The sequence below is a fragment of the Ranitomeya variabilis genome, chromosome 1, assembly GCF_051348905.1.
Source record: "Ranitomeya variabilis isolate aRanVar5 chromosome 1, aRanVar5.hap1, whole genome shotgun sequence".
In the NCBI taxonomy this organism is placed as follows: domain Eukaryota; kingdom Metazoa; phylum Chordata; class Amphibia; order Anura; family Dendrobatidae; genus Ranitomeya; species Ranitomeya variabilis.
In genome coordinates, this window is record NC_135232.1 from 977,299,931 (window position 1) to 977,588,288 (window position 288,358).

Sequence of the window (288,358 nt, forward strand, 5' to 3'; positions counted from 1 at the left end):
ATTTTAATGGTTCATAATAAATGCTATGTTTTAGGTCCCTTTTTGCTATTCCTTGAATGTGATACAGCCTGCCATATCCTATGTTGTCATTTTGTGGCGGTGATATGAAGCTGTCTGCAGACCTCAAGCTCATTAAAATATTTATTTTTTTCTGTTGATAATGTGATACAGCCTGCTATCTCCAACCTTTTCATTTAGTGGCTATGAAATTGTTCTGTGTGCAGAGCTATTGCACATTAAAACTAATTTATTTTATTTTTTTACAAATGTGATGCAGGAGCCAAGATTTGAGTTTGAAATTGTTTTGAGCTTATCTTCTAGATGATGTGGATCTCTGGCATCCAATTTCTCAAGGCTTTTTTTTACACCTAGATTGAGAAGCACATCTGTTACATCTATCTTCTGATGAACATCAAATGCTCTCTGGTAATTGGTGCTCTGTAAATGAGTAATAGTTGCAGGCTGGATCCTGGATCTCATACTTCCCATATCCACCCTGCTACTGATCCTGTTGTACGTTCCCATTCCCACCATCGCCCTGCTCCTAATCAGTTAATCTAACGACACATTGGCCACATCTCTCCAGCAAACCTGCACCTTACCAGCAGCAAGAGGCATTCCAACGCCACGGACAATCTTCTAGATTATACAGGCCTCATCCACACTAAAAATATAATTTTATGTTACTAACTGAATACAGAAGGGGAGATCACAGTTTGAAATTGTTTTAAGCATCTAGTCAATGTTATACAAGCTTCATAGACAGGCACCCCAAAAATGTTACTGCTACTACCGTAATACAGTTGGGGAAATCTAATTTAAAAATTGTTTGGAGCATATCTTCTTTGTCATCCAGCCCTCATCCACACTTAAACAATTATTTATTCTGTTACTACAGTAAAAAAGCAGGGGACATCTCATTTAGAAATTGTTTGTAGCATCAAGTCAATTTTATACAGGCCTCCTCGACAGGCCCCCCCGAAATTATTTTGTTACTATTGTCATACAGTAGAAGACATCTCACTCTGATATTGTTTGGAGCATGTAGTCAATGCTTTACAGTTAATGCTAAACATCCACACCAAAAAAGAAACAAAAAAAATCTGTTACTAAAGTCATACAGTAGGGGACATCTCACTTTGACACTTTTTGGAGCAGTTTTTCTTTGTCATACAGGCCTCATTGACACAAACAATTCTTTCTGCTGTGAGTAATGTGATTCATCATGCCATATTTCACCTTTTAATTTTGTGCTGCTGAAATTCAGCTATGTGCAGAGGCTGTGCAGAGTAAATACTCTAATTCTTAGTTGCTAATAGTGTGCTCCTAGCACACTATCTGAGCAACATGACTGGGAAAAAAGCGAGGTTGTAGAGGAAGGGGGATTAGGCTTGGTGTTTGAGGTGTCATGATCTCCATGGCCAGAGAACTAGCATAAGCCTCTATAGGAACAAGCTCTTGGAAGATGTAACTGTACTGACCATGAACTAAACCTACCGCATCATCTAGAAGTAGCCAGGTAGCATGTCCTACTTTTTATCCCTATATGCCCAGCGCCGGCCGGAGAACTAAATAATGCTAGCAGAGGGAAATATAAGACCTGACTCACCTCTAGAGAAATGCCCAAAAGGAGACAGAAGCCCCCCACATATATTGGCGGTGATATGAGATGAAACAACAAACGCAGCAGGAAAATAGTTTTAGCAAATTTGAGGTCCGCTTTCTAGATAGCAGAAGACAGAAAGCATACTTTCATGGTCAGTAGAAAACCCTAACAAAACACATCCAGAAATTACTTTAGGACTCTGGCATTAACTCATAATACCAGAGTGGCAATTCCTGATCAACAAGAGCTTTCCAGACACAGTAACGAAACTGCAGCTGTGAACTGGAACCAAAATACAAAAACAAAACATGGACGAATGTCCAACTTATCTAGTAGATGTCTGGGAGCAGGAACAAGCACAGAGAGGCTTCTGATAACATTGTTGACCGGCAAGCATCTAACAGAGAAGCCAGGTTATATAGCGACACCCAGATCTAATCAGAACAGGTGAACAGGGAAGATGATGTCACAAGTTCAATTCCACCAGTAGCCACCGGGGGAGCCCAGAATCCAAATTCACAACAGTACCCCCCCCTCAAGGAGGGGGCACCGAACCCTCACCAGAACCACCAGGGCGATCAGGATGGGCCCTATGAAAGGCACGAACCAGATCAGAGGCATGAACATCAGATGCAGTGACCCAAGAATTATCCTCCTGGCCGTATCCCTTCCACTTGACCAGATACTGGAGTCTCCGTCTGGAAACACGGGAGTCTAGGATTTTTTCCACAACGTACTCCAACTCACCCTCAACCAACACCGGAGCAGGAGGCTCAACGGAAGGCACAACCGGTGCCTCATACCTGCGCAATAACGACCGATGAAAAACGTTATGAATAGAAAAGGATGCAGGGAGGTCCAAACGGAAGGAAACAGGGTTAAGAATCTCCAATATTTTATACGGACCGATGAACCGAGGCTTAAACTTAGGAGATGAGACCCTCATAGGGACAAAACGAGAAGACAACCACACCAAATCTCCAACACAAAGCCGAGGACCAACACGACGGTGACGGTTGGCAAAAAGCTGAGTCTTCTCCTGGGACAACTTTAAATTGTCCATCACCTGCCCCCAGATATGATGCAATCTCTCCACCACCGCATCCACTCCAGGACAATCCGAGGATTCCATCTGACCGGAGGAAAATCGAGGATGGAACCCCGAATTACAGAAAAACGGGGAAACCAAGGTGGCAGAGCTGGCCCGATTATTGAGGGCGAACTCCGCCAATGGCAAAAAAGCAACCCAATCATCCTGGTCAGCAGACACAAAACACCTCAGATATGTCTCCAGGGTCTGATTAGTCCGCTCGGTCTGGCCATTAGTCTGAGGGTGAAAAGCAGACGAAAAAGACAAATCTATGCCCATCCTAGCACAAAATGCCCGCCAAAATCTAGACACAAATTGGGTTCCTCTGTCAGAAACGATATTCTCAGGAATACCATGCAAACGAACAACATTTTGAAAAAACAGGGGCACCAACTCGGAAGAAGAAGGCAATTTGGGCAGGGGAACCAAATGAACCATCTTAGAAAAACGGTCACACACCACCCAGATGACAGACATCTTCTGAGAAACAGGCAGATCTGAAATAAAATCCATCGAGATGTGTGTCCAAGGCCTCTTAGGAATAGGCAAGGGCAACAATAATCCACTAGCCCGAGAACAACAAGGCTTGGCCCGAGCACAAACGTCACAAGACTGCACAAAGCCTCGCACATCTCGTGACAGGGAAGGCCACCAGAAGGATCTTGCCACCAAATCCCTGGTACCAAAAATTCCAGGATGACCTGCCAACGCAGAAGAATGCACCTCAGAGATGACTTTACTGGTCCAATCATCAGGAACAAACAGCCTATCAGGCGGACAACGATCCGGTCTATCCGCCTGAAACTCCTGCAAGGCCCGCCGCAGGTCTGGAGAAACAGCTGACAAGATAACTCCCTCCTTAAGAATACCTGTGGGGTCAGAGTTGCCAGGTGAATCAGGCTCAAAACTCCTAGAAAGGGCATCCGCCTTAACATTCTTAGAACCTGGTAGGTACGATACCACAAAATTAAACCGAGAAAAAAATAATGACCAGCGCGCCTGTCTAGGATTCAGGCGCCTGGCGGTCTCAAGATAAATCAAATTTTTGTGGTCAGTCAATACCACCACCTGATGTCTGGCCCCCTCGAGCCAATGGCGCCACTCCTCAAACGCCCACTTCATGGCCAAAAGCTCCCGATTCCCAACATCATAATTCCGCTCAGCGGGCGAAAATTTACGGGAAAAGAAGGCACAAGGCCTCATCACGGCGCAGTCAGAACTTTTCTGCGACAACACTGCCCCAGCTCCGATCTCAGAAGCGTCGACCTCAACCTGAAAAGGAAGAGTCACATCAGGCTGACGCAACACAGGGGCAGAAGAAAAACGGCGCTTAAGCTCCTGAAAGGCCTCCACAGCATCAGGGGACCAATTAGCAACATCAGCACCCTGTCTAGTCAAATCGGTCAATGGCTTAACGACATCCGAAAAACCAGAAATAAATCGACGATAAAAGTTGGCAAAGCCCAAAAATTTCTGAAGACTTTTAAGAGAAGAGGGCTGCGTCCAATCACAAATAGCTTGAACCTTGACAGGATCCATCTCAATGGAAGAGGGAGAAAAAATATATCCCAAAAAGGAAATTCTCTGAACCCCAAAAACGCACTTAGAACCCTTGACACACAGAGAATTAGACCGCAAAACCTGAAAAACCCTCTTAACTTGCCGGACATGAGAGTCCCAGTCATCCGAAAAAATCAGAATATCATCCAGATACACTATCATAAATTTATCCAAAAAATCGTGGAAAATATCATGCATAAAGGACTGGAAGACTGAAGGGGCATTAGAAAGACCAAAAGGCATCACCAAATACTCAAAGTGGCCCTCGGGCGTATTAAATGCGGTTTTCCACTCATCCCCCTGCCTGATCCGCACCAAATTATACGCCCCACGGAGATCAATCTTAGAGAACCACTTGGCCCCCTTTATGCGAGCAAACAAATCAGTCAGCAACGGCAATGGGTATTGATATTTAACCGTGATTTTATTCAAAAGCCGATAATCAATACATGGTCTCAAAGAGCCGTCTTTTTTTGACACAAAGAAAAAACCGGCTCCTAAGGGAGATGACGATGGACGAATATGTCCCTTTTCCAAGGACTCCTTTATATATTCTCGCATAGCAGTATGTTCAGGCACAGACAGATTAAATAAACGACCCTTTGGGTATTTACTACCCGGAATTAAATCTATAGCACAATCGCACTCACGGTGCGGAGGTAGTGAACCCAGCTTGGGTTCTTCAAAGACGTCACGATAATCAGACAGGAACTCAGGGATTTCAGAGGGAATAGATGATGAAATGGACACCAAAGGTACGTCCCCATGAGTCCCCTTACATCCCCAGCTCAACACAGACATAGCTCTCCAGTCAAGGACTGGGTTGTGAGACTGCAGCCATGGCAATCCCAGCACCAAATCCTCATGTAGATTATACAGCACTAGAAAACGAATAGTCTCCTGGTGATCCGGATTAATACACATAGTCACTTGTGTCCAGTATTGTGGTTTATTATTAGCCAATGGGGTGGAGTCAATCCCCTTCAGAGGAATAAGAGTTTCCAAAGGCTCTAAATCATACCCACAACGATTGGCAAAGGACCAATCCATAAGACTCAAAGCGGCGCCAGAGTCGATATAGGCGTCAGTAGTAATAGATGACAAAGAGCAAATCAGGGTCACAGACAAAATAAATCTAGACTGCAAAGTGCCAATGGAAACGGATTTATCAAGCTTTTTAGTACGCTTAGAGCACGCTGATATAACATGAGTAGAATCCCCACAATAGAAACACAACCCATTTTTCCGTCTAAAATTCTGCCGCTCGCTTCTGGACAGAATTCTATCACACTGCATGCTTTCTGGCGTCTTCTCAGTGGACACCGCCAGATGGTGCACAGGTTTGCGCTCCCGCAGACGCCTATCGATCTGAATGGCCATTGTCATGGACTCATTCAGACCCGCAGGCACAGGGAACCCCACCATAACATCCTTAATGGCATCAGAGAGACCCTCTCTGAAAGTAGCCGCCAAGGCACACTCATTCCACTGAGTAAGCACAGACCATTTACGGAATCTTTGGCAGTAAATTTCAGCTTCATCTTGCCCCTGCGATAGGGACATCAAAGTTTTTTCTGCCTGAAGTTCCAAATGAGGTTCCTCATACAGCAAGCCCAAGGCCAAAAAAAACGCATCCACATTGCGCAACGCAGGATCCCCTGGTGCCAATGCAAAAGCCCAGTCTTGAGGGTCGCCGCGGAGCAAGGAAATCACAATCCCAACCTGCTGTGCAGAGTCTCCAGCAGAACGAGATTTCAGGGACAAAAATAGCTTACAATTATTTCTAAAATTCTGAAAGCTAGATCTATTCCCTGAGAAGAATTCCGGCAAAGGAATTCTCGGCTCAGATACCGGAGCATGAATAATAAAATCTTGCAAATTTTGTACTTTCGTGGTGAGATTATTCAAACCTGCAGTTACACTCTGAAGATCCATTATTAACAGGTGAACACAAAGCCATTCAAAGATTATAAGGAGAGAGAAAAAAAAGAAAGACTGCAGCATAGACAGACTGGCAAGTGATCCAATTAAGAGCACAGAGGAAAAAAAAAAAAAAAAACTCTCAGCAGACTTCTTATTTCTCTCCTTTCTCAGCCAAGGATTTTAACCCTTTAGTGGGGCCGGTCAAACTGTCATGATCTCCATGGCCAGAGAACTAGCATAAGCCTCTATAGGAACAAGCTCTTGGAAGATGTAACTGTACTGACCATGAACTAAACCTACCGCATCATCTAGAAGTAGCCAGGTAGCATGTCCTACTTTTTATCCCTATATGCCCAGCGCCGGCCGGAGAACTAAATAATGCTAGCAGAGGGAAATATAAGACCTGACTCACCTCTAGAGAAATGCCCAAAAGGAGAAAGAAGCCCCCCACATATATTGGCGGTGATATGAGATGAAACAACAAACGCAGCAGGAAAATAGTTTTAGCAAATTTGAGGTCCGCTTTCTAGATAGCAGAAGACAGAAAGCATACTTTCATGGTCAGTAGAAAACCCTAACAAAACACATCCAGAAATTACTTTAGGACTCTGGCATTAACTCATAATACCAGAGTGGCAATTCCTGATCAACAAGAGCTTTCCAGACACAGTAACGAAACTGCAGCTGTGAACTGGAACCAAAATACAAAAACAAAACATGGACGAATGTCCAACTTATCTAGTAGATGTCTGGGAGCAGGAACAAGCACAGAGAGGCTTCTGATAACATTGTTGACCGGCAAGCATCTAACAGAGAAGCCAGGTTATATAGCGACACCCAGATCTAATCAGAACAGGTGAACAGGGAAGATGATGTCACAAGTTCAATTCCACCAGTAGCCACCGGGGGAGCCCAGAATCCAAATTCACAACATTGAGGTGTATCTGGGATAGCTGTTAATGCTTCTGAAAGCACTAGTGAACCACTAAAGTGATATCCTATCCAAAGACAACTGACAACTTCTGTTACTGGATATTGTAGTTTTTAGTGTGCTGCACTGTTCTCGTGTTATTGCAGTCTCTGATATCTTTAGTGGAGCTTATATGCCTGCTGTTGCTGTTGGAGATGTTAACAATAATTTGTGGAAATGTGAACAGTCCTGCTTGGGTGTCCATTTGCTGGGCTGGGTGTATTGGAATACCTGTTGGTTCCTATTATACTATTTCTTCTGTGGTAAAATTGTTGCTACTTTGTTAGTGTCTGCCACTAATTTTTGGAAATGTGAACACTCCTGGTTGGATGTCCATCTGCTGGATTGGGTGTAGTGGAAGACCTGTCGGTTCCTATTATACTATTTCTACAGTGGTGAAATTGATGCCAATTCTGTGGTGTAAGGCCCTCATTTGTTTAAATGTGAACACTCCTTATTGGGTGTCCATCTGCTGAATTGGTCATAGAGGAAGATCTGTCGGTCCCTATTAGACTATTTCTACTGTGGTGAAATTGATGTTACTTTGTTGGTGTGCGCGAATACATTTTCTGTAAATGTGTAGATTCCGTATTGGCTCTCCTTCATGTATGTTGCCTGTAGCAGTAGGTCTCCAATATCGGCAGCTCTCCACTGTCTTTGAGTCAACTACCTGTGTTACTATCCTTACATTTTTCTGACAATAGTAATCTATGAAACTGATAAGTGTGCCACCTGAGTGTGGATGAACATCAATTTCAATTTTTAGGGGGTTTTATCACTTAAATAGCACCAATAATTAAACATTCGCATTACAGACATTACTGGCACTGTCATCATTGGGACTCACAAATCTAAATTTACTATCGGTATGTCTTTGTAGTCTCGGTAGAAAAATAATTACTAGGAGCAAACCCTCGCAAACATGGGTAGAACATACAAACTCTTTGCAGATGCTGTCCATGGTGAAGTTGTAATATTTTTGCGTTGACAACTGATCGTTTCTGTGATTGGAAGGCTATCACTGTGATGAAAACTGTGTGCCTCACTGCTGTTTTGGGAAAAACCACTGTCAAGATTGTCTTCCAGCATGTTTTGATACTGCAGCATGGGCGCGCCCTTTTCCAAGGGGGGGGGGGGGGGGAAGCAACTGGAAAAAATTACTTTTGTATTGTGGATAAAACACACTGGGCAGATAGTGCTGCAAGAAGGCGCTCATGAGTCGGTCTCTTTCATGAGGTCCAACTCCACAGTGTGTGGGTAGTGGTATAACACTCAAGCCTTCGTACTGGATCACCTCCTAACAACCACAGACAACATAGAAGGAATCATTATTGTCTTCATCTCCTAACTGTTGAGCGTCCATCACCTCTTACTTCTCATCCTTCTCATGGTCCTTTTCCATTTGTTCTTCCCATGGCAAACGTCTGTGAGATGACAGACCTGAACTTATAGATATTGTTAATGCTACAGGTATCCTCCTCGGCTTCCTCCTCTTCCCCCAGGACCACCACGACCACCTGCTCACCAACACTATTTAAAGTGTGCCCCAGCATGTAGATGACAGTAATAGGGATGCTGACGATGGCATCATCACCGCTAACCAACTAAGTAGCCATTAAGAAAACGTACAGAAGGGTGCAGAGGTCCTTCATCTGTATCCAGTATGAAAGTGTGAATTGCACCACGTCGTACTGCGTTGTGCCAGGCTATGAGAAGTGTCATCCTGCACCAGGTCTCGGCGCTGCTGCCACAGTCGCTGCAACATGTGCAGAGTTTAATTCCATGGTGTGGTCATATCACATATCAACCAGTTAACCAGTTGTCCAAAAGATCTCTATACCAACTGAAGTGGAATGGTGGAAGTCAGCACAACAGTGGTTTCTGCAGCAGTGCATCCAGGCTGGGACAGTGGCGGAGGAATTGCTGTATCATCAGGTTGAGGATGCAAGCCATGCAAGGCACGTGTGTAAGGTTGGCCCGGCATAGGGCCGTCACCAGGTTTGCACCGTTAGCGCACACGGCTTTCCCTGGATTCAGGTTGAGTGTAGACAGATATTGCTCAAACTCGGCATGGATAGTTGTACACAACTGTTGATCTCTATGACTGCAATCTCCAAGGCATATTATTGTAAACACTGCCTGATTATGGTGAACCTTTGCTGCGCAGTATGGAGGTGGTGGAGGGATTATCTCTGCAGTGTTTGAACATATGTTTCATTAATGAAGAGGATGAGGGGGCAGGTGGTGGTCCTAGAGGAGGTGGAGGAGGCAGAAGCACTAGAGGAACTGTTACATATAGAGGTTTGTTCCGCAAGCCCTGGGGATTTCAAGACTTGGGGTGACACCTTGGTGTCTACTGCTTTAGTTCTCCATCCCCTCGTGAGTACTAGTTTAGTTCTCCAACCCAAGCTGCTTAGTAGTTCACAACCCATGTTGTCTATTAGTTTAGCTCTCCATATTCTGGTATTAATTTGTTTAGTTCTGCAATCATAGCTGTTTAGTAGTTTAGTTCTCCAACCCCTGTTGTCTAGTAGTTTAGTTTTCCATCTTATGGTGTGTAGTGGTTTATTTCTCCATCCCCAAGCGCCCTGCAAGCCTTGGAGCTTGCAAGACTTGTGGAGCAGCCCCATCCCTGACTGCCACTACAGCCACCAGAGGCACCCAGTGCCCAGTCATCTACATGTAACTCACCTGTCCATGCTGGTTTGTCCAGGTGTCATTGTTGAAATGCACCCTGGCATAGAATTTTTCAGGGAACGGGTGATGTTGTCTGTAACTTGTTGCTTTAGCACAGACACATCTTTCTTAGAGAAGTAATAGTGACTGAGCAACTGGTACTGGGGGGACTGTTATGGCCATCAGCTTTCGGAGACCATCTGTATCCATAAGGTGGAAAGGCTGCTTTTCCATGACGAACAGATTGGAGTGGCTATGCAATAATCACAGTGATCACAAGCCATGAGTCATACAGAAACAAGTGCTGTGATCTTTGTAGTGAATAGCTCTCACCTGGCCCCTATCGTCCAGACAATGACACGATCGGGCGACAAATCATCCAAGGAGGCCATATGCTGTTCACAATAATTAGTTTTCAGGAAAGTAATATTGAGCGTATGGCTTATCCACGTCCAGCTTAGAACACATGGAATATATGCATATCCATCCGTACGATCACTGCTAACGCCACGACAACACTACTCTCCTCGCTGCCAACAACAATCCTGTTTTTAACCCAATAAATAAATACAGGCCGATTGGATGCCATTCCTCCTTTGAGGTTCACACCATCAGAGTGTTCCATCCCCGATCCCTCAGAGTTCAAGTCATATACCATCCCCTAGGTTCACCCACCCACTTCCTTGGCCACTTTTATGCGTTGCTGCCATACTTCATATCCCCGGAATTGACAACCCTTATCCTGGGAGCCTTCAACAGCGCCACCTCCCCAACTGCATCCCAGCTTCTATCTCTAGCCAATTCTTGTAGTCTCTCACAACTTTCAAATTCTGAGACACACAAAGACGGTAACACCCCTGATCTGGATTTTGTTCGGCTCAGTACAATCTCCTACCTAGATGATTCACCTCTTACCCTTTGTCACCCATGAAATTAGGAGTATAACGACACCTTAGACTTTTTTAGGTGCTCCCTAAAAGACATCTGTTTAGAGTTGCCTATCACATTTCCTAATCAAAGTTCTTTTTATATACAGTGCCTTGCAAAAGTATTCGGCCCCCTGAAACTTTTCAACCTTTTCCCACATATCATGCTTCAAAAATAAAGATACCCAAAAAATTTTTGGGTGAAGAATCAACAACAAGTGGAACGCAATGGTGAAGTTGAACAAAATTTATTGGTTATTGTAAATTTTTGTGAAAATTCAAAAACTGAAAAGTGGGGCGTGCAATATTATTCGGCCCCTTATCTTAATACTTTGTTGCGCCACCTTTTGCTGCGATTACAGCTGCAAGTCACTTGGGGTATGTCTCTATCAGTTTTGTACATCGAGAGACTGAAGTTCTTGCCCATTCTTCCTTGGCAAACAGCTCGAGCTCAGTGAGGTTTGATGGAGATCTTTTGTGAACATCAGTTTTCAGTTCTTTCCACAGATTTTCGATTGGATTGAGGTCTGGACTGTCACTTGGCCATTCTAACACCTGGATACCATTCCATTGTAGATTGTGCTTTATGTTTGGGTTTATTGTCTTGTTGGAAGACAAATCTCCATCCCAGTCTCAAGTCTTTTGCAAACTCCAACAGGTTTTCTGCTAGAATGGTCCTGTATTTGGCTCCATCCATCTTCCCATCAATTTTAACCATCTTCACTGTCCATGCTGAAGAAAAGCAGGCCCAAACCATGATGCTGCCACCACCATGTTTGACAGTGAGGATGGTGTGTTCAGGGTGATGAGCTGTGTTGCCTTTACGCCAAACATATCGTTTGGCATTGTTGCCAAAATGTTTGATTTTGGATTCATCTGGCCTGATCTTTGAGAAATGGCTTTCTTCTTGACACTGTTCCTTAAAGGCCAGATTTGTGCAGAGTACGACTGATTGCTGTCCTATGGACAGACTGTCCCACTTCAGCTGTAGACCTCTGCAGTTCATCCAGAGTGATCATGGGCCTCTTGGCTGCATCTCTGATCAGTCTTCTCCTTGTTTGAGATGAAAGTATAGAGGGATGGCCGGGTCTTGGTAGATTTGCAGTGGTATGATACTCCTTCCATTTCAATATGATCGCTTGCACAGTACTCCTTGGGATGTTTATAGTTTTGGAAATCATTTTTTATCCAAATCTGGCTTTAAACTTCTCCACAACAGTATCACGGCCCTGCCTGTTGTGTTCCTTGGTCTTCATGATGCTCTCTGTGCTTCAAACAGAACCCTGAGACTATCACAGAGCAGGTGCATTTATACGGAGACTTGATTACACACAGGTGGATTATATTTATCATCATTAGGCATTTAGGACAACATTGGATCATTCAGAGATCCACAATGAACTTCTGGAGTGAATTTGCTGCACTGAAAGTAAAGGGGCAGAATAATATTGCACGCCCCACTATTCAGTTTTTGAATTTCCACAAAAACTTTAAATAAGCAATAAATTTGGTTCAACTTCACAATTGTGTTCCACTTGTTGTTGATTCTTCACCAAGAATTTACATTTGGTATCTTTATGTTTGAAGCATGATATGTGGGAAAAGGTTGAAAATTTCCAGGGGGTCAAATACTTTTGCAAGGCACTGTATATATCTTATTCTCTACTTCTCTGAACATAATTCACCATCAAACTCAGTCGTGCCCATAAGGCTCATGCAGCCTTTATCTACCCCCCAATTCCTACGATGGTTGTACCATCATTGTAAATAAGCACCTGTAATTGGTGTCACCCCTATCTCATTGTAGATTGTAAGCTATGAAGAGCAGGGTCGTCATTATTTTTGCTTGAATTGTTTGATTAGCTTAAACTTGGTAACTTTTGACTTTTATATGAACTGCTGACTTGTAAAGCTATGCGTAATGTGTTTGTGATATATAAATAAAGGATATTAATAGTAGATTGAAGATGGTGAAATTCAAGCTGTTAACTTTGCCATGTGTAGGAGTAAAGAATCTTTTACGTGAGCACAACTGCACAAACGAGGGTTTGTTGTTGTGCCAACATAGGATGGAGTAGGGTGAACATGCCACCTCCTGGACTGTGAGAGAGGTGCAGACGGGGATGTTACGGTGGATTGAGAAAGATGGGGTGTGCTTGGTATGTAAGATCAGTCAAAAGCAGCAGGTATGTCCAATTCTGTATCGGATGACAGGCTCTCAATCACCCCAACTGTAGGGGGTAAACAAGCGGTGGTTAGTGATTAGCGAGTGTGCTCATTACTCGAGTTTTCCAAGCATGCTCGGGTGTTCTCCGAGTATCTTGGGCGTGCTTGTAGATTATGTTTGAGTCCCCGCAGCTGCATGATTTACAGCTGTTAGACAACCTGAACCCTTGCAGGGATTGCCTGTTTGTTAAAGAATCCCCACATGTATTCAAGCTGTCTAGCAGCCGCAAATTATGCAGCTGCGGAGACTAAAATATAATCTGCGACCATGCCCAAGATACTCAGAGAACACCCGAGCATGCTCAGAAATCTCAAATAACAAGTATACTCGCTCATCACTAGTGGAGGTTCTTCGGCCTATGTGACAACACTTGCCATGGTGAGGAAGGAGGAAGAATCAGAAGATGCGGTGGACGGTGGTTGGCGAGACCCGCTAGTCTGTATTTTAGCACAATGACATTCCTAGATTAATGCATGCTGATTAGTGTTGAGCATTCCGATACCGCAAGTATCGGGTATCGGGTATCGGCTGATATTTGCGGTATCGGAATTCCGATACCGAGTTCCGATATTTTTGCGATATTGGGAATCGGTATCGGGATGCATATTCATGTGTAAAATAAAGAATAAAAATAAAAAATATTGATATACTCATCCCTGCGGCGACCCCTGCTCTTAGCGGTGCCTTCGTTCCTAAGAATGAGCGCGTGAAGGACCTTCGATGACGTCGCGGCTTGTGATTGGTCACGTGAGCGGTCACATGAGCAGTCACGTGACCAATCACAAGCCGCGACGTCATCGAAGGTCCTTCACGCGCTCATTCTTAGGAATGGAGGCTGCCGGTTGCAGCGGTTACAACCAGGGCGCGTCCGAGGGTGAGTATATCCCTATTTTTTATTTGTATTCTTTAGTTTACACATGAATATGGATCCCAGGGCCTGAAGGAGAGTTTCCTCTCCTTCAGACCCTCGGAACCATCCAGGATCACTTCCGATATTTGTGTCCCATTGACTTGTATTGGCATCGGGTATCGGTATCGGCGATATCCGATATTTTTCGGATATCGGCCGTTACTATCCGATACCGATACTTTCAAATATCGGAAGGTATCGCTCAACACTAATGCTGATCGCACATGTGCTAGTTCATGCATGTAGTACTGAAATTATTTCATTTTTTTACTCTACTAGGTCTTTTTTTTTAAATTTGACAGCTAACAAGATTTTTTAGATTTTTGTCAGTCTGAAAAAAAGACCCAAGATAGCCAACTGAAGAACCTCAAATGCTGCTGTCCACATGTTCTCCAGTTGGCCGGAAGCATTCCCCGTTACCAACATGACTGCAAAAACTACAGCAAAGAAACTGGTGATGGAAGTTATATGCAGATATGGTGTTCCAGAAGTCGTTGAAAGTGACCAAGGCCCGGCCTCTTCTTCTCATGTGTATCAGGAGGTTCTGACAATGCTTGGATCCACTGTAGCCCTCCATATTCCATACCATCCACAATCCAGTGGGAAAGTTGAGAGGCTGAACGACACACTGAAGGGACAATTGACCAAAATGATGCAGGAGACTTCGGCTCTATGGCAAGAGCTCCTACCCATTGTACTGTAACACATTCGTACTACCCCTATTGCAAAACATGGCCTGTCCCCATATGAGACAGCTTAGTAAAAATCTGAATAACATATTGAACAGCACGGTCAGTTTCTTCTGACAACTGTTGAGGCTGAAAATTTGCAACTGGAGGCCTAGCACCAAACAATATCTCATATTGGGAGTCACATCTATGCAGAAATGTATTGATAGGCTCTTTTGGTGGCCGACTATGAATAAAGATATTACAGATTTTGTATCTACTTGTGAAGTTTGTGCATGTGCTAAGGTCTGTCATAACCGCTGGGGGAATTGGGCCCACTGCCAATTCCAAAGGGCTGTGAAGCCATTTGTCCATGGATTTCATCACAGAGAGAGGAGTGCAATTTGTCTCCAAATTCTGAAGAGCTTTTTGTAGTAAACTGGGGATTGACTTGTCCTTTTCCTCTGCATACTACTCTTAAACCAACAGTCAGACAGAATCTATCTTTGGAACAAATGTTAAGGTGTTTTTTTCGGCTGAGCAGGAGGACTGGTCTTCAATTCTACCTCTTGCTAAGTTTGACTTTAAAGCACCACTCTAATGTTTCTTTTATTTCACTGCTGCAGTGGTGCATTAAATGTAAGTCCCCTGCCCCCTGTCTGATACTCACCTTCTGGCGTTTTCACCTGTTTTCGCCACCACTTCCATTGGTCTCCGACGAAAAGTGACCTGCCTTCAACTCCAGTGTTTCATGCAGTTACTTTTCAATACAAGTCTATGAGAGCCTTGTTCTGGCTCTAATAAACTTGCATTGCCAGTCAGAAGCTACTGTCACCAAATGGCACCACGGAACCGGAGAGGTGTTGGAAAACGGGGAAAACAAGGATAAGTATGTGACCGGGAACAGGGGGCTTACATTTAAAGTGCCACTCTAGCTATGAAAAAAAAACAAAAAAAAAACAGAGTGGTGCTTTAACAGTTGGGTCAATCAGTCCACTGGAATATCCCTGTTTTTGTCATTATAGTTTTCATCCCCATTTTAGTGAATTTTTTTTAGAATAATTTCTGAATGTCCTGGGGTGGAGGTCGCCATACAGAAACTTGGGTATGTGTGAAGGGAGGTTGAAAAGAATATTGGGGCAGCTCAGATTCACCAAAAACAGAAGGATGATTGAAAGTAAAGTAGGTGATAGGGTTTGGTGGTCATTCAAAAATATTACATTTAAGATACTGCCAGCAAAGTTTGGTCTGATGTTCATTGGCCCCTATGAGATTCTGGAAGTAGTCAGTCTGGTGACTTTTAGGTTAAAGCTTCCTCCACCTCTTCAATGTCCCTATCGTCTTCCATAGATCTCTGGTAAAGGAGTTTGTCATTTTGATTTTATCAAACTCATCCCCACCTCTTCTGTCGATGGTAATTTAGAGTATGAGATACTAAGAATTGTGGATTCTCAAAAGATCTGAAATGCCCTCCGGTACTTCATCCATTTGAAGGGCTACAGACCGGATGAGAAACCCTGAGATCCAGCCTGATCTATGGTTTCCAATTGTCTGGTCAGGGCCTTTCATTCCAGGCTTCCTGGGAAACATGGGGTTCCAGTGGCCCAACCTAGAAGGAGGGGTACTGTCACGATTCCATCACTCATGGTATTCAAAGGATGCTGTGACAGCTCAGATGCCCTGTAGGATCAATGGTGTGCTGAGCTGTCACTCCCAACACAGTATTACAAGTGAGTTAGGCAGGGGCATGCTGGGCTGTCAGTATTGTGAATGACAGCCCAGCAGTCCAATCTGGTCTGTGAGATTTCCTCCAAGTGTCACCCATTTCGGGTTATAACATGGCTATTTAGCTTGCTGGTAATGATAAGAACATTGCCAATTATAGCCTTGCTCTCTGCTGTGTTTGCTATGTGTTCTGATTTTCTGATCTGTGTTGTTGGACCTTGGATTTGCCTTTAGACTACTTGTTTGGATTACCCCTTCTTCCTTTATGCACTCTGACCTTAGCTATTTAACCTAGGACTTTGCCTCTTACAATCCATTTGTCTTATCGCTTTGTCTCTGCCGTACCCTCCTGGCTTTTGGCCTCAGATTCCTTGACTTCCTTGCCTCAAGGCTTGTACATGAGAAGTGACCCTGCATCACACATTTCCTTTGAACAGTACTGTATATATATATATATATATATATATATATATATATATATATATATATATATATCTCCAGAGAAAATTACTGCATATTACCTACCTCCTTGTAAAGGTTTTGCAAAAAAGGATGGTAGAAATCCAATGGAGAAGGAATTGTCTAGTTGCCGTAAGGCAAGTGATCTTTTTGACCTCGCTATTCTCTGATTCTGCATGCATTATTATGTTATTGAATCTATATTACATAGCTGGTGTTTATGCAATGTTTTCATCTTTCCTTATTACAAACTTTCCTCTTCTTAAGGTTGCAAGCATAAATCAGCACGGTATAGAATCCAAGTTTCATATACAGTGATATAATGCAATTTGCAACTTTTTTTTATATTTGACTGTCTTCTTATAAATCTTACATTCTGCTCATAATTTTTATATATAACAATATCAAATGTATGTTTCGCATAAGCAACTTTAAAAAAAATAAAATCATTTAAATTAGTCTTACTACTGACATAGATATTTACCGTATATACTCGAGTATAAGCCGACCCGAGTATAAACCGAGACCCCTAATTTTGCCACAAAAAACTGGGAAACCGTATTGACTTGAGTATAAGCCTAGGGTGGGAAATGCAGCAGCTACTGGTAAATTAAAAAAAAAAATACCAATAAAACTAAAATTAATTGAGACATCAGTAGGTTAAATGTTTTTGAATATCCATATTGTATCAGGAGACCCATATAATGCTCCATACAGTTCATGATGAGCCCCATAAGATGCTCCATACAAAATACGCCCCATATAATGCTCCATAAAGTTCATGATGGGCCCCATAAGATGCCCCATACAAAAAATATGCCCCATATAATGCTCCATAAAGTTCATGATGGGCCCCATAAGATGCCCCATACAAAATACGCCCCATATAATGCTCCATAAAGTTCATGATGGGCCCCATAAGATGCCCCATACAAAAAATATGCCCCATATAATGCTGCATAAAAGGTTAATGATGGCCCCATAAGATGCTCCATACAAAAAATATGTCCCATATAATGCTCCATAAAGGTTGATGGCCCTATAAGATGCTCCATAGAATAATATGCCCCATATAATGCTCCATAAAGTTTGATTGCCCCATAAGATGCTGCTGCGAAAAAAAAATGAAATACCTCTCGTCGCTGGGGGAGAGGTGTCGGTGGCCTGAGCAGGCGGGGACATCAGCGCACTATGGGGGCCAGGTGCCGGTGTCGCCGCTGACTCAGACCTCCGGCCCTTGCGATATTCACCTGTCCCCGTTCCACCACCACGTGCTGCTGTGTCTTCCAGGTCTTTGCAGTAACTGTTCTGGCATATGGCCCACACTAAACACGTCATCACGCCCTCTGACCTGAACATCACAGCCAGAGGAAGCGGAAGACAGAGCCCGGCGGTGGAACAGGGAGAGGTGAATATCGCATGGTTCTCCCTCCCCGTCATACTCACCCCATCCTGACGTGGTCTCTGCTTCTCAGATGGTCTCTCATGCCTACAGCTTTTCCTGTGTTCAGCGGTCACATGGTACCGCTCATTAAAGTAATGAATATGCACTCCATTTCTATGGGAGTGAAGTCCATATTCATTACTTTAATGAGCAGTACCATGTGACCGCTGAACACAGGAAGAGCTGCCGGCACCAGAGACCATTTGAGAAGCAGGGACGTGCGGAGACCGCATCAGGTGGGGGTGAGTATGATGTGACATCCGCCACTCCTGCCACTCCCCCTCCCCCCGCTGACCCCCTGGGACAATGACTTGAGTGTACTCGAGGGGCACTTTCAGCCTAAAAAAATGGGCTGAAAATCTCAGCTTATACTCGAGTATATATGGTATTTCTCTGAGAAAACATAAAATTGATATCTATAATTTGCTTAAATAGATTCACATTGTATTTTTACATAAATAGCTTTGCCCCTATCACAAATTGCATCATACAATATTCATTAATACATTGTAAAACACAAAATGTTTCAGAGTTACTGAGCAGTCAGTTCCATAATTTGATGTTTTGTTAAACAAAAGCCTCATTGGTATGCTTTAACTAGAGCTACATTACTATTATGAATCATCGTAATTCATCCTAAATAAGCAGGTGGCTGATTTGGACCTCTGTAGAGGAACAGCAAGAAAGAGAATGGCTTTCTTGAGCTAACAGCCTGCAATAATGACAGTGACATCAACTTGGCATAGCATTCAATATCCATTTCAGTGATTAATGCCGAAATTTAGCTTTTTGGTATTCTGTTGAAAATCTGATAGATGAATAAATGTATACTGAAAATTCTCAGAACTGTATTGATTATGACAATTACTTAAAGGGAATCTGTCACCTCATTTTGGCCCTATAAACTGCACCCACTGCCATCAGGGGCTTATCTACAGCATTCTTTAATGCTGTAGATAAGCCCCCCGATGTAACCTGAAAGATAAGAAAAACAAGTTAGATTATACTCACCCAGGGGCGGTCCGGTCCGATGGGCGTCGCAGGTCCAGTGTCTGTTTACCTTTTCAAGGAGTCGCAAACGCCACTCTTAAGCTGCTTGGATCACTGGAACCAGCCAGCTTCAATCCCCGATACTGCTGAGGCAAATGTGTCTCTGCTATCAGGCTGGTTGAAAGAACATTTCAGCTGAGCCGTGTGAAAATACTGCTGCCCCAAATTTGCAATCTTCAAGAGTGCACTCCCCCTGGTAGGTGCCAACCATAAACTGGAGCAGAGCTGCATGATCGGACACAACCATTACACAATACATACAATTATCTCAGCACAGGAATATGTTTACTTTTTTTTAGTTAGTAAGTGAGAAGGGTTAAAATTTTATCAACAAATTCTCATTTTTCAAACAAAATTTACAAAACCATTTTTTTTAAAGGGAATCTGTCACCTCAAATTGGCAAGCTATGTAAATGCCCTGTGTCCAGTCCGATAAGCGGTGTTTCGTCTTCTTTTCTCTACCCCGTCCTTCCCCGCTGTCCGCAATATTTTCGTGAATTTGAGTAGGTGTCCTCCATAGTTCGCGCATGCGCAATGCAATCTTGCCTCGTGCACTCACAGTATGATTTGCCCAACTGCGGGCAAAGCCGAAAAGCATTACTGCGCATGCGCCGGCGAGCTATGTCCCGGACGTATTTTGCTGTGTTCCGGGACATAGTGCACCGGCGCATCCCATTTGAAGTGACTTTAAGGAGGCTATGTGACAGAAAATACTCTAAAAGTGACACCTTTTTAAAAACTACACCCATCACAGTTCTCAAAACCATATTCAAGAAGCTTACTAACCCTATAGGGGTTTCACCAGAATTAAAGCAATGTGGAAGGACAAAACTAAAATTTCATTTTTTTTCCCACAAGAACATTGCTTTAGTCCAAAATTATACAGTATTAAAAAGGTAACAGGTGAAAATGGACCATACAATTTGTTGTGCAGATTCTCATGTATACACCAATATACCATATGTGGTGGAAAACTTCTGTTTGGGAGCATGACAGGACTCCGAAGAGAAGGCGCACCATTCACTTTTGAAGCCATGTAGCATTTACAGAACCCCTGATGTGCCTAAACAATGAAAATCCCCCACAAATGACTATTTTGGAACCTACACCCCTTAAAGAGGTTTGGTAAGAACCTTCAACCTACTGGTGCTTCACAGAATTTTATAACGTTGAGCCATGAAAATGAAAAAATGTTGCTTCAGCACCAAATTTTTCATTTTCACAAGGGTAACAAGAGAGAATGGACCCAAAAATCTATTGTGCATTTTTTTTGTTTGTTTTTTACACAATAAAAACTATTTTATAGAAAAAAAGAATTGTTTTTGCACCACTGTATTCTGAGAGCTATAGCCTTTTCTTTTCTCTGCTGATGGAGCTGTATGGCGGCTTGTTTTTTGCAGGACAAGATGACGTTTTCATCTATTCCATTTTTATCTCCATTTGACTTTTTTATTGCATTTTACACCACTTTTTGATCGGCAGCATGACGATAGAGCATAGATTTTTTTCCATATTTTTTATTTATTTTTCTACGATGTTCACTGAATGGGTTGACCACTTCACCCCGACTCTGTTTTTTACCATTCTAACAAGTGTCACTTTATGTGGCAATAACTCTGGAACACTTCCACAGATCCCTGTCATTTTGAGAATGTTTTTTCGTGACATTGTACTTCATGACAGCGGTTAACTTTTAGTTTGAAATGACTTGCGTTTATTTGAGAAAATATTGGAAATTTGGTGAAAATTTCACAATTTTCAAATTTCTAATTCTTATGCCTTAAAACCATAGAGTTATATCACACAAAATAATTAATAAATAAACTTTCCCACATGTCTAGTTAACAACTGCATAATTCTTGTCTGCTAGAAAGTTAGAAGGGTTAAAATGTGATCATCAGCAGTTTCTCACGTTTCCAACCAAATTTACAAAGCCATTTTTTTAAAGAGCACATCATAATTGAAACAACTTCAGGGGGCCTTTATGACAGAAAATACTCAAAAGTGACATGATTTTGAAAACTGCCATCTAAAACTTCTCCAAACCACATCCAAGAACTTTATTAACCCTTCAGGAGCTTCACAGGAATTAATTCAGTGTGGAAGGAAAAAATTAACATTTTACTTTTTTTCACAAAAATTTTACTTTAGCCAAAAACATTTTATTTTAACAAGGGTAACAGGAAAAATGGACCTCAAAATTTGTTGTGCAATTTATCTTGAGTACATTGATACCTCATATGTGGGAGAAAACTACTGTTTGGGCGCATGGCAGGGCTCGGAAGGGAACAAGCACTATTTGGCTTTTTTAAACCAAAAATTGCTGAAATCAAGAGTGGACACCATGTCACATTTGGAGAGACCCTGATGTGCCTAAACAGTGAAAATTCCCCAGAAGTGACCCCATTTTGGAAACTAGACCCCTCAAGGAATTTATCTAGATATGTGCTTAGCACCTTGAACTCCCCGGTGTTTCACTGAAGCTTACATACAGTGCCTTGCGAAAGTATTTGGCCCCTTTGAACTTTTCAACCTTTTCCCACATATCATGCTTCAAACCTAAAGATACCAAATGTAAATTTTTGGTGAAGAATAAACAACAAGTGGAACACAATTGTGAAGTTGAACGAAATGTATTGGTTATTTTAGATTTTTGTGGAAATTCAAAAACTGCAAAGTGGGGTGTGCAATATTATTTGGCACCTTTAACTTAATACTTTGTTGCTCCACGTTTTGTTGCGATTACAGCTGTAAGTCGCTTGGGGTATGTCTCTACCAGTTTTATACATCGTGAGACTGAAATTCTTGCCCATTCTTCCTTGGCAAACAGCTTGAGCTCAATGAGGTTTGATGGAGATCATTTGTGAATGGCAGTTTTCAGCTCTTTCCAGAGATTCTCGATTGGATTGAGGTCTGGACTTTGACTTGGCCATTCTAACACCTGGATACGTTTATTTGTGAACCATTCCATTGTAGATTTTGCTTTATGTTTGGGATTATTGTCTTGTTGGAAGACAAATCTCTGTCCCAGTCTCAGGTCTTTTGCAGACTTCAACAGGTTTTCTTCAAGAATGGTCCTGTATTTGGCTCTATCCATCTTCCCATCAATTTTAACCATCTTCCCTATCCCTGCTGAAGAAAAACAGGCCCAACCATGATGCTGCCACCACCATGTTTGACAGTGGGGATGATGTGTTCAGGGTGATGAGCTGTGTTGCCTTTCGCCAAACATATCATTTGGCATTGTTGCCAAAAAGTTCAATTTTGGTTCATCTGACCAGAGCACCTTCTTCCACGTTTGGTTTGTCTACCTGGTGGCTTGCTGCAAACTTTAAATGACACGTTTTATGGTTATCTTTGAGAAATGGCTTTCTTCTTGCCACTCTTCCATAAAGGCCAGATTTGTGCAGTGTACGACTGATTGTTGTCCGATGGACAGACTGTCCCACCTCAGCTGTAGATCTCTGCAGTTCATCCATAGTGAGATGAAAGTTTAGAGGGACGGCCGGGTCTTGGTAGATTTGCAGAGGTATGATACTCCTTCCATTTCAATATGATTGCTTGCACAGTGCTCCTTGGGATGTTTAAAGTTTTGGAAATCATTTTGTATTCAAATCCGGCTTGAAACTTCTCCACAACAGTATCATGGACCTGCCTGTTGTGTTCCTTTGTCTTCACGATGCTCTCTGTGCTTCAAACAGAACCCTGAGACTATCACAGAGCAGGTGCACATATCCGGAGACTTGTTTACACACAGGTGGATTATATTTATCATCATTAGGCATTTAAGACAACACTGGATCATTAAGGCCATGTTCACACTTTGCGGTTTTTACCGCGAAACCGCGGCGATTTTGATGCTGCGGGTCCGCAGCAGTTTCCATAGCGTTTCCATTTACATGTAAACCCTATGGAAACCGCAAACCGCTGTGCACATGCTGCGGGAAAAACCGCGCAGAAACGCAGCGGTTTAAAACCCGCAGCATGTTACTTCTTTGTGCAGAATCGCTGCGATTCTGCACCCATAGGAATGCATTGAAACGCTTACTTCCCGCATGGGGCTGTGCCCACGTTGCGTGAAGTAAGCGGTTAATGTGCGGGTGGTACCCGGGGTGGAGGAGAGGAGACTCTCCTCCAGGCCCTGGGAACCATATTTGGGGTAAAAAAAAGTATAAAAATAAAAAATCATGTTATACTCACCTCTCAGTGCTGCACGCGGCCGGCCGGTCAGAGTTGCTGTGCGAACAGGACCTGCGGTGACGTCGCGGTCACATGACCGTGATGACGCCCGGGTCACATGACCGTGACGTCACGAAGGTCCTCCTCGGCACAGCATCTTTGGAACCGGAGCGCCGCGTGCAGCGCCGAGGAGATCCGGACATCGGATTGTGAGTATAACCAATTTTTATTATTTTTAACATTACTATTGATGCTGCATATTGCTGCATATGCAGCATCAATAGTATAGGAGTAATCCCGCAGCGGAAACCGCGGAACAAACCGCGATAAGTCTGCAGGGATAACCGCAGCGGTTTTGCCCTGCAGATTTATCAATTCCACTGCGGGAGAACCCGCAGAGGGACGCCGCAAAGTGTGAACGTGGCCTTAGAGATCCACAATGAACTTCTGGAGTGAGTTTGCTGCACTGAAAGTAAAGGGGCAGAATAATATTGTACGCCCCATTTTCAGTGTTTGAATTTCCACAAAAATTTAAAATAACCAATAAATTGAATTCATCTTCACAATTGTGTTCCACTTGTTGTTAATTCTTCACCAAAAATTTACATTTGGTATCTTTATGTTTGAAGCATGATATGTGGGAAAAGGTTGAAAGTTTCAGGAGGGCGAATATGCAGCACCCCAGAGTCCTGGTTGTTGCAGTACTGTGGCTCCGCCACTATGGGGAGCTATGGTACGTCTGATTGCACTAAGGAGTTTCTCTGACCAGGTACATTCTCACCACACTTCACACTCCGGCCACCAGGGGGGGTGGTCCTATCTAGTAGGCCACTCCTCACAACTCTGGTAAAACTGGGGGTTGGACAGAAAGACAGGAAGAAGTAGCTGGGAAGAGCTAGTGAGAGGACCTGTCAGGGATGGGGATCCTGGCAGACTCCTCAGAGCAGAACTAACCAGCAAACAACGGGAATACAGAAAAGGAGAATACCAGCAGGGGTTGTGTTGAAAGAGGCAGCACCTTGCTGAGGCGCAAACAATCGGTGGCCGGAACGCCGAGCAAGTAAGAGACTTTAAGTACATTGCAAACCACGGCAGGACAGCTAATTACAGGTTGGCTGTCTCACTTAACACCTAAGCAGACAACGGAGGCAGCTGTGGGAGAGGGGCGACTCTAGAGTCCCGGAAGAACTCCAGGCCTACCCCGTCATACGGGTGCGTCCTACCATATCACCTGGAGGACGGAGAACGAACAGTAGAGACAGAAAGAAACAGTTGTGAGGACTATCCCGGGAGCTCAGCAGGGAAGAACTACAACACACAGCGCTAGAAGGTAGATACTGATTCCCACCTGTGAGGAGAACTCCTGATGTGTCGTTGGACCGGCCGGTCTCTGAAAACCCAGTTAACAGCGCTCTGGACTGAGGTCTCCAACATCTTCAGTAAAGAGGTAAAGAGACTGCAAACTGGTGTCCTCGTTATTTACCGCGACCTGCACCGTTACCACATCACTTATTGCACCGGACGTCCCCCATTGACAGACAGGGCCACGGACCGGGTCTAGCCACCGTGACAACCCCAGGACTGAGACCTAGAGGCCCGGCTCCGGGTACCCCTCGGCCCTGCGGCGGTGTGGGGGCGCTCCAAATACTTTCACAAGGCACTGTAAGTATCTGAAGAGATGTTACAGTGTAGAGGGATCATCCTTATTCTCATTTGCACATGGAAACGCGAGAAGCAATGGAATGAAACTGAAAAGGAGAAGATACAAATTATATATCAAAAAAACTTTTTGCCAGTAAGGTTGGTCAATGAGTGAAACAGGCTGCTACAAGAGGTGGTGAGTTCTTCTTCAAAGGAAGTTTTCAAACAGAGTCTAGGCAGACATCTCTCTGACATGGTTTAGTGAATCCTAAACAATGACCCTGGACATGATGACCCTTCGAACCATAACATTCTTTGATTCTATAATGTAGAGCCATGGAAATAAAAAAAAGTCATTTTCCCCACAAAAATGTTCTTTTAGCCCCAATTTTTTTACTTTTATATGGGTAACAGAAGAAAATGGACCTGAATGTTTGCTTTGCAATTTCTCCTGAGTATGCCAATATGCCACATGTGAGGGAAAATTACTGTTTTGGAGCACAGCAGAACTTGGAAAGGAAGGAGTGATGTTTTGGAAAGCAGACTTTGATGGAATTGTGAGCACCTTGAACCCCCAGGTGCACAGAAGTTTCTAACATAGAGCCCACAAAAATGTTTTTAGCCTCAAATAATTTATTTTTACAAGGGTAAAAATGGACCCCAAAATTTGTTGCGAAATTTCTCCTGAGTGCGCCGATACCCCATATGTGGGGCAAACTAATTTTTGGGTGCATGGCAGGGCTCAGAAGGGAAGGAGAACCCTTTGACTTTTTGAACTCCAAAATGTCTGTAATAATTAGCGGATAACATGCTGCCTTTAGAGAGCCTCTGATGCTCCTAAGCAGTGAAAAAAACACAAGTGACCCAATGTTGGAAGCTAGACTCCTCCAGGAATTTATCTATATGTCTGGTGAGCACCTTATACCCCAAGGTGGGGAAGTTTATAATGTAGAATCGTAAAAGTAAAAAAAAATCTAATTTTTCACACAATAATGTTTTTTAGCCCCAATTTTTTTATTTTTACAGGAGAAAATTGACCTTAAAATTTGTTGTGCAATTTCTCCTGAGTACGCTGATTCCCCAGAAATAGAGGATATTGGGAAAAACTACTGTTTGAGCGCATGGCAGGGCTCAGAATGGAAAGAGTGTTGTTTTAGAATGCAGACTTTGATGGAATGGTCTGCGGGTGTCATAGTAACATAGTTATTAAGGTTGAAGGAGGACTTTAAGTCCATCTAGTTCAACCCATAGCCTAACCTAACATGCCCTAACATGTTGATCCAGAGGAAGGCAAAAAAAAACCATGTGGCAAAGAGTAAGCTCCACATTGGGGAAAAAAAAATCAAACTTTGAGAGCCCCTGATGTGTCTAAACAGTAAAAAAAACACAAGTGACCCCATTTTGGAAACTAGATGCCTCAACAAATTTATCTAGACATGTGTTGAGCACTAGGGTTGAGCGAAACGGGTCGACCATTTTCAGAAGTCGCCGACTTTTGGCAAAGTCGGGTTTCATGAAACCCGACCCCTGTGTGGGGTCGGCCATGAGGTCGGCGATCTTCTGAATCTGGTATCGGGATTCCGATACCGAGTTCCGATATGTTTGCGATATCGGAAATCGGTATCAGAATCCACATTTAAGTGTAAAATAAAGAATTAAAATAAAAAATATTGATATGCTCACCTCTCCGACGCAGCCTGGACATCGCCGCTGGTAACCGGCATCTTCCGTTCCTAAAAATGGCGCTTGAAAGACCTTTCGAATGCTTCACGGCTTGTGATTGGTCGCGGCGGCCCACGTGACCGCTGAGCGACCAATCACAAGCCGGTGACGTAATTCTCAGGTCCTGTTCTGGTTCTCAGGTACATGAGAATTACATCACGGCTTGTGATTGGTCGCTGAGCGGTCACGTGGGCCGCCGCGACCAATCACAAAGCCGTGACGTCATCGGAAGGTCCTTCACGCGTTCATTCTTAAGAAGGAAGGCTGCCGGAAAGAAGCCGAGGGTGAGTATATTCCTATTAGGTATATACTCACCCTCGTACGCGCCCTGCTTCTTTCCGGCAGCCTTCCTTCTTAAGAATGAACGCGTGAAGGACCTTCCGATGACGTCACGGCTTTGTGATTGGTCGCGGCGGCCCACGTGACCGCTCAGCGACCAATCACAAGCCGTGACGTAATTCTCATGTACCTGAGAACCAGAACAGGACCTGAGAATTACGTCACCAGCTTGTGATTGGTCGCTCAGTGGTCACGTGGGCCGCCGCGACCAATCACAAGCCGTGAAGCATTCGAAAGGTCTTTCAAGCGCCATTTTTAGGAACGGAAGATGCCGGTTACTACCAGGGTGCGTCAGAGGGTGAGTATATACATTTTTTTTATTTTAATTCTTTATTTTACACGTAAATATGGATCCCAGGGCCTGAAGGAGAGTTTCCTCTCCTTCAGACCCTGGGAACCATAGTATCCCATTGCACTGCATTGGGTTTCGCGTTTCGGCCGACCCCGACCCCGACTTTTTTATAGGATCGGCCGATTTCACTCGACCCGACTTTTGAGAAAGTCGGGTTTCGTGAAACCCGACCCGATCCTATAAAAATAAAAGTTGCTCAACCCTATTGAGCACTTTAAACCTACGGGTGTTTCACAGAATTTTACAATACTGAGCAGTGAAAATGAAAAAAATATTTTTCCTCAAAAAATGCTGTTTTAGCCATAATATTTTTCATTTTCACAAGGATAGCAGGAGAAAGTGGCTGACAAAATTTGTTATACAATTTCTTCTGAGTACACCGATACCCCATATGTGGTCAAAAACTACTACTGAGGCACAATGCAAAGCTCAGAAATGGAGAAGCACCATATAGGAGTCCAGATTTTGCTGGAATGGTTTGAAGGTGCCATGTCACATTGGCAGAGCCTCTGAGGTGCCAGAACAGCAGGAACCCCCCCATAAATTACCCCATTTTGAAAATTACATCTCCAAATGAATACATCTAGGGGTGTAGTGAGCATGTTGACATATGTGCCTTAGAATTTTATACCATTGGGCGGTGAAGAAATAACTAATTTTCCATTTTTGCCACTAAAATGTTATTATATCCCCAAGTTTTTCTAAGGGCTAATAGGAAAAAGTGGGCCCCTGGGTTTGTTGTGTTACTTTTGAGTGTGCCAGTACCCTACAAGTATATGGGAAATACTTTTCAGGCACAGTGCAAAGCTCAAAATGGAAGGTGTGCCACATTATAGTGCAAATTTTATTGTTATGGTTTGAGGGTGCCATGAGCCACTGAGAGAGCCCCTGAGGTGCTCGAACAGCAGAACCCCCCCATAAACTACAACTCTCAATGGAGTAATCTAGGGGTGCAGTGATCATACTGACACTGCAGGTGTGTCACATAATCTTATACCATTGGACAGTGAAGAAAAAATAATTACCGTATTTTCCGGCGTATAAGACGACTGGGTGTATAAGACGACCCCCCAACTTTTCCAGTTAAAATATAAAATCTTCTTAAAAGTCGGGGGTCTTCTTATACGCCGTATGTCGTCTTATAGGGCCGGTGACTAATGTGTTGTGAATTAGACTTTTCTGGCTACCTCTTGTGGTCACTAGTGATATGACTCTGGGATTGTCTTTCCTCAGTTTGGCACCCACCTGGGTCGTTAGTCCAGGGGTGTTGCTATATGAACTTCCTGAATTCTCAGTCTGGTGCCTGGCATCGTTGTAATCAGTTCTTTCTGTTTGCTCCTGTCTGCTGGTCCGGGTTCTTGCAAAATTAAGCTAAGTCTTGCTTCCTTGTTTTTTTGGTTATTTGTATTGCTCTTATTTTTTGTCCAGCTTGTACTAAATGTGATTCCTGATTTTGCTGGAAGCTCTAGGGGGCTGGGGTGGAGAAGATCTTGGATTCTCGTCTCTCCAGGCGGAGGCTTCAGTATCTGGTCAAGTGGAAGGGCTATGGTCAGGAGGATAATTCCTGGGTGGTTGCCTCTGATGTGCATGCGGCTGATTTAGTTCGTGCCTTTCACGCTGCTCATCCTGATCGCCCTGGTGGTCTTGGTGAGGGTTCGGTGACCCCTCCTTAAAGGGGGGGTACTGTTGTGAATTAGACTTTTTTGGCTCCCTCTTGTGGTCACTAGTGATATGACTCTGGGATTGTCTTTCCTCAGTTTGGCACCCACCTGGGTCGTTAGTCCAGGGGTGTTGCTATATGAACTTCCTGAATTCTCAGTCTGGTGCCTGGCATCGTTGTAATCAGTTCTTTCTGTTTGCTCCTGTCTGCTGGTCCGGGTTCTTGCAAAATTAAGCTAAGTCTTGCTTCCTTGTTTTTTTGGTTATTTGTATTGCTCTTATTTTTTGTCCAGCTTGTACTAAATGTGATTCCTGATTTTGCTGGAAGCTCTAGGGGGCTGGTATTCTCCCCCCGGGCCGTTAGACGGTTCGGAGGTTCTTGAATATCCAGCGTGGAAATTTTGATAGGGTTTTTGCTGACCGTATAAGTCATCTTACTATATTCTGCTATTAGTCAGTGGGCCTCTCTTTGCTAAATACCTAGTTCATTCTTACGTTTGTCTTTTCTTCTTACCTCACCGTTATTATTTGTTGGGGGCTTGTATCCAACTTTTGGGGTCTTTTCTCTGGAGGCAAGAAAGATCTATCTTTTCCCTTCTAGGGTTAGTTAGTTCTCCGGCTGGCGCGAGACGTCTAGAACCAACGTAGGCACGTTCCCCGGCTGCTGCTATTTGTGGTGCTAGGATTAGATATACGGTCAGCCCAGTTACCACTGCCCTATGAGCTGGTTTTTTGTGTTTGCAGACTTGGTATTTATTCCTGAGACCCTCTGCCATTGGGGTCATAACACTAATGTGCCTTTTGGGTGGGAGTGGTCCCGATGACAACGAGGGGGCGTCTCACAGGAAAGTGTGAGTGGACTATCCCCCATTACCTCATCGTAGCGCTGAAGCATGGGGTCTCTGCTGGGAGCGGCGGCTCCTCTTTGTGCCGCGTGGGTGCTGTGGGGCGGCGGCTCCTCTTCTGCAGTGTGGGGCCTTTGTGCTGTGGGGCGGCGGTGAATTTTCATGCGGTCAGTCGGGGCTCCTCCGGCATCTTTTTAAAGCCCGGAGGCAGCTCCATTGCTACGATGCGGTGGCCTCCGGGAAAATGGCCGCTAGGGGCGGCGCATGCTCAGATTCAGATCTCGTCCCGAGATCTCGGGAGACGAGATCTGAATCTGAGCAGTGGCCATTTTCCCGGAGGCCACCGCATCATAGCAATGGAGCTGCCAGCGGGGCCTCCGGGCTTTAAGGAGATGCCAGAGGAGCCCCGACTGACTGCATGAAAGTACGCCGCCGCCGCCCCACAGCACAGAGGCCCCACACTGCAGAAGAGGAGCCGCCGCCCCACAGCACAGCACCCACGCGGCACAAAGAGGAGCAGCAGCCGCCGCTCCCAGCACAGAGACCCCACGCTGCAGCGCTACGATGAGGTAATGGGGGATACTCCACGCACTTTCCTGTGAGACACCCCCTCGTCGTCATCAGGACCACTCCCCCCCCCTCCACCCACCATATACACCCGGCGTACAAGACGATACCCGGCGTATAAGACGACCCCCGACTTTTAAGAAGATTTTCAGGGGTTAAAAAGTCGTCTTATATGCCGGAAAATACGGTACATTTTTGGAACAAAAATGTTGTTCAAGATACAGATGATACATTTTCAAATAGAGAAATGAGTAAAAATGGCACAAAAATTTGTCATACAATTTCTGTTGAACATGAAAATACCCCGTATTTTTTTGTACTGTAATGTTTAGCTACACGGTGAGACTTAGGAGGTAAGGAGCACCGTTTGACTCTCAGAGTACAGATTTTCCTACAATAGCTTGCAAACTCCATATGCAGAGCCCTCAAGTGCTAGAAGAGTGGAACTTCCCATGTAAGCGCTTACCGTATAGCGCAAGATATGCCATACTGCAATCTTTGGAAGGCAGAATGAACAAATCAACAGCAGGTCAAAAGTTGGATTTATTTATTTTTTACACCATTCCTCATGCGGTATAATCGATTTCACAACTTTATTCTTCAGGTTGGTGCAATTAGACTGATACCAGATTTACATTTTTTTCTGTTTGGCTGCTGTCACAAACCCAATGACGCTTTTTTTTGTGCAAATACTAGATTTTGCATCTCCATATTTGAGAGATATAATTTTTTCATATTTCTACAGTCAGAGTCATGTGGGGGTTTGTTTTTTGCGGGACAAGTGGATGTTTTTAATGTTACCATTTTCAGTTCCATAAAATTTTTTGATCACTTTCTCTTCCATTATTTGGGAGGAAGAATGACAAAAAACAGCAATTCAGGAATTGCTTTTTTTATGATTTTTTTATATCATTATTTTGCATCATTGCATTCTAAAAGGTATAGCTTTTTAATTTTTACACTGATGGAGCTGTATTGTGGTTTGTTATTTGTGGAACCAGACAATGTTTTTAGAGATACCATTTTTATTTACATTTGCCCTTTATGATCACATTTTAATGTACTTTTTGCTCGGCAATATGATGAAAAAGAATAATTTTTTGGCTCTTTTTTTAAAAAAAAAAAAAAATTTTTTTTACTGTGTTCACTGAAGGGGCTAACTAGTGTGACAGCTGGTTGGGTTGTTCTTAACATGGCCAAATATGTGTACTTTTTTTGTTTATGTTTTTTGCATACAAATACTTATTTAAGGGTACAATTTTTTATATCTTTTACTATTATTCTGTTTTTTATTTTGTTTTTTTTTATATATTTTTTTTACTTTTTTTTTACTTAGTCCCTCTATGGCACTTTCATTTCCATTACTCTGATCGCTCTTATAAAGCATCCCTACCTGTTATATAAATCCCCACCTGACCATGACATATTGCTACTTAACTGTCATGAAGAAGTTAAAAAGGAGTAGGTTGAACGCTATAATATTTGCCATACTGCTTGATAACTCGTATATCATGCCATTTTCAGGCACCAACTTTGCATATATCATACTTGTTAGGAAAGGACGAGAAAACAAAAAACAGGTTTAAATAATACATATGGCATTGATACCTGTACACCTACCCCATATCTTGTAAAAAAAAAAAAAAACACCAAACCATGGAAAAAGACTGCATGTTGTAGCTCTTTATTACTAAAAGCATTTTTTTTTTCCTATTGCATTAACTTTCCACACAGCTTAGAATACGCTCACTTGGCAGTCTTCTTTTTGTCGTCTGTGGTTGTATAAATACCGAAGCCCTTGGGATGTGAATGTCTTGGGATTGTAGATAAAGTGACAGCTGACAGCCACACGGTGTAGATGTGACATGGAGACTGCTCTGTTTGGTGGCATTTTATTTCCATTTCATGTTTATATGTGAAGATTAGAACATAATAAGAAATGTATCAGTGATGTGACTGTAACAGTGCAGGATTACAGACAGAAATGCCAGGACTCACGCAACAAGTGACGCACGACTGTTCACATACTTGGTTTTTGATGTCACTTTGCAGTCCTGCAGCGTCGTAATTAGCATTTTTATGGGGTGACAACAGCTTGTGCGTGTATGTGGCACAGAAACAAAGCTTCTCACTCCATGGCAGATCCGATATATGTAGGGGGTATCATTGGTGTCTCACGCCAGAATGCAGGTGGTTTACAATTCATGTATTAAAAATAGGACAAGCTCAGCTATACTTCTTTCTAGAAATCTACAGACTGGTCCTTCTTATATTAGTGTTTTTCTGTTGTTTTTGCTTTTATTCGCTGTTCCGTATAGTGCCATACAGTTGTCGCCTATCTGCAGAGGTTGTAATCCTAGAAAGAAGGGATGGAGTCATCCAGGTCTGGCAGATTGGCAGCTTCAATTAAGCAATGTTAATAAGATCAATGGTAAATGGCAACTACTTAGGAGATGACATGGTGCTTTATGTCACAAATCGACATTATACCATATGCATAAGCAAGCCTACCCATAAAATTTACATAATAAAGAAAAAAGAAATTAACATCAGTAAATCAAGTCATTTAAAATCGTATTTAACAATCCATTTGATTCTTTTAGTACTGAGGAAATTATTTAAAAAAAACAATGTGGTTGCCACAGGCGCAGTGATGGGCAATATATTTTTTATATTCAGAAAGGATTCAACAGGATTACCAGACATATTCTAAAATCCACCTACCCACGCTCCCATTCCAAGAAACAGAGGGGGAGAGAGAGGGGAAAATAATTATCACCAATTATAACAAACATCTTCCCCAGATTTTCATATGTGGTATATAGGAATAAGGAGAACATTTATATTTTATAGAAAATCTTTTTTTTTCTGTACTTATCATTATTTTTTACCATTCAGCTGTTACAGGTCCTTCATTAGAAGTACAATTCTTACTTTTTAGAAACCACAAAAGGGAACAAATATATATTATATCACTATTAGTGTTGAGCATTCCGATACTGCAAATATCAGGTATCGGCCAATATTCGCTGTATCGGATTTCCGATACTGAGTTCCGATATTTTTAAGATATCGGATACCGGAATCGGAAGTTCCTATAGTTCAATGATCCACTATAATGGAGTGTGGGCGGTGCGTGGGTGGAGACTGTCTGTGTGTGCGGGCGGGGTCTGTGCGTGACAGTGGGGGGGTCTGTGCGGCCTGCCGAGGGTCTGTACGGGCCTGCTGGGGGTCTGTGCGGCCTGCCGGGGGTCTGTGCGGGCCTGCCGAGGGTCTGTGCGGCCTGCCGGGGGTCTGTATGGGCCTCTTGGGGGTCTGTAAGGGCCTGCCGGGGGTCTGTGCAGCCTGATGGGAGTCTGAGAGACCTGTTGGGGGTCTGTACGGGCCTGCCGGGGGTCTGTGCGGGCCTGCCGGGGGTCTGTGAGGCCTGTCGGGGGTCTGAATGGGCCTCTCGGGGGTCTGTGCGGCCTGCCGGGGGTCTGTGCGGCCTGCCGGGGGTCTTTGTGTTTGTGTGCAGGCATCGTCCGATGGGACTACAAGTCCCATCGGGCTATGCCTGCTACAATGGCAGTGATTGACCCATTAGCCAATGATGGGACAGTAGTAGTCCCATCATCTGGCTAATGTGTTGAATGTAAAAAAAAATACTACATACATACAGCATACATACTACATACATACATACATACAACATACACACAACATACTACATACATACTACATACATACAACATACATACTATATACATACTACATACATAATACTACATACATACTATATACTGCATACATACTACATACAGACATACTACATACATACAACATACATACAACATACATACTGCATGCATACATACAACATACTACATACATACAACATACATACAACATACTACATACATACAACATGCTACATACTACATACATACTACATACATACTACATACATACATACATACGACATACTACATACATTCTACATACATACAACATACATACGTACATACTACATACATACTACATACATAGAACATACTACACACATACAACATGCTACATACATACTACATACATACATGCATACTACATGCATACTACATACATACAGCATACATACTACATTCATACTACATACAATACATTCATACATTACATACAATACATACATACATACAGACATACAGTACATATAACATAGAGTACATACTCACCATTACTTGTCATTTTGATCCCTGAAGCCAGTGTCATCTGTAAAAAAGATTAAAGCGACAAACAACCAATATACTCCCTGATCCGCAGAAATCCACGAGTGTCCCACGACGATCTCCCGTGGAGAACGGCAGTATCAGCTGATGCGACCGCTCTCTAGGGGCTCCAGGAATACAATGATGGGAGGAAGCAAGGTGACATTAACCCCTTATTACCCCATATCCCACCACTACACGGCAGTGGAAAGACAGGGGCTAAGTGCAGGAATTGGCCCATCTTACATCTTTTTTCGCCGGACAGAAAAACAGTTCCTCTGTGTGTAAGAGAATAGACACCACGCTTAAAGGGGGGGGGGGGAAACTCTAGGGCAGATGTCCGAACTATGTGGGAACAAATGCCGGAGTACCCAGCATTTGTTCCCACATAGTTCGGACATCTGCCCTAGAGTTTTTATCCCCTTCTTTAAGTGCGGTGTCTATTCTCTTGCAGCAGCCACTATCTATTCACCCACGACAGTTTTCCAGCACTCTCTGTCTTGATCCCAGCTGCTGAGGGGGGCTCTTCCACAGTGTAGCGCTGGTGTGTTTCTTTTCTAGTTCCTCTGTTTGTGTTTTCCGTCCGGCGGAAACTGCTTTTTTGACGGATCCGTCAAAAAACGGATGAAACATGTGGCCATCAGGCGCAATCTGGCGCTAATATCTCCCCTATAGAACAGTGACATCGGGTGATGTCACTGCTCTGTATGACCTTCAGTGACACACTGACAGGAGACAATGGCTCCTGCAGTGCAACACTGAGGTTACTATAGTTCAAAGTCTCACTTTATGGCAATTGCTGCGTGGGAAAATTTCTCACATAGCAATGCCATAAGTGAGACTAGGGACTATTTTTTTACAGTGGCGGAGGAATACAGTGCGGAAGGATAGCTTCCTCCTGTCATTGTGTTCCTGGAGCCCCTAAAGAGCGGTCACATCAGCTGATGCTGCTGTTCTCCACGGGAGATTGTCGTGGGACACTCGTGGATTTCTGCGGATCAGGGGGTATATTGGTTGTTTGTTATTTTAATCTTTTTTACAGATGACACTGGCTTCGGGGATCAAAATGACAATTAATGGTGAGTATGTTATATGTACTGTATGTCTATATGTATGTATTGTATGTAATGTATGAATGTATTGTATGTAGTATGTATGTAGTATGTTGTATGTATGTAGTATGTTGTATGTATGTAGTATGTATGTATGTAGTATGTAGTATGTATGTAGTATGTTGTATGTATGTAGTATGTATGTATGTATGCATGTAGTATGTATGTTGTATGTATGCTCTATGTATGTAGTATGTATGTAATATGTATGTATGTTGTATGTATGTGGTATGTACTGTAGTATGTATGTATGTATGTAGTATGTATGTAGTATGTTGTATGTATGTTGTACGTATGTATGTAGTATGTATGTAGTATGTTGTATGTACAGTACAGACCAAAAGTTTGGACACACATTCTCATTTAAAGATTTTTCTCCATTTTCATGACTATGAAAATTGTACATTCACACTGAAGGCATCAAAACTATGAATTAACACGTATGGAATTATATACTTAACAAAAAAGTGTGAAACAACTGAAAATATGTCTTATATTCTAGGTTCTTCAAAGTAGCCACCTTTTGCTTTGATGACAGCTTTGCACACTCTTGTCATTCTCTTGATGAGCTTCAAGAGGTAGTCACCGGGAATGGTCTTCCAACAATCTTGAAAGAGTTCCCAGAGATGCTTAGCACTTATTGGCCCTTTTGCCTTCACTTTGCGGTCCAGCTCACCTGAAACCATCTCGATTGGGTTCAGGTCTGGTGACTGTGGAGGCCAGGTCATCTGGCGTAGCACCCCATCACTCTCCTTCTTGGTCAAGTAGGCCTTACACAGCCTGGAGGTGTGTTTGGGGTCATTGTCCTGTTGAAAAATAAACGATGGTCCAACTAAACGCAAACCGGATGGAATAGCATGCTGCTGCAATATGCTGTGATAGCCATGCTGGTTCAGTATGCCTTCAATTTTTAATAAATCTCAAACAGTGTCACCAGCAAAGCACCCCACACCATCACACCTCCTCCTCCATGCTTCACCGTAAGAACCAGGCATGTAGAGTCCATCCGTTCACCTTTTCTGCGTCGCACAAAGACACGGTGGTTGGAACTAAAGATCTCAAATTTGGACTCATCAGACCAAAGCACAAATTTCCACTGGTCTAATGTCCATTCCTTGTGTTCTTTAGCCCAAACAAGTCTCTTCTGCTTATTGCCTGTCCTTAGCATTTTTTTCCTAGCAGCTATTTTGCCATGAAGGCCTGCTGCACAAAGTCTCCTCTTAACAGTTGTTGTGGAGATGTGTCTACTGCTAGACCATTGGCCTGGTCTCTAATCTGAGCTGCTGTTAACCTGCGATTTCTGAGGTTGGTGACTCAAATTAACTTATCCTCAGAAGCAGAGGTGACTCTTGGTCTTCTTTTCCTGGGGCGGTCCTCATGTGAGCCAGTTTCTTTGTAGCGCATGATGGTTTTTGCCACTGCACTTGGGGACACTTTCAAAGTTTTCCCAATTTTTCGGACTGACTGACCTTCATTTCTTAAAGTAATGATGGCCGCTCGCTTTTCTTTACTTAGCTGTCTTTTTCTTGCCATAATACAAATTCTAACAGTCTATTCAGTAGGACTATCAGCTGTGTATCCACCAGACTTCTGAACAACAAAACTGATGGTCCCAACCCCATTTATAAGGCAAGAAATCCCACTTATTAAACCTGACAGGGCACACCTGTGAAGTGAAAACCATTCCCGGTGACTACCTCTTGAAGCTCATCAAGAGAATGCCAAGAGTGTGTAAAGCAGTCATCAAAGCAAAAGGTGGTTACTTTGAAGAACCTAGAATATAAGACATAGTTTCAATTGTTTCACACTTTTTTGTTAAGTATATAATTCCACATGTGTTAATTCATAGTTTTGATGCCTTCAGTGTGAATGTACAATTTTCACAGTAATGACAAAACAGAAAAATCTTTAAATGAGAAGGTGTGTCCAAACTTTTGGTCTGTACTGTATGTATGCTGTATGTATAATAATAATAATAATAATAATAATAATAATAATAATTTTATTTATATAGCGCCAACATATTCCGCAGCGCTTTACAACTTATAGAGGGGGACTTATACAGACAACAGACATTACAGCATAACAGAAATCACAGTTCAAAACAGATACCAGGAGGAATGAGGGCCCTGCTGCTCGCAAGCTTACAATCTATGAGGAAAAGGGGAGACACAAGAGGTGGATGGTAACAATTGCTTTAGTTATTTGGACCAGCCATAGTGTAAGGCTCGGGTGTTCATGTAAAGCTGCATGAACCAGTTAACTGCCTAAGTATGTAACAGTACAGACACAGAGGCTATTAACTGCATAAAGTGTATGAGAACATGATGGAGGAACGTGATTATGTTGTTGTTTTTTATTAATAGGCCACACAGGGATAATTAGGTTAATGCGTTGAGGCGGTAGGCCAATCTGAACAAATGAGTTTTTAGTGCACGCTTAAAACTGTGGGGATTGGGGATTAATTGTATTAACCTAGGTAGTGCATTCCAAAGAATCGGCGCCGCACGTGTATGTAGTATGTATGTAGTATGTTGTATGTATGTATGTAGTACGTATGTAGTATGTAGTGTGTATGTATGTAGTATGTTGTATGTATGTAGTATGTATGTTTTGTTTTTTTTACATTCAACACATTAACCGGATGATGGGACTACTACTGTCCCATTATTGGCTAATGTGTCAGTCACTGCCATTGTAGCAGGCATAGCCCGATGGGACTTGTAGTCCCATCGGACAATGCCTGCACACCTGCACAGACCCCCGGCAGGCCGCACAGACCCCCGAGAGGCCCGTACAGACCCCCGGCAGGCCGCATAGACCCCCGGCAGGCCACACAGACCCCAGAGAGGCCGTACAGACCCCCAGCAGGCTGCACAGACCACTGGCAGACCGCACAGACCCCCGAGAGGCCTGTACAGACCCCTGGCAGGCCTCACAGACCCCCGGCAGGCCACACAGACCCCCCGAGAGGCCCGTACAGACCTCCAGCAGGCCGCACAGACCTCCGAGAGGCCCGTACAGACCCCTGGCAGGATCGCACAGACCCCCGGCCGGCCGCACAGACCCCCGGCAGGCCCACACAGACCCCCGGCAGCCCGCACAGACCCCAGAGAGGCCTGTACAGACCCCCGGCAGCCCACACAGACCCCCCAAGTCACGCAGTCTCCGCCCACGCACCACCCACACTCTTCCCCTCTCCGGAACAGGATGTACAAGGACAGAAAGGGCTTATTTTCATTCCAATATTTGTTTCCCATTGACTTGCATTGGTTTCCGGTATCGGTATCGGCGATATCCGATATTTTTTGGATATCGGCCGATCCAATCCGATACGATATTTCCGAATATCAGAAGGTATCGCTCAACACTAATCACTATATGTATCCAGCGACGCATCCAATAAATGATGCAAATATGTCTCATAAAGCATAGCTTTTATTTAAATAAAAGCTGTTTATACAATAAAATCAGTAATTAGAGCTACAGAATACCCCAAAGGAGCACCACATGCACAGTTTGTACTGGTTCAGTCATCTCTTCTTGTATATCGTCTCTGTGGAGAACTACAGGTTGTGAAATAGTCTCTCTGGGGGAAATATTACAACAGACATGTAACACCCTAGTGTCCAGCTTGTTACAGTGGCGTTGCTTTCCTCATGGGGTGAGTGATGTCACTCTTGAAAGTGAGGGAAGATCTTCTTTATCAGGTAAACACAAACATACAACATGTTCACACTTCAGGACAGAAGGGGGAGCTCTGATCCAGCTTATGGGTGGCTCCCCTATATATATATTCTGGTCTGGAAGGAAAGTAGTCAGTTCCTGTCAGAGAGTGCCAGACAGCAGACTGGAGCAGTCTGAGGCAGAGAGGAAAGTAAGGGGCCGTGCAACCATGAGGGTGCTGCAGCTCCTGGATAGAGATAATACAGAAGGAAGAACACATTGCAGTGAGCGTGGAGGAGAGCGAAGCAAAGGAGAGTAAAGAACTGGGGAGAATAGCTGTGACTGAGCTACTTCCTTGCAGAGCGCAGATTCCGGTAGCCGGAAGACCGGGGTTGTATCAGACTCCAAGAGGCACAGCAGAAACTGGAAGGACAGCTGGGCTACACATCATCTGTCTGCCGTAATACCTTAAGACACAGTGGCGCATAGAGCCCGGGTCATGACAGAGACCTTGTAAAATGGCTCGAGCCACCTGTCATACCGGTTTGTGTCCTACCCTTTATGGAGGACAGAGAGAACAGTGAGGACCTTGACAGAAGCCACAGGCAGCAAGGGACTACACCTCAGCGCTAGTAGGAAGGCTTTTAACTCCACCTGGTAAAGGGGACTCTGAACTCGCTTTCAAGCCGGCCGTATTCTGCCTGTACCTGTGATCTGGTGCCCCGGACTGTGGCTGCCTAAAGTCTTCAGTAAACCAGGTAAAGAGACTGCAAACCTGTGTCATTCATTTCTTTCTGCACTACCTACTATCTCCATCTACATCTATCTTCCTCAATCTGATCCTCCTTCTGAACTGCAATTTGAGGCTGACCTGATGATAACTGTGCCTCCTAATTATACTCCACCTCTTCAGACATCAATTGAACTTCCCCAACGTGCCTTTCTCCTCGCTGTGAGTGCTCAAATGTTTGAGTATCACTGCACGCCACCTCCTCATGACCTTCTTTGATGGTGCATGTTGAGAAGCCTGACAAATTACAAGGGTACTTAAACAGTTCCTCAGAGTGGCCAGCGTTGGGGTCATATGACTCCTGGGACTCTTGATGGTGGGAGAAAGAAGGACCAGGTTGAGGATTCAGAGGCCCAGCCTCTTGGCTACCGAGACTGGACCGTATGGAAAACTTCATGGTGCTACTTGTCAACACACTGGAGCCTTTGTCTGCCATCCAACCCACAACATCCTCGCACTTGTCTGGGTTTGTTAGTGGTGTAGCACCCTGACCAAATTTTGACAGGAACCTTGAATGAGATACAGTCACCTTTGGATCTGTCACACAGCCTTGGCGGGCACCACCACATCCATGTCCTGTAATGTCACCCTTTCTCATCTTTAATGCGTTATGCTTATGAAACCAAAAAAATACTGGCTTTATTTTTCACAAGTACCTTTACAAAGGTCTTATTAACAAATTCACTGTATCTAGCAATGTGTGGCTATTTTTTGGGAGATCGTCTTGCTAACACACTCCAAATATGGAGTAATAAAAATTATTGCCCCTGGTAAATTGTCAAGTAAGATTATCTGTACCCGGATTGCGCCAGTCGCACAACTCCTAGATAAAGAAATGAAAAACAATAGAAAATTATGATTTTTTTTTTCAATCGCCTTGCTTACACACTCCAAATGCTTAGTAATGAAGATTATTGCCCCTGATAAATGGTCATGTACCCAGATTGTGCCAGTTGCACAACTCTTAGATAAAGATACGCTACCTTTTAAAACAATAGAAAATTATGAATTCTTTTCAATCGCCTTACTGACACACTCCAATTTCCTTATAACCACATATGGGGTATGACTGTGTTTGGGAAAAATTGCATAACAAATTATAGGGTCAGTATTATTCGATTATCCTTTGTGAAAATTACAAACTTGGGGGTAAAGCAATATTTTACTGGAAAATGTATTTTTTTTATTTTCACACTCAAATGTTAGAAAGTTCTGTGAAGCAGCGTTTAAATGCTTAGCACAGCACTAAATTCCTTCAGGTGTCCAGTTTCCAAAATGGGGTAAATTTTGGTTGTTTCTGCTGTTTTGATACATCAGGGACAACACATTTAACAATTCTGAGACATGAATGCCAATGTGAGGTCTTAGGAGCCAGGTCAAATACTACCAAACCGAAAGGCCATGTTCACACAACCGCATTTAGGTCTGAGTGGTGTCTGTGAAAAAAACTGATGCACTCAGACCAATGTAATTCAATAGCGCTGATCAGATGACCGTTTGTTTTTTAAGACAAAATGTTTGCGTGCAAAACAAAATCGCAGCATTCACTAGTCTTCTCGTATTTTGGATGCCTCGACAATTTAGATCTATGGATGTGCAAGATGCCCAAGTGAGGTAGTCGTTGGCGAGCTTCTGTTCCCACTCGCTTTGGCATCCTACAGACATCTCGTGTCCTAGTTCCAGTGTGCTGCTGTGTGTGAGGTGCATTACACTTACTTTAGGGTGGCAGGCCTCTTTTTCTGAGTCCAGGAATCCCTCTTCTGGAACCAGGGTAGCAATTAACCCAGGAGACATGAGGTTCATAAAAACTACCAAACTTTTACTTGGTGAACAGCAGTATTTACATGCAGATCTAAAGGATAAGGCCCAACGGGCTGCCATCTTTCCCACAGGTACCGGCTACAACTTTAGCCCTGATTCTCAGTATAGGTAGAATGTCCCTCTCACTGGCTTCTCTAACCATAAGGAGTCTTCTCCACCACTAGAAGTATATTAGGATTGCAATACCTTCCACCCCATTTAGTCTGAGTCCATCTTTCCCTGTAGTCTCACTGGCTGAGTTCGCCCCAGGGCTCCCGATGTCCATCCCGAGGTTGCCCCAGGCCATTAGACGGAATCACGTGGAAGGGTATTTTCGGCAATCTATTTCCCAGAGTATTAGGGCCACACTGTCCATAGCAGCCTCTTGACTTAGGCCTGCTACTTCACATACTGCTCTCCACACGCTCAGTAACTCTCTCACTTCTTGTCCTTGACAATAACTCTCAGTTCCCCCCAAACTGGGTCGGCCATTACAGTTAACCCTGTCTGAGCTAACTGCAGTCTCATTGGGTATCATCCTTTGATAATATACATAAACATCGAATACATTTAACCCTTTAGATTGTCAGAGAGCAAACCATCAGCACTCACCACTGCTATATTCCCCCACACTTAAAGGGAACCTGTCACCCCCAAAATGGAAGGTGAGCTAAGCCCACCGACATCAGGGGCTTATCTACAGCATTCTGTAATGCTGTAGATAAGCCCCTGATGTATCCTGAAAGATGAGAAAAAGAGGTTAGATTATACTCACCCGCTGCGGTCCGGTCCGATGGGTGTCGCGGTCCGGTCCTGGGCCTCCCATCTTCTTACAATGACGTCTTCTTCTTGTCTTCACGCTGCGGCTCCGGCGCAGACGTACTTTGTCTGTGTAATAATTATAGGGGATAACTCAGGAGACTCTTTGCGTGGAACAAGACAACTACAGGACACAGTTTTATAAGTGGTAAAGTCTATATTATCGCACAGTGATTCAAACAGGTGCAGAGAGAAACTCAAGTCCACAACACTTGGTGTAAATATTAAACACAGCTTAGCAGTCTATAGAAAACTTCAGAGGAAAATGCAATCAAGCAGAAAGTCTATGAAGCACAGTATTTCTTGAGGATACTTGACACGAATAAATCCTTGTCTTAGTCCAAACACAGATAAATAGGCTTATAAGGCAGTTCAAAACATGTCTTAGCTCAACCAGGGAGGCCTGGTTAATAGTCTCAGGTTTTTGCAGAGCAGCAACAGCTTACATGTCCAGCAAATGCAGATGGAAGTAAACACGAGCAGCAGATGAAGGAGGATTACTGAAAACTGGTGTATGCAGCAGGAACTCAGAGCAGAGTAGCAGGATCACCACACAGGTTCACAGGAGCAGGTATATAGCCAGGGAGTAATCAGAGGTCAGGAGCTGATGCAAGGCAGAATAATCTAGCAGAGACTGAAGGCTGGGGTGGAGTTTTATAGCAGGAAGACACAGTGCACATGAGACCAAAGACGCCATCTTGGAAAAGGGCAGTAATGCACAAAAGGTAATAAAAAAATGTTCAGAGTCCTGACAGTCTGCCCTGTTGAGGGCAAAGTACTGCAGTGCGCAGGTGCCGGGAAAGGTCAGAGAGGCATGGCGCCTGCGCACTACAGTACTTTGCTCTGCCCTCAACAGGGCAGACAAAGTACGCCTGCGCCGGAGCGTTAAGACAAGAAGAGGACGTCATCCTACGAAGATGGGAGGCCCTGGACCGTACCGCTAAGCCCATCGGATCGGACCGTCCGCCCAGGTGAGTATAATATAACCTCTTTTTCTCATCTTTCAGGATACATTGGGGGCTTATCTACAGCATTACAGAATGCTGTAGAAAAGCCCCTGATGCCGGTGGGCTTAGCTCATCTTTCATTTTGGGGGTGACAGGTTCCTTTTAATTATGGTTGTCCCTGATCATATCAGACCTAAAAAGAAGAGTTAGTTCAGAGATAAGGCACTAGAAAACTCTATCAAACATTATAAAACATCAGAATGCAAGCTAGTCCCGACGTCTTCTTCCTTTTGTAAATCCAGCCCTTCAGCCATGTGCGCACGTTGCGGAAAGTGGTGCGGTAATTCTGCAGCTAAACTGCACTGCGGATTTCCTGCGGAATTACCACAATTTTTTTGTGGATTTTGTGCGGATTCCACCTGCGGTTTTATACCTGCGGATTCCTATTATGGAGCAGGTGTAAACCGCTGCGGAATCTGCACAAAAAATTGACATGCTACGGAATAAACAACGCTACGTTTCCACGCGTTTTTTTCCGCAGCATGTGCACTGCGGATTTTGTTTTCCATAGGTTTGCATGGTACTGTAAACTCAGGGAAAACTGCTGCGAATCCGCAGCGGACTGGCAAAAGCAAAATCCGCAACGTGTGCACATACCCTTCTTAGTTAAAGGCCCCGGAACAGCAAGTGTGACAGTCCATAATCATAAAACTTTTCAGTAGTACCTGTCCTTCTCGGTAAGGACCTTGGAAACAAAGTGTCTATTTCCATTTTATCAATTGTGCCCACAGGCCAACACAGCAGTAGTCTTCCATTGAAATACAATCCAAAAACGTAGTCCTTGTTGTAGAGGATCAGAAAAAAGCAGAAAAAAGCGCAACAAAAAAGAAAAACAAACAAACACTGGTAACACTGAACTTAGCTACTTCAGGCCATGTCAGTCCCTAAGGGAAAACAGGAATTAGTCCTTAAAAATCTCCTCTGGGAAATGTCAGCAATGAAAGTCAAACTCTTGGTAATTTAGAAACAATGGACGTTAAGTCCTGAACTTCTCCTTTCGAAACCTTGCCTGTGCCTTCCTTCTCTCCTCCATGAAGAAGGCCCAAGCAGTGGGAGATGGTGGCCTCCTTCATCTCCAAAGCTAGTCAAGAAATTTAACCTGGGTCTGCTCCGCTGCCGTCATGCTCTCATAACTTACCTGGGTAGGGCAATAGCTGGTGTCCCTAAATTTTTGGCCCACCTGACCTGCTGCAGCCCGGCTGTTTTCACTGAATGCTGGCCTCATGGGGTTCACCTCCCCAGCCCATGGTTTTGGAAAGCTGGATGGTGGCGCCCCCTTGGGAGATTCAGTCGGTCCCCGGTCCTCTGAGGGATTTCGATCAGCACCCTCCTACTCTTTAGGAGACCCTTCGGTGGTTATCTTCCCCTCACTAGGATGCCCAGTCCTAGGCACCTGCACCATTTTAGTGGGGACTGTTCCAGCTCCCCCTTGGTGGGCCTTTCTTTCAGCTGTTTGAAGACTTCCTGGTCCCGCTATATGATGTCTTCCCAGGTATGTGGGCACACCAAAGCTGCTGCATACCAGCCTTGCTGACACCCGCATTTTACAAATTCTGCTATCTCCCCTGGACATAGTGTAACCATGAGGGTAAATATTTTCTCTTCACCATGTCGTGGCTGACATAGACCTTGTCCCCAGTCCATTCCTCCCTGAGAAATCCATACCCCCTCTTGATGTCGAAATCGATAACTCATCCAGAGGTCTGGGACACATTAACTAATTCTTGCCGAGCTGCTTTACACCTTCCGAGCCACCCCCGCAGGAACAGGTCAGTCCACTTCCATTGCTCCAATAAACTAATGGGGGAGTACGCTTAGCCTTAGTTCACATTAGCGTCGGGCGCCGCTGCGTCGCCGCATGCGTCATGCGCCCCTATATTTAACATGGGGGCGCATGGACATGCGTTGTGATGCGTTTTTTGACACATGCGTTTTTTGCGGCGCACGCGTCGGGGCGCACAGGACGCAGCAAGTTGCATTTTTTTTGCGTCCAACTTTCGACAAAAAAGGACGCATGCGTCGCAAAACGCAGCGTTTTAGCGTGCGTTTTGTTGCGTTTTTGTTTGCGTTGTGCGTTGCGTCGCCGACGCAGCGGCGCACAACGCAAATGTGAACGTAGCCTAAGCCAGCCACGATGGCTTGTAGTTGGGGTGACTCTTGACCAGTGGAGTACTTATAAAATCCTGCTCTATCCCCCTTCAGTCAATAAACAGAGCCTTCTTCTGACGGGACCTCACCTAAGACTTAACCACTGCCGCTCCTCCTCCCGGCATCTTCTCAACAAGGGCCGAATCCAGAACATTCAATGACGGGGCTCGTCCTCCTTCTTTAGATGCACCACTCTAGCACCCACTGTGGCATTATCTCCCTCGGCCATGGAAGTCTCACCCTCCGGCAACCGGCTCCAGCACATCAACCGCAGATCATGAACCAAGAGGCCCATGTCCGGCTGTGGCACCGTCGCCTATTAGACAAGCATTGGCAGCGGAAGCAGAGGCTCCTGAACGCGATAACTTACTGCTGCGGCCCCTGAGGTGATGATTTATCATCGCCCACCACCACTGGATAACTCTGCGCCTTTTGCTCCATTTTCTCCTCAGGGTTTCACGCTCCTCACTCCTTGTGGGTAACCAAGAAAATGGCATCTGACACTTTTTGGTGATGTGCATTATGTGTGTCCAATCCGCCTCTTTCTGGGCGAAACCACTAGCGTGACCACCGCATCACTCCTCACTCTCGGCGGCTCCCCCTTCAGCCACGCCGAATCGCAATTTTCCACTCAGTAGGCCGCACCTCACAATGCGCCATACCCTCCTCCGGAACATACCTCCCATTCTGAGCCGAACTCTGGCCACTGAGCCCATCCTTCTCTGGGCCGTCACTGGGGGATGAACACTTTTTGAGAACTCAGACACGTCCATGCCCACGATCGGTGACATTTATTCTTCTCTTCACTGCCACTGTCACCATCTTAGAATCCATGCTTTGGGTCACCATCTTGGGCTGCATGTATCGGAGCACCCTTTCATCTGTGCCATGAGCCATATATTCCCCGCTTTCTTCATGAGAGGCACTCGCAACCTGCCGGCTGCATCAAATGTAAGATGCCCAAGTGAGGTAGTCATGGGCGAGCTTCTGTTCCCACTAGCTTTGGCATCCTACAGACATCCTGTTGTCCCAGTCCCGATGTGTTGCTGTGTGTGAGGTGCATCACACTTACTTTAGGGCTGCAGGCCTCTTCTGAATCCAGGAATCCCTCTTCTGGAACCAAGGCAGCAAATATTCCAGGAAACATGAGGTTCATAAAAATAACCAAACTTTTACTTGTTGAATAGCAAGATTTATTGTATTTACAGGCAAATGTAGAGGATAAGGCCCAACGGGTTTTTATCTTTCCCACAGGTACCGGATAAAACTTCAGCCTTGGTTCTCAGTATAGGTAGAATATCCCTCTCACTGGCTTCTCTATCCCTAGGGAGTCTTCTGCACCACTAGCAGTATATTTGGATGGCAATACCTTCTGCTCCACATAGTCTAAGTTCATCTTTCCTTGCAGCCTAACAGGCTGAGTTCACCCTAGGCCCCCGACGTTCATCTTGAGGTTGCCCCAGGCCATTAGATGGAATCACACAGGATATTTTCAGCAATCTACTTCCCCAAGTATTAGGCTTCTTTTACACTTGCCGTGATTTTGCGGCCTGTTTTTGTGGCCCCTATAGATTTCTATGGGGCCGCAAAAACGGGCCGCATAAATTTGTCGGAGCGCCGTACGTTGTATGGCCCTGAGGGCCATATTTATGGCCATGAAAAAATATCGAGCCTGCTCGATATTTTTAACAGATTACGGACACAGCCCCCATTGAAAATCAATGAGGCTGCAAAAACAACAGAAGCTTGTTTTTGCGGTGCACCGTCATGAACGTATTTGCGAATCGCCATTTTTTTCCCTTAGTATTCTAAAACCAGAAAAACGGCGATCTGCAAGATTTTTGCAGCCCGTTTTTGCGGCAGACCGTGAAAGTTACGGCAATTTGGCCCGCAAAAATCACAGCAAGTGTAAAAGAAGCCTTAGGACCACGCTGTCCCTAGCAGCCTCATGACTTAGGCCTGCTACTTCACACGCTGCTCTCCACCCTCTAGAGTAACTCTCAGTCCCCCCCCCCCCCCCCCGTCAAACTGGGCCGGCCAATACAGTTAACCCTGTGTGAGATAACTGCAGCCCCAGTGGGTATCATCCTTTTATAACATACATATGAAATAAATTTAACCCTTTAGAGTGTCAGGGAGCAAACCACCAGCCCACACCATTGCTACAGATACGTTACAATTCTTTAACACAGGAAACTATTAGGTCTCATAATTTTTAATAACTACTGATGTATAAGAACGGATGCCATACGGATGACAATACAGAGGAAAAATTGTGGGGTTTTTATAATGAAATTTTTTTTTTAACATGCTGGTGTGAACTTTTCCTTGCTATCATATAGTTCCAGCCCTTAGACTCCAAAGAATTGAGCTGGATTAAGCAAATATCCAAAGAGAGGATGGCACCCACATGGAGACTTGTTCTGTTTTCCCAAAATTAGTCTGCAGAGGGAGGAAGAGAGGGAGGAGATAAGGAAAGAGGGTCTCTGCTTCCCTGCTCTGGGTCTGCTGAGACTCAGCAAGAAGACAGTACATGTGGCAGAAGAAGCAGCTCTGCTTATACACAGCTCTGTCCTGCAGGAGGTAGCAGAGACAGTGCTGGGGGCAGAGACAGTGCTGGGGGCAGAGACAGTGCTGGGAGCAGAGACAGTGCTGGGGGCAGAGACAGTGCTGGGAGCAGAGAGAGTGCTGGGAGAAGAGAGAGTGCTGGGAGCAGAGACAGTGCTGGGAGAAGAGATAGTGCTGGGAGAAGAGAGAGTGCTGGGGGCAGAGAAAGTGCTGGGACTAGAGAGAGTGCTGGGAGCAGAGACAGTGCTGGGAGCAGAGAGAGTGCTGGGCGCAGAGACAGTGCTGGGAGCAGAGACAGTGCTGGGAGCAGAGACAGTGCTGGGGGCAGAAAGAGTGCTGGGGGCAGAGACAGTGCTGGGAGCAGAGACAGTGCTGGGAGCAGAGACAGTGCTGGGAGCAGAGAGAGTGCTGGGGGCAGAGACAGTGCTGGGAGCAGAGACAGTGCTGGGGGCAGAGACAGTGCTGGGAGCAGAGACAGTGATAGGAGCAGAGACAGTGCTGGGAGAACAGATAGTGCTGGGAGCAGAGACAGTGCTGGGAGAAGAGATAGTGCTGGGAGAAGAGAGAGTGCTGGGAGCAGAGACAGTGCTGGGAGCAGAGAGAGTGCTGGGGCAGAGACAGTGCTGGGAGCAGAGACATTGCTGGGGGCAGAGACAGTGCTGGGAGCAAAGACAGTGCTGGGGCAGAGACAGTGATGGGAGCAGAGGCAGTGCTGGGAGTAGAGACGGTTCTGAGAGAAGAGATAGTGCTGGGGGCAGAGACAGTGATAGGAGCAGAGACAGCGCTGGGAGTAGAGAGAGTGCTGGGAGCAGAGAGTGCTGGGAGCAGAGACAGTGCTGGGGGCAGAGATAGTGCTGGGAGAAGAGAGAGTGCTGGGAGCAGAGACAGTGCTGGGAGTAGAGAGAGTGCTGGGAGCAGAGAGAGTGCTGGGAGCAGAGGCAGTGCTGGGAGCAGAGAGAGTGCTGGGAGAAGAGAGAGTGCTGGGAGCAGAGACAGCGCTGGGAGTAGAGAGAGTGCTGGGAGCAGAGAGAGTGCTGGGAGCAGAGACAGTGCTGGGAGAAGAGAGAGTGCTGGGAGCAGAGACAGCGCTGGGAGTAGAGAGAGTGCTGGGAGCAGAGAGAGTGCTGGGAGCAGAGACAGTGCTGGGAGAAGAGAGAGTGCTGGGAGCAGAGACAGCGCTGGGAGTAGAGAGAGTGCTGGAAGCAGAGAGAGTGCTGGGAGCAGAGACAGTGCTGGGAGTAGAGAGAGTGCTGGGGGCAGAGACAGCGCTGGGAGTAGAGAGAGTGCTGGGAGCAGAGAGAGTGCTGGGAGCAGAGACAGTGCTGGGGCAGAGACAGTGCTGGGAGAAGAGAGAGTGCTGGGAGCAGAGACAGCGCTGGGAGTAGAGAGAGTGCTGGGAGCAGAGAGAGTGCTGGGAGCAGAGACAGTGCTGGGGGCAGAGACAGTGCTGGGAGAAGAGAGAGTGCTGGGAGCAGAGACAGCGCTGGGAGTAGAGAGAGTGCTGGGAGCAGAGAGAGTGCTGGGAGCAGAGACAGTGCTGGGGGCAGAGACAGTGCTGGGAGCAGAGAGAGTGCTGGGAGCAGAGACAGTGCTGGGAGCAGAGACAGTGCTGGGGGCAGAGACAGCGCTGGGAGTAGAGAGAGTGCTGGGAGTAGAGACAGTGCTGAGAGTAGAGAGAGTGCTGGGGGCAGAGACAGCGCTGGGAGTAGAGAGAGTGCTGGGAGTAGAGACAGTGCTGGGAGTAGAGACAGTGCTGGGGCAGAGACAGTGCTGGGAGTAGAGAGAGTGCTGGGGGCAGAGACAGCGCTGGGGGCAGAGACAGTGCTGAGAGCAGAGACAGTGATAGGAGCAGAGACAGTGCTGGGGGCAGAGACAGTGTTAGGAGTAGACAGCGCTGGGGGCAGAGACAGTGCTGGGGGCAGAGGCAGTGCTGGGGCAGAGGCAGTGATAGGAGCAGAGACAGTGCTGGGGGCAGAGGCAGTGCTGGGGGCAGAGACAGTGCTGGGAGCAGAGACAGTGCTGGGGCAGAGACAGTGCTGGGAGCAGAGAGAGTGCTGGGAGCAGAGACAGTGCTGGGGCAGAGACAGTGCTGGGAGAAGAGAGAGTGCTGGGAGTAGAGACAGTTCTGAGAGAAGAGCAGAGACAGTGCTGGGGCAGAGACAGTGCTGGGAGTAGAGAAGTGCTGGGGGCAGAGACAGTGTTAGGAGTAGACAGCGCTGGGGGCAGAGACAGTGCTGGGGGCAGAGACAGCGCTGGGAGTAGAGAGAGTGCTGGGAGCAGAGAGAGTGCTGGGAGCAGAGACAGTGCTGGGAGAAGAGAGAGTGCTGGGAGCAGAGACAGCGCTGGGAGTAGAGAGAGTGCTGGGAGCAGAGAGAGTGCTGGGAGCAGAGACAGTGCTGGGGGCAGAGACAGTGCTGGGAGAAGAGAGAGTGCTGGGAGCAGAGACAGCGCTGGGAGTAGAGAGAGTGCTGGGAGCAGAGAGAGTGCTGGGAGCAGAGACAGTGCTGGGGGCAGAGACAGTGCTGGGAGAAGAGAGAGTGCTGGGAGCAGAGACAGCGCTGGGAGTAGAGAGAGTGCTGGGAGCAGAGAGAGTGCTGGGAGCAGAGACAGTGCTGGGGGCAGAGACAGTGCTGGGAGAAGAGAGAGTGCTGGGAGCAGAGACAGCGCTGGGAGTAGAGAGAGTGCTGGGAGCAGAGAGAGTGCTGGGGGCAGAGACAGTGCTGGGAGCAGAGACAGTGCTGGGGCAGAGACAGTGCTGGGAGCAGAGAGAGTGCTGGGAGCAGAGACAGTGCTGGGGGCAGAGACAGTGCTGGGGGCAGAGACAGTGCTGGGGGCAGAGACAGTGCTGGGGGCAGAGACAGTGCTGGGGGCAGAGAGTGTTAGGAGTAGACAGCGCTGGGGGCAGAGACAGTGCTGGGGGCAGAGACAGTGCTGGCAGCACAGCAGGGACCTCTCTGGTCACACACAGATCAGGGCGGCAGCAGCAGCAGCCGAGGACTCTGAGCCGGGATACAGCCCATGGCGAGCGGCAGGAGGGAGGAGGGCAGCAGTGGCAGCCGGGCGACCCTGTGTCAGCTGCGCACTTGCTCCACCTCCACCGATGAATAGATAGCACCTGAACCCGGGGAGCAGCGCACAGGAGCCGGCAGCATGTTCTGCACCAAGCTGAAAGACTTGACGCTGTCCGGAGAATGCCCGTTCTCCATGCTAACCCAGAGCCGGGGATCCGAGGAGGCTGACGAGGAGGTGCCGGCCAGTGCCGCAGCTGCTGCACCGCCGCCTGTCTGCACTGACGCCGCTGTCCGGCAGAGGAGACTACCAGAGGAGCCGCCGCAGAGGAAGAGCAGCCGCACCAGGGTCTACCTGCACACGTTGGCGGAGAGCATCCGCAAGTTACTCTTCCCTGAGGTAATGGCGCCCAGTGTGGGGCTCGGATAACAGTCCGGGCAGTGCCAGATATGTCGCACGATTCCTGTCAGCTGTCTGCTCACTTCTGTGTACTTGTAATGTCGCAGATTGCCACTTACTGTCAGGTGTCAGAACAGCCGCCGAGGTGCCAGATGGCACAGATACAGAGGATTGCAGAATGTGGGGGGCATAGAGCTGCCCCCATCACTGGCACCACAGTGTGCAGTCCTGTGTGAACAGTCTCTATGCATTAGACATTTATCAGAACTAGTGCACACAGTGGAGCAGTTGCCCACAGCAACCGGGCGGCCTCCATGTAGGACATGACATGTGAATATTGGTTGGTTGCTAATGGCAACTGCTCCACTTTGCATTTGTGCCAGTTCTGATATATATTGTGTTTCCTGTATATCACATGATGACTTAACCCCGTACGCAACTTCATAATTAGGACTGTGACGACAAATGTTTTAATGACCGCCATGTGACCCAAATCACGACATTCTCTCTCCTGGACTTGGCATTTATCGTTCTCGTTAGGACGGGGCAAAGTTATTAAGTTGCAGCCTGGAACAATAATAAGATACTAATAATTAGAATCGTATAAGTGTACCGCGCGCAAGAAGTGAGCAAGATATCCAAGAATCAGAGACGAGAAACAAGTTTATATTCTATTTCTCTGCCCGAAGCCGGAGAGAAGCCTCCTCCCTTTGGAAGACTGCATGTTATCCTCCTTGTGGAAGACTGCATGTTATCCTCCTTGTGGAAGGCTGCGTGTTGTCCTCCCTATGGAAGGCTGCATGTTATCCTCCTTGTGGAAGGCTGCATGTTGTCCTCCCTATGGAAGGCTGCGTGTTATCCTCCGTGTGGAAGGCTGCATGTTATCCTCCTTGTGGAAGGCTACGTGTTATCCTCCTTGTGGAAGGCTGCGTGTTATCCTCCTTGTGGAAGGCTGCGTGTTATCCTCCTTGTGGAAGGCTGCGTGTTATCCTCCGTGTGGAAGGCTGCGTGTTATCCTCCTTATGGAAGGCTGCGTGTTATCCTCCTTGTGGAAGGCTGCGTGTTATCCTCCTTGTGGAAGGCTGCGTGTTATCCTCCTTGTGGAAGGCTGCGTGTTATCATCTTTGTGGAAGGCTGCGTGTTATCCTCCTTGTGGAAGGCTGCGTGTTATCATCTTTGTGGAAGGCTGCGTGTTGTTCTCCCTCTGGAAGGCTGCGTGTTATCATCCTTGTGGAAAGCTGCGTGTTGTTCTCCCTCTGGAAGGCTGCGCGTTATCCTCCTTGTGGAAGGCTGCATGTTATCCTCCTTGTGGAAGGCTGCGTGTTATCATCTTTGTGGAAGGCTGCGTGTTGTTCTCCCTCTGGAAGGCTGCGTGTTGTTCCTCCTTATGGAAGGCTGCGTGTTGTTCTCCCTCTGGAAGGCTGCGCGTTATCCTCCTTGTGGAAGGTTGCGTGTTGTTCTCCCTCTGGAAGGCTGCGTGTTGTTCCTCCTTATGGAAGGCTGCGTGTTGTCCTCCTTATGTAAGGCTGCGTGTTATCCTCCTTGTGGAAGGCTGCGTGTTGCCCTCCCTATGGAAGGCTGTGTGTTGTCCTCCCTCTGGAAGGCTGCGTGTTATCCTCCTTGTGGAAGGCTGCGTGTTATCCTCCTTGTGGAAGGCTGTGTGTTGTCCTCTTTGTGGAAGGCTGCGTGTTATCCTCCCTATGGAAGGCTGCGTGTTATCATCCTTGTGGAAGGCTGCGTGTTATCCTCCCTATGGAAGGCTGCGTGTTATCCTCCCTATGGAAGGCTGTGTGTTGTGACTCCATACTTGGACCCTTTCCCCCATTGCTGACAGCCTGCGATGTGGACACTCGGCGTTACGTCTCCTGATTGTAGTAAAGTGACAGCTGACAGCCACACGGTGTAGATGTGACATGGAGACTGCTCTGTTTGGTGGCATTTTATTTCCATTTCATGTTTATATGTGAAGAACATAATAAGAAATGTATCAGTGATGTGACCGTAACAGTTCAGGATTACAGACAGAAATGCCAGGACTCACGCAACAAATGACGCACGACTGTTCACATACTTGGTTTTTGATGTCACTTTGCAGTCCTGCAGCGTCGTAATTAGCATTTATATGGGGTGACAACAGCTTGTGCGTGTCTGTGGCACAGAAACAAAGCTTCTCACTCCATGGCAGATCCGATATATGTAGGGGGTATCATTGGTGTCTCACGCCAGAATGCAGGTGGTTTACCGTCCATGTACACTTCTTACTTGGCATTCTTGTTTAAGTCCCTCATTGTTATATCTTGATTGTTTGTGTGTGTATATATATATATATATATATATATATATATATATATATATATATATATATAAATAATGTATATGTCGTGTTTTCTGTTACTTTTTCTTTTATTTGCTGTTCTATACATTGTTGTGCAGTCCTCACCTATCTTCCGAGGTTGTAATCCTAGAGAGAAGGGAAGGAGTCATCCAGGTCAGGCAGATTGGCAGCTTCAAATTAGAAATCTTGACGGGGTCAATGATAAATGGTGACTAGTTAGGAGATGACATGGTGCTTTATGCCACAAATTGACATTATATCATATCCGTAAGGAAGCCTACCCCTTCATTTTGCATAATAAAATAACAAATAATCCTCAGCAATTCAACTAATTTAAAATCATATTCACCAATATGTTGTTTTATTGTAGTGGATATGGATAAAACGATGTGGCTGCCGTGGGCGATGTACTTTTTCCTGAAAGTCCTGTGTGCCTGTTTAGGAAGCGATATCACCCGATTCTAGATTGCTACATTCTTGGCTTGTTCTTCAGGACTCTGAATAACCAGCACTGTAATGCTCCCTAACATTTCCAGTAGTAGTTATCACAAAGAAACTGATGAATTATTTTTTTTAACTACTTACACCCTGTGAACTTGTCCAGTTGTCATCCATTTGTAATGGACCCTGTATAAAAAAACTGGATCCGATGCAAATGTAGCAAATACGGATTCAAAATAGAAACTATTGGGTCAAATTCATTTTCAATGTTAACAAAAATAAAAAAGGACATCCAGTTGCTATTAATTTTTTTTTGGCAAGACAGAAAAGTTGTGCAGACATTGTTTTTGGATGCAGCCTAGAGCAGATAGCGGGAAGGTGCTGGAGAGACATTTTATAACACGTTCATTCTCATTCAAATTAATTGATCATAAACTTGACCGTTTTATTACTGGACATGTGAGAAACAATCGGAGCAAAATGTTCTTGTCTTCTCATCAGTGTTAGTGTAAAGTGGATGTGTTTAAATACTTAACAACGTCTTCTCCAGCTTCCAGCGACTTTCCAATAATTTTCTGACCTCAATTCAGACTAGCCGGCTCACAGAACGTTTTTTGTGTGGCCCGGAAGCCTCTGTCTCAGAGTAAGTGCAGGAGAGCCTTCATGAAGTCGTGTAGGCTTATATTGAGAAACTAATGCTGCACACGGGAAACGCTGTGTGAGACGACGGCTAAGGCCTCTTTCACACTAGCATCGTGCACTGCACGTCGCTATGCGTAGTTTTGTAGAAAAAACGCATCCTGCAAAATTGCTTGCAGGATGCGTTTTTTCTCCATAGAGTTACATTAGCGACGCAGTGCGACGGTTGCGTCGTGTTGCGTCAGACCGTCGCCACAAAAAAGTTACATGTAACTTTTTTTGTGCGTCGTGACCGTCTTTTCTGACCGCGCAAGCGCGGCCGGAACTCCGCCTCCTCCTCACCGCACATCACAATGGGGCAGCGGATGCGTTGTAAAACTGCATCCGCTGCCACCGTTGTGCGGCGCTTTCACAGTTTGCGTCGGTGCGCCGCAACGATGCAGGAAAGGGTTGGAAAGTTTGTAGGAACTTGAAGAAGACAGCGATCAACAATTACTTAAACAGATACACACTCTGGCACACATGTAATTATAGGGGATGAGAGAATCAAATATTTATTTAACAAAACAATACTCAAAGACAGAGAAAATGCTCTTTATTGTATCATAGTCTCTAGTAAAAGTCCGCTTTCAGGACCCACCTGATGTCACAGTATCAGTGAATTCCAGACGTCCCCGTACCATTATTAGAGCATGGGGATATTAGACATGGGGATACACAATATAAAATGTGGTGAGTAGCCCTAAGGCTCCTGTCACTTTCCTACAAATACCCTGCTACAGACCTTGTTTCCTTCCTTGGTGGGTTTCTCATCTGTTTGACAGCTGAAGGAAGACCTCTAGATAACCTGCAATCTCTGGTGAGCCTTCCCATTCCTTAACTCCGTTGTCTTGCTTTCTGTTAACTCAGAATACTGTGGCCCTGATTCATTAAAAGGAATCTGTCATTAGGTTTTTGCTACCTCATCCGAGGGCAGAATAATGTATTGAAAGAAACCCTTATTTAAAGATGTATCACTCAGTTTACTGGGTGCAGTAGTTGTGACACAGACTTTTTAGATTATAGTGTGTAGCAGAGCTCAGAAAGCTAACCACACCCACATCAGACTCTGTATATGCATTGTGTATGGACAGTGAGCTGCTTATCAGAGGAGGGGGCGTGGTCAGACCTGTGCTCGCGTGAGCTGTAGTACAACACAGTGATTATCTTCTGATGATAAGACATTCATTGTATTGAAATAACAACACAAAGTCTAATAAGTGACATATCCTGAAATCTGTGCCTCAGCCCTTACCACATGATGCCCTCGGATTACATAGCAAAAATCTGCTGACAGATTCCCTTTGAGACTGGCAACTCATACTCCATCCTTAATAAGGGGCGTGCAGGAATAAGATGTGCCAAATTCATTAAAGGGTTCCTGTCAGCAGGATTGTGCACAGTAACCTACACACACAGTCAGGTCGGTGCCGTTATACTGATTAAAATGATTCCTTGGGTGATGAAATCCGTCTTGTGGTTGTTGTGTAATCTTTATTTTTAGTTTGTAGTTAATGCCCGCACAGTAGCAGCTCTCTGCTATCTCCGAGCTGCACAGGTGTGGGCGGCACCATCTTAGAAGAGGAATTTTTGGCACACAAAGCATGCGATTTTGCTGCACAACAGGTGACATGGCCGACACCTGCCTGCAGAAGGTTTTTTTATTTTTAAGTATATACAGATATTCATTATGCAAACTAGGGGGCAGGTCAGTGAGGGATCAGTGACCTTTCAGCAGTCTGCATTATGAATATCTAATCAGAACCACATACCCCAACCCCGCCTTAGGGCACGAGCATCTCATTACCACAAAATTGAAAATAAAGATTAAAGAACAATCACAAGATGGATTTCATCAACCAAAGTATCATTTTATTCAGTATAACGGCGCCAGCCTGACACTGTCTGTAGGTTATTGTGCACAATCCTGCTGACAGGTTCCCTTTAAGAGGTGTATGTCATTAAATTATAGATAGGAGGGGGTAGGCTTTGGAGATGACTGCACTTCTGCAGGAGGTAAAAAGATTCCACACTCCAAGGTAGATGCAGGAAATTACGCTTTTCTGATGTGAACCAAGCCCTTTTTCAAATACAAATTGCTACTTATCAGTGGTGCACGTCTCTGTGAACCTTGCCAGAAATGCTACTTTAGTTAGGGACTGGTTACAGCCCCCCAAGGAAGCCCACGCGAAACGCGCGTTGGGGCTGACAGCATTCGGTCCCAGGGGGATATAGTATGTGAGAAATGAATGTGGCACGATTTTTTGCAGTTCTTGCTCCCTTAAAGTGATACACACCTCATTATTTGAGTGGCTCTTTATAAACTTTTTTTCAAATAGTTTGTATTTATGTGGTTTATGAGCTAGTATTTTTTCTGTGGGGGAGTATGTTCCACATAAGCACTGGCACTTTATAAAATTTGCTGCTATTTTTCGTTTTCCCCTGTACTTACGGTACTTTTGAGACCTTATGCTTCACACCTGTGTTTATCAACTATCCAATTTGTCTTTTTATATGATTTGTGAAACGTTATCTTTTTGAATTATATATTTTGTATAAACTTTTTGATTATATTTTATATGGGATGATTCTTTGCTCTTTTGTTGCTTCTGTGTGTTGTATAGTTAAGGACTGGAATAATGTTTTTGGCGTAAGAAATACTACCACTTTCCATGAATTTGTCAGACAGATATTGCCTTGTCCTTCGCTGATGAAGACGCCAAAAGTTTCAACATATTGCAACTAATCAATGTGTTTTACAGAAATTTTTGGGCATAAACACTTTGATGTATCAGCTCCTAAATTATTATTATTATTCTTGCTTATAACAGCACTGCCATAATCTGCAGTGTTTTACAGACATTATCATCACTGTCCCCATTAGGGTTCTCAATCTAAATTCCCTAGTATTATGTCTTTGGAGTGGGGCTTTCTTTTTTGTCTTGTAGTACTTGTAACCATATTTTGCATTAACCCATTTCCAACATCGGACATAATAGTACGCCGATGTCGGACTCCCTCCCTCTGATGTGGTCTCCTGCGGTGAGCCCACATATTTCCTGGGACATTTCAGCTGTTTTGAACAGCTGACATGTGCCCGGAATAGCTGTGGGTGGAATCGCGATACACCCGCGGCTGTTAACCAGTTAAATGCCGCTGTCAAACGCTGACAGCAGCATTTAACAAGCGCTTTCAGCAATTGCGCCAGAAATCCGCCCACCGGTGACCTCCGTCACATGATCACGGGACATCGGTGGGTTGGCTTGACAACCAGAGGTCTCCTGGAGACCTCTATGGTTGTCGCTGCCGGCTTGGCTTGTTGTGAGCGCCGCGCAGTGGTTGGCGCTCTGTTGTGAATTCCGTTCTCGGGCTCCCTCCTGTGGTCATGAATGGTGCTTTGTTGAGTTCTGTTCGTGGGCTCCCTCTGGTGGCTTTGAGTGATACTGCTGGTCTTTAGCTGGGCTCCAGCTGCCTCGTTTTCTGCTGTGCTGCTGCCTATTTAACTCCACCTAGATCTTTACTTGTTGCCAGCTGTCGTTGTATTCAGTATTGGTTCAGATCTCTCTGGGACTTCTCGTGTGACCTGTCTCCTCTTGGAGAAGCTAAGTTCATGCTAGTTCATTTTTGCTCACTGCTTTTGGAAAATGTTTCTCAGTATATGTTAAGTTCAGTCCAGCTTGCTTATATGCTATTTTCTTGCTAGCTGGAAGCTCTGGGGAGCAGAGTTGCTCCCTCACATCGTGAGTCGGTGTGAGGGTCTTTTGTATTCTCTGCGTGGATATTTTTGTAGTATTTAATACTGACCGCACAGTTCCCTTGCTATCTTCTTACTATTTAGTACTAGTGGGCCTCCTATGCTAAAACCTGTTTTCATTCCTATGTTTGTATTTTCCTCTGAACTCACCGTCATTATTTGTGGGGGCTGACTTTACTTTTGGGGGAAATTTCTCTGAGGCAAGTGAGGCTTTTGTTTCTCTCTAGGGGTAGCTAGTTCTCAGGCTGTGAAGAGGCGTCTAGGGAGAGTTAGGTACGCTCCACGGCTGCCTATAGTGTGTGTGATAGGATCAGGGTTGCGGTCAGTAAAGTTTCCACGTCCCCAGAGCTTGTCCTATATTTCTGGTTTACCTATCAGGTCATCTCAAGTGTTCCTAACCACCAGGTCCATAACAGCACTCATAGCAAGTGAGTAATTTAGCTACATATAGGCGAACTGATCTCATCTCATCTATGTAGCTGAGCTGATTGGGTTATGGCAGCTTCTAATCTCCCATGGAGACTATTAAAGAATGCCAAAAGTAAAAAAAAGTTTAAAAAAAAAAAAAAAATATATATATATATATATATATATATATATATATATATATATACACTCACCGGCCACTTTATTAGGTACACCATGCTAGTAATGGGTTGGACCCCCTTTTGCCTTCAGAACTGCCTCAATTCTTCATGGCATAGATTCAACAAGGTGCTGGAAGCATTCCTCAGAGATTTTGGTCCATATTGACATGATGGCATCACACAGTTGCCGCAGATTTGTCGGCTGCACATCCCAAAGATGCTCCATACAAGGCAGGATGGATCCATGCTTTCATGTTGTTTACGCCAAATTCTGACCCTACCATCCGAATGTCGCAGCAGAAATCGAGACTCATCAGACCAAGCAACGTTTTTCCAATCTTCTACTGTCCAATTTCGATGAGCTTGTACAAATTGTAGCCTCAGTTTCCTGTTCTTAGCTGAAAGGAGTGGTACCCGGTGTGGTCTTCTGCTGCTGTAGCCCATCTGCCTCAAAGTTCGACGCACTGTGCGTTCAGAGATGCTCTTAGGCCTACCTTGGTTGTAACGGGTGGCGATTTGAGTCACTGTTGCCTTTCTATCAGCTCGAACCAGTCTGCCCATTCTCCTCTGACCTCTGGCATCAACAAGGCATTTCCGCCCACAGAACTGCCGCTCACTGGATTTTTTTTCTTTTTCGGACCATTCTCTGTAAACCCTAGAGATGGTTGTGCGTGAAAATCCCAGTAGATCAGCAGTTTCTGAAATACTCAGACCAGCCCTTCTGGCACCAACAACCATGCCACGTTCAAAGGCACTCAAATCACCTTTCTTCCCCATACTGATGCTCGGTTTGATCTGCAGGAGATTGTCTTGACCATGTCTACATGCCTAAATGCACTGAGTTGCCGCCATGTGATTGGCTGATTAGAAATTAAGTGTTAACAAGAAGTTGGACAGGTGTACCTAATAAAGTGGCCGGTGAGTGTATATATATATATATATATATATATATATATATATATAAACGTTCAAATTACCCCCCTTTCACCACCTCAAAATAAAAGAATAATAAAACAAACAAAATAAAAACAAAGTACTGCAGTGCGCAGGTGCCGGGAAAGGTCAGAGAGGCCCACGCCTGCGCACTGCAGTACTTTGTTCTACCGTCAACAGGGCAGACAAAGTACGCCTGCGCAGGAGCCGCAGAGAGAAGACCAGAAGAGGACGTCATCTGATGAAGATGGGAGGCGACGGACCTGTAGCAGCAGCGGGAAGGCCCCTGGGTGAGTATAATCTAACGTCTTTTTCTCATCTTTTATGATACATCGGCGGCTTATCTACAGCATTACAGAGTGCTGTAGATAAGCTCCTGATGCCGGTGGGCTTACCTCACCCGCGATTTTATTGGTGACAGGTTCCCTTTAAATAAAAAAGAACCTAGACATGTTTGGTGTCTATGAACTCGTAATGACATGGAGAATCAAAATGGCAGGTCAGTTTTAGGCTGTGTGCACACATTGCTGATTTTTTGCGTTTTTTTGCGTTTTTTCCTGATAAAAACGCTATAAAACCGCAAAAAACCAGCATACAATATGCATCCCATCATTTAGAATGAATTCTGCAATTTTTGTGCACATGATGCTTTTTTTTCCGCGAAAAAAACGCATTGCGGTAAAAAACGCAGCATGTTCATTAATTTTGCGTTTTTTGCGGATTTCCCACTATAAAATGCATTGGGAAATGTCCGTGAAAAAACGCACCAAAAATGCGGCAAAAACAAACCGCGGCAAAAACACGGCAAAACCGCCGCAAAAGCGCATGCAGATTTCTTGCAGAAAATTTCAGGTTTTTCTCAGGAATTTTCTGCAAGAAATCCTGACGTGTGCACATAGCCTTAGCATTTAATGAACCTAGTGAAAAAGCCAAACAAAAACAAGTATCGGATTTCACTTTTTTTGCAATTTCAGCGACATGGTAAAGCCAATGATGCCGTTCAAAAGTACAACTCGTCCCACAAAAAATAAGCCCTCACATGGCCATATTGATGGAAAAATAAAAAAGTTATGGCTCTGGGAAGGAGGGGAGCGAAAAATGAAAATGCAAAATCAAAAGTACCTCTGGTCGTTAAGGAGTTAAATTGTTCCAAATGTGACACATGGGTTGATGAATTGTGCATAAAAATAAAGATTTTCTTTTTTTTATACTTTTTATACTTTACCTTTTCAGAGAAAAAAGTCACATACCGTATTTCGCGGACTATAAAATGCACCGGACCATAAGGCGCACCCCAAATTTGGGGTGAAAATTGCAGAAAAAAAGATTTTTTATAAGATGGGGGTCCGTCTTATTGTCCGAATTTACAGTATCTTACCTGAGGGCTGGTGGTGGCAGAGCAGGGTCACAGGAGGCATGGTGGCGGCAGAGGTGGTGTGATGCTGTACGGCGTGCACCTGAGCAGGGTCCCTTCCTGCTTAGGTGGGCGACGCCACGGCCTGGTGTCCATGGGAGGGTGGCAGCAGTGGTTACCGACAGGAGCTGGGATGAGGAGGCACAGTGAGAGGTATGGCGTGGGCAGGGTCCCTTTCCCCGGTGAGGTGATGGAAGGATCTCGTGGGCACATGGACTGGAGATGATGGAGGTAGTGGTGTACATTGTGAAGCGAGTATTCCACAGGAGCTCATATGTCTGAGTCCTTGCCGCTTCCCGGCGCTCCTCAGCGCAATAATTATTTCAGAAGCCGGTAATAAGTGAGGAGCTCCGCTACCGAGACACAGCCGCCATGACCGGACACTGCGGGAAAAGCGCCTCTGTACTGCTGCGAACCCTGCTGGAGGCGGAGAGCCGGCCATGCCATGCGGTGCTGAGGAGCGCCGGGAAGCGGCAAGGACTCAGACATCTGAGCGCCTGTGGAATACTCGCTTTACAATGTACACCACTACCTCCATCATCTCCAGTCCATGTGCCCACGAGATCCTTCCTGAACCTTGCTGCACCCATCCTGGGAAGCAAAAGGATGGAGTATACAGAGTCCAAAGTCCCGGTGAGGTGATGCAGCTGCAGCAGCCCGGTAATGCAGCAGAGCCGGGTGAATCCTGTTGATATCGGTGGGCGCGGCCATCTTCCTGAGGCCGCGCGTTCGCAGATGGAGCTCTGCTGCCCGGGGCTTCAGGAAAATGGCCGCCGCGATCCCCATCTGCGCACGCGCGGCATCCCGCGGCCATTTTCCTGAAGCCCCGGGCAGCAGAGCTCCATCTGCGAACACGCGGCCTCAGGAAGATGGCCGTGCCCACCGATAACATCAGGATTCACCCGGCTCTGCTGCCTTACCGGGCTGCTGCATCACCTCACCGGGAAAAGGGACCCCGCTCACTGCGCCTCCTCATCTCTGTACCTCTGCTGCCACACCTCTGCCGCCGCACCTCTGCCACTGCACCTCTGCCGCCACGGTAAGCCTGCATTGCGACTATTAGACGCACCCCCCATTTTCCCCCCTTTTTTGGGGGGGAAAAAGTGCATCTTGTAGTCCGAAAAATACGGTAATTCTTTAAAATGTCACACGTTCGTCTTCAACTGTGCAAAAATAAAATTAAATAGATTTTGCACTCCCATTAGGGAACTGAGTACAGTTGCTGACATTATGCGTGCCAAATAAACATGTCATCAGGCTGACGAACATTTCAGCATAAGCCTGAAGAAGGCTTATGCTGGAACGCACTTCCAGGCTTGGCGCCATTTCACCAGGAGCACATTGACATGGGTAACGTTTACTTCTTCTATCATCTTGATTCACTATGAAATGTTTATTTGACACACTTAATATACTGATGGAATGATTTATTGCAGACGTGTCAAACTGCATTCCTCGAGGGCCGCCAACAGGTCATGTTTTCAGGATTTCCTTAGCATTCCACAAGGTGCTGGAATCATTCTGTGCAGGTGATTAAATTATCACCTGTGCAATACAAGGAAATCCTGAAAACATGACCTGTTGGCGGCCCTCGAGGAATGCAGTTTGACACCTCTGATTTATTGTACCTTGCATCCTTGATGTGCTGCTATTTACTCCATGGTCAGCATATAATTGGATGCAAATTCATCTCGTCTCCTATATGTGTCTCTGCCACCCTCTAATTTCGGCGATGAGCCCACATCTTTTCCGGCACATGACAGCTGACATGTGCCCCTAACAGCCGCAGGTGGAATCGCCGCTGTCAAACTCTGACAGCGACATTTAACATGCACGCACTGGAAGCGCGTAATTACCTCCACATGACCGCCGGTCGCCGATGGGTTGGCATGACAACCCGTGGTCAGCAGGAGACCCCTGTGGTTGTCATAGCCGGATAGCTATGAGCACTGCCCATCGGTTGGCGCTCATAGCAAGTGAGCATATCTGCTATATAGATAAGGGCTGCAGCACAAGCGATCAGATGATTACAGCTTCTAGTCTCCCATGGGGACTATTGAAGCAAGTAAAAAAAAAAATGTTTTTACTAATATAATTAGTAAAAAAAATAATAGTTCAAATCACCCCCCTTTCGCCCCATTCAAAATAAAACAATTAAAAAAAATCAAATATTTGGTATTGCCGCATTCAGAATCGCCCAATCTATCAATAACAAAAAAGAATTAATCCAATCGGTAAACGGCGATTGGATTGCTATTCAAAAGTACAACTCGTCCCGCAAAGAACAAGCCCTCGTATGGCCATATTGACGGAAAGTAAAAAAGTTATGGCCGTGGGAAGAAGGGGAGCAAAAAAGGGAAACGCAAAAACAGAAATACCCCTGGTCCTTAAGGGGTTGATATTAAATCTTGTAACTTTCACACTGACCACGGGGGCTTTTTTTGGCAATAACCTCCTTTTGTTTAAGGAAACTACACATGTACATAGCAACGATCGTTAGACTCCAGCCATATCTTTTGTATGGAAGTGTTTTATGTGCCTGTGCAAACGTTATTTTAAAGGAAGGGGTAGCAGTGTCAGCTGTGATATCACCTATTTTGAATGATGGTTCCTGTGTTATGAACTGTGTAATTTAGAAATTAGAAGTATACTGTTGTAATCTTCATTGTTTATGAATTAACTTGTATGTGTGTGACGCCCAAAGTTCCTGGTTGTCACAGTGGAATTGCTTTCCTCACGGGGAGAGTGATGTCACGCTTGGAATCGATGGAAGATTCCTTTTAACAGGTAATTAGCACATACAACACCGTTCTGACTCCAGGCCAGAAGGGGGAGCTCTTCACCTGACTTCAGGGGAGCTGCTCTCTCTGGTCAGGAGGAGGAGGAGTTTGTTGCTAGGCAGTTGCTAGGCAGTTGGTGAGAGTTAGACAGTTGGTAGCAGACAGTGAAAGAGCACAGAAGGACTTAGGGTATGTGCACACGATGCGGAAAACGCTGCGGATCCATCGTTTCCACAGCTGCGGGTCCGCAGCAGTTTCCCATGAGATTATATTACAATGTAAACCTATGGGAAACAAAAAACGCTGTGCACATGCTGCGGAAAAAAACGAGCGGAAGCGCAGCGGTTTACATTCCGCAACATTTCACTTCTTTCTGCGGATTCCGCAGCGGTTTTACAGCTGCTCCTATAGAAAACCGCAGTTGTAAAACCGCAGTGAAATCTGCAGAAAAAACGTGGTAAATCCGCTATAAATCTGCAGCAAAAATGCGTTGTTTTTGCCCGGCAGATTTATCAAATCCGCTGCGGAAAAATCTGTAGTGGACCATTATACGTGTGCACATAGCCTTTGGAGCTAGAGGAGGGCTGCGACTGGACCTCTCTAAGCTGACCACAGAAACTGGGCACCGGGAGCCCGCGGTCGTGAGGAACTACAGGTCCCACGGCAGAACTGGAGGGCGGGAAACTAAAAGGGACTTGCCCACATAATACCTGAGGTACAGCAGCAATCAGAGGCTGGAGTCACCGTGGACAGATACCCCAAAGAGACGGCTCAAGTTGCCTACCGTGCAGGTACTGTCCCTGGACAGGGGAAAAAGAGGACCTTGTTAGACAACTACAGGCAGCAAGGGACCACAGACCAGCGCATAGTGGAAGGCTCACTAACTGACCTGTCAAGGGGATTTCCACTTGTCTTCAGGCTGCCTGGACTCCATATATACCTGTTGCCAGTACCCTGGACTGAGGCTGCTAAACACCAGTAAACCAGGTAAAGACTGCAACCCTGTGTCCTCCAATTATTTGCGGCATTCATCATCCCTGCCAAACACATCAAGAGCCCTGGGGACACCGCTTCACCTGTGGGAAGCGACACCATCTTTGCTGCAGCACCATCGCCCCCAGAGGACCCCTTTAAGTAGCGTCGGTCACCTCTGACCGAGAACCACAGGTGGCGTCACAAACTTTCATTATTTCCACAACCCCTTTAAAGATCGTCCCTTTTACTTGGGCGCCCAGGGCCACGGGCCGGATCGCTGCCACCGTGACCACCCCTTTAATTGCGACCGGACCCGGTACCGAATCCCCCACTGCCCTGATGGGCGACTCAGGTGTCTTTATGTAAAAGCCAAATATGGAGAAAATTAGAAAGATCAGAGAAAAGAACAAAGGTGCAGAATTTGACCAATAGTATGGGGCTTTACGAGAAATAAACTTAATCCCATTTTTAAGAAATGATGACCATGTCTTGACACAAGATAAGGATATATTTTGTAACAATCACAGAAATTGTTTTGAATTCTGTCCAGTATCTGATAGAAAAAAATGGAATTGAATTATTAAACTGTGATACTTATTTATTGTATGGTAGCTATTGCTATCCAGTGATACAATTGGCTTGTCGTGGAGACTGGGTTTTGTAAACTCTATTTGCCAATCTTGGTAGTGGAGTGTCACCAATAGCGGTGAACTACCTACAGTGGGGCAAAAAAGTATTTAGTCAGTCAGCAATAGTGCAAGTTCCACCACTTAAAAAGATGAGAGGCGTCTGTAATTTACATCATAAGTAGACCTCAACTATGGGAGACAAACTGAGAAAAAAAAATCCAGAAAATCACATTGTCTGTTTTTTTATCATTTTATTTGCATAATATGGTGGAAAATAAGTATTTGGTCAGAAACAAACAATCAAGATTTCTGGCTCTCACAGACCTGTAACTTCTTCTTTAAGAGTCTCCTCTTTCCTCCAATCATTACCTGTAGTAATGGCACCTGTTTAAACTTGTTATCAGTATAAAAAAACACCTGTGCACACGCTCAAACAGTCTGACTCCAAACTCCACTATGGTGAAGACCAAAGAGCTGTCAAAGGACACCAGAAACAAAATTGTAGCCCTGCACCAGGCTGGGAAGACTGAATCTGCAATAGCCAACCAGCTTGGAGTGAAGAAATCAACAGTGGGAGCAATAATTAGAAAATGGAAGACATTCAAGACCACTGATAATCTCCCTCGATCTGGGGCTCCACGCAAAATCCCACCTCGTGGGGTCAGAATGATCACAAGAACGGTGAGCAAAAATCCCAGAACCACGCGGGGGGACCTAGTGAATGAACTGCAGAGAGCTGGGACCAATGTAACAAGGCCTACCATAAGTAACACACTACGCCACCATGGACTCAGATCCTGCAGTGCCAGACGTGTCCCACTGCTTAAGCCAGTACATGTCTGGGCCCGTCTGAAGTTTGCTAGAGAGCATTTGGATGATCCAGAGGAGTTTTGGGAGAATATCCTATGGTCTGATGAAACCAAACTGGAACTGTTTGGTAGAAACACAACTTGTCGTGTTTGGAGGAAAAAGAATACTGAGTTGCATCCATCAAACACCATACCTACTGTAAAGCATGGTGGTGGAAACATCATGCTTTGGGGTTGTTTCTCTGCAAAGGGGCCAGGACGACTGATCCGGGTACATGAAAGAATTAATGGGGCCATGTATCGTGAGATTTTGAGTGCAAACCTCCTTCCATCAGCAAGGGCAACCAAGATGAAACGTGGCTGGGTCTTTCAACATGACAATGATCCAAAGCACACCGCCAAGGCAACGAAGGAGTGGCTGCGTAAGAAGCATTTCAAGGTCCTGGAGTGGCCTAGCCAGTCTCCAGATCTCAACCCTATAGAAAACCTTTGGAGGGAGTTGAAAGTCCGTGTTGCCAAGCGAAAAGCCAAAAACATCACTGCTCTAGAGGAGATCTGCATGGAGGAATGGGCCAACATACCAACAACAGTGTGTGGCAACCTTGTGAAGACTTACAGAAAATGTTTGACCTCTGTCATTGCCAACAAAGGATATATTACAAAGTATTGAGATGAAATTTTGTTTCTGACCAAATACTTATTTTCCACCATAATATGCAAATAAAATGATAAAAAAACAGACAATGTGATTTTCTGGATTTTTTTTTCTCAGTTTGTCTCCCATAGTTGAGGTCTACCTATGATGTAAATTACAGACGCCTCTCATCTTTTTAAGTGGTGGAACTTGCACTATTGCTGAATGACTAAATACTTTTTTGCCCCACTGTATCTGTAGTTGAGCCTGTGAGTTGAGGAACAAGTTTGTGAGGACCTCAATACAGTGCATGGGGTTGTCATTCTGTGTGGGGTGGCTGTGAAGGCAGTCATGCCGTGTGGGGGAGAAGTGTAGGGACCGTCATGCTTTGAGGCAGTCAGATTTTCCGAGCAATACGGCGTGTGGGAATTGTACTATGTTTGGGGGGCTATGGGTTCAATCTGTTACGTCTGTCAGAAGGCACAGGCTCAAAAAGACAACCTTGGACAGACTAAAAACTGAAACCATTGCACGCGTCACCTGCAAAGACAGCGCAGAGCCGCCCTGCGGCAGAAGCATTGGCAAGAAGGGCAAGCACCGATGGAGATGTCACACCATCATGCTGTAAGGAGCTGTGGGAGCATCATACTATGTAGTGAGTCTGGGCAGGATATTTTACCGTGTGGAGTATTATGTGGGGCATCATTCTGTATGTGTATGGGGGTGGCTGTGGAGCCCATCATCCTGTGTGAGAGGGTTATTGTAGAGGCCATTATACTGTGTGTTTGGCCATAATATTGTGTGGAGGGCTTCATATTGTGTGATGGGCATCACTCAGGGGCCTTCCTGGGGCGTAGGCTTGGTCTGCTGGACTTATTATGGGTAAGCTGGTTGATGAATGGACACACTACACCTCTGAAGCGGCCACCATGTATGGACTTTGGTCCTTTGATTATTAACTCTCTTCGCACTTATGGAGTGGCTGCAGTTTTAATTAGAATGGCTTACTTACCCTAGTCTTTTTACTCTGACCAGTTACTTACCCCAGGTACACCGCTTTTGTCCTCCTTGTTGCAGACTACTGTATTTATATGGATTTAGTCTAAATTGTTTTTATATATGTATTTGTCTTAATAAAGAAATTTTTGGTACTTTTGGATCCATATTGTGGCTTGCAGTTACTCCGGTTCTGTGTAGTTTCAAATGTTGTATTTTGGAGTACTCCACATAAATAATTCTTATATATTTGCTTGGAAGAGCTGGATTGTACCATGCTCTTAGCCCCATTACTTGAAAGGTGTTTTCGGATTATTGTGTCAATCACTCTGTGTGTGGGAGAGGCTGTGGGGGCTATCGCACTGTGTCAGGAGCTGTGGGGGCCATTGCTCTGTGGAGGGGCATCATTCTGTGGCGGTTTCCCTTATTCAAAAAGTGCATCCTGGTGTCATCCCTTCACCAATTAAGTTACTCATCCATCTCCGACAAACATATAAAAAAAAATGGTTGCATTTTCATGTTGCATTTTCAGACTTGGCTGCCTTCTACTCTATGGCCCAGTTAGGATGCTCATGTGCCAAGTGTAGGCATTTTTGGCAGTGGACAGGGGTCAGTGCAAGCACTCAGCGACTGCACAGCCGCACACTCAGCAAGTTGTGTTGCGCTGTATTGTGCCACCTTTCTATCATTGCCATCCATTAGCCATAAAGACATTTTCCAGGAGTTTGAAACATTTGGATAACAGCAGGCAATGTGAAAACATAAAATAACCATCAACTCCTCTAACTTTGTATTTAGTATTTGTGCTATGGTATCATTACGTTCTGGTTCTTGAGCAGAAGGGTCATTCGTTTTAATGTTATGGATGATCAGTGTATATCACATTGTCTGCTTCGGTAAATCTTTCTTGATTTCAAAATACTAATTAACAATCTCTTGTTTGCTTCAATTTTCTTCTGATGTTAAACAATGAAGTCAGCTTGCAGCAAATTGTGCAGTTTGGTAATTACTTTGCCTCTCGTTAACAAAGTAATTACCGTATGTTAAAATTTTCATATACAGTATTATCCTTCTGAGCTATATGCTTGACTGTAAAGGTTTACCAAAAAAATATTCATTAGTGTAATTTAATATTGTGTTCTATATTAACAACTAATTCCAAACTATAGTTTAAAAATTAGTCATATTAGATCTTGTCCATTTTTAATCTCCGTGTTCTATCCGTGTTTTTCATGGCTAGAACACGAACACATTATAGTCCATGGGGCTGTTTATATGTCCACATTTCTTTTGTGGAGCTTATATGCATAGCATGAGTGCAGATTAAAGTTTGATTTACAATTCTAGAGCAATCACTAAGGCATAAGAAGGAGCTTTATAACACGTTTTTGTCCTCTTAATATCAAACTTACCTTAATTAGATGGGTTATACTGCAAATAATACTCTAATAACCACAACCAAATTACCCATTGGTAAACTAATTCCCAGGTAAAGATGAAGTATGCTTTTCTTCATATAACATACTATTTTATTAATATAAGTATATAAAAAAACATTTTAAAAGGTAAAGAAAGGTACTGGAAAAGAAAAGAGGGACACTATCCCATAGTATGCATCGCAATCAGGGTCACAAATGCATGGAACTCCACAGTAATTATCACTATAAGGTCCAAAAGACACAGGATTAAAGAACCAATACTATTAAAGCTGCTGTGCCTGCATACTCTATTGGTATTTTAAAAGTTTGTGTTTCATCGACGTACATGTGGTGGCATTGCTATAGTGCATTCCTGTCTGGAAAATTAAGTGTGCACAATCAAATGGCATGATAGTGGAGCATGTTTTACCTGTTAGTATTGATCGCTGTGGATGCAATGGCATCCCTCTGCCCCGACACACGTTTCACTCTGCTTTTTCGGGAAGCGACTTTGGGGACTTTGAATACATCTCCCCTATAATTTAATAGGACATGGACACTACATAAATGCATGTACAACCTCTGGCAAACATTATGGAATCACCGGCCTTGGAGGATGTTCATTCAGTTGTTTAATTTTGTAGAAAAAAAGCAGATCTCGGACATGGGACAAAACTAAAGTCATTTCAAATGGCAACTTTCTGGCTTTAAGAAACACTAAAAGAAATCAAGAACAAAAAATGTGGTAGTCAGTAATGGTTACTTTTTTAACCAAGCATAGGGGAAAAATTACGGAATCACTCAATTCTGATGATAAAATTATAGAATCATGAAAAACAAACAAACAAAAAAACACTCCAACACATCACTAGTATTTTGTTGCACCACCTCTGGCTTTTATAACAGCTTGCAGTCTCTGAGGCATGGACTTAATGAGTGCCAAACAGTACTCTTCATCAATCTGGCTCCAACTTTCTCTGATTGCTGTTGCCAGATTAGCTTTGCAGGTTGGAGACCTGTCATGGACCATTTTCGTCAACTTCCACCAAAGATTTTCAATTGGATTGAGATCCAGACTATTTGCAGGCCATGACATTGACCTTATGTGTCTTTTTCAAGGAATGTTTTCACAGGTTTTGCTCTGTGGCAGGATGCATTGTCATCTTGAAAAATGATTTCATCATCCCCAAACATCCTTTCAATTGATGGGATAAGAAAAATGTCCAAAATATCAACATAAACTTGTGCATTTATTGAAGATGTAATGACAGCCATCTCCCCAGTACCTTTAACTGACATGCAGCCCCATATCATCAATGACTGTGGAAATTTGCATGTTCTCTTCAGTCAGTCATCTTTATACATCTCATTGGAACGGCACCAAACAAAAGTTCCAGCATCATCACCTTGCCCAATGCAGATTCGTGATTCATCACTGAACATGACTTTCATCCAGTCATCCACAGTCCACGATTGCTTTTCCTTAGCCCATTGTAGCCTTGTTTTTTTCTGTTTAGGTGTTAATGATGGCTTTCGTTTAGCTTTTCTGTATGTAAATCCCATTTCCTTTAGGCGGTTTTGGAGACATATTGCTTTAAGAATCCGGTCTTGACGCTGTGATTTCTTCCTTGGTCTACCAGTATGCTTGCCTTTAACAACATTCCCATGTTGTTTGTATTTGGTCCAGATTTTAGACACAGCTGACTGTGAACAACCAACATCTTTTGCAACATTGCGTGATGATTCACCCTCTTTTAAGAGTTTGATAATCCTCTCCGTTGTTTCAATTGATATTTCTCTTGTTGGAGCCATGATACAAAAACTAACCATTACTGACTACCACATTTTTTGTTCTTGATTTCTTTTACTCTTTCTTAGGGCTCATGCTCACTTGCGAGAAACTGGGATGAGTCTCGCACGGCAATACCCGGCGCTGTTGCCAGCACTCAGATCGGAGCGTGTGGCCGCATAGGAAAACATGCAGCCACACGCTCCACTCCTGAGTGCCGGGTGCAGTGTTGGGTATTGCCGTGCGAGACTCATCAGAGTTTCTCGCAAGTGAGTATGAGCCCTTAAAACCAGAAAGTTGCCATTTGAAATGACTTTAGTTTTGTGCCATGTCTGTGATCTGTTTTTTTTCTACAAAATTAAACAACTGAATGAACATCCTCCAAGGCCGGTGATTACATACTTTTTGTCAGGGGTTGTATGTTGGCTAAGGATTTTTTTTTGCAATAAGATCTCCTTGAAAATGTTGGACTGTTTGGCGTCTACATCTTCTATATACCATAGCAGACTGCACAATGAATTAAATTAAGTTACCATGATGAGTTTTTGGTGAGTTTTTGTCACTGGGTATCCTCGCTGCACAAAAAATGCAGTGTCTTACAGTTCCAGCAGAGGGGATGGGATCTATAGAAATATGCCGGTACTCTAAGTTTTATGTGTGGATTTTCCCCATAGAATTCTAATAGATGCAGAAAATCAGCAGGTAAAAAATGTATATATGTTTTTATATGTTATAAATTATAGTGCATAATTGTCAGTCCACAGTGCATATTATATAGCACTGTGTATGTACAATTGCCCATTTTGCCTTTCTACCCAGATAGTTCTTCTGTTTTCTCTACTGTATGTAGAAACAGAAAGTGTCTTGTCCCTGCATTTATAATTCCCCTCTTCAACTCCTGACCGGGCCTTCATATTCAGTTTTGCATCCCAACTGGGGTGTTTTTAGAGAGCGGCAGCCAGTCTGTGTCTGCTGATCAGCCTCCATGTTCATATTTCATACTTAACTTTTTTTTCCAGATGTACAGAATGTGATTGCTGCAGTCATTCAAAACCCTGAGCTTGCTGGATGCCAAAGGAATGGACCTGAACAGGTCTGAGTTCGTGGGGACTAGTGGGTAGTCCAGAGTGATAGATTCAGGGCATCCGTAGTGGTAGGACGCTGAACTTCTGAGCAGGTAGAGAGACTTGCTGATCAGGACTGTAGCCACAAGCTAGGCTGTGACAAAGTAAGGCAAAACAGTGTGCTTCACTTCATTGAGTAGACTACAGTTGAAGGAAACTGTGTGTGTGAAGATGTATTACACTGTGAAAGAAACGTCCAGAAGACTTTATACCCGTTACCATGTTTGAACAGAAGTCTCCTTTATTAATCTGTGGAATACGTGGCCCTGGCCAGCCAATACCATTGTCTACTGGTGGCCTGCATGGGTACAAGGCCCTCACAACACTAACACCCAGCTAGGACCCACAATTTTTCGTAATATGCCGGGGTATCGGACACATGATACTCGCCTATGGCTACCACCCTGGGCACTGTTACACGTGCACAACATGACTTGTTCCCTTTAAGAAGGTGATGTTCTGTAGTGATCAAACACTTTATGGCTATAAGGCCAATTCAAGCTATGATTTTCATTTTTAACCCCTTTACCCCCAAGGGTGGTTTGCACGTTAATGACCGGGCCAATTTTTACAATTCTGACCACTGTCCCTTTATGAGGTTATAAATCTGGAACGCTTCAACGGATCACGGTGATTCTGACATTGTTTTCTCGTGACATATTGTACTTTATGATAGTGGTAAAAAAAATTTGATATTACCTGCGTTTATTTGTGAAAAAAATGAAATTTGGCGAAAATGTTGAAAATTTCGCAATTTTCCAACTTTGAATTTTTATACAATTAAATCACAGAGATATGTCACACAAAATACTTAATAAGTAACATTTCCCACATGTCTACTTTACATCAGCACAATTTTGGAGCCAAAATTTTTTTTTGTTAGGGAGTTATAAAGGTTAAAATTTGACCAGCAATTTCTCATTTTTACAACACCATTTTTTTTTAGGGACCACATCTCATTTGAAGTCATTTTGAGGGGTCTATATGGTGGAAAATACCCAAGTGTGACACCATTCTAAAAACTGCACCTCTTAAGGTGCTCAAAACCACATTCAAGAAGTTTATTAACACTTCACGTGTTTTACAGGAATTTTTGGAATGTTTAAATAAAAATGAACATTTAACTTTTTACACAAAAAATGTACTTCAGCTCCAATTTGTTTTATTTTACCAAGGGTAACAGGAGAAATTGGACCACAAAAGTTGTTGAACAATTTGTACTGAGTACGCCGATACCCCATATGTGGGGGTAAACCACTGTTTGGGCACATGGCAGAGCTCGGAAGGCAAGGAGCGCCATTTGACTTTTCAATGCAAAATTGACTGGAATTGACATGGGATGCCATGTTGCGTTTGGAGAGCCCCTGATGTGCCTAAACATTGAAACCCCCCACAAGTGACACCATTTTGGAAAGTAGACCCCGTAAGGAACTTATCTAGATGTGTGGTGAGCACTTTGACCCATTAAGTGATTCACAGAAGTTTATAATGCAGAGCCTTAAAAATAAAAAATCGTATTTTTTCACAAAAATGAGTTTTTTGCCCCAATTTTTTATTTTCCCAAGCGTAAGAGAAGAAATTGGACTCCAAAAGTTGTTGCACAATTTGTCCTGAGTACGCTGATACCCCATATGTGGGGGTAAACCACTGTTTGGGCGCAAGGGAGAGCTCGGAAAGGAAGGAGAGCCATTTGACTTTTCAATGCAAAATTGACTGGAATTAAGATGGGACGCCAATTTGTGTTTGGAGAGCCCCTGATGTGCCTAAACATTGAAACCCCCCACAAGTGACACCATTTTGGAAAGTAGACCCCCTAAGGAACTTATCTAGATGTGTGGTGAGCACTTTGACCCACCAAGTGATTCACAGAAGTTTATAATGCAGAGCCGTAAAAATAAAAAATCATATTTTTTCACAAAAATGATTTTTTCGCCCCCAATTTTTTATTTTCCCAAGGGTAAGAGAAGAAATTGGACCAAAAAGTTGTCCAATTTGTCCTGAGTACGATGATACCTCATATGTGGGGTAAACCACTGTTTGGGCGCATGGCAGAGCTCGGAAGGGAAGGAGCGCCATTTGACTTTTCAATGCAAAATTGACTGGAATTGAGATGGGACTCCATGTGGCGTTTGGAGAGCCACTGATGTGCCTAAACATTGAAACCCCCTCACAAGTGACACCATTTTGGAAAGTAGACCCCCTAAGGAACTCATCTAGATGTGTTATGAGAGCTTTGAACCAAGTGTTTCACTACAGTTTATAACGCAGAGCCGTGAAAATAAAAAATCCTTTTTTTTCCACAAAAATTATTTTTTAGCCCCCAGTTTTGTATTTTTCCAAGGGAAACAGTGTAAATTGAACCCCAAAAGTTGTTGTCCACTTTGTCCTGAGTATGATGATACCCAATATGTAGGGGGAACCACTGTTTGGGGGCATGGCAGAGCTCGGAAGGGAAGGAGCGCCATTTGGAATGCGGACTTAGATGGATTGGTCTGCAGGTGTCACATTGCATTTTCAGAGCCCCTGATGTAACTAAACAGTAGAAACCCCCCACAAGTGACGCCATATTGGAAACTAGACCCCCCAAGGAACTTATCTCGATGTGTTGTGAGAACTTTGAACCGCCAAGTGTTTCACTACAGTTTATAACGCAGAGCCGTGAAAATAAAAAATATCTTTTTTTACACAAAAATTATTTTTTAGCCCCCAGTTTTGTATTTTCCCAAGGGTAACAGGAGAAATTGGACCCCAAAGGTTGTTGTACAATGTGTCCTGAGTACGCTGATACCCCATATGTTGGGGTAAACCCCTGTTTGTGCGCACGGGAGAGCTCGGAAGGGAAGGAGCACTGTTTTACTTTTTCAACGCAGAATTGGCTGGAATTGAGATCTGACGCAATGTCGCATTTGGATAGCCCCTGATGTGCCTAAACAGTGGAAACCCCCAATTCTAAGTGAAACCCTAATCCAAACACACCCCTAACCCTAATCTCAACTGTAACCCTAACCACACCCCTAACCCTGACACACCCCTAACCCTAATCCCAACCCTATTCCCAACCGTAAATGTAATCCAAACCCTAACCCTAACTTTAGCCCCAACCCTAACTTTAGCCCCAACCCTAATTTTAGCCCCAACCCTAACCCTAACTGTAGCCCTAACCCTAGCCCCAACCCTAACCCTAGCCCTAACCCTAACCCTAACCCTAATGGGAAAATGGAAATAAATACATTTTTTTAAATTTTTAAATTTTTCGTAACTAAGAGGGTGATGAAGGGGGGGTTTGATTTACTATTTATAGTGCATTTTCTAGCGGATTTTTGATTGGCAGCCGTCACACACTAAAAGACGCTTTTTATTGCAAAAAATGTTTTTTGCGTTACCACATTTTGAGTGCTATAATTTTTCCATATTTTGGTCCACAGAGTCATGTGAGGTCTTGTTTTTTGCGGAACGAGTTGACATTTTTATTGGTAACATTTTCGGGCACGTGACATTTTTTGATTGCTTTTTATTCCGATTTTTGTGAGGCAGAATGACCAAAAACCAGCTATTCATTAATTTCTTTTTGGGGGGGCGTTTATACCATTCCGCGTTTGGTAAAATGGATAAAGCAGTTTTATTCTTCGGGTCAGTACGATTACAGCGATATCTCATTTATATCATTTTTTATGTTTTGGCGCTTTTATACGATAAAAACTATTTTATAGAAAAAATAATTATTTTTGCATCGCTGTATTCTAAGGACTATAACTTTTTTATTTTTTCGCTGATGATGCTGTGTGGCAGCTCGCTTTGTGCGGGTCAAGATGACGTTTTCAGCGATACCATGGTTATTTATTTCCGTCTTTTTGATCGCATGTTATTCCACTTTTTGTTTGGCGGTATCATAATAAAGCGTTCTTTTTTGCCTAGTTTTTTTTTTTTTTTTTTTTACGGTGTTCACTGAAGGGGTTAACTAGTGGGACAGTTTTATAGGTCGGGTCGTTACGGACGTGGGGATACTAAATATGTGTACTTTTATTGTTTTTTTTTATTATTTAGCTAAAGGAATGTATTTATTGGAACAATATGTTTTTTTTTACTATTTATTTAGGAATCTTTTTTTATTTTTTTTTTACACTTGTAATTTTTTTTTTTGTACATTTTTACTTTGCCCCAGGGGGGGGCATCACAGTAAAGTGACAGATCGCCGATCTGACACTTTGCTGTGCACTGTGTCAGATCAGCGATCTGACGTGCACAGCAGGGAGGCTTCCCGGTGCCTGCTCTGAGCAGGTGCTGTGAAGCCACCTCCCTGCAGGACTCGGATGCAGCCCCGCGGTCATTTTGGATCCAGGTCTTGCAGGGAGGAGACGCTCGGAGACGCAAGGTGAGCACATCGCATTGTACCGATCGTCTCAGGGAAGCACGCCGGAACACTGCGATCATGTTTGATCGCAGTGTGCCAGGGGTTAGTGTGCCGGGGGCAGTCCGTGACCACTCCTGGCACATAGTGCCGGATGTCAGCTGCGATAGTCAGCTGACACCCGGCTGCGATCGGCCGCGCTCCCCCCGAGAGCGCGGCTGATCGCGCTGGACGTACTATTCCGTCCTTGGGAAGTAGGACCCACCCCACATGGACGGAATAGTACGACCAATGACAGAAAGGGGTTAAACTTTAATATACAACCAAATATTTATGTACCATCGTATTAGTCCATATAACAAAACTTGTGCATGCCGTAGTTTAAAGGGAACCTGTCAGCAGGATTGTGCACAGTAACCTACAGACAGTGTCAGGTTGGTGCCGTTATACTGATTAAAATTAAACCTGGTGATGACATCCATTATGTGGTGTTGTTTAATCTTTATTTTCAGTTTTCATTTAATGATATGCTCGTGCTTCGGGGCAGCCTGTGGGGGTCCTTATGTGGTGCCCTGCTTAGTTTTTCATGTGTATGGCTTATGAAAGATCACTGATCCCTCAGTGACCTGCTCCGTTTTACATAATGAATATTATATATATATATATATATATATATATATATATATATATATATATATATATATATATATATATACACTCACCGGCCACTTTATTAGGTACACCTGTCCAACTTCTTGTTAACACAATTTCTAATCAGCCAATCACATGGCGGCAACTCAGTGCATTTAGGCATGTAGACATGGTCAAGACAATCTCCTGCAGTTCAAACCGAGCATCAGTATGGGGAAGAAAGGTGATTTGAGTGCCTTTGAACGTGGCATGGTTGTTGGTGCCAGAAGGGCTGGTCTGAGTATTTCAGAAACTGCTGATCTACTGGGGTTTTCACGCACAACCATCTCTAGGGTTTACAGAGAATGGTCCGAAAAAGAAAAAAAATCCAGTGAGCGGCAGTTCTGTGGGCGGAAATGCCTTGTTGATGCCAGAGGTCAGAGGAGAATGGGCAGACTGGTTCGAGCTGATAGAAAGGCAACAGTGACTCAAATCGCCACCCGTTACAACCAAGGTAGGCCTAAGAGCATCTCTGAACGCACAGTGCGTCGAACTTTGAGGCAGATGGGCTACAGCAGCAGAAGACCACACCGGGTACCACTCCTTTCAGCTAAGAACAGGAAACTGAGGCTACAATTTGTACAAGCTCATCGAAATTGGACAGTAGAAGATTGGAAAAACGTTGCTTGGTCTGATGAGTCTCGATTTCTGCTGCGACATTCGGATGGTAGGGTCAGAATTTGGCGTAAACAACATGAAAGCATGGATCCATCCTGCCTTGTATGGAGCATCTTTGGGATGTGCAGCCGACAAATCTGCGGCAACTGTGTGATGCCATCATGTCAATATGGACCAAAATCTCTGAGGAATGCTTCCAGCACCTTGTTGAATCTATGCCACGAAGAATTGAGGCAGTTCTGAAGGCAAAAGGGGGTCCAACCCGTTACTAGTATGGTGTACCTAATAAAGTGGCCGGTGAGTGTATATATATATATATATATATATATATATATATATATATATATATATATATATATATATATACAGTATATATATACGAGAATATATATATATAGTACAGACCAAAAGTTTGGACACACCTTCTCATTTAAAGATTTTTCTGTATTTTCATGACTATGAAAATTGTACATTCACACTGAAGGCATCAAAGCTATGAATTAACACATTTGGAATTATATACTTAACAAAAAAGTGTGAAACAACTGAAATTATGTCTTATATTCTAGGTTCTTCAAAGTAGCCACCTTTTGCTTTGATGACTGCTTTGCACACTCTTGGCATTCTCTTGATGAGCTTCAAGAGGTAGTCACCGGGAATGGTCTTCCAACAATCTTGAAGGAGTTCCCAGAGATGCTTAGCACTTGTTGGCCCTTTTGCCTTCACTCTGCGGTCCAGCTCACCCCAAACCATCTCGATTGGGTTCAGGTCTGGTGACTGTGGAGGCCAGGTCATCTGGCGTAGCACCCCATCACTCTCCTTCTTGGTCAAATAGCCCTTACACAGCCTGGAGGTGTGTTTGGGGTCATTGTCCTGTTGAAAAATAAATGATGGTCCAACTAAGCGCAAACCTGATGAAATAGCATGCCACTGCAAGATGCTGTGGTAGCCATGCTGGTTCAGTATGCCTTCAATTTTGAATAAATCCCCAACAGTGTCACCAGCAAAGCACCCCCACCCCATCACACCTCCTCCTCCATGCTTCACGGTGGGAACCAGGCATGTAGAGTCCATCCGTTCACCTTTTCTGTGTCGCACAAACACACAGTGGTTGGAACCAAAGATCTCAAATTTGGACTCATCAGCCCAAAGCACAGATTTCCACTGGTCTAATGTCCATTCTTTGTGTTCTTTAGCCCAAACAAGTCTCTTCTGCTTGTTGCCTGTCCTTAGCTGTGGTTTCCTAGCAACTATTTTACCATGAAGGCCTGCTGCACAAAGTCTCCTCTTAACAGTTGTTGTAGAGATGTTTCTGCTGCTAGACTCTGTGGGGCATTGACCTGGTCTCTAATCTGAGCTGCTGTTAATATGCGATTTCAGAGACTAGTGACTCGGATAAACTTATCCACAGAAGCAGAGGTGACTCTTGGTCTTCCTTTCCTGGGGCGGTCCTCATGTGAGCCAGTTTCTTTGTAGCGCTTTTTGCCACTGCACTTGGTGAAACTTTCAAAGTTTTCCCAATTTTTCGGACTGACTGACCTTCAATTCTTAAAGTAATGATGGCCACTCGTTTTTCTTTACTTAGCTGCTTTTTTCTTGCCATAATACAAATCCTAACAGTCTGTTCGGTAGGACTATCAGCTGTGTATCCACCAGACTTCTGCACAACACAACTGATGGTCCCAACCCCATTTATAAGGCAAGAAATCCCACTTATTAAACCTGACAAGGCACACCTGTGAATTGAAAACCATTCCCGCTGACTACCTCTTGAAGCTCATCAAGAGAATGCCAAGAGTGTGCAAAGCAGTCATCAAAGCAAAAGGTGGCTACTTTGAAGAACCTAGAATATAAGACATATTTTCAGTTGTTTCACACTTTTTTGTTAAGTATATAATTCCACATGTGTTAATTCATAGTTTTGATGCCTTCAGTGTGAATGTACAATTTTCATGGTCATGAAAATACAGAAAAATCTTTAAATGAGAAGGTGTGTCCAAACTTTTGGTCTGTACTGTATATATCTATATCTCTTGAAAAAACCCTTCTGCAGGCAGGTGTCGGCGGTGGTGCCTGTGCGGCAGCATGATCTCATATATAATATGTATGTATTCCTCTTCTTTCATGTTATCCATAAATTCCTAAAAAAAATCAGTTTGAAAATAGCAGTGCAGTAGCAGCTGTCGGCGATCCACTGATGATAATTGCCATCACTATTATGTAGCTTATTTGCACTATTTGGCTTGTTTTGCAGTTTGAGAGGCTGAATCTTGCTCTTCAAAGATCAATTGCAAGACATAAGACGAAATATACAACCAACAGGTAAGCTACAATTTCTTATGGTTGTTTTCTGTATCGATTTCATATAGCACTAAAGGAATTTTAAGCTTTAGTGTCAGTGTTCAGGCCTTCGCCGTGCATCTGCTGTTCTCTAGTGTTTTTGTCGCAGGCAGCTGGGATAAAAATAGTCCTGTGTAAGTCCTCTTAATTCTCCGAATGATGACCTGTCTTTAAAACCCATCTGAGCTAAAACTAATCATATTAAAAAGAGGCCAGCATGCTGAGTGCTTGCAATATTTTACAGCTGCTTCAACATTCGCCATTCTCTATGAGCATTATTGCAGATCTAATGAAATGAATAATAATGAACATGTTGGAATTTTTTGTATTTCTGTAAAGAAGAGTTCAATGTGTTATGTGAAGAGTGAAAACTATTGTTTTACTTCCTTTTTTCGGTATGTGTATATTATATACATATGTGTATATACAGTAGATCACAAAAGTGAGTACACCCCTCACATTTTTGTAAATATTTTATTTTATCTTTTTATGGGTCAACATTGAAGATATGACACTTCGATACAATGTAAGGTAGTCAGTGTACAACTTGTGTAACAGTGTAAATTTAGTGTGCTGTGAAAATAACGCAGCACACAGCCATTAATATCTAATATTAATATCTAAACCGCTGGTAATAAAAGTGAGTACACCCCTAAGTATAAATGGCTAAATTGTGCCCATAGTGTAAATATTTTGTGTGACCACCATTATTTTCAAGCACTGCCTTAACTGCCATTGATGACATCACGGATCTGGTGGATCTTAGAGACCTTGTTATCCTCCACCTTCCATTTGAGGATTTCCCACAGATGATCAATAGGGTTTAAATCTTGGCCAGTCCTGCACCTTTACCCTCAGTTTCTTTAGCAAAACAGTGGTCATCTTGGAGGTGTGTTTGGTGTGTAATCATTTTGGAATACTGCCCTTAGGCCCAGTTTCTGAAGGAAGGGGATCATGTCCTGCTTCAGTATGTCACAGTGTATGGTGTCATTCAATGGACTGTACAGTAGCTCCCCACAGCCGGCATCACTCATGCAGCCCAAAACCATTACACTCCCACCACCATGCTTGACTATAGGCAAGACACACTTGTCTTTGTACTCCTCATCTGTCTGCCACCACAAACGCTTGACACCATCTGAATCAAATATGTTTATCTTGGTCTCATCAGACAACAGGACTTGGTTCCAGAAACCCATGTCCTTCATGTGCTTGTCTTCACCAAACTGTTTGTAGGCTTTCTTGTGCATCTTCTTTAGAAGAGGCTTCCTTCTGAGACAGCAGCCATGCAGTCTAATTTGATGCAGTGTAGGCAGCGTATGGTCTGAGGACTGACAGGCTGAGCCCCCACCCCTGTAATCTCTGCAGCAATGCTGGCAGCACTTATACATCTATTTAGAAAAGAGAACCTCTGGATATGGCGCTGAGCATGTGCACTCAATGTCTTTGGTCGACCATGGCGAGGCCAGTTCTGAGTGGAACCTGTCATGTTAAATTGCTGGATGGTCTTGGCCACAGTGCTGTAGCTCAGTTTAAGGGTGTTGGCAATCTTCATATAGTCTAGGCCATATTTATATAGAGCAAAAATTCTTTTTTTCAGATCCGCACCGAGGATGCCGTGAGGTGCCATGTTGAACTTCCAGTGACCAGTGTGAGAGAATGTGAGAGCGATAACACCAAATTTAACTCCACATTCACAACTGAGATCTTGTAACACTAACGAGTCACATGACACCAGGAAGGGAAAATGGCTAATTTGGCACAATTTCCCGATTTTGACTTATGGGTGTACTCGCTTTTATTACTAGCGGTTTAGATATTAATGGCTGTGTGTTGAGTAATTTCGAGGGCACCCCACATTTACACTGTTAAACAAGCTGTACACTGACTACCTTACATTGTATCAAAGTGTCATATCTTGTCTCATGAAAAAATATAATAAAATATTTCACAAAAATGTGTGGGGTGTACTCACTTTTGTTATATACTGTGTATGCATTTGCAGTGTACTCACTTTTTTTAATATGATCTTGAATGAATTTATTAGGAAACTACTTTTTTGGATGTACAAAATATGCATATATCCCATAGAAAATGTTGTTTCTGAAAGAAAACTAAAGCTTTTTAGACAAATCCATTGGGGAGTACTCATTAATGCTGAGCACGGTAATTATCTATCTATCATCTATCTATCTATATCTATCATCTATCTATCTATCTGTTATCTATCTATATCTATCATCTATCTATATCTATCATCTATCTATCACCTATCTATATATCAATCTATCTGTTATATATCATCTATCTATCATCTATCTATATCTATCTATCTATCTGTTATCTATCTATAATCTATCTATATCTATCTATCATCTATCTATATCTATCACCTATCTATCTATCTATCTATCTATCTATCTATCTATCTATCTATCTATCTATCTATCCTATCTGTGTATCTATCTATCCAATGTGTGTGTATATACACATACATATACTATATACTGGTGAAGTCTCCCTTTTCCATTTTATGTGGCACATGGGAAAATTAAAAAGCCTAGCAGTCCTGTTTTCTATTAGGTGACTAACAAAGCAGTCTGCCTACAGTTTAACACCGATGGCCACATCTTTGACGTTATCACACAAGCAAAATGAAGGTGCAAGGAAAAACTGATGCAAGATGTTGAGTTAGATAGCTGACCGAATTAGAGCACTGTTCAGAGATCGAGATACATAAGTGTCAGTTTCTTGAAGAACACGCTGATCATTTTGTAGATAAATGTTGTTATAAAAGCAATCGAATTTTGCAACAAAGGCAAAAAAAATAGCATGCGGGCGTCTGTGCTGTACTTGGGACAAGCATTAGTAAGAAATGTCCAGTTTCTTTACAATTATTTAATTACCATAGCCACCTGCATACATGTTTTATGTTTTTTACTTCTATTTATTGAGATGCTGGTATTTATACCTAGAATTTCTGCAGTAAATATTCTCAAACATTTATGTATATGTTAGATTTACCCAACAGAAATATGAAGTACAAGTGCTTCTCAATATCATCAAAAAGCTATTTTTGTGAGAAGCACCTGTATAAACCTACCTTTATAAAAAGTGGCATTGTTTTAGTTTAAATTTCAGCTAATTTATTGAGATCATTCCTAGTTTCCTCATTTACCGATATGATACATTTGTCAGTATACATCACTGTCTTTAAAGGGGTATTCCATCTCCGAGATCCTATCCCAATATGTAGTAGGTGTAATAATAATATTATCAACTACCTCCAATTAGAAATGCAGTATAGTTTTTCTGATTCACTATGTCTCTTTTCGCATGTGCAGGCATTGCAGGACCTTAGGTATCCCTGGTTACGACCACCGATATAATGACAGTTAGATAGCTAGTTACTTGTGGTCGTAACCAGGGATACCTAAGGTCCTGCAGTGCCTGCACATGAGAAGAGAAACATAGCGAATCACAAAAAAACTATACTACATTTCTAATTATTATTATTACACCTTACATATTGGGATAGGATCTTGGAGATAGAAATACCGCTTTAACTTCACTGGCTGATGTCACTGTTTCACGATGGGCACAAATTCAACAGTTTTTTTCTTGTCCCATAACATAATAGTGTAGAGGGACATCATGGCTTAATCACACATGTGCTGTCCAGTTTTTAAAGGATAGCACATGGACATATTATAGTCTATTGATATTTTCACTCACACTATTTTGCCGGCCGATGACATTCACTGCATTAGAATTGATTAAAATATTTCCCATGTGAGGCAATTATTGATAGACTGACACTTCAAAGAGAAAGTAGATGGATATTTACTAACTCTGCAGTGCCACGGGGATCAATCAAGTGAATACTGTATATCTGATTTTCTACATTATCTGTGACTTTTCTACAGTAGGTGTCCTTTATAGGGAATCTGTAATTTTCCCTGACTGTCTCCAACTGATACTATAGTAACTTCACTTTTTATTTTTTCTGGACAGCTTGTCAAAAAAAATCACAGACAGACAGATGATATTATTTACGGACAAATTGTAAAACCATAATAAATCATAACGATTATAAGGTGTAATTATCTGCAGCCCATACAGTCATGGCCAAAAGTATTGACACCCCTGCAATTCTGTCAGATAATACTCAGTTTCTTCCTGAAAGTGATTGCAAACACAATTCTTTGTTATTATTATCTTCATTTAATTTGTCTTAAATGAAAAAACACAAAAAGAATTGTCCTAAAGCCAAATTTGATATAATTCCACACCAAACATAAAAAAGGGGGTGGGCAAAAGTATTGGCACTGTTCGAAAAATCATGTGATGCTTCTCTAATTTGTGTAATTAACAGCACCTGTAACTTACCTGTGGCACCTTATAGGTGTTGGCAATAACTAAATCACACTTGCAGCCAGTTGACATGGATTAAAGTTGACTCAACCTCTGTCCTGTGTCCTTGTGTGTACCACATTGAGCATGGAGAAAAGAAAGAAGACCAAAGAACTGTCTGAGGACTTGAGAAACCAAATTGGGAGGAAGCATGAGCAATCTCAAGGCTACAAGTCCATCTCCAAAGACCTGAATGTTCCTGTGTCTACCGTGCGCAGTGTCATCAAGAAGTTTAAAGCACATGGCACTGTGGCTAACCTCCCTAGATGTGGACGGAAAAGAAAAATTGACAAGAGATTTCAACGCAAGATTGTGCAGATGTTGGATAAAGAACCTCAACTAACATCCAAACAAGTTCAAGCTGCCCTGCAGTCCAAGGGTACAACAGTGCCAACCCATACTATCCGTCAGCGTCTGAATGAAAAGGGACTGTATGGTAGGAGACCCAGGAAGACCCCACTTCTAACCCCAAGACAAAAAAAAGCAAGGCTGGAGTTTGCCAAAACTTACCTGAAAAAGCCTAAAACGTTTTGGAAGAATGTTCTCTGGTCAGATGAGACAAAAGAAGAGCTTTTTGGGCAAAGGCATCAACATAGAGTTTACAGGAGAAAAAAAGAGGCATTCAAAGAAAAGAACACAGTCCCTACAGTCAAACATGGCGGAGGTTCCCTGATGTTTTGGGGTTGCTTTGCTGCCTCTGGCACTGGACTGCTTGACTGTGTGCATGGCATTATGAAGTCTGAAGACTACCAATAAATTTTGCAGCATAATGTAGGGCCCAGTGTGAGAAAGCTGGGTCTCCCTCAGAGGTCATGGGTCTTCCAGCAGGACAATGACCCAAAACACACTTCAAAAAGCACTAGAAAATGGTTTGAGAGAAAGCACTGGAGACTTCTAAGGTGGCCAGCAATGAGTCCAGACATGAATCCCATAGAACACCTGTGGAGAGATCTAAAAATGGCAGTTTGGAGAAGGCACCCTTCAAATATCAGGGACCTGGAGCAATTTGCCAAAGAAGAATGGTCTACAATTCCAGCAGAGCATTGTAAGAATCTCATTGATGGTTACTGGAAGCGGTTGGTCGCAGTTATTTTGGCTAAAGGTTGTGCAATCAAGTATTAGGCTGAGGGTGCCAATACTTTTGTCTGGTCCATTTTTGGAGTTTTGTGGGAAATGATCAATGTTTTGCTTTTTGCTTCATTCTCTTTTGTGTTTTTTCATTTAAGACAAATTAAATGAAGATAATAATACCAAAGAATTTGTGATTGCAATCATTTTCAGGAAGAAACTGAGTATTATCTGACAGAATTGCTGGGGTGTCAATAGTTTTGGCCACAACTGTATATTTGATATTAGATATCATCTGCATTTACTGTGAAATGTAAAATGATTTTAACTACTGTCAAAAAATCTGTATAAATTTCCTCAGCGTCAAAACAAATCACAGACTCCTTCATTTTTTTTATTGGACAGAGCAAAAAAGTGCCCTAATTTTACGGACTATCCTGGTATTTCTGGACGGTTGGCGCTCTGATGTTTATTTGTTTTCTATCCATGTGTTTTTTATACAATAGTAACCTCCTCATCTCACCCTCTCTCTATTGGTATCGCTCAAGGCTCTGTCTTGGAACCCCCTGGTACTTTTGGCATTGTGGACAGGTGCCAAGTCTTGATGGAGAATGAAATTTCCATCTCCAAAAAGCTTGTCGGCAGAGGGAAGCATGAAGTGCTCTAAAATTTCCTGGTAGATGGCTGCGCTGACTTTGGTCTTGATAAAACACAGGGAACCTACACCAGCAGATGACATGGCTCCCCAAACCATCACTGATTGTGGAAACTTCACACTAGACCTTAAGCAGCTTGGATTGTGTGCCTCTCCACTCTTCCTTCAGACTCTGTGACCTTGATTTCCAAGGTATAGTGTGAAGTATCCACAATCAGTGATGGTTTCGGGAGCTACCTAAATGTCACTGCCAGTCTCTCATAGCAACATTTAAGTAGTGCGATCTGTGATCAGTGTGCATTCCAATGCCAATGCAATCATGGGGTATCAAAGGGTTATCATTGCAGTGCGAGCCTATATCTATATAAAGGGGTTGTCCACTACTAGGACAACCCTTTTTTGAGTTAAATGTTTGGCCCCGACAAAGTAAAAAACCTATACTCCCCTCCCGTGCTGGCGATGTTCTAGTGGTGTCAGCACTCGCGGTCCCTGAGTGCTCGTGCGATGTGACACGTTGTGTCCGGTGCCCAATCAGCACTGGCGTCATTGTCTCCGCCTTCGTAAGGAATGAACATGAAGAGGAATTCCGGCCTGCAGCTGTTCCCTGACTTCCTCTTCATGTTCAATCCATATGAAGGCAGAGACAATGACGCCAGTGCCGACTGGGCACCGGACACCACGTGTCACATCGCACGAGCGCTCAGGGACAGCGAGTGCTGACATTTTTTAATTTCATAGGAAATCAATGTATTACAGTATATAGTACAAGCAATCGCACAGTTGAATTCCCATAGGGGGACTAAAATAAGTAAGAAGCATTAAACAGAGTTTCTGGAAATTCTTAAATAAATAAAACATAAGTTTTTGAATCACTCCACTTTTCTCAATGAAGAAATTTATAAACAAATAACATTTGGTATCACTACATCTGCAAAAGTATGTTTGCCACCCTTCAACACATCTTTCACAATATAAAGAACACCATAAAAAAAGCTATGCAAGTTTGATATTGCTGAAATTGCACTGCTAGGAGAAAAATATTACCAGATCATTTTTATTGCAACATCATAAAAACAAAAAACAGCAAAATTGTATGATTTTCCCCATTTCCATCCCACATTGATTTTTTTTCTTTTGTTCAGTATAACTGCAACTTTTCCCACACAAAAAACAAAACAGACCTCAAATGGCTATGTTGATGGAAAAAAGGAAAATGTTATGGCTCTTGAAAGAAGGGAAAGAAAAGACAAACAAAAGTGCAAAAATTCACTGAGTTGGGAATGCGTAAATTAGCCTATAAATGGTGTCTTTGATGTTGAAAAGGACAGTTTTATGTATTCCACTTATTATTTTCATATTACTTTTTGCCTTAAATAACATAAAAAAATGCCACAAAAACATAGTATTTTTTTTCTAAAGATGAGTGAGACATGGCAGTTTGTGAAAAGAAAATACAAGGATGCAGCACAAAGAGTTACAGAATCAGCCCAGAGTTGAATACACAATATAAATGAACAATTCCAAACTATATATCAATTACTGTTACTTGTGAAACAATACAATAGAATAGCTTGGCACAGTCATGTTTAGATTTGTCATGTGTTCATTGTACTGAATGTAATTACATCTTATTGTTCTGTCTGCAGATCTACTTGTGTTACTTTCAAGCTGCCTGCTTTACCAGTGTGTGCAAAAGCTGCTGAGAGAGATGATTTTGAGAAAATTGTTATAGACCAATCAAGTGCTGCAGGTATTATTTTTTTATTCACGTTCTGAAGACAAAATGTAACTATAGTCATTAGACATTACAAGGTGGCTTATGAATGGTGAAGGGTGAGGGATGTAGCAAGTAGTACAGTTGCTGCTTGACTATACTAACTGTAATCTAACTAGTTGCGGCTACACATTTGCCTCTAATTTGTATTGATTTTCATATACTGTATACTGTATTTTTCGGATTATAAGACGCACTTTTCCCCCCAAATTTGGGGGGAAAATGGGGGTGCGTCTGATAATGTGTATACACTTTACCGGTACCATTGCTGCAGGCTGGGATGAGGGGGTGCTGCGGGTGCCCGATGGTGCTATGCGGGGGTCTCCGGTGCTGCTCGGTGGTCTCCGGTGCTGCGTGGGGGTCTCCGGTGCTGCGGTGGGCTCTGCCAACATTTTGTGAAAGACCAGAGCCTCCCGCCGCAGTTCCATGGTTTCCTGTGCGGTGAACTCTGGGAAAATGGCTGCCGGGGGGCAGTGCATGCGCAGATGGAGATCTCAGCACCAAGATCTCAGGAGATGAGATTTCAGCACATAGGAAACCATGAAACTGCGGGGGGCTCTGGCCTTTCACAAAATGTCGGAGACACCCGCAACAGCAGCGGAGACCGCCGCAGTGGCACCAGAGACCCCCGATGCGGAGCGCCGCACATCGGAACACCCTCCTCATGCCAGCCTTTGACCTGCAGCATCACCCCACTCCGGCCTCCTCCAGCAGCGACCCCGCTTCACCGCAGCCACCACCCCCGGTAAGCAATAAGACGCATGGATTATAAGAAGCACCACCATTTTATTTAAAAAAAATAAACTTCTTATTTTTCTCCTCAAAATTTGGGGTGCGTCTTATAATCCGGAGCGTCTTATAATCTGAAAAATATGGTAATCTCCAGTGTGCGTTGTTTGATTTCATTGGAGAACAGTATCAGATACAGGGGCATGTTAAGAATTATTAAGAGGAACCTGTCACCAGCAAACATGCAAATAACCTGCAGATATGGGGTTAATCTGCAGGGTAATTAACCTGCCTGGTGCTGGCACGTAGAGAAAATTAACTTTTATCCCCCCGGCAGCATTCAGTTTCCCAGGTCTCTTCTACACGTTCTCAAAGTTGGTGCATACTGGTCCACTCACTTGGGTATGTATACAGCTTTTTCTTCAACTCTACCCACAAGTTGTCGATTGAGTTGAGGTCTGGGGACTGTGGGGGTCAATCAAGCACCTCTACTTCATTGTCATTGAACCATTTATTCACCAATCTTGACTTATTCTTCGGGTCGTTGTCCTGCTGGAACGCTATTTTGTCCTTTTCATACTCATAGTACTCAAGTGTACGAAGTAACTCGTCTAGTGGGATACTCGCATATAGCTTAGCATTGAGACCACCATTGATCCTGGTCAAGTACCCAATGCCTTTTGCTGTAAAACAACCCTATACTTCCTCCACCAAACTTGACAGTTCCTTCAATTTCTTGATCTGTTAGAATCTTTTTACCTTGTATCTTCCATACCCATTTGCACCAATCAGAGCCTAGTGTATTGACTTTTGTCTCATCGCTCCAAATCACCCATCTCCAATCTTCTACTGTCCACTTTTTGTACTTTTTTGCAAACTTGAGCTTTCGCTCTTATGCCGATATTGAAGTCAAGGCTTCTTCACCTATTTTCGGGCCATCATTCCAGCCTCGCACGGAGCTTGCATGGACATCTGTGATCTCACTATTACGAAGCTTATGAGCCACCTCCACTGTCGTGGTTGTCGCGTCAGAACTGATAGACATTGTGATGAGCCGACTTGTTGACTCCGATATTTTGCCTAGACGTCCACCTCTTGGCTTTTGAAGGGATGGCCAGACTTCATTTCATATTCTTCCAACTGTCACGGCACTCACATGATGCAGCTTGGCAATTTTCTTGGCTGAGTTACCACTATCGATGAGCTGGATGATGCTGTTTCTCTTTTCTTGGGAAAGTTTGTTCATTGCTGCCTCTTGATTTGAACCAGTGATCTTTCACTTGGGAATCAAGCTAATAACACACTGAGCTATTAAGGAATGTGAGAACATGTTGTAATTTTCTAGTACACAGGAAGAAAAAGATTTTTCCACTACCAGGCGTAAAACAGTAAAAAAGGAGTGCAATGACAAGACTCTGCATCACTAATCATATGCCAATTATAAGTTTAAAACATTATTACCGTATATACTCGAGTATAAGCCGAGATTTTCAGCCCATGTTTTTTGGGCTGAAAGTCCCCCTCTCGGCTTATACTCGAGTCATACTCTGGTTTTCGGCAGGGGAGGGGGAGCGGCAGCTGTCTAATTATACTCACCTGCTCCTGGTGCAGTCCCTGCACGTCCCTGGTTCCCCGGCACCACAGCTTCTTCCTGTACTGAGCGTTCACATGGTACCACTCATTACAGTAATGAGTATGCGGCTCCACCTCCCATAGGGGTGGAGCCGCATATTCATTACTGTAATGAGCGGTAACGGTGACCGCTCAATACAGGAAGAAGCTGCGGCACCGGGGAACCAGGGACCGCACCAGGAGCAGGTGAGTATAATGGGGAGGGGGAGCTCTGCGCGATAGTCACCTCTCCTCGTTCTCGCGGCGCTCCGTCTTCAGCGTCTTCTGCAGTGACGCTCAGGTCAGAGGGCGCGGTGACGTGGTTAGTGCGCGCCCTCTGCCTGAACGTCAGTGCAGAAGACGGAGCGGCACCGGATCGAGGAAAGGTGAATATTGCAAGTGCCGGGGGCCTGAGCGACGAGAGGTGAGTATGTGATTTTTTTTTTTTTTTTATCGCAGCAACAGCAAATGGGGCGAGTGTCTGTATGAAGCATCTTATGGGGCCATAATTAACGTTTGTGCAGCACTGTATGGGGCAAATGTGTGTATGGAGCATCTTATGGGGCCATAATCAACATTTGTGCAGCACTATATGGGGCAAATGTGTCTATGGAGCATCTTATGGGGCCATTATTAACCTTTATGCAGGATTATATGGGGCATATTTTAATGTGGAGCATCTTATGGGGCCCATCATAAACTGTATGGAGCATTATATGGGGCGTATTTTGTATGAAGCGTCTTATGGGGCGCATCATAAACTTTATGGAGCATTATATGGGGCTCTTGATTCGATATCAATATTCAAAAACACTTAACCTACTGATGACTCAATTCATTTTACTTTTATTGGTATCTATTTTTACTTTTGACATTTACCGGTAGCTGCTGCATTTTCCACCCTAGGCTTATACTCGAGTCATTAAGTTTTCCCAGTTTTTTTGTGGTAAAATTAGGGGGGTCGGCTTATACTCGGGTCGGCTTATACTCAAATATATACGGTACCTTTTGCTCATCAGTGTACCAAGAAAATGCCAGGCTAGCTGTGGTTTTCTCAGGCAAAATCAATCTTCTGACCACTGTAGGGGTTACATTCTGAAAGGATTTGTCTCTCATTTCTACTATTGTTGATACTGAATGTTGTCCAAAAATTTTAACCACTTTGACTTTTCTTGATTCAATCTAAATGTCCAGTATGTTGAAGTTTGCAAGTTTGCCTAGGCTATATGCCGGCACACTGGAGCTAAGGAACTAAAAGCAAAAGAAAAGAAACTAAAAGGCTGAAGATGCTTTTAAGCAGAAATATTATAATTATTTTTAAGAATGCTCATTTCACGATTATCTTTCAATATAACGAGGCTATGGACGAGCAAAATGCACATTCATTGTTTGAAATGATCTTTTGTTCTGCTCAAATGATCATCTCTCTTGGCTGCACATCATTCTTTATAAACAGGACCCGTGCTGCCGAGAACAATGGCAGCCTATGCGCCCTCAACGAGCAATTATAGATTGTTCGGTACGCATCATTCAGAGCGCTCTGCCTGTGTAAACAGGCTCTTGAGCGACCGCAGATCTGTGAATATTTTCTGATTGGTGGACATTTAATGAGGCTAGTTGGTCCATGAAAACAATATGGATTTTGACATTTGCATCAGGTCTATATAGAGCTCTGCTTGTCAGTATGTAGGAATGAAGTCAGTTTTATGAGAGGAAAATGAAACGCCCAGAACTTGCGAAGTTTTGTGTTACTAATTGAAGGCAGTTAAGAGATAATCTAATGTATGTAGGTAGTTGTATTTTGATAGCTACTAGAATTAGTATTAAAAGGGGTCTTCAGGAATGTTACAAACTTATGTTTAGCTTCACATATGCATTGCTATAATTACTGTTTAAATGATTGAAATTCAATTGAAATCAATATTCTATATACAATAAAATGTACGGTACATTCTTGAAAAATTAATCTTAAAATATCTCGAAGACTTAGGGTATGTGCACACGTTGCGGATTCTCTGCGGATCCGCAGCGTTTTTTGAGGTGCAGAAACGCTGCAGATCCGCAATTGATTTACAGTACAATGTACACTCACCGGCCACTTTATTAGGTACACCATGCTAGTAACGGGTTGGACCCCCTTTTGCCTTCAGAACTGCCTCAATTCTTCGTGGCATAGATTCAACAAGGTGCTGGAAGCATTCCTCAGAGATTTTGGTCCATATTGACATGATGGCATCACACAGTTGCCGCAGATTTGTCGGCTGCACATCCCAAAGATGCTCCATACAAGGCAGGATGGATCCATGCTTTCATGTTGTTTACGCCAAATTCTGACCCTACCATCCGAATGTCGCAGCAGAAATCGAGACTCATCAGACCAAGCAACGTTTTTCCAATCTTCTACTGTCCAATTTCGATGAGCTTGTACAAATTGTAGCCTCAGTTTCCTGTTCTTAGCTGAAAGGAGTGGTACCCGGTGTGGTCTTCTGCTGCTGTAGCCCATCTGCCTCAAAGTTCGACGCACTGTGCGTTCAGAGATGCTCTTAGGCCTACCTTGGTTGTAACGGGTGGCGATTTGAGTCACTGTTGCCTTTCTATCAGCTCGAACCAGTCTGCCCATTCTCCTCTGACCTCTGGCATCAACAAGGCATTTCCGCCCACAGAACTGCCACTCACTGGATTTTTTTTCTTTTTCGGACCATTCTCTGTAAACCCTAGAGATGGTTGTGCGTGAAAATCCCAGTAGATCAGCAGTTTCTGAAATACTCAGACCAGCCCTTCTGGCACCAACAACCATGCCACGTTCAAAGGCACTCAAATCACCTTTCTTCCCCATACTGATGCTCGGTTTGAACTGCAGGAGATTGTCTTGACCATGTCTACATGCCTAAATGCACTGAGTTGCCGCCATGTGATTGGCTGATTAGAAATTAAGTGTTAACAAGAAGTTGGACAGGTGTACCTAATAAAGTGGCCGGTGAGTGTAAATCAATGAGAAAAAAAAAATGCTGTGCACACTTTGCGGAAAATCCGCTGCGGAAATGCTGCGGTTTAAAAGAAATAGCATGTCACTTCTTTTTTGTGAATCTGCAGCGTTTTTGTACCCATTCCATTATAGAAAACCGCAGGGGTAAAAAACGCAGCAAATCTGCAAGAAAACCACAGCAAAAACGCACAAAAAAAACGCTGCGGAACCGCACAAAAAACCGCAGGTGCGTTTTCTGCCAGGAGAGACAGATTCCTCACCAGAAATTCCTAAGCCTAATCCGCAACGTGTGCACATAGCTTTAAGCGGGTTTGCTCCCTTTGAGGACAATTTATTTATTATTTTTTCAATTGGATTTATTTACATGCTTTTTATTTTTGCACTTTTTTTTTTACAGGCTGTCTACCAGCACATTCACCTTTTAATGTGTTTTGTGGATATAAATCAACAGAGACGAGCTCAGAAGCAGACAGATAAGAGTTACAAACTTTCCTGTTGAACTGTCAGAGCCAGCTCGCTGACTTATTGTGTGAAGACATCACCACTTTACAGTATAGTGACCAGCACTTCTGTCCATACAATGGCTGGCGGTGGATGAGCATGTGACCAGACCTGCCCATCAGCCTCCTCCAATAGAAAAACACCTCACATGGGAAAGCTGCTTTTCTATTGGAAGAGGCTGATGGGCCGGTCTGGTCACACGCTCCTCCACCAGCAGCCATTGTGTGGACAGAAGTGCTGATCAGTGTGTGAGGAAAGCTGCACTAACAAAAGAAAGTGGCGACCTCTTCACCTGGGAATCTGTCACTGAGATCATTCTCACGGTTCAACAGGAAAGTTTGTATTTCTACTTACATCTGTCTTTTTCTGAGCTCCTCTCAGATGATTTATAACCATAGAGTACATTAAAATTAAAAGAGCCGGGAAAGAAAGAGCCTGTAAAAGCGAAACAATGCGTAATTTGTAATGAAACCTGATTGCAAATTTAATTTTAAGCTGAAAATACATGTTTTTAAGTGAAATGTAAAAAGTTATCCCCAAAAGGTGGCCAACCCCTTTAAATTTGCAAGTCTTATTTTTGAACTAGATAATGGACAACCTTTTATTGTATGTCTAATTATGAATTTGAAATTTCGCACTTGCAATAGAATATCACATTTGGAAATGTGAGGATGGCCAATTTATCTTACCCCTGGAGTTTGACAAGCCAAAAAATGTGGCTTTAGCTGATCTCCTGGATAACGTCATTACACTAAGGAGTGCACTATTATGATCATGTCCATGTTTCCTCATTGTTTCCACATATTAAAGGGGTTGTCCAGTCTAGAACTCTGTGACTGCAGACTTGTTCATCCTCACATTGCACATACTGCACGCTGTGAGGATTCTCTGGCTCTAGCAGCGACCGGTCATGTAACCGCAATGATGCGATCTGCTTACTTCAGCCACATTCCGACTAGACTGTGTCCGGAGTCACTCAATACACTTGCATTGCCCATCTACTTGTCACATGACTGCATGTATGCAAAGCGCATATTGGTGGTCACACTCCTTCCTCTTCCGGTGCCGTCATCGGAGAATCCTCACAGCGTGCACTGCGTGCAATATGAGGATTCATAAGTCTGCAGTCACATAGAGCGTCTGCAGACTTGTAGGTTTAGACCGGACAACCCCTTTAAGGTTATAGTCTAATTAATGATACATTGTTCTCATTCTAGGTATCCCTATAGATGACGTTAAAGCATCTCTAGGTGAAGAGCTCTTTAAAATATGTTACGAAGAGGACGAGCACGTTTTGGAAGTTGTTGGCGGGACGTTAAAAGACTTTTTGAACAGTTTTAGCACCCACCTGAAGCAGTGCGGACAGTCCCGACCACATGAAAATGATGGTGGTCTGCAAGAAGGATCAATTCTGTGCCTTGAAAAAGATCCAGATTTCCTAAACGTGTATTATTTCTTTCCTAACAACATCACCACACTAATTCTCCCTGGAATCATTAAGGCAGCAGCGTATACTTTATATGAAACTGAGGTGGAAGTGACGTTGATCCCACAACGCATCAATGATGGAAATGACTTTATTAAGGAGCCTTATATATTGTATTCTGTTCAGGTCAACAACACAAAACCTTCTTTATCCCCGTGCAAACCGCAATCATATGTCGTTATTTCGGCCTCTATCTTTTGCAAGACCTTTCCTTTTCATTTCATGTTTGATACAGACATGAATATGCTACAGGTTGGTGATGGAGTCAAGAAACTACTCAACAGAAAGGAAATTCCCGGAAGATCGAATTTTGAGGAATACTTTGAAATCCTTTCCCCAAAGATCAGCAGTACCTTCAGCGGGATAATGACTATGTTGAATATGCAGTTCACTATAAGAGTTAAACGATGGGACAGCGCTATTGAGAGTTCACCAAAGGTGAGAAGCATGGCTATAACTTACAATATTCTGTTACTGCTTTGTATTTGGTCTGGCAATTTGCCATTAATGTTTTTAGCTATTAGATAAGAGTTTACTATTTATAGTACAACCTAATCTATATAATAAGGTCTAGCCTGATTAGTAGCTTTTATCATTAGTTTCATGATATGTCTATTCAAATGGGATTTATGGAATTTATCCTGTCACATGGATATGGAATCTGTCACCAGGTTTTACTACCCCATCTGATAGCAGTATAACATGGGGCAGAGATCCTGATTCCAGCAATGTATGTTTTACTCGTTGCTGTTTTAGCTGCTGCAGTTACACCACGGATCAGAATGCTGAGCTCTATATAACCACACCACTGATAGACAGCTTCCTGTGTACACTGTGCATAGGCAGAAAGCTGCCAATCAGTGGTGGATGTGGGGTTGGACTACCTGGCAGCAAGCCAAGTAGTTCTGTATGGATATTCTCCTTTTGATGAAACAGTGATTTTGTCAAAACTACGCTTAGTAGGACCAGTAAGTGACACATCGCTGGAATCAGGGTTTCTGACCTTATTTTATACTGCTCCCAGATTAGGTAGCAAAAACCTGGTAACAGATTCACTTTATGTAGCTTTCAGTTAGCCTTTTTTTATATCAAACACAATAAAAAACATTTTGTGTTGTGCTCGATAGGCTCTCTTGAGATGTCACTTATAAGTGTCAATCCATGATCTTCTTGTTTCTAACCACATACGCTCCTCTCTCTATTCATATGGACACCACTGCCTCTGTAAAAGGAATATAAAAAAAAACAACAGTACGATAACATCTCAGGCAGTCTGGAGTAAATACACACAGTTTTATCTAGATTTGAGCGAATTTGATTGGGTCAGGGCTTATTCGGCAAGCTATAGCGCTTATCTAATAAGCTGCAGAGGGAACCCGGCTTCCTGGATCACTCCCGATAATCAGCTGTTCATCTCCGCAGCTATGTGACAGACACAACACATGCATGGAAAACAACACACAGGCTCTCCGTGCATGTGTTGTGACTGTCACATACACTGACACATGCAGCGCCGAATAGCTCATTATCGGGAGCGATCCAGGTATCTGGGTTCCTGATGTAGCTCTATAGCTATAGCCAAATAAGCAGGGACCCAATCAAATTCGTTGATCTCTAGTTGTGACGTCACACAGGAACCTACAGCTCCATTTTTGAAAGGACAATATTAGTTGTGCCATTGGCCAGGGCACTAACGGCAAACACCCCTCGGACGAGCACAAAAACCCGTGCTACATTTGGACACATATTGGCTGCGAACAAGTTGGCTAATCCATTGTTTTCAGTATAATTCAATTGAATTTGCCTAAAATTATATTGACTTCTATTATATTCGCAAATAGTTTATTACTATTATTATTATTATGCAAATCTGGTGGAATGAGAATAGTATTTTACTGCAGATGATGTAATTGTCTATTGTTACAAATTATGTAGTTTAAGCATTCTCACAAGCAGTAGATAAAAACCTGTATATTACAACCATAAAAAAGTTCCTCCACCCAACTGAAATTTGCCAAAATCGGCTTCATCTGGGGCTGTGTGACACCTTCTATACTACAGTATACATGGATTGATTGGATTCTTTTAATATTGTCGTGCTAAGCATTCATTCTCTGAGCTGCAATCTTAGGGGTCACAGTTGTTTCTGGGAGTCCCATAGACCGTGGATGGAGCAGTAGCACGCATACTCATTCTCTGATCCATTGAACCCCTTCATCCCGAAGCCTGTTTTCATCTTCCTGACCAGGCCAATTTTTACAATTCTGACCTCTATCACTTTATAAGGTCATAACTCCGGAACACTTCAATGGATCCCACTGATTCGGAGACTGTTTTCTTGTGACATATTGTACTTCGTGATAGTGCTAACCTTTATTTGATATGACTTGCGTTTATTTGTGAAAAAAAAGGAAATTTGGTGAAAATTTTGAAAATGTAGCAATTTTCAAACTTTCGTATCTCACAAAATAGTTAATAAATAACATTTCCCACATGTCTAATTTACATCAGCACAATTTTTGAAGCATTATTTATTTTTTGTTAGGACATTATAAGGGTTAAAAATTGACCAGCGATTTCTCATTTTTACAACTAAATTTGCAAAACCATTTTTTTAGGGACCACCTCACATTTGAAGTGACTTTGAGGGGTCTATATGACAGAAAATACCTAAAAATGACACCATTCTAAAAACTGCACCCCTCAAGGTACTTCAAACCACATTCAAGAGGTTTATTAACCCTTCAGGTGCTTCACAGGAATTTTTGGAATGTGGATGGAAAAAATAAACATTTACTTTTCTCTCACTAAAAATTTCCTTTAGACCTATTTTTTTTTACTTTCGCAAGGGTAACAGTAGAAAATGGACCATACAATTTGTTGTGCAATTTCTACTGAGTACGCTGATACCCAGTATGTGGAGGAAAACAACTGTTTGGGTGCACGGCAGGGCTTGGAAGGGAAGGAGCACCATTTGCCTTTTTGAATGTAAAATTGGCTGGAATAATTAGCGGATGCCATGTCGCGTTTGCAGAGCCCCTGATGTGCCTAAACAGTGGAAACCCCCCACAAGTGGCACCATTTTGGAAACTACACCGTATGCAGAATTATTAGGCAAGTTGTATTTTAGAGGATTATTTTTATTATTGATCAACAACTATGTTCTCAATTAACCCAAAAGACTCATAAATATCAAAGCTTAATATTTTTGGAAGTTGGAGTGGTTTTTTTTTAGATTTTGCTATCTTAGGAGGATGTTTGTGCAGGTAACTATTACTGTGCAGAATTATTAGGCAACTTAATAAAAACCAACTATATTCCCATCTCACTTGTTTATTTTCACCAGGTAAACCAATGTAACTGCACAAAATTTAGAAATAAACATTTCTGACATGCAAAAACAAAACACCAGAAACTGTTCCGAGAGGTGTACTGTTTTTCCTCCCTGTAGATCTCACATTTTATGAGGGACCACAGGTTCTCTATGGGGTTCAGATCAGGTAAACAAGGAGGCCATGTAAATATTTTTTCTTCTTTGAGACCTTTACTGGCCAGCCACGCTGTGGAGTAGTTGGAGGCATGTGATGGAGCATTGTCCTGCATGAAAATAATGTTTTTCTTGAACGATACCGACTTCTTTCTGTACCACTGCTTGAAGAAGTTGTCTTCCAGAAACTGGCAGTAGGTCTGGGAGTTGAGCTTCACTCCATCCTCAACCCGAAAAGGTCCCACAAGTTCATCTTTGATGATACCAGCCCATACCAGTGTCCCACCTCCACCTTGCTGGCGTCTGAGTCGGAGTGGAGCTCTCTGCCCTTTACTGATCCAGCCTCTGGCCCATCCATCTGGCCCATCAAGAGTCTTTCTCATTTCATCAGTTCATAAAACCTTTGAAAAGTCAGTCTTAAGCTATTTCTTGGCCCGGTCTTGACGTTTTATCTTATGTTTCTTGTTCAAAGGTGGTCATTTTTCAGCCCTCCTTACCTTGGCCATGTCCCTGAGTATTGCATACCTTGTGTTTTTTGCTACTCCAGTGACGTTGCAGCTCTGAAATATGGCAAAACTGGTGGCAAATGGCATCTTGGCAGCTTCACGCTTGATTTTCCTCAATTCATGGTCAGTTATTTTGCGCCTTTTTTGCCCAACGCGCTTTCTGCGACCCTGTTGGCTATTTGCCATGAAACGCTCGATTGTTCGGTGATCACGCTTCAAAAGTTTTGCAATTTCAAGACTGCGGCATCCCTCTGCAATTCCCTCCCTCACAATTTTGGACTTTTCATAGCCCGTCAAATCTCTCTTCTGACCCATTTTGCCAAAGAAAAGGAAGTTTCCTAATAATTAAGCACACCTTATATAGGGTGTTGATGTCATTAGACAACACCCCTCCTCATTACAGAGATGCACATCATCTGATTTACTTAATTGGTAGTTGGTTCTCAAGCCTGAACAGCTTGGAGTAGGACCACATGTATAAAAAGTATCATGTGATCAAAATACAACTTGCCTAATAATTCTGCACACAGTGTAGACCCCTTAGGAAACTTATCTAGATGTGTATTGAGCGCCTTGAATCCTGAGATGCTTCACAGAAGTTTATAACGTAAAGCCGTGAAAATAAAAATAAATTTAAAAAATAAAAAAAACAACAATTTTTTCACAGATAAATCTTTTTTAGCTCCAAATTTAGTATTTTCATCAGTGTAACAGGAAAAAAATGGACCCAAAATTTGTTTTGCAACTTCTCCTGAGTTTACTGATGCCTCTTATGTAGTCAAAAACTACTTTTGCGGCACAGTGCAAAGCTCAGAATGGAAGAAATGCCATATTATAGTGCAGATTTTGCTCCACTTGTTTCATGATGCCATGTTACATTGGCAGAGCCCCTGAGGTGCAAACACAGCAGAATTCCCCATAAGTGACCACATTTTACAGACTAAACCTCTCAATGAATTCATCTAGGGGTGCAGTTATTATATTGACATCACAGGTGTGTCACAGACTTTAATACCATTGGGTAGTGAAGATAAAATAATCTACATTTTTACCACCAAGATTGTGTGTTATCCCCAAGTTTTACATTTTTATACTGGGACATGGGTATGGGCAGTACCCCATATGTGTCTGTACAGTACTAAGCCATACGGAGAGACTCGTGAGGGATGGAATGCTATTTGCCTCCTGGAGCGCAGATAGTCTACGCAGTGTCTGCTGCGTAAATTACCTATAGACTGTCATTAGATGCGGTAAAACCGTATTATCTTCCTAATCACATGCGTATTAAGTGCGGGAATGCAGCTTACTACGCATGTGTAATAATTTAAGTAATGTTGAATCCTGTGACACAGCCAGAAGTACATGACACAGGAAGTGGAGGAAAGCACAGAGAGAGGTCCCCTCCTTTTTAAATCAATAAATAATATATATTTTTTAAAATTGTGTGGGGTCTCCCTATATTTGTTAACTAGCTAGAGTAAAGCAGACTACTGGGACTGATATTTCAGGTTGGTAAGGATCCAATATCCATGAACCTTACCAGCCTGATATTACTAGGCCACTGCAGTCTGCTTACCTTGGATGGTTAGCAAAAATAGTGGGATCCCCTCCAAAAAAATAGCATGGGGTTCCCCTATTTTTGTTAACAGCCCAAGAAAAAGCAGACAGCTGCGGCCCGGTATTCTCAGGCTGGCGAAGCCCATGGATTTTGGCCCTCAACAGCCTAAAAATAGCAGCCTGCAGCCACCCCACAATTGGCACATCCAAAGATGCACTAACTGTGGCACTCCACCCAGCTCTTCCCACTTGCCTTGTATCAGTGGCAAGTGGGGTTCATATTTGTGGGGTTGATGTCACCTTTGTTTTCCCAGGTGACATCAAGCCCATGGCTTAAAAATGGAATAATGGAGAGACGTCTAAAATACACCTATCCATTTCTAATCCTATAGTTATATGGTAAATAAACACAGACACCCAGAATAAAGTATTTTAATTGAAATAATGACACAGACTTTTTTAATAGATCTAAATTAAACCATGCATACTGCATGACCTATTCCACCGATGCCCTTGTCTCCTGGAAAATAATTAAAATTAAAAAGCAACAATATTCTTACCTGTCCGCTGAGAAGGTATACATACAGTCCCACGATGAGTGCAGCTCTGCTACATCTGTATGCCTTTAGCTGAATGGTGGCATTATGCCACCATTCAGCCTGACATCCAGAACACAACTAAGCTTGAAGCTGAGGACTGGAGATAACTCAGTCCCAGGCAATCACGTTCACTGCATTTCTACATGTACTTCCAGCTGAAACAAGGTACACCATTATTTAAATTAGTACACATGCGTAGTAAGCTGCATTCCCGCACTTAATACACATCTGACTAGGAAGATAATGTGGTTTTACTATATCTGATGAAAGTGAATGGGTAATTTTCGCAGCAGAGACTGAGCGTCTCCGCTACATAAACTTAGGGCCCCTTCACACTGTGCAATCAAAGTCTGAACGAGCGTTCGATTTGTGACGTTTATCCGTCCTCGTTCCGAGGTTGCAAAGTGTGACATGGCGTTACGATCTGCGACGCAGCCCAGCATCGTACGATGTGAAAGAAAGAGCAGAACTTTCTTTCGTCGTAAATGTCTCGCTGTGGCGGTCGAAATCGTAGTATGTGACGGCGGTCATACGAGCTCGTAATGCGACTACGTGGGTTGGGCTTCCGCATACCTGTCTCCTGATTGGGCGTGACGTTTTAGCACGCCCATGCTGGTAATACGTCACGCTCGGAGTCGTAGGACTATGGCGGTGTGAAGGGTAGCGTACGATTGCGACGCGTGACGTTCACATCGCAACTACGTCAGAAAAAGCGTTAACATCGTAGAGTGTGACCGCTGGCTACGAGCTCGTACTGCGATGTCGAATATGACGCAAATGCGTCGTAATCGTAGCAGAATCGACCAGTGTGAAGGGGCCCTTACATGCTGCAGTCTGGAAAGACACTCCGCATGTCCGTCTCCGCAGGTAAGCCGAAGGCGCCTCAGCATGCATAGTGGGCATGGAATTTCTTGAAATCCCATCCACTATGCTGTAACATCTGACCGCTGCAGGTTGTTTGCTGTGGATGTATGCAACGTCCACTGACCGTGGTAACATACCCTTATAGAGCGGGTTGTTGAGGGAGGTGGCGATACCAAATATGTGTAGTTTTATTGTTTCTTATATAAATAAATGTATTTATTGGATAAATAATTGTGTTAGGTGCTGGGATTCTCCAACTGCACAGGGTAGATCCAAAGGCTTGTGCCTCTGTGGTCTCCCATTTTGCTTTGGCCACAGTGGGAGCTGCTCAGTAAAGATGTCAGTCTCAGCATCTTGCTCATACTCATGCTGTTTGCTTGGTCACTGCTGGCTCTCCAGCAAAATCTATAGTAACTAGTAGTGTTGAGCATTCCGATACCGCAAGTATCGGGTATCGGCCGATATTTGCTGTATCGGAATTCCGATACCGAGATCCGATACTTTTGTGGTATCGGGTATCGGTATCGAAACAACATTAATGTGTAAAATACAACATTAATGTGTAAAATAAAGAATTAAAATAAAAAATATTGCTATACTCACCTCTCCGACGCAGCCTGGACCTCACCGAGGGAACCGGCAGCGTTCTTTGCTTAAAATGCGCGCTTTTCCTTCCTTCCGTGACGTCACGGCTTCTGATTGGTCGCGTGCCACCCATGTGGCCGCGACGCGACCAATCACAGCAAGCCGTGACGTAATTTTCAGGTCCTTCTAGGCATTCAGGATTTTAAAATTACGTTCCGGCTTTGTGATTGGTCGCGTCGCGGTCACATGGGCGACGCGACCAATCACAAGCCGTGACGTCACGGGAGGCAGGAAACGCGCGCATTTTTAAAATTACGTCGCGGCTTGTGATTGGTTGCGTGCCGCCCATGTGACCGCGACGCGACCAATCACAGCAAGCCGTGACGTAATTTCAGGTCCTGAATGCAGAAATAGGCATCAGAAGCCGTGACGTCACGGAAGGAAGGAAAAGCGCGCATTTTAAGCAAAGAACGCTGCCGGTTCCCTCGGTGAGGTCCAGGCTGCGTCGGAGAGGTGAGTATAGCAATATTTTTTATTTTAATTCTTTATTTTACACATTAATATGGTTCCCAGGGCCTGAAGGAGAGTTTCCTCTCCTTCAGACCCTGGGAACCATCAGGAATACCGTCCGATACATGAGTCCCATTGACTTGTATTGGTATCGGGTATCGGTATCGGATTAGATCCAATACTTTGCCGGTATCGGCCGATACTTTCCGATACCGATACTTTCAAGTATCGGACGGTATCGCTCAACACTAGTAACTAGCAATAGGCAGCAGCGAACAGGCTTTCCAGAGGCTAAGTCCAGAAATCACCCTACTGAGCATGCTCTTGAGGTGGCGATCTCTCATTGGTGGTCGGTTGTCAGCTGCTTGGGTGAGGTGGCAGTTCCGGATTGGTCCACAAGCTAGGTCGTGCCTGACTGGACTTGAACAGGAACATATAAAAGGTTTCCTGGAGCGCACACTGGCGCGCTAAGATCATTTTTTATCTTATGAGTGTGTGGAACATAATGGTAGTGTGGACTTGTCTGCTCAGGGCAGGCGTATAGCCTTTGGAATTCCGTCAGCTCCAGAGAGGAATTTGAGTGAATTCAAGGCAGGCGCATAGCCTTTAGGATTCCGGAACCTCCGGAGAGGAGTTTGTGTGTGTGCACACGCTGTGATTGTGTCCACTACCTGTTCCCTTGCCCTTGTGAGGGTTACGTTCTCCTGTGGGGTTAACAGGGATCGTGTTTAGCGCCATATCTGCTCTGTTACTGTGTGCGACTGGCACAGCTCTACTGCAGAGCATCTATTCCGTTACTGTGTGCGAGTGACACAGCTCTACTGCAGAGCATCTATTCTGTTGCTGTTTGCGAGTGACACAGCCTCATGTGCTATACGCTGAGTGACATTTAATTCAGTGTGAGCTAGCCAACGATCCCTGCGTGTTCCTCCACTATTCATACTAGCTGCAGTTTTCCATCTCTGCACGGTGGACACCGAGTTGCGAACACACTTCATCATAGATTATATTTAGTGCTATCCGCCCACCCTAACAATTTGTTTCTTTTTTTTCCCTTTATTTGGGGATTTAAAAAAAAATATTTACACTTTGTAATATTTTTTTTAAACTTTTTTACATTGTCCCATCCTGGGACATCACTGTATATCATCAGATCGCTGCACTGATACTCTGCAATGCAACTGCACAGCAGAATAACGGCGCAGCATCTGACAAGCATCAGTATCGGAGTGGCATCTGACAGGCACGAAGGAGACATGTCAGCACCTGCTCTCAGCAGGCGCTCACAAGCCACCTTCCCTGCAGGACCCTGCGGCCGACATGCGGCAGGGGGTCTCCATGGAGACCATCAGGACAACGCAATGGACAACGTCCTGATGGAAGCGCGTAGGGAATCAGTTCAGTGTCACGACTGACAGCGGCATCAGAGGGGTTAAATACCTGCGATTGGTGCTAGCTCCGATCGTGGGCATTGCTGCAGGGTGTCAATTCTAACACAGAGCTGACACATGCACCCGATCCCTGCGGCGCTCAGTGTGAGGCCGTGCGATTGCCGCACCATACATATACTGCTGTTTGCAGCTCCCGGAGAGCAGTATATGTACGGCGCATATTGTGAAGGGGTTAAACTCCACTGTATTACAGTTATGCTACCAGGGCACATGAGCACCTCTGTCTTTCACCAACCTAATATGATATTTCCAGTTAAAATACTTCTTTATAAAATTTCCTGGATTTTCCTGTGCACTGTTGATATTAATATATTCTATATAATTCTGCCGCATATCAACAACATATTAAGTTTAACATATGACCTTCCAAGAATAGTTGGGGAAGGAAGTTTAAAAATAATTGTGTTGTGGAATGGTGGTTTGTATTTGTCTGCAATTTTGAGTATATTTTACCAAATTGTAGAACATTAAGTGTGCCCAAAGTGAAGAAATTGCAAAGTAAATAAACTGAACAGATTATAATAACATAATAATAAAACCCTTTTAAAAAATTATAATTCTGCTCCCAAATAATACTTATTTTTATTCAGTCGCCATGACAGCGCTACGAGAGAGGTGGTCCGCCCTTCGGGGACAGGAAACCTACAGACATAAAAGGGCGGCACCTCTCTCCTGCATCAGTTGGTTTCCTGTCCCTGACTGGGGACCCCTTCAGACATACCTTATGAAAAAAGGTGAAGACAGAAGACGTGCCCAGGCCCGGCAGGCCGGTCCAGGTAACGGGGGTTCCCTTCCTCGGCCTGTCCGGCATGCTGGAAGCACCACACAGCAGGGGAGCTGCTTGTGTAGGCGGCAGCAAAAGGAAGCAGCTTTCAGGGGGAGTGCTGGCTTCAAGGTGGCCTGTCACCACAGGTACTGGTAAGTATGAGCCACAGGGTGGGCCGTCTCCTGGGACTGTACTGGCTGGTGGGGGTGTTCCGGGTCGGGGTAGTGGTTCCGGCGGCGGTCTTGGCGTGCATTGTGCACGGTGGCAGTGTGGTTCTGGTGTGCCTCTGGCGTGGTCGGGGTGACGCGACCGGAAGGGGCGGTCTCTGATGACGCGGCCGGCAGTGAGGCCCGATGTCACAGCTGGGCAGGAGGTGGTGACATCTGCCGGCGCGACCCTGTAGAGTGCCGGGGGTCGCCAGGATGATGGTGGCTCGTGGGCGCAAATGGGGCACACGGTCCGAGGACGGTGCACAGTGCGGGCACCGGGGCTCTGTGATGAGCTGGGGCACATGTCCGGACCAATGAAGGACACGCGTTTTGGTTAGGGGTGCTGTCTCGGGGGGAGGGCTGCCCAGTAACGCGCATTATAGTACCGGGCAGACCACCCGGATTTGCTTGCTGACCCCATCCGGGGGCAGTACCTTGGGGGTTGCCGGCTACTTCAGAGAACGTCAATGGCTGCCAGGTGCTTCTAGACTCATTCGTCAGGATGGAGTCACCGGAGCAAGAAGCACAGAAGCACTCTCCAGAGCAGCAGTGTCAGCTCCCAGAGAAGCGCCAGGCAACAGTTACCCAGAGGCGGTCTAGTGGCAGTAGTCGCCCTGGAGGAGCTAAAGCCAGTCACTAATCTAAGCCCGGAAAGTCTTCAGGCCGTAGAGATGTATCAGTGGCTGAGAAGGACCCCCCACAGATTACAATACCACTCATTTACACATCACGGGTAAGTGATATTCGAGAAAGTTCAATTGGTGATGTATTGTTTCCCCTTATGTTCCCTCTCTCCTTATCTGTCAGGGGAAAAAGTGTCCACTAAAGCTAAGCATAGGGAATGTGCTGAGTGTGGAGTGCCACTTCCGGATGGCCATGGAAAGAAACTGTGCAGACCGTGCATTCAGTATTTGATAGCGGAGGAGGCCCCAGACTTTACCACCAGCCTGAGGGAGATGGTCAGACAGGAGGTCAGGGGTTCGGTCAAGTCCCTATCTCTGGAAAGAGGGGTTAAGGGAAAAGGGCCCAGTTCCCGATTTCAATTTCAGAGAGTGACTCGGGAGAACTAAGGTCAGATTCATCCTCTTCATCCTCATCATCTTCAGAGGCCAGATCCGGTCGCTCATGCTTTCCATTTGATCAGATAAATTGACTTGTCAAAGCGATAAACAATACCATGGGGATTAAAGAAACCTGATCAGAAAAGTCTGTGCAGGACGTAATGTTTAAAGGACTAGACGGGAAAACATCGTAGATGCTTCCCACATTGATTGATAAAGTAAACTCCCTTATTACACGAGAGTGGAAAAAACCCAAAAGGAAAGGTTCTCTTCTGCTAGCATTTAAAAGAAGTACCCATTTGAGGAGGCAGCATCTTCCGTATGGGATAAAGCCCCAAAACTTGATGTGGCTGTGGCTTGCAAAAGAACCTCCCTACCATTTGAGGACTTAAGGAGTTTAAAGAACACACTAGACAGAAGGGCCGACATGTTTCTTAAAGGGAAACGTCGGCGGGATCCCTCAGGCCAGCTATTGCAGCCACTTGTACAGCCCGGTCACTAATGGTATGGCTAGACCGCATAGAGGAGCGGCTTAAGGACAAGGACCCTAGAGACGAGATCCTATCCTCCCTTCCTATGATCCAGGGAGCGGCGGCTTTTCTTTCAGATGCGTCAGCAGATTCCGTAAAGCTAGCAGCCAGGTCAGCGGCCCTTTCTAGTGCTGCCCGTAGAGCTATATGGCTGAAGTGTTGGCCGGGGGACATGCAGACCAGATCAAAGCTGTGCAGCATCCCATGTGAAGGGGTACATTTGTTTGGCTCAGTACTGGACAAACTGCTGGAAAAAATGTTGAAAAGTAAATTCGTAATTACTGCTGGAAAGTAATGTTGGCCTTACAGAGATTGGGGTGGATTATTAATTTTAAAAAGTCACGATAACAGCCCTTGGACGTGCAGGAGTTCCTAGTCTCGTCCTAGACTCCAGAACGCAGGAATGTCACCTACCAGAGTCGAAGGTGGACAGTATTCGACGTCAGACTCTCAGGGTGATAAATAATCAGTCAGTCACACTAAGAGGGGCAATTTCTCTGTTAGGCTCATGTATTTCGGCGGTTCTTTGGGCCCAATGCCACACCAGAACCCTACAGTGTGATCTATTGCACAATGCTCGTCGTCTAGAGGGCTACCTTGAAAGTAGGTTTTCCTTGTCTGCCACCTCTATACAATCCTTACGTCTCCGGCGCAGGCGTACTTTGTCTGCCCTGTTGAGGGCAGAGCAAAGTACTGTAGTGCGCAGGCACCGGGCCTCTCTGACCTTTGCGCACTGCAGTACTTTGCTCTGCCCTCAACAGGGCAGACAAAGTACGCCTGCGCCAGAGCCGCGGCGTGAAAACCAGAAGAGGACGTCATGGAATGAAGATGGGAAGCGCCGGAGCGGACCTGAGACACCCATCGGAGCGGGACCGCCCCTGGGTGAGTATAGTCTAATGTCTTTTTCTCCTCTTTCAGGTAACATCGGCGGCTTATCTACAGCATTACAGAATGCTGTAGATAAGCCCATGATGACGGCGAGCTTACCTCACCATCGATTTTGGGAGTGACAGGTTCCCTTTAAGTATTTTTAGTACGGTAGTTGTGTACTTTTAAAGTTTATAGTTGTACAGAACCTCAGAATCAGAGACATCCAATTTTTGGCCTTTGGATGGCAAAGCGTCCTCACGTGCCCTCTTATAACATCAGTGCCCCTAGTATTTTGCCAAAATCATGAGTAGATCTTGAAAGATCTTGTTTTGGAATTTGTTTTTATCTGTTTTTAGCCAAGTAAAATAGATTGAGAACATGTTAGTCACAATTACAGCTATGTAGAAAAGTAATTAATTATCTGTGCCTACCTGATGTGCTGCTCCTTGATGGAGCGAGGTATTTGTGAGCCGCTCCAATATGGAAGACTGACAGCTACAGTTCTAAGCGCTATGTAGTTTATCGGAATTATATGTAATATTTATTAAAAAAAGGAACTCTACGAATAGATATTTCTTTCTTAGGAAACTGCATTTCCTTTCATTATTTATCACTTTTCAATTAACAGTAACTATACCCATTATATATCCACTTGTGTAGGGTGGGCATACTATACTATACTATACAAACACTTGTGTAGGGTGGGCATACTATACTATACAAACACTAGTGTATGGTGGGCATACTATACAAACACTTGTGTACGGTGGGCATACTATACTGTACTATACAAACACTAGTGTACGGTGGGCAAACTATACTATACAAACACTAGTGCAGGTTGGGGATCCTATACTATAATACAAGCACTCAAGTGTAGGGTGGGCATACGATACTATACTATACAAACACTAGTGTAGGGTGGGCATACGATACTATACTATACAAACACTAGTGTAGGGTGGGCATACTATACTATACAAACACTTGTGTACGGTGGGCATACTATACAAACACTAGTGTAGGGTGGGCATACGATACTGTACAAACCCTTGTGTACGGTGGGCATCATATACTATACTATACAAGCACTTGTATAGGGTCGGCATACTATACTATACAAACACTTTTGTACGGTGGTCATACTATACAAACACTTGTGTAAGCTGGGCATACTATACTATATAAACACTAGTGTATGGTGAGCATACTATACTATACAAACACTTGTGTAGGGTCGGCATACTATACTATACAAACACTTGCGTAGGGTGGGCATACTATACTATACAAACACTTGTGTAGGGTGGGCATAGTATACTATGCTATACTATACAAACACTTGTGTAAGGTGGGCATACTATACTATACAAAAACTTGGGTAGGGTGGGCATACTATACTGTACTATACAAACACTTGTGTAGGGTGGGCATACTATACTATTCAAACACTTGTGTAGGTTGGGCATATTATACTATACTATGCAAAAACTTGGGTAGGGTGGGCATACTATACTATAAAAACACTTGTATAGGTTGGGCATACTTTACTATACAAACACTTGTGTAGGGTGGGCATATTTTACTATACAAACACTTGTATAGGGTGGGCATACAATACTGTACTATACAAACACTTGTGTAGGGTGGGCATACTATACTATACATACACTTGTCTAGGGTGGGCATATTATACTATACAAACACTAGTGTAGGGTGGGCATACTATACTATACTGTACTATACTATACAAATACTTGTGTAAGGTGGGCATACGATACTATACAAACACTTGTGTAGGGTGGACATACTATACTATACAAATACTTGTGTAAGGTGGGCATACGATACTATACAAACACTTGTGTACGGTGGGCATACAATACTATACAAACACTAGTGCAGGTTGGGGATCCTATACTATAATACAAGCACTCAAGTGTAGGGTGGGCATACGATACTATACTATACAAACACTAGTGTAGGGTGGGCATACTATACTATACAAACACTTGTGTACGGTGGGCATACTATACAAACACAAGTGTAGGGTGGGCATACGATACTGTACAAACCCTTGTGTACGGTGGGCATCATATACTATACTATACAAGCACTTGTATAGGGTCGGCATACTATACTATACAAACACTTTTGTACGGTGGTCATACTATACAAACACTTGTGTAAGGTGGGCATACTATACTATACAAACACTAGTGTATAGTGAGCATACTATACTATACAAACACTTGTGTAGGGTCGGCATATTATATTATACAAACACTTGCGTAGGGTGGGCATACTATACTATACAAACACTTGTGTAGGGTCGGCATACTATACTATACAAACACTTGCGTAGGGTGGGCATACTATACTATACAAACACTTGTGTAGGGTGGGCATAGTATACTATGCTATACTGTACAAACACTTGTGTAAGGTGGGCATACTATACTATACAAAAACTTGGGTAGGGTGGGCATACTATACTGTACTATACAAACACTTGTGTAGGGTGGGCATACTATACTATTCAAACACTTGTGTAGGGTGGGCATATTTTACTATACAAACACTTGTATAGGGTGGGCATACAATACTGTACTATACAAACACTTGTGTAGGGTGGGCATACTATACTATACATACACTTGTCTAGGGTGGGCATATTATACTATACAAACACTAGTGTAGGGTGGGCATACTATACTATACTGTACTGTACTATACAAATACTTGTGTAAGGTGGGCATATGATACTATACAAACACTTGTGTAGGGTGGACATACGATACTATACAAACACTTGTGTACGGTGGGCATACAATACTATACAAACACTAGTGCAGGTTGGGGATCCTATACTATAATACAAGCACTCAAGTGTAGGGTGGGCATACGATACTATACTATACAAACACTAGTGTAGGGTGGGCATACTATACTATACAAACACTTGTGTACGGTGGGCATACTATACAAACACAAGTGTAGGGTGGGCATACGATACTGTACAAACCCTTGTGTACGGTAGGCATCATATACTATACTATACAAGCACTTGTATAGGGTCGGCATACTATACTATACAAACACTTTTGTAGGGTGGTCATACTATACAAACACTTGTGTAAGGTGGGCATACTATACTATACAAACACTAGTGTATGGTGAGCATACTATACTATACAAACACTTATGTAGGGTGGGCATACTATACTATACAAACACTAGTGTATGGTGGGCATACTATACTATACAAACACTTGTGTAGGGTCGACATATTATATTATACAAACTCTTGTGTAGGGTGGGCATACTATACTATACAAACACTTGCGTAGGGTGGGCATACTATATTATACAAACACTTGTGTAGGGTGGGCATAGTATACTATGCTATACTATACAAACACTTGTGTAAGGTGGGCATACTATACTATACAAAAACTTGGGTAGGGTGGGCATACTATACTGTACTATACAAACACTTGTGTAGGGTGGGCATACTATACTATTCAAACACTTGTGTAGTGTGGGCATATTATACTATACTATGCAAAAACTTGGGTAGGGTGGGCATACTTTACTATACAAACACTTGTGTAGGGTGGGCATATTTTACTATACAAACACTTGTATAGGGTGGGCATACAATACTGTACTGTACAAACACTTGTGTAGGGTGGGCATACTATACTATACATACACTTGACTAGGGTGGGCATATTTTACTATACAAACACTAGTGTAGGGTGGGCATACTATACTATACTGTACTATACTATACAAATACTTGTGTAAGGTGGGCATACGATACTATACAAACACTTGTGTAGGGTGGACATACTATACTATACAAATACTTGTGTAAGGTGGGCATACGATACTATACAAACACTTGTGTAGGGTGGACATACTATACTATACAAACACTTGTGTAGGGTGGGCATACTATACTATACAAACACTAGTGTATGGGGGGAATACTATACTATACAAACACTTGTGTAGGGTGGGCATACTATACTATACAAACACTAGTGTATGGTGGGCATACTATACTATACAAACACTAGTGTATGGTGGGCATACTATACTATACACACACTTCTGTAGGGTGGGCATACTATACTATACAAACACTAGTGTATGGTGGGCGTACTATACTATACAAACACTTGTGTAGGGAGGGCATACTATACTATACAAACTAGTGTAGGGTGGGCATACTATACTGTACTATACAAACCCTTGTGTAGGGTGGGCATACTATACTATAGAAACACTTGTGTAGGGTGGGCATTCTATACTATGCTATACTATACAAACACTTGTGTAAGGTGGGCATACTATACTATACTATACAAACACTTGTGTAGGGTGGGCATACTATACTATACAAACACTAGTGTAGGGTGGGCATACTATACTATACTATACAAACACTAGTGTAGGGTGGGCATACTATACTATACTATACAAACACTAGTGTAGGGTGGGCATACTATACTATACAAACACTTGTGTAGGGTGGGCATACGATACTGTACTATACAAACACTTGTATAGGATGGGCATACTATACTATGCTATACTATACAAGTGCAGCTCCCCAGAGTCCTGGTCGTTGCAGTAATGTCGTTCTTCCACCAGGGGGAGTGATATTACGTCTGAAGGTAATAAAGGAGATCTACCTTCCAGGTATCATAAACCATACATCACATTTCACACTCCAGACCACCAGGGGTAGCATTGCTCTTATCTACTAGGGCACTCCTCACAGAAGGGTAAAACTGGTGGGCTGGATAGAAAGTTAGAGATAAGCTGGCTGGGCTTTGCCCAGGCAACTCCTGTCAGGCAGACAGGGGGAAAAGGAGGAACATCTGAGCTGCAGACAGAGGGTCCCTGTCAGGGGTGGGATCCTGACAGAGGTCTAGCGGGATAGAAAGCTACGGAGCTGCGCCTGCCCCACGTGCGGCAGCATCCTAAGAAAGGACACAAAGAGAACTGTGTTGTAGAGGGTGAGAAACGAAGTCACAGCACAAGGAGAAAACACCGGGAGGAGTTCTGCCCTGAAATAGGCTGCCTCCTTCTGAGGCGCGTAGCCGGTGGCCGGAACACCGAGGGAGTAATTGACTCTACGCTTTACTTCAGAGACCGACAGGACAGTCAATTCCAAGTTGGCTGCCCGACCTAAATACCTAAGAAGACACAGTGGCAAAGTGGCAAATTGTTGGGGTCAGGGTGTCTCTAGGGTCCCTATAAACAAGCCTCAGGCCATCAGTCTTACGGGTTTGTCCTATCCATACCATCTGGGGGACAGAGAGGAAGAAATAACATCTAGAACATCTACAAGAGTTGTGAGGACCTTACCGGGAAGCTCAGCAGGGAGGTACTACAACACACAGGCGCTAGTAGTAAGGCTACCGATTTCCACCTGGATAAGAGGACTCTGGATTTGCCTTCGGACCGGCCAGACTCTGCCTACCCTGTGGTTTGTACCCTGGACTGTGGATGCTGAAGTCTTCAGTAAAAGGTAAAGAGACTGCAACCTTGTGTCCTCGTTATTCTCTGCGCCTCACATCATCCACCATCATCATTTACACGTCTGGGAAGCCCTGGGGATACACTTCACCTGTGGGAAGATATACCATCCAGCTGCCATTACATCACCCCAGTGGACCCCTAAGCAGCGTCGGTCACTCTGACCGAATACCACAGGTGGCGTCATGAACTATCCCTTTAAAGACCTTTCCCAAAAACATAAAAACTTTTCCCTTTTATTGGACGCCCTTCCAAGGGCCACGGACCGGGTCGGGCCACCGTGACATCCCCCGAACCGAGTACCCCATTGCCCTTAACGTGGGGGCGATCCACAAACACTTGTGTAAGGTGGGCATACTATACTATACAAAAACTTTGGTAGGGTGGGCATACTATACTGTACTATACAAACACTTGTGTAGGGTGGGCGTACTATACTATACATACCCTTGTCTAGGGTGGGCATATTATACTATACAAACACTAGTGTAGGGTGGGCATACGATACTATACTATACTATACAAACACTTGTGTAGGGTGGGCATATTATACTATGCCATCACTTGTGTAGGGTGGGCATACAATACTGTACTATACAAACACTTGTGTAGGGTCAGCATACTATACTATACAAAAACATGCGTAGGGTGGGCGTACTATACTATACAAACACTTGTGAGGGTGGGCATACTATACTATACAAAGACTTGTGTAGGGTAGGCATACTATTCCATACAAACAACTGCATGGGGTGGGCATCCTATACTATACTATACAAACACTTGTGTAGGGTGGGCATATTATACTATACAAACACTTGTGTAGGGTGGGCATATTATACTATACAAACACTTGTGTAGGGTGGGCATATTATACTATACAAACACTTGTGTAGGGTGGGCATATTATACTATACAAACACTTGTGTAGGGTGGGCATACTATACTATACATACACTTGTGTAGGGTGGGCATATTATACTATACAAACACTAGTGGAGGGTGGGCATATACATTGCAAACACTTTTGTAGGGTGGGGATACTATACTATACAAAAACATGTGTAGGGTGGGCATACCATACTATACAAACACTTGTGTAGGGTGGGCATATTATACTATACAAACACTAGTGGAGGGTGGGCATATACATTGCAAACACTTTTGTAGGGTGGAGATACTATACTATACAAAAACATGTGTAGGGTGGGCATACCATACTATACAAACACTTGTGTAGGGTGGGCATATTATACTATACAAACACGTGTAGGGTGGCCATACTATACTATACAAAATCATGTGTAGGGTGGGCATACCATACTATACAAACACTTGTGTAGGGTGGGCATACCATACTATACAAACACTTGTGTAGAGTGGGCATATTATACTATACAAACACTTGTGCAGGGTGGGCATACTATACTATACTATACAAACACGTGTAGGGTGGGTATATTATACTATACAAAAACATGTGTAGGGAGGACATACTATACTATACTATGCAAACACTTGTGTAGGGAGGGCATATTATACTATACAAACATTAGTGGAGGGTTGGTATATTATACGATACAAACACTTGTGTAGGGTGGGCATATTATACTATACAAACACTAGTGTAGGGTGGGCATATTATACTATACAAACACTTGTGTAGGGTGGGCATACTATCCTATACAAACACTTGCGTGGGGTGGGCATCCTATACTATACTATGCAAACACTAGTGGAGGGTGGGCATATTATACTATACAAACACTTGTGTAGGGTGGGCATATTATACTATACAAATAATAGTGGAGGGTGGGCATGTGATACTATACAAACACTAGTGGAGGGTGGGCTGTTGTGAACCCTATTTTTGGGCTCCCTCTAGTGGTCACAAGCGGTACTGTGTAGTGTTGTCTTTCTGCAGGTTGGCAGCATCGGCTGGTTCGTTATCCTTGGTTGGTTTCCTATTTAGCTCACCTGGATACTCAGTTCCTTGCCTGCTCTCAATGTATTCAGTGCTCTTCAGATTCATTGTGACTACCTTGCTCCCAGTCTCTCCAAGACAAGCTAAGTTTTTGTTTGTTTATTTTTTGATTATCAGCATTCATCATGTTTCTTGTCCAGCTTGCTAAAATGTATTTCCTCGCTTGCTGGTTGCTCTAGGGGACTGAGTTTCTCCCCCCACACCGTTAGTTGGTGCGGGGGTTCTTGAAATCTCAGTGTGGATATTTTGTAAGGGTTTTTTACTGACCGCACAGACCCCTTTTCTATTTTCTGCTATCTAGTATTAGTGGGCCTCATTTGCTGAATCTGCTTTCACCCCTGTGTATGTGCCTTCCTCTTACCTCACCGTTATTATTTGTTGGGGGCTTCTATATCTTTGGGGATTATTTCTCTGGAGGCAAGTGAGGTCTTTCTTTCTCTCTAGGGGTAGTTAGTTCCTCAGGCTGGCTCGAGACGTCTAGGATTTTAGTCACGTTCACCGGCTACCTCTAGTGTGTTGGATAGGTTCAGATTTGCGGTCAGTCCAGTTTACCACCTCCCTAAAGCTTGTCCTATGTTTTGTTACTTAGCTGGAGTATTTTGTGATCCTCAACCACTAAGGATCATAACAGTGGGCATATTATACTATGCAAACATTAGTGGAGGGTGGGCATATACATTGCAAACACTTGTGTAGGGTGGGCATACTATACTATACAAAGACTTGTGTAGGGTGGGCATACTATACTATACAAAGGCTTGTGTAGGGTGGGCATACCATACTATACAAAGACTTGTGTAGGGTGGGCATATTATACTATACAAAGACTCGTGTTGGGTGGGCATACTATACTATACAAAGACTTGTGTAGAGTGAAACAAAAACAGTTTAGACCGCACCAACGCCTCTATAGATTAGCTGACACTGTTCACCTGCAGTGGAGGTCTAGTCTTTAGACGGCAGACCCGAAGAAGCGCCCGTCAGGCGCGAAACGGCCGTCGTGAGGCTTGCCGCACTCAGAATCTCAGCACCCCCGGCCGTGAAGATTTTATTGTGAGTAATAAATTTACCTGTCTCGGAAGATCGGTGAGTGCTGCCTCTTTTGTCTTCTGCTTCGGATTATTCAAAGACTTGTGTAGGGTGGGCATATTATACTATGCAAAGACTTGTGTAGGGTGGGCATACTATATTATACAAAGACTTGTGTAGGGTGGGCATACTATACTATACAAACACTTGTGTAGGGTGGGCATACTATACTATACAAACACTTGTGTAGGGTGGGCATATTATACTATACAAATACTTGTGTAGGGTGGGCATATTATACTATACAAACACTTGTGTAGGGTGGGCATATTATACTATACTAATACTTGTGTAGGGTGGGCATATTATACTATACAAACACTTGTGTAGGGTGGGCATATTATACTATACAAACACTTGTGTAGGGTGGGCATATTATACTATACAAACACTTGTGTAGGGTGGGCATACTATACTATACAAACACTTGTGTAGGGTGGGCATATTATACTATACAAATACTTGTGTACGGTGGGCATATGCTGCCCCTGGATAATATAAGTACCGTAATACATTGTATATGTGGCAATTAAGTGGAAAATAAATTCCCCAATTTCACGGAAAATACGGCTGTGCTGACTTTCACGGTTCATTGCAGTGCTTACCATTATAATCATAATTCAACACCTCATTAGATTTGATATACGAAGACTGTAATGAAATGTGACAGTTTTTTATATTTGAGCCAGAAAATGTATTTTTTTCCCTCTAGATTTTTTTAAAGTGTATGCAGATTTTAGAGAAGGATATAATTTATTAAGTATATTTATAATTTTCTATGACTGAATATGCTAATATTTTTCTCACTTGAAAAACTTTTTAGATTCGCATTCCTGTTTCTGACGGAACAGTATATTCCTCAGACAAGTGATTATTTGTCTCTGTCTTGGCAGAAATCACTTCTGAAAAGCTGATGGCATTTCACTTGACATGTTAAGATAGGATATAATACAGCACCTGATGAAACTGTATGTCACATCATTACTGTGCTGGCTTTACTAGCTTTTACTTTTTATGGTTAAGGAAAAGCTCTGGTCAAAAACTCCCCTCCAAAAAAATTCACTTAGCATTTGTACAGTATGTGTTCCTCCTATTTTTCCTGTTCTTAAAATGTTCCTAATTGATTGCAGCTAATTTTGAATATGTATATTGAATAATCCTTTCTAATGCCAAAAATTAAAGAGCATCTCTTTAAGGGCAGTATAATGTAGTGACCAACATGTGACAAACTATTATTGAAAGGTTCACACATGTTCTGTGTTTTATAGTCACTCCTCATTTTGGATTGCACATACGGATGAAATACTGGTTTGTGAATAAGGGTACATTCTGTTTTTGCAGCATTTTTTTGCATTGAAAGGCTGGAGTCACACAAGCGTATGGTATCCGATCCAAGAGCATCAGATGCGATATGCCAATGACACTCGGCTCCAGCTCTGCTCCGAACTTTTAGCCGAGTGTCAGTGCTCTGTGCTCCGAGCCTCTCGCATCAGAGAAACACAGCAAGCTGCGGAGTAGACAGAGAAAGTAATTTCTTCGTCTCCTCTGTTGCTGCGTCCATGGTAATTGCACCATACTCAGGTGAGATCCAAGTGCAGTGCAATGTTTCACATGCACCCTTAGACTTGTATGGGTGCGTGCAATCCGAATTTTGCATGCAATCAGTGACTAGCGGTGACTAGGGTTGAGCGAAACGGGTCGTTCATTTTCAAAAGTCGCCGACTTTTGGCAAAGTCGGGTTTCATGAAACCCGATCCGACCCCTGTGCGGGGTCGGCCATGCGGTACGCGACTTTCGCGCCAAAGTCGCGTTTCAATGATGCGAAAAGCGCCATTTCTCAGCCAATGAAGGTGAACGCAGAGTGTGGGCAGCGTGAGGACATAGGTCCTGGTCCCCACCATCTTAGAGAAGGGCATTGCAGTGATTGGCTTGCTTTCTGCAGCGTCACAGGGGCTATAAAGGGGCGTTCCCGCCGACCGCCATCTTACTGCTGCTGATCTGAGCGTAGGGAGAGGTTGCTGCCGCTTCTTCAGAAGCAGGGATAGTGATAGGCAGGGTACATAAAGCTGCAAACCGCTTGTGCTGTAGCGATTTCCACTGTCCAACACCACCTTTTGTTTACAGGGACAGTGGAAGCTAAAATTTTTTTTCCTCAGCGCTGTCGCTCATTGGGCTGCCCTAGAAGGCTCCCTGACCCTGATAGCTGCGTTGCTGTGCCTGTGTGTGTACGACGCTGTGAAAACCAACTGCTTTTTTCAAAGCACAAATCCTCTTGTTCCTTCCTTTCTGCACAGCTATCTTTTTTGTTTGTCCACACTTTTTATTTAATTTGTGCATCAATCCACTCCTTATTGCTGCCTGCCATACCTGGCTGAGATTACTGCAGGGAGATAGTAATTGTAGGACAGTCCCTGTTTTTTTTTTTTTTTTGTGGGAGATTAAGATTGGCATTTCTGCTAGAGTGCCATCCCTGTGTGTGCCATCTCTCACTCAGTGGGCCATAGAAAGCCTATTAATTTTTTTGCTTGATTTGGGTTCTAAAATCTACCTGAAAAAAAATCACTACATCAATCAGTGGGAGAAAAATATTGGCCTCAGGGCTTGTGTGCCACTCCTGACTCCTGTGTGTGCCATCTCTCACTCAGTGGGCCATAGAAAGCCTATTAATTTTTTTGCTTGATTTAGGTTCTAAAATCTACCTGAAAAAAAATCACTACATCAATCAGTGGGAGAAAAATATTGGCCTCAGGGCTTGTGTGCCACTCCTGACTCCTGTGTGTGCCATCTCTCACTCAGTGGGCCATAGAAAGCCTATTAATTTTTTTGCTTGATTTGGGTTCTAAAATCTACCTGAAAAAAAATCACTACATCAATCAGTGGGAGAAAAATATTGGCCTCAGGGCTTGTGTGCCACTCCTGACTCCTGTGTGTGCCATCTCTCACTCAGTGGGCCATAGAAAGCCTTTTTTTTGTTTTATTATTTGGTTTCTAAAGTCTCCCTGAAAAAAAAAAAAAATTCAAACAGTGGGAGATTAATATTGCCCTTTCTGCTTGTGTGCCAGTCTTGACTCCTGGGTGTGCCATCTCTCTCTCTCAAATTGTGGGCCATAGAAAGCCTATTAATTTTTTTGCTTGATTTGAGTTCTAAAATCTACCTGAAAAAAAATCACTACATCAATCAGTGGGAGAAAAATATTGGCCTCAGGGCTTGTGTGCCACTCCTGACTCCTGTGTGTGCCATCTCTCACTCAGTGGGCCATAGAAAGCCTATTAATTTTTTTGCTTGATTTGGGTTCTAAAATCTACCTGAAAAAAAATCACTACATCAATCAGTGGGAGAAAAATATTGGCCTCAGGGCTTGTGTGCCACTCCTGACTCCTGTGTGTGCCATCTCTCACTCAGTGGGCCATAGAAAGCCTTTTTTTTTTATTATTTGGTTTCTAAAGTCTCCCTGAAAAAAAAAAATAAATAAAATAGGTGGGAGATTAATATTGACATTTGTGCTTGAGTGACAGTCCTGCGTGTGTGGCATCTCTGTGATTTGGTGCCACAGAAAACAGAGTGTGTAACATTGGGCCTGATTTTCCTTGTGGTCTCACCAACCTGTAAAGGGATATTGAAATCATACTGAAGTTATAGCTCACCGTGTAAGTTGTTTGACAGCAACAAATAAAGTTACTTTGGTTAAGTTTTTAAAACAATGAGGAAGTCTTGTGCAAGAGGTCGTGGCCGGGGGCGTTCATTGTCAGCTGGTAATGATGGTAGTAGTGGAGCATCAGGTGGTCGTGGGGATAAAAATATTCCACCTAAGTCTGGAGCTGTGGAGCCAGGTTCGTTGTCTGGCTACACAAGGCCTCGAACGCTCTCTTTTCTGGGAGTAGGAAAACCGCTTTTAAAGCAGGAGCAGCAACAGCAAGTTTTGGCTTACCTTGCAGACTCAGCCTCTAGCTCTTTTGCCTCCTCTTCTGAAACTGGTAAATGTAAAAACAGCGCGTCGCTTGTGGATGTTCACGGTCAGGGACAAGTCGCTTCCTTGTCCTCTTCAGCAAAAACAACAACAAGAGAGAAGGATGCAGCAGGCGACACAACGGGTTACTCCATGGAGCTATTTACACATACCGTCCCTGGCTTAGAAAGTGAAACACTTAACAGGCCATGCCCATTACAAGTAGATTCTGACATGGAGTGCACTGATGCACAGCCACAGCCAGAGTACTATGCTGCTCCTTTGACTCAGACCACAACATTGCCCTCTCAGGGTACTGATCCACAATCAGACCCTGATGAGACTATGTTGCCCCGCCACGAACGCTATACCACCGACCGACACGGTGACACAGACGAAGTTGCACACGAGCTCGAAGAGGAGGTAATAGATGACCCAGTTGTTGACCCCGATTGGCAGCCATTGGGGGAACAGGGTGCAGGCGGCAGTAGTTCAGAAGCGGAGGTGGAGGAGAGGCCGCAGCAGGCATCAACATCGCAACAGGTTCCATCTGCCGGTCCCGTATCTGGGCCAAAACGCGTGTCAAAGCCAAAACCTGTTGGAGGACAGCGTGGCCATCCGGTTAAAGCTCAGTCTGCAATCCCTGAAAAGGGATCCGATGCTAGGAAGAGTGCAGTCTGGCATTTTTTTAAACAACATCCAATTGATCAGCGCAAAGTCATCTGTCAAAAATGTTCAACTAGCTTAAGCAGAGGTCAGAATCTGAAAAGTCTCAATACTAGTTGCATGCATAGACACTTAACCACCATGCATTTTCAAGCCTGGAGTAACTACCAAACGTCCCTTAAGGTTGTAGCACCCTCGGCCAATGAAGCTAGTCAGCAACGCAACATCCCTTCCGTCACTGTAAGGCCACCATTTTCCGCACCACCGGCAGTATCTGTGCAGGTTTCTTTGCCAGCCAAAAGCAGTCAGGGTCAGGGAATCACCTGTTTTGTAGGAGGAAATATTGCATCTAGGGCACCGGCGGAAACAATACCGTCTCCAACCGTCTCTCAGTCTGCCATGTCCACCGGCACACCCGAAAGTTCCACGATCTCCATCTCTCCAGTCCAGCTCACCCTACATGAGACTCTGGTTAGAAAAAGGAAGTACTTATCCTCGCATCCGCGTACACAGGGTTTTAACGCCCACATAGCTAGACTAATCTCGTTAGAGATGATGCCCTACCGGTTAGTTGAAAGTGAAGCTTTCAAAGCCCTGATGGAGTACGCTGAACCACGATACGAGCTACCCAGTCGACACTTTTTTTCCAGAAAAGCCATCCCAGCCCTGCACCAGCATGTTAAACAGCGCATCATCCATGCACTCAGGCAATCTGTGAGTACAAAGGTGCACCTGACTACAGATGCATGGACCAGTAGGCATGGCCAGGGACGTTATGTGTCCATCACGGCACACTGGGTGAATGTGGTGGATGCAGGATCCACAGGGGACATCAATTTCGGGACAGTTGTGCCTAGCCCATGGTCTAGGAAACAGTTGGCTGTAGGCGTTCGCACCCCCTCCTCCTCCTCCTCGTCCTCCTGCAGAAGCTACAGCTCTTCCACAGACCGCAGTCGGCCAACCACTCCATCGGCAGATGACACTGTTGCACACCAGTTGTCCCATTATGGGCCAGCTACTGGCAAGCGTCAGCAGGCTGTATTGGCTATGAAGTGTTTGGGCGACAACAGACACACCGCGGAAGTTCTGTCCGAGTTCTTGCAACAAGAAACGCAGTCGTGGCTGGGCACAGTAGATCTTGAGGCAGGCAAGGTAGTGAGTGATAACGGAAGGAATTTCATGGCTGCCATCTCCCTTTCCCAACTGAAACACATTCCTTGCCTGGCTCACACCTTAAACCTGGTGGTGCAGTGCTTATTGAAAACTTATCCTGGGTTCTCCGACCTGCTCCTCAAAGTGCGTGGACTTTGCTCACATATCCGACGTTCGCCTATACACTCCAGCCGTATGCAGACCTATCAGCGGTCTTTGAACCTTCCCCAGCATCGCCTAATCATAGACGTTGCAACAAGGTGGAACTCAACACTGCACATGCTTCAGAGACTGTGCCAACAGAGGCGGGCTGTTATGTTTTTGTGGGAGGATACACATACACGGGCAGGCAGTAGGATTGCAGACATGGAGTTGTCAGGTGTGCAGTGGTCGAAGATACAAGACATGTGTCAAGTCCTTCAGTGTTTTGAGGAATGCACACGGCTGGTTAGTGCAGACAACGCCATAATAAGCATGAGCATCCCCCTAATGTGTCTGCTGATGCAAAGTTTGACGCACATAAAGGATCAGGCGTCTGCACCAGAGGAAGAGGAAAGCCTTGATGACAGTCAGCCATTGTCTGGTCAGGGCAGTGTACAGGACGAGGTAGCGGGCGAAGAGGAGGTGGAGGACGAGGAGGATGATGGGGATGAGTATATTTTTAATGAGGAAGCTTTCCCGGGGGCACTGGAAATTGGTTGCGTGGCAAGGACGGGTTCTGGTTTTTTGAGGGACACAAGTGACGTAGATTTGCCTGAAACTGCCCCTCAACCAATCACAACCGTAGATTTGACAACTGGAACTTTGGCCCACATGGCGGATTATGCCTTACGTATCCTAAAAAGGGACACACGCATTACGAAAATGATGAACGATGACGATTACTGGTTGGCCTGCCTCCTTGATCCACGCTATAAAGGCAAATTGCAAAATATTATGCCACATGAGAACTTGGAACTAATATTAGCAACCAAACAATCAACTCTTGTTGACCGTTTGCTTCAGGCATTCCCAGCACACAGCGCACGTGATCGTTCTCACACGAGCTCCAGGGGGCAGCAGACTAGGAGTGTTAGGGGTGCACACATCAGAAGTGGCGTTGGACAGAGGGGTTTTCTGACCAGGTTGTGGAGTGATTTTGCTATGACCGCAGACAGGACAGGTACTGCTGCATCAATTGAAAGTGACAGGAGACAACATTTGTCCAGTATGGTTACTAACTATTTTTCATCCCTTATCGATGTTCTCCCTCAACCGTCATTCCCATTTGATTACTGGGCATCAAAATTAGACACCTGGCCAGAATTGGCAGAATATGCATTGCAGGAGCTTGCTTGCCCGGCAGCAAGTGTCCTATCAGAAAGAGTAATCAGTGCTGCAGGTTCAATATTAACCGAAAAAAGGACTCGTCTGGCTACCCAAAATGTTGACGATCTAACATTCATTAAAATGAACCACAACTGGATTTCGAAATCTTTTGCCCCACCTTGCCCGGCCGACACCTAGCTTTCCTATGAAAAGCTCTTGCCTGTGGACTACTGTGAATTACTTTTCTAATGTCTAATTTGCTGCAGCGGATTGTCCAGCATACGACATGTTTACACCTCCCTAAATGGCCAAACTCCCCACACGGGGCCGTGGTATCGCGACTTGGCGCAAGCACCCGTGAGACTGCTGTTTGTCTGAAGAGGTGGGTGTGCTCGCTTTTGGTTGACGGCATTGCTACTGGGTCCCTCATAGTACAATAAAGTGTCTCTGGCGGTGGTGGTGCGCACCCAACGTCAGACACACTGTTGTAACATGAGGGGCCCTGGGCCTGTACCGCCGGCCACAAGAGAGTTCACCCACCCCCAGGTCAAACATTGGTCTACCACTTCCACAGTTATCTCTCACACTTCCACCAATGTTTAGTCTATGCACTGACATCCTTCCATACCTGCCACTGACAATACCATTGTGTTGACATGTATGATGGTACTTAACATAGTCAGGGGCAGTGTCCTCTATTTACCACAGTAAATACTTTGCGCTAAATTAGTAGGTCTGAAACAACGCAGAGGATCCCACCCCTGAACCTAATGATTGCACCCTTTAGTGTTTTTGTTTTGTTTTAATGCGAGACATTCACATTTATTTGTTGTTTTGGACTACTAACTGGCAGACACTCATTACAATCGGCCTCCGTTGACCAGACCACTGCTGCCCGTGTACCCCTGGAACCAATTATAAAGTGCCTACAGCCAGCCCATTTTAGTATGTTAGACCTTCGAAGCCTGTCTGCGGTCCCTCCTTCCACTAGGCCTCCACTCACCTGACCACTGCTGCCCGTGTACCCCTGGAACCAATTATAAAGTGCCTACAGCCAGCCCATTTTAGTATGTTAGGCCTTCGAAGCCTGTCTGCGGTCCCTCCTTCCACTAGGCCTCCACTCACCTTACCACTGCTGCCCGTGTACCCCTGGAACCAATTATAAAGTGCCTACAGCCAGCCCATTTTATTATGTTAGGCCTTGGAAGCCTGTCTGCGGTCCCTCCTTCCACTAGGCCTCCACTCACCTGACCACTGCTGCCCGTGTACCCCTGGAACCAATTATAAAGTGCATAAAGCCAGCCCATTTTAGTATGTTAGGCCTTCAAAGCCTGTCTGCGGTCCCTCCTTCCACTAGGCCTCCACTCACCTGACCACTGCTGCCCGTGTACCCCTGGAGCCAATTATAAAGTGGTTACAGCCAGCCCATTTTAGTATGTTGGGCCTTGGAAGCCTGTCTGCGGTCCCTCCTTCCACTAGGCCTTCACTCACCTGACCACTGCTGCCCGTGTACCCCTGGAACCAATTATAAAGTGCCTACAGCCAGCCCATTTTAGTATGTTAGGCCTTGGAAGCCTGTCTGCGGTCCCTCCTTCCACTAGGCCTCCACTCACCTGACCACTGCTGCCCGTGTACCCCTGGAACCAATTATAAAGTGCCTACAGCCAGCCCATTTTATTATGTTAGGCCTTGGAAGCCTGTCTGCGGTCCCTCCTTCCACTAGGCCTCCACTCACCTGACCACTGCTGCCCGTGTACCCCTGGAACCAATTATAAAGGGCCTACAGCCAGCCCATTTTATTATGTTAGGCCTTGGAAGCCTGTCTGCGGTCCCTCCTTCCACTAGGCATCCACTGACCTGACCACTGCTGCCCGTGTACCCCTGGAACCAATTATAAAGTGCCTACAGCCAGCCCATTTTAGTATATTAGGCCTTCGAAGCCTGTCTGCGGTCCCTCCTTCCACTAGGCCTCCACTGACCTGACCACTGCTGCCCGTGTACCCCTGGAACCAATTTTACAGTGCATAGAGCCTATTTTTTTATTTTATTTAATATTAATAAAGCCATGATGGACTACGCTGTACCATGCTATGAGCTACCCAGTTGACAATTCTTTTGCGAGAAAAGCCATCCCACCCCTCCACCAGCATGTTAAGGACCACATTGTCCTTTCATTCTGTCAATCTGTGAGTCCAAAGGTACACCTGACAACAGACACATGGAGCGGTAGGCATGGCCACGGAAGGTTACGTGTCCTTTGTGGCGCAATGGGTTAATGTATTGTATGCATGGTCCACACAGGGGACAGCCTGGTAAGTCTGTCTGCAGTCCCTAATTCAAGTTGTCCTCAAATGAATAAATCTGAGCTTCCACCTTCTGGCTCTCATTAAGTGCTGTTTTTTTAAAAATTGGTGGTTATGGGCCTACTAACGGTGTCTGCCCCTGCCTGGTGTTGTCCTCAACTGAATAAAGCTGAGCTTCTACCTTCTGGCTCTCATTAAGTGCTGTTTTTTAAAAGATTGGTGGTTCCGGCCTACTAACGGTGTCTGCCCCTGCCTGGTGTTGTCCTCAACTGAATAAAGCTGAGCTTCTACCTTCTGGCTCTCTTTAAGTGCTGTTTTTTAAAAGATTGGTGGTTCCGGCCTACTAACGGTGTCTGCCCCTGCCTGGTGTCCTCAACTGAATAAAGCTGAGCTTCTACCTTCTGGCTCTCTTTAAGTGCTGTTTTTTAAAAATTGGTGGTTATGGGCCTACTAACGGTGTCTGCCCCTGCCTGGTGTTGTCCTCAACTGAATAAAGCTGAGCTTCTACCTTCTGGCTCTCATTAAGTGCTGTTTTTTAAAAGATTGGTGGTTCCGGCCTACTAACGGTGTCTGCCCCTGCCTGGTGTTGTCCTCAACTGAATAAAGCTGAGCTTCTACTTTCTGGCTCTCTTTAAGTGCTGTTTTTTAAAAGATTGGTGGTTCCGGCCTACTAACGGTGTCTGCCCCTGCCTGGTGTTGTCCTCAACTGAATAAAGCTGAGCTTCTACCTTCTGGCTCTCCTTAAGTGCTGTTTTTTAAAAATTGGTGGTTATGGGCCTACTAACGGTGTCTGCCCCTGCCTGGTGTTGTCCTCAACTGAATAAAGCTGAGCTTCTACCTTCTGGCTCTCATTAAGTGCTGTTTTTTAAAAGATTGGTGGTTCCGGCCTACTAACGGTGTCTGCCCCTGCCTGGTGTTGTCCTCAACTGAATAAAGCTGAGCTTCTACCTTCTGGCTCTGATTAAGCTTTTTTTTTTTTTTTTTTTTTTTTAATTGCTGGATGGGGCCTAATACCTCTGTTTGCTGCTCCCTGGTGTTTGTCCTCAACTGAATAAAGCTGAGCTTCTACCTTCTGGCTCTCTTTAAGTGCTGTTTTTTAAAAGATTGGTGGTTCCGGCCTACTAACGGTGTCTTCCCCTGCTTGGTGTTGTCCTCAACTGAATAAAGCTGAGCTTCTACCTTCTGGCTCTCTTTAAGTGCTGTTTTTTAAAAGATTGGTGGTTCCGGCCTACTAACGGTGTCTGCCCCTGCCTGGTGTTGTCCTCAACTGAATAAAGCTGAGCTTCTACCTTCTGGCTCTCATTAAGTGCTGTTTTTTAAAAGATTGGTGGTTCCGGCCTACTAACGGTGTCTGCCCCTGCCTGATGTTGTCCTCAACTGAATAAAGCTGAGCTTCTACCTTCTGGCTCTCTTTAAGTGCTGTTTTTTAAAAGATTGGTGGTTCCGGCCTACTAACGGTGTCTGCCCCTGCCTGGTGTTGTCCTCAACTGAATAAAGCTGAGCTTCTACCTTCTGGCTCTCTTTAAGTGCTGTTTTTTAAAAATTGGTGGTTATGGGCCTACTAACGGTGTCTGCCCCTGCCTGGTGTTGTCCTCAACTGAATAAAGCTGAGCTTCTACCTTCTGGCTCTCATTAAGTGCTGTTTTTTAAAAGATTGGTGGTTCCGGCCTACTAACGGTGTCTGCCCCTGCCTGGTGTTGTCCTCAACTGAATAAAGCTGAGCTTCTACCTTCTGGCTCTGATTAAGCTTTTTTTTTTTCTTTTTTTTTTAATTGCTGGATGGGGCCTAATACCTCTGTTTGCTGCTCCCTGGTGTTTGTCCTCAACTGAATAAAGCTGAGCTTCTACCTTCTGGCTCTCTTTAAGTGCTGTTTTTTAAAAGATTGGTGGTTCCGGCCTACTAACGGTGTCTTCCCCTGCTTGGTGTTGTCCTCAACTGAATAAAGCTGAGCTTCTACCTTCTGGCTCTCTTTAAGTGCTGTTTTTTAAAAGATTGGTGGTTCCGGCCTACTAACGGTGTCTGCCCCTGCCTGGTGTTGTCCTCAACTGAATAAAGCTGAGCTTCTACCTTCTGGCTCTCATTAAGTGCTGTTTTTTAAAAGATTGGTGGTTCCGGCCTACTAACGGTGTCTGCCCCTGCCTGATGTTGTCCTCAACTGAATAAAGCTGAGCTTCTACCTTCTGGCTCTCTTTAAGTGCTGTTTTTTAAAAGATTGGTGGTTCCGGCCTACTAACGGTGTCTGCCCCTGCCTGGTGTTGTCCTCAACTGAATAAAGCTGAGCTTCTACCTTCTGGCTCTCTTTAAGTGCTGTTTTTTAAAAATTGGTGGTTATGGGCCTACTAACGGTGTCTGCCCCTGCCTGGTGTTGTCCTCAACTGAATAAAGCTGAGCTTCTACCTTCTGGCTCTCATTAAGTGCTGTTTTTTAAAAGATTGGTGGTTCCGGCCTACTAACGGTGTCTGCCCCTGCCTGGTGTTGTCCTCAACTGAATAAAGCTGAGCTTCTACCTTCTGGCTCTGATTAAGCTTTTTTTTTTTCTTTTTTTTTTAATTGCTGGATGGGGCCTAATACCTCTGTTTGCTGCTCCCTGGTGTTTGTCCTCAACTGAATAAAGCTGAGCTTCTAGCTTCTGGCTCTCTTTAAGTGCTGTTTTTTAAAAGATTGGTGGTTCCGGCCTATTAACGGTGTCTTCCCCTGCCTGGTGTTGTCCTCAACTGAATAAAGCTGAGCTTCTACCTTCTGGCTCTCATTAAGTGCTGTTTTTTAAAAGATTGGTGGTTCCGGCCTACTAACGGTGTCTGCCCCTGCCTGGTGTTGTCCTCAACTGAATAAAGCTGAGCTTCTACCTTCTGGCTCTGATTAAGCTTTTTTTTTTTTTTTTTTTTTAATTGCTGGATGGTGCCTAATACCTCTGTTTGCTGCTCCCTGGTGTTTGTCCTCAACTGAATAAAGCTGAGCTTCTACCTTCTGGCTCTCTTTAAGTGCTGTTTTTTAAAAGATTGGTGGTTCCGGCCTACTAACGGTGTCTTCCCCTGCCTGGTGTTGTCCTCAACTGAATAATGCTGAGCTTCTACCTTCTGGCTCTCTTTAAGTGCTGTTTTTTAAAAGATTGGTGGTTCCGGCCTACTAACGGTGTCTGCCCCTGCCTGGTGTTGTCCTCAACTGAATAAAGCTGAGCTTCTACCTTCTGGCTCTGATTAAGCTTTTTTTTTTTTTTTTTAATTGCTGGATGGGGCCTAATACCTCTGTTTGCTGCTCCCTGGTGTTTGTCCTCAACTGAATAAAGCTGAGCTTCTACCTTCTGGCTCTCTTTAAGTGCTGTTTTTTAAAAGATTGGTGGTTCCGGCCTACTAACGGTGTCTTCCCCTGCCTGGTGTTGTCCTCAACTGAATAAAGCTGAGCTTCTACCTTCTGGCTCTCTTTAAGTGCTGTTTTTTAAAAGATTGGTGGTTCCGGCCTACTAACGGTGTCCTCCCCTGCCTGGTGTTGTCCTCAACTGAATAAAGCTGAGCTTCTACCTTCTGGCTCTCTTTAAGTGCTGTTTTTTAAAAGATTGGTGGTTCCGGCCTACTAACGGTGTCTTCCCCTGCCTGGTGTTGTCCTCAACTGAATAAAGCTGAGCTTCTACCTTCTGGCTCTCTTTAAGTGCTGTTTTTTAAAACATTGGTGGTTCCGGCCTACTAACGGTGTCTGACCCTGCCTGGTGTTTGTTCTCAACTGAATACAGCTGTGCTTCAACCTTCTGGCTCTCATTAAGTGCTGTGTTTTTAAAAATTGGTGGTTAGGGCCTACTAACGGTGTTGCCCCTCCCTGGTGTTGCCCTTAACTGAATACAGCTGAGCTTCTACCTTCTGGCTTTCGGCCTATAGTATCAGATATTAAACTGCATTTGGCCTACTAGTGTGGTTGGGCCCTTAAAACAGTGTCTGCTGCTCTTGGGTTTGCTACTCCACTGAACAAAGCAGTGCCGCCTGTTTAGTCCTGTTACCAATTTTGAAAGGCATTTAGCCTACTTTATTCTTTGGCCCTATATCTGTTTCCTCCTCATCCTGCCCATTGCCCAGCCACTGCTAGATGAGTCTGCTGGTACATTGACCCAGACCACTACATTCCCCTTGCACTCTACACAGCCAGAATCTGACCCTGCTGAAAGTAAGGTTCCCCTTCCCGCATGTTATACCACCTTACACAGGGACAAAGAGGAAGGTGCAGATGAAGGTGCAGGTTCCTTCATCAGGTGGGGGGGGCATACTCGTTGGCGACGTCACTGGCACAGGGCCCCTCAGAGTACGCAAAAGTGTCGCTGCTGGTGGGAGGCGCCCCCACCGTGCAAACACACCGCTGTACTTTGAGGGGCCCTGTGCCAGAGCCAATGCCAACGAGTGGGCCCCCCTGCTTGCTTAGGATCACAGCACTTGCAAACTTGACATACTTACCTCTCACTGCTCCACCGCCGTGACGTAGTCCACGTTTCCTGTGCCCACTAAAACCTTGAACCAGCCCTACCCCCCACAACTTTTGCCAAATGACCCCCAATTTCCAATGCCCAACTATTATTATAAAGTTAGTTAAGATTGACAAGCTTCAGAAACAAGAATGGATGTTTTTGGCATTAAAATGGGCACTGTAGGTGTTTTCCTGGCCTCCACTCACTGCCGACTATGCTTCCCCATTGACTTGCATTGGGTTTCGTGTTTCGGTCGATCCCCGACTTTCAGCGATAATCGGCCGACTGCACTCGACTCGACTCTGGACAAAGTCGGGTTTCACAAAACCCGACTCGACCTTAAAAAAATGAAAGTCGCTCAACCCTAGCGGTGACTTCATCAAAGTTACCACCGGTGACTGAGGCTGCTGCCCAGATGGGCCCCTAAACTGCAGTGACCTTGGTGAGATCCCTGCTAGCACAATGAGAAAGTCTAATAGTGGAGCGCTGAGCACTTAATGTTCACCACAGTTCACCGTGAGAAATTTCTCACGGTAAACTGCGGTGAACTCTCTGGGCTCAGCGCTGCACTGTGAGAAGTTAAATAAATAAATAAATGTTAAAATGACATTGATTTCCCTGTATTTTTGATAGTGAGTCACGCACAACTCACAGATGACCCTCAGCTGTCAGCATTAGCAAGGCTGGTTACCGGCATTGGATCCCCCTCATTTTTGACAACCAACCAAGTTAAAGCAGGGGGCTGGTATTCTCAGGCTGGTAGGGGGCCATGGACATTGGCCCCCCAGCCTAGAAATAGCAGCCCGCATCTGCCCAGAAAAGGCACATCTATAAGATGCATCAATTCTGGCGCTTTGCCTGGCTCTTCCCTCTTGCCCTGTGGCGGTGGCAAGTGAGGTTCATATTTGTGGGGTTGATGTCACCTTTGTATTGTCTGGTTACATCAAGCCCACAGCTTAGTAATGGAGACGTTTATAAGACACCTATACATTGCTAATCATATGGTTACATTGTAAATAAACACGCAGCCAGAATAAAGTCTTTTAATTGAAATAGTAACACAGATTCCCTTAATGATTCTAAATTAAACCATACTCAAGATTTCCCCATTCCACTGAAGCCATAGTCTCCTGTAATAAAACAAAAATAAAAAACCATATCCCTCACCTGTCCGACGTTCTGTCCCACGCCTTAATCCATGTCTGGGAATAGACAGTTTACAACCTGGACGGTGCCAAGATGTGACCGTGTCCAGGCTGAGAACCACTGATGAATGAGTTGCTGCGAGCGCAGCCTCAATGACTAGCGGTTATGTCAACGAGGTTACCGCATGTCACTGACACTGCATTCTAAGCCAGGCCCCTGAATTGCAGTGATCACCGCTAGCACAATGAGAAAATGTCTCACTATGCAACAGTGAGTTCACTGTGAGAAATTTTTCTCATTGTGAGAGTGGTGATCTCACTGAGGTCACCACAGTTCATGGGCCCAGCTGGGAATGCCACCTCAGTGACTCGGGGTAACATTGAAGTCGTTACCGCTTGTCACTGATGCTGCGCTCACAGCAGCTCATTCCTCAGCCTGGACGGTTTCATCTTGCCACCGTCCAGGCTGAAAACTATTTATCCCCAGACATGCATTATGGCATAGGACAGAACAATGGAAAGGTGAGGAATATGGGTATTTTTTATTTTTATTACAGAAATTGGAGGTTTCAATGGAATGGGTGCAAGGTGAGTATTGCCGTGCTTGTTATTTTTTAATAAAAAAGTAAAAGTGTGTTTTGTTTATTTCAAATAAAAGACTTTATTCTGGCTGTGTGTTTATCTACAATATAACTATAGGATTAGTAATGGATAGGTGTCTTATAGACGCCTCTGTTCAGGGGGCTGATCCCGAACAGTAACATTGACTTCCTGGTGAAGTCTATGTTCGGTGTCCATGCCCGAACAGTAGGTGTTTGTTGCAAACGTCGAACTATACTGATCGGGTTCGTCGATCTCTAAATACTATATAGCACTGCAGAAAAACTCAGCTTGTTAACATACGTCAAGGCAAAAGGCCAATTTCATAGTAAGCGTAATAACGTGCCAGTATGTTTTTGTGTGGGAGAAAACTGGAGTACACAGACATACCGTGCATTGGTGCAGATCGGCTCTATTTGAAAATGGCCTTAGACTCACTCCGTTCCTTTTTGCTGCTCTTTTTTTGTCAACTGAAATATTTTCTTGGTTTCTGAAATTAATTAGCTTGACTTCATTTATTTAGGAACGGAATAAAGAGAATTAAAGGAGACTTGTCACCAGGTCAGAAGTAGCCAGTTCTTGCTCTTATTTTATTCACACTTTCCTCCTGATTTATTGTGGGTTTTTTGCTATTTTTTAATCCTCCATATGCTTGCAGAGATATGGTCCTCTTTATTTAGTGCTAAATTTTATGATATTTACCGAGGAGCCATTGCTCACAGGATACTTATGCAGAGCAGTGTGAAGATCCAACTCCAGAGAACACTGAGCCATGCCCCCTTAGTAAAGGCAATACAAATTAAACTAATTAAAAAGGCTCATATATCTAAACTCGTAATGCAGATTTTAAAAAAAAAAATTGCAATATGTAGGGGAAAAGCTGGAGTTTAGTAAGAGCAAAAACTGGCCACTTTTAAGCTAGCGACAAGTCCTCTTTAACCCCTTACTGACCTCGGACGGGATAGTACGTCCGAGGTCAGCTCCCCTACTTTGATGCAGGGCTCCGCGGTGAGCCCGCATCAAAGCCGGGACATGTCAGCTGTTTTGAACAGCTGATGGAGCGCTCCCACACCGCCACAGGGCCGAGGGGTACCCGGAGCCGGGCCTCTAGGTCTCAGTCCTGGGGTTGTCACGGTGGCTAGACCCGGTCCGTAGCCCTGTCTGTCAGTGGGGGACGTCCGGTGCAATAGGTGATGTAGTAACGGTGTAGCGGTGCAGTTGTGGGGTGCAGGTCGCGGTAAATAACGAGGACACCAGGTTGCAGTCTCTTTACCTCTTTACTGAAGCTCTCTGGGTCCTCAGTCCAGAATACGGCTCACCAGGCTGCGCAAGTCCGGCCGGTCCAATGGCACTTCCAGAGCTCTCCTTGCAGGTGGAAATCGGTGCCTTCCTTCTAGCGCTATGTGTTGCAGTCCTTCCCTGCTGTGCTTACGGAAAGTACCCCACAACTGTTGTGTCTGTTTCTCGTGTTCCCTCACAACAACTTAATTCGCAATGATCTTCCTCGTCCCTCCAGATACTATTGTAGGAACGCACCCGTATGACGGGGAGGCTCGGAGATCTTCCGGGACTCTATCTGCGCCCCTCTCCTGTTGGTACCCCCCTTTGCCTTCCTGGGTGATGCGTGAGACAGTCCGCCTAAAGCTAACTGCCCTGCCGTAGGTCTGAGGTATGGCTTGAAACTCTTTACCTCCTCGGCGTTCCGGCCACCGGTAGTGCGCCTCAGTAAGGTGCTGCCTCTTTCAGCACAACCCTCACTGGTATCTCCTTTCGCTTGACTTCGTTTCTCACTCAGCACAATCTATCTCGCTTCTAGTCCTTTCTTGAGTCCCGCCGCTTCCAGGAGCCTGCGCGGACCCGTTACGTTCTTTCAATGCCAAGCCTCTGCCAGGATCCCACCCCTGGCAGAGACCCTACAGTCTCTCCCTTCACAACACCCCCTGCCACAGGGTGTTGCTCCGTTCAATCCCGTCAGCGTTCTCTCTAACTTCCTGCCTGACCCCCAGTTTACCCACTATGGTGGGGAGTGGCCTAATGAATAGCACCCTTAGCTCCCCCCGGAGGCCCAGCTGTGAGATGTATTGGTGACTGTGATACCTGCTCAGAGAACTCCTTCAGTGCCATCGAACGCACCATGGCCCCCCTTAGTGGCTGAGCCATGATACTGCAACGACCAGGACTCTGGGGCGCTGCACTGACATGTGCCCGCAATAGCGGCGGGTGAAATCGCGATTCACCCGCCGCTATTAACTAGTTAAATGCCGCTGTCAAACGCAGACAGCGGCATTTAACTACCGCATCCGGCCGGGCGGCCGGAAATGACGTCATCGCCGACCCCCGTCACATGATCGGAGGTCGGCGATGCTTCAGAATGGTAACCATAGAGGTCCTTGAGACCTCTATGGTTACTGATCTCCGGCAGCTGTGAGTGCCACCCTGTGGTCGGCGCTCACAGCACACCTGCATTTTTGCTGCATAGCAGCGATCTGATGATCGCTGCTATGTAGCAGAGCCGATCGAGTGGTGCCTGCTTCTAGCCTCCCATGGAGGCTATTGAAGCTTGGCAAAAGTAAAAAAAAAAAGTTTAAAAAAATGTGAAAAAAATAAAAAAAATATAAAAGTTTAAATCACCCCCCTTTCGCCCCAATCAAAATAAATCAATAATAAAAAAATCAAATCTACACATATTTGATATCGCCACGTTCAGAATCGCCTGATCTATCAATAAAAAAAAGCATTAACCTGATCGCTAAACGGCGTAACGAGAAAAAAAATCGAAACGCCAGACTTAAGTTTTTTTGGTCGCCGCGACATTGCATTAAGATGCAATAACGGGCGATCAAAAGATCGTATCTGCACCGAATTGGAATAATTAAAAACGCCAGCTCGGCACGCAAAAAATAAGCCCTCAACTGACCCCAGATCATGAAAAATGGAGACGCTACGAGTATCGGAAAATGGCGCAATTTTTTTTTTTTAGCAAAGTTTGGAATTTTTTTTCACCACTTAGGTAAAAAATAACCTAGTCATGTTAGGTGTCTATGTACTCATAATGACCTGGAGAATCATAATGGCAGGTCAGTTTTAGCATTTAGTGAACCTTGCAAAAAAGCCAAGCAAAAAACAAGTGTGGGATTGCACTTTTTTTGCAATTTCACCGCACTTGGAATTTTTTTCCCGTTTTCTAGTAAACGACATGGTAAAACTAATGATGTCGTTCAAAAGTACAACTCGTCCCGCAAAAAATAAGCCCTCACATGGCCAAATTGACGGAAAAATAAAAAAGTTATGGCTCTGGGAAGGAGGGGAGTGAAAAACGTACACGGAAAAACGAAAAATCCCATGGTCATGAAGGGGTTAATACTTACTCACTTTGGCTTTTAAAGAAGTTATAAGTTCATTCTAATAGCTTTAATATGCTTTCTAATATGTTGTGTGCCAATATTTTACCTCCATCAGCAGTCCTCCTGACCAGTGGCTATTGAGGGATGAGGATCATTATTTTGAAAATGATTTCATAGGAATAAATATAAATAAATCCATTCTTGTATTCGCACATTAGGTTTTGCCTGCAAAGACTTTCTCGTCTGCCAACATTTGGTACTGTCACTTTTACAAGGAACCTGTCAGGTCCAATAACATTATTATCCTGCAGCTATTGGGTTAATCTGCAGGTTAATAGCATTATAAAGGTACCTGGTCACTGTACTGAAAGTGTGGCACCATGAAAAAAATGAGCTTTATTCTCTCAAGAACAACCAGCTTTCAGTCATGCAGGCATGTGTAAACAATTAGTCTCTACTCACAGCAGTAAGAATGGCAGCTGTAAGCACACTCTAGCAATGGTTGACAGTTGGCTCTACAGTGTATCAGTACAAATCTGGCTGTCAATCAGTGCCTGGGAGCCAGTGATTGTAATTGCTCCAGGAATGCCTGTATGACTGAAATCCGGCGGCTCCTGGGAGAAATAGAGTTCATTTTCTCCAGGGTCTGCACTTTCAGTACTGAGGCCAAGCACCCTCATAATTCTATTACCTGGCAGAATAACCCGGTTTAAAGCCACTGATGATTACTTTAGAACCTTTTTAAGTTTCACACCCTACAAACGTTTCTGTAAGCATCAGTATCAGTTTGTTCTCAAATACCTTTCTATTTTGTTGTTTAGGATTATCTATTGCCTAATATGATTCCACCCTTTGGTCCTCAAAGTAAAACATACAGAGACAATATCTGTCAATTAATTGCCTGGCTGTGTCATATTCTGCTGATTGGTCTCAAAATCACAGATCTGATCCAACATTATTAGACAATTTTCAGGAGAGTTAAATTTATTGTACAATACATATGGATTAAAGGGAACCTGTCAACTGACGTATGCTGCCCAAACCATGTACAGCATGTATCAGCCACAAGCTTTATGGTTAAAGCCATACTTTTAGTAGCCATTAGGGACCGAGTCATAGTATTGACTAGTTGTACTGTGCACATAGGCAAAGACCCACCTATATGACTAGTCAATAGCAAGACTTGGACCCCTGCAGCTATTAAAAGTAAGTTTTTCTATGAACCATTACAGCACATGTATTAGCTGTTAGGTTCCCTTTAAGTTTCAAAAATGCTGCATATAGATGTAGATGGCGTTTTTGAAGACCCAAATTACATATAGTGAACTGAAAAGGGTAGCAAAGTTTTAATCACATCCTCCATGTTGAAGCGCTGCCTTTTACCTAACAAAGCATGAATTTACTGGTTACTTTGTTCTGCAAAGTCTACAGGACTCTTTATAATGGTCATACCCAATGATTAGGGTTGAGAAATGACATATTATGTTGATAGTCATGTTGCTTTCAACTAGGCAATATGGCAACCAAACTTATAACAACTAAGAGTTTGTAGGTAGAAGCTTACTTAACATTATCTCTCACAATTTATAAATTATAAACAAGCATGTGTACATAGTGCCATTATATTAATAACTGTCTAGGTTAGCTCTAAATGATCTATTTTAAGAGTTTTAGATGGCATAAAGTATAGCAATGATTAAAAAAACCATAATGTCAGCTCCTCGACTCATTAAGCAGTTTAACGGTTTGGAAATGTCAGGGGGGTTGGGTGGTTTTCATGTAGCTGTGCAAAAATGTTGTGTTTTTTTTTTTAAATATGTTAAGATAGCCCAGCTAGCAGTACCTATTTTTTAAAAGTGGGCAGAGCTTGGTCGGGAGAGAAGCAAACAAATTCATCATAATTTATGACCAAAAAGTGGCATAAATTATGACAGAAATGTACTCCAGCTATTTTCTGTGGGATTAATAGAAAATAATTTATGTAGAGAAAAACAGGCTACATTTTGTGCATTATAATAAATGTGCATACAAATTATTTGATATATACAGTTATTATTTTTATTTATTTATTTATATAGCACCATTAATTGCATGGTGTTGTACAGTGGAAACCAGAAGTTTACATACACTATATAAAAAGACACATATGCATGTTTTTCTCAATAGCTGCCATGAAATCAGAATAACCCTTTCCTGTTGTAGGCTAATTAGGATTACCATAATTATTAATGTTTGCCAAATGCCAGAATAATGAAGAGAGGGAGAGAGAAAATGTTTTAAGGCATTTTTATTACTTACTGCAAAGTCAAAAGTTTACATGCACTAAGATTACTATGCCTTTAAACAATTCTGAAAAACCACTCTGCCAGGAAGAAGCCATTACTCCAAAAGAAACATAAAAAAGACAGATTAATGTTTGCAAATGCACAAAGGAACAAAGACCTTAAGTTTTGGAGACATATCCTGTGGTCTGATGAAACTAAAATTGAACTTTTGGGGCATAATGACCATTGTTACGTTTGGAGGAAAAAGGGAGAACCTTGGAAGCCTTCGATCACCATCCCTACTGTGAAACACGGGGGTGGCAGCATCATATTGTGGGTTTGTTTTGCTGCAGGAGGGACTGGTGCATGTCTGTTATGATCCTTAGTGGTTGAGGATCACAAATTACTCCAGCTAAGTAACAAACATAGGACAAGCTCTAGGGAGGTGGCAAACTGGACTGACCGCAAATCTGAACCTATCCAACACACTAAAGGTAGCCGGTGAACGTGTCTAAAATCCTAGACGTCTCGAGCCAGCCTGAGGAACTAACTACCCCTAAAGAGAAAGAAAGACCTCTCTTGCCTCCAGAGAAATAATCCCCAAAGATATAGAAGCCCCCAACAAATAATAACGGTGAGGTAAGAGGAAGGCACATACACAGGGGTGAAAGCAGATTCAGCAAATGAGGCCCACTAATACTAGATAGCAGAAAACAGAAAAGGGAATCTATGCGGTCAGTAAAAAACCCTTACAAAATATCCACTCTGAGATTTCAAGAACCCCCACACCAGCTAACGGTGTGGGGGAGAAACTCAGTCCCCTAGAGCAACCAGCAAGCGAGGAAATCACATTTTAGCAAGCTGGACAAGAAACATGAAGAATGCTGATAATCAAAAAATGAACAAACAAAAACTTAGCTTGTCTTGGAGAGACTGGGAGCAAGGTAGTCACAAGGAATCTGAAGAGCACTGAATACATTGATAGCAGGCAAGGAACTGAGTATCCAGGTGAGCTAAATAGGAAACAAACCAAGGATAACGAACCAGCTGATGCAGCCAACCTGCAGAAAGACAACACTACACAGTACCGCTTGTGACCACTAGAGGGAGCCCAAAAATAGAGTTCACAACACATGTCACAAAATAGACGGTATCATGAGAAAAGATTATGTGACAATACTGAAGCAACATCTCAAGACATCAGCCAGAATGTCAGAGCTTGGGCGGAAATGGGTGTTCCAAATGGACAATGACCTGAAGCATACTGCCAAAATGGTAACAAAGTGGCTTAAGGATAACAAAGTCAATGTTTTGGAGTGGACATTACCAAGCCCTGATCTCAACCGAATTGAAAATTTATGGGCAAAGTTGAAAAGGCAGGTGTTAGCAAGGGGCCCTACAATCCAGGATCAGTTACACCATTTGAGGAGGAATGGGCCCAAATTCCGACCAACCATTGTGAAACGCTTGTGGAAGGATATCCCAAACGTTTGACCCAAGTCATTCAGTTTAAGGGCAATAGTACCAAATATTCATGAAATGTATGTAAACTTTTGACATTGCAATAAGTAATAAAAATGCCTTAAAACATTCTCTCTCATTATTCTGGCATTTGGCAAATATTAATAATTATGGTAATCTTAATTCGCCTAAAATGGGAAAGATTTATTCTGATTTCAAGTCAGATATTAAGAAAAACATGCATGTGTCTTTTTATATAGTTTATGTAAACTTCTGGTTTCAACTGTAAATATTTCTAGTGAATAGATTACAGTAATATTTAATCCTTTAACCGATTCAACCAAGCGATGGTTCTATATGAAGTCAGCTATGGCAGTTGGCTACTCTGGCATGTCTGATCCCCAATAGCGATGAGCGAGTATACTCGTTGATCGGGTTTTCCCGAGCACGCTCGCGTGGTCTCCGAGTATTTGTAACTGCTCGGAGATTTCGTTTTTGTTGACGCAGCTACATGATTTACGGCTACTAGCCAGCCTGAGTACATGTGGGGGTTGCCTGGTTGCTAGGGAATCCCCACATGTATTCAAGCTGTCTAGAAGCCGCAAATCATTCAGCTGCGTCAGCAAAAACTAAATCTCCGAGCATTCACAAATACTCGGAGACCACCCGAGCATGCTCGAGAAAACCCAAGCAACGAGTATACTCGCTCATCACTAATCCCCAACAATCAATCAATAGCATTAGCATAGGAGCTGCTTTTTAAGATGGCTTTCTTATTTGGCTGTTGAAGCATATGGATGGGTCTTAAGCTTGTTGCATGTTCTCTAAGGCTACTTTCACACTAGCGTCGGGCACTGCACGTCGCAATGTGTCGTCGTGGAGAAAAAACGCATCCTGTCTGCAGGATGCATTTTTTCTCCATAGACTTTTATTAGCGACGCATTACGACGCAGTGCCACACGTCGTGCGACGGTTGCGTCGTGTTTTGGCGCACCGCCGACACAAAAAAACATGTTAAGATTGCTTCCGCTGCCCATGTCGGGCATTTTCTTCACAGTATGTGTTGGTACGTCGGGCCGACGCAGCGTGACGGCCCCGTACCGACGCTAGTGTGAAAGCAGCCTAAGGCACCCAAATGCACAAGTTCCTAGTGGAGTTAGTTGAAATTGTTGACATGCTCCAATTTTTTCTCTTCATGATAAAGCCTTTCACTCTGTTGGGAAGAAATTTCTTGTCAGACTAATAAACTAATATATGTACTCCATACAGTTACTAAAGTAGCTGATGTCAAGCTCAGAGATAAGTGACTTTTGACATCTGCATATTTTTTATTCAGCTATTTTTCAAAATGGGCCTTGAGGCAAGTTGCTACTTACTGTAGGCACTGAAAAAATAAATATGGCAAAATTACCCAATAGTATAACTAAATGACAAGGGAGAGCATTCACTTTACATGTAACACCTGTTTGTTTTTCTCTTCCGTAGTCCCAGTCAATGAATCTGAAAGGCCAGATGATCTATGTCTTCGAATCAAGCTCTATTTTGTTCCTTGGCTCCCCCTGTGTAGATAGATTAGAAGACTTCACTGGACGAGGTCTCTATCTGTCAGATATTCCTATCCACAATGCTCTAAGAGATGTGGTGCTGATTGGTGAGCAGGCTAGAGCTCAAGACGGACTGAAAAAGAGATTAGGAAAGCTGAAAGCTACCCTAGAATGTGCTCACCAAGCTTTAGAAGAGGAGAAAAAGAAAACTGTTGACCTTTTGTTCTCAATCTTTCCTGGTGAAGTTGCTCAGCAGCTGTGGCAAGGACAGACTGTGAAAGCCAAGAAGTTTAACAATGTGACCATGCTTTTCTCTGATATTGTGGGATTCACAGCAATATGTTCTCATTGTTCACCCATGCAAGTTATCACCATGCTGAATGAACTTTACACACTCTTTGATTTCCAATGTGGTGAATTGGACGTCTATAAGGTAACACTTTGAGCCTATTTTGTACTGTGAAATAATAATTTTTAGTGTTGTGGTTATTTTGAAATTAAATAGGTCTATTTTATTTTGTATTATTGGGTCCTTTTATTTATTGTTCATTTTTCACGTATATTTTTATGTATGTACTGTATAAAAATAAGTCAAACTATTATTTTAATATACAGTTACAGAAATATTTGGACCGTGACATAAGTTTTGGCATTTTAGCTGTTTACCAAAACATATTTGAAATATTGTTATATAATTATTATTGGCTTAAAATGCAGACTCTCAGCTTTAGGGCTCACACTCATCAGCGTAAATTTAATCGGTCCCAAATTGTTCCTGAAAAGTAGGATGAGTGTCATGTGAGTACAATGTTATTTTTCTCACCTAGCATCTCTATCTTATAGATACCTCTCCAATATCTATGGCTCCTTCCTACGCTATTAATATTGGCCCCCGGCTGTCTGCCTAGCTTCTGATGGTTATTAATTAGAGAGTGGACCCACATCTGTTTTTTTGGGGGGTTCACAATTTTAATAACCAGTAAAGGCTAAGTAGACAGCTGTGAGCTTTCCCTTATCTGGTAATTTAAAATGATGGGGACCCCACGCCAGTTTTTTCTTTTAATTATTTAACTGAATACATGTACAGTAAACTACACACGCACTAATTATATATCTCAATGACATCTTTCTATCTATTATTCTATGTATCTATCTATTCTATTCTGACGTGTCACACTCTAAATTTATTGGATTTGGCAGACGAAATTTCGGGTTTCCTATGAGATGGGTGCGTAAAAATTGGATGTCACACCCATGATCCATGTGCTGTGCAATTTTGTTTTTTATTGCACCCCTTGAGTTGCATTGCCGTGTCTAGTCCAATATACGCAACCACTCGCTGTATGTTGCAAGTTTTTTTTCTCAATCTGATCTGAGCTGAGAAAACAAATGCTGATGAACACATAATCATTCAGTATCATTAGAGTGCCATCCAATTTTTAATCAGCTTGCACTCGTTTGTTTAACGGCAGATGAGTATAGGTCCATAAGTTGAGGGTATTCATATCCTAATTGGAGTAAGTATTTAGGAATTACAGCTCTTTAATATGTAGCTGCCTCTTTTTAAAGTGACCAAAAATAATTGAACAACTATCTGAAAAGCTCTTTAATTGGCTGCCTTGGCTATTTCCACATTATTCCATCATGAAATAAGCAGGAAAGTTCTGGATCTTATTCCCACAAATGGCATTTGCATTTGGAAACTGTTGCTGTAAACTTATAATATTTGGTCAAAGACCGCCAACAATGGATGAAGAGAGCACAAGAATCCCGAATAAAAATTACACATATTTTTATTCAAATTACATATAAAATAGACAAATAATAAAAGTAGCAATTATTTTAAAGACGAAGTTTAGAAGTGACTAACACAGGTGTATCACACTAGGTCCACCTTAATTTCGAAGGATGAGGGAGCAAACTGTGGCAATAGATTCAGAAAAAGAGAAAGTGCCAGTGCAAATAAATATATCAACAATCACATATAAAGACTAAGCAAGTTCAAATGCCGGCCTGCTCAAAAGATATTAATCAGTAATAAATACTTTATCACCCACTCAACAATATGACTGGTACCAGGAGAAAATAGTGATAATCAAAAGCAGTCAGGATATCAAAAGTTGGTCGGTACATATAAAGTAAGAAAATAAGGTATATATCACTTTAAGAAAATCAGCAAGTGATGCCAAAATGCCAGAGGATGCCCTTATCCATAGTATCCAGTCAGGGACCAAGTGAGCGCAGCCCCAACGCGCTTCACGTGAGCTTCTTCTGACAGAATATGTGGACAAAGGATGCCTCATTGGAAGAGAAACAGACCATCATTAGGCTTAAAAAAAAGGAAAAATTCATTATGAGATAGTAGAAATGTTAGGAGTGGCCAAATCATTATCTGACTCCATTTCTTGGAGACATTGAAGCTTGCCTCTAGTCTATGGAGGAAGTCTGTGTGTCTCTTTAATGTGCTTATCTATATATTTAGAAGGGTTTTAGATGGCTACCATGCAGCATCTTTACATCTTACCTCCTGATGATCCGCCATGGAGAAGCACGTTGAGGTTTTATGAATATCAACAAATCTTAAGTACCTTTAAGCTTACTGTTATCAACATTCAGTACCTATCCTGTGCAATATGTGCCATTTAAGGTCTTCTTATCTGTCTTTCTGGCATTTTTTGTTTATTTGCTTTGCGAATTGTTTAATGGCTGTCCTTATGTTAACATTTGAGTGATATTAGGGACCCCAAGGGACAGCCGCCGTGGAGCGGGGGCGCCATTCCGCTGACAAGTAGGGTGCCAACCTCTGCTTTAGGAAGGCTATACAGAAATAGGGAGCAGTATAGCAAGGTACTTAGTGAATGCACTTGTCACTTTATTGTTGTGTTGCCAAGTTCACCTCTCTTTTTTGCAAATGCTTTCTTTTTTTGCCTACCTCAATATTAGTCCTCGAATGGCAATCCCTATACACTCCTTTCCATGTTTTGTTTAAATGGGTGACTATGTGATCCACCAATATAGGGACATCTAGAAGTTTTAGGGCTAGCCACCGAGGAGCGGGGGCACCATTCTTGTATTGTGTTTAAGGTGCCAACCTCCGCTGATAGGTAGGCATGTGATAATAGGTGATAATCATATAGGGTGATGGTAGCCACCATGGTTGTTTGGTTTACGTATGGTAATGTCTTAACTTTTATTATGCCTAAAAAATTAAGTTTTATCTTAAATATCTGTGGTATATAAGGTTTCATATTAACATTCATGATTTTTTTGCCTTATAAGTCTATTTGGAAATAATTTTCTCAGCACTGATGAGCTCAGGAACTCAAAAAGGCCTGGACGTCCAAGGAAGACAACAGTGGTGGATGATGGCAGAATCCTTTCCATGGTGAAGAAAAACCCCTTCACAACATCCACTCAAATGAAGAACATTATTCAGGAAGTAGGTGTTTCAGTATCTAAGTCTACCATAAAGAGACGACTTAATAGGATTAAATACAGAGGGTTCACCACAAGGTACAAACCATTAATCAGCGTTAAAAATAGGCCGGAGTAGACTGCCCAATTCTGCAAAAAAACATTTGTTGATCATATGAAACCAGGGTCAACCTGTACCAGAAGGATGGGGAAAAAGAAAGTATGAAGAAGGCTTGGAATGGCCATGTGCAAAAGCATACCACATCCTGTGTAAAACATGGCAGAGGCAGTGTGATGGCATGGGCATGCATGGCTTCTAATGAAACTAGGTCACTAATGTTTATTGATGTTGTGACTGAAGACAGAAGAAACTGGATGAATTCTTTAGTGTACAGAACGGTACTTTCGGCTCAGATTCAACAAAAATGCAGCAATGTTGATTGGACGGCGCTTCACAGTACAGATGGACAAAGACCTAAAACATACTGCAAAAGCAACCCAGGAGCTTTAAGATAAAGACTTGGAATATCCTGCAATGGCCGAGTCATTCACCAGATCTCAACTACTTCAAGCAGGCATTTTACACGTTTAAGACAACAGTTAAGGCAGTAAGACACACAAACAACTGAAGCCAGCTGCAAATAAAGACCTGGCAAAGCATCACAAAGGAGCAAACCCAGCATTTAGTGACGACTATGGCTTCCTGATGTAAGAAAGTCATTTCTTGTACAGGATTCTGTACAGTGTATGAAAAATGAACATTTTATTTATGGTAAAGTTAAATTAAATTGTCCAATTACGGTACTTTTGAGCCCCTGAAATGAGGAGGCTCTGTGGAAATATGCTTGCAATACCTAAATATTTAACAGGATATTTTTGTTCAAGCTGTTAAACCTGGAAGTCTGTACTTCAATTGCATCTCAGTTGTTTCATTTTAAATCCAAAATAGTAGCATGCAGAGCCCAAATCACAAAGATTCGATCACTGTCCAAATATTTCTGGACCTTACTGTATGTGACCAAGTCCATGGTCCTTTAACAGATGGTAACAAGCAGAATCATGTCCATATAGGTTCAGACGGCCTTATGTCAGGATCCATATGCAGACTTCAATGGATAGACTGTCAAATTTTCAACCTCATAGGCAAATACGAGGATAGTCCATAAACAGACAAGTAAATACAGCCACAGGCAACTGGCCTAAGGAAATGCAGAGATCTGCTATACAAGAACCTCTCCCATTCTGTCCGCTTCGCTGGCCCTCTAGCACATAGTTGAGTATTAATTTGAATTACAGTACATGAGTTGCCGTTAATTGAATCTGTAATGAAAATGTTTTACCTTTATTTTTTACTAATAAAACCAGATACTGAGGTAGATTCATTTTTTTATTTTTACAATTTTGTTTATTCTATTTTCTGCATATCTTTGGGGATAACCATCTTGCTCATGATGCTGTTAACATCATTGACAAATATGACTTGTAGCAGTCAGACCATAGGAACCTTTAGGGAGGTTAGGGAGCTTGTACTGTTCAATCCTCATTATTGGGCAGCATGGTGTTTCAGTGGTTAGCGCTGGAGTCCTAGGTTCAAACACCATCAAGGACAACATGTGTAAGGAGTTCGTATGTTCAACCCATGTTTGTGTGGGTTTCCGCCAAGTACTTTGGTTTCCTCCAACACTCCAAAGACATACAGATAGGGAATTTAGACTGTGAGCCCCATTGGGGACAACAATGATAATGTCTGTAAAGTGATGCAGAATATGATAGCGCTATATAAGCAATGCATAATACATAAACAATTAATGAGTTTTGGCCACTCCTGCTCCCCGTAAATTGTTTGAAAAAAGAGTTCTGTGCATACACAACCAAGCACATAATTAGCATCACTTTAACCAGTGATATTCAGCATTAATTACTTCCTAATGAATAGGACCTTTGCAGGATTATCCCTGGGTGTCAGGATGAATATCTGGGTAATTGTGGTGCCCAGCATGCAGTGGGGTCTCTCCTCCTTCAATGTCAGGTAGGTTTTCCCAAATCTGAGTTTTAGGGTACTGTCTCACAGTGGCACTTTGGTCGCTACGAAGGCACGATCCGTGACGTTCTAGCGATATCGTTACGATATCGTAGTGTCTGACACGCTACTGCGATCAGGGACCCCGCTGAGAATCGTACGTCGTAGCAGATCGTTTGAAACTTTCTTTCGTCGTCAAGTGTCCCGCTGTGGCGGCATGATCGCATCGTGTAACAAAGGTTGTATACGACGTGCGCACAGTAACCAACGGCTTCTACATCGCAAATACGTCATGAAATTATCGTTCCAGCGTCGTGCATTGCAAAGTGTGACCACTGTCTACGACACAGGAGCGATATTGGAGCGACGCTGGAGCGTCACAGATCGTGCCGTCGTAGCGACCAAAGTGCCATTGTGAGACGGTACCCTAAGCATGCAGCAGGTTTTTTTTCTTGTTTTTTAATAAATAGGCAAATTATGCGCCAGTTACATGTCTATATAACTGGAAAAGGATCTACAGACTGTCAGCGAACCTATCAATTTAATGCTAATTTTTATGGTCTTTTTCCAAGCGGGTGTGGCTCACAGAGCAATAATGCACAGCCCCAAAGATACCTTATAATCAACTCCCACTTGTGAAGACCATAAAAATTAGCACTAAATAAAATGGCTATAACCGAGATACTGTGTATTGGATTTATATATATATATATATATATATATATATATATATATATATATATACGGTATATATATATATATACGGTATATATATATATAATGGAATTCTCACGGGAAAGCTGCTGGAATAAAATAAGAGCAAAGACTGACCACTTCTGAAATGGTGACAGGTCCTCTTCAATGTGACTTCTGTAAGGCTACAATTCGTATTATTATTTCCTAACAGTAAGTATGCAAAGTAATATTTGTAATAGAGAGACATGGAAGAGTAGACACCCAGTTGTACATCCAGAGATCTGCTGCACTATTCTATTTCAGAAAACATTTCCAAATGTTACACTTGATATGCTTAGCAAAATATAAAATGGATCATACCATATCGTAATAAATCTGTCATACCACTAACAATTTTGTAGAAATAGAAACAAAGCTTTTATGGAAACTAATATATTTATAGAATTGCATAAAAGCAAACCTCCTAGAACATGATGTTTTGTGACCCCTGGTTCTCCAAGACTGTTACAACACCAATTTTATTTATCAAAACTTATGACCTTCTGCATATATGTATATGGCGTGTTAAAGCAAGTATTTACAATGAATTCTTTTAATTTTAATAGGTGGAAACTATTGGAGATGCTTACTGTGTGGCTGGGGGACTGCATAAGGATAGTGAGACACATGCCTTTCAAGTTGCTCTGATGGCTTTAAAAATGATGGAGCTCTCAGATAAAGTCATGTCTCCTCATGGTGAACCCATAAAGGTCAGTTACTATGAAGGCACTTAGAAGTCATTGAGATACTTATCTTTTAATTCCTTACTTACCTGCTATAAATATCATCTCACATATGATTGCTCTGATTATATTTGATCCCTAATTTTTTCACCTTCTTTGTCTAATGCCTAACTTTTTGGTATTTTTTACATTTATCACATGAAAGCCTCGTGGTCTGTATAATGGCCCATTATGAGGTTTGTGTGCTTTTGTATGGTACCTCGGTGAGGAACACTATTTTCTCATAAGAGCATTGCTTGAAGGGAATAAATCCCTTTGTAATATATAGTATGATAGGGAATGTAACAGCTTCTTATGAATTATATTGGATTACCTGAGGAAAAACTTTGAGTGCGTTACGATAACATTATTGGCACACCTCATTATAATATAGATCTAAAGATCTATATGTCAGCATTATTTCAATGTATCAAAACTACTTTGAGACAACCACTCAGAATTATAATGAAAAGTGGTCTTCCATGGGTTGGTCCACTAAAAGAAGATGGACAGTGTATATAAATGTATGGTGGAACTTAAAATATGTTACAGGAAATCTGGTTTAGATAAACTTTTTGGGAGATTTCAATTTATCTACATTTTTAGGAAAACAACTAAACAATATGTCTTGAGATTAACTGCTATGTTAATACTAAATGGTGTACAACTGTGATATATATTATTAGTAGTTGTTTTCTTTGTGTTCCCTTTTTTATAGATGCGTATAGGACTCCACTCTGGTTCAGTGTTTGCTGGGGTTGTCGGTGTAAGAATGCCTCGATACTGCCTTTTTGGAAATAATGTCACACTTGCCAATAAGTTTGAATCTTGCAGTATACCTAGGAACATAAACGTCAGCCCCACGACATATAGGTGAGCTTCTCTGTGTGTCCGTAACTCAGTAAATGCCCGGATGCTGATAGTAGCCAGAGTACCAAATATTCTGGGTTGTTGGTAGATCATAAGACCAAGGTAGAGAAACCTTTTGGGAAAAGAAGAACAAAATAAAATATCTACCTGAAATCCTTTTTTAAACATTTTTGTTTTATATTTGTATTAATTTCTGCTTTGGTCAACATCCTACTAAATTTTGGGAGTGGGTCAATTGTAATGGAAAGATCTGTCCTACTAGTTTCATTCAAGCCCCTGCTATAAGACCATCCGAATGAGAACATTAAAGGGCCACTGTCACCCCCCCCCCCAGCCGTTATAAACTAAAAGAGCCACCTTGTGCAGCAGTAATGCTGCAGTCTAACAAGGTGGCTCTTTTAGTTTTTGATTCATTTATTACCTCAATAAAGCGTTTTAAAAATTGGCCACAAATACCAGATATTGTACCTGGAGGCGGTCCGAATCATCCTCTATCAATCTCCCAACTGCCGTCACTCTTCTCTTCAGGGGCGATGGTCGCCGCCCCCTTCGCGCTTTTGCTTCTTAAATTCGGCGCCTGCGCTGTGCGTGCCTGCCTGGGGCCTGCGCAGTCTTCATTGTCAGTCACAGCTCAGATGCCGGGTGCCTGACTGCGCCTGTGCGGGCAGTGCGGCCACCCTGTTACTGAAACCCTGCCCCGCACTGTGTTATTCATTATGCACAGTGCGGGGCTGGGGTTCCTGGGCATGCGCACTGCGCTTGTCAGACGCTCCCCCGGTCCCCCGCCTTCCAGCGTTGTTCTTGTGGCTGTTCAAAACGTCGGCAGTGAAACCTGTATATTCCGGCAATGCTGGAAGGCGGGGGACCGTCTGACAAGCACAGTGCGCATGCCCAGGAACCCCAGCCCCGCACTGTGCATAATGAATAACACAGTGCGGGCCCCAGGCAGGCACGCACAGCGCAGGCGCCGGATTTAAGAAGCAACAGCGCGCAGGGGGCGGCGACCATCGCCCCTGAAGAGAAGAGTGACGGCAGTTGGGAGATTGCTAGAGGATGATTCGGACCGCCTCCAGATACAATATCTGGTATTTGTGGCCAATTTTTAAAACGCTTTATTGAGGTAATAATTGAATCAAAAACTAAAAGAGCCACCTTGTTAGACTGCAGCATTACTGCTGCACAAGGTGGCTCTTTTAGTTTATAACGGCTGGGGGGGGTGACAGTGTCCCTTTAATGGACCAGCCTGTACTCTTTCACAGTCGTGTAGTAAGATGGAGATATCAAATACTCCGTCCTTATACTGACACCTTCACATTCGACATTCTCTAAATTTAGAAAACTACTGAGATTTTTGGGTTGCCACTTTAAAAATATTAACGTATTACTAAATACCACTTATTAGTATGTTGTACTACATTTATCTGTTGACAACATATGAATTGCATTCTATTTTGTGATTCTTATAAAATATTCTTCCAGCTTGCTTAAGGATTTCAGAGGATTCAGGTTTATACCGCGATCAAGGGAAGACCTTCCTCCAAACTTTCCAGCTGAAATTCCAGGAATATGTTATTTTTTAGAGGCTTCGAATCAAGAAATGTTGACCAAGACTTGGTCCCAAATAAAGCCTATAGAAGATTCACTTTTCAGCAAAACAAAATAGACCAATTTTCTCTTTTCATGTTTTGCACCTTGTGTAGCGGTATTTCTTTACATTATATTGTCTTCCTTTATGACATTTTTATGTAGCATCTCCTTTACAATGTGCTTGTAGATCACAATATTGCTATATAACTGCACACAGAAATGGGCTCTAGAGATCAGATACAGAAACTCCTTCTAAGTTAGGTATTACTATGCAGTTTAGAAGTATTAATGTTCAGCGTGGTTGTGTGTCAACTCGACTTTGGTCGATGGTGGTGTATTTGCATTATGTTTAGTTTCAGAATTTTAAAAATATATATAGTTTGTTCAATTTAGGTGAAAAAATGTCAATATTTAAACTTTTATTTTCATAAAATATGAGTAACAGAGTTACAAATTATGATTTTGATCAGCCTATTTATTTTTTAAAGATTTAAAAATATCCCCTCCTGTTTCAGTTAACATAATATAGTTTTCTATTGCTTTAAATTCTTGATGTTGCAAAATAAATAGTCGTAAAATATACAGCTCTGTCCAAAACTAAGAGACCACCACATCAGAACCCTGTCATGGGCAGCCCAATCTCCAGACCTAAACCCCATTGAAAACCTCTGGAATGTAATCAAGAGGATGATGGATAGTCACACGCCATCAAATAAAGAAGAACTGCTTACATTTTTGTGCCAGAAGCAGTGTGAAAGACTGGTGGAAAGTATGCCAAGACGCATGAAAGCTGTGATTAAAGATCATGGTTATTCCACAAAATATTGATTTCTGGACTCTTCCTGAGATAAAACATTAGAATTGTTGTTTCTAAATGATTATGAACTTGTTTTCTTTGCATTATTTGAGATCTGAAAGCACTGTTTTTTTTGTAATTTTGACCACTTCTCCTTTTCAGAAAAAAAATACAAAATGTATTGCTTGGAAATTCGGAGACATGTCGTCAGCAGTTTATAGAATAAAAGAACAATTTACATTTTACTCAAATATGCCTATAAAGAGAAAAATCAGACAAACTGAACATCTCTGGTCTCTTAATTTTTGCCAGAGCTGTAGGTAAAACTTCATTGATGTCAGCCACTGTGTTGATCCAGACAAGGCTATAAAAACTATATCCATTGTGATCATCATATCAATCGGATATTAGTTTTGTGTTCTGAAAGTAAAAACATGAACATCAATGTCTGCAGGGAATAACGTTAAATAGGTGTCCCCTTTCATAAAACTCACGTTCTCATACGCAGTTCATACAGACCGTGCTTTACTTACTCTTCCAGTTCAAAGCATCCTTTAGCTCTACAGAGTGCAACTGTATTTCTTTGTTATGTATAGAGATGGCTACTCCTAGTTCGCACCTGTACACAGCAGTTTTCTGATTTGGAAGTGCCAGTCAGTCTTTTGTTATTTGTATGTCAGCCCTCTGACCGAGCACTCCGCCCTCCAGCATGTGGAGGTTTTAATTGCAGTAAGATCCTACCTACCCATAAATTCAGGCTTTAGACTAAGAGAGGTATGCACACTAGATACCGTATTTTTCGGACTATAAGACGCACCGGACTATAAGGCGCACCCAGGTTTTAGAGGTGGAAAATAGGGAAAAAAAATATTTGAAGCAATAAAATGTGGTAAAATATTTAATAACATAAATAACATACTATTATATGTGGTGTTATTACATATAATAGTATGTTATTATGTTGGAAGCTGCGGGACCAGTGTGGTGTCTGTACAGTACTATATGAAGATGCTGGAGGGTGAGTATAAGAATGGGGGCACAGGGCTGATATTGAAAGCACCACTCCAGCACTGCAAAATAGCACTGGAGTGCTGCTTTAAAATCCCATGGGAGAACTATAACTCCCAGCATGTCCTGCAGATCCTATGACATGTTGGGAGTTATAGTTCACCACAGGAGTGGCAGAGTGCTTTATTGTGTTTTGTAAAGACTTACCTCTTAATTGTGGCAGCCTGCCAGCCACTGTGGTGAGGTAAAAGCATCCCATGACTGCACACACAGAGCCCTCCCTCTTGTTGCCTCTCCACAGCACAGGTTTTGAGGAAGCCTGCAGATTCTAGTGTTGGAGTGTGAAGGATCTCTGATGATGTCAAGAAGAGGAAGGGCTCTGAGCTGCCATGTGATGCTCCAGCCCGCCCACTCCTGACATCACACGGGTCCTGTTTGTGCACAGCACTCGGCATCCAGGCATGGCAGGCAGGTATACAGCGATCTCCTCTCCGCTCTGGCCCCTGCTGCTGTTGCTGCCTCCTCCCCCGGACACACAAATCTCCCTAGCTGCTGCAGCAATCAGCGCTGAGGAAGCCATGCGTGTCCCTGCTTAAGTGCAGTATTCATTTGCTGCTCCCGGCTCACCGCTCAGCTGATCTGTGGGCGGGGAGCCGCTAATGAATATTCACTGCACTTAATCATCGGGACCACATGGTTTTCCCAGCGCTGATTCCGGGCAGCGGGGACATCCTGAAGTGGGATAACAGTGCGATCCCACTCACTGCTGCCCCCCTCCCCACATGCTACATCCGTACCATAAGACACACCCACACTTTCCTCCCAAATTTGGATGAAAAAAAGTGCGTCTTATGGTCGGAAAAATACGGTAGGTGCCCAGCAAATCGGAGATCGCCTTGTCGTTGGCTGCTGGGCTTGCATGAATTGGCCAAATTATGGGCTAAGTATCTCCATTTTTTTCTTATTATCTAGAGCAGTAATGCTATTCATATTTCATATATTTCATATTTATATGCCTTAGCACTACATAGTGCAACTTTATTTGTTTGCAGCAGTGATTATTTCATCGACAAAGCTGCAGCCAATAAGTAAGCTTAGCAGCTCTGCCAATGTACACAGCACGTGCCATTGAACTCAGTGATTGGCTGCAGTGCTGTTGAAATGATTTCACTGCTCCAGTCAGACAACAGAGAATGGGGCAGCAGCAGAGACACAGCATAAGACCCCGGGAGAGCATGTAAAGCCCAGTTTGTTATTTTAGTTTTCTGAAATAGGACAACCAATTAAATTCTATGAGCATACCATATACAAGGAGGACAAATGTATAACCTATACAACGCAGTACATCACAAAGTAGACCTAAGCGTTAATCTCTTCTTTTCATGTGGAATATGTAGGGTTCTCAAGCAATCTTATCAGTAGTCTAGATAGTAGGTATATTATTATATAGTGCACATATTTTACATTGCATACTTCACAAAAAAATTTTTTTAGTTGTTTCTGAAGTACTGTAGAAAAGCCTGACCATTTATGTTGGCACCTGGCATATTTATATTTAAATTGTTATATCCAATGCAGCCCTGTATAATAAAAAGGTTATATACACTGTAATTACCATGTTCATTTATTTTACAAATCACACTTGATAATGATGATTTTGTATTAGTATATATTTTCTTTTTTTATTATTTTTGTTAAAGTTTTTTGTTACATTGTCCGGTATATCCTAGGTCTTTGAAATGTTTTGTTCTATGTTGTTACATTCTGCTTCCATCTCCTTCCAGTGTATGCTTTTAATGGAAAAAAATACATACTACATTTTTTAAAACTATACAGTGCACCTGACAGTAAGATGAACCTCTGATATTAGACCACAGGAAAGAGGAGAAAAAAATATTTCATACTAGGTAAAGCTTTTCAGGTGGTGTATGGAAGTGGAAAGGCTATGTCACTAAATGCTTTAGGGAATTTCTCCATTTTTTGGTGTTTTTTAGGATAGATGAAGGGGCTGATTTTGTATTGTTATAATATTTTCACACATTTTCAGTAGTGCTAGTGTAGATTGGGAGGGCTACAGCCGAGAACCGAGAAGTGCATGTAAAAGCAGACTCTGTCTTCATAAACCAAATGCTTAAATAATAAGTAAAAATTTGTAGGTTTAGAGGTGCCCAAATAAAGAATTATCAGCATTCGATAATAGAAAACATTCATTACATTTGTAAAAGCTAGTGATGAGCGAGTATACTCGTTACTCGAGTTTCCCCGAGCATGCTCAGGTGGTCTCTGAGTATTTTTCAGAGATTTCGTTTTCGTCGCCGCAGCTGCATGATTTGCTGCTGCTAGACAGGCTGAATACATGTGGGAATTCCCTAACAAACAAGTAACCCCCACATGTATTCAGGCTGTCTAGCAGTTGCAAATCATGCAGCTGTGGTGACGAAAACTAAATCTCTGAGCACTCACAAATACTCGGAGACCACCCGAGCGTGCTCGGGGAAACCCGAGTAACGAGTATACTCGCTCATCACTAGTAAAAGTCTTTTGCAGTGTATGAGGAATGCAGCTTAGTAACATTTTAAACCATAATTCTACAAAATGTGAGGCAGAAATGGGTAAATGGGATCGTTAAGAGTGCAGAGGAGCCATAAGGAGGAAGAAGATGGGCGTCAGGCAGTAGACAATACAGCCATTCAGAGAGAGGAAGCAGGTAGTCAAAGTGCAGAGAAGCCACAAAGAGGGTAAAGGTGGACATCAGCTAGTCGGAGCGCAGAGAAGCCAGTCAAGACAGATATATGTGGCTGTCGGTGTTGTGAGCAGCAGGCGGAAGTAGCTGGAAAAAGCAAAATATGTGCACTGCCAATCCCCCTGACTACAGAATGTAGGACATAAGGACTTTTTAGCAAGAGTTTTCTTTTTCTTGCTAATAGAGGTCTTGTTTTGGTCCCAAAGATAAGGTACATTGGATGCAGAAGAAAAATAACCAAAGTGTCAGATATATGTTCTATTTTTCATAGATAGGACACATTCCCTTTATAATCTCTATGGTTGTTCATGCGTTATGGAGACATGTCCATGTTTGATCCAAGTCACAGATCACAATTACTCATACAAGTCTATAGGTACGAGACGGTCACAGAGCACATGGATGGCATCAGCATCCTTACTGTGAATAACATTGCAATGGATAGGAAAGGCATTGCAACATTTTTTTTCTGTAAAAAACACTGATAGTAAGAACTAAAGCACTGATCAATCTTGGATGTAAAACAGTGATGAATAATGGCCCATTTATTTTAAATACCAGATGGCCGTATAACACGGACGACAGTCTCATCGCAGTGCACCGACTGGCTGGCAGCTCTCCTGACCTGAACGTGACAGCTGCATAGAAATACATGCTGTCACACTTGGTTCAGGTGAGCCGCCAGCCAGTCCGATCATTACAGTGCGTTTGTTGTCCGTGTTATACGGCCGTCTTAGAGTATGAAATCATTTAAAGGGAACCTGTCACCCCGTTTTTTCGATATGAGATAAAAATATGGTTCAATAGGGCCTGAGCTCAGCTTTACATCAGTACCTTTCCTATCCCCCGATTCCCCACCTTTGCTGCAAAAATACCTTAGTAATCTCTCCGTTTTCTTATGTCAATCACGCCAGTCCGGTCCGATGGGCGGGGCCTAATCGCTGTCTCTCTCCCCGCTCCTTGCCGTGTCAGATGTAACTAGATCTGTGAATAGCACAGATCGCGGTCAGTTTCTGCGGTTGCGCATTGAATTAGCGTCTCTTGCCTGCGCAGTATGCTTTGACCAACTGTGGGCAAAGCATGAAATCATTATTGCTCATGCGCCGGCATTTTCCTTGACGTTCTGTGTCCCGGAAGTCTTTCTATGCTTCCGGGGCACAGAGTGTAGGGTCAAAAGGCGGCGCGTGCGCAATAATGATTTCATGCTTTGCCCACAGTTGGTCAAAGGATATTGCGCACGTGCAAGACTCTAATTCAATGCGCAACTGCAGAAACTGATGCCAAAGAAAGGAAAGAAGATTCGTAGAGCAAAGCCGGAGGTGGGGAGAATCTGCGATTAGGCCCCGCCCATCGGACCGGACCGGGGTGATTGACATACGAAAACGGAGAGATTACTAAGGTATTTTCGCAGCAAAGGTGGGGAATCGGGGGATATGAAAGGTACTGATGTAAAGCAGAGCTCAGGCCCTATTGAACCATATTTTTATCATATCGAAAAAACGGGGTGACAGGATCCCTTTAAATCATTATCTTTACCTGTCATTCAGCATAAATTAATGAATTTTTTTTTTACAAGTAATCCATCTGCTGGGAGTAAAGACACTTTCCAGAATGCAGACCCCTCCCAGAACAAGCTTTTTACATCTTTTAGCAAGCAGAGAATATTTTCAATGTTCATGCACCACTTCATCTTATTTTTATTTATTTTTTACCACTGGCGCCTTTCCAGTCAATCTCCTGCATTTTGTGACTTGCTGGTGGTTAACACCTGCATTTGGTTAGCGATCTGGAAGGCAACACTAAATATAAGTCTATGAAAGCCAGAAGGAGGCTCTCATAGATCTACTTTGGAAGCTTGTGACCATTACCTATGATTTCCAGTCAATCAGAAGATGCGGTCACAAGATGGCGGATCGGGACCAGAGTGGTGCTGGGAACAGCTTAAGACGGCAGCTGGTAACTATATTACAAGGGGGAGAGAACTTACATTAGTGGGGCACCATTCCAGTGATGAAATAAAAATACTGGAGTGGCGCTTCAAAACTTATTTAATAAGTCTTTTTAATATTTAAGCTACATTCCCACCATGAGTATTTGGAGCGTTTTTTGATATTACAGATTTTTTACGCCCATTATGTAAATTGTGTTTTTTGACTGTGTATTTTTACATGCGTTTTTATTGTGTTTTTGACACTGCGTTTTTTTTATCTCTGGTGTATCATGTTTTAAATAATGCTACTGTTTTGATGGGTAAGGCACAAAAGCAATAGGTAAAATCCAGCAATCCAAAAAGGAAAAATATTGTATTTTACCTTCATTAAATGTAAAGTTTTAAATACAATATTTTTTCTTTTGGGATTGCTGGATTTTTCCTTTTGCTCCTGTGCCTCACCCATCCTCCAGCTGGGATTTTCTCCTTATGTCCATTCTTATCTCGATTGAAAGATCCCAGGGCTGCATTACACTTTGAGAGAGCTGATAGGTATTTTTTCTACTTTTTAAATACTTTCTGGTATTTGTCTTTGACAACACTTTAATAATGGTCATGTGCAGATTAAACAAGCTAAGCAAACAACTGTGAGCTGATATCAACAGCCTGGGAATTTTTATGGCTATTGGCCCCTCCCAGAATATTAACATCAGCCCCCAGCCATTGGCTTTTCCTCAGCTGGTTATGAAAATTACGGGGGACCCCACACAATTTTTTTTACTTAATTATTTCTTTATTTAAAATAAAAAATGCAAGTACAGAAAAATAAGCATGCAAAGTACTGATTAGAAATCACACTGACATATTTCTATCTATCATCTATCATGTTCCTCATCACTATCTATATCTTTGAACATCTTTAATACATAAACTCTTTAATTTCTATGCTGCATTTCATTCCATACATGTCACACTGACAGCACTCACAGACTTTATGGAATAGTGCAGCTCAGAAAGCAAAAGTCATCAGCTACTGCATGAGCGCGTGCAAAGAGAAGTGTACAAATCTATATAAAGCCTAAGGGTCGATACACCGTCCTATGTGGTTGCTCATGCAGGGGTTTAGTGCTTTCTGTCTTCTCATCTGCACTTTTCTTTCATTTGATTGGTGCCATCTCATGACCTGCATCACTACTGATTTACAACACGTTGAAAGGATCATATACAGTTGTGTGAGAAAGTGTTTGCCTCCTTCCTGATTTCTTATTCTTTTGCATGTTTGTCACTTAAATGTTTCAGTTCACCAAACAAATTTAAATATTAGACAAAAATAACACAAGTAAGCACAAAATGCAGTTTATTATTAAGGGAAAAACAAAATCAAACCTACAGGGTCCTGTGTGAAAAAGTGATTGCACCCTAAACCTAATAACTGGTTAGGCCACCCTTAGCAGCAACAACTGCAATAAAGCATTTGCGATAACTGGCAATGAGTCTTTTACACAGAGGAATTTTGGCCCACTCATCTTTGCAGAATTGTTGTAATTTAGCCATATTGGAGGGTTTCCAAGCATGAACTGCCTTTTTAAGGTCATGCCTCAGCATCTCAATTGGATTAAAGTCAGAACTTTGACTAAGCCACTCCAAAGTCTTAATTTTGTTTTTCTTAAGCCATTCAGAGGTGGATTTGCTGGTGTGTTTTGGATCATTGTCCTGCTGCATAACCTAAGTGCGCTTCAGTTTGAGGTCATGAACAGATAGATGAACTTTGTCCTTCATAATTTTTTGGTACACAGCAGAATTCATGGTTTCAATTACCACAACAAGTCTTCGAGGTCCTGAAGCAGCAAAACAGCCCTAGGCCATCACACTACCACCACATTTTACTGTTGGTATGATGTTCCTTTACTGAAATGCTCTGTTACTTCTATGCCAGATGTAATGGGACATACACCTTCCAAAAAGTTCAACTGCTGTCTCGTCAGTCCACAGAGTATTCTCCCAAAAGTCTTGGGGATCATCAAGATGTTTTCTGGCAAAACTGAGACAAGCCTTTTTGTTGGCAAGCCTTTGCTTGGCAGTGGTTTTCATCTTGGAACTCTGCCATGTAGGACCTTTTTTCCCAGTCTCTTTCTTATGGTGGAATCATGAACACTGAACTTAATTGAGGCAAGTGAGCCTGCAGTTCTTTGAATGTTGTTATGGGGTCTATTGTGACCTCTTGGATGAGTCATCGCTATGCTCTTGGGTTATTTATAGTCAGCCAGTCACTCCTAGGAAGGTTCACCACTGTTCTATGTTTTCGCCATTTGTGGATAATTGTTCTCACTGTGGTTCGCTGGAGTCCCAAAGCTTGAGAAAGGGCTTAATAAACTTTTCCAGACTGACAGATCTCAAATACTTTGTTTCTCATTTGTTCCAGAATTTCTTTGGATCACAGCATGATGTCTAGCTTTTGAAGATTTAGGTCTACTTCACTTTGTCAGGTCCTATTTAAGTGATTTCTTGATTGAGAACAGGTGTGGCAGTAATCAGGTCTGCGTGTGGCTAGGGAATTTGAACTCGGCTTCCCAAATATGTGATAAACCAAAGTTAATTTATCTTTTTTGGGGGTAGGAATCACTTTTTCACACAGTGCCCTGTAGGTTTGGTTTTATTTTTCCCATAATAATAAAGCTCTTCATTTAAAAGCTGCATTTTGTGTTTACTTATGTTATCTTTGTATAATATTTTACTTTGATTGGAGATCTGAAACATTTAAGCGTGACAAACATGCACAAGAATAGGAAATCAGAATGAAGGAAACAATTGTTCACACAACTGTGTGTGCATATATATATATATTTTTTTTCTTTTTTTTATGTATTTATTTTTAACATTGTAAATGAGAGACTTTATTTCCAAAGGCTGCAGAACTCTGGATGCATCTCTGGCATGTTATATAGCCTGTAACTCTTAAAAACATTAAAAAAAATACCCACCTAAAAATAAAGTGATACTTTCGGGGCCTTTGTTAGAAAATAAAAACTTATTTCAGCTGGTTATTTGTTAGTGTAATATATTTTAGTGACCTAATATATATATATATATATATATATATATATATATATATATATATATATATATATATATATATATATATATATATATATTTATAGTATTCAACACATGTCTATATATACCAATAAATACATACATACTTGCATGCTAAAAAGAAAGTATATTTTGTGTGTTGATTATAAATATCTTTTTTAAAAGAATAATTTATAAATGTTAAAGTTGGTTAAATATTATCTATGTAGGTGTCCGAGATTATGCATATAGAAATTTAACAAGGTCTTCCTGCTGGTGTTGCCAAAAACTGATATAACAAGCAGCTTCCATAAAGAATACTTATTTCAGTTACTGTGTTGATAATGTATCTTCATTTGTAGCGGTATTTAGCTGGGAAGTCTTTGAGTGATTATATAATTTATTTTGCAATCTCTTAATAGATGATATAATGCTGCAGTGCTGTAAACTCTTTAGAACACATCACCAAAAATTTGTCAGCTCTAATGTCAGCGCCAGAATGTGTTTTCACTTTTTTTCCCTGGAATGTACTTGTTACGAGACAAGCATAGGCTTACTGGATGTGAACATCAAGCAATATGTGCTTTGTAGGTTTATGAAACTCTGTTTCAAATTTCTTATTGTAAATTGTTATTGTCCTAGCAATAAATGTATTTTTATTCTACTACTTACTAGGTTTGTTTTTATTAGCATGGCATGTTTTAATATTTTAAGCATACCTTATGTGTATATCCCTAAAAATGTAATCACAAAATATACATAAAAAATACATATGGAAACTGTCCTAACCTCAAGAATGTTAGTACCTATTAGGGAAGCCTACCTGTTAATTTCTTTGCTAATTTGTAACTCTACTCTAGAAGGTGAGAGCATTGATCTGTGATTTCAGCTCGGCTGCCATGTCTACGAGGAGTTTAACGTAGTCTGAGACACATCATTGGTTCAGGCTGCTAACCGCCCCCACGGTAGGTCCGCTGCCTCTGACTGAAGTATATAAATGCAAATCGATCACAGGCTCATCAGGGCAAAGTTTATGGAGAGCTAATTTGCAGTATAGCAAGGGCAGAATAACTGCCCACACATACACTGAAAGAGAAATCTGGAAGATTACTTAAGGTAAAAGATCTTGTTTAAAGCTTTTAGATTTTTGGAAATATGCAAATTGTCTCTTCAGAGAGGAAGAGGACTAGAACTCTAGTGCCACCTATTGGAAGTAGCAATCCTAACAGTCAATGTCAACCCTTTAATGAGCCTTGTCACTCTCCGCAAGGAGAAACAATACTATTTGGATCCCAGTCAGATGCCTCTCAATCAGCCAAACCAGATCTCCGCTTTGCACTGACGAGGGGCAGTACCCCGAAACACAGTGTCTGAAAATTGAGATTCTGGTTTGGCTTTTATCCTAAGTCATGTGACAAGGCTCGTTAAAGGGTCGACATTGACTGTTAGGAATGCTACTTCCAATAGGTGGCACTAGAATTCTAGTCCTCTTCCTCTCTGAAGAGCCAATTTGCATATTTCCCAGAGGAGCATTGCAGCTTTAAGTCTCCTCACCTCGACGTGCTAAACATGTCACTCTGCAAGGAGAAACAACACTTCTTGGATCCAGGATTTTAGGACATATTTCGATTACTACATTTCATCCCCACTGTCTGTATGTTCTTTCACTGCATGTCAGCTTGATAAACACGTTTAGAGTGGAAACGCAGTCTGTTTTTTGTGATGTAAGAACAGATTTATCTACCAACTGGAGTGCTGTGCTACGCCGTTTTCTATGCATGAGTTTGGCGCTCATGGGTCTAAGCCTGACATCATGTGCATTTGCAATTTTGGATCTTTGTCTCCTTAATAATAATAATAATAATAATAATAATCTTTATTTATATAGCGCCAACATATTCCGCAGCGCTTTACAGTTTAACAGTTTCAAACACAACAGTCATAGGTAATGTTAACAATACAGCAATAAAGCAAAATAAGACGACCCTGCTCGTGAGAGCTTACAATCTACAATGAGGTGGGGAGATACAAAGTACAGGTGTGTATTTACAATGATGTATTTACAATGATGGTCCAGCCATCTTCAGGGGGTGGGGGGTAGATGAGATAGTGAATGGGCTACACACACACACAAACATAAAATGACTGATTAGGGAACGTGATAGGCCGCTCTGAACAAATGAGTTTTGAGTGAGCGCCTAAAGCTATGCAAGTTGTGGATGGTCCTAATATCTTGGGGTAGAGCATTCCAGAGGATTGGCGCAGCACGGGAGAAGTCTTGGAGTCGGGAGTGGGAGGTACGGATTAGTGCAGAGGTTAGTCGAAAATCGTTTGCAGAGCGCAGCGGTCGGCTAGGCCGATAGACAGAAATGAGGGAGGAGATGTCTGGGGGTGCCGCACTGTGGAGATTTGTGGGTGAGAACAAGTACTTTGAATTGTATCCTGTAATGAATGGGCAGCCAGTGTAATGACTGGCGAAGAGCCTTGGCTGCTGTCGTTTGGAAAGGATTACTCAGTGCTGGTTTTTGTATTTTTACACACAGAATTAGATGCTTCATTCTTAAAGTAAATTTTATTACTTGAAACAACTATGGAACATTTTTGCTAAGCTAAATTCTGCCATAATTTCTGTTGACAAGCTGTCTTTCCTAACTGGCATGTATATTTATGATGTGCATGAGATGCTATTTATTTACTGAAATGGGCATGGCTTAATGTGGAATGCAGTGCCTCAAAAAACTGAGCCAAAATTGTGGTAGGGAAAACAGACTAGTCAGTCTTAAAATTAGACAGATTTATCAACCCTCATGAACTCCTTTGATAAATTTGGTACATTTTAAGACTCTAAGTTTGCCCTCACATTATGCATATGAACCAAAATCATGCCATTAATATCATTATCTACAACCAATCATATGTAAGAAGGTGGAAAACACACAATGGGGCCTAATGCATCAAAGTATACATGCCAGAATTCTGGCTTCAAAGTTTGGAAAAGTTGCAAAATGTTACTTTTGGGGTTATTACACCAGTTTCTCCCTGCACCAACGCAATGGGCAGAGCTGTGGCAGAATGGAGGCATGACATCCTCTGTTCAAATTCACAAGTACGCGGGGACTGGAGCAGTATTTGTGGTGAGGTGCACATATAGGTGTATAACGCCTGTCTGAGTCTCCTAATTCATGAAGAGGTATGTGCCTCTTCATGAATTATCAGCGTTTGACTCCAGCCCATCTCCTCATCAACACTGGCAACAATTTGTGAATCAGGCCTAATGTGTGTGTGTGTGTGTGTGTGTGTGTGTATAATGTATATCGAATCTGCAATAAGGGCCAAATGCATAATTTGCACATTTTTAAGTTTTTGCTCCAAAGCCTACAAAATGGTGCACGTGCTTCATACACAAAAGTCAAAATAGTCTTTTTTTTGTCTTTAACCCATTTTAAACAATTTTAAAGTGCAAAAAGTCACACGTTTAGAGAAAAGGCACAAAAATAAGTTGTGTACATAAAATTACCCCAAGGGGGAACCGGATTAGATTTGCTGCAATTTTTGCCACTTTTTCAAAAAGTTGCAAATTATAAACATCTGGAGACCCTTTGTCTTGCCTACAGTGGAGTACTACAAAAAAACAGGCGAACACAAAACAATGACTTAAAAAAGGCACAAATGAAAAGATGAATATAGCAAACAAAAAGAAAAGTGCAAAACGCCAAAAAACTGAGGCACAAATGTAATATTGAAGGCGCACTAAGTCACCATGGCAACACTGCATTTGATAGAAATAGGAGTAGAAAATGTCATCTAAATCTCTTCATAATCGAGACTGAGGTTTTAGACCTCTAATTTCAAGCAACAATATCTCAGTATAGAAGAAAAATATTAAAAATAGTTATTCATATTTTATTTTTGCATACACTAAAGTATTTCTTTGCTCTGGCAGAGGAAACTTTCTTAAGAAAAAGCAATGTCATTTATCCGAGAGCAGACCAGAGCTTTTTAAAAAGTCTGTAAAATTAAAGGGGTTGTCTGATCTTAAACTGATCTTAAACTACAAGTCTACGTGAGTAGGCGTAGCACAGCACTCCAGTTGGTAGATAAATCTTTTCTTACATTTTAAAAAACAGACTGCAACGTTTCGACTCTAAATGGCGTTTATTAAGCTAAAATACAGTGAAAGAACATTCAGACTTTGGGTAAAATAAGTATTTGATATACTTCCGATTTTGCATGTTTCCCCACTTACAAAGAATGGAGAGGTCTATAATTTTTGTCGTAGGTACACTTCAACTGTGAGACAGAATCTAAAAATAAAATCCAGAAATTCACATTGTATGATTTTTAAATAATTATATTGCGTATTGCATTTTTTTTGCAGGGAGCAACTAGACCCTGTAGTGTTGATTAAGGATATTGGGTATCTGTCCCTGTGTCCCTGTAGGGTGCACTTACATAAGTGCTGGGCAACCCACCTGATATAATAGTATGGGTGTAAATGTACAGATACAGTTTGGAGGAGCGTGTTTTCATTGTGAAAACTTATTGAAAATCTGAGTCCTTAAAAGGTGCCAAAGTGAGTTTCTAAAGAAATTTGGAGGTCAAAATCCACCATCCAAACCATGTATTTTGCAATTGGTGAATAGGCTGCAGAGTACAGGAAAATTACTGGATAGACATGATGTATGATGTCCGAAAATGTCCACCAGATTTCTTCCTTTGGGTGAAAGGTGGGATGCACAGTAACAAGCCATGCACAGGCACTCTGAGAGAATACAGGAATATTTCTGGATAGGCATCATGTAGGATGTGTTTTTTTCATTTGGGGCCATTTGAAAGGTTGGGCGTATATACACTGCTCAAAAAAATAAAGGGAACACTAAAATACCACATTCTAGATATCTCTGAATGAAATATTCCAGTAGCAAATTTTTATTCATTGCATAGTGGAATGTGTTCAGAACAATAAAACATAACAATTGTCAATGCAAATCAAAATTAATATTCCATGGAGGTCTGGATTTGGAATGATACTCAAAATCAAAGTGGAAAATCAAATTACAGGCTGATCCAACTTCAGTGGAAATGCCTCATGACAAGGAAAAGATGCTCAGTATTGTGTGTGGTCTCAACGTGCCTGTATGACCTCCCTACTGTACAACGCCTGGGCATGCTCCTGATGAGGCGGTGGATGGTCTCCTGAGGGATCTCCTCCCAGACCTGGACTAAAGCATCCGCCAACTCCTAGACAGTCTGTGGTGCAGTGTGACTTTGGTGGATGGAGCAAGACATGATGTCCCTTATGTGCTCAATCGGATTCAGGTTTGGGGAGCAGGCGGGCCAGTCCATAGCTTCAATGCCTTCATCTTGCAGAAACTGCTGACACACTCCAGCCACATGAGGTCTGGCATTGTCGTGCATTAGGAAGAATCCAGGGCCAACCACAGCAGCATATGGTCTCACAAGGGGTCTGAGGATCTCATCTCGGTACCTAATGGCAGAAAGGCTACCTCTGGCGAGCACATGGAGGGCGGTGCGACCCTCCAAAAAATGCCACCCCACACCATTACTGACCCACTGCAAAATCGGTCATGCTGAAGGATGGTAAAGGCAGCAGATCGCTGTCCACGGCATCTCCAGACTCTGTCACGTCTGTCACATGTGCTCAGTGTGAACCTGCTTTCATCTGTGAAGAGCACAGGGCGCCAGTGGCGAATTTGTAATCCTGGTGTTCTGTGGAAAATGACAAGTGTCCTGCACGGTGTTGGGCTGTGAGCACAACCCCCATCTGTGTTTGTCGGGCACTCAGACCATCTTTATGGAGTTGGTTTCTAACCATTTGTGCAGACACATGCACATTTGTGGGCTGCTGGAGGTCATTTTGCAGGGCTCTGGCAGTGCTCCTCCTATTCCACCTTGCACAAAGGCAGAGGTAGCAGTCCTGCTGCTGGGTTGTTGCCCTCCTACAGCCCCCTCCACATCTCCTGGTGTACTGGCCTGTCTCCTGGTAGCGCCTCCAGCCTCTGGACACTACGCTGACAGACAGCAAATCTTCTTGCCACAGCTCGCATTGATATGTCATTCTGGATGAACTGCATTACTTGAGTCACTTGGGTTGGTTGTAGAGTCCGTCTCATGCTACCAAAAGTGTGAAAACACAACCAACATTCAAAAGTGACCAAAACATCAGCCAGAAAGCATTGGTACTGAGATGTGGTCTGTGGTCCCCATCTGCAGAATCACTCCTTTATTGACGGTGTCTTGATAATTGCCAATAATTTTCATCTCTTGTCTATTCCGTTTGCACAACAGCATGTGAAATTGATTGTCAATCAGTATTGCTTCCTAAGTGGACAGTTTGATTTCACAGACGTTTGATTTACTTGAAGTTATATTCTTTTGTTGAAGTGTTCCCTTTTTTTTGAGCAGTGTATTTTTTTTTATTTTGCAGGGAGCAACCAGATCCTATAGTGCTGGTTAAGGAAATGGGGTGCCTGTCCCTATTGGATGTACTTACATAAGTGCTGGCAGCCCACCTGATATAATAATATACAGAACAGACCAAAAGTTTGGACACACCTTCTCATTTAAAGATTTTTCTGTATTTTCATGACTATGAAAATTGTACATTCACACTGAAGGCATCAAAACTATGAATTAACACATGTGGAATTATATACTTAACAAAAAAGTGTGAAACAACGGAAAATATGTCTTATATTCTAGGTTCTTCAGAGTAGCCACCTTTTACTTTGATGACTGCTTTGCACACTCTTGGCATTCTCTTGATGAGCTTCAAGAGGTAGTTACCGGGAATGGTCTTCCAACAATCTTGAAGGAGTTCCCAGAGATGCTTAGCACTTGTTGGCCCTTTTGCCTTCACTCTGCGGTCCAGCTCACCCCAAACCATCTCGATTGAGTTCAGGTCTGGTGACTGTGGAGGCCAAGTCATCTGGTGTAGCACCCCATCACTCTCCTTCTTGGTCAAATAGCCCTTACACAGCCTGGAGGTGTGTTTGGGGTCATTGTCCTGTTGAAAAATAAATGATGGTCCAACTAAACGCAAACCGGAAGGAATAACATGCCGCTGCAAGATGCTGTGGTAGCCATGCTGGTTCAGTATGCCTTCAATTTTGAATAAATCATCAAAAGTGTCACCAGCAAAGCACCCCCACACCATCACACCTCCTCCTCCATGCTTGCTCTATGACCAAAGCACAGATTTCCACTGGTCTAATGTCCATTCCTTGTGTTCTTTAGCCCAAACAAGTCTCTTCTGCTTGTTGCCTGTCCTTAGCAGTAGTTTACTAGCAGCTATTTTACCATGAAGGCCTGCTGCACAAAGTATCCTCTTAACAGTTGTTGTAGAGATATGTCTGCTGCTAGAACTCTGTGTGGCATTGACCTGGTCTCTAATCTGAGCTGCTGTTAACCTGCGATTTCTGAGGCTGGTGACTCGGATAAACTTATCCTTAGAAGCAGAGGTGACTCTTGGTCTTCCTTTTCTGGGGCGGTCCTCATTTGAGCCAGTTTCTTTGTAGCACTTGATGGTTTTTGCCACTGCACTTGGGGACACTTTCAAAGTTTTCCCAATTTTTTGGAGTGACTGACCTTCATTTCTTAAAGTAATGATGGCCTCTCATTTTTCTTTACTTAGCTGCTTTTTTCTCGCCATAATACAAATTCTAACAGTCTATTCAGTACGATTATCAGCTGTGTATCCACCAGACTTCTGCACAACACAACTGATGGTCCCAACCCCATTTATAAGGCAAGAAATCCCACTTATTAAACCTGACAGGGCACACCTGTGAAGTGAAAACCATTCCCGGTAACTACCTCTTGAAGCTCATCAAGAGAATGTCAAGAGTGTGCAAAGCAGTCATCAAAGCAAAAGGTGGCTACTTTGAAGATCCTAGAATATAAGACATAATTTCAGTTGTTTCACACTTTTTTGTTAAGTATATAATTCCACATGTGTTCATTCATAGTTTTGATGCCTTCATTGTGAATGTACAATTTTCATAGTCATGAAAATACAGAAAAATCTTTAAATGAGAAGGTGTGTCCAAACGTTTGGTCTGTACTATACGTGTTTTTATACAATTTGAAAGAGCATATATTCGTTGTGAGAACTTATTGGAAAAATGAGTCCTTAGGCTATGTTCACATTAGCGTTCGGTGCCGCAGCGTCGGGCGCTGCAGCGTCGCCGCATGCGTCATGCGACCCTATATTTAACATGGGGGCGCATGGACATGCGTTGCACTTGCGTTTTGTGACGCATGCGTCACTGTGGTGCATGCGTCAGGGCGCAGAGGACGCAGCAAGTTGCAGTTTTTTCTGCGCCCAAAACCATGCAAAAATGGACGCATGCGTCACAAAACGCTGCGTTGTGCATGCTGCGGCGCACAACGCAAATGTGAACGTAGCCTTAAAGAGGTGTCAAAGTGAGTTTCTAAAGTTTGGAGGTCAAAATCCGCTATCCAAACTGTGTATTCTGTCATTGGTGAATAAGATGCAACGTACAGGAAAATTACTGGATAGACATGATGAATGACATCCGAAAATCTCCACTAGATTTCTTCCTTTGGGTGAAAGGTGGGATGTACAGTAACAAGCCACGAACATTATAGGCACTCTGAGAGAACATACGGCGAGAGATTCAGGCTATGACCCCAGACATCCTGCAGAATACATTCAACAATATGGAATAGCACATGCAGGTGTGCTTTGAAGTGAATTGTGGACATTTTAAATGCCTGCTGTAAAACATCAGTTTCTCATGAATCAAGGTATGTACAGTCTACATTTCAGTACGAAAGATTTTCTCTTTTAGAAGTTACAGCAATTTTTCCTGGTAAAGTAGCGAGTGAATCACACTGTATAAGCCTTATCCGTGTGCATCTATAATACTTGGCAGCCACTCCTTCATGGATGATAGATATGTAAGTGGTTGTTTCATCAGAATTTGCAGCTGTGCTGCCTCCACCTTTATCATGGGTTCCTGTCTGTATCCCACAGTGTATTGATGTTGTGGCCAGCTGTTGGTACGTATGGACCTTTATTTCTGTGAAGACTAATGTTTCTACACCAATAAAGTAAACAGAGAATGACAGACTCAAATAAGAAGACTTAAAACTTTTTTTATTAGTTAAATGTAGGCTATCATGTCCCCAAATGTTATTAAACTGGCTATATAGGGTTAATCTGCAGGCTAATAGCATTGCAATGCTGTTCGACCTCATTACTGAATGCACAGATACTGGCTCAAAATGAAATTCACTACTCCTGGGATCCCCATTTTTCCGTTATAGAGGCAAATATGTGCAGAACAAGCTGTCAATCAAAGTGCCTGAGTGTGCTTGCTGTCACCGCTCACTGTGTACAGAGCAGTAACTGTAATCATACTGGAGCAGTAGCGTAGCTACCAGGGGGCAGAGGGTGCGGTCGCCCCGGGCCCACCACTCACAGGGGCCCCCTCGGAGCTACACTACCCTTAATTATTAGTGTGCACCCACCGATATAGTTAAGCTCCGTCGTAGAGCAGAGAGACACAATCTCCCTGCACTACCGCGGGCAGTGGCCGGAGAGAAGCAGTGGAGCATATGCCCCTCCCCCTGTGCCGACACTGTACCTGTTTGCTGTATCCAGAATACAGCGGACACGCCCACTTTGCACTCTGCGTGGGCGTTTCTGCTGCAGAGAAGTCAGGACCGTAGCGCTGCTTCTTCCATCCAGAGAGGAGCAGAACAGTCACACAACACAGTGCTGTAAGTAACAGCTCAGCCTTCTGCCTGTACTGGCCAGAGGTGCCTGTACTGGCCAGAGGTGTCTGCACTGTGCAGGGAGGAGGTGGCAGGACACTGCTCCTCTCCTGATAAGCCCTGGCCAGATTCTTGTGCTGTATCTGCACTCTCTGAAGCACAGTAGATTTATGGCAGCAGCTTGAACTTTTAAACAGATTGGGTCACTGTCAGTGCAAATCGCCCTAGCATCACCCATCTGTAAAAAACTTCAGAGCAGCTGATATAAATCTAATGGTCCTTAGATAGAGACAAGACTGGTCAGTAATGTGCACCCCACAGGTGAGGATATATGTCTATGTATATATATATATATACTAGCTGTACTACCCGGCTTCGCCCGGGTTAATGACTGCTGTTAGCAAAATAGAATGTGTTAACAAAAATTTATTCTGCACACAAAAACCACAAAACAAATAGATAGAAATGTAATTATTAAAAGGCAAAAACTAAGCAAATAGAAGCATTTCACAACATATATTAGCTTTGTTATACTGAGAATGTCTTTGTTGCCTATATTAACCAATCAGAGCTCAGGTTAATTAACTGTAGCAAAATAGAAGCTGAGCTGTGATTGGTTGCTATTGGCAGCCTGATAAATCCCCAGCCAACAGGAAGCCCTCCCCCCTGGCAGTATATATTAGCTCACACATACACATAATAGACAGGTCATGTGACTGACAGCTGCCGTATTTCCTATATGGTACATTTGTTGCTCTTGTAGTTTGCTTATTAATCAGATTTTTATTTTTGAAGGACAATACCAGACTTGTGTGTGTTTTAGGGCGAGTTTTATGTGTCAAGTTGTGTGTGTTGAGTTGCGTGTGGCGACATGCATGTAGCGACTTTTGTGAGATGAGTTTTGTGTGGCGACATGCGTGTAGCAACATTTTGTGTGTTGAGTTGCATGTGACAGGTTAGTGTAGCAAGTTGTGTGCAGCAAGATTTGTGCATGGCGAGTTTTGCGCGTGGCGAGTTTTATGTGTGGTGCATTTTGAGTATGTGCAAGTTTTGTGTGAGGCAACTTTTGCATGTGGTGCAACTTTTGTACATGTGGCAATTTTTCTGTGTGTGCAAGTTTTGCATGAGGTGAGTTTTCCATGAGGTGAGTTTTGCACGTGTGGCGAGTTTTGCGTGAGCCTAGTTTTGCATATGGCGAGTTTTGCATGTAGCGAGTTTTGAGTGGTGACTTTTGTGTTTCGACTTTTATGTGGCGAGGTTGGTGTGTGTGTGTGGTGAAATGTGTGCTGAGGGTGGTATATGTGTTCAAGCACGTGGTAGTGTGTGGCGCATTTTGTGTTTGTGTTCATATCCCCGTGTGTGGTGAGTATCCCATGTCGGGGCCCCACCTTAGCAACTGTACGGTATATACTCTTTGTCGCCATCGCTCTCATTCTTTAAGTCCTCATTGTTCACATCTGGCAGCTGTCAATTTTCCTCCAACACTTTTCCCTTCACTTTTTCCCCATTATGTAGATAGGAGCAAAATTGTTTGGTGAATTGGAACGCGCGGGGTTAAAATTTCACCTCACAACATAGCCTATGACGCTCTCGGGGTCCAGACGTGTGACTGTGCAAAATTTTGTGGCTGTAGCTGCGACGGTACAGATGCCAATCCCGGACATACACACATACATACATACACACATTCAGCTTTATATATTAGATATACCTGTATGTAATCTCCTGTATATAGTATATACCTGTGTGTCATCTCACCTATATATAGTATATATCTGTGTGTCATCTCCTGTATATAGTATATACCTGTATGTCATCTCCTCCTATACATAGCATATACCTGTGTCATCTCCTCCTGTATATACTATATACCTGTAGGTAATCTGCTCCTGTATATAGTATATACCTGTGTGTCATCTCCTCCTGTATATAGTATATACCTGTATGTCATCTCCTCCTGTATGTAGTATGTACCTGTATGTCATCTCCTCCTCTATATAGTATATACCTGTGTGTCATCTCTCCTGTATATAGTATATATCTGTGTGTCATCTCCTCCTGTATATAGTATATACCTGTGTGTCATCTCCCCTGTAAATAGTATATACCTGTGTGTCATCTCCTGTATATAGTATATAGCTGTATGTCATCTCCTCCTGTATTAGCCCTCGTTCACACGTTATTTGGTCAGTATTTTTACCTCAGTATTTGTAAGCTAAAATGGCAGCCTGATAAATCCCCAGCCAACAGTAAGCCCACCCCCTGGCAGTATATATTAGCTCACACATACACATAATAGACTGGTCATGTGACTGACAGCTGCCGGATTCCTATATGGTACATTTGTTGCTCTTGTAGTTTGTCTGCTTATTAATCAGATTTTTATTTTTGAAGGATACCAGACTTGTGTGTGTTTTAGGGCGAGTTTCGTGTGTCAAGTTGTGTGTGTTGAGTTGCGTGTGGCGACATGCATGTAGGGACTTTTGTGAGATGAGTTTTGTGTGGCGACATGCGTGTAGCAACTTTTTGTGTGTCGAGTTGCATGTGACAGGTTAGTGTAGCAAGTTGTGTGCAGCAAGTTTTGCGCATGGCGAGTTTTGCGCGTGGCGAGTTTTATGTGTGGTGCCTTTTGAGTATGTGCAAGTTTTGTGTGAGGCAACTTTTGCATGTGTTGCAACTTTTGTGCATGTGGCAATTTTTCTGCGTGTGGCAATTTTTCTGCGTGTGCAAGTTTTGCGTGTGGCGAGTTTTGCACGTGTGGCGAGTTTTGCATGTGGAGAGTTTTGCGCGTGGCGAGTTTTGAGCGGCGACTTTTGTGTTTCTACTTTTATGTGGCGAGGTTGGTGTATGTGTGGTGAAATGTGCACTGAGGGTGGTATATGTGTTCGAGCACGTGGTAGTGTGTGGCGCATTTTGTGTGTGTGTTCATATCCCCGTGGTGGTGTGATTATCCCATGTTGGGGCCCCACCTTAGCAACTGTACAGTATATACTCTTTGGTGCCATCGCTGTCATTCTTTAAGTCCCCCTTGTTCACATCTGGCAGCTGTTAATTTGCCTCCAACACTTTTCCTTTCATTTTTTCCCCATTATGTAGATAGGGGCAAAATTGTTTGGTGAATTGGAAAGCGCGGGGTTAAAATTTCACCTCACAATATAGCTTTGACGCTCTCGGGGTCCAGACGTGTGACTGTGCAAAATTTTGTGCCTGTAGCTGCGACGCCTCCAACACTTTTCCTTTCACTTTTTCCCCATTATGTAGATAGGGGCAAAATTGTTTGGTGAATTGGAAAGCGCGGGGTTAAAATTTCACCTCACAACATAGCCTATGACGCTCTCGGGGTCCAGACGTGTGACTGTGCAAAATTTTGTGGCTGTAGCTGCTACGGTTCAGATGCCAATCCCGGACATACATACATACATACATACATACACACACACACACATTCAGCTTTATATATTAGATATATATATATAATAATAATAATAATAATAATCTTTATTTTTATATAGCGCTAACATATTACGCAGCGCTTTACAGTTTGTACACATTATCATCGCTGTCCCCGATGGGGCTCACAATCTAAATTCCCTATCAGTATGTCTTTGGAACATATATATATATATATATATATATATACTCACCGGCCACTTTATTAGGTACACCTGTCCAACTTCTTGTTAACACTTAATTTCTAATCAGCCAATCACATGGCGGCAACTCAGTGCATTTCGGCATGTAGACATGGTCAAGACAATCTCCTGCAGTTCAAACCGAGCATCAGTATGGGGAAGAAAGGTGATTTGAGTGCCTTTGAACGTGGCATGGTTGTTGGTGCCAGAAGGGCTGGTCTGAGTATTTCAGAAACTGCTGATCTACTGGGATTTTCACACACAACCATCTCTAGGGTTTACAGAGAATGGTCCGAAAAAGAAAAAAAATCCAGTGAGCGGCAGTTCTGTGGGCGGAAATGCCTTGTTGATGCCAGAGGTCAGAGGAGAATGGGCAGACTGGTTCGAGCTGATAGAAAGGCAACAGTGACTCAAATCGCCACCCGTTACAACCAAGGTAGGCCTAAGAGCATCTCTGAACGCACAGTGCGTCGAACTTTGAGGCAGATGGGCTACAGCAGCAGAAGACCACACCGGGTACCACTCCTTTCAGCTAAGAACAGGAAACTGAGGCTACAATTTATACAAGCTCATCGAAATTGGACAGTAGAAGATTGGAAAAACGTTGCTTGGTCTGATGAGTCTCGATTTCTGCTGCGACATTCGGATGGTAGGGTCAGAATTTGGCGTAAACAACATGAAAGCATGGATCCATCCTGCCTTGTATGGAGTATCTTTGGGATGTGCAGCCGACAAATCTGCGGCAACTGTGTGATGCCATCATGTCAATATGGACCAAAATCTCTGAGGAATGCTTCCAGCACCTTGTTGAATCTATGCCACGAAGAATTGAGGCAGTTCTGAAGGCAAAAGGGGGTCCAACCCGTTACTAGCATGGTGTACCTAATAAAGTGGCCGGTGAGGGTATATATATATATATATATATATATATATATATATATATATATATATATTTATATATATATTTAGAGACATACAGTACAGACCAAAAGTTTGGACACACCTACTCATTTAAAGATTTTTTTCTATTTTCATGACTGAAAATTGAAAATTCACACTGAAGCCATCAAAACTATGAATTCACACATGTGAAATTACATACTTAACAAAAAAGTGTGAAACAACTGAAAATGTGTCTTATATTCTAGGTTCTTCAAAGTAGCCGCCTTTTTCTTTGATGACTGCTTTGCACACTCTTGGCATTCTCTTGATGAGCTTCAAGAGGTACTTCCAACAATCTTGAAGGAGTTCCCAGAGATGCTTAGCACTTGATGTCCCTTTTGCCTTCACTCTGCGGTCCAGCTCACCCCAAACCATCTCGATTGGGTTCAGGTCTGATGACTGTGGAGGCCAGGCCATCTGGCGTAGCACCCCACCACTCTCCTTCTTGGTCATATAGCCCTTACACAGACTGGAGGTGTGTTTGGGGTCATTGTGCTGTTGAAAAATAAATGATGGTCCAACTAAACGTAAACCAGATGGAATAGCATGCCGCTGCAAGATACTGTGGTAGCCATGCTGGTTCAGTATGCCTTCAATTTTGAATAAATCCCCAGCAGTGTCACCAGCAAAGCACCCCCACACCATCACTCCTCCTCCTCCATGCTTCACTGTGGGAACCAGGCATGTAGAGTCCATCCGTTCAGCTTTTCTGCGTCGCACAAAGACACGGTGGTTGGAACCAAAGATCTCAAATTTAGACTCATCAGACCAAAGCACAGATTTCCACTGGTCTAATGTCCATTCCTTGTGTTCTTTAGCCCAAACAAGTCTCTTCTGCTTGTTGCCTGTCCTTAGCAGTGGTTTCCTAGCAGCTATTTTACCATGAAGGCCTGCTGCACAAAGTCTCCTCTTAACAGTTGTTGCAGAGATGTGTCTGCTGCTAGAAATTTGTGTGGCATTGACCTGGTCTCTACTCCGAGCTGCTGTTAACCTGTGATTTCTGAGGCTGGTGACTCGGATAAACTTATCCTCAGAAGCAGAGGTGACTCTTGGTCTTCCTTTCCTGGGGCGGTCCTAATGTGAGACAGTTTCTTTGAAGCGCTTGATGATGGCCACTCGGTTTTCTTCACTTAGCTGCTTTTTTCTTGCCATAATACAATTCTAACAGTCTTTTCAGTAGGTCTATCAGCTGTGTATCCACCAGACTTCAGCACAACACAAATGATGGTCCCAACACCATTTATAAGGCAAGAAATCCCACTTATTAAACCTGACAGGGCACATCTGTGAAGTGAAAACTATTTCCGGTGACTACCTCTTGAAGCTCATCAAGAGAATGCCAAGAGTGTGCAAAACAGTCATCAAAGAAAAAGGTGGCTACTTTGAAGAACCTAGAATATAAGACATAATTTCAGTTGGTTCACACTTTTTTGTTAAGTATATAATTCCACAGGTGTTAATTTATAGTTTTGATGCCTTCAGTGTGAAATTAGAATTTTCATAGTCATGAAAATACAGAAAAATCTTTAAATGAGTAGGTGTGTCCAAACTTTTGGTCTGTACTGTATATCCTCATCTGTGGGGTCCTGCATCCGGGGTCATGTCTATCAGTGCACATTACCGACCAGTCTTGTCAGTATACCTTGGATTTACTTATATGAGATCCATACAGACATTGTACTGGCAGGATCCTGACCCCGGCTATAGAAAAAAAATAAATAAAATATATATATATATATATATATATATATATATATATATATATATAATGTAATGCAGTCCTATAGCCGGGGTCAGGGTACTATCAGTCCAATGTCTGTATGATTTCATATCAGTAAATCCAAGGTTGTAAACACAAAAACTCATTATAAAATCTTTTATTAAAAAAAAGTTATGGATGAGTTTATACAGTATGATAAATAGCCAGACAGAAGAAAATAAAAACACAAGTAGGGTGTGTATAGAAAATCACATATGGGTGCGGGCCCCTGAACATACAGTATACTCAGTCTAGACAACAAGACCCCAAAGGGGGAGAAGTGAAAAAGAGAGGAGTAGACAAGTCAGGGGTGTACTTTCTTCTTTAGATTGGTAACATTCTACCTCCCCATCTTTTTTCTACTTCCCACGTTTCCTTTTTCCTCTTTGGAGTCTTGTCCAGACGAGTATATTTTTAGGGTTACCAGGATACATTCAGGGGACTATACCCATATGCTGGCCGCTATACACACCTACCAGCTGTTTCTATTTTCTTCTATTTAGCTCTTTGTTAAGTATTTCAACAGGGACAGACAGAGACAAAATTCTAAGTCATGGGACCTATTGCGGGTTCCATTATACAGTGTGGGGGTCATCATGCAGCATGGGAGCTACTGTGGAGGTCATTATACAGCGTGAGAGATAATGTGGGGGTCATTATACAGTATCAGAGATAATGCAGGGGTCATTATACAGCATGGGAGCTACTGCGGGGGTCATTATACAGCATAGGAGCTACTGCAGGGGTCATTATACAGCATAAGAGATAATGCAGGGATAATTATACAGTGTGAGAGATAATATAAGGGCCGTTATACAGTTTGGAGGCTGCTGTCGGGCCATCATACAGTGTAAGGGCGTATATACAGTGTGGGAGCTTCTGTGGAGGCCATTATACAGTGTGGGGACTACTGTGGGGGCTGTAAAGAGTTGGGCTACAGTGAGGGCACATAGGAGACATTTTACTATGTAAGGGCACAGTGGTGGCATTACTATGTGAAGCAGTATGAGGAACAATGCTTTTGTACCACACAGCAGGTGCAGTAATAGGGTCACATACGGCAGCAGCGGCTCAGTATTGGGGTATCAGTAGGATGAGGGGTTTGTGCAGGTTGGGAATAGATGGGACAGTGCAGGAAATGTGAGAATTCATATATGTCTTTGCTGTAATCTCTGAAGCCAAGTCGTGGCTGGAAGAAGTTGCCATGTTGATCTGGGCAACATGGAACAGATGGGAAAAGTGAACGATTCCATCAGAAAGAACGTCAGCGGTAAGTCACCATGTATAACTGTGCTGTGATCTCTTATATGTTCTGCAGGACTGGTATCCACCACTACGCCATGTCCCAAATTATGCAAATTGGATTTAAGTGTCATAAAGATTTAATTGTTTTGTTTCTCAAATAAATTCATGGTTGGTATTGTGTCTCAGGGCTCAATGGATCACTGAAATCAATCTTAAACACATGGGATAATTAGTTTTCCATGTGATTCTAATTAAAGGAAAACTACTTAAAAATGATGTTCCACATTATTAAGCAGGCCACAGGTTTCAAGCAATATGGGAAATAAAAAGGATCTTTCTGCTGCTGAAAAGCGTTAATTAGTGCAATGCTTTGGACAAGGTATGAAAACATTAGATATTTCATGAAAACTTAAGAGTGATCATCACACTGTGAAGAGATTTGTGAGTGAAACAGAGCACAGACAGAGTTCATGCAGAGAAAGGCATAATGAGGAAGGTTTCTGCCAGACAAATTCATAGGGTTAAGAGTGCAGCAGCCAAAATACCATTATAAAGCAGCGAACAGTTATTGAAGCTGCTGGTGCCTCTGGAGTCCCTCGAACCTCAAGGTGCAGGATCCTTCAAAGGCTTGCAGTGGTGCATAAACCTACTATTCGGCCACCCCTAAACAGTGTTCACAAGCAGAAATGGTTGCAGTGGGCCCAGACATACATGAAGACTAATTTCCAAACAGTCTTGTTTACTGAGGAGAGTCGAGCAACCCTGGATGGTCCAGATGGATGGAGTAGTGGATAGTTGGTGGATGGCCACCATGTCCCAACAAGGCTGTGACGTCAGCAAGGAAGTGGAGGAGTCATGTTTTTGAGCGGAATCACGGGGAAACAGCTGGTAGGGCCCTTTAAGGTTCCTGAAGGTGTGAAAATGACCTCTGCAAAGTATATAGAGTTTCTGACTGACAACTTTCTTCCATGGTATAAAAAACAGAAACGTGCCTTCAGGAGCAAAATCATCTTCATGCATGACAATGCACCATCTCATGCTGCAAAGAATACCTCTAAGTCATTGGCTGCTATGGGCATAAAAGGAGATAAACTCATGGTGTGGCCACCATCTTCCCCTGACCTCAACCCTATAGTGTTATGACCCCAATGGCGAGGGTCTCAGAGAAACAAGTAAGTCTGCGACGTACAAAAATCCAGCTCATAGGGCAGTGGTAACTGGGTTGACCATATATCTACTCCTAACGCCAACACTAGTAGTAGCCGGGGAACATGCCTACGTTGGTCGCTAGATGTCTCGCGCCAGCCGGAGGACTAACTACCCCTAGAAGAGGAAAACAAAGACCTCTCTTGCCTCCAGAGAATAGACCCCAAAAGTAGGATAGTAGCCCCCCACAAATAATAACGGTGAGGTAAGAGGAAATAACAAACACAGAGATGAACTAGGTTTTAGCAAAGAGAGGCCCACTTACTAATAGCAGAATGTAGTAAGATAACTTATATGGTCAACAAAAACCCTATCAAAATCCACGCTGGAGATTCAAGAACCCCCGAACCGTCTAACGGCCCGGGGGGAGAACACCAGCCACCCTAGAGCTTCCAGCAAGGTCAGGAAACAGATTATATATAAGCTGGACAAAAATGCAAACAAAAACAAATAGGAAAAAGCAAGGAAGCAGACTTGGCTTAATCAAGCAGAAACCAGGATCAGTAGACACGAGCACTACAGATTAGCTCTGATATCAACGTTGCCAGGCATTGAACTGAAGGTCCAGGGAGCTTATATAGCAACACCCCTGACCTAACGACCCAGGTGAGCATACAAGGAATGAATGACATACCCAGAGTCAAATCACTAGTAGCCACTAGAGGGAGCCAAAAGGTAAATTCACAACATATAGAGAACCTTTGGAGTATCATCAAGCAAAACATCTATGAGGGTGGGAGGCAGTTCACATCAAAACAGCAGCTCTGGGAGGCTATTCTGACTTCATGCAAAGAAATACAAGCAGAAACTCTCCAAAAACTCACAAGTTCAATGGATGCAAGAATTGTGAAGGTGATATCAAAGAAGGGTTTCTATTAGTGATGAGTGAGTATACTCGGTACTCAAGATTTCCCGAGCACGCTTGGGTGTCCTCCGAGTATTTGTAAGTACTCGGAGATTTCGTTTTCTGTGCCGCAGCTGAATGATTTACATCTGTTAGCCAGCATAAGTACATGTGGGGGTTGCCTGGTTGCTAGGGAATCCCCACATGTAATCAAGCTGGCTAACAGATGTTAATCATTCAGCGGCGGCGCAGAAAACTAAATCTCTGAGTACTTACAAATACTCGGAGGACACCCAAGCGTGCTCGGGAAATCTCGAGTACCGAGTATACTCGCTCATCACTAGTTCCTATGTTAACATGTAACTTGGCCTGTTAGGATGTTTTGGAGTTAAATAGCTTTTTTGTTCAGTGAATGTGACCTCCTAATGTGCAAATTCCACAAATGAGCATTTTCAGTTCTTTAAAACATATCAAATGTTTAGAAATTCTACTGTGCCTAATAATTTGGAACAGTGCATTTTGAGTTATTATTCATTTTGGAGATTATACTGTTATCATTGGGAGGTTTATTCAATAAAATCCGATGTATCCTCTAACGGGTGATTACTTTTATTAGACTGACTGTCATTTGCACTGATTCACTGGCCAACAGTGAAAATGTTTCTGAAATGAAAATAGCTGGTTTGTAATAATTTTAGCATCCTAAAAACGAATATGTTACTTAAAAATCATTATTAGCTCTTGTTGCTGAGATACAGGTCATTTAAGATTATTATGCAGGAAAATAGGGAAATTTTGAATTTTCAACAAATGTGTATTGGTAAACCTGATTACAGACCTGTTGAACCAATGTCAGCCATTTTATAAATTGTGTCTGCATAGTTTGTACTAATTGAAGTCTCTTTCTCTTGTTGCAGTAATTTTGTGGAGAGAATTTACACTTTGAAAATGCCTCGTAAATGTGCAAATATTGTTAACAATTTTTGTTACGTGTGTGGTTATGTGACATTTGCCAACCAAAGAAGACCAATTACTCCACTTGTGAAGACTGCTTACCATCATTACTTTGCTTATACGTGGCACTTAAATACGTGGCACTTATACGTGGCACTTAAATACGTGGCACTTATATACGTGGCATTTTGAGACCTATAATTTTTCCACATTTTGGTCCACAGAGTCATGTGAGGTCTTGTTTTTTGCGGGACGAGTTGACGTTTTTATTGGTAACATTTTCGGACACGTGACCATTTTTTATCACTTTTTATTCCGTTTTTTGTGAGGCAGAATAACCAAAAACCAGCTATTCATGAATTTCTTTATACCGTTCTGCGTTTGGTAAAATTGATAAAGCAGTTTTATTCGTCGGGTCAGTACGATTACAGCGATACCTCATTTATATCATTTTTTAATGTTTTGGCGCTTTTATACGATAAAAACTATTTTATAGAAAAAATAATTATTTTGGCATCGCTTTATTCTGAGGACTATAACTTTTTTATTTTTTTGCTGATGATGCTGTATGGCGGCTTGTTTTTTGCGGGACAAGATGACGTTTTCAGCGGTACCATGGTTATTTATATCCATCTTTTTGATCGCGTGTTATTCCACTTTTTGTTCGGCGGTATGGTAATAAAGCGTTGTTTTTTGCCTCGTTTTTTTTTTTTTTTTCTTACGGTGTTTACTGAAGGGGTTAACTAGTGGGACAGTTTTATAGGTTGGGTCGTTACGGACGCGGCGATACTAAATATGTGTACTGTACTGTGCAATTTATACTCTTGTAATGAATTCTTCTCGCTACCTACAGCACATACTTCCATGGCGTGTATCTAAAAAACGAGAGCTAATTAAACAATTCTGTGGGTATATTTGAGTTTCTCGACCCAAAATTAGTAATATTTGCCTATTTTCATCAAAGAAACATAAAAAAAGTTGTTTTTTGTTGGCCTGTGTTATTTAGGAAAATCCGAGAAAAATATCATTTTCATGATTATTTGGAACATGGTGTATATGGTCACAATATGGCGGTAATATCAGTGTTGGTCTTTGTGGAGGTGTTTTTTAGTTACAGGAGGATCATCGGTTGAGGTTCTTATACTCACGATTACAGTGTGATACCGTAGTTGTAATCAGGGGTTATGGGCCCACTCAGATGTTTGGCCCCCTCCTCCCTGAGCTGAAACCCTAGCTACGCCTCTCTACTGGAGGAATAAAGTTAATTTTCCTCGGGTAGCCATACTTTCAGTAAGGCGGCCAAACAACGTTGAATTGCCATTAATCTACAGTTTAACCCTAAAACTGCAGATAGTTTGGGGACATGACAGGTTCCCTTTATTCATACCGTATCTAAGAATTTAATTGACATTAAAAGTGAGCAAAATATGGGGACAGGGGGCATGTAAAGCCTAATGACTGAAAGACATACATATACTCTAAATATTTATACTGTATTATCACATAGAAAACCAAATACTCAAGTGGAGAATACAGTGGGGGAAATAAGTATTTCATCCCTTGCTGATTTTGTAAATTTGCCCACTGACAAAGACATGAACAGTCTATAATTTTAAGGGTAGGTTAATTTTAACATTGAGCGATAGAATATCAAAAATAACAGCTAGAAAATCACATTGTACAAATTATATACATTTATTTGCATTTTGCAGAGAGAAAAAAGTATTTGATCTTTCTGACAAACAAGACTTAATACTTGGTGGCAAAAGCCTTGTTGGCAAGTACAGCAGTCAGACGTTTTTTGTAGTTGATGATGAGGTTTGTGCACATGTCAGGAGGAATTTTGGTCCACTCTTTGCAGATCATCTCTAAATCAATAAGATTTTGAGGCTGTTGCTTGGCAACTCGGAGCTTCAACTCCCTCCATAAGTTTTCTATAGGATTAATGTCTTGATGCATGCCTTGGCTGTATGTTTTGGGTCATTGTCTTGCTGGAAGACCCAGCCATGACTCATTTTTAATGTCCTGGTGGAGGTAAGGAGGGTGTCACTCAGGATTTTATGGTACATGGCTCCATCCATTCTCCCATTGATGTGGTGAAGTAGTCATGTGCTCTTAGCAGAAAAAAACACCCAAAACATAATGTTTCCACCTCCATGCTTGACAGTGGGGACGGTGTTCTTTGGGTCATAGGCAACATTTCTCTTCCTCCAAACACAGCGAGTTGAGTTAATGCCAAAGAGCTCCATTTTTGTCTCATCTGACCACAGCAGCTTCTCCCATTGACTCACAGAATCATCCAGGTGTTCATTGGCAAACTTCATATGGGCCTGCACATGTGCCTTCTTGATAATGGGGACCTTGTGTTCACTACAGGATTTAAACCTTTACGGCGTAATGTGTTACCAATGGTTTTCTTGGTGACTGTGGTCTCAGCTACCTTGAGATCAATAACAAGTTCCCCCTGTGTAGTTTTAGGCTGATTTCTCACCTTCCTCATCATCAAGGATACCCCACAATGTGAGATTTTGCATGGTGCCCCAGATCGATGTCGATTGACAGTCATTTTGTATTTCTTCCATTTTCTTACTATTGCACCAACAGTTGTCTCCTTCTCACCCAGCGTCTTACTTATGGTTTTGTAGCCCATTCCACCTTTGTGTAGGTCTATGATCTTGTCCCTAACATCCTCATAAAGCTCTTTGGTCTTGCCCATGTTGTAGAGGTCAGAGTCTGACTGATTAATTGAGTCTGTGGACAGAAGTCTTTCATAAATGTGACTATGTAAAACAGCTGTCTTTAATGCAGGTAACAAGTTGATTAGGAGCGTCTAACTGGTCTGTAGGAGTAGAACTCCTAATGGTTGGTAGGGGATCAAATATTTATTCTCACTGCAAAATGCAAATAAATGTATATAATTTATACAATGTGATTTTCTGGATTCTATTTTTATTTTATTTTTTTAAATTTGTTTATTAAACAACAAAAAGGATAAGTATAAGATATACATATTTTGCGTATGACCGAATCACCATGAACATATTTGTCACATTTAGCAAGAAAATCACAAATGTATACAATAAGTTTTTGGGTTTTTTTGGCAATGCAGATCATAGTATATGGAATGGGTCATACAAATCTTAAAAGTATCACAAATTGTCTAGGATACCTATACTAAAACCTTAGAAAAAAACAAAAGGAACAAAACATAACCCTATCCTGCTGCCAAAACCATCCCCATCATATTGATTGCTTAATACTGAAACTAGGCGTGATCCAATGTTCATTACATCTTATTATAGTGGAGTTAGACTATCTGCCATGAGTTGACACAGTGAGAGGTGATGAATTCCATACATCCCATATTTTGCTAAATTTCCCCAAGCAGCCTCTACTTTGGTATAACGTTCGTTCGTAGGGTATAATAGAATTTACCAAATCAATCCAGGCCCTATGAGATGGATGAGTATTTCCCATCCAGTGAAGAGCTATTACTTTCTGTGCCAGAAAAAGTGATTCCCTCAAAAAAATTTGAGTATGATATCCCCATGTCTCTTCCTCCAGTACCCCAAATAACAAACTAAAGGATTCAATGGAACGAGAATATGCACAAGGGAAGTCAGTATCGTAGTTACCTCACTCCAAAATGATTGGATAATTGGACATCTCCAAATCATATGAATAAAGTCAGCCTCCATTGTGTGGCATCTTAGATATTCTGAAGAGTTAGACCATCCCATTTTAAATAACCGTATTGGGGTTAGATATACTTGATTTAAGATATACATTTGTATAATTTTATTATTAGCCGAAGGAGACACTCCCATTGGGGATTCAAGAAACATCTCCCAATCCTCTTCTTGAAGATCAGGAATTAGGAATTTCCATTTTTCTTTAACTGCCAATACAGCGGAATCAGCACCCACAGCCAACATATGTGTGTATAGTGCGGAGATAAGACCACAGAGTCCCTGAGATTTAAGGATCCCTATTAATGGGAAAGATAATATTATTTGACTAGTCCTGATCCCACGCATATGTTATTGGATTGCCAATCTGAGTTGTAAATATCGAAAAAATTGGGGTCTCGGAATGTTGTATTTAATTTTTAATTGTTCAAAAGACATTAAAGTGCCTTCTTCAAATAAATCATTAACTGAAACAACACCATGTGAAATCCAAAATTGTGTAGATGGGTGATTCAATAGCCCTGGAAAGTACATATTATTCCATAGTGGCATTTCGGCTATAATACCATCAATGTGGGTCACCTTCTTTACCTGTTTCCAAACCAGCCTCGCTAACCGGAGTAATGGTAGTAATCTAGGAGAAGTGGGTCTATCTATTTCCAAAAAACCCATCGGACAATCATCTTGCAGCCTGGATTAAATGGCTCTCCGAATTTGGTAAAAAGTTTTCTGGCATCCATTTACTCAATGCCCTAAGGCTGGTTTCACACTTGCGTTTTGATCTGCAGCGTTTTAGCGCTAAAAAACGCATGCGTTTTTTTTTCTATACTTAACATTAAAAAACGCTTGCGTTTTTTAGCGTGCATTTTGACGCGTTTTCGGCAACGCATGCCTTTTTTGACGCGTGCGTTCATTTGCAGAAATGCAACCTGTAGTAATTTCTAGCGGCGTTTTTTTGGCGCAAAAAACCGCATGCGTTTATTCGCGGCAAAAAATGCATTGCTGTCTATGTAAACGCATGCGTTTTTAAGCACATGCGTTTGCTTGCGTTAAAAACGCATGCATTTTTATAGAAAAACACAAGAAAAAACAAGAAAACCCTAACCCTAACCCTAAACCCAAGAAAAAACAAGAAAACCCTAACCCTAACCCTAAACCCAAGAAAAAACAATAAAACCCTAACCTTAACCCTAGGGTTACTAGGGATCCTAACCCTAACCCTAAGGTTAGGATCCCTAGTAACCCTAGGGATCCTAACCCTAACCCTAGGGATCCTAACCCTAACCCTTAGGGTTAGGGTTACGATCCTAACCCTTAGGGTTAGGGTTAAGGTTAGGATCCCTAGGGTTAGGGTTAGGGTTAGGATCCCTAGGGTTAGGGTTAGGATCCCTAGGGTTAGGGTCCCTAGGGTTACTAGGGATCCTAACCCTAACCCTAGCTATTTCTGTTTTTAGAGGGTTTTCTAGTTGATTTTGATGATTGGTAGCTGTCACACACTTCTCAGCATGCGTTTAAAAAACGCAAATGCAGGAAGAAATGCATGTAAACGCCGCAAAACGCCGCGTTTTTTTTCTGCATGCAAAAACGCATGCGGCTAAAAAACGTGGCGTTTTGCCGTGTTTACATGCGTTTTTTCACCACATGCGGTTTTTTTTAAAACGCTGCAGATCAAAATGCAAGTGTGAAACCAGCCTAAGCTGTCCAGCTAAATAGTATAGGAAAAAATCAGGCAGTGCCGCCCCTCCCATTTGCTTAGATCTATGTAAAGTAGATAACACTGGTCAACAGCATTTTTGGTGCCAAAGATATTTCATCGAATTTAGGGTATTTTTGGGGTGCTGATTCTGAATATGTCATCAGTTTTGCCAGATTGGCTCAAGTTTTTGAGATTTTTTGTATCTTATTTATAGCACTTGTTGGTAAATGCGACGCATCATCTCATTAATTTCTTTGGATTAGTACTTGAACTGAGCAGTTCTCAATATAGTTTTGTGTTAATTAGTGTTCTAAAAGTTTGTTCATAGCTTGATTTTTGCACTAACTTTATGTTGTTGTCTGTTTTCCAGTGAAAAGCATGAACTCATCAAGAAGAAGTTGTCTTAACGATCCAGACTCATTCTGTTACATTTGTGGTGAATACACACTGCCAAAACATAGAAGAAACATAACAGACTTCGTAAAAAAAAAGTGTATTTTGCCTATTTTGGGGTTATGCTTGAGGACCAAGACAAGTTTTGGGCACCACACATAGTGTGCAAAGCATGTATCGAATTATTACGAAAATGGAGCAAAGGACAAAGAAAAAGCTTCAAATTTAGTGTTCCAATGGTGTGGAGAGAGCCAAAAAATCATCATGATGACTGTTATTTATGGTAAACACAGGTACAGGCACATCTTCACAATGAGGGACAGGCCTTCTTGCAGATTCCATGTTACTCCCATTTTCGTTTCTTATGCTTATTGAATCCTTGCACTTGCACTGCACAGAAATAACAGTCATCATGATGATTTTTTGGCTCTCTCCACACCATTGGAACACCAAATTTGAAGCTTTTTCCTTGTCCTTTGCTCCATTTTCGTAATAGTTCGATACATGCTTTGCACACTATGTGTGGTGCCCAAAACTTGTCTTGGTCCCCAAGCATAACCCCAAAATAGGCAAAATACACTTTTTTTACGAAGTCTGTTATGTTTCTTCTATGTTTTGGCAGTGTGTATTCACCACAAATGTAACAGAATGAGTCTGGATCGTTAAGACAACTTCTTGATGAGTTCATGCTTTTCACTGGAAAACAGACAACAACATAAAGTTAGTGCAAAAATCAAGCTATGAACCAACTTTTAGAACACTAATTAACACAAAACTATATTGAGAACTGCTCAGTTCAAGTACTAATCCAAAGAAATTAATGAGATGATGCGTCGCATTTACCAACAAGTGCTATAAATAAGATACCAAAAATGTCAAAAACTTGAGCCAATCTGGCAAAACTGATAGCATATTCAGAATCAGCACCCCTAAAATACCCCAAATTCATTAAAATATTTTGGACACCAGAAAAAAAAAATTTTTTTTGTTGACCTGTGTAATTTGAGTTTTGGCCTGGCTTTCCCCCAGATAAATGATGAAATTAAAGAGTTCAAATTTGAAAAAAAGGATTTAGGAACAGGAACTGCACTATGTTGAAGGGAGTAATTAAGCTTCGGGAGCAATATCATCTTAATCAAATTTATGAGCCCAGAGACAGATAGTGGTAACTTAAGGCTGAGTCACACATAACGATATCGTTATCGATATCGTTGCAACGTCACTCTTTTGGTGATGTAGCAACGATCCCGCTAATGATCTCGTTATGTGTGACAGCGTCCAACGATCAAGCCCCTGCTGGGAGATCGTTGGTCGTTGGGGAAAGATCAGGACCATTTTTTGGTCGCTGATCACCCGCTGTCATCGCTGGATCGGCGTGTGTGACGCCGATCCAGCGATGTGTTCACTTGTAACCAGGGTAAATATAGGGTTACTAAGCGCAGGGCCGCGCTTAGTAACCCAATATTTACCCTGGTTACCATTGTAAAAGTAAAAAAAAAAAACAGTACATACTCACATTCTGATGTCTGTCACGTCCCCCGGCGTCCACAGGGTTAAAACTGCTTTCAGCAGGAGCGCTGCTAAAGCACGCGCTCCGGCCGAGAGCCTCCCTGCACTGACTGTCAGCGCCAGCCGTAAAGCAGAGCACAGCGGTGATGTCACCGCTGTTACTGCCGGCGCTGACACATTCAGTGCAGGGAAGCTCTGGGCAGCAGCGCGTGCATTAGCAGCGCTCTTGCCGAAAGCAGTTTTAACCCTGTGGACGCCGGCGGGGGATGTGACAGACATCAGAATGTAAGTATGTAGTGTTTTTTTTTTTTTTACTTTTACAATGGTAACCAGGGTAAATATCGGGTTACTAAGCGCGGCCCTGCACTTAGTAACCCGATGTTTACCCTGGTTACCCGGGTGCTGCAGGGGACTTCGACATCGTTGAAGACAGTTTCAACGATGCCGAAGTCGTTCCCCTGATCGTTGGTCGCTGGAGAGAGTTGTCTGTGTGACAGCTCCCCAGCGACCACACAACGACTTACCAACGATCACGGCCAGGTCGTATCGCTGGTCGTGATCATTGGTAAGTCATTTAGTGTAACCCCAGCTTTACTCCAGACTGCAAATTTATGTTTAACCAAGTGTAGTAATGGGAGAATATTAAATTGTAAGTCAAGTCTACTATATTTTGGTATAATTATTCCAAAGTATTTAAAGCTAGATACCACCCTGGATTTTATTTTTGATATTCTATCTCTCAATGTTAAAATTAACCTACCCTTAAAATTATAGACTGCTCATGTCTTTGTCAGTGGGGAAACATACAAAATCAGCAAGGGATCAAATACTTATTTCCACCACTGTATATACCATATGTAACAATTTCTATATTTCCTTTAACCCCTTTCTGACATATGACGTACTATCCCGTCGAGGTGCGGTGGGCCCGTATCACCACCGACGGGATAGTGCGTCATATGCGATCGGTCGCGCTCACAGGGGAGCGCGACTGATCGCGGCTGGGTGTCAGCTGACTATCACAGCTGACATCGCAGTGTTCCAGCGGTATAGGGAAGCATCGCGCAGGGAGGGGGCTCCCTGCGTGCTTCCCTGAGACACTCGGAGCAACGCAATGTGATCGCATTGCTCCGAGGGTCTCCTACCTCCTTATTCCTGCAGGCCCCGGATCCAAAATGGCCGCAGGGCTGCTTCTGGGTCCTGCAGGGAGGTGGCTTACCAGCGCCTGCTCAGAGCAAGCTCTGGTAAGCCTGCAGCCCACCCTGTCAGATCGCTGATCTGACACAGTGCTGTGCAAAGTGTCAGATCAGCGATCTGACCCTATAACATGATGACCCCCCCGGGGCAATGTTATAGTGTAAAAAAAAAAAATATTCAGATGTGTAAAAAAAAAAAAATAAAAAATAAAGGAAAAAAATATATTGTTCCCATAAATAAATTTCGTTATCCAAAGAAAAAAAATAATAAAAGTACACATATTTAGTATTGCTGCGTCCGTAACGACCCAAAACTGATTTTACAAAACGCGGAACGGTATAAACGCCCCTCCTGTTGTGGATTCTGTTTTTGGGCTCCCTCTGGTGGTTACAACTGGTACTGGGTGACTTTGGTGGGTTGCGGTCTCTGGTTTCCACCTGTCCATCAGTGGCTGGGTGTTTCCTATTTAACCTGGCTTTCCTGTCATTCCCTTGCCGGCTATCAATGTATCAGTGTGTCTCTTACCTGCTCCTAGGCCTTCAAGACAAGCTAAGTCTGTATTTCCCTGTTTCATGATTGCTTTCATGTTTTTTTGTCCAGCTTGCAGATATGTAATTCTCTGCTGCTGGTTGCTCTAGTGGGCTGAAATTACCACTCATGTACCATGAGTTGGTACATGAGTTCAAGTAATTTCAGGATGGTATTTTGAAGGGTTTTTCAGCTGACCGCGCAGTTCACCTTTTGTATCCTCTACTATCTAGCTTAAGCGGGCCTCATTTTGCTGAATCTGTTTTCATAACTACGTTTGTGCCTTCCTCTCATTTCACCGTCATTATATGTGGGAGGCTGCTATCTCTGTGGGAATATTTCTCTGGAGGCAAGTGAGGTCTGTTATTCTTCTGATAGGGGAAGCTAGATCTCCGGCTGGCGCGAGACGTCTAGGGGCCCCCCAGGAACGTCCCCCGGCTACTGTTAGTTGAGTGTTGAGGTTCAGGATCGCGGTCAGCTCAGGTTCCATCACCCTAGAGCTCGTCCTGTTTTTGCCCGTGTTATGTTGACAAATTCCCTGCCATTGGGAATCATGACAGTATAGCCGACCCACAAAGTGTTAATTGTTTGGGCTGAAGCAGGAGAAAAAGAAGTGTTGAAGGGAATTTTTTTTTTTTTTTTCCCCCTCAGAGTTTTGCTGCCTAGCCCTTAATTGCTGTCTAGCTGCTTCTTACCTCCTCTTAACCCTTGAATGGCTTTGACCTTAGCTGTTTAACATGGATGTCCAGAGTTTGGCTTCCAGCCTGAATAATCTTGCTGTAAAAGTTCAAAATATACAGGATTTTGTTGTTCACACTCCTATGTCTGAACCTAGAAATCCTATTCCAGAGTTTTTTTCTGGAGATAGATCTACCTTCCTGAATTTCAGGAACAATTGCAAATTGTTTCTTTCTTTGAAATCTCGCTCCTCTGGAGACCCTGCTCAGCAGGTCAAGATTGTAATATCTTTCCTGCGGGGCGACCCTCAGAATTGGGCATTTGCATTGGCACCAGGGGATCCTGCATTGCTCAGTGTGGATGCGTTTTTTCTGGCACTGGGATTGCTCTATGAGGAACCTAACCTGGAGATTCAGGCTGAAAAGGCTTTATTGGCCCTCTCTCAGGGGCATGATGAAGCGGAAGTATATTGTCAAAAATTTCGGAAATGGTCGGTGCTTACTCAGTGGAATGAGTGCGCCCTGGCTGCAAACTTCAGAGATGGTCTTTCTGAGGCCATTAAGGATATTATGGTGGGGTTCCCTGCACCTACAGGTCTGAATGAGTCTATGACTATGGCCATTCAGATTGATCGGCGTTTACGGGAGCGCAAACCTGTGCACCAGTTGGCGGTGTCTTCTGAACAGGCACCTGAGACTATGCAATGTGATAGAATTCAGTCCAGAAGTGAACGGCAAAATTATAGGCGGAAAAATGGATTGTGTTTTTATTGTGGTGATTCAGCTCATGTTATATCAGCATGCTCTAAACGCACAAAAAAGGTTGATAAATCTTTTGCCGTTAGTACTCTGCAGTCTAAGTTCATTTTGTCTGTAACACTGATTTGTTCACTGTCATCCATTTCCGTCAATGCCTATGTGGATTCGGGCGCTGCCCTGAGTCTTATGGATTGGTCTTTTGCCAAACGCTGCGGTTTTAGTCTGGAGCCTCTGGAAGTTCCTATTCCTATGAAGGGAATTGACTCTACACCATTGGCTATGAATAAACCGCAGTACTGGACACAAGTGACCATGCGCATGACTCCCGTTCATCAGGAGGTGATTCGCTTCCTTGTACTGTATAATTTACATGATGTACTAGTGCTTGGTCTGCCATGGTTACAAACTCATAATCCAGTCCTGGATTGGAAAACAATGTCTGTGTTAAGCTGGGGATGTCAGGGGGTTCATGATGATGCACCTCTGATTTCAATTGCTTCATCTACTCCTTCTGAGGTCCCTGCGTTTTTGTCTGACTATCGGGATGTTTTTGAGGAGCCTAAGCTCAATTCGCTCCCTCCTCATAGGGATTGTGACTGTGCTATAGAATTAATTCCTGGCAGTAAGTTCCCTAAGGGTCGTTTATTTAATCTGTCAGTGCCAGAGCATACTGCTATGCGGAATTATATTAAGGAGTCCTTGGAAAAGGGACATATTCGTCCATCTTCGTCCCCTCTGGGAGCAGGTTTTTTTTTCGTGGCTAAAAAAGATGGTTCCCTGAGGCCTTGTATAGATTATCGCCTTCTGAATAAGATTACAGTCAAATATCAGTATCCATTGCCATTATTGACTGATTTGTTTGCTCGCATTAAGGGGGCTAGGTGGTTCACTAAGATAGATCTTCGCGGTGCGTATAATCTTGTGCGGATAAAGCAGGGTGATGAGTGGAAAACCGCATTTAATACGCCTGAGGGCCATTTTGAGTATTTGGTAATGCCTTTTGGACTTTCTAATGCTCCTTCAGTCTTTCAGTCCTTTATGCACAATATTTTCCGTGAATATCTGGATAAGTTTATGATTGTGTATTTGGATGATATTTTGGTGTTTTCTGATGACTGGGAGTCTCATGTTCTACAGGTCAGGAAGGTGTTTCAAGTCCTGCGGGCCAATTCTCTGTTTGTGAAGGGCTCAAAATGTCTCTTCGGAGTCCAGAAGATTTCTTTTTTGGGGTACATTTTTTCTCCCTCTACTATTGAGATGGATCCCGTCAAGGTTCAGGCGATTTGTGACTGGACACAACCTACATCTGTTAAGAGTCTTCAGAAGTTCTTGGGTTTTGCTAATTTTTATCGTCGGTTCATTTCTAATTTTTCCAGTGTTGTTAGACCTTTGACTGATTTGACTAAAAAGGGTGCTGATGTTGCTAATTGGTCTCCTGCGGCTGTGGAGGCCTTTCAGGAACTTAAGCGCCGGTTTTCTTCTGCTCCTGTGTTATGTCAACCAGATGTTTCACTTCCTTTTCAAGTTGAGGTTGATGCTTCCGAGATTGGAGCGGGGGCGGTTTTGTCACAGAGAAGTTCCGATGGCTCGGTGATGAAGCCATGTGCGTTCTTTTCTAGAAAATTCTCGCCCGCCGAGCGCAATTATGATGTGGGTAATCGGGAGCTTTTGGCCATGAAGTGGGCATTTGAGGAGTGTCGTTGTCGGGGTCGTAAACGACAATATACCCTCATTCACCAGTCATTCCAAATTAAACTATAAGCATGTGGTACCGGGTAAGAATGAGTCAGACAGGTAGCTGGTTCAATCTCAGTGCATGCTCGTGGATCCACACACATGTGTGTAACGGTCACAGCAACTGCGTTTATTTCCAAATACACAGCACTATATTGTTCTAGGAAAAGGAATGCATTAGGCGGAGTTTAAGCAGCATACATCTAGTGCTCAGTCTCTCTCTCTGATTCGTCAGGACATCTCCCAGTGGTTACTTCTTTCTTCACATTCCAGAGTTATCTTTTCAGGAGAAATAATTCTTAACCCTTCACATTCTAAACTGAAATGAAGAATGAACACTGGCATCTTTAGATACAATTACATTTGCATTAGCTAGCAGATAGGAAAAACTTATTTTTTCACAGTATAAGATATATAAAAGTACAAAAGGTATATAAGAAAATATATTTTCACCTTGACAATCCCCCCTAAACACTAAGTTTTTTCCCTTAAAGAAAGATCGTTTGAGACTGTCCATGTGATGGGAAAAGGGGAGGTGGATTTCTTCATCCAGACACCTCAGAAACTCTCCCCTAGCGAGAGGCCTCCAGGCAGCTGAACCCTTCACTAACCTCACATGGAGTTCTCCCACTGTCCCTAAACTAAATCTCTTGGCATCATCTGAGAATGGGGGGTTTTGTCTATTCTCTTAAGAGGAATATACTTCGGGATCTCCCCTGGATCAGTACCATTGTACTCTGGTGGATCTATTTCTTGATTGAGGAAGGCGCCAGTCGGAGTTGCTTTGGCAATAACTTTTTTATACAAGGGAATAACACAACAGAGAATTATCGATCCAACTATAAGGAGAGCAATTAGTACCAAACAAACTTATTGAAGGAATCCCTTGATCCCACCTAACCAACTGGAGAAGAAAGATGTGTCTACTCCAGCATACATGACACATCTTCTTATTGTCCTAATTTGTTCAACTTCTTTTTTGCAACCTTCAGGTCTTTTGGATCTACATTTTTCCATTCAGGTCTGGCTGTCTATATTTCGTCTCGTAAGTCTTTGGTCATACCGTCAATGAATGTATTTACCAATACTTTAACATCAAGTGGGTCTATGGGACTGTACCCCATGTCTTCCCATTTCAACTGTAACCGTCCAAACAATAGCTCTACACTTTCTTTTTGTCACATCTGTAAAAAATCTTAATTTGCGTCGTAGTACGTCATCTGTTTTTGTGTTCACTAACTACCTAGGCCTGCCTAGGTGCACTTATACATCCATCATATTGTCTTTATCTGAAAAATGGGAAAGGTTAGTTCTCAGGGTAAGCCAATTGTTCTGCGTAGTTAGCTAGTCAGAGGGCCTCCAGGGATAATACTCCTGTAACTGATGTGGTTGGTTCTCTGGTGGTGGGGGGCGACATGACATGCTGGTCTACAGCTCCTTCCCAAAAGGATTACTGTCAGCCTACTCCTAATAGTTAATGTCCCCACTATCTGCCAACCACAATCCTGTGTCAGCTTCTTATGTCACTACATGTGATCTTGTCTGGACAGGATTCAGTGTAATTCTCTTAGGTCGGGTTGCTGCACGGGTCATACAAATATTAGGGCCCAAATCCTCAACTATACCCTGGAAGGCATCTTGGCTGAAATTGACGAACCTTTGTTCACTGTAATATATGTAATTGATCCATTCAACATTTTTATTAATCTGCACCTGTGGGATTATAGAAACAATGCCGGCATAAATCTGGTTCTGGGCTTTAAACTGGTCATGCACCCCCCTTGGCACCCCAATAGCATCAATATATACTAGTGGATCTTCTTCATAACTCATGTGGAGCTGATCAAAACTTCTCCTCTTTCTGGTAGGTTCATCAGGTACCTCTGGATCCCAAGATAAAATCTTGAACTGCATGGCTAGTTTAACAAGGGTGCATTGGCCTATCCAGGCATTAGGCAACCTAGGACGGAGCTTACCATCTCCACATAACCAATAAATGTCGTACATATATTGTGTATGTTTAATTAGCAAGTCAGTATCTAGAGAACTGTTCTCTTTGCAGAAACCTGTCTCGAAGATCCCTACTGGTGTACCTGTGGTGTCGTGGGAATTATAGCAGGTGTAATTGTCAGCTAATACGGTTACTTCTCCTGGGACCTTTAGTTTAGGTTCCTTATGAAATAGTGGGACATAATCTGGGCAATCAGTGGACTTCAAACCTCTCAACAAATTCATGACACAGGCAGTGGTGTTGTCATCAGGAAAAAGCAATGCATGTGTGTATAGGTGTCTATTCGCAGCAGCACAAGCAATACATCCTACAGAGATACTCTGGACTCTTACATTGTATCTCACCCATTCTAACCATAGGTTTTTCCTTGGGGCTGTTTGTGTTTCTATGGAGAAAACCTCTTGCCAACTGTGACCTGGAATGGGTATCACTTCATTAACTACATTTTGCAAACGCTCACCTGGGCCTATTTTAGCTGTACTGGTAACAGGGGCTTTGGTTGGTCTGAAGCTAATATCCTGGAGCTGTATATGGCCTAAATACCCATAATATCCAGCACTAAATACATAATTATAATGCCTTCCCAGTACATACGTCTGCAGATCAGCAGATTGGGGCTTTCAAGATTCAGGAGAAGAGGGTGACAACTTCTACCCCATTTACAGCCTCTAGGTGGTTGCAGAAGGGCTGTAAGATGCATTCTCTCACGAAGACTCCTACCCGTCCCATCCTTGGGAACATGGCTTCACTAGGTTTATATCCCTAATCATCCCCCATATTCCAGGCAGCATCTGTCCAATAATAACAGTTATTGTTATCATTTCTGGTAACACATATATAAAACTGGATGATTCCCTCTACCACCCGTTGAGTCTCGAGGCACTTGACTGCATCACAGAAATCAAATCGCCAGATATTCACCGGGGCTGTCAGGTTTACCCAGAGAATAGTGGGACCAAAATTCTTATTTTTGCAATAGGGGCTGAAGAGGTAGGGGCGAGGATAGCCCTCAATTCCAGGATCAAAAACAACAGCAACATTTCCCTTCAGTCACTACTGTGACTAAACACTGGTTCAGTCCCTTTTACAGTGTGAGGCGTGGATCCAGGTACTCTTGCCTTCAAGTTTTACTGCAGTGGGGGTGACAAGAATCACCGTGTGGGGTCCTTCAAATCTCGGCTGGAGACAATCTCTGCGCACAAACTTTTTCACATACACCAGGTCTCCTGGCACAAAGGGATGGTGTCCAGGAATCTTGTCTGAGTCTGGAAGAGAACTGAAGACAGTTAAATGCACTTTGGCAAGGTGTCCATGTAAGGCCTGCACATACCGTAGCTAGTCAAGTCTTGGTACTTGAGTTGCAACTGTTGTGGAAAGAAACATTCAAGATTGGGACCCCTGCCAAACAGAATCTCATACGGTGACAGTCCTGTCTTCCTGTTTGGGGTATATCTTACTGAAAACAAAGCTAGAGGAAGGCATTCTGTCCATGGTTTACCAGTCTCTGTCATTGCCTTCTGGATTTTAAGCTTAAGAGTTCCATTTAGTCTCTCCACTTTTCCACTGCTCTGCGGATGGAGTATGCAATGCTTGACTTACCCCCAGTGCTGCCGTTACCTCTGACATGATCTCTCCAGTAAAATGGGAACCCTGATCGCTTTCAATGACCTCAGGAACTCCATACCTGCATATGATCTCAGCCATCAGTTTCTTCGCCGTTGTCTTAGCCGTAGCTTTGGCAACTGGGTAGGCTTCTGGCCAACCTGAAAATAAATCAATGCAGACCAATACATACTCATACGTCCCTACCCTGGGTAACCGAATATAATCAATCTGCAGTCTCTGGAATGGGTTAAAGGGCCGGGGAGTGTGTTTGGATGGGGTTTTCACTGTCCTACTCTGATTATGTGTGGCACATATCATGCAGCTCTGTACCTGCCTTTCTGCGCAGGTGGAAAACCCGGGGGCAATCCATTGTTTCTGTAGGGTGTCACACATGGCCGTCTTCGAGTGGTGCACATTCCCGTGCAGAACCTGTGCCATCATTGGGTACAGTACCTGTGGCAGGCAGACCTTTTCACCCCTCCCCCATAGCCCAGTGACGGTATCAGAGCAAGCCCCTATCTCTTGCCACCTATTTTTCTCCTCCTTACTTGCCTGTTCTTGTAACCGGGCTAAGATGTCTTTCAACACAAGTGGGGATGGTGGGGTGTCTAGGTGATGTACTTTAGAGGCTACAGGGGTGCTTGCTGCTTTCTTGGCAGCCTGGTCTGCCAGTGCGTTACCCTTTGTCCGTCCATCAGTGCCTTTGGTATGTGCCTTTACCTTTATGATGCCTGCTTGGGTGGGAAGCTGTAGTGCATTCATAAGTTGCTGGACTGCCTCAGCATGTTTAAAGGGGTGGCCATTTGCTGTCAGGAAAGCCCTGGCTCTCCAGATAGGCCCATAATCGTGTGCAATGCCAAAAGCATACCTGGAATCAGTGTAGATATTTACAGTCTTACCTTCTGCTAGTTTGCCCTGCTTCTTGTGCACACATATGAGCTGGCATTGACTCTGCCTTGATTACCTCATGTTCTGAGACCACAGCATATCCGGTACAGAAGCGTCCTTGGTCATCTTGGTGATGGGATCCATCTACAAAAAGCTCAAAATCAGCATTAGAATAGGCACACTAGAGACCAGCCGTTTCCTAAGACATCAATTCTAGACAATCATGTGGTTTTGAAACCTAATCTTGTTCCTCTGGATCCATTCTTAAAAGAAAAAGAAAAAGAGTGTCCTTGCTCATGTCACCTACTCCTTATGTCACCTACTCCTCCCCCCTTTGGATCCAGGGGAACTAGGTGAAAAGTAGCGGGGTTCAGGACAGTGCACCTTTTCAAAGTCACATTAGTAGGCATGAGAATAGCACACCAAAGTCGCAGCTGTCCAGCCATGGACATGTGGCTAGATTGTACCTGGTTAAAGATACTATGTACATCGTGTGGGATGTGGACCATCAGTGGATAATCCAAAACAATCTCTGAAGATTTGTGTAGCAACAGCTGGACAGACAACACAGCCCAAACACATAAGGGACTTCCTCTTGCCACCTTATCCTGGCGGCCGCTGTAATAAACAACAGGTCTCTGTTTGTCTCCATGAAGCTGAATCAGCACACCTGTAGCATGCCCTGCATAGGTGAGCTCTGTCTGCAAGGCAGTCTGCAATACTGTACAGCAGTGCTCGGGTGTCTTGTAATCATATATAGGGCCTGCAGTGTGTAACACTATATCACAGGGCAAATTCCCTCTTTGGGTGGACATAGCGTCTCCTGGATGCAAGGGGCCATAAACGGCAAAGTAGGCCTGACACTCTTGGGCTATGGCTGGGCCCCCCCCTGTTGGCTATCTGTTGGGCCAAACCACCTCTATGTGACAGGGTAGAATTAGCTGGGTTCACTTATAGCTCCTACCTGGTGGGTAACTATGTCCCCATACCCTACTGAGAAAAGAACCTGGGATTCCTGAAGTGTGATGTAGTAACGTGAATGACAGGGAACCAAACTTCAGATTCCTGGAAAATCTGGCCTTGTAAGTGTGAAGGTTTCATGGGAAGAGGAGATGTAGGGGCCTTTCCGGGCTGGGGGGTCTGCCATCTACACCGATTAAAGCAAGCTCTTGGTCTGAAAATTGACATGGGGCTGGGGAGGGAGATTCCCAGACAGGGTTAAAAAGAATATTTTAGTATGAGACTAGATTTGTGTAAGGTGGGGAAGGCAAGGGCTGAATTCTGTTACATAGACTCTGATAAGGAATGAAGCTTCGTCCTTGTACTGCGGACTGCGGTGGGGGCTGTATTTGGAGCGGGGAATTGCTGTCAGCGTTTAGCAAGCGAAAGGTGGGGGCTACGACCCTGAATCTACTCGCTCCACAATTGTAACAGACCTCTCTACACTGAGAATTAGTAACTCCGCATACATCACAAATCCACCCGACAGGATCATAGAATAGAGGCGCACTAAGTTTTGGCAACCCAGTATATATTGGTGCTTTGGGATTGAGGGGCACAGAGCTTACAGTCGGGAGAAGAGGCTTAATTTACCAATCTTTCAATTATTTACAAGTTTTCCTCCAAGACCAGGCACAGGTCTATTTCACTTTCAATTTCATACAGTACTTATTGCTTTAAACATAAATCTCTCAGCGTGTACTAAACCAAGGACAGAGAAAACTTAGAATGCAATACATGGCCCCTTCCCTCTAGCCCATAGAACCGAGGGGAGAGATTTCAAGCAGATCGCGCAGGGGCTCACATGCCCCCTCCCATCCAGCACTGCATTCCTCAGCGAGTCAGCACAGAAGGGAGAACACAAAAGCCCAGATCTTTGCCCCCCTTTCTCTGGCTTGTAGCATAGATAAGGAGGAAAGAAGAAAACCGACAAAGAAATCTCGCAGCGGTCCGCTCCGCCCCTCCCATCCACTACACAGCACTGATACAAAGCTCTGTATCTTCTACAAAGTCACAAATTGCAGCAGTTTTCAGACTTAATTTCTACAAAACTTTCCTATGATCCTCCGTGGTCTGGGCGGAGCCCCAAGGACGGCCCGTACACACACACACGGCAGGTTTCCACCCAGGTTGGATTCTGCACAACACAAACAGAACACACCTACGCTTCTGGAGATCTCTTTCCGCCGCCATTACCGGGCGGTGGCTGGGACTACATTTTCATCATCAGTGGCACGGCGGCCATTTTACAATCTGTAAAATCACAGTTTAAAGACATTTTATAACCAAACACGGGTTCTATATTGTCTGATCCTTCCTCTCCATCAACCTATTTTCATCCTTTGTTCTTTAAGCCTCGCGCAACTCACAGATAAGCTTCTTGACTGTCTCTTGCCCTCCCGTGACCATTGTCTTGACTTCCACGGCATCCTCATCTAACTTGTGGGGCACAGACTTCTTCTGCTTTAAGATACGCAGCTTGGCTCACAGAATACTGTGGTTTTCTGCAGTAAAACCACTGGCAGCGATCTTCAACACTGTGTTCTATATATATATATAGTACAGAGCCTCACGTTCGACGTACTAGGAAAAGAGCCTCACGCTCAATGTTTCCTGTCTGTCCCTAACCTGAACAACAGTGATTACAGACTATCCTGCCACGATATTCCAACCGTTGGGAGGGAGCCTCCTAATGAGACCCCTCCACAAAAATATAGGTGGTCCCCTCACGGAACGTCTTAAGTTACCTAACTAGACAGGTAGTCCCCTCTCGGAACGCCTTAGTTACCTGTCTGGACAGGTGGTCCCCTCACGGAACGCCTTAGTTACCTGTCAGCACAATATCACAGAGGCTGCGTCTCCTATCCCTTTCTCTAAGCTGCCCCACAATCTACAACTAGCTCAATCTATCACTCCACTTCACTACTAGACAATAGTCACGGGTAGGGTGGTTGAATGGAGTATAATGACCGGTGGAGGAGGTGTGGTGTACAGAGGTCGCACAGGATGCAACGTCTCTCAGTTGCTGGTTCAGAGCGTGGCACAGGATCGCGTTCGATCTCACCACTCGATCGGTCACCTCCAGACCCAAGGAGACCACAGACAAACCAATAACGGCTGAGACACTAGCAAGTGTGACACATACAATGTATATGATCGCCACTTACCGTGTGCGGAGGGTGATCAGTCCTCGAGGTCAGCCACTACGGGTATCATCCACAGACATCCAGGCATGGGTCCAGAGGGTCTCGGATCGCTGGCCACGCCCCCCGTTGGGCTGCCAAATTGTCGGGGTCGTAAACGACAATATACCCTCATTCACCAGTCATTCCAAATTAAACTATAAGCATGTGGTACCGGGTAAGAATGAGTCAGACAGGTAGCTGGTTCAATCTCAGTGCATGCTCGTGGATCCACACACATGTGTGTAACGGTCACAGCAACTGCGTTTATTTCCAAATACACAGCACTATATTGTTCTAGGAAAAGGAATGCATTAGGCGGAGTTTAAGCAGCATACATCTAGTGCTCAGTCTCTCTCTCTGATTCGTCAGGACATCTCCCAGTGGTTACTTCTTTCTTCACATTCCAGAGTTATCTTTTCAGGAGAAATAATTCTTAACCCTTCACATTCTAAACTGAAATGAAGAATGAACACTGGCAGCCATCTTTAGATACAATTACATTTGCATTAGCTAGCAGATAGGAAAAACTTATTGTTTCACAGTATAAGATATATAAAAGTACAAAAGGTATATAAGAAAATATATTTTCACCTTGACAGCGTCATTGGCTTGAGGGTGCTAGACATCGTGTGGTGGTCTTGACTGATCACAAAAATCTGATTTACCTTGAGTCTGCCAGGTGTTTGAATCCTAGACAGGCTCGTTGGTCGTTGTTTTTTTCTCGTTTCAATTTTGTGGTTTCATACTTGCCAGGTTCAAAGAATGTGAAGGCAGATGCTCTTTCCAGGAGTTTTGTGCCTGACTCTCCTGGAGACTCTGGGCCTACTGGCATCCTTAGGGATGGGGTAATATTGTCCGCCGTCTCCCCAGACTTGCGACGTGCATTGCAGGAGTTTCAGGCGGATAAACCTGATCGGTGTCCACCAGAAAGACTGTTTGTTCCGGATGATTGGACCAGTAGAGTCATCTCCGAGGTCCATTCTTCTGTGTTGGCTGGTCATCCTGGAATATTTGGTACTAGAGACTTGGTGGCCAGGTCTTTTTGGTGGCCTTCCTTGTCAAGGGATGTGCGCACCTTTGTGCAGTCTTGTGAAGTGTGTGCTCGGGCTAAGCCTTGCTGTTCTCGGGCCAGTGGGTTGTTGTTATCCTTGCCTATTCCGAAGAGGCCTTGGACGCACATTTCCATGGATTTTATTTCAGATCTCCCTGTCTCACAGAAAATGTCCGTTATCTGGGTTGTGTGTGACCGCTTTTCTAAGATGGTTCATTTGGTACCCTTGCCTAAGTTGCCTTCCTCCTCTGAGTTGGTCCCTTTGTTTTTTCAGAACGTGGTTCGTTTGCATGGGATTCCGGAGAATATCGTTTCGGACAGGGGATCCCAGTTTGTGTCTAGATTTTGGCGGACGTTTTGTGCTAAGATGGGCATTAATTTGTCTTTCTCGTCTGCGTTCCATCCTCAGACGAATGGCCAGACGGAGCGAACTAATCAGACCTTGGAAACTTATTTAAGGTGTTTTGTTTCTGCTGATCAAGATGACTGGGTTGCCTTTTTGCCACTGGCCGAATTTGCCCTTAATAATCGGGCTAGTTCTGCTACTTTGGTTTCTCCTTTCTTTTATAATTCGGGGTTTCATCCTCGTTTTTCTTCTGGTCAGGTGGAGCCTTCGGATTGTCCTGGAGTGGACGTGGTGGTGGATAGGTTACATCAGGTTTGGAATCAGGTGGTGGACAATTTGAAGTTGTCTCAGGAGAAGGCTCAGCAGTTTGCTAATCGTCGTCGCCGCGTGGGTCCCCGACTTCGTGTTGGGGACTTGGTGTGGTTGTCTTCTCGTTTTGTCCCTATGAAGGTCTCTTCTCCCAAGTTTAAGCCTCGGTTCATCGGTCCTTATAAGATCTTGGAGATTCTTAACCCTGTATCTTTTCGTTTGGATCTCCCAGCATCGTTTGCTATTCATAATGTGTTCCATCGGTCGTTATTGCGGAGGTATGAGGTGCCCGTTGTTCCTTCGGTTGAGCCTCCTGCTCCGGTGCTGGTGGAGGGAGAATTGGAGTATGTTGTTGAGAAGATCTTGGATTCTCGTGTTTCCAGACGTAAACTCCAGTATTTGGTTAAGTGGAAGGGTTATGGTCAGGAGGATAATTCCTGGGTGGTCGCCTCTGATGTTCATGCGACTGATTTGGTCCGCGCCTTCCATAGAGCTCATCCTGATTGCCCTGGGGGTTCTCGTGAGGGTTCGGTGACCCCTCCTCAAGGGGGGGGTACTGTTGTGGATTCTGTTTTTGGGCTCCCTCTGGTGGTTACAACTGGTACTGGGTGACTTTGGTGGGTTGCGGTCTCTGGTTTCCACCTGTCCATCAGTGGCTGGGTGTTTCCTATTTAACCTGGCTTTCCTGTCATTCCCTTGCCGGCTATCAATGTATCAGTGTGTCTCTGTTACCTGCTCCTAGGCCTTCAAGACAAGCTAAGTCTGTATTTCCCTGTTTCATGATTGCTTTCATGTTTTTTTGTCCAGCTTGCAGATATGTAATTCTCTGCTGCTGGTTGCTCTAGTGGGCTGAAATTACCACTCATGTACCATGAGTTGGCACATGAGTTCAAGTAATTTCAGGATGGTATTTTGAAGGGTTTTTCAGCTGACCGCGCAGTTCACCTTTTGTATCCTCTGCTATCTAGCTTAAGCGGGCCTCATTTTGCTGAATCTGTTTTCATAACTACGTTTGTGCCTTCCTCTCATTTCACCGTCATTATATGTGGGAGGCTGCTATCTCTGTGGGAATATTTCTCTGGAGGCAAGTGAGGTCTGTTATTCTTCTGATAGGGGAAGCTAGATCTCCGGCTGGCGCGAGACGTCTAGGGGCCCCCCAGGAACGTCCCCCGGCTACTGTTAGTTGAGTGTTGAGGTTCAGGATCGCGGTCAGCTCAGGTTCCATCACCCTAGAGCTCGTCCTGTTTTTGCCCGTGTTATGTTGACAAATTCCCTGCCATTGGGAATCATGACACCCTCCCCCCAAAGAAATTCTTGAATAGCTGGTTTTTGGTCATTCTGCCTCACAAAAATTGGAATAAGAAGCGATTAAAAAATGTCACATGCCTAAAAATGGTACCAATAAAAACGTCAACTTGTCCCGCAAAAAACAAGACCTCACATGACTCTGTGGACTAAAGTATGGAAAAATTATAGCTCTCAAAATATGGAGACGCAAAAACTATTTTTTGCAATAAAAAGCGTCGTTTGGTGTGTGACAGCTACCAATCATAAAAATCCGCTAAAAAAACCCACTATAAAAGTAAATCAAACCCCCATTCATCATCCCCTTAGGGAAAAATAATAAAATTAAAAAAATGTATATATTTCCATTTTCCTATTAGGGTTAGGGCTAGGGTTGGGGTTAGGGTTGGGGTTAGGGTTGGGGCTAGGGTTGGGGCTAGGGTTAGGGTTAGGGTTGGGGCTAGGGTTAGGACTAGGGTTAGGGCTAGGGTTAGAGTTGGGGCTAGCTTTAAGGGTTGGGGCTAGGGTTAGGGGTGGGGTTAGGGTTGGGGCTAGGGTTAGGGTTGGGGTTAGGGCTACAGTTAGGGTTGGGGCTAAAGTTAGGGTTGGGGCTAAATTTAGGGTTAGGGTTGGGGCTAAAGTTAGGGTTAGGGTTGGGGCTAAAGTTAGGGTTAGGGTTTCAATTACATTTACGGTTAAGATTACGGTTAGGGGTGTGTCAGGGTTAGGGGTGTGGTTAGGGTTATGGTTGGGATTAGTGTTAGAGGTGTTTTGGATTTAGGGGTGTGGTTAGGGTTGGGATTAGGGTTAGGGGTGTGTTAACGTTAGGGGTGTGGTTGGGGTTAGGGTTAGGGGCATGTTCGGGTTAGGGGTGTGGTTAGGGTTATGGTTAGAGTTGGGATTAGGGTTAGGGGTGTGTTTGGGTTAGGGTTTCAGTTAGAATTGGGGGTTTCAACTGTTTAGGCACATCAAGGGCTCTCAAACTGCGACATGGCGTCCGATCTCAATTCCAGCCAATTCTGCATTGAAAAAGTAAAACAGTGCTCCTTCCCTTCCGAGCTGTCCCGTGTGCCCAAACAGGGGTTTACCCCAACATATGAGGTATCAGCGTACTTAGGACAAATTGGACAACAACTTTTGAGGTCCAATTTCTCTTGTTACCCTTGGGAAAATAAAAAAATTTTTGTGGGAAAAAAATGATTTTTTATTTTCACGGCTCTGCGTTAAACTGTAGTGAAACACTTGGGGGTTCAAAGTTCTCACAACACATCTAGATAAGTTCCTTGGGGGGTTTAGTTTCCAATATGTGGTCACTTTTGGGGGGTTTCTACTGTTTAGGTATATCAGGGGCTCTGAAATGCAATGTGACGCCTGCAGACCAATCCATCTAAGTCTGCATTCCAAACGGCGCTCCTTCCCTTCCAAGCTCTGCCATGCGCCCAAACGGTGGTTCCCCTCCCCCATATGGGGTATCAGAATACTCAAGACCAATTGGACAACAACTTTTGGGGTCCAATTTCTCCTGTTACCCTTGGGAAAGTACAAAACGGGGGGCTAAAAAATAATTTTTGTGAAAAAAAATTATTTTTTATTTTCACGGCTCTGCGTTATAAACTGTTGTGAAACGCTTGGGGGTTCAAAGCTCTCACAACACATCGAGATAAGTTCCTTGGGGGGGTCTACTTTCCAAAATGGTGTCACTTGTGGGGGGTTTCAATGTTTAGGCACATCAGGGGCTCTCCAAACGCGACATGGTGTCCCATCTCAATTCAACAACTTTTGGGGTCCAATTTCTTCTCTTACTCTTGGGAAAATAAAAAATTGGGGGCGAAAAGATCATTTTTGTGAAAAAAATATGATTTTTATTTTTGCGACTCTGCATTATAAACTTCTGTGAAGCATTTGGTGGGTCAAAGTGCTCACCACGCATCTAGATAAGTTCCTTAGGGGGTCTAATTTCCAAAATGATGTCACTTGTAGGGGGTTTCAATGTTTAGGCACATCAGTGGCTCTCCAAACGCAACATGGCGTCCCATCTCAATTCCAGTCAATTTTGCATTGAAAAGTCAAACAGTGCTCCTTCCCTTCCAAGCTCTGCCATGAGCCCAAACAGTGGTTTACCCCCACATATGGGGTATCGGCGTACTCAGAACAAATTGTACAACAACTTTTCGGGTCCATTTTCACCTGTTACCCATGGTAGAATAAAACAAATTGGAGCTGAAGTAAATTTTTTGGGAAAAAAAGTTAAATGTTAATTTTTTTTTACACATTCCAAAAATTCCTGTGAAATACCTGAAGGGTTAATAAACTTCTTGAATGTGATTTTGAGTACCTTGAGATGTGCAGTTTTTAGAATGGTGTCACACTTGGTTATTTTCTATCATATAACCCCCTCAAAATGACTTCAAATGTGATGTGGTCCCTAAAAAAAAATGGTGTTGTAAAAACGAGAAATTGCAGGTCAACTTTTAACCCTTATAACTCCCTAATAAAAAAAAATTTTGGTTCCAAACTTGTGCTGATGTAAAGTAGACATGTGGTAAATGTTACTTATTAAGTATTTTGTGTGACATATCTCTGTGATTTAAGGGCATAAAAATTCAAATTTGGAAAATTGCAAAATTTTCTAAATTTTCGCCAAATTTCAGTTTTTTTCACAAATAAACGTAGGTAATATGAAAGAAATTTTACCACTATCATGAAGTACAATGTCACGAGAAAACTGTCAGAATCATCAGTATCCATTGAAGCGTTCCAGAGTTATAACCTCATAAAAAAAACGTGGTTAGAATTGTAAAAATTGGCCTGGTCATTAACTTGCAAACCGCCCTTGGGGGTAAAGGGTGTTGTGAATTCCGTTCTCGGGCTCCCTCCTGTGGTCATGAGCGGTATTGTGTGAGTTTGTTCTGGGGCTCCCTCTGGTGGCCTTTAGCGATATGGCTGGTCTCAGCTTCTTCATTTCCTGCTATGCCGGGCCTATTTAATTCTCCTGGCCCTTCATTTGTTGCCTGCTGTCGGTGTATTCAGTCCTGATATTGAGCACTCCTGAATATTCCTTGTGACCAGTCTCCTGCTGGTGAAGCTAAGTTTGTTTGTTCATTTTGCTCATTATTTCCTTGAAAACGTTTCTCTGTATATGATGAGTTCAGTCCAGCTTGCTTATATGTGATTTTTCGCTTGCTGGTTAGTTCTGGGGGCAGAGTGCGCCCCTCACATCGTGAGTCGGTGTGGGGGTTCTTGTATTCTCTGCGTGGTTTATTTTTGATAGTTTTTGTACTGACCGCACAGACTCCTATCTATTTTCAGTCTATCTAGTGTTAGCGGGCCTCATTTGCTGAACCTGTTTCATTTCTACGTTTGTCTTTTCCCCTTAACTCACCGTTATTATTTGTGGGGGGCTGACTAAAACTTTGGGGTTATTTCTCTGAGGAAAGTGAGGTCTTTGCTTTCTCTCTAGGGGTAGTCAGTTTCTCAGGCTGTGAACGAGGCGTCTAGGATTTTAGGAACGCTCCACAGCTGCCTTTAGTGTTTGTGGATAGGATCAGGATTGCGGTCAGTATAGCTTCCACATCCCCAGAACTTGTCCTATATTCTGGTCATATGTGTCAGGTCAGTTTTGAGATCCTACCACCGGATCATAACAGTACAGCAGGCCACAAAGTGTTAATGCAGCAGAAGAGGGAGAAGAGAAATCCTGAAGTCATTTTTTTTTTTTTTCTGCACTGTGTTTAGCCTCTCCCCTCCCCTTAATCTTTGGGTGGTTCTGAATTCAGTTGCAGATATGGACATTCAGAGTCTGTCTTCTAGTGTGGATCATCTCACTGCAAGGGTGCAGGGCATTCAGGATTATGTAGTCAGCAGTCCTATGTCAGAGCCTAAAATACCTATTCCTGAACTGTTTTCCGGAGATAGATCTAGGTTTTTGAACTTTAAGAATAATTGTAAGTTATTCCTTTCTCTGAGACCTCGCTCCTTTGGTGACTCTGTTCAGCAAGTTAAAATTATTATTTCTTTGTTACGTGGTGACCCTCAAGATTGGGCATTCTCTCTGGCGCCGGGAGATCCTGCATTGCTAAATGTGGATGCGTTTTTTCTGGCGCTTGGAGTGCTTTATGAGGAACCAAATTTGGTAGACCAAGTAGAGAAGGTTTTGCTGGCTCTCTCTCAGGGTCAAGATGAAGCAGAGGTTTACTGTCAGAAGTTTAGGAAGTCGTCTGTGCTCACTCAATGGAATGAGTGCGCCCTGGTGGCGATTTTCAGAAAGGGTCTTTCTGAAGCCCTTAAAGATGTTATGGTGGGTTCCCCACGCCTGCGGGTCTGAATGAGTCAATGTCTTTGGCCATTCAGATTGATCGGCGTTTGCGGGAACGCAAACCTGTGCACCATCTGGCGGTATTTTCTGAGCAGAAACCTGAGCCTATGCAATGCGACAGGACTCTGACCAGAGTTGAACGGCAAAACCACAGACGTCAGAATGGGTTGTGCTTTTACTGTGGTGATGCTGCTCATGTTATCTCAGAGTGTTCTAAGAGCACAAAAAGGCTCGCCAAGTCTGTCACCATTGGTACTGTACAACCTAAATTCATTTTGTCTGTTACTTTGATTTGCTCTCTGTCATCCTACTCAGTTATGGCTTTTGTGGATTCAGGTGCCGCCCTGAATTTGATGGATTTGTCATTTGCCAGGCGCTGTGGTTTTATCTTGGAGCCTTTACAATTCCCTATTCCATTAAGGGGAATTGATGCTACGCCATTGGCCAAGAATAAACCTCAGTACTGGACTCAAGTGACTATGTGCATGGCTCCTGCACATCAGGAGGTGATTCGCTTTCTTGTGCTACATAATTTGCATGATGTTGTCGTGTTGGGTCTGCCATGGCTGCAAGCTCATAATCCAGTCCTGGATTGGAAAGAAATGTCTGTGTCAAGTTGGGGTTGCCAGGGAATTCATGGCGATGCCCCTTTGGTGTCAATTGCTTCTTCTACTCCTTCTGAAGTCCCTGAATTTTTGTCGGACTACCAGGATGTATTTGATGAGCCCAAATCCAGTGCCCTACCTCCTCATAGGGATTGTGATTGTGCTATAAATCTGATTCCTGGTAGTAAGTTCCCTAAGGGACGACTTTTTAATTTATCTGTACCAGAACATGCCGCTATGCGGAGTTATATAAAGGAGTCCTTGGAGAAGGGGCATATTCGCCCGTCCTCATCCCCTTTGGGTGCGGGGTTCTTTTTTGTGGCCAAGAAGGATGGTTCTCTGAGACCCTGTATAGATTATCGCCTTCTAAATAACATCACGGTCAAATTTCAGTACCCCTTGCCACTGTTGTCCGATCTGTTTGCCCGGATTAGGGGGGCCAGTTGGTTCACCAAGATAGATCTTCGAGGAGCGTATAATCTTGTGCGCATAAAGCAGGGCGATGAATGGAAAACAGCATTTAATACGCCCGAAGGCCATTTTGAGTACTTGGTGATGCCTTTTGGGCTTTCTAATGCCCCCTCTGTGTTTCAGTCCTTCATGCACGACATCTTCCGAGAGTATCTTGGATAGATTTATGATTTTGTACCTGGATGATATTTTGGTCTTTTCTGATGATTGGGAGTCTCATGTGAAGCAGGTCAGGATGGTATTTCAGGTCCTGCGTGCCAATGCTTTGTTTGTGAAGGGCTCTAAATGTCTCTTTGGAGTCCAGAAAATTTCTTTTTTGGGCTTTATTTTTTCTCCTTCTACTATTGAGATGGACCCAGTCAAGGTCCAGGCTATTCATGACTGGACTCAACCTACATCTGTGAAGAGTCTTCAGAAGTTCTTGGGTTTTGCTAATTTTTACCGTCGCTTCATCACTAATTTTTCTGGCGTGGTTAAGCCTTTGACGGATTTGACCAAGAAGGGTTCTGATGTGACGAATTGGTCTCCTGCGGCCGTGGAGGCCTTTCAGGAGCTGAAACGTTGGTTTTCTTCGGCTCCTGTCTTGCGCCAGCCCGATGTCTCTCTTCCCTTTCAGGTCGAGGTTGATGCTTCTGAGATTGGAGCAGGGGCTGTCTTGTCGCAGAGAAGCTCTGATGGCTCTGTGATGAGACCATGTGCTTTCTTTTCAAGAAAGTTTTCGCCTGCCGAGCGGAATTATGATGTTGGTAATCGTGAGTTGTTAGCAATGAAGTGGGCATTTGAGGAGTGGCGACATTGGCTTGAGGGAGCCAAGCATCGTGTGGTGGTCTTGACTGATCACAAGAATTTGACTTATCTCGAGTCTGCCAAACGGTTGAATCCGAGACAGGTTCGATGGTCGCTGTTTTTCTCTCGTTTCAATTTCGTGGTTTCATATCTTCCGGGTTCGAAAAACGTGAAGGCTGATGCCCTTTCTAGGAGTTTTGTACCTGACTCCCCGGAAGTTTCTGAACCGACTGGTGTCCTCAAATTGGGGGTGATTTTGTCTGCCATCTCTCCTGATCTGCGACGGGTGTTGCAGGAGTTTCAGGCCAATAGACCTGACCGTTGTCCACCGGAGAGACTGTTTGTCCCGGACAGATGGACCAGTAGAGTTATTTCCGAGGTTCATTCTTCAGTGTTGGCGGGTCATCCTGGGATTTTTGGTACCAGAGATTTGGTGGCGAGGTCCTTTTGGTGGCCTTCCTTGTCACGGGATGTGCGTTCCTTTGTGCAGTCCTGTGGGATTTGTGCTCGGGCCAAGCCTTGCTGTTCTCGTGCCAGTGGATTGCTTTTGCCTTTGCCTGTCCTGAAGAGGCCTTGGACGCATATTTCCATGGATTTTATTTCGGATCTTCCTGTCTCTCAGAGGATGTCTGTCATCTGGGTGGTTTGTGATCGTTTTTCTAAGATGGTCCATTTGGTACCCTTGCCTAAGCTGCCTTCCTCCTCCGATTTGGTGCCACTGTTTTTTCAGAATGTGGTTCGTTTACATGGTATTCCGGAGAACATTGTGTCTGACAGAGGATCCCAGTTTGTGTCCAGATTTTGGCGGTCCTTTTGTGCTAAGATGGGCATTGAATTGTCTTTTTCGTCGGCCTTCCATCCTCAGACGAATGGCCAAACCGAACGAACTAATCAGACCTTGGAAACTTATTTGAGATGTTTTGTTTCTGCTGATCAGGATGATTGGGTGACTTTTCTGCCATTGGCTGAGTTCGCCCTCAATAATCGGGCTAGTTCTGCTACTTTGGTTTCACCGTTCTTTTGCAATTCTGGTTTTCATCCTCGTTTTTCCTCGGGTCAGGTTGAGCCCTCTGACTGTCCTGGGGTGGATTCTGTGGTGGATAGGTTGCAGCAGATTTGGAACCATGTGGTGGACAATTTGACGTTGTCCCAGGAGAAGGCTCAGCGCTTTGCTAACCGCCGTCGCTGTGTGGGTCCCCGACTTCGTGTGGGGGATTTGGTATGGTTGTCTTCTCGTTATGTCCCGATGAAGGTTTCCTCTCCTAAGTTCAAGCCTCATTTCATCGGTCCTTATAAGATTTTGGAAATCCTCAACCCTGTGTCATTTCGTTTGGACCTCCCAACATCGTTTGCCATTCATAATGTGTTCCATAGGTCTTTGTTGCGGAGATACGTGGTGCCTGTGGTCCCTTCTGTTGATCCTCCTGCTCCGGTCTTGGTCGAGGGGGAGTTGGAATATGTGGTGGAGAAGATCTTGGATTCTCGTGTTTCGAGACGGAAGCTTCAGTACTTAGTTAAATGGAAGGGCTATGGTCAGGAGGATAATTCCTGGGTTGTCGCCTCCGATGTCCATGCGGCCGATTTGGTTCGTGCCTTTCATTCGGCTCGTCCTGATCGGCCTGGGAGCTCTGGTGAGGGTTCGGTGACCCCTTCTCAAGGGGGGGTACTGTTGTGAATTCCGTTCTCAGGCTCCCTCCTGTGGTCATGAGCGGTATTGTGTGAGTTTGTTCTGGGGCTCCCTCTGGTGGCCTTTAGCGATATGGCTGGGCTCAGCTTCTTCATTTCCTGCTATGCCGGGCCTATTTAATTCTCCTGGCCCTTCATTTGTTGCCTGCTGTCGGTGTATTCAATCCTGATATTGAGCACTCCTGAATATTCCTTGTGACCAGTCTCCTGCTGGTGAAGCTAAGTTTGTTTGTTCATTTTGCTCATTATTTCCTTGAAAACGTTTCTCTGTATATGATGAGTTCAATCCAGCTTGCTTATATGTGATTTTTCACTTGCTGGTTAGTTCTGGGGGCAGAGTGCGCCCCTCACATCGTGAGTCGGTGTGGGGGTTCTTGTATTCTCTGCGTGGTTTATTTTTGAGTTTTTGTACTGACCGCACAGACTCCTATCTATTTTCAGTCTATCTAGTGTTAGCGGGCCTCATTTGCTGAACCTGTTTCATTTCTACATTTGTCTTTTCCCCTTAACTCACCGTTATTATTTGTGGGGGGCTGACTAAAACTTTGGGGTTATTTCTCTGAGGCAAGTGACGTCTTTGCTTTCTCTCTAGGGGTAGTCAGTTTCTCAGGCTGTGAACGAGGCGTCTAGGATTTTAGGAATGCTCCACAGCTGCCTTTAGTGTTTGTGGATAGGATCAGGATTGCGGTCAGTATAGCTTCCACATCCCCAGAACTTGTCCTATATTCTGGTCATATGTGTCAGGTCAGTTTTGAGATCCTACCACCGGATCATAACAAAAGGGGTTAATATATGTACATTTAACATAATTTAATGATTTTAAATAATAAAAATAAAAAAGTGTCCACTCTTAAAAGTACCTATTATTTACAAAGAATGTTATTTATATATATATTCTGAATTACGCATATAACAGTGTACAGGCTCAACTGTAAATCTATGAGTCAATTCATCACGCTGTACTGAGAGTGATGCACGAACCCTTATAAATTGTGTCTATATTTTTTTAACCATAGGAGCCTATGGAGGACAGATGGTAAAAAAAAAAGTCTGAATACCGACATTCATAATGGCAATCCACTAAAAAAAGTATATCTTTACTTTTAAACATGGGAGCCTGCATGTGATGAAGGGCAATCTGACGAGGCACCAGTCAGATTTAAATACTTTTTTCCTTGTTTGTTTAACATTTTGTGCCACAAAGTTCAGGATATTTTTGGTTTTGAAACAGGTTCAGAAGAACCCGACTGTTGAGTCACCACCTCAGGTTCTCAAATGATCATTTTCATTCTGTTGAACACATAACATGGGTAACATGGGAAAGCTCAAAATGTCTTCATTTAAACAAAGGCGGTGATCAGTGGTGGGCTGGGCCGGAGGGTCAGGGGGGCAGATGCCGCTCAGATCAGTCCCACAGCAGCAGTTTCAGGCCGTTGGTCTTCTGCTGCTTTTAAAGCCGGGTAACGCCACTGTGCATATAGATAATGTGTATAAGTTCCATGAGCTGCATACCAGCATTGCAGGTACACCCACACTGTGTGCTTACATCACCAGCGCTCCGGGCTGCTTCTTCAAGATGGAGAAGGTCAGCATGGGACGGAGGTGCGATAGGAGGTGAAGATGAAAGGGGCCAGTGCCATGAACATCTTCCTATCTGCAGTCACTCTGTCTGTGGCTGAGGCTGATTTATTGCAACATCCTGAACTTTCACACAGATCGGGTCGCGCTGTCAGTGGGAGTTACCGCTCCAACTTCATCAGATCTGTATGACAGTGAAGAGCAAAAGGGTAACAACAATGTTTTAAACTTTCTGACTTTCAGGCTCCATATCTCATTATCCAGTTCTGCTTTAATTGTGAGTCTACCATCATTTTATAGACAAGCATCTTGGCAAGCTCATATATAAATTTGATTTGCAACTATTTAGCATGGATATGATTAGTTAGACCCCTTTTACACATCAGTTTTTTGCCATCAGTGGCAATCCGTTGAATTTTGAAAAAAAACGGATCCGGTGACTGATGCCGCCGTATCCATTTTTTTCTCATTGACTTATATTAGCGACGGATTGTGACAGATGGCCTCACATTTCATCCTTTGTTCGCCGGATCTGCCAATAATTGTTTGTCTGGTGTCCGGAGACAACTGACAAACTAACGTTTTTTGTGTACGTCGAAAAAACGGACAGCGACTGATCTATCGCTGTCTGTCGTTTGCTAGATTGGAAGCCTATGGCGCCGGATCCATCAAATGATGGATTCCGGTGACGGATTCCATTTTTTTTAACTGAGCATGCTCCGATCCAATTAGCCAGATCCGCTAGTCAGATCCGTCCAAAAAACGGATCCGTCGCATCAGTTTTTCACAATCTGCGACGGACCTGTCAATCCGTCAATCCAACGGATTGTGACTGACGGCAAAAAGCTGATGTGTGAAAAGGGCCTTACGCAGACTCTTGTCATGTCACTGCATTATTACTGTTTTGCTCCTGGTGGTGGAAATATATTTCCCCCCCCCCCAAGGGTGGTTTGCACGTTAATGACCAGGCCAATTTTTACATTTCCGACCACTGTCCCTTTACGAGGTTATAACTCTGGAACACTTCAATGGATCCCGGTGATTCTGACATTATTTTCTCGTGACATACTGTACTTCATGATAGTAGTAAAATTTATTTGATATAACTTGTGTTTATGTGTGAAAATAATGGAAATTTGGCAAAAATGTTGAATATTTTGCAATTTTCCAACATTGAATTTTCATGCCCTTAAATCACACAGATTTGTCACACAAAATACTTAATATGTAACATTTCCCACATGTCTACTTTACATCAGCACAATTTTGGAACCAACATTTTTTTTTTCTAGGGAGTTATAAGGGATAAAATTTAACCAGCAATTTCTCATTTTTACAACACCATTTTTTTTTTCAGGGACCACATCACGTTCGAAGTTACTTTGAGAGGTCTATATGATAGAAAATACCCAAAAGTTACATCATTCTAAAAACTACACCCCTCAAGGTGCTCAAAACCACATTCAAGAAGTTTACTAACCCTTCCGGGGCTTCACAGGAATTTTTGGAATGTTTAAAAATAAATGATCATTTAACTTTTTTTCACAAAAAAATTAATTCAGATCCAATTTGTATTATTTTGCCAAGTGTAACAGGAGAAATTGGACCCAAACGTTGTTGTACAATTTGTCCTCAGTACGCCGATAGCCCATTTATGCAGGTAAACCACTGTTTGGGCGCATGGCAGCTCGGAAGGGAAAGAGCTCCGTTTGACTTTTCAATGCAAAATTGTCTGGAATTGAGATCGGACGCCATGTCGCATTTGGAGAGCCCCTGATGTGCCTAGCCTAAACAGTGGAAACCCCCCACAAGTGACACCATTTTGGAAAGTAGACCCCCAAAGGAACTTATCTAGATGTGTGGTGAGCACTTTGAACACCCAAATGCTTCACAGAAGTTTATAATGTAGAGCGGTAAAAATAAAAAATAATATTTTTTTTTTCAAAAATTATACTATTTTTTATTTTCCCAAGGTTAACAGGAGAAATTGGACCCCAAAAATTGTTGTACAATTTGGCCTGAGTATGCTGATACCCCATATGTGGGGGTAAACCACTATTTGTGCGCATGGCAGAGCTTGGAAGGGAAGGGGCTCCGTTTAACTTTTCAATGCAAAATTGGCTGGAATTCAGATCAGAAGCCATGTCACGTCTGGAGAGCCCCTGATGTGCCTAAACAGTGGAAACCCCCCAATTCTAACTCCAACCCTAACTCCAACACACCCCTAACCCTAATCCCAACCCTAAGCATAACCCTAACCACAAACCTAATCCCAACTCTAATCCCAATTGTAACCCTAATTTTAGCTCTAACCCTAACTTTAGCCCCAACCCAAACCCTAACTTTAGCCCCAACTCTAACCCTAACCCCAGCCCCAACCCTAACCCTAATGGGAAAATGGAAATAGATACATTTTTTTATTTTTCCCTAACAAAGGGGGTGATAAAGGGGGTTGATTTACTATTTATAGCTGGTTTTTATAGTAGGTTTTTATGTTTGGCAGCTGTCACACACTAAAAGATGCTTTTTAATGCAAAAAATAGTTTTTGCATCACCACATTTTGAGAGCTATAATTTTTCCATATTTTGGCCCCCAGAGTCATGTGAGGTCTTGTCTTTTGCGGGACGAGTAGAAGTTTTTATTGGTACTATTTTCGGGCACATGACATTTTTTGATCACTTTTTATTCCGATTTTTGGGAGGCAGAATGAACAAAAACTAGCAATTCATGAATTTCTTTTTGGGGGGCGTTTACACCGTTTTATTATTTGGGTCAGTACGATTACAGCAATACCTCATTTATATCATTTTTTATGTATTGGCGCTTTTATACAATAAAACTATATATAAAAAATTATTATTTTTGCATTCCTATATTCTAAGAGCTAAAACTTTTTTATTTTTCTGGTAATGGAGCTATACGGCAGCTTGCTTTTTTGTGGGACAAGAAGACGTTTTCAGTGGTACCACGATTATTTATATCCGTCTTTTTGATCATGTGTTATTCCACTTTTTGTTCGGCGGTATGATGATAAAGCAGGCATGTATAAGATGCCCCCATTATTAACCCCATAGTCAAATTGTAGATAAACTCTCAGGCAGAATAAAGTCCTTTATTAGACATAAACAGGCACACAGTTTTACTTTTTTATTTAAAAATAACAAACACAGTTATATTCACCTAATGACCATTCCATTCCTCGGTCTCCTGAAAAATACATAAAATAATAAACAACAAAAATACTCAACTAACGCCAATTCCACTGAAGCCATGGATTTCCTGTAAAAAAACAAAAATAAAAACAACAACATATCCCTCATCTGTCCGTCACTCTGTCCCATGCTAGACTGGCTAGGCCACGCAATGACCCTAATGTGCTTCTTTTTGAGCCACTCCTTTGTTGCCTTGGCTGTATGTTTTGGGTCACTATCTTGCCGGAAGATCCAGCCACTACCATTTTTATTGTCCTGGCGGAGGGAAGGAGGTTGTCACTCAGGATTTTACGGTACATGGCTCCATCCACTCTTCCATTGATGCAGTGAAGTAGTCCTGTGCCAATAGCAAAGAAACACCCACAAAGCATAATGTTTCCACCTCCATGCTTGACAGTGGGGATGGTGTTTTTTGTGTTATAAGCAGCATTTCTCTTCCTCCAACTGGGGCGAGTTGAGTTAACACCGAAGCACTTAATTTTTGTCTCATCTAACCATGGCACCTTCTCCCAATCACCACAGAATCATCCAGGTGTTCATTGGCAAACTTCAGACAGGCCTGCACATGTGCCTTCTTGAGCAGGGGGACCTTGCGGGGACTGCAGGATTTTAAACCTTTAAGGCGTAATGTGTTACCAATAGTTTTCTTGATGACAGTGGTTCCAGCTGCCTTGAGATCATTAACAAGTTCCCCATGTGTAGTTTTAGGCTGATCTCTCACCTTTTTCATGATCATTGATACCCCACGAGGTGAGATTTTGCATGGTGCCCAAGATCGATGTCGATTGACAGTCATTTTGTATTTCTTCTATTTTCTTACTATTGCACCAACAGTTGTCTCCATCTCACCCAGTGTCTTACTTATGGTTTTGTAGCCCATTCCAGCTTTATGGAGGTCTATGATCTTGTCCCTAACATCCTTATAAAGCTCTTTGGTCTTGCCCATGTTGTAGAGGTTAGAGTCTGACTGATTAATTGAGTCTGTGGACAGGAGTCTTTTATAAAGTTGACTATGTAAGACAGCTGTCTTTAATGCAGGTAACGAGTTGATTAGGAGTGTCTAACAGGTCTGTAGGAGCCAGAACTCTTAATGGTTGGTAGGGGATCAAATACCTATTTCTCACTGCAAAATGCAAATAAATTGATATAATGTATACAATGTGATTTTATGGATTTTATTTTTGATATTTTATCTCTGAATGTTAAAATTAACCTACCCTTACAATTATAGACTGTTCATGTCTTTGTCAGTGGGCAAACTTACAAAATCAGCAAGGGATGAAATATTTATTTCCCCCACTGTATACACTCCCTGACCTGAAGTTATGTCGCTTATCCATGTTATGTAAATAAAAGCTTATAACCTGATGTTAAATTCATCCATTGGTTGTATAAATTTATAAAATTATTCTTTTGAAAGCTGAAACCCTCTGAAATGTGGTTTAGGTTAAGAAAATAAATTGGCATCAATGCAGAAATATTGATCAGTTAAGGGACACAGAATGGTTAGATTTTGGCAAGACAAAAGTTTTGTCGCCCACAGAAAGTAATGTGATATTCAAACAAATAATTAACTTAAAATACAAATATATGTTGCATAACATTGGTGAATGAAGTTGTGGTGCTATTAAAGTCATATTTAATATTTTGTGTGACTTCCATGAGCTTGAAGGACTGCATTCATGTGGTTCAACAATGATTCATACAATTTATTAATGAAGTCATCAGGAATAGCAAAGAATGTAGTCTTACTTGCCTCCCAGAGTTCATCTAGATTCTTTGGTTTTGTCTTCCAAGCTTCCTCTTTCATCCTACCCCAAACATGCTCAATGATGTTCATGTCTGGTGACTGGGCTGGCCAGTCCTTGAGCACCTTGATCTTTTTTGCCTGGAGGAACTTTGTTGTAGAGATGGATGTATGAGAAGGAGCACCATCCTGCTGCAGAATTGGACCCCTTTTATGATTTGGAATATAAGAGGTAGCTAGTACTTCTTGGTATTTAAGGCTATTGATATTGCCTTCCACCTTGCAAATGTTTCGCACACCCCCATACTGAATGTAACCCCAGACCATGATCTTTACACCACCAAATGTAACTGTTTTCTGGGTGTATTTTGGATCCATACGGGCTCCAGTAGGTCTCCTGCAGTATTTGCGGCAGCTGTGGTGTAATTGTACTGAAGATTCATCAGAGAAATCCACCTTCTGCCACTTTTCTAGTGTCCATCTGTTTAGCAGGCTGTGGGACTTTGCAAATGCCACATAGTTTTTATTTGCCTTTTGTTTAGTGCTGGCTTCTGAGCACTGATTCAACCATGGAGGCCATTTCGAGACAGAATCCTACAAATTGTTCTAGTTGACACAGGGACTTGAGGTGACCAGGTCTGTTGGAGCTCTGCTGCAGTGGAAGAGGGGCTTGCTTTGGATTTTCTAACAAACAAACGTTCCTCCTGAGGAGTTGTCTTGCGGGGTCTGCTAGACCTGGGCTTGTCAAACGCATTTCCAGTCTCTTCAAATCTTTTTTTAATTCTTTGTACTTGACGCTGAGACATATTAAAGGTGCCAGCCACCTTTGCAGTGGGTCTAGTCTTCAGCCTCTTTATAATCCAGGCTTTGGTAGCAGGGTGGATTTTTGTCATGTTGCCAGAGCTCAAGTTGCAGTTCAAGTAAAGGTCTGGGGTGCTGGGTTTCTTTTTATACACACACACTAATTAACCGATCATTTACTGAGCACAAGTGAGGATGTAAACTAGGATTGGGTGCATTATATGACCAGGCAACAAAACTTTTGTCTTGACAAAATCTGACCATTCTGTGTTCATTAACTGATCAATATTTCTGCATTGATGCTAATTTATTTTCTTAGCCTAAACCACATTTCGGAGGGTTTCAGCTTTCAAAAGAATAATTTGCACAACCAAGGGATGAATTTAACGTCAGGTTATAAGCTTTCATTTACATAACATGGATAAGCGACATAACTTCTGTCAGGGAGTGTATACTTATTAGGTGTTTATTCCTTTAAGTAACTGTCTGCCTTGCTTTGAAAGACAGGTAATTTTTACCACTAGGCTCATTGCTGAGATCACAGCTCAATTTTTTTGCATTTCTCCTCCTGTAAATCCACCATTACCAACCTGCCTGTATCAAAGACATAGCCGTGGACTGTGGCATCTCTTTGTTCCTTGCCCTCTGGTGGTAACTTTAGACTTACACACCTCTTAGTGTGCTGAGACTGGTTTCAGCGCATGTGCAAAACCTTGAAACATCTTACTATATGTTTAGCGATTGGTCTGTTGTGCTTGCGCAGTGCTCCACAGCATTCACCTTACCGGTGATGCTGAGGCGCATGCGCTCTTTGTGAACAACATACTTCCAGCCAAACTGTCACGGCCGCTGGGGTCTCATGTCGATCCCTGCTGGTAAGCCTCACAGCTGTCTTTTATCGTCCTTTGATTTAGTTTAGATTTAGTATAACAGAGCTGTTTTATATGCCCCTGAAGAAGTCACCTTGGGTGTGCGACACTCGTCGGGCTGTACACGTGTCTGACCAGACCTCTGCACTTTCATAGATAGCCTCAGTCCTGTTCTATGAGCATCCAGCCATGTCCTTCACTTGCAGCATTGCATCCGCAGTGCTGCGGGTAAGATAGAGTTCATCATTAATATTTTGTTGATCACATATTCATTTTGCGTTTGTTGTGGTCTTGCTTCAATCCTCTATCTTGCATTAGGCCATCTTTCTTATAATTGTATTATCTGTTGCAATTGTTGACCAGAGTTTGTAAAGCTACCTGTACGAGAATTTTTTGTGTATACTACTGGTTCTATAAAATTATAGATTTGCTATCGTCCAGGAGTGCAGGGTAGTTTTATGCCTCTCCCCCATTGGTCTACATGCCAGAAAGGCTCTATACTGGGTGCCAAACTATTTATTCATTTGAAATACTTGGACAGCAGGCTTATTATTGCGACAGCTTATATACACCATCTTATCTGTAGGTGCCAGTTGGTCTGGTTTGTTCATTTCCCTTAGATGGGTTTGAACTACAATTTTGTGGGAGGTTTTAAATGTTTTTAATCAATCAAAAATTTTTGATTTTTTATGGAGGTCTCTGTATCCATGCATGTTTCTTTTCTCCTTTCACATACAAAAAGTTTTTGACATGCTTTAGGTTGATCCCTCTTATTATATGATGGTGCCCTCCCTTTTGTTTATGTGTGCCATATATTGTGTCCACAAACAGTGTAGAGCCATCGTATATTGTAGCGCCCCCACACATTATGCCCAACTTGTGCTTCGGCGATACGCACCCATAAATTAAGTGTCTTCTCTCCATTCTAATAATGCCAAGCATGTGGTCTCTTACCATGGTTTAGGCACAGTGGGGTTCAGAAGGAGGGGGAATTTGGATTTGACTGGATTTTATTTGAGGGGGCAGGAGTCATGTCGCTTTTCCAGAGTCTTTTTTCTAGCAGTAGCATGGGAACCCCCTATAGTTCCAGTGGCAGATGATGGACCTGAGTGGAAGCTGGTTTTGTGCGGGATAAATTAGGGCTTTTACTGGTAACATTTTGGGGTACATTATATTTTTTTTAACGCTTCCAGAATAAAGCAGGATCACATTCTTGTGTTCTATGCCAAGCACTTACATCTGGGTTTCCATGTAAATCCCACAAAAATGTGATTCCGACGAAACCCCCAACGAAACCACCCACCATAAGGCAGATGGAGACACTTCATACTCCATTTGGCATCTGCTCCGGTGGTCTCCATCTTTTTAGGCTTGCACAGATCTGTGGCCACCCATACTTGTGCGCTAAAAAGATGCCTAAAATTATGGGACACTGCTGGAACACAGACCAGTCCAAAGTGACCCCATCTGCCTCATAAGTGAGTGGTTCCATCCAGGGTTTTGTCTGAATCATGGTTTTGGGGAATTTATACGGAAACCCCAACATAAGCGCTTAGCGGAGAGTGCAGGATAAATGTGAGCTGAGTGGGTCCGGCTTTAAATGCACAATGGGTAAGCACATTTAAGTTTTGACTTATATAAAGCTTGCTACTTACATGCTGACATTATTGATTGAATGAACAAGCTCTTCTGTTTTTCACCCTATTGCTTCCCATGTTATTATTAGCACTTGGCACTTTACTTAATTATCTACAATTTCATGCTAGGATACCCGCAGCCAACATTTACCTGATCCCTCTCTGTTTTATGTCTCTTCTTATTTGATTTATTTATGATGTTATTATGCGATGTACAATAAAAATGTACGTTTTATTGATTTTTGGACGTGGTACTCCCTTTTTTCTGGTTTAACAGTGTATGAGAGCAGTCAGTGTCTCACTGACCGTGCCTGTGATACTCAGCTTAGGGCCGGAGTCACACTCAACGCATAAAAAAATCGGTCCGATTTTGACGGCCGAGAATTACAGAAATATTCTCCGTATGATGAGCCATGTATAATCCGTTTGAAATGCGATGATGCAATTTCCTCGCATCTAGTATCCATACGACATCCGTATGCAATCCGTATGCAATGTGATTTTAACATGAGCTTTTACATACAGCAGTTCTCTGTTATTGACACATCGTTTTAAAAGAAAATATTCTTATATATATATATATATATATTACATAGACATACAGATAGATTAAAAGCTGGCAAATGATCTGCCACGTACAGTATAGAACAGAATAGGTTATAATAGAAAAGATAGAAAAGACATATGCACACACAATAGATGTATATGTATGTGTATATATACATATATATATATATATATATATATATATATATATATATATATATATATATATATATATATATATATATATATATATATATATATATATATATATACCAGTTCATCTTTCCACACTCCAGAGTTCAGCGGAGGTCAGGCTGTGAGGGTGCACTGCATCAGTGACGGCACCGCTAGTCACTGATGCTGCTCCAGCAGCATCTCATTCATTCATTCACCAGTAGTTTACAGCTGGGGCGGTTGCATCTTAGCACAATCCTGATTGTAAACTGTATATCCCCCAGACATGGATTACTACATGGGACACAGAGACAGACAGGTATGGGTATATTGTTGTTTTTTAATTTCATTTTTATTACAGGAGATCGTGGGTGTCGCATGGATTAGCTGTATAATAAAGATGGGAAACTGTCTAGTGTTTTATTTCATTAAGATACTTTAATAATAATAATAATAATAATAATTTTTATTTATATAGTGCCAACATATTCCGCAGCGCTTTACAACTTATAGAGGGGACTTGTACAGACAATAGACATTACAGCATAACAGAAATCACAGTTCAAAACAGATACCAGTAGGAATGAGGGCCCTGCTCGCAGGCTTACAATCAATGAGGAAAAGGGGAGACACGAGAGGTGGATGGTAACAATTGCTTTAGTTATTCGGACCAGCCATAGTGTAAGGCTCGGGTGTTCATGTAAAGCTGCATGAACCAGTTAACTGCCTAAGTATGTAACAGTACAGACACAGAGTGCTATTAACTGCATAAAGTGTATGAGAACATGATGAGAGGAACCTGATTGTTTTTTTGGGGGTTTTTTTTTGAATGGGCCACACAGGGATGGTTAGGTTAATGCATTGAGGCGATAGGCCAGTCTGAACAAATGAGTTTTTAGGGAACGCTTAAAACTGTGGGGATTGGGGATTAATTGTATTAACCTAGGTAATGAATTCCAAAGAATCGGCGCAGCACGTGTAAAGTCTTGGAGACGGGAGTGGGAGGTTCTGATTATTGAGGATGCTAACCTGAGGTCAATAGCGGAGCGGAGGGCACGGGTAGAGTGGTAGACTGAGACCAGAGAGGAGATGTAGGGTGGTGCTGAGCCATGGAGTGCTTTGTGGATGAGGGTAGTAGTTTTATACTGGATTCTGGAGTGGATGGGTAGCCAGTGTAATGACTCGCACAAGGTAGAGGCATCGGTGTAACGGTTGGTGAGGAATATGATCCTGACAGCAGCATTAAGGACAGATTGAAGCGGGGAGAGTTTGGTAAGAGGGAGGCCGATTAGTAGAGAGTTACAATAGTCCAGACGAGAATGAATAAGAGACAGTAAGAGTTTTTGCAAAGTCGAAAGTAAAAAAAGGGCGAATTCTAGAAATGTTTTTGAGATGCAGATAAGAAGAGCGAGCCAGTGATCGAATGTGGGGGGTGAATGAAAGCTCAGAATCAAGGATGACCCCAAGGCAGTGGGCATGTTGCTTTGGAGTAATGGTGGAACCGCACACGGAGATGGTAATGTCAGGCAAACGTAGGTTAGTAGTGGGAGAGAACACGAGGAGTTCAGTTTTTGACAGGTTCAGTTTCAGATAGAGGGAGGACATGATGTTAGAGACAGCGGTAAGACAATCACTGGTGTTTTTTAAAAAGGTCGGCGTGATAACAGGAGAAGAGGTGTATAATTGGGTGTCGTCAGCATAGAGATGGTACTGGAAACCAAATCTACTGATTGTTTGTCCAATAGGGGCAGTATACAAAGAGAAGAGGAGGAGGCCTAGGACTGATCCTTGAGGAACCCCAACAGTAAGGGGAAGGTGAGAGGAGGAGGAACCAGCAAAAAATACAGTGAAGGATCGGTCAGAGAGATAGGAGGAGAACCAAGAGAGAACGGTATCCTTGAGGCCGATGGAGCGGAGCATAGTGAGGAGGAGCTGATGATCCACAGTGTTGAATGCTGCGGAGAGATCCAAGAGAATTAGCATGGAGTAGTGACCATTAGATTTAGCTGTTAGTAGGTCATTAGAGACTTTAGTGAGGGCAGTTTCTGTAGAGTGTAAAGAGCGGAAGCCAGATTGAAGAGGGTTGAGAAGAGAGTTATCTGAGAGATAGCGGGTAAGACGGGAGTGGACCAGGCGTTCGAGGAGTTTAGAGATGAAGGGAAGATTAGAGACAGGTCTATAATTAGCGGCACAATTTTGGTCGAGGGAGGGTTTTTTAAGTAATGGATGTATGATGGCATGCTTAAATGAGGAGGGAAAAATACCGGAAGTGAGGGAAAGGTTGAATATTTTTGTTAGGTGAGAGGTGACAGCCGGGGAAAGGGACTGGAGGAGATGTGACGGAATGGGGTCACTGGTGCAAGTGGTCGGGCGAGAAGATGCAAGGAGCCTGCTTACTTCTTCTTCTGTAACTGGTTCAAAGTCAGAGAGTGAACTAGATGCAGTGGGGGAGGGAGGACAGTGCATGGTATGAAGAGATTGGGAGATGATTTCCTGTTGAATGTGGTCAATTTTTTCTTTGAAGTAATTGGCCAGATCGTCAGCGTGGAGATCTGTGGTTGGGGCCTGCTCTCTTGGGTTGAGTAGGGACTGGAAAGTGTCAAAGAGACGTTTAGGGTTATTTGACAGTGAGGTGATGAGGGTGTTGAAATAGGTTTGTTTGGAGAGGTGAAGGGCAGAGTTGTATGTTTTTAGCATGAACTTATAATGGATGAAATCTTCGGGTAGATTAGATTTTCTTCACAGACGTTCGGCGCACCTGGAGCACTGCTGCAGGAAACTTTATTCTAGCTTTGTCTTTATTTAACCTGTAACAACTATAGGATTAGTAATGGATAGGTGTCTTATTGACACCTCTCCATTACTAAGCCAGGCTTGATGTCACCTTACAATACAAAGGTGACATTAACCCCCAAACTAATACTCCAATTGCCACCGCTACAGGGCATGTGGGAAGAGTGAGGCTAAGTGCCGGAATTGGTGCATCTTACAGATGCGCCTTTTTGGGGGCGGCTGAGTGCTGATGTTTTTAGCCGGGGGGGGGAAATATCCATGGTTCCTTCCTAAGTTATTAATATCAGCCCACAGCTGTCTGTATAGCCTTTGCTGGTTATTAATTATGGGGGACCCCAGATCATTTTTTGGGGGTCCCCCATTTTAATAGCCTGTAAAGGCTAAGTATACAGCTGTGAGCTGATATTAATAGCCTGGGAAGCTCCATGGATATTACCCCCTTCCCAGGCTATAAACATCTGCCCCCACTTGCAGGCTTTCCCTCTGCTGGTTTTGAAAATTGCACAGGAGCCCATGTCATTTTTTTCTGAAAAATATTTTATTAATTAAACACATGTCCAGTAATTTGCACACACACTGTACTAATTGTATTTGTCACTGACATCTATAAATCTACCTGTTCTATATGTATTTACTGTATGTAATCCATCTCTTCTATCCTGTCGGCTCCTGCAGTGATTTTACAGAAGCCAGCAGATGAACTACCGGCTTTTCTTCTACCTTTTTGTGCAATATCAATACATATATATATGTGTGTGTCACTGACATGTGTGTATATATATATATATATATATATATATATATATATATATATATATATATATATACAGTGGGGCAAAAAAGTATTTAGTCAGTCAGCAATAGTGCAAGTTCCACCACTTAAAAAGATGAGAGGCGTCTGTAATTTACATCATAGGTAGACCTCAACTATGGGAGACAAACTGAGAAAAAAAAATCCAGAAAATCACATTGTCTGTTTTTTTTAATCATTTTATTTGCATATTCTGGTGGAAAATAAGTATTTGGTCAGAAACAAACAATCAAGATTTCTGGCTCTCACAGACCTGTAACTTCTTCTTTAAGAGTCTCCTCTTTCCTCCACTCATTACCTGTAGTAATGGCACCTGTTTAAACTTGTTATCAGTATAAAAAGACACCTGTGCACACCCTCAAACAGTCTGACTCCAAACTCCACTATGGTGAAGACCAAAGAGCTGTCAAAGGACACCAGAAACAAAATTGTAGCCCTGCACCAGGCTGGGAAGACTGAATCTGCAATAGCCAACCAGCTTGGAGTGAAGAAATCAACAGTGGGAGCAATAACTAGAAAATGGAAGACATTCAAGACCACTGATAATCTCCCTCGATCTGGGGCTCCACGCAAAATCCCACCCCGTGGTGTCAGAATGATCACAAGAACGGTGAGCAAAAATCCCAGAACCACACGGGGGGACCTAGTGAATGAACTGCAGAGAGCTGGGACCAATGTAACAAGGCCTACCATAAGTAACACACTACGCCACCATGGACTCAGATCCTGCAGTGCCAGACGTGTCCCACTGCTTAAGCCAGTACATGTCCGGGTCCGTCTGAAGTTTGCTAGAGAGCATTTGGATGATCCAGAGGAGTTTTGGGAGAATGTCCTATGGTCTGATGAAACCAAACTGGAACTGTTTGGTAGAAACACAACTTGTCGTGTTTGGAGGAAAAAGAATACTGAGTTGCATCCATCAAACAACATACCTACTGTAAAGCGTGGTGGTGGAAACATCATGCTTTGGGGCTGTTTCTCTGCAAAGGGGCCAGGACGACTGATCCGGGTACATGAAAGAATGAATGGGGCCATGTATCGTGAGATTTTGAGTGCAAACCTCCTTCCATCAGCAAGGGCATTGAAGATGAAACGTAGCTGGGTCTTTCAACATGACAATGATCCAAAGCACACCGCCAGGGCAACGAAGGAGTGGCTTCGTAAGAAGCATTTCAAGGTCCTGGAGTGGCCTAGCCAGTCTCCAGATCTCAACCCTATAGAAAACCTTTGGAGGGAGTTGAAAGTCCGTGTTGCCAAGCGAAAAGCCAAAAACATCACTGCTCTAGAGGAGATCTGCATGGAGGAATGGGCCAACATACCAACAACAGTGTGTGGCAACCTTGTGAAGACTTACAGAAAACGTTTGACCTCTGTCATTGCCAACAAAGGATATATTACAAAGTATTGAGATGAAATTTTGTTTCTGACCAAATACTTATTTTCCACCAGAATATGCAAATAAAATGATAAAAAAACAGACAATGTGATTTTCTGGATTTTTTTTTCTCAGTTTGTCTCCCATAGTTGAGGTCTACCTATGATGTAAATTACAGACGCCTCTCATCTTTTTAAGTGGTGGAACTTGCACTATTGCTGACTGACTAAATACTTTTTTGCCCCACTGTATATATATATATATATGTGTATTCTATGTGTATATTTCTATTCCATCTATTCTATTCTAACCCTGTCAGTGTCATTTTACTGCACACAACACATGAATTACTGGCTTTTCAAAGGACACCGATGCATAAAAAATAGGAAGCACTCGCATGGTGCGAGTGCTGTGCGATTTTTTTCTCTCGCATCCATTGACTTGCATTGGCCGATATACGCAGCCAATTTCACTCGCATGTATAATACGGCCAAGAAAAATAACAGTGATGGGAGCAGACCCATTGATTAATAGCTGTCCGAGTGCTATGCGTTTTTTTTTCTATCATAGCACACGTCTGTATTCCTTGCTAGTGTGACTCCGGCCTAGAGCTGGATCTCACCAGCCACCATACCCTGAGGTCATCACATGACGTCAGGATGCCATGGTAACCATCGCGACCTACTATTCTCATCTTCACGGGGATCCGATAGTTACTAAGGGGGTCTTGTGACCCCCTTGTAACAACTTAAATATCGCTGTGGTTATTGACAACCATATTTAAGAGGGTAATTGACCCCTATCGGTTGCAAAACCAGTCGGGAACGATATCGCAGGATGCCAACTGTCACATACACATGCAGATTCAGCCAGTGAAAAAATTAATTCATCTGCACTGCCCCATTGAAAATTATACGGTAGGTCTGATTGCATATACGGTAGGTCTGATTGCAATACTTTCGTTTAATGGACTGAAATGGCGTGTGTTTGAGCCCTAATAGTCCTCTGAACACTTTACTGCAACTCAGAAAAATACTGCATATAGCACTAATTAACTATACACAACTGGAGAAAGGGTTCTGTATTATCAATTTCTTAAGCTGATACGCTTAGTATGAGTTGTGAACAGTTTATCTAAATGAATAGAAGGCATGCCATATCTAACCAAACATCACAGCTTTCATGCCATATTGTAAGCACAGAGATTACACTATTTTTTATGTAAATCATTCAAAATTCTTCATATCACATTCCAACTTAGAAAACACAATCATAGCCCTCTGTGGATTATGGAGAATGGGGGATTTAAATCCTTTGTGGTTAACATTAACAACTTCTGGCTGTCTTCCCAGGTGCCGGGTATAGTCAGCCTAGATTTCCCAGTACAGACAGATCCTTTGCAGCACACTAATGAAAATGTTCTCACGGCCCTCTATTTGTGGTCTGTGGAAAGATCAAAAACGGTAAAAATGGTTAACTTTTCTATTTCTGAACTCAGCACGCTTACTGGAGCAATAAAACATGGCAGAACGCCTGAAACTGTGCTCTGGAATCTTAATGAAAATAGCACAAATGCAAAACACAATGGCCAAGTAGATGGTAATTTATAGAGTAATTACGTTTTAACAATTGACCTAGAATAGCTTTTTGCGCCTAATAAAGAAATTTTTTATTTTTATAACTTTTATTTAAGACCATGCCTATTGTGACTGAAGTTTATAAGTTATTATATTGGCAATTGATGTCTATAAAGTTATGTGAAATAAATGGCACAGATAATAAACTATGCTAATTCTAATATTTGCAGAGTAATTAAAGAGGTTGTCTACTACACTTTGATTGATAACCAATCCTTAGGATATGTCTGATCAGCTGGGATCCAACACCCGGCACCCCCACTGATCAGGTGATATCGGCGTGGTCGGCATCCGGACGGAAGTACTCACTTGTGGAGCTGGCTATCTTCTATTCAAGTCAATAGGAGGTGGATGTGTAGTACCATACAGAGGCCATTATCAGAAAACAGCCAGCACCAACACTGAGATCAGCTCATCGGCAGGGGTGCTTGGTCTCAGAACGCAGCCAATCACACCTGAGGATAGGTCATCAATCAAAAAGTAGTGGATAACCTCTTTAGGTATTAGTGGCTTTAACGTGGCAGAATAATATCAAAAGTATCTACAAGGTCAGATTCACACACAGAGGCAGTTTACCAAGACCGCCAAAATCTACGCGCTACATTAAAAGCCTATTAATTACTTGGAGACATTTTCTGCCTGCTAGTGCACAACAATCTAAATTAGTTTATGCTACTTGGAGGCATAAATTATAGTGAATATGTTTGTCCATTACTAGCACCAACATTTTATTTTAGACCTCACACTTCTTTTAGAAAAGTGACAAAGTTGACACAATAGGGAAAAAAGGGTCAAGCTTTCACAGCCAGGATAAAGAAATGAAGAATCAGCCCCATAGTATTTGGTTCTATTTTAAAGAATACCCATTCTATTTTATCTTTTCTAGTAGATGACAGCTCATCTGCCCTGTATTTTGACAGGGGTCCGACTCCTGAGTCTCCCCCAGCAATTATTCAAAGAACTTGAAACATTTTCTTCTCCGCTAGATTTCTAAAACTTAACATGGACAAAACAGAATTCATTGTCTTTCCCCCATCTCACGCGACCCCCAACGAACCTATCCATTACAGTAAACGGCTGCCCACTATCCCCAGTCCCACAAGCTCGCTGTCTCGGGGTAATCCTTAACACTGATCTTTCCTTCAAACCGCATATCCAAGTCCTTTCCACTTCCTGCCGCCTTCAACTCAAAAATATTTCACGGATCCTTACATTCCTAAACCAAGAATCTGCAAAAACCCTAGTCCATGCCCTCATCATCTCCAGCCTTGACTACTGTAACCTCCTGCTCTGTGGCCTCCCCTCTAACACTCTCGCACCCCTCCAATCTATTCTAAACTCTGCTGCCCGACTAATCCACCTCTCCCCCCGCTATTCCCTGGCCTCTCCCCTCTGTCAATCCCTTCACTGGCTCCCCATTACCCAGAGACTCCAGTACAAAAGCCTAACCATGACATACAAAGCCATCCACAACCTGTCTCCTCCATACATCTGTGACCTCGTCTCCCGGTACTTTCCTGCACGCAACCTCCGATCCTCACAAGATCTCCTTCTCTACTCCCCTCTTATCTCCTCTTCCCACAATCGCATACAAGATTTCTCTCGCGCATCACCCCTACTCTGGAACTCTCTCCCACAACATATTAGACTCTCACCTACCATCGAAACCTTCAAAAAGAACCTGAAGACCTACCTCTTCCGGCAAGCCTACAACCTGCAGTAACCACCGATCGACCAAACCACTGCACGACCAGCTCCTCACCTACTGTATCCTCACCCATCCCTTGTAAATTGTGAGCCCTCGCAGGCAGGGTCCTCTCTCCTCCTGTACCAGTTGTGACTTGTATTGTCCAAGATTGTTGTACCTGTTTTTATGTATACCCCTCCTCACATGTAAAGCACCATGGAATAAATGGTGCTATAATAATAAAAATAATAATTTTCACTCCTCTGGAAACGTGCCCCTAGATCGGTGTACAAGCTCATGAACTGTTAATATTGAGGAATATGATTAGTGAATAACATGTTTCATCTTGGCTACTATGGAATACAAATTTCTTGTTTTTTCTGCATGACAATTTTTATGAATCTCTCTCCCAGTGTTTTGGGACATGTGGTTTTAGTTATGTTTTTTTGTACTGTGTTTCTGTGGATTCCAATGGGCTTTTTAACGTGCCTTAAATAATGCATTAAAAATGAATGTACTAAAAGATATTTTTAATAACCCGAAAAAACATCTAAATTTGAAGGTTCTCAATTACAGTAAAACTGAGTTGCGTCAACAAAATTTGTCAGGACAGTTTTGATGCATTTTTAACCTTAGCCTATAAGTGATATGTAATTGTGATAAACCATAATGAAATTGCGATTAAGTGTAGTTCTCAGGGTTTTGTAGTTTCACTTAAAGTGACATTATACTAATACTTGCTATGTTTTCCTTATTTTGATTTTTCCCATGCCTTTAAGAATTTATAGCAGTTCTCACTGAAATTTTGTTAGAAGTTAACAGCAGCAATAAAAATAGTTAATAGCAGTAATCAGAGCTTAACTCCGATTGCTAATGTTAGAGACAGATGCTGGATATATAACACAGCCGGCATCAACCACGTATCAAAGGAGTACAGCTTTTGAACCCCCTACACAGTTGTGGACTTCAGCACAAGCATACAATTACCGTATTTTCTGGTGTATAATGTTGTGATTTTGCTTTTTGCTCCCTCTAGTGGTCATTAGTGATTTGACTCTGGAGCGTCTGTCTTTTCCTATATCCTCACCTGGGCCGTTAGTTCAGGGGCGTTGCTATATTAGCTCCCTGGACCTTCAGTTCAATGCCTGGCATCGTTGAAATCAGAGCTAATCTGTTGTGCTCTTGTCCTCTGATCCTGGTTCCTGTTTTTCAAGCTAAGTCTGCTTCTTTGCTTTTTGCTTTTGTTTTGTTTGGTATTTTTGTCCAGCTTGTTCCTATCTGTATCCTGACCTTTGCTGGAAGCTCTAGGGGGCTGGTGTTCTCCCCCCGGACCGTTAGACGGTTCGGGGGTTCTTGAATCTCCAGCGTGGATTTTTATAGGGTTTTTGTTGACCAGATAAGTTATCTTGCTATATTCTGCTATTAGTAAGCTGGCCTCTCTGTGCTGAACCTGGTTCATTTCTGTGTTTGTCATTTCCTCTTACCTCACCGTTATTATTTGTGGGGGGCTTGTATCTTGCTTTGGGGTCCCTTTCTCTGGAGGCAAGAGAGGTCTTTGTTTTCTTCTCCTAGGGGTAGTTAGATTCTCCGGCTGGCGCGAGTCATCTAGCGATCACCGTAGGCATGATCCCCGGCTACTTCTAGTGTTGGCGTTAGGAGTAGCTATTTGGTCAACCCAGTTACCACAGCCCTATGAGCTGGATTTTTGTATCTTGCAGACTTACACGTTCCTCTGAGACCCTGTCCACTGGGGTCATAACAGTATGCCAGGCCAGTATTAAATGTTTAATGCATTGCAGAAGTGGGATTATAAGAAAGAAAATTTTGAGGTTTTTTTTTTCCCTCTCTCATTTTTTTTTTTTTTTTTTTTCTTTTCCCCTTTACCTCAGAGTGGCTTAAGCTTGCTGCAGACATGAATGTCCAGACCTTGATTACAAGTGTGGACCAGCTTGCCGCTCGTGTGCAGGGTATACAAGATTATGTTACCAGAAATCCTAGGTCTGAACCCAAGATTCCGATTCCTGAACTGTTTTCAGGAGACCGATTTAAGTTTAGGAATTTCAGGAATAATTGCAAATTATTTTTGTCCCTGAAACCTTGTTCGTCTGGAGACTCTGCTCAACAAGTAAAAATTGTTATTTCATTCTTACGGGGTGACCCTCAGGATTGGGCTTTTTCGTTGGCGCCAGGAAATCCGGCATTGGCTGATATTGATGCGTTTTTTCTGGCGCTCGGTTTACTTTATGAGGAACCCAATCTTGAGATTCAGGCAGAGAAAGCCTTGCTGGCTATGTCTCAGGGCCAGGACGAGGCTGAGGTGTATTGCCAAAAATTTCGGAAATGGTCCGTGCTGACACATTGGAACGAGTGTGCACTGGCCGCTAATTTTAGAAATGGCCTTTCTGAGGCCATTAAGAATGTTATGGTGGGTTTTCCCATTCCCACAGGTCTGAATGATACCATGTCCCTGGCTATTCAAATTGACCGGCGGTTGCGGGAGCGCAAAACCGCAAATTCCCTCATGTTGTTGTCTGAACAGACACCTGATGTGATGCAATGTGATAGAAAAACCGCAAATTCCCTCATGGTGTTGTCTGAACGGACACCTGATTTGATGCAATGTGATAGAATCCTGACTAGAAATGAGAGGAAAATTCATAGACGCCGGAATGGCTTGTGCTACTACTGTGGTGATTCTACACATGTTATCTCAGCATGCTCTAAACGTATATCTAAGGTTGTTAGTCCTGTCACCGTCGGTAATTTGCATCCTAAGTTTATTATGTCTGTAACTTTGATTTGCTCACTGTCATCTTATCCTGTCATGGCGTTTGTAGATTCAGGTGCTGCCCTGAGTCTTATGGATCTCTCATTTGCTAAGCGCTGTGGTTTTGTTCTTGAACCATTGGAAAATCCTATCCCTCTTAGGGGTATTGATGCTACGCCATTGGCAGAAAATAAGCCGCAGTATTGGACACAGGTTACCATGTGCATGACTCCTGAACACCGCGAGGTGATACGTTTTCTCGTTCTACATAAAATGCATGATTTGGTTGTTTTGGGGCTGCCATGGTTACAGACCCATAATCCAGTCCTTGACTGGAAGGCTATGTCAGTGTCTAGTTGGGGCTGTCGTGGTATTCATGAGGATTCCCTGCCTGTGTCTATTGCTTCTTCTACGCCTTCGGAAGTTCCGGAGTACTTGTCTGATTATCAGGATGTCTTTAGCGAGTCCAGGTCCAGTGCATTGCCTCCTCATAGGGAATGTGACTGTGCAATAGATTTGATTCCAGGCAGTAAATTTCCTAAGGGAAGACTGTTTAATCTGTCGATACCTGAACATACCGCTATGCGTTCATATATCAAGGAGTCTCTGGAGAAAGGACACATCCGTCCGTCTTCTTCCCCTCTTGGTGCGGGATTCTTTTTTGTGGCTAAAAAGGACGGATCTTTGAGGCCTTGTATTGACTATCGGCTTTTAAATAAGATCACTGTCAAATTTCAGTATCCTTTGCCGCTGTTGTCTGACTTGTTTGCCCGGATTAAAGGTGCCAAGTGGTTTACCAAGATAGACCTTCGTGGTGCGTACAACCTTGTGCGCATTAAGCAAGGGGATGAATGGAAAACCGCATTCAATACGCCCGAAGGTCATTTTGAGTACTTGGTGATGCCTTTTGGGCTCTCTAATGCCCCTTCAGTTTTTCAGTCCTTTATGCATGACATTTTCCGGAACTATCTGGATAAATTTCTGATCGTTTATCTGGATGATATTCTGGTTTTTTCTGATAATTGGGACTCGCATGTGGAGCAGGTCAGGATGGTCTTTAAAATTTTGCGTGAAAATTCTTTGTTTGTCAAGGGCTCAAAGTGTCTTTTTGGTGTACAGAAGGTTCCCTTTTTGGGGTTCATTTTTTCCCCTTCTGCTGTGGAGATGGACCCAGTCAAGGTCCGAGCTATTCTTGATTGGACTCAGCCCTCGTCAGTTAAGAGTCTTCAGAAGTTCTTGGGTTTCGCTAACTTCTACCGTCGTTTTATCGCTAACTTTTCTAGCATTGTGAAACCTTTGACGGATATGACCAAGAAGGGCTCCGATGTGGTTAATTGGGCTCCTGCTGCCGTGGAGGCTTTCCATGAGTTGAAACGTCGGTTTACTTCGGCGCCTGTTTTGTGCCAGCCTGATGTCTCGCTTCCCTTTCAAGTTGAGGTGGATGCTTCAGAGATTGGAGCAGGGGCCGTTTTGTCGCAGAGAGGCCCTGGTTGCTCTGTTATGAGACCTTGCGCCTTTTTCTCTAGGAAGTTTTCGCCTGCTGAGCGAAATTATGATGTGGGCAATCGGGAGTTGTTGGCCATGAAATGGGCATTTGAGGAGTGGCGTCATTGGCTCGAGGGTGCTAAGCATCGTGTGGTGGTCTTGACTGATCACAAAAATCTGATGTACCTCGAGTCTGCTAAACGCCTGAATCCTAGACAGGCCCACTGGTCATTGTTTTTTTCCCGTTTTGACTTTGTTGTCTCGTATTTACCAGGTTCAAAGAATGTGAAGGCCGATGCTCTTTCCAGGAGCTTTGTGCCTGATGCTCCTGGAGTCGCTGAACCTGTTGGTATTCTTAAGGATGGTATTATCTTGTCAGCTATTTCTCCTGATCTGCGACGTGTGTTGCAGAGATTTCAGGCTGATAGGCCTGATTCTTGTCCACCTGACAGACTGTTTGTGCCTGATAAGTGGACCAGCAGAGTCATTTCCGAGGTTCATTCCTCGGTGTTGGCAGGTCACCCAGGAATTTTTGGCACCAGAGATCTGGTGGCCAGATCCTTTTGGTGGCCTTCCTTGTCTAGGGATGTGCGGTCATTTGTACAGTCCTGTGGGACTTGTGCTCGAGCTAAGCCTTGCTGTTCTCGTGCCAGCGGGTTGCTCTTGCCCTTGCCTGTCCCTAAGAGACCTTGGACACATATCTCCATGGATTTCATTTCTGATCTTCCGGTGTCTCAGGGCATGTCTGTTATCTGGGTGATATGTGATCGCTTCTCCAAGATGGTCCATTTGGTTCCTTTGCCTAAACTGCCTTCCTCTTCCGATCTGGTTCCTGTGTTTTTCCAGAACGTGGTTCGTTTGCACGGCATCCCTGAGAATATTGTGTCAGACAGAGGATCCCAGTTCGTTTCCAGATTCTGGCGATCCTTTTGTAGTAGGATGGGCATTGACTTGTCGTTTTCGTCTGCTTTCCATCCTCAGACTAATGGACAGACGGAGCGAACTAATCAGACTTTGGAGGCTTATTTGAGGTGTTTTGTCTCTGCTGATCAGGACGATTGGGTGACCTTCTTGCCGTTAGCTGAGTTTGCCCTTAATAATCGGGCTAGTTCCGCCACCTTGGTTTCGCCGTTTTTCTGCAACTCTGGTTTCCACCCTCGTTTTTCTTCGGGTCATGTGGAACCTTCTGACTGCCCTGGGGTGGATTCTGTGGTGGATAGGTTGCAGCGGATCTGGAATCTTGTGGTGGACAACTTGAAGTTGTCACAGGAGAGGGCTCAGCGCTTTGCCAACCGCCGCCGCGGTGTGGGTCCCCGACTACGTGTTGGGGATTTGGTGTGGCTTTCTTCCCGCTTTGTTCCTATGAAGGTTTCCTCTCCCAAATTTAAACCTCGTTTTATTGGTCCTTACAAGATATTGGAAATTCTTAATCCTGTATCCTTTCGCCTGGATCTACCTGTGTCGTTTGCTATCCACAACGTGTTTCATAGGTCCTTGTTGTGGCGGTACGTTGTGCCTGTGGTTCCTTCTGCTGAGCCTCCTGCTCCGGTGTTGGTTGAGGGCGAGTTGGAGTACGTGGTGGAGAAGATCTTGGATTCTCGTCTCTCCAGGCGGAGGCTTCAGTACCTGGTCAAGTGGAAGGGCTATGGTCAGGAAGATAATTCCTGGGTGGTCGCCTCTGATGTTCATGCGGCCGATTTAGTTCGTGCCTTTCATGCCGCTCATCCTGATCGCCCTGGTGGTCGTGGTGAGGGTTCGGTGACCCCTCACTAAGGGGGGGGGTACTGTTGTGATTTTGCTTTTTGCTCCCTCTAGTGGTCATTAGTGATTTGACTCTGGAGCGTCTGTCTTTTCCTATATCCTCACCTGGGCCGTTAGTTCAGGGGCGTTGCTATATTAGCTCCCTGGACCTTCAGTTCAATGCCTGGCATCGTTGAAATCAGAGCTAATCTGTTGTGCTCTTGTCCTCTGATCCTGGTTCCTGTTTTTCAAGCTAAGTCTGCTTCTTTGCTTTTTGCTTTTGTTTTGTTTGGTATTTTTGTCCAGCTTGTTCCTATCTGTATCCTGACCTTTGCTGGAAGCTCTAGGGGGCTGGTGTTCTCCCCCCGGACCGTTAGACGGTTCGGGGGTTCTTGAATCTCCAGCGTGGATTTTTATAGGGTTTTTGTTGACCAGATAAGTTATCTTGCTATATTCTGCTATTAGTAAGCTGGCCTCTCTGTGCTGAACCTGGTTCATTTCTGTGTTTGTCATTTCCTCTTACCTCACCGTTATTATTTGTGGGGGGCTTGTATCTTGCTTTGGGGTCCCTTTCTCTGGAGGCAAGAGAGGTCTTTGTTTTCTTCTCCTAGGGGTAGTTAGATTCTCCGGCTGGCGCGAGTCATCTAGCGATCACCGTAGGCATGATCCCCGGCTACTTCTAGTGTTGGCGTTAGGAGTAGCTATTTGGTCAACCCAGTTACCACAGCCCTATGAGCTGGATTTTTGTATCTTGCAGACTTACACGTTCCTCTGAGACCCTGTCCACTGGGGTCATAACAGTATAAGACGACTGGGCGTATAAGACGACCCCCAACTTTTCCATATAAAATATGGAATTTGGGATATGCCTGCTGTATAAGACGGGGGTCATCTTATACGCCCAGTCATCTTATACAGAGTGTGGTTCCCAGGGTCTGGAGGAGAGGAGACTCTCCTTCAGGCTATGGGATCCATATTCATGTAAAAAATAAAGAATAAAAATAAAAAATATGGATATACTCACCCCTCCGAGAAGCCTGGCTGTCACCGCTGCAAGCGTCTGCCTCCGTTCCTAAGAATTGCAGAGCATGAAGGACCCTCGATGACGTCGCAGTCATGTGATTGGTCCGTGACATCATCGAAGATCTTTCACGCTCTGCAATAGGAAAGGAGGCAGACGCTTGCAGCGGTCACAGCCAGGCTTCTCGGAGGGGTGAGTATATCCATATATTTTTTTTTTTATTCTTTATTTTTTACATGAATATGGATCCCAGGGCCTGAAGGAGAGTTTCCTCTCCTTCAGACCCTGGGAACATCCAGGATCGCTCCCTGCACACGCCGTACCCGGCGTATAAGACGACCCCCGACTTTTGGGACAATTTTTAGGGGTTAAAAAGTTGTCTTATACGCCGGAAAATACGGTATGTCATTTTGAGCTAAGGGGGTTACATGAAAGAAGCTCCTATATTTCATGAATTTGACAGGAGGGTATAGCTAGGCCCTGTCCTGCCCCTGCTCTACCTTTTCTTTACCCATAGTGGCATAGCTGGCTAGGACTGGTATGAAAATGTCAAAAGCAAAAATAAGAGTGCTTCTCACTAAATAAGAATATCATCAAAAAGTTAATTTATTTCAGTTCTTCAATACAAAAAGTGAAATTCATATATTATATAGAGTCATTGCAAATTGAGTGATCTATTTCAAGTGTTTATTTCTGTTAAGGCTGAGTCACACATAACGATATCGTTAACGATATCGTTGCAACGTCACGCTTTTGGTGACGTAGCAACGATCCCGCTAACGATCTCGTTATGTGTGACAGCGACCAACGATCAGGCCCCTGCTGGGAGATCGTTGGTCGTTGGGGAATGATCAGGACCATTTTTTGGTCACTGATCACCCGCTGTCATCGCTGGATCGGCGTCACATCCGCCGATCCAGCGATGTGTTCACTTGTAACCAGGGTAAATATCGGGTTACTAAGTGCAGGGCCGCGCTTAGTAACCCGATATTTACCCTGGTTACCATTGTAAAAGTAAAAAAAAAACAGTACATACTCACATTCTGATGTCTGTCACGTCCCCCGGCGTCCACAGGGTTAAAACTGCTTTCGGCAAGAGCGTTGCTAATGCACGCGCTCCGGCCGAGAGCTTCCCTGCACTGATTGGGAAGCTGGGCGGTAGTAGCGGGCTAGGTACTCACCTGCTACAGAAAGATGTGGTCTTGTTTTGATGTGTGCGGCAGTGTTTCAGTTAAGAACAGCTCCCATCTCTGGTCGGCCACGCAGAGTGCAGCCACGGTTCCCTTAGACCCCACAACAAGGAGACCAGTCCAGTCCAATACAAGAAAGTCCTTTTTACTAGCAATCAGGCTTGCGACAAGAGATTAGCAGGAGATAATGCCAAGATCCTTTACACAAAACAGTGGTAGGTTTCCAATGGATATGAACAGTGCCACCATTGCTGAAATAAGGACTATTACAGTATTACATGTTAAGTCGGGAACCACAATTCTTTTCCTACTTACGCCACGTTAAGCTGTGCTTCTTCCTATGGCCACTATCCTACAGCACACTTCTGGGGAGCCAAGTAAGGATGCTCCACTCGCTGTCACCTTACTCATCGTGCCCCAGCCTTGCTGACTGTGTCTTCCTGGCTGCAGCTTCCAAGACCTGGCCGACACTACTGCGTTCCCAGAGTCTCTTAGGGATATCCCAAAAGCTCCTGGCTGCATATTTCCTGGATTCACCTGCTTACAGAAGACCGCTGCCACTGTTTGGCTTTGTTTGTTCAGTTTGCCTCCAAAAGGTTTTAACTCTCTTGAGTGATAAACAGTGGCTTTTTGTAAGGTTCTGAAAGAGCAGAACTTGAAAAACCTGATAACTGTAATGTCATTTGGGGGTACTACAGTAATTGAATGCAGGGATTATCTTGAATGGGCTTAAAAAATAGATGTCTAAACAGTTTCCACTGAGATTATTGGTATGGTCATTGGTCTTCTATCATAGGGTCCAAGCCCGGAAACACCTGTACAAACTACGCGAATTGTTGACTTTATATAACAAATAATTATCTGTGGCAGACATAATGGAATAAAAGTTGATAATCTGTTTTCTAAACCACAATTATATTGTCTCACAGCTGCCATCAAACTACTGATATCACAAACCAGAAAGAATAGGAGGGGGGAACACAGTTATCGCCATATGACCATTGCAGCTCGTATTGAACATGGAGAGGAAAATAGGACAGCTGCAGTATTTACACACATGTTAGCAATCATCAGGCCTGGGAAGCGATGGAGGAAGCAGTCACATGGATTTTTTTAAAAATAGGCACAAACAAATAAAACATATTGACCTGGAAAACTAAATTAAAACAAAAGCTGAACAGCACATGCATAATACGCATCCTTTAATGAAGCATACCTATAATTGCATTGAATTAGGGTTTAACTAGGCAGAGGAACATCTCTTATTTTCATCCTTAAATATGCAATATTTATAAGCCGACATCAAATATTTTATCAGGATCTGCCATTCTCTGCAATATTGAATTCACAGCTGGCTCAAGGGAAATTGTCTATTCGATTAGTCACTATGTTGTGAAACCATACACATCTTAAAACTAAGGCCTCATTCACACATCAGTGTTTGATCAGTATTTTGCATCAGTGTTTGTATGCCAAAACCATGGTGTTTTATAGTTGTGCAGCTAGGGCTTTTCTAGTCAGTACAGAGGCAAGTTGGGTGTAGGTGTCGCATTTCCTGATGTGAGTGTGAACAATTTCTTAACACCAAGCCCAACATCACATATAATGAAGATTGAAGACATTTATGAAATGTTTTTTCCTAAATCTTCCCATGGTCCTTTAGAGGAGTCTGTCGGCCCCAAGCTGAAGATTCGGCTACTTAAATATTTATATATGGGATCTAGCCCATATAAAAATCATACTAGTGACATACATTTTAGGGGTGTAGTTACAGGTAATTTAACCTTTCATCTATATTCAAATGAGGGCTTTTTGGTGCCTGGTTCGGCGCACTGTTACACCCTTTTGATTTGCATATCAAGCATTGTCTATGAGCATGATTAACAGCGTTTGCTTTTTAACAGCGCTCACTCTCTAAACTCGAACCCCCGTTCCTTCTCTTGACCCTTGAATGTAGAGAAGCCCACAATGTCAGTGTCCTTATTTGTATGCAGATTAAAATGTTTTTTCTGCAACTACACCAATAAAATGTATGAAGCTCCAAGAAAGTTCATGAAAAATAATCTCCACATGTTTTGTTAAATGTTAACTTATGTTTAAAACTGGGTTTATGTTGGAGGTGTTCAAGAATGGCTGGAAATTATCACACCAGTTCTCAAAACAAGCCATATACCTTTGCCACTGCATCCAGCCAGGTAAGGACTGTCTGATTAATTTATATTTATCAAGGAAACAAATATGCTTGTCTGAATCTGTAATGGCTCATCCAGATGTCCATTTTTTTTGCATACGAGTTATATCCTTGTTTTTCACGTACAGCACTTGTACCAAGTGTAGTTATTGGGCAGTTGGGAAGGAAAAAGAGAGCAGAGCAACTTGTAAAGAGACTGAAAGGAGGAAGGAGCAAAGGCGAATTGAAGAGCTGGAGAGAGAAGTTGTGAGTGACTGAACTTCCTCCACGCTGAGCGCAGATACCGGAAGACAGAAGTTGTGGGGGTAACTTCATGCCCCACAGCAGAAACCAGCAGACAGCTAGATTTCTGCAATCCAGCAAACTTATGAGGGATCAAAAGGACTTCTCTGGTGGAAATGTATATAGATGGAGGAGACAGCAACGTAAGGAATCAGTGAGAGATGGGACTCCATCAACTTCATCGAACTTACCCCTATGTGATGTGTCTGGAACTTCATCATCCGTCTTTTCCATGATATCAACTGGTTCAACTCCAAAACGGAAAAGGGAACCCCGCTATGTACCTGCAAAGAAACCATATGGGTACACTAATGAAAACTCTGGAAATAATTTAAAGGTAATAAATTTGAGTTCACATGAACTATCCCCTACTGAGATTGATATCCTGGGTCGCGGTCTTATGTTTTGTCCTCAGGCTAACTTTGACCATTTTACCGCAGTCAAAGATCTCCATCTCTTTGCGAGAAAATTAGTATTTAAGAAATTCTTCCATAATGAGAGTCTCTTACAAATGTTCCCAACAGAGGCGGAGCAGGAGACGTTAGCCATTTTACACGAATTGGCGCAGGAAAATGAACCACAGGAAGGTAAGGTTCCTAAATCCATCCAACCTCGGTCTAAGAAATTTCCACCCTTGTCAGCTTGTCCAGCAATTGATGTGTTCGTAAAAACGGTCAGTAAAGATTTTGGTCAAATTCCTCTTTACTCTGACTCGGATAATTTTAGTGGTGATGAAAGGATGGCTTTCAAAAGATTAAAAACACTGGAGGATGTTATTTTCAAACCAGCTGACAAGGGTGGGAATGTCGTAATTTGGCCTAAGACATTATATGAGAGTGAGGCCCTCAGGCAATTAAGAGATAGTGAATGTTATAAGAGATTGACTTTTAATCCTTTGGATAAATTTAAAACTGAACTTCTAACTATCTTAAAGGGGGCCTCTGATCAAGGGGTAATCACTAAAGAGTTATTTATAGCTCTTCAAGTGCCTGAACCGAGGGTATCAACACTCTATCTTCTACCCAAGGTTCATAAAAATCCTAATGTTCCCCCGGGTAGACCAATAATCTCCGGATGTGGTAACTACCTTGAAAACGTAAACAAATTTATTGCTGCCAAACTACAACCCTTAGTAGAAGAACTTCCATCATTTACAAAGGATACTACTGATTTTTTGAAAAAAGTTGATGGCCTGTATATTGGGGAAGATACCCTCCTGGTGTCCTGCGACGTGGAATCCCTTTATACTAACATTCGCCATGTGGACGGGATTAAAGCAACTCAGTATTTTACGCAGACTTCTTCCTTTTTATCTACCCACATGAATGCATTTGTAATTCAATTATTGGATTTTTCTCTATCTCATAATTTCTTTTTATTCAAGGGGTCCCTCTACCTGCAGCTCCAAGGCACCGCAATGGGCGCGGCCTTTGCGCCGGCCTACGCTAATTTGTTCTTGGGGCTGTGGGAGAGGGACCTATTCATGTCGGGTGAGGCACCATTGATGGAGCGTGTCCTCATGTGGACACGCTACATTGATGACGTCTTTTTAATTTGGCATGGGTCGGCCGATACACTTAAGGAGTTCATGACACAGCTTAACCAGAATGAATATAACATCCACTTGACCTATAAATTTGATCGTGAGATACTGGATTTCCTTGATGTTACCGTTCGGAGGGGGGCGGACGGGTGTCTATGTACAGATTTATATCGCAAGATCACCTCCGTGAATTCCTTACTTCACGCTACGTCAGCACATCCTCCAGCAGTCATAAGAGCAATACCAACGGGACAATTCCTGCGTCTTCGTAGGATTTGTTCGGAGGAGACAGATTTTATAAAACAATCTGAAGAGCTTAAAATACGGTTCTTGGAAAGGGGCTACAGTAGGCGATCTATAAAAAAAGCCTTCAATAGGGCCAAGCACATAACCAGACATGAAGCCCTATATTCTAAAAAAACGTCTGCCCTGAACCAACCAGTAAGGTTTATCACAAAATATCACGGACAAGCTGACCTGATGAAATCCTATATAACCAAATCATGGTCAATTCTCCAATCTGATCCCATTCTACAGAAATATATTGGAGATAGGCCCAATATCACCTATAGGAGATCAAAAAATCTGGGTGACTATTTGGTGCAGAGTCATTACGCACATAATAATACCCTTTTCCCCCTCCTCCCTTTTGGTCCCAGGTTACAGACAGGATGTAAACCCTGTGGGAAATGTGTTTCATGTCCTAATATTCAAAGAGCCCATGAATTTACCAATTCTAAAGGGACGAATATATATCCAATAAAACATACCATTAATTGCCTGTCAAAGGCTGTGATATATTATGCCACGTGTCCCTGTTCCCTCATCTATGTGGGACTCACGACAAGACAACTAAAAGTTAGGACGAGGGAACACGTCCTGGGTATTTTGGCGGCCAAAGAAGTAGAAGATATTTCTACCCTTAAAACAATTCCTAAGCATTTTAGGGTCCACCATAATTGTGATGCCTCACTTTTGAAAGTGATTGGCATCGATATGATTAAATCAAATGAACGTGGGGGCCAAATCAGCATACCTTTAGCTCAAATGGAGGCCAAGTGGATATGGACTTTGGATACTGTTTCTCCACTTGGCCTCAATGAAAATCTTAGTTTCGCCCCTTTTTTATAATACCTTTTTTTAAACCTTTAAATTACTTATCTTTGCATTTTTAATTATATTCTCTTAATATTTCAGTATTAGTGTACTATTTTTAATCGTTTTGGTTTTTAAAGTATTAGGTGTTTATTGATGTTTTATCATATGATACTCATAATTTTATATTTCAGTTTTTCAGAGTCTACTTACCTTATTTCCATGATGTCCTTTAATTTTCATCACTTTGTCCTCTCTTCCATGCGATCGGCGTGTCCTGAGGAATGGTCGACAGTGCTTTCATCTACATAAAAGATTATTATTATGATTGTGTGTATTATTTTCTTTTTTCTAAATAATACTATCTTAGCCCAGACTGGATTATTTTGTTACATCAATTATGGTTATTATGTGTTATTCCATACTTTATATCAATAAATCTATTTATTGTATGTTTATATGTATAGTATCTTAGTGATTTAAGTAATCCAATCCCTATTTTTTCTACTGTATATTAATTATATGATGATATGGTATTTTTGGTGAACATTCTATATATTTCTTTCATTTTTTTGTGCTGTTCATCCTGATCCTCCTGTTGCACTATCACATATTTAATAGTATATTTGGGGCCCAAGTTTGATTGTTTTTCCTTTCTTTCTTTTGTTATGATGAATTTCATATAATATATTAATGTATATATTATATTTTTTACCATATACCCTATTGGTAATATATTATTATTTTTCTAATTTCCCTACACACTCCGCGGACTATATGGCACTTTTTACAATATTATACACTAATTATTTACGTTATGGGCACTTTATACATATTCGATTTAATTTTTCTGTTCGGTCGGCCGTGTATTTGGTCTATCCTGGTATGAATTCTTGCTCTGTTGCTCACGCCTGGCGCCAGAGTGGTGCGCATGCGCTGTCGGGGGCCCGCGGTCTCTGCTCTCGGCGTCACTGTGGTCTTGGTAACGCCGGCTTCCCTTCTGTGCGTCCGATCACGTGACGCTGTGGGCGGGGACTTCCGGTCCATCTGTCGGCGTCTGCGCCGCTTACACAATGGCGCCGGACATCAGCAAACTATATAAACCCCTAAATATATACAGCCATCACCCCCTGACGAAGGATCGTGTATCCGAAACGCGCGTCGGGGTGCGTTTTGTTGGATACGGTGAGGCCTATAAGGTATATGTCTCCTTTTATATATTTTCTCCTTTGTGTGTAAAGCACCATATACTTTTTTGAGTGATTTATACTTAGTTTTACATTGCACATGGCACTTTTTTCACACTTTGGCACCTTCTAACCCTATTTAGGGTTACCTCTTTTTAACGTTATTACCTCACGTTTTTATACATTAGGGAGACATATTTAATTATTTTACTATCTATATCCTTTTGGCACACCGTAGGCTTATGTGGCTTATATATATTTGTCTGGCAATCTTGTTTTAATTTATTATCCAACAAGTGCACTTTTTTATTTGTATGTATCATTACCACTAATAAAAATTTATATTAATACATATACTCTGCTCTGTTTTCCTTTTCTGGGACTGTCATCCTTGCTCTAGGTGTATGGTTTTTTCCTCATGATCAGAGTGGTTTCCACTCACTCCTATTGTTATCACCAGGGGTAATATAATTGATTATTATTTAGGTTTTATTTATATTCTTTACCCGTTCGTGTGGTTTCAATCTCTGAGACAGCTAGATTTCAAGTTACCTGTCCACCATTAACACCCGAGGACACAGGAACAGATAAAGCCTGGGTCATGATAGAGATCCTGTAAAAAGGCTTGAGTTATCTGTTGTATGGGTTAGTGTCCTAGCTAAAGGGGGACAGAGAGAGAACATGAGGACCTTGTGTGAGGCCTAACGCAGCAAGGGACTACAGCAACACAGCGCTAGAAGAAAGGCTTCCAACTCCACCTGGTTAGGGGGGATTCCTGAGATGCTTCCAAGCCGGCTGGACCACCACCAGCACCTGTGATCTGGTACCCTGGACTGTGGCTGCTTGAATCATACCGTAAAAAGGTAAAGAGACTGCAACCCTGCGTCCTCCGTTTCTTTCTACATCACCTACCACCTGTCCCTACTACACTGGGAGCTCTGGGGACCCAGCTTCACCTGTGGGAAGCCATACCATCCCAGCTGCCATAACATCACCCTAGCGGACCCCTTTAAGCAGTGTTGGTCATCCCTGACCGAATACCACAGGTGGCGTCACAAACTTTTATTATTCACCAATCCCTTTAAAGACTTCCCTTACCATGGGCACCCAGGGCCACGGATCGGGCCACCGTGACACATCCCTTTAAGTACCGGACCCGGTACCGAGTACCTCACGGCCCTGGTGAGCGTTCCACAAGTCCATGGATTTGTGAAAAAATTGGACAACATTGGACATCCGATGCTTTTCACATACTACTAGATAGGGAAATGTAGATAAACTATTTTTGTTTGTTTCTCATCTAAGAAAAGCTGTTGAAACTCAGACAAAACTCAGATGTAACTCTAATGAAAACTAAAATTACACATGAAACTAGGAAGTCTGAATGAACCCTAAATCCAGAAGTGAGACCCCTGTTTTTAATATAAGTATGAATCTTAGAAGAAGGATCTGTAACTACTAGTCTTTTTTGTGCAAATCCTGTGAATAATAATATAATAATCATTATATTAGTGATTTTGCTTATTAGATAAATATTTGCACTGTTGGACCTATGCCATTCTCAGGAATGTGTTCTGTGGACTTTGGTTTCGATCTGGGATTGTCCATACAGCGCAAACAATGAGAAGGTATTTCATTTAGACCACCTCCATTTGCCCTTGGAGACTGAGCTCCATGGCATACCATGTGCAGTGACCACATGTAGTGTAATTCTGTAATATACAATCCATATTAAATGTTACATCTCAGATGAACTTATATTGATTGCTTTCTGGAGGCACTGTTTCTATTCTGGGTGGCTAATACACCCAAGGCTGTATTCCTTCTTTTTTATAATAATAATCTTTATTTTTATATAGCGCTAACATATTCCGCAGCGCTTTACAGTTTGCACACATTATCATCGCTGTCCCCGTTGGGGCTCACAATCTAAATTCCCTATCAGTATGTCTTTGGAATGTGGGAGGAAACCGGAGTACCCGGAGGAAACCCACACAAACACGGAGAGAACATACAAACTCTTTGCAGATGTTGTCCTTAGTGGGGCTTGAACCCAGGACTCCAGCGCTGCAAGGCTGCTGTGCTATCCACTGCGGCACCGTGCTGCCCACGCCACAATAAATAATACAGGTAACCCTGATAATAAAACAAATTATTCCATGGCCCATATATAAACAGGAGAAAAAAATTAATGATATAAAAAATATTCAACCCCTTCTTTATTGGTAATTGTTTATAACAAATTGATAACAGGTAAAAATAATCTATAAAAGGACAAGTTTACACTATACAGCGTATACAATTATTATGCAATTCGTATTTTTGATGATTAATATTATATTTGAACAACTACAGTGCTCTCGGTCAATTCAAATGGTCAATAAACCTGACACCTAAATATTTAGTATAAGAATATCTGTGTGCATAATTATTCGGCAACTGTTAGTGTGCAAAATTAATATGCAACTAAATGAAAAATGTATGAAACATGTTGGTGTTTTGACCCTTGTCCAGCACCCGCCACATTCCATTATGTCATGTTTAAGCCATGCCCCCACTCGCGCCCCACTGCAGTCTCGGCAGTGCTAATGGCCGGAGCACATCGGCAGCTGTCATCTACACACTAGTTTTTCTGGGCGCATCTATCTCCTGGGAGGGCTGCAACAACGGGAGGACTAGCTAATACCTCCTGGTGTGCTGCTACCGTGCTATTGGCGTACATACAGGTCCTCACAGCAATAGGCAGCACAAGGTCCACGTCTCTGTGCCACTCTGCTATCAGAGAATGTACAGCACTAGAAGCACCAAGCGCTACTTGATCCATTCAATAGTCTAATAACTTTATGAATACCATTTACTGAGCAGTTATTTTTACCCTAGATGTATTCTCAAAATCAGATATTCATCTATTTGGCCATCCATTATTTATAGTGATCGTTTGGTTACCTCTAAGGGGCTATAGTAGTGTTGGTGTCTGGCCCTATTTTTTCTATTAGCGTGGTAAATATTTTGAATCCTTTACCTATTTAGTCACTTTGATGGGAATTTACACAGATTCTGTCCTATCACCAGCTGTTTTTAGATCAATCCCCTTCAGACTAGCAAGCACTAGTGTGTCTCATCTTTGTCTTTAACCCCTTTCTGACCTCGGACGGGATAGTACGTCCGAGGTCAGAAGCCCCGCTTTGATGCGGGCTCCGGCGGTGAGCCCACATCAAAGCCGGGACATGTCAGCTGTTTTGAACAGCTGACATGTGCCCGCAATAGCGGCGGGTGAAATCGCGATGTTAATCTAAACGTACAAACGTTCCCATCTCATTTTTTTTCCACCTGTTAAAGTGAGAATCATACCTCAAAATGAACAAAAATAAATTTCTGACATTTAAAAAAATATCTCAGTGACCAATATAGTTTCCCAGCTTTTCAATAACCGTAATAAGCCTTTGATCCATGGAGTCTGGAAGTTTCTAAATTTGTTGATGATCAACTTTTTGGCACCACCAACCACAGACTCCCAGACACCGTCTTCCTTCACAGTAAATCTAAGTTTTAGAAAGGCCCACAAATAAGGACTTTTGGATGTCCGGGTCCGGTGGGTTTGGTCATACTTTTTTAAAGTCCTGTTCAGGACCCGAACTTGACCCCAAATGCAGAACCCCATATAAGTCAATGGGGACCCGAACTTCAGTGCTGTAAAATAGCTGTAAATTGGTCAGAGTATGGGCTAGGGGCTGCAAAAGGAAGCAAAATGTGGGTAAGAGCAGGACAATTGCCCTGCAAACAAATGTGGATAGGGAAATTACTTAAAGGGGTTCTGTAACCATAGCAATCATGAAAAAAATGGGAAGGAAATGAATAACATAAAAATTTGAACAGTACCCCCACAGAGATTGAAGCTTGATACCACCAGTCCAGTTAAAAATTTCACCCACAGAGCATGGGACAGAGTACCCCCAAACAAGAAACTCACACATTTCACCAACAGAGCATGAGCCAGTGTACCCCCATAGAAGGTAATTACAAATTTTAACCACAAAGCATTGGGCAGAAAACTCTACACAAGCAGCTTATAAATTTTACCCATGGAGCATTGCTGTGAATTCCACTCTTGAGCTCCCTCCGGTGGTTGTAAGTGGCACTTTTGTGAGTTCTGCTCTTGGGCTCCCTCCGGTGGTTTTTAGTGGTACGGCTGCTCCTTGGATTTAGTAGTCAGCAGCTGCTTCCACTGATTGTCTTTCTGGCTCGGCTATTTAGCCTGGTTCTATCCTTCAGCTTGTGCCAGTTGCCAATGGTTCCTGGTTGGATTCACATCTCTGCTTGGAGTTCCCTGATATTCTGACCAGTTCAGCAAAGATAAGTCCTTGCTTGTTCTTTTGCAGTCCACTTGTTGTGGACTTAATCGTTCTGCACTTTCTATGTTTTTTCTAGTCCAGCTTGTCAGTATGGATTTATTCAGTTAAGCTGGAAGCTCTGGGAAGCAGATTTACCCTCCACACTTTTAGTCAGGTGTGGAGATTTTTGTAAACTCTGTGGTGGATTTTTCTAGTTTTTAATACTGACCGCACAGTATTCTGTCCTGTTCTATCTATCTAGCTAGAGTGGCCTCCTTTGCTACATCTTGGTTTCATTCTGCATATGTCATTTCCCTCTCCACTCACAGTCAATATTTGTGGGGGGCTGTCTATCCTTTGGGGATTTTCCCTGAGGCAAGATAGCTTTCCTGTTTCTATCTTTAGGGGTAGTTAGTCCTCCGGCTGTGACGAGGTGTCTAGGGAGTGACAGGAACATCCCACGGCTACTTCTAGTGTTGTGTTAAGCTCAGGAACTGCGGTCAGTACAGGTACCACCTCCTCCAGAGCACGTCCCATGTTGCTCCTAAACCACCAGCTTATAACAGTACAACTGGCCAAAAATGAATTAAATGCATCTCAAAAGAAGGAAAAAGAAGTTCTGAGCCATTTTTTTTTCTGCAGTCTGTTTTGTCTTTTTTTTCCTCTTAATCTCTGGGTGGTTCAGGATTTTGGCGCTGGCATGGATGTTCAGGGTTTGTTTTCTCGTGTGGATCAACTTGCTGCAAGAGTACAGAGTATCCAAGATTATGTTGTCCAGACTCCGGCGTTAGAGCCTAGAATTCCAACTCCTGATTTGTTTTTTGGGGACAGATCCAAGTTTTTGAACTTTAAAAATAACTGCAAATTCTTTTTTGCCTTGAAACCCCGTTCCTCTGGTGATCCCATTCAGCAGGTTAAAATTGTCATCTCTCTGCTGCGTGGTGACCCTCAGGACTGGGCATTCTCCCTTGAATCAGGGGATCCGGCATTGCTTAATGTAGACGCATTTTTTCAAGCGCTCGGATTATTGTATGACGAACCTAATTTTGTGGATCATGCAGAAAAGACCTTGTTGGCCCTGTGTCAGGGTCAGGAAGTGGCAGAATTATACTGCCAGAAATTTAGAAAATGGTCTGTGCTCACTAAATGGAATGAGGAGGCTCTGGCAGTAATTTTCAGAAAGGGTCTTTCTGAAGCCCTTAAAGATGTTATGGTGGGGGTCCCCACGCCTGCTGGTTTGAGCGAATCTATGTCTCTAGCCATTCAGATTGATCGGCGCCTGCGCGAGCGCAAAGTTGTGCACCATATGGCAGTATCCTCTGAGCAGAGTCCTGAGCCTATGCAATGTGATAGGATTTTGACTAGAGCAGAACGGCAGGGATTCAGACGCCAGAATAGGCTGTGTTTTTACTGTGGTGATTCTGCTCATGTTATTTCTGATTGCCCTAAGCGTACTAAGAGGGTCGCTAGGTCTGTTACCATCAGTACTGTACAGCCTAAATTTCTCTTATCTGTGACCCTGATTTGCTCATTATCGTCCTTTTCTGTCATGGCATTTGTGGATTCAGGCGCTGCCCTGAACTTAATGGACTTGGAATTCGCCAGGCGCTGTGGTTTTTCCTTGCAGCCTTTGCAGAGCCCTATTCCTTTGAGGGGCATTGATGCTACGCCGTTGGCCAAGGATAAACCTCAGTATTGGACTCAGCTGACCATGTGAATGGCTCCAGCACATCAGGAAGATTGCCGTTTTCTGCTGTTGCATAATTTGCATGATGTTGTTGTACTGGGTTTTCCATGGTTACAGGTACATAATCCGGTGCTGGATTGGAAATCTATGTCTGTGACTAGTTGGGGTTGTCAAGGGGTACATAGTGACGTTCCTTTGATGTCAATTTCCTCTTCCCCCTCTTCTGAAGTTCCTGAGTTTGTCGGATTTCCAGAATGTATTTGATGAGCCCAAGTCTAGTTCCCTTCCTCCACATACGGACTGTGATTGTGCTATTAACTTGATTCCTGGCTGTAAGTTCCCTAAGGGCCGACTTTTCAAGCTGTCTGTGCCAGAGCATGCCGCCATGCGGAGTTATGTTAAGGAGTCTTTGGAGAAGGGGCATATTCGGCCGTCTTCGTCACCATTGGGAGCGGGATTCTTTTTTGTTGCCAAGAAGGATGGCTCCTTGAGACCCTGTATTGATTATCGCCTTCTTAATAAGATCACGGTCAAATTCCAATACCCTTTACCTTTGCTTTCTGATTTGTTTGCTCGGATTAAGGGGGCTAGTTGGTTTACTAAGATTGACCTTCGAGGGGCATATAATCTTGTTCGTATTAAACAGGGTGACGAATGGAAAACTGCATTTAATACGCCCGAAGGCCATTTTGAATACCTTGTGATGCCTTTCGGGCTCTCTAATGCTCCTTCTGTATTTCAGTCCTTCATGCATGATATTTTCCGCAATTATCTTGATAAATTCATGATTGTGTATTTGGATGATATTTTGATTTTTTCCGATGATTGGGAGTCTCATGTGAAGCAGGTCAGGATGGTATTCCAGATCCTTCGTGATAATGCTTTATTTGTGAAGGGGTCTAAGTGCCTATTTGGAGTTCAGAAGGTCTCTTTTTTGGGTTTTATTTTTTCTCCCTCGTCTATAGAAATGGATCCTGTTAAGGTCCAAGCCATTCATGACTGGATTCAACCCACATCTGTGAAGAGCCTTCAGAAATTTTTGGGCTTTGCTAATTTTTATCGCCGTTTCATTGCCAACTTTTCCAGTGTGGTTAAGCCCCTGACCGATTTGACGAAGAAAGGCGCTGATGTGACGAATTGGTCCTCTGCGGCTGTTGAGGCCTTTCAGGAGCTTAAACGCCGATTTACTTCTGCCCCTGTGTTGCGTCAGCCGGATGTTTCTCTTCCTTTTCAGGTTGAGGTTGACGCTTCTGAGATTGGGGCAGGGGCCGTTTTGTCTCAGAGGAGTTCTGATGGTTCTTTGATGAAACTGTGTGCTTTTTTTCCAGAAAGTTTTCACCTGCGGAGCGCAATTATGATGTCGGCAATCGGGAGTTGTTGGCTATGAAGTGGGCAATTGAGGAGTGGCGACATTGGCTTGAGGGAGCCAAGCACCACGTTGTGGTCTTGACCGATCATAAGAATCTGATTTACCTCGAGTCGGCCAAGCGGCTGAACCCTAGACAGGCTCGATGGTCCCTGTTTTTCTCCCGTTTTGATTTTGTGGTCTCGTATCTTCCGGGATCTAAGAATGTTAAGGCTGATGCCCTCTCTAGGAGTTTTTTGCCTGATTCTCCTGGAGTTCTTGAGCCGGTTGGCATTCTTAAGGAAGGGGTGATTCTTTCTGCCATCTCCCCTGATTTACGGCGGGTGCTTCAGGAATTTCAGGCTGATAAACCTGACCGCTGTCCAGTGGGGAAGCTGTTTGTTCCTGATAGATGGACAAGTAAGGTAATTTCTGAGGTTCATTGTTCGGTGTTGGCTGGTCATCCTGGGATTTTTGGTACCAGAGATTTGGTTGCTAGGTCCTTTTGGTGGCCTTCCTTGTCGCGGGATGTGCGTTCTTTTGTGCAGTCCTGTGGGACTTGTGCCCGGGCCAAGCCTTGCTGTTCCCGCGCTAGTGGGTTGCTTTTGCCTTTGCCGGTCCCTGAGAGGCCCTGGACGCATATTTCCATGGATTTTATTTCGGATCTTCCTGTTTCAAGGAAGATGTCTGTTATCTGGGTGGTTTGTGACCGGTTCTCTAAAATGGTCCATTTGGTACCTTTGCCTAAATTGCCTTCCTCCTCTGATTTGGTTCCATTGTTTTTTCAGCATGTGGTTCGTTTGCATGGCATTCCGGAGAATATTGTGTCTGACAGAGGTTCCCAGTTTGTTTCTAGGTTTTGGCAGGCTTTTTGTGCTAGGATGGGCATTGATTTGTCTTTTTCTTCGGTGTTTCATCCTCAGACAAATGGCCAAACTGAGTGAACTAATCAGACCTTGGAAACCTATTTGAGATGCTTTTTGTCTGCTGACCAGGATGATTGGGTGGCTTTCTTGCTGTTGGCCGAGTTTGCCCTTAATAATCGGGCTAGTTCGGCCACTTTGGTTTCGCCTTTCTTTTGTAATTTTGGTTTTCATCCTCGTTTTTCTTCGGGGCAGGTTGAGCCTTCTGATTGTCCTGGTGTGGATTCGGTGATGGACAGGTTACAGCAGATTTGGACTCATGTGGTAGACAATTTGACGTTGTCTCAGGAAAAGGCTCAACGTTTTGCTAATCGCCGTCGGTGTGTTGGTCCCCGGCTTCGGGTGGGGGATTTAGTCTGGTTATCTTCTCGTCATGTTCCTATGAAGGTTTCTTCCCCTAAGTTCAAGCCTCGGTTTATTGGTCCTTATAAGATTTCTGAGATTATCAATCCGGTATCTTTTCGTTTGGGCCTTCCAGCCTCTTTTGACATCCATAATGTTTTCCATAGATCTTTGTTGCGGAGATATGTGCTGCCCGTTGTTCCCTCTGTTGATCTTCCTGCCCCGGTGTTGGTTGATGGGGAGTTGGAATATGTGGTGGAGAAAATTTTGGATTCTCGTTTTTCGAGGCGGAGGCTTCAGTATCTTGTCAACTGGAAGGGTTACAGCCAGGAGGATAATTCTTGGGTTGTTGCCTCCGATGTCCATGCCGCCAATTTGGTTCGTGCTTTTCACTTGGCTCGTCCTGTTCGGCCTGGGGGCTCTGGTGAGGGTTCGGTGACCCCTCCTCAAGGGGGGGTACTGTTGTGAATTCTGCTCTTGAGCTCCCTCTGGTGGTTGTAAGTGGCACTTTTGTGAGTTCTGCTCTTGGGCTCCCTCCGGTGGTTTTAAGTGGTACGGCTGCTCCTTGGATTTAGTAGTCAGCAGCTGCTTCCACTGATTGTCTTTCTGGCTTGGCTATTTAGCCTGGTTCTATCCTTCAGCCTGTGCCAGTTGCCAATGGTTCCTGGTTGGATTCACATCTCTGCTTGGAGTTCCCTGATATTCTGACCAGTTCAGCAAAGATAAGTCCTTGCTTGTTCTTTTGCAGTCCACTTGTTGTGGACTTAATCGTTCTGCACTTTCTATGTTTTTTCTAGTCCAGCTTGTCAGTATGGATTTATTCAGTTAAGCTGGAAGCTCTGGGAAGCAGATTTACCTTCCACACCTTTAGTCAGGTGTGGAGATTTTTGTAAACTCTGTGGTGGATTTTCCTAGTTTTTAATACTGACCGCACAGTATTCTGTCCTGTTCTATCTATCTAGCTAGAGTGGCCTCCTTTGCTACATCTTGGTTTCATTCTGCGTATGTCATTTCCCTCTCCACTCACAGTCAATATTTGTGGGGGGCTGTCTATCCTTTGGGGATTTTCCCTGAGGCAAGATAGCTTTCCTGTTTCTATTTTTAGGGGTAGTTAGTCCTCCGGCTGTGACGAGGTGTCTAGGGAGTGACAGGAACATCCCACTGCTACTTCTAGTGTTGTGTTAAGCTCATGAACTGCGGTCAGTACAGGTACCACCTCCTCCAGAGCACGTCCCATGTTGCTCCTAAACCACCAGCTTATAACAGAGCATGTTTTCACATTTCCCCCAAAGCTCGAAAATTTCAGCTCCTGTAGCATACATTACAGCAGTCGCCAATGAAAAGCTGGTAGTATGATTTTGGATCAAGCTGGCGGTCCACCATCAGGCTTGCTACCAGCAGCCCAGTTAAAAATTTCATCCACAGAGCATGGGCACAATACTCCCATAGAAGGTGATTAAAAATTTCACTCACAGAGCATGTTTTCACATTTCCCCACAGCTCCAAAATTTCAGCTCCAGTAGCATACATTACAGCAGCAGCCAATGAAAAGCTTCTAGTATGATTTTGGGTGGAGCTGATGGTCCACCACAAGGCTTGCTACTGGCAGTCCAGTTAAAAATTTCACCCACAGAACATGGGGTAGAGTACCCCCACAGAACCTGATTAAAATTTCACTCCCAACCATGGGGCACAGTACCCCCACAGAAGCTGATTAAAATGTTTATCCACAGATCATAGGCCAGAGTAATCCCACAGAAGCAGCTTATGAATTTCACCAACAGAGCATGGGGCAGAGTACCCCCACAGAAGGTGATTAAAAATGTCATCAACAAAACATGGGGCAGATTACCCCTATAGAAAGGGATTACAAATTTCACCCACAAAACATGGGCACAGTACACCCATATAAGCTGATTACATTATCACCAGCAGAGCATGAAGCAGAGTACCACCACAGAAGCTGATTAAAAATTTCACCCGTTGGACCACGGAGCACAGTACCCCCACAGAAGCTGATTTCACCCACAGAGCATGTTTTCACATTTTCCCCACAGCGCCGAATTTTATCTCCATTAGCGTACATTACAGCAGCCTCCATTGAAAAGCTGGTAGTGTGATTTTGGATCGAGATAGAGGTGCACCACGAGACTTGCTCCCAGCAGTTCAGTTAAAAAATTCACCCACAGATCATGGGGCAGAGTACCCCCACAGAAGCTGATTAAAAATTTCAGTCACAGAGCATGTTTTCACATTTCCCCCACAGCTCCAAAATTTTAGCTTACAGTAGCATACATTATAGCAGCCGCCAATGAAATGCTGGTAGTATGATTTTAGATTGAGCTTGAGGCGCACCATGAGACTTGCTACCAGCAGTCCAGTTAAACATTTCACCCACAGAGCATGAGGCAGAGTACCCCCGCAGAAGCCGATTATAACTTTCACTCACAGAGCATGTTTTCACATTTCCCCACAGCTCCAAAATTTAAGCTCACAATAGCATACATTACAACAGCCGCTGATGAAAAGTAGGTAGTATGATTTTGGATCGAGCTGGTGGTGCGCCACAAGGCTTGCTGCCAGCAGTCCAATTAAAAATGTCACCCACAGAAGCAGCTTACAAATTTCACAAAGAGAGCATGGGGCAGAGTACCCTCATGGAAGGTGATTAAAAATGTCACCCACAGAGCATGTTTTCACAGTTCATGCACAGAGACAATTTTTTACCTTCAGTAGCGAACAGTACAGCAGCCACAGATAAAAAGCTCATTGTTTGCTTCTGGATCAAGGTGGTGGTCTGCCGTGAGGCTTGCTACTGGTAGTCCCTGTCACTTTGCCATGGGACACGGTTGCCAAAGGATCCTAAGTCTTTACCTTGAAAAATTTATTGTGCTAGGCAGGCAACCACATGTGAATGCTAAAGCTAGGGATAATGGAATACTACTCCATTTCTATTTTCTTGTTTGTTGGAACTGGAGCCATGAATAAGAGGGGACCCAGTGGAACACAAAGCTTTGCCTAGAAGGTAGATCCAAGATAGCCAGGAAGCGGAAACTGTAAGCTTGAGCAATAGCTCCCTCATGTTGAGGTTCCAAGGAAATTGAGTTAACTTTAGGACTGAAACACTCTACAGTGATCTGTAGTGTAAGAACTGTGTCTGTGTCCATCATCTCCATGAAAGTGCCGTTGCCTGTGAAATAACATCAAGGAATGGATGAGAAGGATGAGAAATCTACCTCATTGAAACACTGAACTCCAACACACACCCAGTGACCAAAAGGTCCCCTTAGTTATGTAGTGGGCAAGGAAGCAGATTGTAATACACACACCTATGACTATCATCCTGGGACCCTATACATTTGGTGTAGACTGTAGGATAAGGGTTCCCTGCATTTAAAAAGTGGGGTGAAGAATACCCACAGCGGAATTCAAGAAGCACCTGAAAATGAATAACCTGAAATGGTACAGCATACAAATTCCAAAATGGTGGACAGTGATGCAGATATGACAGTACCTGTAATTGAACAAACTAAGATGACGGCCAACTGCATGGATCTTAACATGGAGGCAACCTGTGATATGAAGTGGAGAAGTACAGCCCATCGTGGGAGTGGGCGGCCGAAAAGGTGCTACACTCATTTGAGGTTCAACCCAGGACATGGAATGTGCTGAAGCCAGAGTTCAACCCAGAAAAGGAGTCATGTTCCAGAAGAGGGTGTGTTTCAAAATGAAGTAAGAGACGACGAATGAAAGTGGTGTGACCAAAGGCGGAGTGACAAGGTGAGTTCGTCAGATGGATGGCCCCTGGAAGTGTGGGCTGAAGAGAAAAAGACCTCACAGAAGCTGACAATGTTGACAATCTGCAGTGAGGCGAGCAGAGAGCAGCAGTGAGAGCACAGTAAAGCGAAATTGACAGTTATCATAGTGCAGATAAGCGACCATTGAGCAGCACTATCCCAGAGGACAGTAGAGAATACAATGGCCATGCACAGCAAAAGATATGTAAAAAATAGTGTGAAAAGGAGAACACCAGCATCAGTGACAGGCGCCTCTGTGAGATCAACCAATGGGTGGAGAATGAGAAGCAGCGTTGCAGACCTGGGCTACAACCTGATGCAGGGAGGCAGCAGGAGTCTGCTTCTACCCAGACCCGAAGCCAGACTGGTGCAGCCACCCAGACCAGTCCACCCGAGGATAGACCTCAGACTACAAATACCACCATGAAATTGGCTCAGGGAGCTACTGTAGCCTTTGTGTGTGTAAATTAATCCCGACAGGAGGAGTCTAGAGGAGAATGAAAGCATCTAGAAGGATCCAGAGTTCTTAACTGAAGCAATCGTTGTAGATAAGGGTAAAAGTTGAGTTCCATAATCCTCCTTTTCTCTTGAATATGGCTGGAGACCAGATGGGTCTCAAGATGAAGATAGTTGGATGCTAAGAATTTTTTTCTTCTTCTTCTGAGGTTTGACTCCCCTGCTGAGCTACTTGTTCTCATACAGCTGCATGCTGAATGGGGTTTTATAATTCCATGCCAAATAGGATATGTAATAATTGACATGAAATTATATCTCCCATATCCTTCATAGACAGCATTAGGTTTTGCATGCGCGCAGTTTTCCAAAAACACTCTTTATGTATACTCTGCACCCATGTCTGTGATAGTACTGTTCGAACCCCAAAGTTTTTATAATCTGCAGCTATTATGCACCCGTCTCTCTGATAGTTCTGTGTGTCATAACAAATATTTATATTTTTATGCACCCATGTCTGTAATAGTACTGTGCCAAAAGCCGCTGTGTTTACTCTGCAACCTATATCTGTGGAAAACTGTACCAAAAGTTGCTGTGTACACTCTACAACCATGTCTGTGATAGAATTGTGCCAAAAGCCACTGTGTGTTCTCTGCAACCCATATCTGTTGGAGTACTGTGCCAAACACTGCTGTGTGTACTCTGCATCCATGTCTGTGCTGGTATTGAACCAAAAGCTGCTGTGTGTACTCTTTAACCCATATCTGTGGGAGTACTGTGCCAAAAGCTGCTGTCTGTACTCTGGAATCCCACCGGTGGGAGTACTGCGCCAAAACCCGCTGTGTGTACTCTGCAGCTGTGTCTGTACAAGTAGTGTGCATAAAAAATAATTCTACTCTGCAGCCGTCTCTTTGCCATTTGTAGGCCAAACAAATAATTTTACTGTATCGCTGTGTATATACGAGTAGTGTGGCCAAAAAAATAAATCTACTCTTTACAGCCCAAAATTTCAGGCCTCTGTTGGCTCTGTGGATCCAATTTTAATCAATTTCTTGAATCAACTTCTGTGGGGGTACCCTGCCCCATGTTCTGTGGGTGAAATCTGTGGAGGTACTCTGCTCCTAGGTCTGTGGATGAAATTTTTAATTAGCTTCTGTGGGGGTACTCTGTCCCATGCTCTGTGAGTCAAATTTTCAATCAGCTTCTGTTGGAGTACTGTGCCCCATTGTCTAGGGTGCAATTTTTAATCAGCTTCTGTGGGTTTTCTTTGCCATATGGTCTCGGGGTGTCAGAGTTCAGGGACTCCTTACGCCATTTAAAATGGACTGGAGCCATTCCTTCTTGGTAAGGTCCCTGGAAACATGTGTGCAGTCCATAAAACTCACAGTCCTCATTTTGCGCACCTGCGCCTATAGTCCAGCAAAAAAAAGCACAACAAAACAAAAACTAAAAATAAAAATTAAAGGTTCTCGGCTGTAACAGGATCCTTTAGCCTCGGGGGTATTGCTTTTAATCCCTCCGGTACTCAATCACATACAGGTCTACACAAGGCCATAAGGGTGTTAACATCAACCCTCAAAAGACTGATCTCACACATTTAGCCAGCTAACCTCAGAAAGAAAGTCGTGCTTACCGGTCTAATTTCTTTGTTCCAACAACTATGATTTCATAAGGAGAATATGGACTTATCATACGTCCTGGTCACACATCAGTTACATTTTCGAGATCTCTGGAATGGGCTGAATACCTTCCAGGGTCTCTCGATCTGTTCTAGCGCCCCAGGGTGGAAGGATACATAGCATGGCTAGTAGGAACCAGAGAGGGAAGATGTGATTAGTCTCAATGCCTAGCAGGGACCCGGCACCAAAACCGCTTCCCTGCGACCATCCATTAAGGAGTTATGAGTGACCTATCTTAAGTTTTGGAGTTTATAGTTGCTAGAGGCAAGGGGAGAGGATTGAGGTTCAGCCCTGTTAGGGGTCAAGTTCCCACCTCTGCACAGGGGGAATCTTGGGCCATCTCCGCTGCGGTCTCCCATTCTTCTCCTGCTGCAGTGGAGCCTGCTCAGCGGAGACATCAGTCCCAGCATCTCGCTCAGTCTGACTCTGTGCAAAGGGTTACTGCTGCTTTTCCAGCTTCTGCCATTGAAGCCAGTGCTGGGCAGCGGCGAACAGACGCTTTTGGGACCAAGTCCTGCTTTTCGCCTTCTGAGCATGCCCAGGGTAAGATCTCTCATTGGAGATCGAGGGTCACATGCTTGGATACTGCAGCAAAGCCCATTGGTTCTCCAGGAAGGTCCTGAAGGTGCTCAGGCTCTGTGGCAGCCTCTCATTGGTCCTTCTAGGAAGGTCTTGTACTTGCTGCAGCTATATAAGGTTCGCATGGCCGCACGGCCATGCGCTAGTATCAATGCATGTTATGAGTTTTGCGCCAATGTGGTCACGCTTGTGTGGATTCAGGGCCCCGGCTGAAATAAGCCACCTAGAATACCGGCTCCTCCGGTGAGGAGATTGTATGTTTGCCTCCTTGACTGCGTGACCACAAGCTGCTATCTGCTCAGCAGTTACTGTGTATTCCTGTGGAGTTTAACAGGGCACAGCCCTTTCTTTATAGCGACTCTGTGAAGCAACAGAGAACCCTTCTACCATCATATAGTGCCGCCGTTTGCCAGCAGCAGGTTCTTTTCCTGCACGGTGGACCCCGGGCTGCGAACGCATCAAATAACATCTCTATATTTACTCGGTGCGTTCCGCCAGCCCTAACAGTATACTAGTGCCAGGGTCTGGCTGGTAAATGGCGGACGATTAGCGTCTACAGCGGTACATCCAGCAGCTGGAGGGTAGGTTGGCGGCTCTTGAGCGCACAACCTCAGCTGTGGATGTTACCACAGTCGCTGCTCAGGCTGCCAGTGTAGCTGCAGCCAGTTTGTCCTCTGCCACCCCTGCTCCGACTTTATCCCGTCTCCCGCTTCCAGACAAGTTTGCTGGTGACAGTAAGCTATGTCGGGGATTCGTGAGTCAGTGCTCCATACATCTTGAGCTCCTAGCTGCACGTTTTCCTACGGAATGGGCGAAAGTGGGATTTATTTTATCCCTTTTGTCGGGCAGGGCGTTGGAGTGGGCAACACCGCTATGGGAGCGTAATGATCGTGTGGTGAAGAGTGCTCCTCTCTTCCTGAACGCTCTGAAACAGGTCTTTTTGGGACCTCGTGTCACCCACGATACCGCGCTCCAATTGTTGGCAATAGCACAGGGTTCGTCCATGGTCAGCCAGTTCGCCGTCCAATTCCAGACTCTGGTCTCTGAGCTGGAGTGGCCGGATAAAGTCCTTATTCCGGTGTTCTGGAAAGGACTGGCAGACCATGTGAAGGACGCCTTGGCCACCAGGGAGATTCCCGCCACACTGGAGGAGCTCATTACTATATCTACCCTCATCGACCTCCGTTTTAATGAGCGGAAGTTAGAACGGACCCAGTGTAGGCACAGGTTTCGGCTGGCTCCCACCTTCGCCAGACCTCTAGAATCTTCCATTCAGGCATCCGACTCCCATGAGGCCATGGAGGTTTCTCGAGCGGGCCTAAGTCTCGGACCGCTCGAGTACCCGTGGTTTGTAGAAATTGCCAACAACAAGGACATTATGCAAATAAATGTCCACGGCGGTCGGGTAAATGATCGCATCTAGTAACCATTGGAGGAGGTTCACTAGACACAGCGGCGTTTTCCTCCATGCTGTCCTTCAAAGGGACAATCATGTTAGGCTCATCCTCTCTAACAGTTGAGCTTTGTGTGGACTCTGGAGCAGAGGGGAATTTCATGTCCTCTGCTTTTGCTCTGCGCCATGCAATACCTCTGGTGATGCTCGCCAAACCGGTGACTGTTAGAGTAGTGAATGGGTCCTCACAAATCACACACCAGACTGTCCCTTTCACGTTATCTATGTCCCCGTCCCACCAGGAGATTATTTCCCTTCTTGTTCTTCCCGAGGGAATGGACGACATTCTGCTGGGAATACCCTGGCTCCGTTTCCACTCCCCACATATTGAGTGGACCTCTGGGAGGATATTGGGTTGGAGTGATTCATGTAAGGGCAGATGTGTGAGGGAGTGCGTTCAGGTTTCCACTACCGAGATACCCGCAGATCTCTCTTCCCTTCCCCAGTGCTATTGGTCCTATGCAGACGTCTTCTCCAAAAAGGCTGCGGAGACCCTTCTGCCTCACCGTCCCTATGACTGCCCTATTGATCTCTTGCCTGGAGCAGAACCTCCTCGGGGACGGGTCTATCCCCTCTCTCTCCCGGAAACGGAGGCTATGTCCCAATACATCCAGGAGAATTTGGCAAGAGGGTTCATTAGGAAGTCAGTGTCACCTGCAGGGGCGGGGTTCTTCTTCGTGCAGAAGAAGAACAGAGAATTACATCCTTGCATAGATTACAGGGGTTTTAACGCCATCACCCTTAAGAATAAATATCCATTGCCCCTGATTTCTGAGCTCTTTGATAAGCTACGGGGAGCAAGGGTATTTACCAAATTAGATCTGCGGGGTGCTTATAACCTGATTCGCATCCGTGAGGGGGACAAATGGAAGACAGCGTTTAATACCAGGGATGGGCACTGAGTATCTGGTGATGCCCTTCGGGCTCTGTAATGCCCCAGCCGTTTTCCAAGACTTTGTCAACGATATCTTCTGGGATATGCTCTCCACCTCGGTCGTAGTCTATCTGGATGATATTCTCATCTTCTCTCCAGATATTGACTCCCACCGGAGAGATGTTGGCAAAGTCTTCGACCTCTTACGGGCAAACTCCCTCTATGCAAAGTTGGAGAAGTGTATGTTTGAGCAGGAGTCTTTACCTTTCCTGGGCTATATCATCTCTGCCCAGGGATTGGCTATGGATCCTGCCAAACTACAGGCTGTGATGGACTGGCAAGAACCCCATTCTCTTAAAGCGGTGCAGCGCTTTATGGGGTTCATAAATTACTATTGTCAGTTCATTCCCCACTTCTTAACTTTGCTAGCTCCCTTGGTAGCCCTCACAAAAAAAGGAGCAAATCCCAAATTGTGGTCTGAAGAGGTCTCCAAGGCTGTTTCTTCTATTAAGTCTTATTTTGCTAGCGCTCCCATCCTACATCGTCCCGATGTTGATAAGCCGTTTATAATGGAGGTGGATGCCTCATCCGTTGGTGCAGGAGCAGTCCTCTTCCAAAAGGATGCTCAAGGTCGGAAGCATCCTTGCTTCTTCTTCTCCAAGACCTTCACACCAGCGGAGAGGAATTATTCCATCGGGGACAGGGAGTTGCTAGGAATGAAGTTAGCCTTCTCGGAGTGGAGACATCTTTTGGAGGGGGCTCGCTTTCCCTTCCAGGTCTTCACAGACCACAAAAATTTGGTTTATTTTCAAACAGCCCAGCGGCTAAATTCTCGTCAGGCCAGATGGTCCTTGTTCTTCTCCCGGTTCCACTTCAACCCTCCATTATCTCGCTGGGGAGAAGAACATTCGTGCTGATGCCCTCTCTCGCTCCGTTGTGTCATCTGAGGAGGAGGAAGGGGAGCCTCGGCTTATTCTCCCTTCTGAGAGCTTGAGAACTGCAGCTCCGGTTTTGCTAGAGTCTGTGCCTCCGGGCAAGACTTTTGTACCCATTAATTTGCGACCGGAGGTTCTCTCTTGGGCTCATTTGTCCAGGGTGGGTGGACACTTTGGGACAAAGGACATCTGAGCTGCTGGCGAGGACGTACTGGTGGCCACATATGGTCCGTGACGTCGGAGATTATATTCGAGCGTGTGTCTCCTGCGCCAAAAATAAGTCTCCTCGACAATGGCCAGCTGGGTTACTCTATCCCTTGCCAGTGGCAGACAGGCCCTGGGAGATGGTCGGGATGGACTTTGTGGTGGGTTTGCCCAAGTCTCGTGGCTGTACCATCATTTGGGTTATCACCGATCATTTTTCTAAAATGGTGCATTTGGTGCCATTTCCACGGCTACCTTCTGCACGGGCCTTGGCAGCGTTGTTCATAAAACACATCTTCCGCCTACACGGTATGCCGGACAAAATTGTCAGTGACTGGGGTCCCCAGTTTGCATCTCGGTTCTGGAGAGAGCTTTGTCGTCTTCTCAGCATTGAGTTGAATCTCTCTTCAGCATATCATCCCGAGACGAATGGGTTGGTAGAGAGGGCCAACCAGACCTTGGTCACATATCTGCGACATTTTGTCTCAGCCAGGCAGGATGACTGGGCTTCCCTGCTACTGTGGGCTGAGTTTGCGCTGAACAATGCCGTAGCCGACTCCACTGGACAAACCCCATTCCTCCTTAACTATGGTCAGCATCCTCGGGTGCCTGTGCCTATGCCTGTGTCTTCCGCTGACTCCAGGGTGGCAGACTTGGCTGTGGAGGCGCGCACTCAGGACCACACTCAGGATGCCATTCAGGCCTCCAAGGTGAGAATGAGGTCCTCCACCGATGTACATCGGCGCCCCTCTCCGACCTTTGCTCCTGGCGACTTGGTGTGGCTTTCCGCCCGTAACATCAGGCTGCGAGTTGAGTCCACTAAGTTTCCACCACGCTACTTGGGCCCTTTCAAGGTCCTCGGAACAGGTTAACCCTGTGGTCTACCGTTTAGCCCTTCCACTATGCCTGGGTATCACCGACACCTTTCATGTGTCCTTCTTGAAACCCGTATACATGTCTCGGTTTTCCGAGTCATCTGCCGGGACATCAGGTTCGTCTACGGACGATTACGAGGTGAACGCTATTTTGGGGTGCAAGGTGGTACATGGCAAAAAATTTTATTGGGTGGACTGGAAGGTTTATGGTCCTGAGAGCCTGCTGAGCACATTCAGGCTCCGCAGCTCATTGCTGCCTTCGAGCATAGCGAGGTCCAGGGGGGGGGGCCCTAGGGGGGGTGATGTTAGGGGTCGAGTTCCCGCCTCTGCACAGGGGGAATCTCAGGCCATCTCCGCTGCGGTCTCCCATTCTTCTCCTGCCGCAGTGGAGCCTGCTCAGCGGAGACGTCGGTCCCAGCGTCTCGCTCAGTCTGACTGAGGGTTACTGCTGCTTTTCCAGCTTCTGCCATTGAAGCCAGTGCTGGGCAGCGGCGAACAGACGCTTTTGGGACTAAGTCCTGCTTTTCGCCTTCTGAGCATGCCCAGGGTAAGATCTCTCATTGGAGATCGAGGGTCACATGCTTGGATACTGCAGCAAAGCCCATTGGTTCTCCAGGAAGGTCCTGAAGGTGCTCAGGCTCTGTGGCAGCCTCTCATTGGTCCTTCTAGGAAGGTCTTGTACTTGCTGCAGCTATATAAGGTTCACATGGCCGCACGGCCATGCGCTAGTATCAATGCATGTTATGAGTTTTGCGCCAATGTTGTCACGCTTGTGTGGATTCGGGGTTCCAGCTGAAATAAGCCACTTAGAATACCGGCACCTCCGGTGAGGAGATTGTGTGTATGGTTTCAGGGCCCCGGTTGAAATAAGCCACCTAGAATACCGGCTCCTCCGGTGAGGAGATTGTATGTTTGCCTCCTTGACTGCGTGACCACAAGCTGCTATCAGCTCAGCAGTTACTGTGTATTCTTGTGGAGTTTAACAGGACACAGCCCTTTCTTTATAGAGACTCTGTGAAGCAACAGAGATCGCTTCTACCGCCATATAATGCCGCCGTTTGCCAGCAGCAGGTTCTTTTCCTGCACGGTGGACCCCGGGCTGTGAACGCACCAAATAACATCTCTATATTTACTCGGTGTGTTCCGCCAGCCCTAACAAGCCCAGAGGGGAGGAGGGGAGTGACCCAAAAGGGATAAATGCTAATGTAAGGCTATGTGGTCTCGCTCTCTGTTATGCATGTGGTCCACTTCAAAAGGTGGATTACGTCAAGCTGTGAAGGAACTAGCTGGCAACCCTTGCCCCCTGCGGCCCAGCGCATATATGGTCAAACATCAGCCCCATAATTGGCATTATCCATCACATTATATCTCTTTTGTTCTATAACTATCTGTATTTGCAATACTGACCATTGTATATGTATAAACATTGTGTATATAGTGTATTGTCTAGTGTGCCCTTATGGCGATTAAATATATAATTTAACCATGGGCTTCTCTTTTATCTCGATCCACCCTTCCCCACATACATTTCTAGATTTAACTCTCCATGCTACTGAGGGTGGTTTCTGGCCTGATATAATCCCGTTGATGGACAGGGCTAACGAGGAACTGGTGGCGGTCCCTCCGGGCTGGCCAGGCGCTTTTTCACTGGTGCTTGTGAAAAGGGGTCTCTCAGCCTGTCAGTGTTTTGAGCGAATGTGGTGCCACTTCAGTGACTGCGTGGATCCAGATCCTCTCACTCCCCATGCCTTCCTGGGCCCATGTGGAAAGGGGATGTCTGTGTAAAACTGTACCAAGCTGCTCTTATGCGACCCCAGGAGGTGCGCAATGTCATGTTGGTGAAAGTGGGGAGACCACATTATGTGATCCATCTGACCTAATAGTGACATCAGGCGGGGTGGCTAGGTGAGGATTCTTCACAAATGGTGGCAAGGTGCGATTCTGTGTGATCTCTCCAATGCCATCTTTCACAAGTGGTGGTAGCAATGGGATTCTGTGGGATCTCTCCGGTGGCATCCTTCACACTGTCCCTCACTACAGCTGCATCCTGTCCATATGCTAAGCAGAGCACAAATAAAAAATAATAATCTTGAACCAGGAGGAACAGGTCTAAGTGAATGAGGAGGTGGATGTGATGGCACAGGTGGAAGTGGCAAGGGAGGAATAATCCAGCACTGTTTTTTTCTTGTTTTTTTTGTTTGTTTTTTTTCTTTTTTTCATAATTTTTAAAAATATTTATTATATTTTTTCTAAGTTTTAAGACTTCAGGTTTTTTTAAATTTTTTGGAACTAAACTCATCACTGATAAATTCAGTGATGGTCAATGAAGTAGATCTGTATTCCACCAGCTAGGGCTATGGTCCCTTAAGCTGGCATCCTAAAGAATGTCAAATTTGTATTCCTCTTGATGGAGCTGTTGAGCCTTGGCTGTAGAGTCTCTTTGCAGGAGAATATAGATCCTTTTTATACCCATATCTGTAGTTCAGGCCATCATTCACAGGTCAGGAAGAAGGTGGGATGAGATTAACTCTCATTGTTTGAGTATTTAATCAATCTGCATAGTTTGTCTTTCACTGTTTTGCAGGTCAACAAGCTACATGGACTTATACAATGGGTAATCAACATATTAGCAAACATTGATTTTTCAATGACCCTGCCTCCCTGTCCTCCAAAGATAGCAACAAAATAACCTATAGGAGCTGATATACCATATTTTTCAGACTATAAGACATAATTTTTCCTCCCCAAATTTGGGAGGAAAATGGGGGATGCATCTTATAGTCCAAATGCAGGTTTACTGGGGGGTTGCTGCGGCGGTGGAGCAGGGTCCCTACCACAGGGAAGAAGTGTGGCAATGCTGTGGCCTGACAACCGCGATGAGCAAAGCGGAGGGCGTCAATTGTTTCCCGGCGTCCATTTTCCTGAAGCCGTGGGCCAATGCACTCTGCTCTGCCTCACCATTGACACTGGGCCCTCAGCATCACACCGCTGGGAATCCCCCTCCTGCCACCCAGGGCCTGCAACATTCTGTCACTTCCTGAGGAAGGGACCATGCCTCCTGTGAACTCGCTCCACCTGGCCCCCAGGTAAGATACCTTAAAATCTGAGTATAAGACGGACCCCCATTTCATAAAAATCTTTTTTTTTCCTATTTTCCACCCCAAGATTTGGGGTGCGTATGAAAAATTCAGTGATAGGTAAACAGCAGCCATTCAACAATTCACAAATAATAATTAAAGAGTCAACGTTCAGACTTATATAAACAATAATCTATGTCTCTTGGCATACTGAAAATATACGTCTGGCAAAATTAAGATTAAATGCTGTGTTGTCACAATATCTGAAAAGAAGAATTTTTCATAGTCAGGAATCCAGTTTTGCTTTTGCCATAAGAAATATTTGAGACAACAACAAACTATTCTCATAGTTTTATTGCCCTCACAGCCTGAGGTGAAGATTTTAACACAGTAAACAGCAATATTTTTCACTGCCAATATCTCATTTTAGCTAAACAATAAAAACACATTTTCAGGATAAGTATTTATACGTGTACTGAGAGCAATAAACAAAATATAAAAAGGTATCATCATAGCAGAAGCATAACAATGATACTGTAACAAGGGTGAACCGAGGTGGTAGTCCTGACCGAGCTCACCCACTAAACACAGTCTGCAGACATCCCTGCCTCTTGTACATGCAATACAGAACTGACACAGCCTTTTCCCCAGAAGTTACCCTCTCTTCTCTGGTCACCGTAGTCCAGACAATGAGAGTCCAAGAATGCAACGGTTTTCCAACAGGGAAAGTTACTTTTTAATGAACGTTGAGAGGAGGTAGACAAAAGAGACAATTTCAACACTGGATTCCTGTTCTCTTTTTGACACTTGCTACGGTTGTACCCACAATGGCCGCAGTAGCCGAAGTTCACAGAAGCCCACTTGCTGGGATCTGGGTGCTTAAAACCCCTTCAGCAGGGGGGCCTTCCAAAGTCCTGGAGACCCGTGTTGCAGTCCTTCAGTCCTTTTAGGTCCTTAAATCCCTCTTAAGGTCCTTGAGTCCAGGGCAACAGATCTCTCCCACCCGGGAATCTGGCAATGCCCCGTCTGAAGTATACTTCTGCCCTCAACCAACGTGGCTGTTCTACTGACTAGGAAGCAGCAGTTTCCTATCTGTTATCTGCTGCTGACCCAGCCCACAATATTAACTAGTTCTGTCCCTGCCTCTAGTATGTGGATTACAAACAAAGCACATCTAACAGTACAAGATACAGGAGGATAACATCAAGGCATAAAACAAGCAACCATACATAGACATTTTACATTAATACATACTACTAGATATATCAGGTCAAATATAAAGCAAGTGTTATAACTTATTTACATAAAAGGCACGGGGGTCACACGAAAGGAGAAGAGGGGCAACTGAGGGGACCTGCCACCCCATTATAATACCATGAATTGGATACATATGATTTATATATAATGCAAATAATTGGGCAAGTATTGACAAAGTGTGTCATTACAGGGCATTTGATATCAATTTTTTAAGGTTGAGCTGGCAGACAATGAAATAATGCTGAAGAGTGGATTAAAATATGTTTTAAAATTTCGCTTTTAAATTGTGGAGATATTAGCAATGAAAGTATTGTCACCTAAAGAGTTAATGTTTTAAGATTAAGTGGGTGTTATCAGATAGTTTTCACTGGGGCCGGGTATGAGTGTTGTGAATTTGGATTCTGGGCTCCCCCGGTGGCTACTGGTGGAATTGAACTGGTGTCTTCATCTTCTCTGTTCACCTGTTCCCATCAAGATGTGGGAGTCGCTATATAACCTTGCTACTCTGTTAGTTGCTTGCCGGTCAACAATGTTATCAGAAGCCTCTCTGTGCTTGTTCCTGCTCCTAGACAACTACTAGATAAGTTGGACTCTTGTCCATGTTTGTTTTTGCATTTTTGTTCCAGTTCACAGCTGTAGTTTCGTTACTGTGTCTGGAAAGCTCTTGTGAACAGGAATTGCCACTCTGGTGTTATGAGTTAATGCCAGAGTTTTAAAGTAATTTCTGGATGGTGTTTTGATAGGGTTTTCAGCTGACCATGAAAGTGTCCTTTCTGTCTTCTGCTATGTAGTAAGTGGACCTCAAATTTGCTAAACCTATTTTCATACTACGTTTGTTATTTCTTCTTAATTCACCGCCAATACATGTGGGGGGCCTCTGTCTCCTTTCGGGGTATTTCTCTAGAGGTGAGCTAGGACTAATATTTTCCTCTGCTAGCATTATTTAGTCCTCCGGCTGGTGCTGGGCATCTAGAATCAACGTAGGCATGCTACCCGGCCACTGCTAGTTGTGTGTTAGGTTTAGTTCATGGTCAGCTCAGTTCCCATCTTCCAAGAGCTAGTTCCTATATACGCTGATGCTATGTTCTCTTGCCATTGAGAACATGACAGTTTGACCGGCCCACTAAAGGGTTAAAATCCTTGGCTGAGAAAGGAGAGAAATAAGAAGTCTGCTGAGATTTTTTTTTTTTTTCTCCTTCTAATCTTTGAATGGCTCTGTGTCCACCTGTTTGTAATGGATCTTCAGAGTGTAACTGCAGGTTTGAATAATCTCGCCACGAAGGTACAAAATTTGCAAGACTTTGTTTGTCATGCACCTGTATCTGAGCCGAGAATTCCTTTGCCGGAATTTTTCTCGGGGAATAGATCTGGGTTTCAGAATTTTCGAAATAATTGCAAATTATTTTTGTCCCTGAAATTTCGCTCTGCCGGAGACCCTGCACAGCAGGTTAGGATTGTGATTTCCTTGCTCCGGGGCGACCCTCAAGACTGGGCTTTCTCATTGACACCAGGGGATCCTGCGTTGCTCAATGTGGATGCGTTTTTTCTGGCCTTGGGGTTGCTTTATGACGAACCTCATTTGGAGCTTCAGGCAGAAAAAACTTTGATGTCCCTATCTCAGGGGCAAGATGAAGCGGAAATTTACTGCCAAAGATTCCGTAAATGGTCTGTGCTTACTCAGTGGAATGAGTGCGCCTTGGCGGCGACTTTCAGAGAGGGTCTCTCTGATGCCATTAAGGATGTTATGGTGGGGTTCCCTGTGCCTGCGGGTCTGAATGAGTCCATGACAATGGCTATTCAGATCGATAGGCGTTTGCGGGAGCGCAAACCAGTGCACCATCTGGCGGTGTCCACTGAGAAGTCGCCAGAGAGTATGCAGTGTGATAGAATTCTGTCCCGAAGCGAGCGGCAGAATTTTAGACGGAAAAATGGGTTGTGTTTCTATTGTGGTGATTCTACTCATGTTATATCAGCATGCTCTAAGCGCACTAAAAAGCTTGATAAATCTGTTTCCATTTGCACCTTACCGTCTAAGTTTATTCTATCTGTGACCCTGATTTGCTCTTTGTCATCTATTACCACGGACGCCTATGTCGACTCTGGCGCCGCTTTGAGTCTTATGGATTGGTCCTTTGCCAAACGCTGTGGGTATGATTTAGAGCCTTTGGAGACTCCTATTCCTCTGAAGGGGATTGACTCCACCCCATTGGCTAATAATAAACCACAATACTGGACACAAGTAACTATGCGTATTAATCCGGATCACCAGGAGATTATTCGCTTTCTGGTGCTGTATAATCTACATGATGATTTGGTGCTAGGATTGCCTTGGCTTCAATCTCACAACCCAGTCCTCGACTGGAGAGCTATGTCTGTGTTGAGCTGGGGATGTAAGGGGGCTCATGGGGATGTACCTGTGGTTTCCATTTCATCATCTATTCCCTCTGAAATTCCTGAGTTCCTGTCTGACTATCGTGACGTCTTTGAAGAATCCAAGCTTGGTTCGTTACCTCCGCACCGAGAGTGCGATTGTGCCATAGATTTAATTCCGGGTAGTAAATACCCAAAGGGTCGTTTGTTTAATCTGTCTGTGCCTGAACATGCTGCTATGCGAGAATATATAAAGGAGTCCTTGGAAAAGGGACATATTCGTCCATCGTCATCTCCCTTAGGAGCCGGTTTTTTCTTTGTGTCAAAAAAAGACGGCTCTTTGAGACCATGTATCGATTATCGGCTTTTGAACAAAATCACTGTTAAATATCAATACCCATTGCCGTTGCTGACTGATTTGTTTGCTCGCATAAAGGGGGCCAAGTGGTTCTCTAAGATTGACCTTCGTGGGGCGTATAATTTGGTGCGAATCAGGCAGGGGGATGAGTGGAAGACCGCATTTAATACGCCCGAGGGCCACTTTGAGTATTTAGTGATGCCTTTTGGTCTTTCAAATGCTCCGTCAGTTTTCCAGTCCTTTATGCATGATATTTTTCGCGATTATTTGGATAAATTTATGATTGTGTATCTGGATGATATTCTGATTTTTTCGGATGACTGGGACTCTCATGTCCAGCAAGTCAGGAGGGTTTTCCAGGTTTTGCGGTCTAATTCTTTGTGTGTGAAGGGTTCTAAGTGTGTTTTTGGGGTACAGAGAATTTCCTTTTTGGGATATATTTTTTCTCCCTCTTCCATTGAAATGGATCCTGTCAAGGTTCAAGCTATTTGTGATTGGACGCAGCCCTCTTCTCTTAAGAGTCTTCAGAAATTTTTGGGCTTTGCTAACTTTTATCGTCGATTTATTGCTGGTTTTTCGGATATTGCTAAGCCATTGACCGATTTGACTAAGAAGGGTGCTGATGTTGCTGATTGGTCCCCTGACGCTGTGGAGGCCTTTCGGGAGCTTAAGCGCCGTTTTTCCTCTGCCCCTGTGTTGCGTCAGCCTGATGTTGCTCTACCTTTTCAGGTTGAGGTCGACGCTTCTGAGATCGGAGCTGGGGCAGTGTTGTCGCAGAAAAGTTCTGACTGCTCCGTGATGAGGCCTTGTGCCTTCTTTTCCCGTAAATTTTCGCCCGCTGAGCGGAATTATGATGTTGGGAATCGGGAGCTTTTGGCCATGAAGTGGGCTTTTGAGGAGTGGCATCATTGGCTTGAGGGGGCCAGACATCAGGTGGTGGTATTGACTGACCACAAAAATTTGATTTATCTTGAGACCGCCAGGCGCCTGAATCCTAGACAGGCGCGCTGGTCATTATTTTTCTCTCGGTTTAATTTTGTGGTGTCATACCTACCGGGTTCTAAGAATGTTAAGGCGGATGCCCTTTCTAGGAGTTTTGAGCCTGACTCGCCTGGTAACTCTGAGCCCACAGGTATCCTTAAGGATGGAGTGGTATTGTCAGCCGTTTCTCCAGACCTGCGGCGGGCCTTGCAGGAGTTTCAGGCGGATAGACCGGATCGTTGCCCACCTGATAAACTGTTTGTTCCTGATGATTGGACCAGTAGAGTCATCTCTGAGGTTCATTCTTCTGCGTTGGCAGGTCATCCTGGCATTTTTGGTACCAGGGATTTGGTGGCAAGGTCCTTCTGGTGGCCTTCCCTGTCACGAGATGTGCGAGGCTTTGTGCAGTCTTGTGACGTTTGTGCTCGGGCCAAGCCTTGTTGTTCTCGGGCTAGTGGATTATTGTTGCCCTTGCCTATTCCTAAGAGGCCTTGGACGCACATCTCGATGGATTTTATTTCAGATCTGCCTGTTTCTCAGAAGATGTCTGTCATCTGGGTGGTGTGTGACCGTTTCTCTAAGATGGTCCATTTGGTTCCTCTGCCCAAGTTGCCTTCTTCTTCCGAGTTGGTTCCTCTGTTTTTTCAGAATGTTGTTCGTTTGCATGGTATTCCTGAGAATATCATTTCTGACAGAGGGACCCAATTCGTGTCTAGATTTTGGCGGGCATTCTGTGCTAGGATGGGCATAGATTTATCTTTTTCGTCCGCTTTCCATCCTCAGACGAATGGCCAGACCGAGCGGACTAATCAGACCCTGGAGACATATCTGAGGTGTTTTGTGTCTGCTGACCAGGATGATTGGGTTGCTTTTTTGCCATTGGCAGAGTTCGCTCTCAATAATCGGGCCAGCTCTGCCACTTTGGTGTCCCCGTTTTTCTGTAATTCGGGGTTTCATCCTCGATTTTCCTCTGGTCAGGTGGAATCTTCGGATTGTCCTGGAGTGGATGCTGTGGTGGAGAGATTGCATCAGATCTGGGGGCAGGTGGTGGACAATTTGAGGTTGTCCCAGGAGAAGACTCAGCTTTTTGCCAACCGCCACCGTCGTGTTGGTCCTCGGCTTTGTGTTGGGGATTTGGTGTGGTTGTCTTCTCGTTTTGTCCCTATGAGGGTCTCTTCTCCTAAGTTTAAGCCTCGGTTCATCGGCCCGTATAAGATATTGGAGATTCTTAACCCTGTTTCCTTCCGTTTGGACCTCCCTGCATCCTTTTCTATTCATAACGTTTTTCATCGGTCATTATTGCGCAGGTATGAGGTACCGGTTGTGCCTTCCGTTGAGCCTCCTGCTCCGGTGTTGGTTGAGGGTGAGTTGGAGTACGTTGTGGAGAAAATCTTAGACTCTCGTGTTTCCAGACGGAGACTCCAGTATCTGGTCAAGTGGAAGGGATACGGCCAGGAGGATAATTCTTGGGTGAATGCATCTGATGTTCATGCCTCTGATTTGGTTCGTGCCTTTCATAGGGCCCATCCTGATCGCCCTGGTGGTTCTGGTGAGGGTTCGGTGCCCCCTCCTTGAGGGGGGGTACTGTTGTGAATTTGGATTCTGGGCTCCCCCGGTGGCTACTGGTGGAATTGAACTGGTGTCTTCATCTTCTCTGTTCACCTGTTCCCATCAAGATGTGGGAGTCGCTATATAACCTTGCTACTCTGTTAGTTGCTTGCCGGTCAACAATGTTATCAGAAGCCTCTCTGTGCTTGTTCCTGCTCCTAGACAACTACTAGATAAGTTGGACTCTTGTCCATGTTTGTTTTTGCATTTTTGTTCCAGTTCACAGCTGTAGTTTCGTTACTGTGTCTGGAAAGCTCTTGTGAACAGGAATTGCCACTCTGGTGTTATGAGTTAATGCCAGAGTTTTAAAGTAATTTCTGGATGGTGTTTTGATAGGGTTTTCAGCTGACCATGAAAGTGTCCTTTCTGTCTTCTGCTATGTAGTAAGTGGACCTCAAATTTGCTAAACCTATTTTCATACTACGTTTGTTATTTCTTCTTAATTCACCGCCAATACATGTGGGGGGCCTCTGTCTCCTTTCGGGGTATTTCTCTAGAGGTGAGCTAGGACTAATATTTTCCTCTGCTAGCATTATTTAGTCCTCCGGCTGGTGCTGGGCATCTAGAATCAACGTAGGCATGCTACCCGGCCACTGCTAGTTGTGTGTTAGGTTTAGTTCATGGTCAGCTCAGTTCCCATCTTCCAAGAGCTAGTTCCTATATACGCTGATGCTATGTTCTCTTGCCATTGAGAACATGACATATGAGCTGCCAAATCATAATCAGGGAACAACATACATAGAGAGAGAATAAGTGTATTGAGCTAGACGGGTTCTACCCGTGAAGAAAACTTATCGCATACTTGACTGAGAACGGTGAATCCTTGCAGCATACACTGCGTGCGCTGGGTGTATTCAAAAGTCTCCAGTCACACAGAGTGATTGCAAAAATTTTATTTTAGACCAGACAACCCATTTAAAGAAGTCAGGGGTCAAGGTACACGACTCCCACTCACACACCACCTCCTCACCTCACCCCCTATCTGTCGGAGTCCCGCAAGGTTCAGTTCTAGGGCCCCTGCTCTTCTCCATTTACACTTTTGGCCTGGGACAGCTCATAGAATCTCACGGATTTCAGTATCACCTCTAGGATGACTTCACACAGATCTACATCTCTGGACCAGATATCACCACCCTACTAACCAGAATCCCTCAATGTCTATGCGCTATTCCATCCTTCTTCTCCACTAGATTTCTAAAACTTAACATGGACAAAACAGAATTCATCGTCTTTCCCCCATCTCACGCAACCCCCCCAACGAATCTATCCATTACAGTAAACGGCTGCCCACTATCCCCAGTCCCACAAGCTCGCTGTCTCGGGGTAATCCTTGACACTGATCTCTCCTTCAAACCGCATATCCAAGCCCTTTCCACTTCCTGCCGCCTTCAACTCAAAAATATTTCACGGATACGTACATTCCTAAACCAAGAATCTGCAAAAACCCTAGTCCATGCCCTCATCATCTCCCGCCTCGACTACTGTAACCTCCTGCTCTGTGGCCTCCCCTCTAACACTCTCGCACCCCTCCAAGCTATTCTAAACTCAGCTGCCTGACTAATCCACCTGTCCCCCGTTATTCCCTGGCCTCTCCCCTCTGTCAATCCCTTAACTGGCTCCCCATTGCCCAGAGACTCCAGTACAAAACCCTAACGATGACATACAAAGCCATCCACAACCTGTCTCCTCCATACATCTGTGACCTCGTCTCCCAAACTTTCCTGCACGCAACTTCCGATCCTCACAAGATCTCCTTCTCTACTCCCCTCTTATCTCCTCTTCCCACAATCGCATACAAGATTTCTCTCGCGCATCCCCCCTACTCTGGAACTCTCTACCACAACATATCAGACTCTCACCTACCATCGAAACCTTCAAAAAGAACTTGAAGACCCACCTCTTCCGACAAGCCTACAACCTGCAGTAACCACCGATCGACCAAACCACTGCACGACCAGCTCTACCCTCACCTACTCTATCCTCACCCATCCCTTGTAGATTGTGAGCCCTCGCGGGCAGGGTCCTCTCTCCTCCTGTACCAGTTGTGACTTGTATTATTGATTATTGTACTTGTTTTTATTATGTATACCCCTCCTCACATGTAAAGCACCAAAGAATAAATGGCGCTATAATAATAAATAATAATAATAATATATGGACAGTTGTGAATGTGATGAAGGGACAGGCCACATGTTTTTTATACCAACTGGCAGGGGTGTAATGATTTCAATCGCAGAGGTCACGACCACGACTGGGCCCAAGGAGTAGGGGGGATTGCTGAATTTAGATGAATGTGGGCAGTCAGAGATACATTCAGATGAAAAGTATTGCGGCACGGAGAGCTGGCGGCTATGAAGTTGGTAGAGGATGCCGCTCAATGAAGGAATGAGGACAGGTGAGACGAACCATTTTTTCATGTTTTGGAGAAGAGACCAGGATGGGTACATTATTACAGGATAGGACCAGGATGGAGGACATTATTACAAGACAGCCCCCAGGATAAGGGACATTATTACTGGAAGCGGGCCCAGGACAGATTACATTATTACGGAACAGGACCCAGTACAAGGAACATTATTATAGGAAGGGGCCCAGGACAGGGGACATTATTACAAATTGGAATCCCAGGACCAGGGACATTATTGCAGGAAGGTGCCCAGGACAAGGACATTATTACAGGAAGAGGCCCTCGATAGGGGACATTATTGTAGAATGGGGGCCTAGGACATGGAATACTACAGAATGGGGGCCCAGGACAGGAAACATTATTACTATAGAGAGCCACAGGATGGGGGACATTATTAAAGGAAGGAGCACTGGATGGGTGGCATTAATAAATAAAGAGCCCAGGACAGGAAACTTTATTACAGAATGGGGGCCCAAGACAGGGACATTATTACAGGAAGAGGCTTTGGATGGGGACATTATTGTAGAATGGGGACCTAGGACATGGAATATTACATAATGGGGGCCCAGGACAAGAAACATTATTACTAAATAGAGCTACAGGGTGGGGGGCATTATTAAAGGAAGGGTCACAGGATGGGGGACATTAATAAATAAAGAGCCCAGGACAGGAAACTTTATTACAGAAAAAGGCCCAGGACAGGCAACATTATTAAAGAAAGGGTCCAGGACAGTGGGACATATTACCGAATGGGGACCCAGAACAGGGGACTTTATTTCATAATGCCATGACAAGAAATAATATTACAGCATGGTGGACATTATTACAGGAAGGGATCCGGAATGGACAAACATTTTTATAGGAAGGATCCAGGATGTGTTACACTATTTCATGATGGGTCCAGGATGGGGGAAATTATTACAGGATGAGGGACATTGTTAAAAAAAAGTGATAGAGACCATTATGAAAAACATTATTTAAGAATGAGGTCTAAGGGGTAACGTTTCTCTTTATGGAGAGCGACATACCAGCTGGCTTGTCAAGGTAAGGAAGCTTATTCGCCGTGCAATGCTCCTCTGGGAAATTAAATATGCAAATTGCCTCTTCTGAGAAAAAGAGGACTTAACTCTATAGCGCCACCTGTTGGAAGTAGCGATCCTACAAGTCACAATCAACCCTTTAACGAGTCGTGCAATATGACTTAGGATAAAAGCCAAATCAGTATCTCAGTTTGCTGATCTGGCTTTTATCCTAAGTCATATTGCACGACTCGTTAAAGGGTTGATTGTGACTTGTAGGATCGCTACTCCCAACAGGTGGCGCTATAGAGTTAAGTCCTCTTTTTCTCAAAATAGGAAATTTGCATAATTAAGAATGAGGGACATTATTACAGGATAGGGCCAGGATGGGGTACAATATAACAGGAAGGTGCCAGGACAAGCATCATTATTAAGGGAATAGATGGAAGACATAAGAACAAAATGGGGCCCAGGACAGAGGACATTATAATAGTATGGGAACATTATTACAACATGGGGGCCAAGATTGGAGGGATTATTACAGGATAGGCACCATGACGGGGGACATTATTACAGGATAGTGGCCAGGACGAAGAACATTATTAAAGGAAAGGGGACATTACTGCAGGATAGGAGACAGGATAGAGGACGTTATCACAGGGGCGCATACATCTGACCAGCATACTGGTCTAAAGTTTACGCAACTGCCAACTGGTTTCCTTATATCTGCTTGTAAAGCCTGATGCTTGAAAGATGTCATCTAGATAAATATGTAAATTAGCCAAAATATTATCACTAATGGCTGTTTCATTATTCAAGGTCAGAAACAAGGGCCTAGAGGAGCATAGGAATGACAAATAATAATAAACAGCATTTATATGTAGAATGTATCTTCACATGAGTGTTATTCATCTTTTAGAAGATGAGACCTTGAAAATTTGTTGTGTTTGCAAACGTATTGAGTCTGTGAGTGCTGTGGATGTTAGATATTCAGCACTGTGTTTTTAATTTTTTGGAATTACTGCCCACCTCCACTTCCTCTCCCTCTGATCCTAATTTTTGGTACAGAGGCCCTGGAGCTCTGGAATAGAGGCCCATAATGACCATATGTCACTTTTCATTAAAGGAGTGAGAAACTAGCAATTTTATGAACCCTAAATGTCTATTTAATGTCATAATCTATTTTTTTCTAATACACCTTAATTAAAAAGTGCCTATAATACCTTCACTACAATATCTGTTTTATTTTTTTACCTACTTCCTGGAATTCTCAAACAAAGCGTCATCACAGAGAAAGTAGGTAAAACAAATAATACAGCAGTTAGATAGTGTAATGAGGGAACGATAGGGACGTTTTAATTAATGTATATTAGAAAAAAAGATGAGATTATGACATTAAATAGACAGACATTAAGGATTTAAATAAATGCTAGTTTCAAACCACCCCTTTAAGCTTTTAAAATAGCAGTGGTCAATTGCCACATATTGTTCTGTGATTATATCATTGTATGCAGTATCTATATATATTTTTTGCATGTGATCAGTAACGTAAATCGTATTCTCATACCACCCTTGATGTATCTTAATTAAAGGGAACCTATCACCCCGTTTTTTTCGGTATGAGATAAAAATACTGTTAAATAGGGCCTGAGCTGTGCATTACAATAGTGTAGTTTGTGGACCCCGATTCCCCACCTATGCTGCCGAAATACGTTACCAAAGTAGTCATTTTCGCCTGTCAATCAGGCTGGTCAGGTCGGATGGGCGTGGCTTCTTCCCCCAGATATTGCGTAGTTTTCCGTTGGTGGCGTAGTGGTGTGCGCATGTCCAACGTCCCCAATCCTGCACGGGGGGGTGAAAATAGCAGCGATGTCCGTTATTCCATTGGTGGTCGGTGGGCGCGGCCATCTTCCTTTGGCCGCGCGTGCGCAGAAGCGGCGCTCTGCTGGCCGCGGCTTCAGGAAAATGGCCGCCGCGATCTCCATCTGCGCACGCGCGGCATCCCGCGGCCATTTTCCTGAAGCCGCGGCCAGCAGAGCGCCGCTTCTGCGCACGCGCGGCCAAAGGAAGATGGCCGCGCCCACCGACCACCAATGGAATAACGGACATCGCTGCTATTTTCACCCCCCCGTGCAGGATTGGGGACGTTGGACATGCGCACACCACTACGCCACCAACGGAAAACTACGCAATATCTGGGGGAAGAAGCCACGCCCATCCGACCTGACCAGCCTGATTGACAGGCGAAAATGACTACTTTGGTAACGTATTTCGGCAGCATAGGTGGGGAATCGGGGTCCACAAACTACACTATTGTAATGCACAGCTCAGGCCCTATTTAACAGTATTTTTATCTCATACCGAAAAAAACGGGGTGATAGGTTCCCTTTAATTGCAGAAATAATGTTTTTTCTAAAATGCAGCTATGTGAAAATATCATTTTGTTTGAAAATTCTATGAAATGTTTACACTGCTACAAAGCAGCTTTTTTTGCCTGACCTTTGGATTCAGGCTCACCACTGGAATCTTTAACTAATATAATGAGCATGAGAGTTTTTCGCAGATTTATGCTCTGTGTTCACTTGTTTGACCTTCTGCCAGAAATTTCACTATAAATAATATGGTTGTACATTCTGTTTGACTTCCTTGACTTGCTTTCATTTCTTGGCCCTGTTACAAGAGAATCTTTGCTTTCCATGGGAATATTGTGCCTTTCATTCTGCTACATATGTTGGTATCTGATACTAGTTATCTGGGCAGTAATACATTTTGTCACCCTCTGCCTTCATTTAATCACTTCTAAAGACTCTCCGTATTTTTACATGGAAAACATGCGACTAATTGTTGTCTTCATGATAAAGTTAATATGTGGGCTTAATGTGGTTTTACATGGGTCTTTTTTTGTGCTCTTTATTAAAAGACTATTAGAAGCAGAGAACACAGGGTAGGTACACATAACGGGATAGCCCTATCCTCGTACAATGATCCATCGAGACTGGTCCTGTTCAACCCTAGAGCCTTATACTTGCCATTGTGGAAATGGAGTTTTGATACAATTCCTTCCCTTCCATGAGCTACATTGTGCCCCTAGAGTAGATGCAACGCTTAAATAAGAAAACCAAATTATGAGAGAAGTACTAAAAAGTAATTATTCAATGTATCATCAAAAAGTTTTTTTTATTGCATTATTTATGTTCGTTTAGATGCTTCAAATATTGTGAAGAACTATATACAATTTGCCATATTTTGCTGTCCCCAAGTCAGCTCCAAACTTACTGTTTGCTATGTATGACATAAACAGCCTCAGAAAAATAAATGAAAAATAAATCTTTTAAAATAGAAATTCGCCTGCTCCACCATTCGTTTTTTTTTCTATTTGATTGGCAATGAATTGCAAGTAACACTCACCAATAACCCTGAAAAGACACGTAAAACACTGCGAGGTCTCACAGGACTGTATTTATTTCCATTTTATGCACACACAGATATGTAAAAATCAACTGAAAATGCATAGCTATGGTTAACCAGATGGTAAATGATGTTAACAAACAGCCTGTTTAATATTAACACTGTACTGCTAGTCTTTATCATTTTTAAAAAGGAAAAATGTTCCAAAAACTATCTTTTTGGTGGTGAAGTTCTGACATTTATACACAAGTCGCGTACATGGAAGAAGCCATGGATTTTTGACAAGCAGTGGTTCAAAAACTACCCATTTTTTGAGGAATAGCCACAGTTTAAGTAGCTTTTTAACAAGCCTTCCAAAAAGTTACCTTTTTAGGCCCAGCAAAGTTGGCTGCTTGAAAAGTAAAGAAAGAATGGCTTTTTAAAAGCCATGCAAAATTATATTTTTTGGGAACAAATTCAGATTTATTTATCCTGTACAGCAACCAATCAGGGCAGGGCGATCACTGGCAGCCTCAGCATTCACAGCAACAATACAGTATAGCTACTGAACATCATGGACCGGCTGGAGAAGCGTTGTTGTCTATCGCAGTTGCAGCACCAGCAACCGCATTGTTTAGAATATGACGGGACAGGCAATGAGTTGTCTGGCTGTGTAGAGCCAGCACTGACAGCCCCGGCAGCAGCAGCACAGTATAGCTATAACATAATGGGCAGAAAATGCCTGGCTGTGTGGAGACATAGGCACTGGCAGCAGCATAACACGGACAAGCAGATGCCTGCCTGCCTAATCCTTGCCATCCGCCATATGTGAATGAATCAGCACTAACCTTGGTTTAATTTATTTTGACAAATGTAAGATGTTTCACACTTACAGAGGACAATCTGGTCTACTTAGATGTGAAAATCGATTTACCACACTGAAATACCCTTTGTGACAGTACATTGGCGGCTGGACAAGACTGGTGACCCATGGCAAGCTGAACCAGTTTTTGCTACTGGTTCAATCTGCTGACCCAGAAGTCCATGGGATAAGGGCTCAAGGTATCTGGCAGAGAAAGAAAACAGCCCAAGTATGGCTGTGCATCTCTGTTTGCTAATGTGTGTCAGGATGGTGCATCAGTAGATAAAGCATCTGGTGCTTCATGTCATATAGGCAGCTTTGCAGTCATCTGCTCAGTGAATGCTTTGTCGCGCAAGGAACTTATCTTAGTAATGTGCTAATTTTTACACCCTTTTGAAAGCTGGAGGAAATTCAATTCTGCTATTAAAGCAAGTATCTAAAAGCATGAACATTCAAATGTCATCCTTTTGATTGAAGCTAACGATTTGCCTTTCAAACCACAAGCAATTGAGCATGCAGTTTGCCATGCTTGTCAACATGATTGAGGTCCTTGTTGGTTTACGTTACGCTGTTACTGGTTCATTTTCAGGTTGTTCATTACAGCCAGCATCGTGTCGTCATAATTCTCTATTTCACACTGTTAGGCTATGCTTGCTTCCTTCCTTCCTTCCTTCCTGTGATAGCTCAATGTCTTCCTCTACATCCACCTGCTGCTCCTCCTTCTCTTCCATCAGCTGCAGGTCACATTGTCTCTAGGGTTCGCCAACAAGTCCAGGGTCACAATGAAAATATAGAAATTCGCGCTAATAAAACCCTAATAATAAAATGTAAATAAATAGATAAATGCCAGAAGGCATTTGTACACGGTGATAGACCACACTAAGGGTTGCGATGCTGCCAAATATTTTTTAGAAAAACACTCTAATACACCTAGGGAACAAATTGAATTTTTAGGGGATTGTATGAAGTTTATTTTAACACATAATTATTTCATCTACCAGGAGGACTACTACTCCCAGCAGTGGGGTACTGCTATGGGGACCAGGTTTGCGCCCAGTTACGCTAATTTATATGTCGGAAGATGGGAAGAGTCCTTCATTTACCCCGAAGGTGTTCTGCGCGCGAACCTGGTCCTCTGGCAACGTTTCATAGACGATGTGGTTTTTATATGGTCTGGGGTGTTGTGGATTCTGTTTTTGGGCTCCCTCTGGTGGTTACAGCTGGTACTGGGTGATTTTGGTGGGTTGCGGTCTCTGGTTTCCACCTGTCCATCAGAGGCTGGGTGTTTCCTATTTAACCTGGCTTTCCTGTCATTCCCTTGCCGGTTATCAATGTATCAGTGTGTCTCTGTTACCTTTGCTACCTGCTCCTAGGCCTTCAAGACAAGCTAAGTCTGGATTTCCCTGTTTCATGTTTGCTTTCATGTTTTTAGTCCAGCTTGCAGATATGTAATTCTCTGCTGCTGGTTGCTCTAGTGGGCTGAAATTACCACTCATGTACCATGAGTTGGCACATGAGTTCAAGTAATTTCAGGATGGTATTTTGAAGGGTTTTAAGCTGACCGCGCAGTTCACCTTTTGTATACTCTGCTATCTAGCTTAAGCGGGCCTCATTTTGCTGAATCTGTTTTCATAACTACGTTTGTGCCTTCCTCTCATTTCACCGTCATTATATGTGGGGGGCTGCTATTTCTGTGGGAATATTTCTCTGGAGGCAAGATAGGTCTGTGATTCTTCTGATAGGGGTAGCTAGATCTCCGGCTGGCGCGAGACGTCTAGAGTCCCCCCAGGAACGTTCCCCGGCTGCTGTTAGTTGAGTGTTGAGGTTCAGGATCGCGGTCAGCTCAGGTTCCATCACCCTAGAGCTCGTCCTGTTTTTGCCCGTGTTATGTGTTTAATTCCCTGCCATTGGGAACATGACACTGGGGGTAGGGAAACACTGAATCAGTTTTTAATTAATATTAATAAAAATTATTTTTTCTTAAATTTTAGCAGTAATACTAGTAACTGTGAAATCAATTTTTTAGATCTGAATATTTTTATAGAGGAAGGCACTATTCACACACGCACTATTCATAAGCCAACAGATTCTAATAGTTTTATCCCTCTAGACAGTTGCCATCTCCCTCAATGGCTGTTAAATATTCCCAAAAGCCAGTATATGAGAATCCATCGAAATTGTTCCAAACCCTTGGATCTAGATAAAGAGGCAGAAATCCTTACAAAAAATTTTTTACAAAAGGGATATAATGAGGACATGCTGGGGGCAGCCAGGAAAGATGCCTTTTCTAAACCTCGTCAGGAGTTTTTTAATCCAACTACTAAAAGCAAGGATGAATTACATTTCATCCCAATCATCACTCAATTTAATGCCAATTCAAATATTTTACGCAAAATAGTGAAAAAACACTGGCATGTTTTAAAAAATGACAAGGTTTTGGGGGACACTATGTCAAATCAGCCCCGCTTTATATATAAAAAATGTCGGAATCTAGGCAACCTGATAGCCCCCACAATACAAAACAAATTGGATTTCAAACAAACCACTTTATCTCGGGACTTTCTAAAAGGTTTCTTTCCATGCCAAAAATGCACTGTGTGTAAACAGGTCCAAACGAGCAAGCAAAGTAAGTTTTGTAAGGAGGAGGCTGAATTCACTATTAAGGAATTCATAACTTGCTCTACTAAAGGGGTCATATACGCTATAACTTGTCCATGTAAAAAGGTGTATATAGGACGTACTAAAAGACCATTAAAGACAAGGATCAGTGAGCATATCCAGAATATAAAGAAGAAATTTCTGGGTCACCCCCTCTCAAAACACTTTGCCGAATATCACAATGGATCCACACACTGCACGGAGGCTATAGGGATTGAGAAAATAACTCCACATTGGAGGGGTGGTAATTTCATTAAAGCGATGTCAAGAGCGGAGACAAGATGGATTTTCACCCTGAACACTGTCATCCCTAAAGGATTGAACAGCGGGGTGGAACTCTTTGGATTTCAGTGACTCAATTGGGCGGATGGCATTTATAAGGACGGCTATTATGGGGTAGGGCCCATTCCTGAGGAAGGAGACAGACGTCTCCGAAACGCGTTGACTTTTTTGGTCCCTACCGCCATCCATAGAGCACTTTCAGTCACGTGGGCGGATACGTCACTCACACCGGCACGCAGGTCCTTTCCCGGCGCCGTTCTCACTTTGCGCACCTGAAAGGACACCAGCCTGCACGTAAGAGTATACGCCGCTGCAAGTGCGAGCTCCTCTCAACGTCACGCTGCTATCGGCCGAGGCAGCTGGCGTATGTGAGCAAGAACCAGCTACTATTATCTTCAGTGTCACGCCAATAGCCGCCGCTGGAGAACACAGCCTGTAAGCACCTTATCCAACTAAGCACCTCATCCATCGTGGGGAAATACAGCCTGCAATCAAGCACCTTGCCTGTGATTATGAACGCTTCTTCTAGGTAAGATTGCTGGTGTTATTCAGAACATTCAGAACATTTTATTGATTATCGGGCCATTCCTTTCACTTTTAATGGAGAGGTGTGATCTCTGGTTATGAACTTATCTTAGGCGGCACCTTCTGGCATTTATCTATTTATTTACATTTTATTATTAGGGTTTTATTAGCGCGAATACGGATATTTTATATCCATCCTCTAGGTTGATTTTTCTTCACTATGCAGTCAATGGTGGTGACTGTTTTATTCGCAGCAGGAATAGTAACCCTTTAATACCGGGCGCCACTCAGGTTGTTTTTATACTAAAAATATAGAAATTGCTCTTCTTCATCCACTCCTTATTGCATCCTTGTGAGTGTTTTTTTTTCAAAAAAAATATGGAGGGGATGACATCAATGATGCCAGAATTGTCCTTACGGACAAATTTAGTAGCCTGTCTGCATCAGCTGCCAATAGTGGAGTTCCAAAGTAACCCAAGCTTCTTTATCTGCAGCATGATAGAAGCCACATCTTTATACTGTTCATACAGACACGACACGCCAAGAGATCCACTGTTGAACCCAACTGCGTTGCAATATCGCAATTCAAAGAATGATTAGACAGACTGTTCTGGTGTGGGAAAATTTGGAGAGCATGTTTCTCCACATTTGATAAGTTTAAATACACAGATACTATTCTGGTCATGGCCTCCACATTCTACAAATGAGTATATTTCTTAAAAAAAAATCAGCATGACTAAATTTAGGACATGCACCATACAGGGAGCACTAGACACTTTAGGAAATTATAGTGCAGCTTTAATGTGTCAAGTATTTTTGCTTATGACAATGCTCAGTTGCAGTCGACAGGAAGCCATCCAGTGTGAAACTTGTTGCTTGATGCAGAGGAGCAACTCATACACCTTAAAGGGAACCTGTCACCCCCCCCAGGCGTTTGTAACTAAAAGAGCCACCTTGTGCAGCACTAATGCTGCATTCTGTCAAGGTGGCTCTTTTAGTTGAGGTCCTTTCTAACACTGAAATATTATTTTTTATAATTTGCCGCTCATACCTGTAGTCTGTCCGGGGGGCATGTCTTTTCCCCCTGGACACAAACACCTCCCAACCATCCCTCAGCCCCTCCGTGCGCCGGGCGCCGCCTCCTCTGCATTCATTAGTCCCCAGCGCCTGCGCTGTAAGTTCCCTTCATGTGATGGGAGTCAAAGGGCAGCGCAAACTACGCATGCCCGAAAAAAAGACTTACAGAGCAGGCGCCGGGGACGTTAATGACAATGACTGCAGAGGAGGCGGCACCCAGCACACGGAGGGGCTGAGGGATGGCTGGGAGGCGTTTGTGTCCGCGGGGGAAAGACATGCCCCCCGGACAGACTACAGGTATGAGGGGCAAATTATAGCATTGGAAGGGACCCAATATATAGTGCAATATTCTGCCCTACTACTATTGGGGACGAGGTGATGTCCATTGTGGAGGATGGGAGTTGTAGAGAGTGGTGGATAAGTGCCGTCTGGTGTTGGATCCAGATATGGCGTTTCCCTGGCCACATAATCAGGTATTTATATTTGTCAGTGAAGCGGAGGAGGATCAGGTGTAGTCATAATACAACAAGCAATAGATGATGACGACAACACTGACCAGGTAATACTTGAGGATGTGGCTTGCCTACGAGAAAGATGAGCAGGAGGAGAAGGAGTTGGAGGACGGCTTGCAAATATTGCTGGCCAGCTTGTTTTTCCCCCATCCAGGTAATGCCATTTTGTATACTACCGTGAAGCTGTAACTTCTTTTCTTTTTGACTTAGGACATCCTCAGCTTATTTTTGCAATAATGTACATAGAAAAAAACTGGTGTGTTTTTATGCCCTGTATAGAGTAGTACCTATGTTGTCTAGACTAGGAGTATATCTGTATATCTAGCTGGGACAACTAGGGTAAGTTAGGGCAAGCCACCGTGGAGAGGGGGCACCAAATCCCTTATTACCAGGGTGCCAACCTCCACTGCTAGGCAGGTATACATATGACCTGGGAAAATCTCCCTAATCTGCGGCAGTTGTATTATGAATTATCTTGTTCATCCCTTTAATGGTGATAGCAATTTCCTAATACCATGCTATTTTTATATCATTACAATCTGTGCGTACAGTGGCTTCCATTGGTACCCAAACAGTTTTTTATCTAAGTGTTTATTATCACACACAGGGCTGCGTGTTGTTTTTTAATTAAAACATGAATACATTCATGTTGTAAAAGGCTTTTTGATGTACACTGATGATTTTTTTCCCCTTGCCTTATTTTATATACCTAGAAATGAGCTTTTGTGCAACAACTAAGACCATGACCA

General features: G+C 43.5%; 1 protein-coding gene across 1 annotated transcript; it reads left to right on the forward strand.

Annotated features, from left to right (window-relative positions):
* The first annotated feature begins 51,515 nt into the window (after window positions 1–51,515).
* Window positions 51,516–155,042, forward strand: GUCY1A1 (guanylate cyclase 1 soluble subunit alpha 1). Its single transcript, XM_077279394.1, has 8 exons — window positions 51,516–52,100; window positions 81,307–81,374; window positions 89,175–89,278; window positions 96,347–97,053; window positions 142,360–142,851; window positions 149,154–149,297; window positions 150,028–150,182; window positions 151,659–155,042. Exons 1-8 carry the CDS (start codon window positions 51,843–51,845, stop codon window positions 151,840–151,842), a joined length of 2,112 nt encoding a protein of 703 aa, XP_077135509.1. The 5' UTR covers window positions 51,516–51,842; the 3' UTR covers window positions 151,843–155,042.
* Window positions 155,043–288,358: the final 133,316 nt, after the last annotated feature.

Bases quoted from the DNA above. Each gene is read 5' to 3' on its own strand.
- GUCY1A1 (XM_077279394.1), top strand. From the start codon at position 51,843: ATGTTCTGCACCAAGCTGAAAGACTTGACGCTGTCCGGAGAATGCCCG. The intron at 97,054-142,359 runs GTGAGAAGCATG...TCTCTTCCGTAG, and splicing joins CTATTGAGAGTTCACCAAAG to TCCCAGTCAATGAATCTGAA. The intron at 150,183-151,658 runs GTGAGCTTCTCT...ATATTCTTCCAG, and splicing joins GTCAGCCCCACGACATATAG to CTTGCTTAAGGATTTCAGAG.